The 288,358-nt window shown below is 43.7% G+C and overlaps 5 protein-coding genes and 1 pseudogene across 6 annotated transcripts; 1 reads left to right on the forward strand and 5 right to left on the reverse strand.

The window, feature by feature from the left end:
• Nucleotides 1-34,719: 34,719 nt before the first annotated feature.
• LOC147614360 (PTI1-like tyrosine-protein kinase At3g15890) lies at nucleotides 34,720-160,975 on the forward strand. Its single transcript, XM_086780905.1, has 4 exons — nucleotides 34,720-34,978; nucleotides 50,168-50,321; nucleotides 113,835-114,097; nucleotides 159,854-160,975. Exons 1-4 carry the CDS (start codon nucleotides 34,926-34,928, stop codon nucleotides 160,476-160,478), a joined length of 1,095 nt encoding a protein of 364 aa, XP_086637031.1. The 5' UTR covers nucleotides 34,720-34,925; the 3' UTR covers nucleotides 160,479-160,975.
• On the reverse strand, nucleotides 53,210-54,784 carry LOC147614361 (uncharacterized). Of its 2 annotated transcripts, none has more exons than XM_086780906.1 (2): nucleotides 53,840-54,784; nucleotides 53,210-53,743 (listed from the first exon to the last, which is right to left on the reverse strand). In XM_086780906.1, the coding sequence occupies exons 1-2, from the start codon at nucleotides 53,876-53,878 to the stop codon at nucleotides 53,285-53,287; spliced, it is 498 nt and encodes a 165-aa protein (XP_086637032.1). In that variant the 5' UTR covers nucleotides 53,879-54,784; the 3' UTR covers nucleotides 53,210-53,284. Both variants share the same exon structure in this region; 1 of them encodes a protein (XP_086637032.1).
• Nucleotides 74,581-75,251, reverse strand: LOC147614362 (puromycin-sensitive aminopeptidase pseudogene; annotated as a pseudogene).
• LOC147614363 (uncharacterized) lies at nucleotides 130,834-135,717 on the reverse strand. The gene has a single exon (XM_086780904.1). It carries the CDS (start codon nucleotides 134,810-134,812, stop codon nucleotides 133,355-133,357), a length of 1,458 nt encoding a protein of 485 aa, XP_086637030.1. The 5' UTR covers nucleotides 134,813-135,717; the 3' UTR covers nucleotides 130,834-133,354.
• Nucleotides 160,976-228,221: 67,246 nt separating the features above from the next.
• Nucleotides 228,222-230,157, reverse strand: LOC147614364 (mitogen-activated protein kinase kinase kinase 20-like). Its single transcript, XM_086780447.1, has one exon. It carries the CDS (start codon nucleotides 230,118-230,120, stop codon nucleotides 228,906-228,908), a length of 1,215 nt encoding a protein of 404 aa, XP_086636573.1. The 5' UTR covers nucleotides 230,121-230,157; the 3' UTR covers nucleotides 228,222-228,905.
• A 47,310-nt stretch (nucleotides 230,158-277,467) lies between these two features.
• Nucleotides 277,468-279,579, reverse strand: LOC147614365 (mitogen-activated protein kinase kinase kinase 18-like). The gene has a single exon (XM_086780448.1). It carries the CDS (start codon nucleotides 279,054-279,056, stop codon nucleotides 277,893-277,895), a length of 1,164 nt encoding a protein of 387 aa, XP_086636574.1. The 5' UTR covers nucleotides 279,057-279,579; the 3' UTR covers nucleotides 277,468-277,892.
• Between the last annotated feature and the right edge of the window lie 8,779 nt (nucleotides 279,580-288,358).

The following is a 288,358-nucleotide window of genomic DNA, read 5'->3' on the forward strand; positions in this document are numbered from 1 at the left end:
CAATATTGCCTAGTTTTGATTAGGTCACACTCTAAAAAACATATGGTTTTGGAGTCTTAAATGTGTTGTTTCTATTTTAAGTTTATTTACATTAGAGCATTCTATTTTTATATCTTGAAAGATAAAAACCTTGTTGGTGATTTGCCTGATTTTGGAGCCCAAAAGGCTTAGATTTCATTGCATTGAGGCAAGGAATAGCTCAATAATTGTGATTAGGAGTGAAATTCACTCCGAAAACACAAGCATTAAGCTCCATTAGGTGTGGATTAGAGTGAGTGAGGTAATATTTGTTAATGCATTTTATTTTTTTGCATTCAGGCAAGGAATAGGTTAGTAATTGTGATTAGGAGTAAAATCCACTTTGAAAACATGAGCATTAAGCTCCATCAAGTTTGGATTAGAGTGTGATAGGTAATATTTGTTAATGTATTATATTTTTTTCATGCATTATTTGAATTGGTAGCTTACAAGCATGTAAATCCAATAAAAAGAAATTTAAAAAATCTAAATTATTTGTTTGACCACTATTATATAGAATTAAGATCCTTAATTATGTCTATCAAGTCCAAAAAATCTCAAAATCTCTAAAAACCAGCTCTCGAGTTGGGAGACGCGACTCTTAACATCAAGAAAAAGAAGAAGAGGTTCTTTCTTTTTCTTCTTTTTTGTTATGGTTCAGTCTAACTCTCCTTGAAACATATCTAATAAGAGATTATCTAGTGAATCGCAACTGTCGTGAGGATCTTTCCAATGACTGGGCTCGTAACCCTTGAGGTCTTGAAGCTCTACAACGCCTTGAGAAGCAATTTCACCGCGCCTCCTGTTTGCACTACGGGTACTTGTCCCTTCACTCATCTCACTTCACTCACACACACTCACTAGTATGCATTAGGGAGAGAGATTAACAAGAGGATTATAGCAAGAGCAAGACTCAATTGTACAATGGGAGAGTATGTTGTATTATGAGAGAAATTCACTTATATACATGGCCATAAGTGTTCACACTCACTTAATGTTGCCATATACATAGGCAGTGATGTGTGTGAACACACTTAGGACTGCCGGGACACTTTTTTTCTCTTTAGGAGGTTTTTTCCCCCGGCTTGTATATACGCCCATCATTCTAGGGCTAACTTATCTTTTGTACATTGACACAATCTAACTTTGTGTTGTGTGCATTCTTGTTTCTTCTTCTCCAAGCTTTGTGTGCTTTCCTGCAACCCTAATTCCAACAATTGGTATCAGAGCAAGCATCGGCTTCCAGGGCTACGCCGCCAGCACCCTCCGACTCACGTTCTCCGATTGAGGTGAGTTTTCACGAGCGCTTTTTGCAGGTCTCTATACTTTGCAATCAAGCCCAAAGGGCTTGACGTTCTCAGAATTTGCATCTGAGGTCGTTTCGGGCATCGTTTTTGCATTTCAAGTTCTACACAGGTGTTTTCGTCATTTTCTGCAGAAATTTCGACAGTGCAGTTTTCTGCAAAACAAGCATACGTATTCTATTGTGGACCGTGCTACATAGCACGAGTTGTTCTCTGTTCAGTCTTTGCTTCATTACAGATAGCTTTTGCATCAGTTTCAGTCAGTGGCCATGGCTGATAACAATGATGTATTTCGCATGTTATCTGCTGATGACAAATTGGATGGAGAAAGCAACTACCCACTTTGGGCATACATGATGCAGCATGTTTTGGTTACAAAAGAAGTGTGGAACATTGTGCAGGGTATGGATGTACGTCCAGGTTCTATGAATGTAGGATCTGTTGAGGATGTTGCAGGTTCTAGCAGCTCTACTGTTGCTGCTGTTTTACCCACTGCTGAACAAGCTCGTTGGGATGGTAAAGATGCGCAGGCTCATGCCTTGATTGCACTTTCTGTCAAACGTAACATCACCCCACATATTCGTTCAGCTAAAATAGCAAAACAGGCTTGGGATATTCTAGCTGGTTTGTATGCAGGTCGTAACGAGGCAAAAATCGCTTACCTGCGTAAAGAGCTAGAATTGAAGATTATGCAAGAAGATGATGGCATGAATGTTTTTCTTGCTGAGATTAAAGATCTCAAAGAACAGTTGATTTTTGCAGGTGAGATTATTCCTGATCATTCTCTTGTGCAGACTGTTCTTGATGCTTTACCTGAGACATATCAGACTTTTGCTTTCACATGGAGACTTCTTAATGAGGACAGACCTGATGCTGTCAAGTATGATACTTTAGTCAACAAACTCTTGCAAGAAGCGCAGTCCAGGAAAAACAGGGCCAGGCAGCGTGCAGTTGATCAAGCATTTATTGCTGTCCAGCAGCAGAGAAGAAGTGGTAAGGCAGTCCCTTCCACTGTTTCTTCTCCTATCAGTAGGTCTGTAACTTCTTCTCCTTCCACAGGTAGCAACAACAAGTCTGAGAAGGCTCTTGATAAAGGCAAGAAAAAGACCAGGTGCAACTATTGTAAGGCAAATGATCATGTCATTAAGAATTGCCCTAAGCTAAAGGCTAAAGAGGCAAAGAAGAAAGAGTCAAATGCAGCCACAATAGCGGATGCTTCTACAAATGCAGATTCTGCAAATGTTGTGCAGGATACAGAATGGGCGTTTAGCGTGTATTGCCAGTATGACCCATGTGTACATGATGCATGTTTGGCAGTTTTTGTTGACTCTCATGTTTGGTATTTTGACAGTGGTGCTACAAAGCACATTACCTCACATCGTGATATGTTCACTTGTCTTGAGGCTGTCTCTACTGGGAATACTGTCACATGTGCCAATAATGCTTCTTACCCAGTGAAGGGCGTTGGTAAAATTATGCTAACTGCTGCAAATGGCAGCGCTTTCACACTTTCAGATACTTTGTATGTGCCAGGGATAAAGAAGAATCTATTGTCTGTCTCTGCACTTGCAAGACTTGGATTTGTAGTCGAATTTGTGGATGACAGATGTACTGTTCATGATTTGACTTTTGGTAATACGATTATTGCATCTGGCACCTTGTTTCGTGGGCTGTATATGATTCTTATGACAAGTGTGTGGAAGATTCAGCAAATGCAGTTTCTGATGAAAAGGCAGTTTCAGATGCAAAACTATGGCATGCTCGTTTTGGTCATCTAAACTTTGCTAGTTTGCTGCGTTTGCAGAAATTTGATATGGTTACTTCATTGCCCCCTCTTGAGGCACCATTGAAACATGTTTGTGAAGGCTGTATTTTGGGCAAAATGCAGCGTTCTGCGTTTCTAAAGGATGGTTCTGTGCGGGCCACTCGCAAATTGCAACTTGTACATAGTGATGTATGTGGACCTATGCAAACTCCGTCATTTGGTAAACACTTGTACTTCGTGACTCTCATTGATGATTACTCAAGGCATGCATGGGTATATCCATTGAAGGCAAAGTCCAAAGTGTTTTTGTGCTTCAAACAGTTTTTTCTTATGGTTGAAAATGTATCCAATTGTACTGTGGACACCCTCCGTTCTGATCGAGGAGGGGAGTACATGTCTAAAGAGTTTGATGCATTTTTGGCTAGTCGTGGGATAAAACACCAATGTACAGTGCCATATACCCCTCAGCAAAATGGTGTTGCTGAGAGGAAAAACAGGTCACTTATGGAGATGGCACGATGTATGGTCAAGAGCCAAGCTTTGCCACATGCGTTTTGGCTTGAGGCTGTCATGTGTGCTGCATATGTACTCAACAGGTGTCCCACTAAGGCCTTGCAGTCTATGACTCCATACGAAGCTTGGCATGGCAGGAAGCCTTCTATTGGTCACTTACGTGTCTTTGGTTGCTTGGCCTATGCTTTAGTGCCTGTGCAACAACGCAGAAAATTGGATGATAAGGCTGTCAAATGCATTTTTGTTGGTTACAGTGCTGAGAGCAAGGGTTACAGATTGTATCATCCGCAGTCAAAGCGTATCTTGATTAGTCGAGATGTTGTTTTTGTGGAAGATGCTGTGCAGCCTTTGTTATCATGTACCAAAGAGCAGGTGTGAGCTCACGGGATGTATTTGATACATTGTTGCCTTTGTTTACAGGTGGGAATTCAAATGTAAGTCCTAATGAGGCAAATATTCAGTCTATGCAGATTTCAAACGACATCATAGATCAGCCTATTTCTGATGCAGATTTACAGGATGTAATTCATGAGGATAGGGCTGAAAATGAGCAGGCTAGAGGTATGCCTAAATGGCTGGTGCAAACCTTGCGTGATAGTAAAATTGATGCACCTATATCTAGTCGTACTCGTTCAGGTTTTGAGCATGCCTCTTATGCATCAGATTGTTATGCTTTGGCTGTGTCTAGTATGTGTGAAGAGGAAGAACCTCTTTCATTTGATGAGGCACAAAAATCAAAAAATTGGTTGGCTGCAATGCAAAGTGAATATGATGTTATAATGAAGAATGGTACATGGTCTTTGTGTGATTTGCCTATTGGTAAAAAGGCCATTGGATGTAAGTAGGTTTTTAAGTTGAAATGAAAGCGAGATGGCAGTGTTGATCGCTATAAGGCTAGACTTGTTGCAAAGGGTTATGCTCAAGAAAAGGGCATTGATTTTGATGAGACCTTTGCTCCCACTTGTCGTATGACTACCATTCGTAGCATTTGTGCATTGGCAGCTCATAATGGTTGGAATGTACATCAGTTGGACATAAAGACTGCGTTCTTAAATGGAGATTTGCATGAGGAGGTGTATGTATCGCAGCCTCGTGGTTTTGTTCAAAGAGGGCAGGAAAACAAAGTGTGCAGGTTGAAAAAGGCTTTATATGGTTTAAAGCAAGCTCCACGAGCTTGGTATGAAAAGATACATGCATATTTGACTGCACATGGTTTTAAGAATAGTCCAACACAAAGCACTTTGTATGTTAAACATGTGGATGATGTACATCTAATCATTGCTCTCTATGTCGATGACATGCTGCTCACAAGACCAAATGAGAGTCATATTGCTGATTTTAAGGCTGATTTGAATGCCTCTTTTGAGATGTCAGATTTGGGGCATTTGCATCATTATTTGGGGATACAATCTAAGCAGTGTGATGGAGGTATTGCTTTGTGTCAGACAAAGTATATTGAGACATTGTTGCAGAGATTTGGCCTTGAAGACTGCAAGTCTATTGCTACTCCAATGGAGACAGGTTTGAAGTTGAGTCTTCATGATGCTGGAGATCACTTTGATGTCACACTCTATCAGACAGCTGTTGGTTGCCTTATTTATGTATGCATTACGAGGTCGGACATTCAGTTTGCAGTCTCACAGGTGAGCAGGTTTATGCATAGCCCAGGGTCTCAGCATTGGAAGGCAGTTAAACGCATCTTTCGCTACTTGAGTGGCACCATACATCTTGGGTTGTTTTATCCCAAGGGGGGATCGTTGTCGCCAGATTTACATGCATTTTTGGACTCAGATTGGGCTGGTTGCTATGACACAAGAGTGTTCACAAGTGGTTTTTGTTTCATGCTCGGTAGCTCATGCATATCTTGGTTGAGCAAGAAGCAACCTACTGTGGCCACTTCTAGTTGTGAAACTGAGTACAGGGCAGCTTTCACAGCTACGGTTGAGTGTGTGTGGCTCAGACGGCTTATGGCTGATTTGGGTGTTGGACAGGAGTCTGCCACCTCTATCTACACTGACAGTCAGAGCGCATTGGCAGTTGCGAGAAACCCAATTTTTCATGCTCGCACAAAGCACATTGAGGTGCATTATCACTATGTCAGGGAGAGACTCTCAGCAGGAGAGATCAGCTTGGCCTATGTGACCTCGCCGATCTTTTCACAAAGGCGCTTCCTCGTGAGAGGTTCGAAGCTTTCCGCAAAGCTTTGGGCTTGCTCCCCTTTGTGGATTGATCTACTTCGGGCATGGCACTCCCCTATACATGAGTGCCAGCTCTCGTTCACACCATCACTCCCAGGGGGGATTTGTTGCCATATACATAGGCAGTGATTTCTTGTTTCTTCTTCTCCAAGCTTTGTGTGCTTTCCTGCAACCCTAATTCCAACACTTAAACTGTGGCCGACCGGACACTTTAGGCTCATAAGAGACCTAATGCTATTACAATGACTACTCTCATAATATATCCATGATGTACATCACTTGGGACTTCATCCTAACTTGCTATCACACGCTCTTGAAGTGGAAATCGCCTTAAGTATTCTATCGGACCATTATGCACACTCGTCCAAGTTATAGCTTTGGATACCATTGCTTCATATCTTGAATGTATGACCTTTTGGTGTATCTACCTTGACTCCTTGATGTAAGATAATGGCAGTAGCTCTTGTTAACCCTAGGAATAGAAGGGCCTTTGTGTGGGGAGAATGAACAAGCTTTGTTGATGGCTTTGATGTTTAGTGATGTTCAATGGTCTTTGTTCCTCCGAAAGGAATAAGAAAAGTTAGCTAGTGAATGAAAAGGTGAGTGGTTTATTGGGAAGTTCTAATAGAGCGAGAGTGTGGTTTTTTGCGAGTGATTGCACTTTTATTATTTTGTGAGCTCTTTTTTTTTATTCACTTTGTTTTTGGCAATCATAAGCAAGGTTACATGTGCTTTGTGTTAGGGGGCACATTAAGAGATGTTAATAATGGGAGAGAAGAGAGGACAGGATCCGAATGAACATAAAAATAATCATTAGATCGAGATAGTGATTCCTAGTTTCTCATTTAATTCATTGAAGCGACATTCATCATTTGAAGAAATTGGCCTTCGATGATGTCCTTTTGTGTGGTAAATTTTTTGTCAAATGTTGTTGAGTAGGACTTGTTCCTGCATGCTTCTTCCCATGTGCTTTTTTTGTTTTTATGTATATTTAAGTGCTCTTATGAAGCAGATATACATTAAGTATAAAATTTGAGTCAAATAGACTCTTATTAAGTTGTTGCTTTTTGTTGAAGTAGTCGCTTTGGCGACGAGGATTGAAAGAATTACGTTAACTTGCAAGGCTAATATATCTTCACAAGGATTGAAGATCATTGATTTGTGAAGATGCTAGCGTCATTTGGAGAGGTTTGTAATTTGAAGTGATTCCAGGTGATGGGTTGTACCATTGCCTAGGCTTTCGCCCACCATGGCCTCCTCATCCAGAGATATACCTGGAAGTTATCAATGGTGAGGCTTTGGTGTAAATTTTTTTCAATGCATGAGTATGGATATGTACTCATGGAGCAGCTGTTGCATTAACATAGCCAAAAGAATAGTAAGCGATAAGCTTAACGAGAATGGAATGGCTATTTAAGATCCTTGGGAGTTGTTTGGTAGGCCATGTGTGTGACTCTCTTGTGTTTGTGTGTTTTTTTTTGTTACCATCTTGTGAGTAACAGGTTCTTGTGGCTACTCTCCTTTTTGAGAGAGTAAGTTCTTATGTCTGTCGTGTAGCTTCTGCACTTGTGCTTCACATCCAAAGGGGTGAAAAGAGCATTGTGAGTTTGTCTTTGATGCGCTCATAAGTCTCCTTGGGAATCTAAGCTTTGGTATTACTTTCGTAGAATCCTTGTGCTTGCAGTAATCTTTTGGGTACTCACACATATTGACTTAGTGGAGTTCTTTTTGAGGAACTCGCACAGGCTTTTGTTGACGGTGTTGTGGAGTACTTTTTCCTTTCCTTGGCCTCTGAGTGCTGTGTTGAGGAAGAGGCTTTGAGTGTCGAGGCACCCAAATTTGATTTGCACCTTCATAGTAGCCTTGAGCAACAAGTAGCTGATTCTCCACCCACATTTTGATACCATTAAGATACCTTGATTTTTGTTGTCTTGGTGGATTTTTCATTTTGGTTGAAGTGGAGGTTGTGAGCCCTTCTTCAGATTAGTTGGTGTTGAGGTTGCAGGTTTGAGACTCATGGGCGTTGTTGACAATGTGGTTCGAGTCTCTTGCAGAGTGGCATTCGATGATGAGGCTTTTGAGCATATTTTCATCTCCTTTGGTGAGGTTTATTGATAAAGAGGCGTTGGCTCCAAGGGTTTTCCTTTGAGTTCCTTGTTGTTAAAGATAGGTGGTTGCGCGTGGGAAACTTTTTGTTAAAGATAGGTGGTTGCGCGTGGGGAACTTTTTGAGGAATAGTTGTTGACTGAGAGGATTTGGCATCGAACTTCATTGGTGAGGATGGGGTTGAAGGAGTAGATGCTTTATGTCGTTGACACAGATGGTAGGTCATTGTGTAGAGGGGCTTTCGTGAAAGAGGCTTGTAACTTTTTGCATTCAACATCATAGAAATCCATTAAGGTTGGATCCTCTTCCTTGTAGTATGGTATTGTCAACTTTGTGTCGTTGACCATCATGATGACCCTATCGTCGTCGCTGGCAAAGCACAGTGGTGCTTGGGTAGCAATAGTCCATTTAAGCTCTAAGATCAAATTTGCTTCCAACACATACATAACCACAAAAAACTTGTAAGGGAGTTAGTTTCAATATACATTGTATGTTCAAAGTACCCCAAACATGGTATGTTCAAGTCTTGTGTAAAGGGAATTCTTTCAGGATGAGCCGTGAGTGTTGGTTGACCTAACAAATCCCATAACTCGAGGGTCATGAGATTGTTCTCTCATGTTGGATAAAGCTGTGCTTGAGATGTGGTGATTTTATTTGAAAGTTTCAATCCAACCAGAATTCTAAGGATCTTTTCAGTAAGATATGTTGGAAGTTCCAGCTCCTCCAAGGTCTCTTCCTCTCGTAATAGTAATTGTACAATGCCTGCAGGAGTGTTCAAGGTGACTGTTTGCATGGATTCATTAATTGAATACAACGAGTCACGTATCCAAGTACCACCAAGGACGACATCATACTCAAGGAAATCTAGGGTAACATGGAATTTGATTATTTGAGTAGCATAGCTAAAAGTAACCATCGGAAACTTCAATGTTTTGTCCATTGGCTCCTCTTGCAAGACCATTGTCTGTAGGAATGAGTTTAGGTTGTCTCAATGACACCCAAGTGTCTATTGTCATGATATTATGACTAGCACGAGGACTAATCAATGTGCGTTTGCGCTTAACATCATTGCCTCTAGGAAAATCTAACCATACCATGATAGAATCTTCAAGAGGAACCATACATGTTTTAATTTGTGTATTAGCTCTTCAGATCCTGTTTCTATTTAATATTCCTATTAACTTTCATCCTCTTTTTGGCTCTCAGCTTTTTTAAGAGTACCCAATGTGTACACTGACACACTTGGTCCTTTGACAATTCTAAATGAGGTCTGTTTGGAAACTTGCGAATCCTCATAGTCTTGTTCTATGGAGCTCTTTATGTCTTAGTATAACTTATGTTGAGCTCTTAAAGGTGCAAGTACTGATGTTATGCTGGCTTCACCATGAGAGGAGCATTCCTCCAAATGAGGTTTTAAGAGACTGCTTTAATTTAGTAAGGGATTTATCAAATTCCTCACGTGCTTTCTCAACCGCATAATTTGTGCAATCTGTCTTTAATGACTCTTCTATATTTAATGACTCTTCTGTAGAGAGTATGTCTTCCTCTTGGAAGGGGAAGCGATACTCCTTCAGGTTTTGTATTTTGGTTGCTTTTTTAGGATTGGCATTATAAGGTTCAATGACAACCGGTGATCCTATAAGACACTCAACCATGCTAAGCATGCTCTCCTGAGCTTGCTTTTTACGTTCCGCATATGTTATATGATCAGGATTTTCAATATGGGGTGGTTAGGTGGGTTCTAGTTTCTTGATTGGTCTATTAAGTGCACTGAGTGACAAATCAGAACTTGTTTCTTCCTTACTAAGTGACGTACTACAACTTGTTTTATTTTCTGACTTTCTTTGGATCGTTAGGTTTTCTTCCTATGCGACGAGATCGAATTCTCTTTTGGGCTTTTGTATTCTGTGTCGCACATATGGGTTTTGTGGTTTGTGGCCTTTGAGGTGGATGCTTTTGAATCATGTGTAGCTCTTGGCTCTTTGGGTTTATGTCCTCCACAGGCTTCTTTTCCATGTCCTTTAATTCAACCTTGGTTTTAATAGTTTGTTGTCTCTTGTTTTTCTTGGGTTTAGAAGGTTTTGTTTTCTCTTTCGGTTCCTGCTTTAAGGCATGTTTTTCTACCCATTTCGAAGTGTTATCTTTTGCATTCTTTTTTACTATTTCTCATGCCTTGGCTTGTAAGCGTGTAAGCACATTCAAGGGTACCGTGAAAAATTTTCCGTTTTGTACACTTAAGATGTTTAAAGTTGTATTTTGTGAGACAAGTTACATTGAAGTAACTCGTCTTAGGCAATATTGGAACATGTGATCAATGCCACATCGTTCACACATGGGTTGCAAAGTGTTAGTGACTATGGGCATGGAAGTATTCCAAACTGTGTAGTCTGCCACTTTGTGAGGCCCATAACAATAGAAACACTGAAGTGTTTGCTTAACTGCTTCTTGAGAGGTTTCTACCCCTTGGACTGTTTCTGTTTAGTACACAGGAGATGAAGGTTTTGAGTCAATTGTTGATGAATTGGGACACTTTGTAGTATCATGACCAAAGGATTTACAATATATGCAGTACAGAAAGATAGGTGCCTTGTATGCACAATGGGGATTGGGATGGTCGTAGTGATTGCATTGTGACACAAGGCATATCGCTCCTCACTTGTAGAGGCATTAAGAATATTTGGCTTTGAAGGATTTCATCCTCTCTTAGAGATGTCGATTGAAAGCCTTTAAGTAAGGCTGCATAGAATTTGAGAAATGACAGTTTTGAAATCGATCATTCTTTTGCCATTGCTTCACTTGGTTTAGATAAACGAACATCTCATAGCATGATCATCTTCCATCATGTTGTCATCTAAACGTACTGCTTCTTTACAACATTGATCGAATGTTTCTAGGTTGGATACAATGATCAAGTTGTGTAAGCTGTTATTCTTTAAGCCTGTCATGAAACATCTCTTCAATTGAGAATCGTTTAGTTTCTCCCATGGCACATCGTGAGTCTAGGAGTTTTATCCGTAAGATAAAGTCTCTAATGGTTTCATTTAGTTTATGCTCAATTGAATAGAGTTCTTTTGCTACACTCCACCGATCACTTTGTCTTGAAAAACCATGGATAAAGGCTATTTTCAAGATTCTGAAGTTGGTCTTGATGGTCGGCATCAATGTGATGAACCATCGACTAGCCTTTCTGTCTAAGCATAGGTTTAACGCATGTACCTTGGTGGGACAGTTGGGATTTCCAAAGACCTTGCATCGCTGTTCAAACATTTGTATGAATTGAACAGAATCAATTGTTCCGTCGTATTTACCCATAATTTTGGAGATCTGTACGGTCGTATGTTTGTATGAGTCACTGAGGCCGTATGTGAGTACCTTGATGGTAGTGACTCACTGAGTCCTTGGGCTACCCCCCTTCCTAGACTAAGTGTCAGTATGTCCAAGGTGTGGGCATCTAGGGATTGAAAAGGGTTGGTACCTATGAGATTGGTGGGAATGTTAGGTAAAGGACCAAAGCCCAGTGGAATTGAAGTGATAGAGGGTGTAAAACCCGATGACACACTTGTTGTAGGCATGGCCAATGGTATTGGGAGGTGCATTTGGGCCATTGCAATGGCTCGAAGATGTCAACCATTGGGTTGAGTGAGGATGTCGGCCCACGTAGTCCCTCTATCGTTTCCATGTCTGATTGCCTAATTGTTCCTTAACGAGCAAGCACACGTGCTTTTTTCTTTTTGCTTTTTATATTTTCTCACAGCCCGTTACAACCTTAGGAGGCCTAGCGTACTCTTCGTTGGATCAATGAGTGTCCATTTTTCCTGATTAGCTTAAACGCTACACAAAGGTGAACAACCTTAGGGATATTTTTCTGGAAAAAGTGCACGCTAGTAACTTCTCAAATGGAAGAGGAGGTCCTAAAACCTATTTTCAATCATTGCCTCTCTCAAGATAAAAAAGAAATTTGAGAATTTTTTCCCTGTTTCGCAGCACAGTTTTGAGAGTGTTCCAAAAGAAATTTGGAAAAACTTTGTATGTGAGAGTTGTAGTATTTTTGGAGTACTATAACTTTGTCTCTCTAAGTCGTTCGTGATTTTGTTGTTTAGACTCCAAAAACGTAGCCCGAATATGATTCGAAGTCGTTTTTGTGCTGTTTTTTTTACGATTTTTAGTGCTTTTCAGGCTGTTTTTTGCCTCGCTTCCCGAGTCAAATTTTGAGACTGCTGGTCGGAGGCCAAAACGATCGATTTTGACTTCGAACGACTAGGATTAAATTTAAGGAGCTCGATGTCGGCTTTCCGATGAGCACTAGAGCACCTTCATCGGACTCACGGTTTAGAAGATACAAGCCTTTAAATCGGTTTTTTTTTTTGGCCGATGGATCCCCCTTTCACGTTGTGAACTAGCAGAGTGCAGTTTGGCGTGAAGCTGACTTCACGGAGTTTATCAAATTTGACTTTTTTTTAAACTATTTCACGTCATGAGATGCTTAGTGCTTCACGCTGTGAAATGCTGTGTTTCACGCTGTGAATCGAACATAGAAAAATTAAATTAAATTTTTTTTTGTGCGTTTGCAGAGACTATTTCACGACGCGAAACACTTACTGGTTCATGTCGTGAACCACTTAGGACGTAAACAGTTTTTTTTTTGAGGCGTGAACCCTTAGGTTGTGAGACCTTAAGGCGTGAGTGTGTAGAAAATGGTTCAAGCGTGAACCATTTTTTGAGTTTTGAGTTTTTAATTTTTTTAAAATTTTTGGACGTGAGCCTTTAGGCCATGAGACCTTAGGGCGTGAGAGTGCAGAAAATGGTTCACACGTAAACTATTTTTTCAAAAAAAAAATAGAGACGTGAATCCTTAGGCCGTGAGACCTTAAGGTGTGAGTGTAGAAAATGGTTTACACATGAACCATTGTTTTTATTATTATTTTTTTGGAGGCGTGAACCCTTAGACTGTGAGACCTTAAGGTGTGCGAGTGCAAAAAATGGTTCACGCGTTAACCATTTTTTTGAATTATTATTATTTATTTTTATTTTTAGAGTCTAGTGAGAAATATGAATTTCCTTATTTGGGGGGGATATTTTTTTAATTTAAAATTAAGGAAATATAAGTAAGTGGAAATCAAAAAGTCAACAATTTTATGACATTCTCTTACACCCACCATAAATGATCCCCAAAATGGACAATTTGACAACTCATGGACATCTACGCATTGAATGCTCATTAGTCTTAATGAGGTATATAAAAAGGTGATTAAGAATTAATCAAGAATTAATCTTTTCACTAATCTCTCTCTTTTACATTAATAAAGAGCTTTAATTAACCACTAATCTCTAATTAATTCATACAATTGAGCACATCATTGGATAGAGCAAGGAATTGCTAGATATGTGCATCAACTAATGTGTAAATTAATGTATAATTAAAGATTAATTAAGCTCTTATTTTTGATCTCTCCTTTTAAGAATTAATCAAGGATTAATCTTTTCACTAATCTTTCTCTCTTTTACATTAATCAAAGGCTCTAATTAATCACTAATCTCTAATTAATTCATACAATTGAGCACATCATTGGATAGAGCAAGGAATTGCTAGATATGTGCATCAACTAATGTGTAAATTAATGTATAATTAGAGATTAATAAAGCTCTTAATTTTGGTCTCTTCTTTTAAGGTAAAATTAAGCAAAAGAATCAAATTTCTCCAATTGATAAAGAAATTGATATAATTAGGTGTTTTGATGCATCTAGATGCTTTCAAAACACTCAAAAACAATTTCAACTACTCACATGATCAATTTAGACTCCAAATAACACATTTTCTAAATTCTTTGTCTCTTGAAGTGGATTAATTACTATTAATGATAAAAACCATTGCATTAAGAGAAATTAGTCCAAATTCAAGAATTTCTTGATAGTTTTGAGGAAATTTTTTGAAGGATTAAGCTACTTGTAATGCTTGCTAACACTTTAATGCAAAAAAATTTAACAAAAAGCACACAAATTAAGCTAAAATTAATGATTTTAGTTATATGTTTAATACTAAAGAGAGCTAACATTCAGTAAAAAAATATATTCTATTGTATTTTTTGATGCAATGGATGTAAACTAAACCTAATACACTCTATGTGCAAGTCCTAAGAACATGAAAAACCACATTAACAACAACAAAAACAAAAAATTAAGCAAAAAATATTCTTTACAAAAACAAAAAAGAGAGCTATTCTACATGAAATCACACACAAATTACCATCAAATCCACATCTTCTTCATGGAAAACTATTAATCGAGATAATGAGCAATGGGTAATGTGTAGATTAGAGGAAAAATGATTGAAAAAGCCAAGGGATGGCTCCCTGACAGCAGCGACACCAAAAATGTTATGGCTCATCCTAACCCTCCTTGAAACACATCCAATAAGAGAGTACCTGGTGAACTGCAACTATCGTGAGTGAGGATCTTTCCAATGGCCGAGCTTGTAACCCCTAAGGTCTCCAAGCTCTACAACTTCTTGAGAAGCAATTCCACCATGCCTCTCCGCGAGCATTGTCACACCGCCACGTTGCACTCCCTCCTCTCACCTCACTTCACTCACACACACTCACTAGCATGCATTAGGGAATCCTAACCCTCCTTGAAACACATCCAATAAGAGAGTATCTGGTGAATTGCAACTGTCGTGAGGATCTTTCCAATGGCGGAGCTTGAAGCTCTACAACTACTTGAGAAGCGATTCCACCGTGCCTCTCACGAGCATTGTCACATCGTCACGTTGCACTACGAGTACTCGTCCCTCCTCTCACCTCACTTCACTCACACACACACTCACTAGCATGCATAGGGAGAGAGATTAGCAAGAGCAAGACTCAATTGCACAATGGGAGAATATCTTGGGAGAGTATCTTGTATTATGAGAGAAATTCAATTATATACATGGCCATAGTGTTCACACTCACTTAAACTGTGGCCGGCCGGACACTTTAGGCTCATAAGAGACCTAATGCTATTACAATGACTACTCTCATAATATATCCATGAAGTACATCACTTAGGACTTCATCCTAACTTGCTATCACACGCTCTTGAAGTGGGAATTGCCTTAAGTATTCCATCGGACCATTACGCGCACTCATCCAAGTTATAGCTTTGGATACCATTGCTTCATATCTTGAGTGTATGACCTTTTGGTGTATCTACCTTGAGTCCTTGATGTAGGATAATGGCGGTAGCTCTTGTTAACCCTAGGAATAGATTAACATTCTTGTTATATAAAGGAAATATATCAAGACGTGAATTTGGACACGCAAGCCTATAGGCATGAGCTTAAAGACGTGAACTTGAAGACACGAGTCTATAGGTAGTTATACCTAATATTGTATCAACTCATTGTTATTGCCTTAAGAACATACTTACTCACAATGCAAGTAGGAGGTCATTTTAGAAGCATTTTCACCATGGAATCAAGTTCTTGTTTTTCATTCGGATGAGAAACATGGAACATGGGGAAGGGTATAGAGACAATGTCTGAGAGTACCACAAACCAAAGGGATACACAAGGACATTCACCTGTAGCCTAGCCAACAGGCAACACGCGACTAGTGCCATCACCTAACATTTTCTTGACCATGGCAAGCTTGTAGCCTAGCCAGCAGGCCGACATAAGACAAGTGCCATTGAAAATCTTTAAATAGAGGGTTTTGTGTAACCACTCTCTTTCATTCTATTGCCACGTGAATATATGTATGAAGACATGTTTAGGATGTCATTTGAAATGAGAAGGGGGGTTGCCACAAATATAGTACCTATAGGCTCAGAGTTGGGCAAAACAAAGCAATCCACATCTCAAGAATGATGTTGATCCCATTAAGATCTAGTCATTGAGTATCTATCTTGAAGGCAAAGCATGTCAATGGTTTAGGTCTCTAAACCCACATGAAAAGGCCAGCAAGGTCTTGAGACCCATTTTTTGTTGGATTCTCACCCACTGGAGCAAGATGAGCCCCACTGCACAAATCTAAAATAAGACGAGGAAAAATGTGAAACTATATTGCTAGAATCAAGTATCTTCACATGAGATACATCCCTTGCAAAAGACTAGACGACTTATTGCTCATTGATTAAGTTATGATCGGTCTCAAGAGAGTAAGAGTCTTCATGACCATATCTATAACTCTAAACACTACAACTTATTGCTCATTGATCAATTTATGACCAGTCTCACGAGTAAGAGGCTTCATGACCATATCTATAACTCTAGACACTACAACTTTGATGAGTATAGACCTACTAGTAGAAAATCTCTAAGACAAGAATGTAGAAGTCATGTAGAAGTCATCGACACAAATCAAGAGATAGGGGACACATTATCCAAAGCCTTAAATGGCCAACCAATACCAACTAGTCTTAGTCAAGGACACGAGTATGGGTGAGTTGGCAGAAAATCTACTGAACTGTTTAGGCCAGCAATGGCAAGTCCAACCCCAAGGGTAACCGTAAGTCCGCCCCTAGCCAATTACTCAAGTCAGACATTCATATATGTTTCCATGGAGATATGGTTTGGTGTACAATCTGCCTTTGAAGAAACCATACAAACACGGAGTGTCCACCACTAAGGCATAGACGACAATTGTTCTCATGTAAGTGCGCTATGGAAACCAAGATACAACCAATTAATGGTACCACCAAAACTTGGCACCACAACCTATGCTCATGGCACTAAAGCAACCACTAGCCCTATCGCCCATACCAAATGCTTTTCAATTGATACATAATCTAGTGCCCTTTATTAGGATCCTATATTGAGAGGTATGTACAGTCTACCACTAATGCCATACATAATCCAGTTCCCTTTTTCAAGACCCTATACTAAGAGGTATGTATAGTCCGCCATCAATGCCATACTCATCACGTCCAATATTACTACCCCAACTAGCTCTCCTAGAATTGCACTAGTACTTTAGTACTGGATGACTTTGCCAATGGACTTTGAGAGTGTAGAAGAGGAGAGCCATGAGTCGTATGAGCAGTCTTATTCATATGGATATAAAACAAACCCCAACCATTGATTATGAGTTATAGCAGTCTGATTCATATGGATATAGAACAGACCCCAACCATTGATTAGGAGTTATATAAGCAGTCCGATTCATATGAACATTTCGATTCATATGGATATAGAAAATCCCAACCATTGATTACACCTCCGTATTCAAAGCTATGGTGCAACAAAGGGCGAGAGACTTCAATAACATATCACAACGGCCACCTCTCCAATTTTTTCATTGCAAGAGCTTACATTGTGTTGCCAAGTGTCCTCATAGAGCCATCATACTAAGTGTCCCAACTCCATCCCTGAATCTAGTGCCAAACCCTAATGTCATTCCATAAAGAGGCACATGTTTATGAGTGTGGATTCAGATATGCTTTCAAGGATTGTCCCAACAAAAGAGTGACAATCCTCCCAATGGAAAAGTATCACCCACTTCGGTGAGCCATAACTTGTTAAGCAGACACAAGGAGAAATTATTCATATAGTCCCCCTTAATGCCATTACAAAACTCCAGACCAAGATGAGGGCAACTGCGAAGGAAACATCCAAGGCAGCTAAGAAGTAGAAAGCTTAAGCTTTAACCTCGAAGCTAGCAACCAAGGATATAAGAAGCTCCAAAGGCTACATAAGCCCCTGAAAAGGCTAAAGGATGGGAACTAGAGGTCCAAAAACAAGAAAACCTTAAAGAGCATGGGGAAATGCAATGCACGAACAATTGTCAAAGATAATGATGTCACGACCATTGAAAGTGGTATGAAACAATAGCTCTAAAGATACCTTTCTCGTGAACGAGAAGGCAACATATGATCTCTCGCTCAAACTAGCTCTTTCCAAAGAGAGAAACCCATTGACTACACAAACCTTCCAAAGAAACTCAAAGAGTATCCCAGCACTGTATTGGAGAGGGAGCGAATGGAGAAAGTCTAAGCACTTGTAAGGAAGGTGCATTTTAAACTAGAGCCAACACTTGAGTAAGTGGTCAAGTACGAACCATTGTAACCCCATGCTTGAGTAGGCAAGTCTATGTGTTTGTAAGCACGCTTTACCACCTAAGAGTAGCTAGAGAGCACCTAGGGGAAGTGATGCAAATGTAAACATTCCTAGCCGCCTGATAGTAGCTAATCAAGCACCCAAGAAGGAGATGTCTCATGTTCAAGTCAAAATCTTAATCCACCTACCACCTACATTAAGGGGGGATGAAGGGGGGTGTTAAGAAATGTGGTGCCATGGTGCCATTGAGCACAAGGAAGAGGTAGGGAGTGAGTATGAGCAGTCAAGCAAGAACAAAGTCTAGTATGAGCAGTCAAGCAAGAACAAAGTCTAGTATGAAGCCACATGAGCAAAGGGAATTATCCCACACTGATGTACAAGCTAAAAGGTGTACCTCCTCATATAAAAGGGGACAATTTTCAAGCAATGAACATATCGCTTGCACTTATCACAAGTTTCTCTATGTGTCCAAGTTAATCTATCTTGGAGTCTAATTAACTTGAGTGCAATTTAATTAGCACACACTCCTCATCACGAGTTCACTTAGGTATCACCCACCTTAGATTAGTCATGTTAATTGTGTTGTCATAAGAGTAAGATTAGTATCTATTAGGAAGTTGATTATCACTAGGAGAGCTCGATCCATGCTTCTCCAACAGTGACTAGCTTTATGTCTCCTACTAATGTTTAGCAGTTGTTCATTTAGGTCCTTTACCTTGGTTAGATGCTCTACCATAGAATCTCCTTCTTGTATATCCAAAAAATCTATCTCCGAGAAAGCCTAAATAAAATCCCAAAGTACCTCTTTTACGTGAATGCCTTCATCTCAATAACAAGATGCTCAATAAAGCTTTTCATCATACAATTTGTACCATCTTACAAATTCCAAGGAAATTTCTTATCCTTCACATTTATTAGGAAATTAAAGTATAAATATTAACCAATACGTGCACACTAACCCTGTCATATGCCCAATTCCTAGATTTTCGTGCACGAGGTAAGCTTATTTTCATAACAGGGATTTGCATGAGTGATTTCATACAAATATAAAACGTGAGCTTGAATAGACTTGAGTCTAGAGGTGTGAACCTAAATACGTGAACTTGTACACTTGAGTCTAGAGGCATGAACCTAGACACGTGAGAGGAGTCTGGAGCTGAGATCAAACATGGTGTATAGGAACATATAATGTGTATAGGATGATGTGAAATGGATCCTAGGTGGAAGAATAGAGGCATGGAAACCTAGAAGAAATGTGCAGTTGTTAACGAAAAAAGAAAGTGCATAGGCAATCGAAGGAAAAGGGTAGCGAAACTTTTTGGATGAAAGTGAGGCGACGAGCTTATGAAAAAAATTGAGAAGATTTTCAAAAAAGCAGAGAAGAGAGCAAGCGAAGAGAGTTAGTGGAGTGACTATAGAGAAGAGGTTACTTGTAGACAGGAGGTCGTAAAAGATTTTTAAGGTTGCAAAGTGAAGCTCAATGCAGCGGGAGTGGGATTGGAAGAGTCAAAGCAAAGGGAGTTCTAAGGACTAGAAAATCAACTAGGAGGTTTATGCCCTAGTATCTCTGAGTGGCAACTCTGTTAGAGACTTGACTCAATCTGATATCTGCTCAACTATAGCTACTGTACCTACTGTCTATTAGATGGAAGTTGTTTTGTATATGTTTGAGAAAGACATGCTGTTTGTTTGACGAGTTGTTATCGAGGTTGTCCTGTGGTAGATCTCTAAGTTTTTTGGTATTTTCTTCTAATATGTTCGAGCACATGTCTCAGGGTTGTTGAGACACTATTGTGTTTTGTCTATCTGGAGAGTTTGGATCTTATCTGTTATGAGTGGAGGCAATGTTTACTTTGATTTGATGTTTTAGTTGTGGCAGATGTGTTGTTTTGATAGAGTTCATAAAGTCGAACACGTGTGTCAGACTGATGTCTGGGAAACTGATGTTGAGTCAAAGCTGACTCAATTAGCATCAAATGAGAGGATAGAGAGTTGGATAATGTCAACTGAGTGTGAAATATAATTAGCTGAAGGTGTATAGGGTTTGGACCGATTTGTCTAGGTTGGAGGGAAGTGTTTTTGAGTTAGATATGACAATCAAGGACTGTCATTAGAAAGTCAACAGTCAGACAGTCTGGTTGGTGGACTGGATAGTGATTCAGAGTCAGTTGTTGTGAGTGAGTTGCAATCAACTAAGTGTCCATAATATTGGATCCTTCTAGGTCAACTTAGGAGCTAATGAACTTTGTTCAAAAGCTCTAGTATTTATCTAAATCTTTATGAATGCTTGCTGAATATGTCTACCCTTTGCAAAAAGCTAGTTAGCAAGATCCATTTAAGTGGAGTTAGGTAGAGGAGGATGCTTTTGAGAGTCTCAAAGATATGATGTCTACCCTTCCAACAATGATGTCCCCCAGATTGGAACCGGCCTTTCTAATCTGAGCCTCAGTGTTGGAAAGCATGTAGTAGGAGCAATGTTGATGTAGAAAGGAACAAAGCAATATTATATGAGACATGTTTTTTATATCAGCAAGGCAATGGGTGAGATAGAAAAAGCTTGGCATGAGGTTGAGCTATTGGTTTAGACACTTGTGTATGCCACAAGAAGATTGAAAACTTATTTGATTTATAGATCTTTTATTTTTCTCACATCTTGTAATCTTCTACCTCATGTGATGAAGTATCCCGATGATAACCCAAACATATAGAAATGGATTATGACATTACATGAGTTTGACATGAGTTTCATCAAGGAAGATACTGTGAGAGCTCACATGGCAGACATGCTAACCTATAAGGAAGTTCAAAATAAACCCAAACCTATTAAGGATATTAAAAAGAAATTTGTTCCTAATCATAGGATGCATGAAGAATTGCAAGATATAGATGGAACTCTATTCTTTGATGGGGATTTAAAAGGAGTATTTGTAAAGGTGGTGTTGGGTTTGTTTTTGTTAGCAAAAGCAGTGTCAAGAACTATGGTTTGGTAGCCATGAAATACAGGTTAAAAGAAACAATGAGGCTGAGTATTATAGCCTCAGTTTGGGTCTTGAGAAATGTAGACAAATGAAGGTCAAGAGACTGGTTATAAATGGTGATTCTTTGCTTATCGTAAGGCAGGTGTAAGGTACTTGGAAGGTTAATAAAGATGAGATGAAAAGCTGGGTTTTAAAGGTGAGAAAGCTCCTTAATTTTTTCCAAGCCTTTCAGATTTGGCATGTATCCAAAGAGGACAACATAACAACACATGAGTTAGCAAAGCAGGTCTTCACCAAAGATGTACATGCTGTGATAGTCCAAAGACCATTATATCAAGGCATGTATCCAGGGAGGACAACATAACAACACATGAGTTAACAGCAGGTCTCCACCAAAGATGTACATGCTATGATAGTCCAAAGACCATTGTATCAAGGCAGGAAATCCGTTTATGAGGAAGAGCAAGTCCTTATGAGGATGACAGGTTTTGCAGGAAGAGGATTGGATGCTTCAAAAAAGAAGGCAATTGTCAGAAGAGCTATGAAGTGTGTGTTAATTGGTGATATACTTTATCATAAAGAAACTGATGATATTTTTAGAAGGGTTTTGTGTTAGGATGAGATTTTGGATTGCTTTGAAGAAGGTTGTGGAGGTCATTATGGAGCTGATACCACAAAAAGAAAAGTATTAACATCAAAGCTTATGTGGCCTAGTATGAATAGAGACATCCAACATTGGTGCAGAAGTTGTCTCATGAGTGCCAAGAATTTCACAAAAAGGTACTAGTTCCTGAGCCTATGCAACATATTATGAGCTATGGGGCCTTTGAAAAATGGGGGATAGATGTTATTGGGCCTCTTCCAGGAACTAGAAGCAAAAAGTATTATATTATCACTCCAATGGACTACCTAACAAGGTGGCCAGAAGATAGAGCAATGAGTAGTGCCATAGCACAGTAGGTTTGCAAGTTTGTTTATGAGATGGTTTGCTGTCAATTTGGTGCCCCTTTGGAGTTGGTCAGTGACCAAGGAAGGGAATTCAGAGCTGATGTGGTCAAAAATTTGACCAAGAAGTTGGGTATAAAACATAGGTTTACCACACCATATCATCCCAAGTGCTATGGGTTGGTTGAAAGTTTTAAAGGGTTTTTGCAGAAGTTATTATTCAAATTAGTAGAGGACCACCCCAATGATTGGGACATGTACTTGGACAGCTGTATGGGCACTCAGAGTGTCTAAGAAAAATGCAAGTAGGTTTACCCCATATCATTTGGTGTATGGTGAAGAATGTACATTGTTGCCAGTGAGTATTATGCTTCCTTCACTTAATTTTCTGTTGCAACATGATATGACCTAGAAGGAACAAGAGAGAAAGAGATGGACCAATTTATATTCTCTACTGTTGGGATAGAGAAAATTCCATAAGATGGTATGAAGAGATCAGTCAAAGGAGAATTAGGGCATTTAATGATAGGTTGGGAAGTAAGGATATGAAGAAGGGAATGTTGGTTCTAAGATACAACAATGCTCTTGATACAACATTTCAGACCAAATTCAGAATCAAATGGGAAGGCCCTTTTATTGTGCATGAAGTTTTTTCTAATGGAACATATCAATTGCAAGATCTCGGGGGTTAGCTGCATTTGAGCACAGTCAATGGCCTGAGCTTGAGGCCATACCATATCAGAATCATGTAAGGCAGGAAACACACAGTGAAACACTTTCAAGTGTTTCACTAAGGGGTTTGGGTAATATGTGAGATGAGTCCGAAAGCTGAGATCAAACATGGTGTATAGGAACATATAATGTGTATAGGATGGTGTGAAATGGATCCTAGGTGGCAGAAATGATGTGTGGCAGCCTAGAAGAAATGCGTAGTTGTCAATGAAAAAAGAAAGTACATGGGCAATCGAAGGAAACGGGCGATGCAACTTTCTGGAAGAAAGCGAGGTGGCAACGGGCTTACAAAAAAAAAAGGAGAAGATTTTCAACAAAGTAGAGAGAAGAGCGAGTGAAGAGAGTGAGTGCAGTGACTACATAGAAGAGATTACTTGCAACAAGAGGTCATAAAGATTTTGAAGGTTGCAGAGTGAAGCTCAACGCAGCTAGAGTGGGATTGGAAGAGTTAGAGCAGAGAGAGTGTTGAGGACTAGAGAATCGGCTAGGAGGTTGATGCCCTAGTATCTCTGAGTGGCAACTCTATTAGAGACTTGGCTCCTATTGATATTTGCTCAGTTGTAGCTACTATTTGTCAGATGGAAGCTATTTTGTATATGTTTGAGAAAGACATGTTGTTTGTTTGACGAGTTGTTAGCTGAGGTGGATCTCTAAGTTTTTTGTTATTTTCTCAATATGTTCGAGCCCATGTCTCAGGGTTGTTGAGACACTAATGTTTTGTCTATTTGAAGTAGTCAGAGAGTTTGGATCTTATCTGTTATGAGCGGAGGTAAAGTTTACTTTGATTTGATGTTTTAGTTGTGGTGGATGTGTTGTTTTGATTGAGTTCATAGAGATGGAACACCTATGTGTCAAACTGACGTCTGGGAAACTGATGTTGAGTTAGAGCTGACTCAATCAGCATCATATGAGAGGATACAGAGTCGAATAAGGTCAGGTGAGTGTGAAATATAATCAGCTGAAGGTGTAGAGGGCTTGGATTGGTTTGTCTAGGTTGGAGAAAAGTGTTTTTGAGTTAGGTATGATAATCAGAGGACTGTCAATAGTCAGCAGTAGGTAGACAGTCTGGTTGGTGGGCTGGATAGTGATTCAGAGTTAGTTAAGAGCAGCTCTGACTTTTATGTGATATCTCTATGAAGTCAGAGCAGCTCGAGGGTCAAGGTTAGTTGGAGTATATGTGAGAGAAAGCTTCTGTTTTAGTTGTTGGGATAGCTGAACCGGTTAGATCTGTTTTAGTTAGTCGAGTTAGTATCATCCAAGTTTAGTCAGAAAGGTGTCAGCAGAGCAGAAGGTCAGCCTAGGGTCAGTAAAGTGTTCAGTCAGACTCTGGGGTTGTAGGTTTGAGGTTAGCTAATGCTGGAGGATAATTACAGAACCTGGAGGACTCATACCGAAATGGGGTCAACATTAGCCATCTGATTCCAATTCCTGTTAGCTAGTTGTAAGAGGAGGTTAGATGGGCTATATAGGTAGAAGATCATAAGTGTTGAAGGTAAGATCTGACTTGGGAGGACAGCTGCTGTGCTGGAGGTGTCAGCTGGGTCAAATTGGGGAGTGTTAAGGTGTCCGAAGGTGTCGGCTAAAGGACTGAGAATAGGAATAGAGTTGATTGATGTCCTTGGAGCTGTGATTTTAGTGTCCCGCAATTCTAATCCCTTCACCTTTTCTTCTTGTGTACCTGTTTGGTAGTGTTATAGGGGCCATCACCTAGCAACCTCACAACGTGAACCTATAAGCATGAACCTAGATACATTAACCTAGACGTGTGAGCCTAGAGACATGAGTCTAGAGGAGTAAACCTAGATACGCATATCTACATACGTGAGTTTAAAGGTATGAACATGTGAGCCTACAGACGTGAGCCTAGTAGCCAAAAAAACATGTTTGAAATCAATTTTAGAGTTGCACCAGAAGCACTAAGAATCTTTGACGTGAACCTTGATCTGGACTAATTGTTGCAAAATGACAACAGTCGACTGTAGTGCATTAAACTATGCTTTCTCTAAACCCACCAAGCCTTTGATCCCAACAAATGATTAGTACTCAATAGAGTGCTCCCTTGTTAAGAAGGCTGGACTCCTAGGAGCTTTGGGAAGAAATGAGCCAACAAAACATACATGTGAGCAAAGGAAAAATAGAACACTTAGAAATAGGAGCCGCACATCAGTCCTCTAAGCTCTAGATTCACCACCTGGATTTATACATAACACCATAAATTTTAGTCATTAAAGCACCCTATCTGTTGGTGAAGCCCCAGTGAAGGAGCAAGAGTAGGACTAGGAACCTCAAGGTTTGCTCCCACAAGAGGTGATCCAAACCATATTAGACGCCATAATGTTTCAAACAGTTAGTGTTGATCTTAAGCTGGGTTTATCCCAAGATCACCATGGCCAAAAAGCAACCCAACAATCGCAGTTACAACAATTGGGACATGTCTCTTTTGTTATACCACTAGGGACATGTCTCTTTTCTTATAATAATTGGGATATGTCTCTTTTGTTATACCACCAGGGACATGTATCTTTTGTTACAACAATTGGGACATGCCTCTTTTGATAGCAATTGGGACATGTCTCTTTGTTAATCCAATTCTAGGATTAATAAGAGCTACCGCATTATCTTACATCAAGGAGTTATGGTAGATACACCAAAGGGTCATACATTCAAGATATGAAGCAATAGTGTCCAAAGCTACAACTTGGACGGGCGCCCGTAATGGTGTGACGGAGTATTTATGGCGATTCTCGCTTCAAGAGCATGTGGTAGCAAGTTAGGATGAAGTCCTAAGTGATGTACTTCATGGATATATTATGAGAGTAGTCATTGTAATAGCATTAGGCATCTTATGAGCCTAAAGTGCCTGGCCGGCCATAGTTTAAGTGAGTGTGAACACTTATGGCAATGTATATAAGTGAATTTCTCTCATGATACAATAGACTCTCCCATTGTGCAATTGAGTCTTGCTCTTGCTAATCTCTCTCCCTAATAATGCATACTAGTGAGTGTGTGTGAGTGAAGTGAGGTGAGAGGAGGAACGAGGATCCGTAGTGCAACGGGGCAGTGTGAACGCTCGCGGGAGATGTGGTGCGGGAGATGTGGTGGAATTACTTCTCAAGGAGTTGTAGAGCTTGGGGACCTCAAGGGTTACGAGCTCGACCATTGGAAAGATCCCACGATAGTTGGCGGTTCACCAGGGTAATCTCTTTTTGGATGTGTTTCAAGGAGGGTTAGGGTGAGCCATAACATTTTTGGCACCACTGTCGGGGAGCCATCCCTTGGTTTTTTCCATCATTTTGCCTCTAGTCTACGTATAACCCATTGTCCATTATCTTGATTAATGGTTTCCCATGAAAAAGATGTGGATTTAATGGTGATTTGTGTGAGATTTGGTGTAGAATAGCTCTCTTTTTTGTTGAAAACAATACTTTTTGCTTAATTTTTAGATTAATTTATTGATTTTGTTATTGTTTTTATGGTTTTTTATGTTCTTAGGGCTTGCACATAGTTTGTATTAGGCTTAGTTTGCATCCATTGCATCAAACAATGCAAGAGAATGCATTTCTTAGTGAATGTTAGCTCTTTTTAGTTTAAACATAGAACTAAGATCATTAATTTAGTTTAATTGTGTGTTTTTTATTGAAATTATTTAGATTAGAGTGTTAACAAGCATTAGGAGTAGCTTAATCTTTTTTTAAAAAAAATTAAAACCATCAAAAAACCCTTGCATTTGACTAATTTCTTTTAATGGACTGGTTTTTGTCATTAAGGATGATTAATCTTGTTCAAGAGGCCAAAAATTTAGAAAATGTGTTAATTGGGGTCTAAATTGATCATATGAGTAGTCGAAATTGGTGTTTTTGAGTGTTTTGAAAGCATCTAGATGTATCAAAATACCTAATCACATCAAGTTTTTCATCAATTGGAGAAATTTGACTCTCTTTTGCCTTAAAAGAGGAGACTATAATTAAGAGTCTAATTAATCTCCTATTTTAGATTAATTTACACAATTGTTGATGCACAAAGATTAGCATTCCCTTGCTCTATCTAATAGGTGCTGAATTGTGTGAATTATTTAGGGATTAATGGTTAATTAGAGTCCTTGATTAGTATAAAAGAGGGAAAGATTAATGAAAGAATTAATCTTAGATTAATCCTAAAGGCTAATGAGCATTCAATGAGTAGATGCCCATGAGGTGTCAAAATTATCCATTTTGGGGGTCATTTAAGGGGTGTCATTAAAAGATTGACTTTTTTTATTCCCACTTACTTTTTTGGGAAAATGCCCATACTCCTTTCATTTTAAATTCAAAAAATATCCCCCCCCCCCCAAAAAAGGGAAATTCGTATTTCCCACCAGACTTAAAAAAAAAACATGAAAGTGCAAGTCGTGAATGCCAGGCCGTGAAAATGCAAAAAATCATTTGCAACAACTAAGTATACATGAATCTTCTCATACCATGCTCTAGGAGCTTGCTTAAGGCCATAAAGAGCCTTTTTCAACCTGCATACTTTAGACTCTTCCCCTTTCACACATCAAAACCGAGAGGCTGCGAGATACATACACCTCCTCATGTAAATCACCATTCAAGAATGCAGTCTTAATGTCCAATTGATGTACATTCCACCCATGATGTGCTGCCAAAGCAATGAGACACCTAGTGGTAGTCATACGAGATGTGGGTACAAAGGTCTCATCATAATCAATGCCCTTTTGTTGGGCATACCCCTTTGCAACAAGTCTGGCCTTGTAGTAGCGATCAATGCTACCATCTGCTTTGCATTTTAACTTGTAAACCCACTTAGTACCAATGGCCTTCTACTCATCTTGCATAACATGCATCCAATGATCATCATCCTGTGCTTCCTCAAAGGAAACAGGTTCCTCCTCATTACATAAAGTAGAAATGAGAACATGATCCACATGAGAATAATCTGCATGATGAGAACCTGCACGAGTTCTGCTAGGTAAAGGAGCTGCCAACTTGCTATTCCTCAATGTCTGCATAAGCCATTTTGGCATACGCCTAGATTCTTCTATGGCTGCTCTCTCCTCATCCACTACATCCTCAATAATTACCTCATCAAAAGGCTGATTTGTAGGCTGATTTTGCCCCTGTAAAGGCTGAATCTCAGCACTTGGTTGAGCATTCAATTGCTCTATATATGGCTTCCCTCCACTAAACAAAGGTAGGAGTGAATTAAACATGTCCTGTGAGCATACATTCTGCTATTTTTTGCACGAAAGCATGGGCTGAATTGAGTTTTTGGCAAAAACAACATCTTTACTTAGTAAAATCCGCTTTGAGGCCGGATGGTAGAGTCTATATCCCTTGCTTTCTGAACTGTATCTCATAAATATGCATTTAACTGCCTTATCACATCAAGCTTGCTGCGTTGTTGCTCAGGCATAAGAGCATAAACAAGACAACCAAAAACACGCAAATGAGCCACAGAAGGCTTTCTACCAAGCTTCATAAGGAGTTTTAAACTGCAAGGCCTTGGTAGGGCATTTGTTAAACACAATGAGCCACAGAAGGCTTTCTACCAAGCTTCATAAGGAGTTTTAAACTGCAAGGCCTTGGTAGGGCATTTGTTAAACACATAGTTTGCGCACATAGTTGCCTCTAACCAAAAACCATGAGGTAAATCTTGGGCTTTCACCATACATCGTGCCATCTCCATGAGAGACATGTTCTTCCTCTCAGCCACACCATTTTGCTGAGGTGTGTATGGCACTGTACATTGATGCCTTATGCCTTTTTCAGCTATATATGCATGAAATTCCTTGGACATATACTCCCCCCCTCGATCTGAACGAAAGGTGCCAATTTTTCATTTCACATGCATTTTCAGCCGCCATGGATACGAAGTGCTTAAAGCACATAAAAACCTCTGACTGCTGCTTTAATGGATACACCCAGCTATATCTGGAGTAATCATGAATAAAAGTGATGAAGTTCTATCTTATATAGGCCATGAAACAAGGTACCTAAGGCAATGATAGAATAACCATCATTTCTATCCTGAATTGTACATCTGTCATCCAAAAATTTCACCGTCAAGCTTGATAAGACTAAGGCTGAAATTGACAGCAAGTTCTTCTTAATGCCTGGCACATATAAGACTTTCGAAAGAATAAATATGCTCCCATTTGCAGCACAGTGAGCACAGCTCTATCAACTCCTTTGATAGGATATGAAGAACCATTTGCACATGTGATAGTTCCTGCACTTGGGATAGATTTCAGAGATGAGAATAAACCTTTTTGTGAAGTAATGTGCTTACTAGCACCACTGTCAAAGTACAAAGCATCCGATTCTACACTGACATGCATACATCATGAACAGAAGGGTCATAAGTGCAATGTACAGCCCATGCCCAATCAGCTTGAGCAAAACTTGCAGATTCCTTCTTCTCTGCACTTGGTGCAGATGCATCAGCCATAACCATGCCGATTCTTTCTTTTTCTCCTTCTCTAGCCTTTTCTTGCACTATTATATGTAGTGCCCTGGTTTCCTGTAATAGTGACACTTACCCTTCTTTTTAGGCTTATCACCTTCTTTCTCTGCATCCTTACCTGAGGATTCTGATTTTGGCTTATCCACCGTGCGAAGAAGCTTACCTTTGCCTTTTTTATTTTGGCTTATAGTCACCGTGCGAAGAAGCTTACCTTTGCCTTTCTGATTTTGGCTTATAGCCACCGTACGAAGAAGCTTACCTTTGCCTTTCTAATTGGCAACAAAAGCTTGGTCACCAACTCGCATATTAGATCTGTTTTGCCTAGACTGCTCTTCTTGCAAGAGTACTGAAACTAGCTCATAAAATGTAAGGGCATTTGGATTTCCCTTCATCATGAGTCTAAGGGTAGAGGCAAAACTCTGATAAGAATCCAGTAATGCATTGAGAACTGTGGGCACCAATGTACTATCAGGATATATCTCATCCACACTAGTAAGCCACTCCTTAAAATCTTTGATCTTGGTCAAGAAGCTATTCATTGAGTCTCCCTCATTCATGTGCTCAGACTCCAACTGTTTGCGTAGATATACAACACGTGCTTCATTGCGCACCTAGTATAATGCAGCCAGCAAGTGCATCCCATACCTGTTTTGAAGTCTTACATGACCGAATATGAGGAATAATGGTTCGCTTCACAGAAAGTGCAAGCAATGCATGTGCCTGTGCATCTCTTCCATCCCATCTCGTTTGAGCAGTAGTGGGAGGTGCTGGTGGTGCATGTAGAGGAGCCACATATGTACCAGATTCTACTTCAGATGTACCTACAGCAACTGGTTACATTGGTAGTTGTGAAACATGACGAGTTTCACTACCACTGACCACATTCCAAAGGCCTTTAGTAACCAGTACTACATGCCTCATCATATAGGAACACAATGGGTAGTTAGTCCCATTAAGTTTGTCCTCAACAGACAACATGTTGAATACATCACTACAGCCAACCATGACTTTCTACCAAATGCAAAATCTTTTAACACATTGCAAGTACTCAGTATTTACTGGATGCAACCCTAGATGGCTGCCAACTGTCTGAATCACCTGTAAAGTGTATGAAAAATAACACAGAGTAGAGAATAGAGTGTTACTGGCAAAAGTATGATGGTCGATGTTATTGAAGACACTGTAGATGTTACTGCACACCAAATCTTTACCGCTACACAGCCCAAACACCCAAAATCGAGCAGAACCAATCCAAAATGATGCCTCTCCAGAATGTATGCAGAAACATTGCGGTGCCCAAAACGTACCCAAATTGTGCCGCAAACCCTGAAAATACAGCACACTACAGTATACACCTTCTTCTCCTAAGAGGGTATCTCAATTGGAGATAGAAAAATAGGGTCGTGTGATGAGGAGGGAGGCAGACTACTAGATCAAGTGTCAAGGAAGGTAGCTCTGATACCAATTGTTGGAATTAGGGTTAGGGTTTCAACAATGCACACACACAAGATAGAGAAGCTTGAGAGCACACAAATTCACTAGAATAGAATGAACAAATATGTGCCAGATACAAAAGATAAGTACAAACCCCAAAATGAGTAGATAAGAGGGTGTACATACGCACGGGAGAAAAAACCTCCTAGTGAGGGAAAAAATGCCTCGGCGGTCCTAAGTGTGTTCACACACTCATCACTACCATATAATGCTACAATATTCTATCAAACTTACAAAAAGGAGCAAACTTTTTAAATTTGTTAGCATGAGAATCCTGAGGTGGTTTGTTGTCCCTTGCTGCTCCGTTCTTTAGCTTAAAATTGTAAGACAAAGAGATTGCCGTGGAAAGAAAATAAGGTTGGAACATATTGATCTCCACTTGAAGAGTAGGTTTTAATCTAGATGAATTTTTGATTCTTTGTTCTCACTCGTTCAGTGGATTGGAGTTGGATGAGAACTTCCCAAAATTTGTCTATATATAGCTGTATGAGCTCTTTGTTAAGTTGGCGAAGCATATCCCATTGTTGACGTGCTCTTACTTTATATTGAGTTGGCAAAAAATTCTTTTTAATGAGCTTTTGAATTTCTTTTCAAGTTCTTGGTCTTTCACGTCCTTGCTTGATTGCATTCCACCATGATGATGTACTTTCGACCAAGTGATTTATAGCAAACTTAAGCTTATCTTTCTCGGAAAATTCTTCCCTAGAAAAATAATCATCAAGTTGACTAATCTATGACAACATTGTTTTTGCATCCTTTTTACCATTAAAATTTTGAAATGTGAAAACCTTAGAGTGATTTTTTTCCCTTTTTGTTGCTCTTGCTTATGGAAAAGTTTCTTTGATGGTACATCTAATGTCAAAGTCAGATTCAACACTTCAAGATCGTTTCTTGTTAGAAATTAGTTCTTGTAATTCTATCCTCTTAGCTCGTTCTTCATTTAATTGAGCTTGTAGAGATAAAAGTTTCATGAAAATAGAAGGAGGTTATGGGTTTGATATGATGATAAATTGAGAGAGAAAAATAAAATTGTAAAAAATTGATAGTACAATAAGCAAATAAACATTATGTGAGGAGTAGTACTTACGATCCTTGCTTCAAATTTGTCAATGTCATATGTTGTCCCAATTTTTGTGGAGTAAGAATCCCAACTTCAAGTGTCACAAAGTCCGTAAGTGGTGTTAAACTTTGAGGAAGAATTGAAGAAGCCCGATGTATGGGAATGCTTAATGCCCAAAATTACCTTTGAAAAGCCTTTGATTCCCTTTGACAAAACCTTTGAAAAAGAAAAGACCCTTCAAAAATCTCCTTTGCTTGATGCACTTTTGATGTATTTGAAAATTTTCCCTTTTGATATACCTCTTTTTGTAAGCTTTGTTTTCTATGGGTTTTAGAATAGACAGGTTCAAATCTTTTGTTGAGAAGGTTATGAGGTAAAGGATACAATACAATATAAAGCTTTTTGTAGGGTTTTTGAAGCTTTTAATGGTAAATCTTATGGAAGTGGAAGTGCTTGGCTTAAGCATAGAGAGAGAGAGAGAGAGAGAGAGAGAGAGAGAGAGAGAGAGAGAGAGAGAGAGAGAAGTTGTAGCGGTTGAGGATCTTAGTATAAGTTGTAAAGCTTTGTAATATAAGCTTTATACTATAAAGCTTCAATACAAAGCTTTAAGGCACAACAGCGTAGAGTGGCATGGGCTTTGTGGCCGTGGGCACCCACAGTGCTTGCTTCCTTTCCTTTAGTGTGGAAAGGGCGGCGCTTTTCGTGGGCGGTAGCGATAACCTACACCACGAAGGAGGAGAGAGAAAAGGGTATTGCGACGACGTAGAAACAAAAAGAGGGGAAAGAAAAGAAAATGGCCGGCGGTTGGCAGTAGCGCACATGCTTTTGGAGAAGAAACAATGCGAGGGGGGTCTCGACCGTGGCCCTTGGTTTTGCTTGAATTAGAAATTGGAAGCTTTTGCAATTTAGATACGATGCTCATTACTTCGGATTACATCCATAGCTTCTGATCCTTCCCTGAGATGAGAGAGGGAAGAGGAGTGGTTTCTCTTACACAAAGATGGTTTTTTTTGGAGAAAAGGCACCATAAATACCTAGCCCCCTGATTTAAGACTCCCATCACATAAACCATTCAATTCTTTGTCCAAAGGTTTCACACCCTTACTACCTTCTTTATCCTTTGGATTTTTTTGTGAGCTTCTTCCTTTCTTCAAAGTACTTGTACCCTACCACTCCACAATAAATTTCTTTGACAGTGATCCAATTCTTTGGCCTTCCTGTGCAAGTATTCTTTCTTTATTTAAAGCTTTAGTATTTACCAAAAATCAAATCTTTGGCCTTCTTTGCTCCAAATATTTGTGTAAACCTTGCTTCTTAAAAAATCCTTCCCCTTGAGTGGTTCCCAAAGCTCTGATGATACCACTGTCAGGACTTTTATGACACTTGGAGAAGAAACTCTAATTCTTAAGCATAAAAATTAGAACATAACATATACTTGCACAAATTAAATTCATAAACCTTAATAAATAAAATTAGAGCATAAGATATACTTGTACAATTAAAAGTATAAACCTTAATAAACAAAAGTAAATAAATAAGAGAGTTCGAAAATAGAGAAGAGATCACCATCAACACAAGATTGGGTTCAATCTCCCCTGGATTTGTACCACTCACCCATATTTATATGTACTAGAGAAAGTTTGCTTTTCAAAAAGATAACTTCCAAAATTAAAGCATAAGTGCTTTTGAATTTTTGAGTGTAAAAGCTCTACAAAAATATAGCAAGCTAAAATTAAAAGTCTTGGGTCTACCAAAAGTATAAAATACTATTTGGTATGTACAAAGGTATGCCTTACAAAAAATTAATACCTAAATAAGAAACTATAAAAGATGTTCACATGGCTTCCAAATATATCTCATAGTGGTCTAACACATGTTCCACCCACGATTAACACATAATTCGCCACTCAATCATTACCTACATCCAAAATAACATTCGTCAGTGCATACAATTGATTAAACACATTAATCTTGACCATATTATACCAGTGCACACAACTGATTAAATATATTAATCTTGGTAAATGATAAATAAAATACGCATCTAAAATAAAATATCTCAAAATAAAATAATGGACATGGTCATAGAGGTTGTAACTAACAAACCCACTCTTCTCTTGAAACCTAACTTGACAAGGTTACCCTCATGTGGAGGTGCTTTATCTAAAAGGTTGGCGTACCTTAACATCTCCTTTTACAAATGTTGCCTTCATGTCAAGCTACTTATCTAAAAGTTTGGTATACCTTAACCATTAATTTCTCCTTTTACAATGGTAGGGGAAAAACATTCACTTTTTACTTGTGAAGATTGAATTATGACTTCTAAAATTTAGGGCCTTTACACATTATCGCTAGAACCACAGTTTTTAAAACAGACTTTTGAGATTCCTAGTGCATCTTGTTCGCCCAAACACATGGACAGGGACTCTCCCCCATCCATGGATTTTAAAATCTAGTTCTATTAGATATAGATGTGTAAAACCCCTTAGGCCCGGTTCAAATCAAGTGGTGCACACCTTCTATGCATTTGAGGTGGCATAACCTCATTCACGGGCTTTATAAGTCATAGGTGTTTGAGGTCAAACGTTTCTGACCTTAAACCCTCGACAAAACAATACGCACATCGAAAAAGCCACAAAAAGACAACTGGGGAGCTAGTCGTGGGATTCGACACATGTCCCACCATTCTTAACGAGCTGGGTCTCATCACTTCGTTGGTAGGGATTAGCGGCGAATAAAAAAAGTTCTAAGTTGGTTTTCAGTGTGTGATCCGCATTCAGAGATGTCCAGGTTAAAAAGGGGATGTGGCCTCGCCGCTTTAGATTCTTGACCGTCTTGCTTTATTAGTACTGAATCTTGATATGGAATTCGACACATGTCCCACATCAGTACTGATATGGGATTCGACACTTGTTCCACCATTCTTAACTAGCTAGGTCTCATCACTTCAGCGGTAGGGATTAGCGACGACCGCGGCAAATTAAAAAAGTTGGAAGTTGGGTTTTCATTGTGTGAACCGCGTTCAGAAATGTCCAGGTGAGAAAGGGGATGTGGGCGCGGCTTGGTCTGAATCTTGGTTTATTAGTACTGATAAGGTACGTGCGCATGCACGTGCGAATCGCGACAGACTTGACTGGAGTCTGGGAGCAAAGTTTCAAAAAGCCGTGTTGATCTCAATCTCATCATGAGCTCTTCTGTTTGGGAATCAACCTCTGCGTGCATATTCACAAATTAACAACAGAGCGGATCATTATCCGCTCTGTTGTCCGTCAGCGAGTGCGATTTTACTGTTATATTTTTCCCCATGTAGGAGTTGCCGGATGAAAATGGATTTCCTAAGGCAATTGTGCTGCATGAGCGCAACTCCTGACAAGTAAGTGTAGCATTTTCACTTGCTTCCTTATTATCATGTCACTCTGTGTGTGTGTGTGTGTGTTTTTTTTATGCTTTTGTTTTTGTTCAAGAGTCCAAATTAGTCCAAATTTCGCCCCTGGGGGGAGGGGAGGGGGGGGGGGCCGGGGGGGGGGGAAGGGGGCTACCACAGGCGATGATCAAGCAGGGCTCCTCTGCTGGGGGACACAGTCTCATGCTGGTGAGAGGGATGGCCGGTGGTGGCACGTCGTCGTCGGGGAGAGGCTCTGGCAATGTGGTCCATCTGCCAACATATGTGGGAAGGCCAATGGGGGTGCAAGGGGATACACCACAAAAAGAAGGCGGGGGCGCATGGAGAGGTGGGTGAAGTGGGGTTGCGATGCTGGGCGAAAGGATACAGGGAGAGGCTGGTGAAGTGGGGTGTGTGGCAGAGGGAAGGGGCAGAGGGACACGTGAAGGGGAGGTGGGGGGGGGTGGTGGTCGGGGTTCCCCCTGCCACCTCTCCCCTGGAGATCTTCTTAAAAATAGGCAGAAAGAGCTGCACAGACATGGGGAGAACATCTCTTGCATCCAATCAGCACCATCCCGCATATGTCACCGGGATGCCATGCCATACCTGGTTACTAGAGCATGATTATAGAATAAAAAACACTCGCATGGGAGCCCAGAAACACACAGGAATGATGGTCAAGAGAGCTTCGAAGTTTACGGATGTAACATTGAATTGGTCCTGCCAAGATGGGCATGTACCTATTGGAGACCCCAAGCATTGGTAAGATTGAGATAGAACTTGCGCAACCACCTTGTGACCAATGGAAGCATTTGAAAGTGTGACAAGCCAAAAGCACAAAATGAATTCCCTCAATGGATGCAGCTGTAGCAAGTGAGCTGACCAGCTTCATTTGCCTGCCCACCAGGTGAAAGGAGTCCCCAAAAACCTGAAAGTGAGAAACTGTGGGTTTTCTACCAAGGTAGGTCTGAAAGGGGTCTGTCCTGGCACAACAGTAGTAGGGGACCGATTAAGAATATAAATAGCATTACTGAAGGAGTACCAGTGTTGGCAAACTCCCGTTGAATGCCATGTAGCTCTCACAATACTGGTTAAATTGACGAGAAGTAAACTCGCCTCCTTTGTCGGCTTGTAATGTCAAGACAGAGTGTCTCGATTGGCTCCACCAAGGTTCTCCATGTTTGGAATCTGTCGAAAGTTTCATCTTTGGATTTGAGAAAATAGGCCCAGGTATATCGGCTAAAATCATCAACCAAGAGAAAAACATAACTGGCAGAACCAAGAGACGGAGTGCACATCGCATGAACCAACTCCAGAGGTGCCGTAGCCCGCCGGGCAATGGAAGGAAATACACCCCGAGAGTGCTATACATGCGAAATTTATGATTTCATCTCCTTTCTGTACACGAGATTTGCAAATTGGGGACTAAGCTAGAATTTATGGAGGTCTCGGTGATCATTCGGGACCCTCTGATTAACAAATTCCTTTGGCAAGGCATCAAGGACCATGGCCTCTACAAACTCACGGCTCTTTACTCTCACAGACAGAGGTACCCGCACAGACGATCTTTGGCATGCTAGATTTGGGCATCTTCATTTGGAGGCCTTGAGGAAGGCTTTTCGGGACCAGCTGGTGGATGGATTACCAGATGTTGGCACACGTGAGGGCCCTTGTCACTCTTGTCTCAAAGGGAAACAACATCAAGAGTCCTTTGCAAAGAAGGCTACAATCCGGAATGAGGGGCATTGTCCCTTTGCCAAGAATGGGGACAGTAGTGTTATCTCCAATGGCAACTTTGCCGTGGCTTTGGTGCAGTTCATCAATCCAATCCTTGCGATAAGTCATGTGCTGTGTGGCACCGCTGTCCAAAATCCACAGAGGTGGGAACAAGATGGAAGAGCCTGCTCAACCACTCAAGGGGGAGTCTCGGACTCGAGATCAATCAAGGTGATGAAAGCTGACGACTCCGCAACTTTGGTGGATGAGCTTGCCCCTTGACTTCCCTTCCAAATCCTGCATGCGACTCTGGCATTGTTGCCATAAGTGCCCCTATTTGGAGCGATAGTCACAAACCTTCTGGTTGCGAGAAGAATTAGAAGTTGAAGACCCCTTCGGCTTTGCATCCTTGGATTGTTAGGTTCCCCCCTCTCTGGCCAATGAAAGCTTGGTTACCTTTCTTTGAAGAAGAATTCTTGAATCTGCTCTCTTGATCAAGGACCATAGGCACCAGCTCATCCCAGGTAATGGTTTCCGTCCATCCTGTGGGAAGAAGTGAAGAATAGAAACTCTTATATTTCGAGGGCAAGTGATCAAGTAGCCGGATGGTCATATTCTCAGTGGAAATCTCCTTCCCGCACCCAGAAATCTCAGATTGCAATGACTCCTGTTTGTTGATGTGATCGTACATGGAAGTAGAATTTGTGGGTGAAAGCTTCAGCATTCGAAGCTCCAGGGAAACTCTCTTCATGGGTGTCTTCTGGTCGTACTTGTCTGAGAGTCTCTTCCAAGCAACATGTGCATGAGTGGGTATCTGAACCGCCCGGGGTTGGATGAGTGCCATGATGTACCTCCTCTGAAAAACACAGCCACCAAAACAGCCCAGGAGCTGCTCTTTGCACTTGTAGGGAGCGTAGGCAAGAAAGAAAGAGAGTGGAGAGGAGAAAAAAACGCAGAAAACGCAGGTATGAATCACTGTAGACAGTCACCAAGTTTGCGCGAAAACGGAGAAAATCAGCACCAATCAGCGATTCCAGGTCTAGACGTCTCCGGGCTCTGATACCATGTCAGAGGGCAGTGGAAAGATGTAGACGAATGACAAAAACGCTGAAGCTCCAAGAGAGAGATGAGATAAAACAGCAAAATGCTGATGCACTAATCCTCAAGAAAAGAGTGGATACAACCAGCCCGTAGGCAAGGAGTGGACTCCGTAGGTAGAGGGCTGAAGGTGCTCACCAAAGTGATCAACAAGAATGATCAAGGAATGATTGAATATGAGGAAGAGGGCAGCACATATATATACTTCTATATGAGCTGGCTGACCGCATCCTAGTCCCACATGACCTGAAAATAGGTGAAAAACTCCACAAAGGGTGGGGGCAACCCACATCAAAGGCCCATAAAATAGGGGAAAAATCTGGGAAGAATGGGGAATGCCTGAGGACAGAAATGGCCCTTGTAAACACCCAAAAAGCCACCAACAGGAGATGATATGTGCTAACAGTCCTGGCCCTTGGAAGACTGCAATCCCTCGTGAATTATGAGATGAACAACTGAAATCCTAGCCTTGGTTTTTATAGTGCCTAAACATGCTGGTTGGTGGGTCCAAACAGGGTCGGCCTACTGATTTATCTCCAACGACCTGCTTTAGTGCCTTTTAAGTAGGCACCTTTTCACACCATGATCTGGCCGCCCTTGCTGGGCTGGCTGCCTGCTGTCCAGGCTGTGCCTGGCCTGTCCAGGCCGCCTGGCTGGGCTGTCCTCCATGGCTGGTCGGCTGGCTGGCCAAGCCCATATGGGCTGGCCGACAGGCTGCCACGCCCCCAAGACCAGGCCAACCAAGGCCTAGCCTCTCCTTGGGCTGGTGGCCAGTGGCCATGGGCCTCTTGGCCCCTTAGGGTGGCCTAGGGCCTACCTAGTCTTGTAGTCCAAGGATACCAATCCCTTTTTGGGGTATAGCTCAAAGGGCTGCCTCCTTCTCCTACATGCAACTACATGCCCTAAAACTTTGATGCCTGGTATCTGGCTACAAGCCGAACACTCGGAACACTTGACATCATTCCAGAGGGTGACTCATAGTATGGACTGGCACTGCTTCATGTGCAGGATTTCCAATTTGTCACCACCCTCCTTAGGAATGAAGTGGATTAGACCCTCTGAGAGCCTCTCTGGCATGGCGCCTTTGGACATAATCTTATTGAAGGCTACTGGAAGGCCGCCTTCTATGAGATCCCAGTGGTGGAAGGAAAAAGGAGACTGGAAGCCCATCTGCCCCTGGGCATTTGCCCCTAGGAAGAGCTGTCAAGGCCTCCGCCAGCTCCTCTCTTGTGAAGGGAGTCAATAAGAAGGTCCGGAGAGGGGGGGGGGACCACCTCTCTCATGTGCCGCCAGACCCTCTCACACGCATCCACTACCTGTGAGGATACTGGGGCACTCGTGAGGAGGGATCTGAAAAAATCCGTGGCAATGGTGCTCACGGGGGGGGGGGGGGGGGGGGGGGGGGGGGGGGGGGGGGGTCAGAAACAATAGCTCCATCCTGGCCTCGCAGCCTGCGAATACCATCTCTTCGCTTGTGGGGGCCGGCAATCTCAAAGAAATCTCCAATGACTTTATTACCGACCTGGGTCCATGGTATTTGTACTCCACCCTCCTCTCCTCTATGGATTTGAGCTCTGTATGGGCGGTAGCCAGCTGACTCTCAATCCACGGGCTATCTAGGGAACTCTCGTGAAGTCCCTGGAGAGAAGCAAGACCCCGCCGAATGCTCCTCTCTTGCTCACAGAATCTCGCTTATCTGCTGCATCTTGCAGTAAGTTGTTGATCTCACCAAGGCCCGCACCCAAGGTGCATGAGGAAAAACCTGAGAGAAAATCTAGTCCCTTCCATATTTGCACTATCCTGCTGTAGATCTTAGAGTCATGAATGAGGGTATCAGGGATTCTAGTGCTCAAGTTCCTGTCTTGCCTCCAAGGGTCCTCTAAGGATAAAATACCTAGAGCATGATCGGAGAAAGTTTTGCTTGCCAAGATACCAATCATGCCCCCGCGACCGCAAGCCCACTCATCCACATAGAATCTATCAAGTCGAGAAAGATTGGGGCCAGTGCTCCTCTTGTCAGACCGCGAGAAGCACAGACTCCCGGGGTTGCGTCCAAACTCCAGCAAGTGCCAAGTGTCATGTCCCCCTGAGTGGCAGGATCAACTCCTCCCAAACAGAGTACTTTGAGCTTGAGACTGTAGACATGCCTCCACCGAGTTTATTCTCTGTTGACTTTATGATGTTAAAATCCCCACCTATGCACCCAAAGTCGGCTTGAGGGAGGGACTGATGGATTGTACTCCAGAAGGTGGCTCTGCCTGCAACGACGTTTGGGGCATAAACATTGAGGAAGCCCACATAGTCCTCTCCAATCCTAATGGTAACCCATTGAGCCTACCCGGTGTCTATGACGCCTGAGCCTACCACTGCTGGCCAGATCTGCTCACTGATAGAAATTAGAAATACAAACTCCCCCCTGTATCTAGGAGGTGCCAAAAGAGGGAGACAAGAAAGTGTGGCTCTTGCCTAGTAAAATCTTCCCCCAGCGACGGGTATGCCCCTCAGAAAGATGGTGCTCCTGGAGGAGGAGAATGTCAATAGGTCCCTTGATCGCTGCTCAATGGAGCTCTCCTCTAAGGACGCCTCTCCTCTGAAAACACTGAGGCCCCCGCAAACCTTGAATGTTCCCTGAGGCAATCTGCATATCAATCTTTGTGGGAAGTGGAACTATCGGAACTATCGTCCACTCGAAGAGTCTTTGGCGTGGGTTTTGACGGGGAGTAGTCACAATCAGTCCTGGGGCGAAGGCACGCCAAGTGGGCATGAATCTTGTCACCACTCTGTTTGAGCTTGAGAGTAAGCATACTCGGGACTCCATCGGTCGCAATGTAGGTACTTGTAGGAGGGGGGAAGAGGAACTGCAACTAAGATATGAAGGAACATAGAGTAGCACCTCCAAGCAGGAGGACACCGCCTCCCCATCCTGATCTCTATGGCCTGAGCCTCCTAGCTCCATCCCAGCCAGGGGCCAAAGATGGGTAAGCACGTCTGTGATCCGCAGATCATGAAGATGATGCGAGAGCTCCACTGCTTGCCCTTGAATGGCGACAGATACCGACTCCGAATCCCACTCCGTCTCTGGGGTTGCACTTAAGGGAAAGGAGAAGATCATCTCACCACTCTCAAGTGTGGATTGCTTGGAATGATGGAACAACACAGATCCGAATGGAAGCCACCATTTCCTTGAAAATATTAGTTCCTTCGATAGGGAGGCATCGGAAGAAACTGTAGTCCATTGGCTGCCCTAGGATCCTGGGGGGCCACTTGGAGACTGGTGGGAGAGCCCTCACTGGGGAGGCGGCAATGGTCATCTCTATTGGCTCCGAGAAGTGATGAATTAATCGGCGGATTGTACTCATCAGTTGCTTCCGCTTCGGGCCAGGCGTAGCTGGAGGGCGGCAGGAATGCTCAGGAGAGGCGGAGGGAGGGTGGAGTGCGGGCTAGAAGAAGAGGACGGGGCAGGGGGGATTGCTGTTTTGAAGAGTCGGAGTCGAGGGTTGAGGATAAGGGGGGAAGGAAGGGGGGGGGGGGTGGGGGGGAATGGGGAAGTTGGGAAGAGGGAGATGGAAGCGGCTAGGAGTGATCCATCAAAGAAGGAGGGTACAGGGAGGAGCTTGCTGAGGGCTCAATGGGACCAAATGGCCTCAATGGAATCGGAGAACTTGAGGAGGAATCTCGACGGGGTAACGGCCTCTAGATCGGAGGGGTCAAAGGTGGGACCCTCAAAATGACCTTTTTTTTGGGGGGGGGGGGGGGGGGGGGGGGGGCGGGGGGCATTGCCGATGGGTGGATGTTGCAATAAATGCTCGAAACGGTTCTCTGACAAAACCAAATCCTCTTGTGCTCTCCCAGCCTGGTGCACATGACGACATCGCTCAGCTCTGGAAGTCAGCTAGCGGCCCTGGTGTGGGCCAATGGTTTGCCACTCTCCAGCAGCAGCAATGTCATTTGTAGTTGGGCCCTGGTGCTCTGCTGCCTGAGGACGTGCATCTCTCCTAGCCCCTTGAGGCTGTTCGCCGGGGGGGACAAGCTCTTGCGAGATGTCCCATCTGCCTGCATATGAAGCATTGGTCGGGGAGGCCAGAGTACTCTACTCTGTTGAATGGGGTCTTGCCGGAGGCAAGGAAGGGATATGACGTCGATGGGTTTTTTTGTGTGTCAAGATGATGGTGCCCAATAGATGTGTCCCCGCCCAAACCTAGGAATAAGAATAAGCGCCGGGTAGGTACAGAACCTGAGAATAAGGGTTGTTGCATGTCCACTTGCTACCAGAAAACTATTTGTTATCAACTGCTGCATGTGTAGGGAGGTGATGGTGGGGTAAGAGAGTGCATGGTTGCGAGCAGCATAAGGGAAGAACATTGAGAAGAAGAGCAATAGGAGCAGTGGGTGATAGCATAGTTTAGAGAGCCAAAGGGTCTTTTTTTGTTGTGTTGCAGCTCTGAGGCAGTTGGTGGGGATTTGTTTTGTTTGGGAGACGACGCGGGATTGGATTGAGAAAGCTTGGGTTTAGCCAGAGCAAAGGACGCAAGGGAGATAGAGGGTCTTGTAGGAGGTTGGTGCCCTTGGACCTTTGAAGCTGCATCCTTGTTAGAACTTGGTCTAGCCCAAGGCTTTGCTCAGTTGTTATCTGCGTTGTGTTCGATGGTGGAAGCCTGCATCAAAGATACTTGTTCTTGTGGGAGTTGAAGGGGAAAGACTTTGAATAGTTTTTGCTGGGATTCTCTTGTTTCTTGAGGCTCTCTTTCTCTATTGTTTGAAACCCAGGTCTCATGGTTGTTGAGACAGGCTCTTTTATCATCTATATGCAAAAGGTTTTTTATGGTTTTGGATGGTTGAGTTGACTTTGCTCTACTCTTGTTGTCTAATTTGATGTTGTTGAGAGAATATATGTGTGAGTGAGGTTCTAAGGTCTAGTGAGTCAGGTCTGAACCAGAAAGCTTAGATTTTGAGTCAGTTGTGGTCAGCTGTGTGTTGGGTTGAATCAGCTGGTGTTGTGAAAGAGTGGATTTGGTCTTGTTTAAAGCCTGTGAACTCTTGGCTGACAATCTGAACGTGGGCGGATATCAGTCTGATAGATTGGGGACTGGATGGTCTATTTCAGATGAGGGCTGTGTCAGTCAGAGAAGTGTCAGCTAGGATTAGCTGAGGCCCAGTAGGAGTTAGTTGAGGGTGTACAAGAGTAAATCTGGCCTCTTTGAGTTGAAGGTAAGCGTTTGTAGAGTTTGGTATGACTTAGATTTCCAGCCAGTCAGCAGACCATCGGGCTTAGTTGAGAGCTGAAAGTATTCCAGAGTCAACAGGCGGTCAGTTGCTGTGAGCTGAAAGTGTGGGGAGTTGGTCCTTGGTGTTCCTAAGGTTTTCTGAGAGTGTAGTGGTGTTAGCGGACACGGGTGAAGAGGCCTGAGTAGTCGGAACTAAGTTAGCTGAATCAGCTGGGTCAGACAGGTCAGACTTTAATCAACAGGGAGTCAGCGGAGGTGTGCTGGGCTCCGTGACGCCCTGAGGAAAGTATTTTGAAGTTAGCTGGGTTTGGAAGACATCTTGGGTTTCCTAGAGGACATTTCTCTGACTGGGGTTAGTAGCCAGAACCTGAGTCAGAATACAGTCAACAACAGGTCAGTTTGTGTCAACGGAAGGAGTTTTTGGTCAGCTGGTGGTCAGCTAAGGCCAGCTAAAGACTTGTAAGTGAAGATCAAAGTTGTTGAAGGCTAGAGGTGACTTGGGAGGACCATTGGGGTAGTTAGCTGGGTTAGTTTGAAGAGCTTGGAGAGTGCTTAGGTATCCGCTTGTGTCAGCTGAAGATCAGGAGATATCAATTGAGTGGACTGGTACCTTCATTTGGTGTTTGTGCTGGTGGTTGTTCCCTCCTCACGGAGGCATGTTCGGACAGGCTATAGAGGCAGGTCTCCCTGACACATCAACGTGCGGCATTGTCTTTGGCAAGGCAACACAGATGCGAAGGGATGGAATCCCGGCCGCCCATGCAAGGGCCGAAGCTGCTATAGGGGGGGATTCCATCACTCTCCCAATGGCTCCACCAATCACATGGAGAAGAGGAAGGTATTCCTTCTTGAGGCCTGGGAAGCAAACCGTCATAGAAAAGCCTAAAATGCTAGCCAGTGGGTTGGATGTGGGGTTGAAGCCGTGCTGCCACCTTGCAAAGAAGGCCTGGTCCGTACGTTGTGTGACCAGGCTCAACTGCATGACTATTTGACACTGTTGGCGAGTCAAACTGAACGTGGTAGTAGCCGTGCCCCAAAGGATGAATATCGATGATCTTTACAGGCACTCCAAGGAGGCTAGCTTGTAAAAGATGTCTGAGTTGTCCGTGTGCCGGGCGGCTACCAACAATCTTGCACACCAGAGTGGGGGCCTCTAGGGATGCAACCGTTGAAGCGAGGAGTTGGAGGTCCGCTTCTCAGAAGGATAGGCAAGGGATGGTGGCCTTGGTCGGGGATGACGAAGCGGCTGCCATGGAGCCTTGTTGAGGGGTGAAGACTAGAAGAGGCCAAACCTTGCCAAAGGATAAAATGCCCAAGAGCTGGAAAAACTGCCAAATGAGAATGGAGGGGATGAGTTGGGAATGGAGAGTTGGAGCCGAAAGGGAGACGGTGGGGGGGTGGGGGGGGGGGGTGGGGGAGGGGGAACAGGAGAGGCCGTGGGGGAGAGGAGGGAAGTGAGGGAGGGTGGAGGGGCAGCAATGCACAGGAGAGGGTGGGGGAACAGGGTAGGGGCGAAGAGAGAAGGGGTGCGGGGCAGCGGGCAGGTGGGGCTTTGGTGGTGAGCTAGAGAGAGGGGGCGCAGGCACGAGAGGGGGGGCGTAGACGGGGGCAGAGAGAAATGAAATGAAATGAAATGTTATATTAACGTCTTCAAAAGGCCATAATGACCTATGAGACCAAAAGTTACATCATGGTGGATCTGATACAATGTCTGGATAAAAAAACCCAGAAAATGAAAAATAAAGATGATACCACTGGCACCTAGAAAATGATACTGGAACTGGAATATAGTGAGGGGGGGGGTACGCTATGGAGGTGAGTGGAATATAGTGAGGGGATACAATATCATGTGGGACGGAGGGGTACACTATGGAGGTGCCTCCATCTCATAATATGTGCTGCATCGGACACTGGCGGATCTCCTCAATATCCTCTGTGGTCAGCACCCTGACTGGGTGTCCCGCATGCCTCACAAGAATAATCCAAATCTGCCGCTGCAACCTCCGTCTATGCTGGGATGCCCTCCTCCGTAGTCGTGGGCGTCTGGACCACCCAAGCTCAATCGCACGATCAATCAGTGTACCCCTGGTGTGGGCGGTATCCATGTCCTGCTGCTGCTGTGGTCCATCTGGCGCAGTGATGGCTGGACTAAAGAAATCTGTAATGTGCCTCTGAGTCTGGCTCTCTGTGCGCCTAAGCAGGCTATCTCTATGTCTTCGCAGCTCAAGCAAGAACAATCCCAAACACCTCTGGTCCTGGTACCCCATGACTTTGGAAAGTGGTCCAAAACCCTCTCTGAATAAACAGTGGAAACGACCACGTATCTCATAGTATGCAGTACAATGGCATATATAATGCAGCTGTCTCTGGCTCCCCATGGCATACTCGGCATATCCTGGCCTCAGCTGGTATACCTCTATATCGGCCAATCTCAATCTCAAGCTGGTGTGAGGATGTGCGAATCTGACCAATAGCACATCGTACTGCATGAGACAAGTGTACATCCATGTAACTGGGTCTGATCACAAAACCATCTGCTGTGAGCTGAAGAAAATGCTCTCTGTAGAAAGCCATCTTCGTGCCCAGCTCCTCAGTCGGCTGTATCCATGTCCTCCTAATGTCCAGCTGAACTAAATCTTGACGGATGAGTCTGGTAATCTCTGTCCGTGTGAGAGTGAGAGAGGGTGCCTCCAAAGAATACTGGAAGGGAGGAGAGAGAGAGAGGGGGGGGCGAAGGCGGGGGCAGCACGAGAAAGAAAGCTGTATTAACGTCTACGAGAGGCCGAACTCGACCTATGAGACAAATCAATGTACAACTGTCAATGTCTTTTGGATGTCCAGAAAAAAAAGGACAAAATGAACATGAAATAAACTATGAAAGTACTGAGCTAGTGGGGGGGTGTGATGGATGGAGCACTATTGCTAGAGGCTCAGTATGCAACCTATATGCGTAGGGTATATAAGAATGCAATGTAGATCTGTCTAGCTCCAACCAGTACCATAATGGGGGTGTAATATGTGATACATAGGCGATGGCGAGGCAAAATACCTCGGAGCATGATCTCCGGGTGTGAGTGTAAGTGAGTTAGCCGCTCCTAGATATGGTGCTGATGTCGAGCCCGTATCTCTGTGATCTCCCTCTAATGTAGTCTGGGAGTCTGGTAGCCTGGTGCTCTCGGTCTCCGTCTGGCTCGGAGGTCTGCAGTGCGCTGAAGTGTAACCCCCTCTTGTGTCAGGGTAGGCATTGGGATAGATCTCTCGAAGAAATCAGTGAGCTGGAGCTGGAGCTGGAGCCCACCTCTCCCTGTGGTATGAGTCTGTAGCAGTGTCTCTCTATGGCGCTGTGTCTAGCAAGAATTGGCCAAATTTGCGTTGGTTTGCAGACTCCATGATCTGGCGGAGTGAGGGATGTCCACAGAAGATGGTGGTGTATCTCTCTCTAATGACACTATATGCTCTGCATCTGCATACATAACGTTCCTCACTCTCAACCTCCTCTTGGCATAGTCTGCATATCCTCTCTGCTCTGGGGATCCGTGCTGCCCTACTTGCCTCAATCTCAAGTTGGTGTGATGACACTCTGAGCTGGCCAATCGCCACTCGGGCACTGTGAGGCATGTACACATCCATGTATCCAGGTCTCTGTATGAATCCATCCGCTGAGATACGCATAAATTGATCTCTGTAGTATAGCATCTTTGGCGGTAGCGGTTGACTGGGTGTAATCCAAGTCTCTTGAATGTATCGTTGCCATAAATCCTGTCGAAGGACTCTGTTCCTCTCACTATGAGAGAGCTGGATGTGTGGTGCATGTATATCATACTGGAAAGGTGGCAGGTGATCTATGTCAAGACCATGCTGAGTGAGCCACTGTAGCATCTGTGAATACCATGATCTCCTATCTCCAGTCTCTGTGAGCTGCCTGGACGCCTCAAGAGTCAAAAGCTCTATGTGAGAGTTGATCTGATGGCATATCTCTGATCCTCTGTATGAAGCAAATCATCTGGAAGAGGGCCTCTACTAGCATAGGAGGTGCAGCAAACTCCGTCTGGACAATGTCATGTCGGACGGAGGGTTTGCTGCGGATCATCCATGAGAGCATGAGAATCTGAGGCCTCTCTATCTCAGACCATGTGGAGGTGGCGAGCCCAGGTGCCCATACTGATGCAGCATACATCAAAGCAGGGGTGACTAGTGTGTCAAACAACCACCCCTTCATGCGGGGCTCCTGGAAGTGTGCTTGGTGACATTGTCTCTCTAGCATGGCCAGAGCTGCATACCCTCGTGTGAGTCTATCCCTGGCTGCCTGTGCCATAGTAAATCTTCCTGGCGGAGTCGTAAATGTAATCCCCAGGTACACATATGAGTCTACCACCTCTACCTATCCTCCTGCTAGTGTGAAGATGGCCTGTCATCGAACCGGCCCAGAGGTGTGGAAAATCATGGCCTTGGTTTTCCCAAGGTTCACTATAAGCCCCCTCTGTGTGCAGAAGTCGTCGAGTGCATGGAGATGGTGCTGTAGTCCCATGTGCGACTCAGAGACCAGAATAATATCATCTGCATATAGCATAGTGTGGACTGTGGTACCTGAGATGTCTAACCTGTCCCCATCACCGTGACCAATGAAGTCAACCACCTCATCGATGTATAGCCCAAATAGTGTAGGAGAGAGTGGGCATCCTTGCTTCACACCTACGGTGCTAGCAATAACATCAGATAGCCCCCCGGGGCATTTTATGCGCCCGAGGACGTGCTCATATAAAGCATAGAGAGAGAGGGGGCGCAGGCGGGGGCAGCACGAGAGGGGGGCCTGAAAGAGTGCACAGAGCGGAAGCAGAGTGGCACTAGAATGTGCTGAAAAGAGAGTGCAAGAGAGAGAGAGAGATATGGAGAAAACTATGCTGAATATACTGAAGCAAAACGGTCCCAAGCAAGAGACACTACAAGTCTCATAAGTGAGGGAGCAAAATATGTACAAGACTGAATGAACAATGAAAGGCCAACACCCACTATTTATAGTAGGGGTAAGCTGTCCGACTGGAGCTGCAAAATAGGCCGACTAGAGCTACTGGACAGGCTGACTGGAAAATGCCAGAAAAGCTGGGAAAAATCCCAAAAAATACTAGAAAAAGGGGTGGCCAGCCCACAAGCAAGGGCCATGCAAAAGGGACCAAAGGGGCACGATAAAAGAGCAGAATCTGGGGATGAATGTGCTAACAGGGTCCAGGCGGGGGCAGTTTGAAGGGAGGAGGGGGCTCAGGCGGAGAGAGGGGGGGCACAGGCTGTTCGAAGGGAGCAGGGGCAGCAAGAGGGGGCATAGGCCGGGCTAGTTGGAAGGGAGGAGAGGGGGCGAAGGCGGGGGTAGTGTGAAGGGAGGAGAGGCGAAGGCAGCGATGGCGGGCGCAGCTCGAAGGGCGGCGCTCACAGTTCACAACCCGTGAATTTGAGGGCAGTCTTGTTTCACCCCAATAGTGCTGGAAATCTCTTGCGATGTATCTCCTCGGGCTCTCACTCGTCCGGTGATAGACTCATAAAGGGAAATGATGCTCCAAACCATGTTAAATGGGACTCTGATCTCCTGTAGATGCTATTGGAGGCGGGCTCAGGGTACAATATCAAGAGCTTTGCAGAAATTCACAAAGCAGCAGTAAATCCTCTGATGTCATGCTCTATCCTCCCAGATGTTGGCACGAAGGGTAAAGATGTGGTCAAGGATGGAGTAGCTCCTCGGAAAGCTTGCTTGTCCTGAGACTTTGCATCCTGTCTCTCTTCAAATGAATGGAGTTTTGCCTCTAGCACCTGCCACCGATCCATAAAGTTTGGCCAATGTGTGGCAAATGAAACGGAGATCTGCCTCTAGCACCGATCCATAAAGTTTGGCCAATGAGTGGCCAATCATGATCGTCCTATAATTATTAGGATCAAATGGATCTCCGGCTTTGAGGATGGGGGTGATGGTGTTAGCGGACCAAGAGGGTGGAAATCCTTCACAAAGGGCTCTATTGAACATGTAGGCTAGTAGGGATGCTAGGGTATCATTGGCATGTGAGATGTACTCAACAGTGAGTCCCTTGTGATCCTTGGCCCGTCACTACGTTGTCTACGGATGGTTAAGTGATATATGAGGTTTTTATGCAAACTCCATTGTACACGTAGAGGCAAAGAAGTAAGCTGACCCTGTTTTTGTTGACATATAATTTACTCATGGATCATATATAACATCTTCTCGTCGCATAGACCATCTATTGGGGGCTGATGCTCCTCTCATGTTCCATGTTCTTGGTATTCCATGATGAGATTCCATGGGCAGTTTTGTATCACCCCAGTGAGATAGCTTTGTTTCTGTTTTATTTTCTGTTCCATGATGAGATATGCCATGGACATGTGAGAAGAAAAAACTGAATTAGGGTTTTGAACGTACAGCTGTATGAGCAGGTTGTACAGTGCAAAAATTAGGATTTGTTGACTTTGACTGCACAAACAGATTCGGGTGTCCTGTTATGTACCCCGGATGGAAGGTTTGGGCAGATTCTGACCAGAAACCCTAAAAACAGTAGGAACCCTTTGCTCTGGTACCAAATGTTGGCCCACAAGAACCTGTTAGGGTTTGTAGGGCAATGGAAGTTCTCACACACACACAGGAAGCAAATCAATTGAGAGAGAGAGAGGGAGAAGAACTTGCATGCGTGACTTTTCTTTGCAAGGTTAGGTCTCCAAGAAGAGGCTCCATACATTGCCTCAAGCTCTTGCATCAGTGTTTATAGTTTTTTTCATTGAACATGTTGATCTGTTCCATTTAGCTCACAGTGTTGGCATTGCTATGGTGGTAAAAAATCTCTCAAAGCTAAGGAGAGGGGGTAGTCATTATCTTAGGTGATTGAGCACATCAAAGGCATGAGTGGAGTAAGGTGACAAGGCAGATGTAAACAGTGAGTTGTGAGTCGTCCTATATGCCAGTCTTGATTTGAGCTTTATTTCTAGTACATTGCATTTTTTGAGTTATGTGCTAGTATATGCTTATGGATAAAAAGAGTAAATAGGTCTCTCTTAATTATGTAGGGGTGCAATTAAAAATCATTCTTCTGATATATCTTATGGTCATGCTACTCATCTTCCTAAACATTTTGCTTGTCTTTTACAGGTCCTGCAAGGCTTCATCAGAGAAGTATAACAGTTGGAGAATTTTCTCTCTCAAAGAACTGCATGCTGCTACCAATAACTTCAACTATGATAATAAGCTTGGAGAAGGGGGATTTGGAAGCGTTTATTGGGGGCAACTATGGGATGCCTCACAGGTAGTTGCTTGAAGCAATGGCTTACAATTTATGAGACCTTCAATGTTTTGGAGAGGCATATTCATTGTGCTGTAGCGCTGTTCTCATCTTGAATGCATTCTGTATGTTTGGTTCCTGAAAAATCTTGTCAAAGGTTCTTGAGACAGAGCTTTAGTGGTGAGAGAGGAGCTGAAAAGTGTTGGATAAAGCCGGCATGCCCAGCTTGACATGCACAAGGAAAAGGTGAGCATCAACGTGTGGGAGCTTGAACTCTTGAGAGGAGCTGAAAAGTTAGTAAAAAAAAAAGTGCCAACACAATGTAGACCACAACTCTGAATTAGACTAGCCTTAGGCCCGAGACCCTTGTGTAGTTAACATTTTTCACCACCCATAGGCGCTTTTTATCTGCCCATAGGTGATGCCGCCAAGGAAGCACCTTGTGGTGCTTTGAACCCAGAACCTCCTAGTTCTAGGCAAGCACCTTCACCACTTGGGCTATCACCTCATTGGCCGATCCGAGTTGCTTTTGTGAGGCCTACCTATTCATAGTAATAGGAAACGGGTGCTTCCTAGCCAAAATTGCAAAACTCCATTTCCTGAAGGCGCCACTTCCGTTTCCTGTTTCCTTCTCTCACCTAAGGATTTTCCCCCACACTTTTCCCTTGCTACAATTTACCTTGTCATCTCTTCCAAATTATGATCCAAGATCCTCTTCTATTTTTCTTAACCGTTTTCATCATTCTATAATCTATTTACGTCTACTATACAACGTTAAAGACATGCCATTTCCTAGCCATTTCCATTCCCTTGTTTCAGGCTGTTTCCGTTGCAGAAATATCATCTGTTTCCATTTCCTCCCCTGGTTGGGCATCTGCAAATGTAGTACTCCTCCGTCTTGACCTCCATAATGTAGAGTCTACAGATCCTATCCACTTTGGCAATGCCCTCTACTCTCCCTGTCTCCATGGGAGGCGGTGAGATGAGACTAGGGTCTGCACAATTTCAATCTGCATGGCATGTGACATATGTCTGGGTAGGTATCGTGGCCTCTGGATGAAGCCACCTACTATGATCCTCAAGAAGTGATCTGTGTAGAACTGTATCTTCGTGGGTAGCTCCGGGGGCACGAGCCATGTGGTGTGGGTGTGCTGGCTAAGGAGATCATATCGAATGATGTGGTTGGTATCACGATGGGCGAGACAGAGGGAAGGGGCATCTAGGCCGTATTGGAAAGGTGGTAAGAGATCTACATTGAGCTCCTAAGCAAGGAGCCAACAGGTGACTCTAGCATACCGTCGCTGATCATGCCCCTGCACTGCTAACTGTTGAGAGAACTTCTAAGCAAACCTTGGTAACATGTGGCTATCTAGGGTGGAGGCTATGTATATATGTGTCACCATTTGGATAAGTACATCTACCACCAGTGGGGCTGGCCTGAACTGTGCCAGGACGACCGGATGTGGTACCAATGGTTTGCCCCAGATCATGGGGGAGAATATCAAGACCTAAAGACTCTCAATCCTCCTCCAATCTTCCTTGCCAAGGTATGCCACAGAAAGGGACTCCATACATCACCAATAGGGTTGCTAAGGTGTTGAAGAGACATCCCTTATTGCTAGGTTCTTGAAAGTGTGTCTCAAAGCACTAGAAGGGCTAGAGCTGCATAGCCTCTCGTCAATCTCACTTGGGCTGCGCATGGTGAAAATTGGGCTAGAGAAGGTGGCTTCCAAGTATACATATGGTGTGACAATATCCACAAGGTCTGCGATGTGGGTGAACTGATGTCTAGATGCTACCTAGTGAGAGGTGTTAAAGATCATAACCTTGGTCTTCCCAAGACTGATGTCTAGATGCTACCTAGTGAGAGGTGTTAAAGATCATGACCTTGGTCTTCCCAAGAGGTGCCCTTGCTCACAAAAGATGCGTAATGCATCCAAGTGCCTCTGTAGTTCCTCGGCTGAATCTAAAATGAGCACTATATCATCTTCATACAATAGGAGGGGGATCAAAGTGCTTGCGACGGTTGAACGTGCTCCATCTAGTTTGTCAATGAAGTCAGAGATCCTATCATTGTAGAGGCAAAATAAGGTCGAGAGGAGAGGGCATACCTCTTGGACATGGCCAATAAATGACTCACTGTGTCGTGATGCCCCATGCCCCATATCATCTTTGATGGAACACCCAAACCCTCCAGACGTGCTGGGGGACAATGATAAAAGCTTTGTGAAAATCCACAAAGCCCCAATAAACAAGGAGTCTTTGCGATCTGGCCCCTCCTCCATAACAGCCCTCATTGTAAAAATGTGATCCACTGTGGGTGTCCTTTGGGAGCCAATCTGCACTGTGGAGTATGTCCTCCAAAAACCAGTCTGCCCTGTGGCCCTGGATCCATGCATCTCTGCCATGGAGCTAAACTCTGACTCTAACACCGATCCATAAAACTTGGACAATGTGTGACCAATCATCATAGTCCTAGAGTTTCCAGAATCTGATGGGTTTCGAGCCTTGAGGATGGGGCTGATGGTGCTGGTGGAGCGGGAGGGTGAAAAACCATGACACAAAACTCTGTTGAACATGTGTGCCAACAGAGGGTAAGGGTGTCAAATGCATTGCAAAGTGCTCTTTCAGTAATGCCTCATGATCCTAGGCATGGTTAGTTAGTACGAAAGGTACGATACGGTACGGTACGATAAAATACGGTACTAATTGGTACCTTAAAATTTTTTGAGGTACGGTACGATATTAGTACGTTTAAAAAAATACTTCTAAACTTAAAAATTGTAGACAAGAAGTTACAAAATAGTAGAACCATGAACATAATGTCATCATGCCATTAGAGTACAAAACTGCTACAAAAGGATAGGCCAAAAACTCATGGCATGGGCGACCGCCAACATGCGTACATACATGATACTACATACTACTATACATCATCGATGGGCTAGAAGGAGATAGATGCCCAATGCCTAGAGAGCTATAACATATCAAAAGTCTACATCATCACCAACATGTGCATGATCATCAACATGATCACTACTAGAGTGTCCATCAAGAGAGTTCTCTGAAGAGGACTCTTTGAAGGTGGACAAGACACTCTGGGGATCATTCTCGCTAAGTAGGTTGCCATCATCATCAAACAAGGGCTCTCTAGGCAGTGGGGTATCATCATGAGGGGGCAATGGAATATCATCATGAAGGCGGGGATTGGAGCTCGAGGATCCCCACCTCACATATGTGTGAAGGCCACCCTTTGCCGATGTCGAAGGCGGAGGCCTATGAACTCCAACTGCTCGGCCCCGTCCATGCTGACTCCTGGTGCTGCGAGTATCTGCTGCCACAAGCTCACTATAGAGCTCCATGAAGATTGCCTCCTCCTCCTCATCAGGTTGTTGATTGACACTTGCAAAGTTTTCACTCGTCAACGTGAAAGTGTCAACATTGACCTACACATTAAGGCACAAAAGTTAGAGTCTGTACAGTGTACACAAAACTTAAAAGTTATGAATCATGACGAGTTAGAGTCTAGACTTGTCACTTACTTGCTTGGGACTACCCATACTAAGAATGCCCTGCATCATGCGCAAGTTAGTGCGGCAGTAGACCAACCGCTCCAACTGTCGTGTGCTCAGTCGATTGCGTATTCTCGTGTGTATGAGAGAATAGGAACTCCAGTTCCTCTCACATGCACTCGTAGAACAATCCTGGGCTAGGACCCTTAAGGCTATGGGTTGGAGATGCTCTAGTCCATACCCAAAATTGTCCCACTAAAAAAGGGGCTTCACAAGTGACTCCCTCCTCCAGCAAGTGGGAGACGAAAAGGAGGTTTGACCTCTCTGATCAACATAGCAGCCCAACTCCTCTAGAAAGGCATTGTGCTCATCAACTGGCACAGCGCGAAGCATATATGCATCCCGATCTTGTCGAAGCTCCCTATCGGTGCAAACTACTGGAGACTTGTAGGCTGGATGTACCAATGCTGCAAACCCGTGGATTGGTTTGTGCATCCACCTCCATCTCTTCTGTGCAATCTCCATGATTTGTGCTCGCTCGTCAAATGTAATGTCTGTGCAAGCCTCCAACTCCACAAGGGCAGCTCTAAGGAAGTGGACAAGAAGGCCCATGGTGGACCCCTTGCAATCTGTCATCCGCAAGAGCCTATAGAATGGAGTCATAGCAATGACAATTGCTCGGACTCTAGTCCAAAATCTCTCCTCTAGGCAAAAGCGTTGCATGGCTTTGGCCTCTTCAGTGACGTGCTCATCCCATTCGTTCCACATGGTGGAAACAACTGTTTGGCGAAGGGCGGGCCTCACATCGTATAGACGCTCCAAAACCAGCCACATGTAGGCAAAGCGGGTGGCCGATGGCTTCTTCAAGTCAAGCCTGCTATGCTCACGAAACATAGCAAGCACCTTCACCTTTAGCATGAAGAAGTTGACAATAGATGTAGCTTGTTGCACAATCCTCTTCACCCACCCGAGCTTCGCCACATCTTCCATGAGTAAGTCAATGCAATGACTGGCACATGGAGTCCACACAATGGTGGGGAATTCCTCCTCAAGCAAGCGGCCCATGCGTCGACAATTTGATGCATTGTCGGTGATGACTTGCATCACGTTTTGAGCCCCAACCTACATGGTAGATAAATCATATGAGTTGAGGGCTTTGCACAAATGACAAATCAGCCACACTTTAGTAAAATAATGCTTACCTCTATGATCGCTTGCCTAATATGGCAATGGCAAGTGCACACGCTCCTGACAAACAGCTCCCTATAGGCTGCAAAGGGCGATGAATGGCTCTCTATTAATAATGCTCAACTTAGTATGTTCACACAATAACCCAATCATTGTGTCCACCCTAGGTTGCTCATTGGGTGCCTGGACAATATTACAATGATTTGGCACATTAGCCCTTACAAACACATGAATCCGGCCACGTACTCGACCTCTGAGGTGGCCAATGGATAGAAGCATGTCCACGTCACACTCGGAGAGGGTGCAGGTGACATCCCATCTGCTTAACTTGGAGCATGGGTGCAACTGATGCTCCATCGCTCCACCTGAAACCGGCCTCTGGTAGAAACCAAAGTGCGGTAGACTAGCAGTCACCCTACCACTTGTAGTCCAGATATGAAAACAAATATGATTGGAGCTAGAGTGCTCCAAATCTGAAAATAGAACGACACCTGTTGGCCCCAAAGCTTGGCGCCCCTTGCGGTATTTCTTTATTCAATTTCAAAAATATGAAAGGCTGAGTACAACAAAACCAGCCAAGAGAATACACCTGTATGGCCAATCTGGCAGCCCACAATACCTCTTAGCACAGAGGATTCACACACAGATCTGTGTCTCAAATCAACACTCTGTGCTTCCCTCTGATTAGCCAAGACTATTCAGCAGGATAGCCTTGAGCATACATCTGGCATATCTCATGCACATGATCCCACAACTCAGCACAAACATACATTCACTGTCCCAATCTCTGTTTCCACCCTTTTCAATCTGCCATACCCCTCCTCTCACAAGGGGCTAGATAGTACAAATGTGCAGCAGACATAAGCTAATGGAAAGAAAGGTAAATGAACAAATTCAGAGCTTACCAAAATCAGCTCGTGGATCTGCATCGTAGGAAATGACCGTACCAGTCTGTACTTGCAGACACTTGTTTCAACAACCTTGCTTCACACGTGAGTGTACCTGTCTGTACCTTCCTCCCTGCATCCACCTCAGTGTTGTACCTGCAGCCCTCTGATGCTGCGTCGACTGTACCAACAAAACGCCGCCTGTATCAAGAAAAGCGCCGCCTGCTGCAGCTGTACGGCTCTGTCTGTACCAGTCTGGAGAGAATTGCAGCAGTTCTAGCTGCACGTGCGTGTGTACCTGCTGGACTGGTCTGCGCCTGCAACACAACCTGCACTCGTACTGTCCAGCACCGCCTGCTCCAGACCCGTCCGTACACTGTACCTACAGTCGTACAGTGCTGTACGGCCTGTACCAGCAACTGCAGCCGCCGCGCCAACACTCAGTATGGATTCCTGTCAGTGCCACCTGTACCTGCAGTCGTACAGTTGTACCTGTAGTTGTACCTGCAGTCGTACAGATGTGTACGGCCTGTTTTCTCACACAGCTTTCAGCAGCCAAAATTCTCTGCAGTTAGCAGCCGACTAGCTTCCTTCTCCTCTCCACGCTTGAGCCTACACGCATGTCTCCCAAAAGCAAGAGCGAGAGTGAAGAGAGAGGCATGCACTCCAAAAGTGGAGTTGCCCCCTCTCCAAACTTGTCCTAGGGCCCCAACTTTAATAATAATTAAAGTTCCCTAGGGGCCACTAAGGCCTAGGGGCAACCATACATAAAACATTAAAATATTAATGTTCTAGTTCCCCCCTTCACACCTGGAGATGTCCACACATCATTATCTCTGTCCGGGCACCCCAAATGTGAATCATTTAATATTTTGACTAAGCAACCACCATGCCCACACCTGTGCTGTTCCATTTTCACAGGGCCATGACATACCCCCCTCTTGAAAAATGGCAAGCGTCCTCGATTGCATTCTAGTGATACAGCAAAATATCCAAAGTGAAATATACAATATGGCAAGATCAGCGTCCCAATCTCTCTAAGCCATGCACATGTATCAACATTCACTGCAAACCAATGGCGTAGTAGTAGTCCAAGTTGTATACCACTGTGAACCATACACAACCACAATATCCCATGTGACTAGTACACATTTATCATAGAAGTCCCATAAACAAATGTACTGTCAGCCATCAGTACTTACGGGTTAGATGAAAACTGCAACAAGCGACCTCTAGATGTCATCTGAGCCTGTCTGTATCAAGGGCGTGGATGTGCTACCCCCCTCTTGAGCATCAGGGAATGCTCCAGACCCATGCTCTGCTGAACTTGAATGAGCCACAACAAGAGTCGGCTCTAACTTCAAGGCATCGAGATAAAGCTGCAAAACGTGAGGTGAATCTGTTAAGTCACCTTCCTCCATCCACTTCGCATCCATCGGTGAATCGTTCTTGAACTTCACAAGATAGCGACGGGAAACTTTACCTCGTACCTTTCTTTCCTTATGTGCCAGTATCTGCTCTGGAATAAGAACCTCATCAAGTTCCTCAACTTCCGGCTGAGCCTCATCTGATACATCCTCAGGCACATCCCCACAGAAAGGTGTAAGGAGACTCACGTGAAAAGCATTGTGAATCCTCCAGTGATCTGGTGGCTTCAAACGATAGGCTACCTCACCAATCTTTTCCAATACCTGAAAAGGCCCATAATAACGCATGCTCAACTTAGGGAATAAGCGCTCTTTACCCTTCATCTTCTTGAGTCTAGCCTTTTCAAAGCGCAAAAGAACCCAATCACCCAATGCAAACTCTAAAACACGTCTGTGACGGTCTGCGGCTTTCTTTTGCTTCTGCGGAGTTTTTTGGAGTGCCAACTTAACTCTCCGATAAGCTTCATCCATACTCTCCACATATTGATCAGCCTCAAAGATCTTATCCTTTGTATGCAAAATGGGTGGTACCTTCTTCCCTCCTTCCACAATCTCAAAAGGCGCCTTGCCTGTTGAGGTATGAACAGTGTGTTGTTATATGCAAACTCCACCAAAGGAAGATATTTTTCCCATTGTTGCTTGTGCTCTGACACATAACACTTAAGAAGATCCAACACTGTAGAGTTAGCCTCTTTCGACTGACCATCTGTTTGTGGATGAAATGACGATGAAAACTTGAGAGTTGTACCCATGTTGTCAAACAACCCTCTCCAGAACAAACTCGTCATCCGTGGATCACGGTCACTAATGATAGATGTAGGCAAGCCATGATACTTGAAGATGTTCGCCATGAACAACTTCACCATATGATCCACTTTGATCGTCTTATGCACGAGAATGAAATGGGCCTGCTTACTGAACCTGCATATGATAGTCCAAATGCCATCATTGCCCGTTTGTGTTCGTGGAAGATCAAATATAAAATCCATGGCAATGCTCTCCCAAGGTCTATCTAGAATAGGTAAAGGCTATAGTAACCCTGGTGTCTTTTGACGGTCAAACTTTACCTTCTGAGTGCATGATGTACGCAGCTTTCTAGGATTGTGTTCCTATTACAGGCGGTACATACAGTATTTTGCTGAAATTGCTTCACCCCTTTATGCCTTGACAAAGAAGGCAACTCCGTTTAGATGGGCTGATCGGAAAATTACAGCTTTCAAAAAGCTCAAAGAAAAGCTTACTTCGGATCTAGTATTGGTGTTACCGGACCTCCGAAAGGCTTTTGTTGTCCAATGTGATGCATGTGGAAGTAGCATTGGGGCAGTTCTCATGCAGGAGGGACATGTGATCGCCTATGAGAGTAGAATATTGCAAGATGCCGAGAAGCATTTACAGGTTTATGAGAAAGAGATGTTGGTTTTCTACATGGAAACACTACTTGCTTGGGGCTGATTTCACTATGCAGACAGATCATCAGACCTTGCGTTATTTCCTCACGCAAACTAAGCTTTCAGAGAAGCATATGCGTTGGACAAACTTCTCGTCTATGTTTCACTTTCAGATTGTGCATGTGGAAGGCAAAAAGAATGTAGTGGCAGATGCTTTGTCACGCAAGCCACAGATCTCCGCAGTTTCACTTGCTTATCATCATGAGCTTGATGAAATGAAAGAGCAGTATGCCCATGATGAGGACTTTGAAAGGTTGTATGATCAGATGTCTGAGGGTCAACGGCATGAGCATTATACTCTCAGAGATGGATTTTTATTGATGCATGGCAGACTGTGTGTTACCAGGCCATTGCGACTCAAGGTTATGATTGAAAGTCATGCTCCACCGTATGCAGGTCATAGAGGTATTGACGCCACGGTAAAAGCAGTGGAGACTTTCTTTTATTGGCCAACCTTGAGAAGAGATGTTGATGCCTTTGTCAGGCAATGCATCGTAAAATCTGGCCAATTAAGAATTGCTTCCACCTTCGCTGGATCCATACGGACTCCATGCTTAGACACAATATGCCCCAAGAAATGTATCTCTTGCAAAAAGAACTCACTCTTCTTGCCATTAACAACCAGCCTATGGTTCTTGAGTTCTGCAAACACAATGGCCAAATGCCTTCTATGCTCTTCCTCAGTTTGTGAATGCACAATCATATCATCAAAGAATGTGCCCACAAACGCTCTATGAGGCGTGAAAATCCTGTCCATCATTCTGTTAAATGTGGCAGGTGCATTTGTCAAACCAAAGGGCATAACCAAAAACTCATACAACCCAAACATAGTTTGAAATGCTGTCTTATGCACATCCTCGGGTCTAATACGTATCTGATGATACCCACAAACGCTCTATGAGGCCTGAAAATCCTGTCCATCATTCTGTTAAATGTGGCAGGTGCATTTGTCAAACCAAAGGGCATAACCAAAAACTCATACAACCCAAACGTGGTTCGAAATGCTGTCTTATGCACATCCTCGGGTCTAATACGTATCTGATGATACCCGCTTTTCAAGTCAATGCGACTAAAGACTGTGGAGGGTTGTAAGCGGTCCAAAATGTCATCGATCCTCGGTATGGGGAATCGATTCTTGATGGTATTCTTGTTCAGCGCCCTGTAATCAATACACATGCGCCAAGAACCATTCTTCTTTTGCACTAAGAGTACAGGTGAGCAAAAGGGTGATGAGCTAGGCTGTATCAACCCTTTATTCAAAAGCTCCTGCACCTGACTCATAATCTCTTCCTATTGGGTTGCTCTAACACGGTACGGCGGTCTATTCGGTGGAGTACTACCAGGAATTAGATCAATGGCATGATCTTCTGGCCTCTCGGGAGGAAGTTCTCCTGGCAATGACTCGGAAAAACAATCTTGGAACCCACATAAGAAATCAGTCCTGTCCTTATCTAACATAGACAAATTAGACTTAGACTCATCATCTTGTGCATCCTTTACATAAATCAAGTACGTGGAAAGATGTTTTTTCATTACTGATGAAATTGCCGAAGCGGATACAATAGGAACAGATTCCCCTTTAAGTTTTACATCCAAAACATGTTCTTTCCCTCTATGAGTCATAGTGATTTTCGTATTGTATGTGTCCACCACCGCATGTACTCTGTGGCACCATGGCATACCCAACAAAACATCACAGCCATCCAGAGGCATGATGAAAAACTCTTCGCTGTCCACATAACCCTGCAAATGAAGCCTGAGCTTCCCAATGATAGGAGTAACGGGTTCTGCATACCCTGGACAAGCCATGTTAGCCTCACATAATGGCCCCATCTCCTCTGCACGGATCCCCAATCGGCCAGCCAAATCTGGTGAAATGAAGTTGGCTCTAGCACTTGTGTTAAAGAATATCAAGGCATTCTGATCCCTCACTTTGCCCCATGCCCCGCACAACTCTGTCTCTTCACCACCTGGTTGTTCCCCCACAAGATAAGGAACTAACCCTGCAGAAGGTTTTTGTTTCTTTGACTTGGGTTCTCCTTTATTGTCAGAGTCCTTTTGGGACTTTCTCTTGGGACAATTAAATGACATATGTCCCTCTTCAGTACAGTAAAAACATTTCCGAGCATCTCTCAAAGCTTGTCTTTCCTCAGAAGTTCTCTTGGGCATTGGCAACTTCTTATACCTCGTCTCTGAAGACCCTTTAGCATCACGAGAAGCATGCCCAGATTTTTCAGCTTTCTTGCTTGAGTTCTTACTTCCTTTAAACCCAGATGATCCTCCAGTGAGTAACGCATTAGCTGTCATAGCATTCTCTATCATCTGTGACATGTTCGTTACTCGAGTCTTGATACAATAATCTCGCACCTCTTTGGGCAGCCCACAACAATACTTCTCTACCTGCTCAGACAAAGGCACTGCACTGTAAGAAGTCACTGGGAGTAAAGCTTCCCAAAACTTCTTGTTATAATCTTCCAAATTCTCACACTTTGAAGCATCCAACTTGTGTCATGCAGTCATAACATCCACCTCAAATGTAGATGTGAGCCATACGGAAGAGAAAACCTGTTTAAATTGTACCCAAGTAGTGGGTGCTATGCCCTGCGAAAGAAGAGTAGACTGTCAGAATATGCAGCGGAAATGATAACCAGATCTGGGAACACAAAAAACGCAGGCAGAAAAACAGCACAAGAGAGAGAGAGATGTAGGCGTGTAACTCTGCTCTGATATACACAAGAAGATCCCGAATATGATACAAAGAATGGTATGGGGCTGGGGGCCTATATATATGCCCCCACATCAGCAGTCGGCCTGCTGTAGGGCAGCCGACTGGACACAAGAACCTCCACGACGGGATAATCACAGTCGGCCAGCATCAGAATGGGTCGGCCAGCACCAGAAGAGTCCCACGACTCATGCACTGTAGTCGACCATGTCACAGATGCAGTCGGCCAGGCTCAGGGTCCTCCTGCCACTACTAGACTGCCTCCCATGGCACAGAAAAATGGGAAAAAATAGGGAAAAAATGCGGGGAGTGAGGAAAAATGATAAAACACCTGATAAGGGCGGGCACACCTACAACAAAGGCCCTGGTGTATAAAACTGGACAGGAGATGACTTCTAACACCCCCTCTCAGCTCCTGGCTGTGAAACCAACCACAGGGAGCTGGGGTGCCGCCTGAGAAAATCCTGAGATAGCGACTTCGTGAAGAGGTCCACCGTACTGTCCTTCGTCGAACAGCAAGATGTCATCAGCAACGATCTGTTCACGAACAAAGTGCCTCTGGATGACCATGGGTTCCTCCAGTGGAAGCCCAAACCTGCAATGCAACCTCTGCATCCTCATCACCTCACAAGCAGCATCACAAGCAGCCTGGTACTCTGCCTCTGTTCTCGACAAGGCAAAAGATGACTGTCTCCAACTGCTCCGTAAAATTGCTCCTGGGCCTGAAGTAGATCCCCTCGTGTCTGGATCTCCTCCCCAAACCGAGTCACTCCAATCGTGGAGTCAGACTCCATCCAACAATCCCCCTCCTGTGTACAAGAGTCCCTGATCCTTCGCATGCCGCAAAAACCACAGGAAACGCAATCCTGCCTCCCAAAGAGACATCTGCAACCATGAGCTTAACTGCCTCATCAAGAAGCTCCCGTCCAATCTGGTGTCCATCAACCAGATCAATGAACCATACAACTTCTGAGTCAAAAAGGCATCCCACTGCTCACAAGGATCAACACCTGTTTTTTTACGGTGCACGCACAAGTCCTGGAAACCTGATGAAACCTGTCAACCACCCCCTCTGAATCCGGAACCACAAAGCCTGGAGAAACCACCTCCTTCTGCAAGTAATCACCTGCCACGTGCCTGGCTTTCCGAAAGGTCCCCGTGGAAAGAACATCCTCATCTACTGGAGGTTCTTTGTCCCGAACACGAGGAGACATCAGAGCATAAGTGACCTGTTCAGTTTCCTCTGACTGACGAACACAAGAACCACCAACATCAGTACTGGAGAGTTCCTGCCAACTGCTGCCATCTACTGGTAAGCTATCCACCATCTGGTCCCAGAAAGCCTGTACCTGTAGCCATAGTTGCAAACATTCTCGAATGCAAGGCTTTGCAAACGTTTGCAAACGTTTGCAGTTTGCATCCCTTTGCAAACTTTACCTGCAATTTTTTTAACACTTACAAATTCGGCCACTTTTGGGCAGTTTTAACATAATGCGTACACTTCCGCTCCCTGCGCGCTGTCGACCAGCACTACACGCCTACGCTCTTCCGCTCCCTGCGCGCTGTCCAGTGTCGACCAGCACTACACGCCTACGCTCTTTCTCTCCCTGCGCGCTGTCCAGTGTCGACCAGGCTCCAGCAGTGAGCAGTGAGCACTACACGCCTACGCTCTCTGCTCCCTTACGTGTCTCTACTCACCCACAGGCCACAACGAGGCCCAGCCGCCCAAGGGGCTTCCGACCCGCGAGCTTCCGACTCCTGAGCTTCTCTCGAGTCTCTACTACCGAGTGAAGGACTTCCTGCCTTCAAGCCTTGGAGATTTGGGAATGGGAAAATCCTCGGGACCGGAGTGGGAATGTGTAACCCGCTTGGAAAAGAAAGGAAGAGGGATGTATCAGTGCAAGTGTAAATTTTGTCCTCATGAGTGGATAGGTGGGCCTTTTCGAATTCGTGCTCACATCCTAGCCATTTCAGGGCACGGTGTGGACAAATGTGAGCATGCCCCAGAGGATGTGAAAGATATATGCAGGCGATTGCATGTCAAAGCTGACCCTATGTATGATAAAAAGGCAATTGATGATGCGGTGGGGGATTTGGGGGATGCTGCTCAGGATGTATCAAATGTGGCAGCTTCAATGTCAAATGTATGTGGTTCTAGTACATGTAACGAGGCAGTTTCTGCAAACAAAAGACAAAGAGTCTCTAAGGGTAGCCATTCTCAAGGAAAATTGGGAGCAGCATGGCAATTGCAAGCAAGAAAAAATGCAACAATTGCAGTGCGGCGTTTCTTCTATGCAGAGGACATTGCTCATTGCAAAGTGAAAAGTCCGTATTTTTTGGATATGGTCAAAGCCATTGGCGAAGCCGGAGCCTCATACAAGCCACCTTCATATGAGGCATTGCTTGTTAAGGAGTTGAGAGATGAAGTCAAATGCATAGATAGAAATTTGCTTGGCATAAGAGATAAATGGAAGAAATATGGATGTACAATTGTATGTGATGGCTGGTCCGACACCAAGAAAAGGCCAATCATTAATGTGCTGGCATCATGTATTTATGGCAGTGTGTTCTTAAAAGCCGTTGACACAAGCGGTCAATTGAAATCGGGAGAGTTCATCTTTGGTATCCTTAAAGATGCTATTCTTCATGTTGGTCCTACCAATGTTGTGCAGGTATGCATGGACAATGCATCAAATTGTGTGGTTGCGGGAGAGCTTGTCGAGGCTCAATGGCCTCATATCTTTTTTACGCGTTGCACATGCCATTGTTTGGATTTGCTATTTGAAGACATTGGCAGCTTGACATGGGTTTCCCCCGTTCTTGAGTGGGCAAAGAAGATTGTGAAGTTTATAACAAGGAAGCCAACTCTTTTGGACATGTTTCGAAGGTACAGCAAGAAGGAGCTTTTAAAGCCAGCAGAGACACGTTTTGCTTACACATTTATTGTATTGTCAAACTTGCTAGATGAGAGAGTCTACACTGGCTCGAGGAAGATGGTTGTAAGCGATGAATGGACAAATGCAAAACAGGTGAAGAACAAAGTTATTGGCTTGGAGATTACAAGCAAAGTGTTAGAGACAAGATTTTGGCAGGATGCAATACAGATTGTGAAAATAATGGCACCTATTTTGAAGATTCTTCGCATGGCTGATAGGGAGGGAGCCACCATGGGATTAGTTTATGAGCTCACAGATAGGATGGTGGAAAGCATACAAAAAATGACAGGTGTTGATGAATGCAAATTGAACCAAGTAAAGGCTTTATGTGTTGACCGTTGGGACATGATGCACTCTCCTCTTCATGCCACAGGCTATGTATTGCATCCAATTTGGAGAGGCAAGGGACAAGAAGCAGATGAAGAGGTGCAAAATGGATGGATGACATTTATTGAGCGTTATTCGCATGGAGATGTTGTTGAGCAAGGTGCATTGATGGATGAGTTGGATAATTACAGGTCATTGAAGGGTACTTTTTCTCGCCCACTTGCTCTAGATGAAAGTAGAATGCATGAAGGGGTAAAGTGGTGGGAGTCTTTTGGTGCAAGCACCCCTAAATTGCAACAACTTGCCATTCGAGTGCTTTCTCAAGGAACTACATCTTCCCCATGTGAGAGAAATTGGAGCACTTTCTCACTCATTCATACCAAAAAGAGGAACAAGTTGAAACCTTCAAACACTGAGAAATTGGTATACATACATACCAACCTTCGACTTGTTTCCAAAATCAAGGCAAGAGGGTATGAGAAAGTGGAGGTAACTTTGGAAATGATCAACAAGGAGAAAGATGATGAGAGACTTGTTTCTTCACAAGAGGCTCGTGAGTCTATGGAGGACGAGGAAGAAGAGGACATGCATGCAGTTGGTACTGAGCAGGCTGAAGCTGATATTGTTGAGACAGATGAGGATGCTACTTCATCTTCTTCCTCTGAAGAGGAAGATGATGAATGATCACGATTCACCATGTACATGACCTCTCACACACGAGTACTTTTTACCTTGGTTGGACAAGGGTTTTTTCCCCGTGTGAGCACACTTCACCTTTAGTGTGTTGGGCTCTTTGCCTTGGGACTACAGTCTAGTACTCTGACTTATGTACTTCACTCTTTATGCGATAATATGAGTATTGAGTACATTTCCAGCACTCTTGAGTCTTGAGTCTTAAGTTCTAAATTCTAACATCTTTTAAGTTTCAAGCTTTCAAGTTTTTCATTGTGTTTTCAAGCATTGACTTTGAACATTCTATTTATGCCCAAAAAAATTATTTTTTTTTACCTGCCACGAATGCGAATGCATCCACCCTCAATGCATTCTTTTGCAAACTCGGCATTCTCGAATGCGAATGCACGAATGCAAAGAATGCTTGCAACTATGCCTGCAGCGTATCCACACTTGAGTAGCCATTACCAAACTGCCACTCATCACAATCGTGAGGACCTGGGAGATAGAGTGCTGAAAGCCTGTAAACTCCATTCTCCACTCCGCCTTCCCAAACCACTTGGCCTGTTGCTTTGTCCCGGAGAGCAACAAAATGCTCATCAAACTCCACCCGTACGCCAGTCTTGCAAACTTGATGCACTGACAACAGATGAAACCAAGTGCCGGAACATACAACACCTGGGAGGAATGCTTCTCCCCTCTGCCATCGGGAACTATCTCCAGCCTGCCCTCACTGTGAACTGGGATAGTGGACGTATCCCCAGTAAGAATATGACCAGAACACCTGCAGAGATCCTGTAAACCGGAACGGGAAGGAGTCATGTGCCTGGAAGCACCACTATCGAGAATCCACTCCCGAGTATCCGTCGCGGAGAGTCCTCTAATCTCCTCCCTGCCGGAAGAAAATGAAGCATCGGTGTCCATCACCTCCAGGTGCACAAAAGCCGGAGTCTTCATGATTGCTGTTGAGGAGTCTTCACCCTTCTCGGTCTTCCGCTTGGGACACTGCCTCCAATAGTGGCCTTTCTCGCCACAATCATTATAGGTCCTCTCTGCCTTCAATTTCTCGCGGTCAGCATCGGACTTCTTCTCAGAAGACTTCTCCGATGAAGCCTTCCCTTTGCCCGAGTTACGGCCTTTCGACTGTTGGCCAGTAAAGGCCTCCGAACCTCCACCCTGAGGAGGGTTCGTGAATCGTTCCTCCTGGTCCAGGACCATGGGCACAAGCTCCTCCCACGTGATGGTGCTGAGCCTGCCATTGGTAATCAAAGACGAGTAAAATGCTGAGTATGAAGAGGGCAAATGTGACAGCAACGTGATGGCCATGTCCTCTGATGATATCTCCTTCCCAGCCTGAAGAACTTCCTGCCGTGAAGAGCCTGCAGCTTGTTAATATGCTCCCGCATCGTCGACGACTTTGCAGGGCTCATAACCCGCATCTGTACTTCCAAGGAAATCCTTTTCATGGGCGATACCCTGTTGTAAAGAGAAGTCAAATGCTGCCATATACCTCTGGCCAGCGTCATATGCTTTACATGATTGATTACCTGTGGTGTGCAGTTGAGGAAAATAAACGAACGGACCCTGGCATTGACACGATCCCACATCTGTGTCTGGGCCTCCCAGTCCTTTCGGATCGACGGTAACTCCCCTTCCTCTACTTCCGGCCGTGGAACACCAACAACGACGAAATCGGCGAGGTCGTAGGACTCCAGAACAGATTCCATCATCACCTTCCATATGCCGTAGTTGCTTCCGTCCAACTGACGGTCCACCGGGAACGTGGGGAGTGTCGGAATCTTCACATGTCTCTCGGCCATCTCAAACAAATCTGCCATAGCGGAAAGGGTGGGTGGGTGGGAACAAAGAAGAACTAAAACGTGCAAGTGGCTGTCCAGCAAATCAGCCCGCCTTCCTCTTGCTTCTCCTCTTCCCGAACAGTCCAAAACAGTCCACCAATCAGCCACAAAACAGTCCCCCTCTTGCTCAGAAAAACTCCCAAGATCTATCTCGAGCCTAGGGCTCTGATACCATGTCAGAATATGCAGTGGAAATGATAACTCTTTGGGAACACACAAAACGCAGGCAGAAAAACAGCACAAGAGAGAGAGAGAGATGTAGGCGTGTAACTCTGCTCTGATATACACAAGAAGATCCCGAATATGATACAAAGAATGGTATGGGGCTGGGGGCCTATATATATGCCCCCACATCAGCAGTCGGCCTGCTGTAGGACAGCCGACTGGACACAAAAACCTCCACGACTGGATAATCACAGTTGGCCAGCATCAGAATGGGTCGGCCAGCACCAGAAGAGTCCCACGACTCATGCACTGTAGTCGACCATGTCACAGATGCAGTCGGCCAGGCTCAGGGTCCTCCTGCCACTACTAGATTGCCTCCCATGGCACAGAAAAATGGGAAAAAATAGGGGAAAAATGCGGGGAGTGAGGAAAAATGATAAAAACACCTGATAAGGGCGGGCACACCCACAACAAAGGCCCTGGTGTATAAAACTGGACAGGAGATGACTTCTAACATAGACCACCACTGCAAAGCATTGCCCTCGAGAAAAGTGGCAGCTTTCCTCACCTTAGAGGACTCTGTGTAGTTCCCACCAGAAAAAGCAGCATCAAACTGCTGTAAAAAGGTAAGTGCTTTCAATTTATCTTTTGCTCCACTGAATGTATCAAACTTCACTGCAGCTCCCCCTTCCTTATAATCTTTCGCCTTGCCCATAGGCGTTAGATTATCATATGGAAGTGGCTTCGCAAGATTGCTGCCCCCAACATTTATGCCCATCATAGGGTCAACATTTCCCATTCCCACACCTGGCATACCATACATTCCAGCCATGTTTCCGAACATTCCATTATGCATACCTGGCTGCATGCCACCATACATATTTGCTTGCATTCCAGGTTGCATGCTCCCAAACATATTTCCTTGCATATCGGACTGCATACCACCATACATATTCCCCTGCATACCAGGCTGAAAATTTGCTCCAAAAGGCCATGGCATACCCATGCCTCCTAGAGGATAACCCCCAGTCATAGATTGGAACACCGAGCCACCACCAAAATAACCTGGATGCATAGTCTGTTGAGGAATAGATGGCTGTCCAAAGAAGGAACTCTGAGAGTTAGCACCATAACCATGCTGCATGTTCGGAAACTGTCCAAAAGATGGATCCTGTGGGAAGGCACCACTATGACCTTGAGGAAGGTTCTTAGAACGCACCTTCTTCTTCTTTTCGGGCTCTGTACGGGATCTCATAAATTCAGCAAACTTCTCACTTTGTGTGAGCTACATAAATACATCCATAACACCAGCCAAACGATCTTTAAACCGAGCATCATCATCCTCTTTACCAAGTACATCTTCTGGCTGTGTTACATCCTCATAATGCTCATCATCTGCAGCCTGTTCTCCTGCAAAATATCCTCAGATGCATTTCGCTCAGGAGAGGTCTCTTGCTCTTCCTCTTCATGATAAAAGTACTCATCCTCTGTATCTGACATGTTGCTGAATTTTTCAGCGATGACTTTCCTCGAGGCAACCACGAGCTCACCCCCTTAAGAAAGTTGATGATTGTTCCCGAGGACGGAACCTTGAAACCGGCCTCTGGTAGAAACCAAAGTGCGGTAGACTAGCAGTCACCCTTCCACTTGTAGTCCAGATATGAAAACAAATATGATTGGAGCTAGAGTGCTCCAAATCTGAAAATAGAACGACACCTATTGGCCCCAAAGCTTGGCGCCCCTTGCGGTATTTCTTTATTCAATTTCAAAAATATGAAAGGCTGAGTACAACAAAACCAGCCAAGAGAATACACATGTATGGCCAATTTGGCAACCCACAATACTTCTTAGCACAGAGGATTCACACACAGATCTGTGTCTCAAAGCAACACTCCGTGCTTCCCTCTGATCAGCCAAGACTATTCAGCAGGACAACCTTGAGCATACATCTGGCATATCTCATGCACATGATCCCACAACTCAGCACAAACATACATTCACTGTCCCAATCTTTGTTTCCACCCTTTTCAATCTGCCATACCCCTCCTCTCACAAGGGGCCAGATAGTACAAATCTGCAGCAGACATAAGCTAATGGAAAGAAAGGTAAATGAACAAATTCAGAGCTTACCAAAATCAGCTCGTGGATCTGCACCGGAGGAAATGACCGTACTAGTCTGTACTTGCAGACACTTGTTTCAACAACCCTGCTTCACACGTGTGAGTGTACCTGTTTGTACCTTCCTCCCTGCATCCACCTCAGTGCTGTACCTGCAGCCCTCTGATGCTGCGCCGACTGTACCAAGAAAACGCCGCCTGTATCAAGAAAAGCGCCGCCTGCAGCTGTACGGCTTTGTCTGTACCAGTCTCTGGACAAAAGTGCAGCAGTTCCAGCTGCACGTGCGTGTGTACCTGTTGGACTGGTCTGCGCCTACAACACAACCTGCACTCGTACTGTCCAATGCCGCTTGCTCCAGACCCGTCCGTACCCTGTACCTGCAGTCGTACAGTGCTGTACGGCCTGTACCAGCAACTGCCGTCGCTTGCAACAACAGCCGCCGCCAACACTCACAGTATGGATTCCTGTCAGCGCCGCTTGTACCTGCAGTCGTACAGTTGTACCTGCAGTCGTACAGATGTGTACGGCTTGTTTTCTCAACAGCTTTCAGCAACCAAAATTCTCTGCAGCAGCCGACTAGCTTCCTTCTCCTCTCCACGCTTGAGCCTACACGCATGTCTCCCAAAAGCAAGAGAGAGAGTGAAGAGAGAGAGGCATGCACTCCAAAAGTGGAGTTGCCCCCTCTCCAAACTTGTCCTAGGGCCCCAACTTTAATAATAATTAAAGTTCCCTAGGGGCCACTAAGGCCTAGGGGCAACCATACATAAAACATAAAAATATTAATGTTCTAGTTCCCCCCTTCACACTTGGAGATGTCCACACATCATTATCTCTGTCCGGGCACCCCAAATGTGAATCATTTAATATTTTGACTAAGCAACCACCATGCCCACACTTGTGCTGTTCCATTTTCACAGGGCCATGACACCACCCTTCTTGGGGACTCTGTCATCGACACCAACTTCTCTCTTGAAATCTTTTTGGCATCCTCGGACACTCCCTGTTGTTGAACTTCATCTATGGATGGACTTACCACTGTATGTTCTGCCTTTCTTGCTTGGATCTCTTGTCGGCAACTTGCCAAGTGGCTCTCCCACAGCTGGAGACTCTCCTCCCTCCCCTCTATCCTATATGGTGCCACTATGCTCTTGTTGAGATCAATGTTGGTGGTGGAGCATGCTTTCTCCGAGGAAATCAAATAGCTCTCTTACATCTGTACCTGTTGCATATGTACACGAAGAAAACAAACACATCTTTGTGGTTAAGGACTTGGCGAAGGTTTTATCTTTGTGCGATGGAAGAAGGGTAGGTGTAGCCAATTGGCTTAGGTAGGGAAGCCACATCTACCGGTCTGTAGGAAGCCACATATACCTGGCTGTATATAAATGCTACCCTATCTGCCCCCTCCATCCACAAACTGGCTAGCTTGTAGCACGTCCTTGGAGGCACCCTTCTGCTGCATTTTGTTGCTGTATTATATGGCCGCCTACTGTGTGCTGTCCTGCTGCCTGAATGGGCTATGTTTTTGCGGAATCTGGTTGCCTACTGTGTGCTGTCCTGCAGCCTAAACAGGCTGCGTTTTTTCTAAATCTGACTGTCCTTATGCTCTCCCAGAACTGGCCTTGGAGTGCCCATCATCGGACCCCCCCTGCTTGGCTGCGTTTGAAGCACCAACAGGCTGCCTTGCTTGCTTGCTCTGTCCGCCCTCTACTTGGTGCGTTTGGCCCTCCTCCTTGTCCTTTGGCTGAGCGCCCCTGGCACACGTAAGAGCTATTTGGTATAGAATTTGCAAAACGCAGCCTTGGTGATAAAAACGCAAACCTGAGTGAAAAATGCAGATGATGATGGGCTTCTTCACGATGGATCTCCTCGCCCTTATGAGATAAAAAATTTGTAGCCTTTCTTCCGTCAAAAACTCGACGCTTTGATACCAACGTAACATGGGGAAGAACTGCTTGTCAAGAACTATGCAGAAACGGAATGATGTACATAGAGAAGAGATAGATATGTTGCTGAAATCTGTGTTTCCTGTATATATGTATCAAGATGTACATAGATCCTAGCCAACATGGCCTCCAAAAGGAAAACACCTAAGCCTACGACATATCCTACCTATCAAGTATCTGATGACTAAACAACTAACTGCTCTAGCCTATTTATAGGCTCATGGATCTTCTCCTACTTGTACTTGAATGCTGTTGGCCAGGTCCTTGGACAGCAAGCACCCAAAATTCCCATGAAAAAGCTGGTTAATGCCTAGAAAGGGCTCTAAATTCATAGCTAAAATAGAGGGTTAAGTATGTCCACATCTGTGCATGTGACAACATGGTAGAGCTTTTGTGTTTGTGTGCCAGATGAGAGAGTCAGTGATGGGTGTGGGTGGTCGATGTTCCAAGAGCTTGTGCCAGGCCTCCTTACTATCTGCCATCAAAGAAAGTTGGTATAATTCATTCTCAAGTCTGACTCGAAATGCTTCTTGCGTGCAGTAAGGCATGTAAAAATCTGTTGCGGATTTGCCTGGTGGCTTGCACTTGCAAGAGGCAGGCTTGCACTCTGCAGCCGCGAGGAGTTTCCCATACCACATACAGACAGGACAGCCACCTACATCTGGGAGCATGCCCCAGAACTGATGGTATGATGATGAGTGCAGAAACCTTTACTGCAGTCTCCGAGTGCAGAGGGCTCTCGGGGAGATCACCCAGAGACAGGCAGGCACGAGGATGCATACTCACCCGCCGTAAGCGGCGCGCTTATGAGGAGGCTCAGTACTGGGACACATATCACATGCTCATGAGCAGAGATGCTGCTGCTGCTTGGAGGAGACTCAGAGAGCCCCATCCTCCCACACCTATTACCAATCCTTAGACCTGGCAGACATATGCAGAGAGACTCTATGATGTGCCTGCACAGCCCCCTATACCACAGCCCATAGAGCCATGCCCCACAGTCTCCACCTTCTTCACCCCACCTATGGTTAGGAGGGCCATATGCCGACTCCAACATGGACGGGCGACAGATCATACATGATTACATTACAGGGAGAGCATCTCATCTATGCTATTGATACATTGGCACCATTTCTTGCTCATCTCTTCAACAGAGCTCTGTCAGAGAGGTTTCCGGCTGAGTGGACGATGCACACTATTGTGCCGATCCATGAAGCGGGAGATGTACTAGACCCCGGGAACTACAGGACCACATGATTGGCCATATATTGGCCAAACTATACGGGGCAGTTTTGGAGGCAGACCTGAGCACTCATGCAGAGGATGGGGGATTGAGAGTAGCAGGCCAGGCAAGCTTCTGACGAGCCTTCTCGACCATCGACCACATTCTTACATTGAGGTGCCTGATTGATCAGGCCAAGGCACGGAGGCAACGGCTCTATTGTTGCTTTGTGGATTTCCGCAAGGCATTTGATACTGTGCCCAGAGAGCGCCTCTTTCGGCGACTACTGACACTAGGCATACCCTCAGACATGATGTGGGGCATATACAGGCTATATGAGGAGGTCTTTGGGAGAGTCCGATGCCCAGGAGGTTTGTCCGACACAGTTGCTAGCACCATTGGTGTGAAGCAGGGGTGCCCGCTCTCCCCCACGCTCTTTGGGCTCTATATTGATGAGGTGGTCGACTACATCACACAGGGAGGAGGCTCTGGCGTTGAGCTATCAGGTATTACTGTCCATGTTATGCTTTATGCTGATGACATCGTCTTGGTATCCGACACGCAGGTTGGGCTTCAAAGACACCTTGTGGCTCTTGATGACTTCTGTGCACAGCAGGGTCTCACAGTGAACCTTGGGAAAACCAAGGATATGATCTTCCACACCTCACCCGCAGTAAGGAGCCACACTACTCTCACATTAGTAGGAGGGCGGGTCGAGGTGGTGAGCTCTTATGTTTACCTTGGCATCACATTTACTAGCTCAGCTGGACGCTTCTCCATGGCTCAGGCAATCCGAGACAGAGTGACCCGGGGGTATGCAGCTCTTGCTGGCCTTGAGCGTCAGTGCCATCAGGCACATTTTCAGGAACCCCGCACGAAGGGGTGGCTCTTTGATACATTAGTGACACCAGCCTTGATGTATGCAGCAGCGGTTTGGGCACCAGGGCTTGCAACCTCCACATGGGTACAGCTGGAGAGACCATAGATCTTGATGCTCTCGAGGATGATACGCAGCAAACCATCCGTCCCGCACGACATTGTTCGAGCTGAGTTTATTGCACCACCTATGGCAATGGAGACATTGTTCCAGACGATCTCCTTTATATATAGGATGAGGGAGATGCCCATGGAGAGATTATCCCGCCGAGCTTTTGAGGCATCCAGACAGCTAGCCGAGGCTGGACACACTGGATCTTGGTTTGCACAGATGCTACAGTGGTTCTCACATCATGGGATAGACATTGAGCGGTTGCCACCTTTTCAGTATGATCAGTCTGCTCCACAGGGTTACCTCTCTCTCAATGAGAGGAACAGAGTGATGAGACAGGACGTATGGCAGCGCTACATACGAGAGACATGGACAGCACGTCAATGATAGGCCACTCTTTAGGGTCCTGAAAGGCTCAAAATTACTCGCTTATAAGTAGCTTTAAAGGGAGCTCAGAATTTATTGTGTGTGCTAGAGCATAGAAATACATGTTCCTCTTGGAGAAAAGTCTTCCATTTTCTTTGTGTTTGTGTGTGTGTGCATGCACATGCGCGCACGCGCAAGCATGTATATTATCTTAAACATGTGTATGTGTTGGGGTAAAGGCATAATGCCCACCCTTATAGTGTGTACAAGCCCATAAGTTATAGTACATAGTACACTTAGTACTTTTAATGTACTAAGTGCACTATGTGTACTAGTGCAATATACATGTGTGATAGGGGAGTCACACACTCATGCTATTGATGAGTTGACTTATCCCCACAACTCTCTCTTTCTCTCTCTCTCCCTTGTTCTCTCTGTGTATGTCTCCCACATGAATTAACCTAACCCTAATTCTTCCTTCTTCCACACAACTGGTATCAGAGCAGGTTTTTCATATTCTTCACATTGCCCGGAATGTCTGACATAGCTTGCAAAGCAAGCCATTTGTTGATAACCAAAGAGTCTCTTTTCCATTGCTCGTAAAACTTGGACAGCACTTCAGTACGCAATTCCCCAGGATTTTGAGCAATGGCTGCCAACGCCACAATCTGTTCCGTCATGTTCGTTGCTGCCTTGTACTCATTCAAGGCCAGATCTGTTGTCTCGGGCTCATTCAAAGATGCAAGGTAGCCTAAGGCAACGTTCTTCAAAGCCCGTCTTGCCATACTTTCATGATCGAAAGCATATGCCTCATTGCTACGATTAGCATTAATTGCATCAAGAAACTCTTGGCGCAAGCTTGAGGCAATCTCCTTTACAACAAAACGACGGACTGTGTGAACTGCATCAGGATCAGCCACTTCCATCAAATCCATCACTTCACTTTCTGCCGGGAGGGTTATTGCCTTTGCAACAAATTCCTTGTCTAAGGTTGAGTCACAGAGAATGCTGCGCAGTCCATTGACAAATCCATTATCAATCACTAGCTTCTTGTCATTCTGCACAGAGCTGACTAGGGAAAGGATCAGCTTCCTTCCCATGGTTTGTCCTGCTTCCCAACGGTTAAACTCATCTGAGTCATGAGCTAGAAGGAAGAAAAGGGTCTCATCAGAGAACTGTAGAGATTCGCACGGGCTGCTGCAAAGGAGTCCTTCATCTGCACTAATTCTGCAGCAGCATCAGCAAACCCCCCTTTTCCTGCAACAAAAACAAAAAAATTAGAAATTTTGTTCAATTTTTTTTGGGACTTGCAATTGAGCAGGTACAATTATCAATTGAGCAGGTACAGGTGCCGAATTGCTCAATTTTGAGCGAAATTGGCAAAAATTGGGTGACATTGGTCACAATCAGGATCAATTTGGAGGACATTGGTCACAATCAGGATCAATTTGCAGGAAATTGGATGTCGAAATTTGGGGCTTTTGATGTAATTGTGCAATTAAGCACTCATACATGCTGTATGATGTGAAGAAATCGCACATTTGGGCAAAATTGCAGCAAATTGCAGTGCAAATCAAGGGGCTTTTGTGCCAATTGGGTTGATTTGCATGCAGGCGATCGCATTTGATGCTGTGGATAATGTGTTGATGCCTTACAAGCACTCAATGTGCCTGTAAATCAAGGGGGTTTCATGTATTTGATGTATATGTGGCCAGGGGGAAGCATCGTGAACACTCTGGATGCCTTCATGTGCGTCGATGTACCATGTATGATCAGAAATTGATCTTAAATCAAGGGGCTTTTCAAGTTCGTATGCTTGTTGAGCTTGGCAAAGCAGCAGGCAAGACATTTATGTCTTGAATCCTCAAAAATCAGCTTGCAGTCAAAGGGCTTTTGCCCAATTTCTGTTCGGGACTGTTGTATGCAGTGTACAGGACTGTAAAAGTCTGATTTTCACTCATTTGGACAGCCAGGAGAGCATTTATTGCTATTGTACCTGTTGGTACAGATTTGGCACAGCTTTGTGCAAGTTTTGGCATGGCTGTACACTGTTTTGAGTGACCAAAAGGCTCAATTTCAGCTGCTGTACTTGTCGGTACAGGTTTGGTACATCATTGGTGAGCACTTGGTACTGCTGTACAGTACTTTGGAAGGGCAACAGAGCACATTTAAGGTGCTGTCCAAAATCTGCAGCAACCAGATTTTGGTGATTTCATCACATAAAGTGGGAGAAAAGTTGCATTTGTGCTTCCGCAGTGGGAGATAAAGCTTGGGAGAACAACTGTGAGCACTTTGTGTGCTTTTGGTGCAGTGTTTGCACATTTTGCAGGGAGTCAGGCATTGACAGGTTGCATTTTGCTATGGCAACCACAGGTGAGAGCTCTTCATTGCTTCACATCAAGAAGCTTGAAGGCTCGCATAATTATGATATTTGGCAAACCCAGTGCTACAATGTGTTGCTCCAGAAAAAGCCGCACAAGCCTATCAAAGAAAGGGGTGTGATGCCCGCTTCTCTTACTGCTGAAGAGTGGGAAGATATGGATGAGCTGGCAAGATCTACTATCATGTTGTCTGTGTCAGACTCTTTACTTTTCAGCATTCGTGAAGAGAAGACAGCTTGGGGAATGTGGCAGAGATTGCAGGACTTGTATGCCCAACAAAGTGCCTCAAGCAAAGTGTATTGGTTGAAGAAACTCATAGGTCTTCAGATGAAGGAAGGGGCGTCTATGACAGCCCATCTAAATGAGTTTAATGGTATTGTCAGCCAGGTCATTAATCAAAAGTTGGCAATGGACGATGAGTTCAAAGCCACTTTTTTGTTATGCACTTTGCCAGAGAGTTGGGACACATTTAGGACAGCCACTAGCAATTCGCATGCTATGCTGTCATATGCAGATGTTGAGGGTGCTCTTCTTCAAGAAGAGATGAACAGGAAAAACAACTCTGTTGGAAAGTCCAATGCAATGAATGCACGTGGGAGATCCCCGCAAAGGGGGAAAAGCCAAGAAAGGGGTAGGAGCAAGTCTCGCTCCAAAAAGGATTTGGAATGCCATTATTGTGGCAAGAAGGGACACATTAAAAAGCAATGCTACAAATGGAAAAATGATCAAAAAGAAAAGGGAAAAGTCAAAGACAAAGAGAAAGATGAAGCCAAAGATGTAAAGCCAAAGGGCAAAAGTGGAGTCAAGATTGAAGAAATCAATGTGTCACATGCAGGTGGCAGTGAGGATGAGGTCCTATTTACGTCTTCACTTGATGCCCATTCACTTCTTACAGGTGGTCATGGTATGCACTCATGGATCATTGATTCAGGTGCCTCCTTTCATGTCACAGGTTGCAGAGACTTGTTTGTCAGGTATACTGCTGGCAATGAAGGAGTGGTTTATTTGGGTGATAACCATGCATGCAAGATTCTTGGCAGAGGTGATGTGAGGCTTGTATTTTCAGATGGCTCACAGCTTATGCTCCATGATGTCAGGCATGTGCCTGAGATCAAGAAGAATCTGCTTTCTACTGGACAGCTTGATGATGCTGATTATGTTACCACATTTGGTAGTGGAAAGTGGAAAATTAGTAAGGGCTCACTGGTTGTTGCCAGAGGCTCTAAGGTGGACACTCTTTACTTTATGCATGCAGGTGTTTGTCACCATGCTAATGTAAATGCAACCGAGCTGCCGGAAATCTCTATGTGGCATAGCCGGTTGGGACACATGAGTGTCAAGGGAATGGAGCAATTGTCTCGTTTGGGTTACTTGCCTTCTCTAAAGTTTTCAAGTTTTCTGTTTTGTGAGCATTGTATATATGGTAGGCAACTACAGTGCCCCCACAAGAAAGCTCTTGGACAGAAAGATGCTCAGTTAGAGCTTGTGCATACTGATGTATGTGAGATGCCTCAGCTTTCTTTGGGAGGGGAAAATATTTTATGTCTTTTATTGATGATGCCACACGCAAGGTGTGGGTTTATCCTCTTCGTTTGAAGAGTGATACATTCTCAGTGTTTGAGAAGTTTGTTGCTCTTGTTGAGAATCAAACTGGCAAAACACTGAAGGCTTTGCGTTCCGACAATGGTGGAGAGTATATGTCCAAACAGTTTCAGGACTTTTGTGATGCTAAAGGCATCAAGAGGGAGCTCTCTACTCCTTATGATCCTCCACAAAACGGGAGAGCAGAGAGGATGAACAGGACCATTCAGGAGAAGGTCCGTTCTATGTTGTCACATGCTGCATTACCTCATGGTTTTTGGGCTGAAGCTGTTATGACAGCCGTTCACCTTATAAACAGGTCACCTAACACGAGGCTTGGTGGGAAAGTGCCAGAAGAAGTATGGACAGGGAAGCCTCCGTCATACAAGCACTTGAGAGTGTTTGGTTGCGTTGCGTACGTGCACATACGCAGGGAAATGCGCACCAAACTTGATCCTAAGTCTCACAAATGCATATTCCTAGGATATGGTGACAGAGGTGAAATGGGGTATAGACTTTGGGATCCCATGAATAGAAAGATCATACGCAGCAATGATGTCATTTTTGATGAAGCATGCATGTATAAGGAGCCTGCAAGGCAACAGGAGCCTGCAAAGCAACAGGAGCCTGGCAGAGTCATCTTTGATGATGATGGACATCATGGACAACAACAAAGGGCTGTAAATCAGCCATTACAGCACGAAAACCAGCCCTTAAATGGTGCTGAAAATGGTCCAAATGGACAGCCAGAGATGGCAGAAGATATCCCTATGGATATACCACAGTTAGAGGAGATACCGGGCATGATTTTTCAGCCTTATGGCATGGAACAGGAGCCACCAATGGGTGATATGCAGGCTGGACAGCAACCTGCAAATGATGGTCATTGGGTACGGAGGTCCACAAGACCCTCCAGAGCCCCTGACAGGTTTGTTCCAGGGGTTGACTATTTGATGCTTACTGACTGTGGGGAGCCCTCATGTTATAAAGAGGCTTTACAGAGGGCAGACAAGGCTCTTTCGGAGCGTGCCATGAAGTCAAAGATGGATTCTCTGCATAAAAATGGAACTTGGAAGTTGGTGCATTTGCCTGCAGGCAAGAAGGTTTTGCCATGCAAATGGGTATACAGGCTCAAAGTTGCATCAGATGCAAAGCCAAGATACAAAGCCAGGTTAGTGGCTAAGGGCTTTAAGCAAGAATATGGTGTGGACTTTGATGAGATCTTCTCTCCAGTGGTCAAAATGACCACACTTAGAGCTGTATTGGCTTTGGTTGCTCATGATGATCTGGACTTGATTCAGATGGATGTGAAGACTGCTTTTCTTCACGGTGATCTCCATGAGATATATATGCAGCAGCCAGAGGGTTATGCAATAAGTGGATAGGAAAAGCTTGTATGCAAGCTAAAAAAGAGTCTTTATGGGCTCAAACAGGCACCAAGAGAATGGTATCATAAATTTGATACATTCATGAAATCTCAGAAATTCAGGAGAAGTGACATAGATCACTGCTTGTACACCAAGAAAGCTTTGGATGGCAGTCTACTGATCCTCATCTTGTATGTTGATGATATGTTGATTGCCGGGAAATCTCGTAAGGAGATGGATACCTTGAAGCAGAGGCTGCATCAAACCTTTGATATGAAGGATTTGGGTGATGCAAATCACATTTTGGGTATGCGGATACTTCGGGACAGAAATCAGCATGTGTTGTATTTATCTCAGAAGGAATACATTGGCAAAGTTTTGCAGAGGTTTAATATGGACGGGGGGAAGAAGACTAGTACTCCTTTGCCTCCATATGTGAAACTCAGTGCTATGGACAGTCCACAGTCAGATAGAGACAGGGCTGATATGGCCAAGGTTCCGTATGCTTCAGCTTGTGGCAGTCTCATGTATGCCATGGTTGCTACTAGGCCGGACATTGCATTTGCAGTGGGAGTGGTTTCTAGATACATGGCCAACCCTGGCAAGAAGCATTGGGAAGCAGTGAAAGGTGTCATGAGATACCTGAAGGGCACACAGGATATGTGCATATGTTTTGGCAAACAGGATGCTTTAGTGCATGGTTACACGGATTCGGATTATGCCGGTCATCCAGATAACCGGAAGTCTACTACCGGTTATGTGTTTACATTCACAGGAGGTGCTGTGTCATGGATATCCTGGATGCAGAAGTGCACAGCCTTATCTACTACAGAGGCCGAGTATATTGCAGCCAGAGGCTTGCAAGGAGGCATTATGGCTATCTCGGTTAGTGGTTGATTTGGGTTATACAGGGGATATTCCATTGTTGCATTGTGACAGTCAGAGTGTCATCCAGTTGGCAAAGAACCTTGTCTTTCATGCAAAGACGAAGCATGTGGATGTGAAGTATCACTTCATCAGAGAGGTGATAGAGAACAAGCAAATTCAGCTTGTTAAGATTCACACGGATGACAACCCGGCTGATCTGTTGACAAAGAGTTTGCCTCCGGAGCGGTTTGCTCATTGCAGACACTTGATGGGCATTGGATGAGGCCAGTTTCAGCCTTGATATGGCCTTGTATATTATCATGTACATGCTGATTTTTCTTTTCCTTTACTTAAGGGCACTTTGCCTTTAAGTGGGAGGTTGTTGGGGTAAAGGCATAATGCCCACCCTTATAGTGTGTACAAGCCCATAAGTTATAGTACATAGTACACTTAGTACTTTTAATGTACTAAGTGCACTATGTGTACTGGTGCAATATACATGTGTGATAGGGGAGTCACACACTCATGCTATTGATGAGTTGACTTATCCCCACAACTCTCTCTTTCTCTCTCTCTCCCTTGTTCTCTCTGTGTATGTCTCCCACATGAATTAACCTAACCCTAATTCTTCCTTCTCCCACACAGTATGTGTTTTCTTTCATGATGATTCCTTTAAAAATGTGTAAGTGAGTATGTATATGCATGCATGTATAAATGAATGCATGCATGCAAGCGTGCATTATATATATATATACTTACTGATACATGTATGTATGTATAAGAATGTATGTATCCATGTATAAATGCATGCATGCAAGTAGGTATCATATGTTCTTACCTATGATCCAAGTATTATAGCATCCTTGCCTTTTCAAATATGCAACTCTATCCTCATTTTGTGTTTGATACATGGCTTCCAAAGTATCCCAAGCTTGTTTTGCAATCTTGCATGACCTGACATGAGGTATAATGGACCTCTTCATTGAGAGGGCAATGAGAGACATAACTTGTGCTTCTCTTGCATCCCATCTCCTTTGTTCTTGAGTAGGAGCTAGTGTTGTTGCTGGCTCTTGCTAGCTACCGGCTGAGCAGCATTCATGGGAGGAGTGATTGGCTCTATAGTGGGTGGACGAGCATCGTCACCCCACAACAAGCCCCATAAGCCCTTGGCAACCATGAGACTCCTAACCATAAAGCTCCATTGCACTCCTAACCATAAAGCTCCATTGCTCCCTTCAAGCCTTACCTTCCTTGGCCAAAACTCCAAATACATCTCCTGCTTTTTGGGCCATAATGCATACAAGTAATAACAGAAAGCAACAAAATACGGCAAACTCTGTCGTGCAATATAAAATCCCCAAATGTGTGACCAATGCACTCAAGGCAAACCAAAATGATGTAGATTGCCTTTTTGTATCACAGTCGATTGCATTGAATGCCTGCTGAGATATAAAATTAACTGTAGAAATTATAATGCCTTAAAAAATTATTACCAGGGAAGAGTGCAAAACTCCGAAAAAGCACAAAATCGATGATTTTGCAACTCTCAAAGTCGATTGTGCAGGGCCTCAATTTTGATAAAAGCTGCAAATTCATGTTGAAAATCCCCAAATTTCACAAAAATGCACCAGATGTGCTTCAACAGGTGTACAATTGTATGTGTGACACTATCGGGTGCAAGTAGAGTACACAATGGGTACAGTTGGGTACACATGTATAGTCAGGTACAATTGGTACATTTGGGTACATCAATAGGCACAATTGGGTACAGGTGTGTAGTGGAGTACAACAGGTACAATAATACTCTACGGACACGTTTAGGTGTATGGCTTGTGTACGGAGCAGCACACGTGTGTATAGACGGTGAGGGTGATTTTCTTGAAAGGTGGCCTCTATCACCTTCTTCCAAAAGAAACACACTCACAAAGACAAAAAAGAAGAGAGCTCTTGATCCTAAACCAACTCAATGGAAGAATATAAAAGGAAGCATCCATGTCATAAATACACAATCCATTAATGGAAATTAAGGCTTTAAACATATGGAATAGACCAAAGATTACTTATTAGTTCTCAAAGTACATGGAGAGAGAGAGAGTGGCTTAATCACATGGATTTCACACACCTAGGGTGATGTTGGCAAGAGCCACATGATGCGGTGAGCATAGAGAGGAAAACAAAAGACTTTGGTGAAGGTATGGGTGATGGGGAAAGAAGAGGCTAGCATGAGTTTGAGGACTAAGAGAAACTTGTTCTTTGATGGTGATAGATGGTCCCTTTTATAGGTGGAGAGAGACTCCCTTAGCAAGGATTTAAGTGGTGTGAAAATGGTTCGATGAAGAGGTTGTAATTGGACTAGGTCTCAACTGTTGCTAGGTCCAAGATGGTGGAGAAAAATTCAAAAGATATGGTTACAATTTTCTTTTGAGCCAAGATATTCAAAGGCTATTTTAAATAGGTTTGGGGTGAAATCATTACAAAGTGGTGAATGTAATTGTGGGTAAGAGAATGAGTGAGGAAGAGGTTTGGGTAAACTGTCTAGAATTTTTGCAGTCCATTGTTTTGGCTGTAACTTTTTCTGTGTAGCTCGGATTGAGGAGCTTCGAAAACTAAAATTGAAGTTCGCCGCGTACTCGGTAAATTTTACTTGAACTGAAAAGTCTCATCCCCAAATTTTGAGTGGAAGATGGTCAAAAATTGAATTTAAAAATGTATACCCTGAAAAAAAGTCCTTTTGGTGGGTCTCCCATGTCTTCAAGATTTCTTTTGCCAAGCCATCTTGGGAAGAAAAGGTGTACATATATATATATAATATCAAATGGAATCTTGAATTATTTAGGCATAATGCTCACCTCCTCTCCTTTGGTGATGTAAGACTTGTGCATATGTGGAAAATTTCAATAAATGCCAAGTCTTTGGGCCCTCTTTGTGGATTATAATACTATCCCAATTCAAAATAATTTGAGCCATTATTCCCACCCTCCTTGACTTGGATTGCCAAACCTATTCTACTAGGCTTATTACTCACCTTATATGGTGAAGTCTAAAAAAAATTCCACGTGCCTTACATATGACCAAGATATATATATAAGAAAATAATAATAGGAATTTTTACATTTGGAATAGGCTATAGTTTTTAAATGTGAACAATGCTCATATAATTAAATAAATGCAAGATGGGGTCTAAGAAATGGTGAAGAAGAATTGCCTTGGATAAATCCTCAAAATGACAAGGTGCTCCCATGAAGATGATGAAAATGCAGTAGTGGTTTGAAATATATTGTGATAGATTGTGCATCTACTCTTAAGCCCTTTTTAAAAAATAAAAAAGCGAATGGATAACGTAAATGAACTAGTGCATGTAATATGTGAGGTTTTTTTACATTTTTTAAGGAGTGATTTCTAGGGAAGGTGCTAAGCAGTGATTTAGAGGGTGTGCAAGAATGTGATTGTTTTGGAAAAAGTGCAAACTAGTGTGTGAAAGGGTGAATTTACAAATATGTGGGTACAAATGGTGGTTTTAAATAAATATGGCTCAACGAGTATATACCACTATTAGGTTTAGGATAAAATTTAGGGCAAGTAATGAAGCTTAGGAAGCACAATCGAGTTGCTCCAAGCGCACAGAGAGTGGAGCACACAGACTTCCACGAGTTGATTAGTTTAAGAAAGCAAGTACACACCTTTTGTACAAAGATAATGAGGGGTCCACCCTCATACTGCCATGTGTCATACTCGGTTTGGCCATTTGAGCTATCAGCTTCTACAGCGAGCTTCGAAGGATGGATTGGTTGAGGGTTTACCGACCATCAAGGCTCCATCTTCTACTTGTTCCTCTTGTTTACAAGGGAAGCAACACCGAGCCGCCTTTCCGAAGGAGGCGACAAAGATCTTCGACATCACTTGCTCTTGTTCATGCAGACTTATGTGGTCCTATGAGTACCGCGTCTTTGAGTAAGGCGTTGTACGTGCTCGTGATGGTGGATCACTTCTCCAGATATACTTGGGTTTTCTTTTTTAAGACCAAGGATGAGGCTTTTTAGTACTTTTGTGATTGGAGAGTTGAGGTGGAAAAAGAGACTGGTTGCTGGGTCAAGGCTCTCAGGACTGACGGAGAGGGTGAGTTTACATCCCAGGAGTTTCAGCAATATTGTAGGACCCATTGCATTTGGAGACAACTTACTACAGCGTATACTCCATCATAGAATGGAGTTGCAGAGAGGAAGAATAGGACCATTATGGAGATGGCCCGTGCTATGCTTGAGCATTCTTCATTATCTCGACGTTTCTGGGTTGAGGCGGCTTCCACTGCTGTCTACATTCAGAACAGGTCTCCTACTGTTGCGCTTCCAGATAAAACTCCATATGAGGCTTTCCATGGTGAGAAGCCCTTCGTTGTTTATTTCCGGATATTTGGTTGTTCGACGTATGTTCATGTGTGTCAAATCCCCATAGGATCTCCTCATAGAACGCTCCTGGTACAAGACTCGAAACCTACAAACAAACCAAGCAAACATGACGGGGGTGCAGGCCTGACTCACCTCCCAACCTTGACAGCCGTGGGCAAGTCCACAAGTCTTGGCTGTCCCCACCGAGCCACGAGCTGAGCTAACTAGATGGACGTACCGACCAATCTCTACCTCATGATGTCCCATACCGCCACGAAGCTACCCTTGCGGGCCTCGAGACTGCTGCCGGCCTATCGGCTGCATAAAGCGGGTGCATGTCTGCACTAGATCCAGGCGTCCTGACCATAGAGCTCTCACAAAGACACGCGAGACTCTATAAACTAACGACTAACCTTGGCCACCCTTTTATAGGCTCTTGGCCGGTCATCGGGCATCCACACTTGGGCGCCCACCCGTCCATACTTGGGTGCCCGCCCGTTAGTTTATCCCTAACTCAGCTCGTCAATCAGCCTGCCTAGCTCCAAGCTTCCCCAACGTCGAAGCTAGTCTTGTGTGCGTGTAGCACACGGTAGATACACACTGTGCACATGACATACTCCCCTTCCTCTAAGAGCTCACTCCTCCTGAGCTCACTAAAAAGCCAGGGTAATCTCTCTGAAGAGTAGTCAATGTCTCCCATGTAGCGTCCTCCTGAACACGATCCTTCCACTTGATCTTGTATTCCGTGATAAGCGTATTACGCAATCTTCTTTCACGAAATCCAAGAATCTTTTCAGGTTTGTGTGGAACAAATGTCATGTCCTCGACATCTATGATTTCTTGAGGAGTAACTAACTGGTCTGTTCCACCCAGTACTTCCTTAAGTCTACTGACATAAAATACAAGATGAACTTTCACATGAGAAGGCAAATCCAATTCATATGCAACTGAACCAATCCGTCGTGTAATACGAAATGGTCCACAGTATCTAGGGGATAATTTCGGAGATCGACCTGTCTGTAAAGTCTCGGAATCTTTCGGAACTCGCAAATATACCATCGTTTCTTCAGAGAACTCTCTGGGTGAACGATGTCTATTAGAATAAAATCTGTCTCGGTCTTGAGCACTTCTAATAGATTCCTTCGCAACTTGTAATATTTCTTGCACATCTTGGAAAATATTATGTGCTGCATCATGCTGAAGTCCGGAGAATCCCACTGTAACAGGTGATCTAGGTTGAAAACCATACATAAGCATAAAAGGACTAAAACCTGTACTCGTATGCTTAGTACTGTTATATGCAAATTCTAACATAGGAAGATAATCCTCCCATGAACTCTGCCTTTTGGATACATATGCTCGAAGCATATCCTCCAAAATCTGATTCACTCTTTCAGTCTGGCCATCAGATTGAGGATGATCTGAGGAACTCAAGTTCAAAGTTGTTTCTAACTTCTCAAAAACAAGTTTCCAAAAATCACTAGTAAACTTAGAGTCCCTATCACTGGGGTTGGTAAAAATCTAGCCATTTTTATCAAGCGATCTAACACAACCCAAATAGAATCGTGGCCTTGATGTGTTCTTGGCAATCCGGTAATAAAATCCATGGAAATACTTTTCCATTTATTACCTGGGATTTGCAAAGGATGCAACAACCCAGCTTGTCTAAAACGTTCAGCTTTATTTGCTTGACAAACTTGACACTTGAGAACATCTTTGGCCAATAAAAAGTGTGTTTCACTAACGATAATGTTCTGTGTACCCCAGGGTGTCCAGCAGAAGGGGCATCGTGACACTCCTTAAGAATCTTGGACTTAATGTCCGGGATCTGTGGTACACAAATTTTGTCGTTACGGAATAGTAAACCACTCCGAATCATCCATTGGTGTCCTGCAGCCTGAATGGTAGGCTGCTTAGTCATTGAGTCTTGGTTAATCAATGAGCTCCCGTCCTGGAATCTTCTGCCAAAATGGACCAAAATAACTATCAGTCCTACAAAGCCCTCTCAATGACTGAAATAAGTCAGTAGAAATCTCGGTGAACGACAAAGTATTCACCTCTCTAATTCGACTAAGCGCATCTGTAACACTATGCATGGACCCTTTTCTATAACGAATCTCGAAATCAAAATCTTGCATTAATTCAGCCCATCGAGCTTTCCTTCCTCTCAAATCATCCGCATCACACACATACTTGATTGACTGATGATCAGTCAATACCACAAACTTGGAGCCATATAAATAATGTCTCCAAACCTTGAGAGCATGAATCACAGCATAAAGCTCCTTCTCAAGGGTTGGCCAACGAGATTGAGCGTCGTCTAGCTTTTTACTTTCAAAAGCAACAGGTCTACCATCTTGAAATAGAGCAGCTCCAATGGCATAGTCACTGGCATCAGTTTCAAGAACATAAGGCCGACTAGGATCGAGTAATGCTAAGATAGGTGCTTCCTTGACTTTATCTTTCGAAAGTCTGAAGGCCATATCTAGATCGTTATTCCAAGTGATAGGCTGATTTGACTTACGTCCACGACCTTTCAACAAGTCGGTCATCGGTACGACTATATATCAAAATATCATCCAGGAGCACAACCACAAATTTTCCCAAATGTTCACGAAAAAGATCGTTCCTCATTTGCTGGAAAGTGGTGCATTGGTTAATCCAAAAGGTAATACGAGAAACTCGTAATGGCCATACCTAGTCCGAAAGGCGGTTCTTTCGACATGCCTTTCATGAATACGTATCTAGTGATAGCCAGTATGTAAATCTATCTTCGTGAAATATTTCGCTCCTGCTAACCGGTCAATCAAGTCATCTGATCTAGGGAGAGGATAACGGTTCTTAATTGTCAGCTTGTTCAATCTCTTGTAATCTATACACATTCTCCAGGTGTTGTCCTTCTTTCTCCTAAGCAACACAGGTGCACCCCAAGGTGATTTACTTGGACGGATCTGGCCCATCCTCAAATAATCTTCGAGTTGTTTGGCCAACTCATCTTCCTCAGCTTGACTCATCCTGTACGGTGGAATACTAACAGGGTGAGCACCAGGGATTAGGTCAATACGATGATCTACTGCCCTTCCAGGTGGTAAGCCCGATGGCAGTTCCTTAGGAAATACATCTTGAAACGAGTCAAGTATCTTCTGTAATTCTTTGCTTTCAAATACACTTAATTCATTGACATCCATAGAAGGTATGAGAAATGAAGAAAGTGGAATTAATACACAATGGAAAGCTGTATACAAAGAAGAATCCATTATATTACCAAAATCAACTGTATTTACAAGAGGTCCCTGAGAGGGATGTATACAATCACCTAAGATACTATACTGGGTGTTCCTATGTTCAAAAGAAAAAATATGACTGGACCAATCTATCTGGACTTGAAGAGTCTTAAACCACTCAATCCCTAATAACAAGTCTACATGTTCTAGGTGCATAATATAGCATTCCAGAGTATCTTTGTAGTCCTGAATCCGGATCGGTAGCGTCTCCCCCTTTCGATCCCATACTTGCCGACCCGCAGGTAGGCGTACCTCATACGTATGATCGCTGGGTGTTGTGTCAAGACCCAATTTCTCAACAAGTTTGTAATTAATAAAATTGTGTGAGCTGCCAGGGTCTAGAAGAATGTGGATTCTATGGCCATTCACTTCTCCATAAACTCGGAGAAGATCATGCAAGCCAAAAACTTTAGAGTTGAACAGACAATCAGAACATGTACTAGGGCGAGAAAGTACAGTAAGTGACGTACCTGTCAAAGACAACTGGTTAGCTGCCTTTGGCTTGGGTCTTGCGTTGGTCTTTGCATCCTTTTGCTTCAGGCACTCGTTACACATATGTCCTTTTTCTTCGCAGATGAAGCAACGTTCCTCCTCCTTGAGCTTCAAAGCCTTAAGGAGACGTTTCTTCTTCGTTGGTGTCGAAGTTGAATTCTTCGAAGGTTGGTCCGAAGACTTTTCTTCAGTCGTGCTAGCCATTGGTGCGGAGAACTTCCTTTTGTGCTTGTTCCCGTGCTCGGTAACGGGTTTAGACTTGGAAGAGACCATTGTATCATCATAGATACGAGCGGAATGAATGGCTTCGTCCAAAGTTTTGCATTTGTTGTTTTTAACTTGTAAACGGTATGAGTCGGATAAATCGGCTACGAAGAAACCCAAAAGAGTTGTGGAATCCATCTTCGTAGCTTTCATCTGCAAGTCCCTAAATTTCTGGAGATAGACCTCATAAGTGAGGTTCTGCGAGGTCATGGTCAAAGTAGTAAACCGGGCAACAACATCATAGTCATCCTCTTTCTTGAGGAATTCTTTCTTGAAGACGTCTTCGAACTGTGCCCAAGTCGTTGGTTTAGGGTTGAGTTCCTTCCACCAAAGCAAAGCTTTGCCTGAGAGGAAACTTGTTGCTAATTGGATCTTTTTCCCATCGTCATATGGATGGAACTGAAAATGGACTTGTCACTTATGTAGCCAAGTGTCCACTATCTCCTTGGTACGTTGCTTTTGCTCGCCCCCAAATTGTTCTGGAGTAATATTGGGGCCTAAAGCAGATGCCAAGGTATCCATACCGAAAGATTAGATAGGGTAGTGGTCAACAAAGAGATGGAGTTTTGTAAAGCCTGCATCTGCGCGGCGATCTGTGCTTGACGTTCCGAGGAAGAAGCTTCGAGAGTAACTTTAAACTCTTGGAAATCTGATTTTGAAACATAATCGTCGAAAAGATCGGCATCGGTGGCTTCCGTAGCCAGCAGGTCTTCACGTTCGAGAATGGGTTCCGACTCGGATTCTTGCGTCGACATCTCGAAGAGGGCAAGAGAGGAGAGAATATTTATTTTGCACAAGGAGAGTTCTAGACAGCTTGAGAGCTTGAGAGCTTGAGAGATGTGTGGCAAGAAGCCCGCTTAAGGGGAATATATAGCCTTCCCTAAAAGCTAACTTAGCTTTTGCTTTTGTGGTTTTTTTTTGGCAAAAAAAATATATATATATATATTTATATACATTTATATATATATATATTCTGTTTTCTTAAAAAAAAAAGAAAACAAACACTTATAAAGCAATAAGTGGGTTTTTTTAAAACCCCTCTTCTAAAGTGTGGGTTAAATAAAACCCTTAGGCGCAGGTGAATACGCTAAAAGGATAGGTGATTCTTTTTTTTCAAAAAAAAAAAAGCTAAAATAAACCACTGACAACCTTGCCTTTTTTTTTTGGGGCTTTTCTTGCAGCACGTAGTGCTGCCGCCGACCTGCCACCCGTCCATCCACTCGCCAGCGTTGCCACTTGCGCACGAACGGGCCGCCTGCATACGGCTGTCGCCAGTGCACAACCTTGCGCACCTGCGCTTGCTGCGAATACAATCGGCCGCCAGCGCACAAACTTGCACACCTGCGCTTGCTGCGAATACAACGGGCCGCCTGAGCTTTATGCATCTACTTGGCTGCGAGTACCGGCCCGCCAGCGATTGCCTGTGTGTACCACCCTGCCCTGGCTGCGCACAAAAGCTTCAGGGCTGCGCTACAACACCCTGACGTCACTTCTCTCTCTCTCTTACAAACAGCCGACAGGCTTTTTCGTTTTCTCTCTCTCGTAATTGTTCATACAGTTACAAAACACATCTTTCCGGAGAGAGAGAGAAACGGGTCTGCACTTCGAAAGGCAGGAGAGAAGGCTGTTCGCCTAGCTATTTCGCTCACATTTTTGGACTTTCTATCTGAAGGCCAGTGTGATCGACATCCTTGCAGAGAAGGTGCGTGTAGCTTGGAGCTGCTTGCAACAAGAGGTATTACTATAAATACAGCAGGTACACTAGGGTTTCTAGCAAGTACTGCAGGTTCAGTAGGGTTTCCAGCAGGTGCTGCAGTACAGTAGGGGTTCTTCCAGGTACAATAGTTTCCGCAAGTACTGCAGGTACAGAAGAGTTTCCAGCTGCCGGTACTGTAGGTACAGTAGGGTTTCTAGCAGGTGACTTGCAGGTACAGTAGGGTTTCAGCAGGTGGTACAGAAGAGTTTCCAGCCAGTACTGTAGGTACAGTAGGGTTTCAGCAGGTACTGCAGGTACAGAAGAGTTTCCAGCTAGCACTACAGCAGGTGCTGAATTTGGGTTTGAGAGAACGAGTTTTCTTTGCTTTTGTACATGGCTTTGGATGACCCGGCTGCTGCTGTTGGCGACATGGCTGCCAATAGCCTTAACATGGATCTTATTGAGGAGATGATCGAGAAGGATGTGGGTTATGCTTCAGATGCCTCAGAGCAACAAAAACGTCAAAGGCTTGATGTTGATACAAGCTATACTCCGGTGAATGTTGGAGAGAATGCAGAGGAAAGTTCTCAGGCACCTTCTCCGGAGTTTGCACGTTTGCTGCAGATCACTGGTGAGCTTCTGCAAGAATATGTGAAGGCAAATAGCGTGCAAATGGCTGCGGTAGATAATAGTGGTGTGGCTGATGTATGCATGGAGACTCCTTTGTTGCTACAACAGCTAGCAGATTTTCATGATCGTGCTGCTATCTTTTTCTTTACTGGGCGTATTCCATTGTTGCCTCGTCTTAGAGCATGGCTGGGCCGCTTGGTGTCGCCTGAGGCACTTGAGGAGATTTACGATGGTCCGAGAGGCTTTTATGAAATACTTTTTCGCACTTCAGAAGCCCGTAGGGCAGTCTTGGAGCAGGTGCCACTTTTTTTGGATGGGCAGTTGGTTCATGTGGTTCCGTGGAAGCCTATGGCAGAGTACCAAGATATGTTGCGCCAAGCTTGCCCAGTTTGGGTTGAAGTGAAACAATTCCCACCAATGTTTTGGCGTGTTTTACGAAGTCTCATGCGAGGTATCGCTGATGTCTTGGTGGTGCCTCGAATGACATCTAGAAACCGAAATCGTCTATGCATGTTGTGGAATACTGGGAGACCTAGGCCGACACATTTGCGTGTCAATATGGCTGGGCTGCAACCTTTAATGTATGAATTGAGGTGGGATACATTTGCTGGCCACTGTTTCAAATGTGGTGAGATGGGCCACTTTGTCTCCGAATGTCCTAAGAAAGAACAAGTTGCTGCTACAAAGGATATCCTTGATGGGTAGTTGCCCGTGGAAGATGAGCATGATGCTCCTTCACATGATGCCCAACACATGGATGTACATGTGGATGTTCAGAATGAGGTTGAGCAGCCATGGGTGGAAGTACGTGGTAAAAAGACACGATTTGTTGCCCCGCGGGGGGATTTCTCAGATGCTGTTTGGCGGGGGCCTTTGCGTACTCATCAGGGGCCCTTACATACATATGCTCGTCGCCCTTGGGGTTCAGGTGCCCAGCATCAGACCAGGATTGAGAGGCCGGGAGGCCAACTTTCTCAAGGTACAGGGCCTCTTGGGGTGGATAGAGTAGAACGCTATCCTATTAGAAGTCGCCTAACAAAAGAAGCACAACAACAATTGCCTCTTGTGTTTGGTTCGAAGGGTGAGGTCATCTCGCCATGGGATGGTCATTACCCTTTGACACGTGCTCGGGAACTCCAAGGGCAGTTTGAGATCACAAATACCATGTCTAAAAATGCAATGCTTCAAAAGGTTCGTGATTTGGCAGATTGTCCTGGGCCTAGTACACGGCCTTGTTGATTCCTTTTCTGGGAAGGCTTATGAAAATTGTACCATGGAATGTAAAGGGTATTTCTTCGCGCCAAAAGCAGTTCAGGCTTTGGCATACAACTTTTTGTCATGGTTGGGATGTTTTGTGTGTAGTTGAACATAAGCAGCATAAGTTGGCTGCCAAAGCCTATGTATATAAGGGGTTTCATGTTTTCTATAGAAGCGGACATCCTGCTTCGCAGTCAAGTGTTATGTTTGCTGTTCGTTCGCAGTTTCAGCCTTCTCTTGTGATTCAAGATGTTCATGGAAGATTTCTAGTGATACAGATTGTTTGGGATGATACGCCTTTATGGTTGTTAAGGGTGTATGCTCCAAATAATGCTAGTGCACGCCGTTTGCTGTGGAATGACTTGTGTGTCTTTCAATCTCTCATCCTGGCTTTGTGATGGGGGACTTTAATATGTGTGTCTCCAGGGAGCAAGCCACGTCGCCTCATTCTGTAATGGATGGCCCGGAGAGAAAGGCATGGGAAGCTTTTGCAGCAAGGTCGCTAAAACAAGACATGTGGTCTTGGTTGCATTCAGATGAAAGGGGTTACACTTATGCCTCACAACAGTTTCGGGGCACTTATGCTAGATTGGATAGGATGTATATTTTACATCAAGATCTCTTTTTGCCAGAGGTTCTTACTATGATGGTTGATCAACAACAGGTTTTGTCAGATCATTGGCCGCTTGTGTCTATCATCCTGTGGATGCATATAAAGGCTTGTTGGGACGCTTGCCTTTGCGCTTAAATCACACTTTTTTGGAGCATGAAGTTTTTGATGTTTATATGCGTCAGTTGATACGACATTTCTCCACAAGAGTGTCCATGGCTGATTATCATGCTTGGCCAGTGTTCCTTATCAACACTCGGAAATTAGCACGGCATTATGGTCTTGCTAATGCCTCTATACAAAAACAGCATGTGGCCCTCCTTAAGTCGCTTTTAAAGGGCTTGCAAACGTTCATGTTTATTGACTCTATGGATGCAGAAGTTGCGGATGCCATAGAATGGCTGAAGAAGGAGCTATCTAGGGTGCAGGAAGCACAGTATGTTCTCTCTAAACTACTTGCACGTCTTGATGCTTTGCGGGATGCTAACTGTCAATCTCATCGCTTCTATGATAAGTTGCATCAAAAACATATGCGTGAGAATATTGTTAGGCTGATGGATGCCAAAGGCAACCTTGTTACTCAACCTTCTGAGGTTATTCAGCATTGCATCAGGTTTTATGAAGATTTGCTTGCCCCTCGAGAGGATGTCTCACTGGCTGTCCTGGCTGCAAGGGAGTCATTGTTTGCTGAAGTACGATATCAAGTTGACCCTGATGTGGCGGTTCAGCTTGATGCTCCTGTTACTCAAGGGGAAGTGGAAGCTGTTCTCTCCAAACTTCCCATGGGAAAGAGCCCTGGTTGGGATGGTTTGACAAATGAGTTTTTCTGAAAATATGCTGATCAGCTTGCAGAGCCTTTGACGCTTATTTGTCAAAGGGTTTGGGATGAGGGATATATGCCTGCCGATTGGAAGTTGGGCATACTTCGTTTGTTGCCCAAAGTCCCTTCGCCTACTTCTTTGGCTCAATGGCGCCCGATCTCACTTATGGGTATTATGTATAAAATCTTTACAAAGATTTTTGCCAATCGCTTGCAGAAGGTGCTTCCTACTCTTGTTCATCCATATCAATATGGATTTGTGCATGGCAGGAATATTTTGCATAATATTCTTAATGTTCAAATTGGAGTGGATTATGCCAAGGCAAAGAAGCAAGAGATTGTGATGGTGCAGTTGGATCTTGAAAAAGCTTTTGATCATGTCAGCTGGTCTTTCCTTTCTCAGTTAATGACAGCCATGGGCTTTGGTCCCAAAATGGCTAATTTGGTGCATTTACTTGGCTCTGGCTCTATCACGCGGATTATGCTCAATGGAGGACTTTCGGATGGTATTTCTCTCACCCGTTCTCTCCGGCAGGGCTGTCCTCTTAGCCCTCTTTTCTTTGCCATTGCCACTCATCCTATGTTATCTCGCCTAGATGCTATGGCATCGCATGGTGAAGTGGTTGGTTTGCATCTCCCTCATGGCAAGCAACTGGTTGCTCAAGCCCTTGCGGATGACACTTTTATGTTTCTCACGGCCGAAAAAGGCAATATAGATCGAGCAATGGAAGCTTGGAATAATTTTGCATTGGCTTCTGGGCTGAAAATAAATTCATCAAAATCAGCCCTCATTGTATGCACGGAATTTGATCTTGAGGCATTAGGGTGGCAAGGCCGTGTGGTGCATACAGGAGACATTGTTCGTCATCTTGGATATCCGGTGGGTGTGGATGTGGACCCCCAAGCGCTTCTTGCTTGGATTTCTGCTCGGATCTCAGATAAATTTGTGTATTGGAAAGCTCAAGGGTGGCCTATGCATGTGAGGGTTAAGGTAGCTCAGGTTATTATGCTTAGCATGATTTCCTATTTTTTGCCTTTGCTACCTTGGACGCATAAATCTCTCATCCGTTTGGTTGCTCCCATTCGGTTTATGCTGTGGAAGAGGCAAGGAAATATTATGGGTCAAACATGGATAGCTTGGAATCACATTACGACGCCCAAAAGAATGGGTGGGGCTGCTTTACTGGATGTCCGCTTGCATATGGTGGCGCGTAGGTGGGCGCTTTTTCAGGATATGTGTTTGCAAGAGCAGCCTTGGGTATTCATGGCTCGTGACTTGATTGAGTTGGAGGGATTGTCACATGGGCGGACACGTGTGCAGGCTTCATGGTGGGACATTGTGAATGCGGCTCATCCTGTCCGTATTCGCTCATCACACATTTTATCGCATATTCTCCTTTCTTGGCATGAAGTTCTACTGTTGGCTCGGTGGGATCCTGGTTATGAAAGACTACTTTTGAACTCTTTGCAGTTCGAAACATTTGTGGAGTCGCGTGTCATTGTTTGGCCAGACAGAGATGCTTCACGCATACGACTCAACCGCATGGTCAGGCTAGGCTTGGTTAGAATCCGAGATGCTGTGATACCTGGTCGTGACAGGCCATATTCATTTCGTTGTATTCGGCAGCACTTTAGGGTTCCTCGGACATTTCAGCCACTATGGGTTGACATCATGCATGCAGTTGAGCCTTTTACTCCATTGCCTCGGCCATCTGCAGATCAGCCTTGGCTTGATTGGGCACTATGTAAATCTGGTGACTTGATATCACTCTCAGCTAACCAGGTCTATCATAAGCTTGTATCAGAGAAAGATTGGGTTTCAGCCAAGGCCAATAAGGTGTGGGGATTGCACAAGTCTAAATCATGGTGGCAGAAAACTCTTATGCGTGGTTGGCAGTCTAAACTCCCTTACCAAGGTAAGGTTTTCATTTGGAGGATGTTGGTGGGAGGGTTACCTACACGGGATCAGCTGAGCCGTCGTAAAATTACACTGGCCTCTTGCTTCTTCTGCACGACATACACTGAAACAGTTATGCATCTGTTCATGAGTTGTCCAGTGGCCCGTCAGATTTGGTCTTTTGTCTCTCGCGTTTGGGAGGCAGTAGAGAGGTCTACTGTTTCGGCTCATCAGTGGATATTTGGGATTTGTCCTCAAGTCATTACTTCAGACAGCCACCTTGTGATATTCCATTTCCTTAGATGGACAGGACTTTGGCATATTTGGACTACACGGAATGGGTTCATTTTTGATTCCTTGTCTGGAATACATGGGCACATTCTACGTATCTGCGGTTTGCTGCTTTGGCAGTTTTCTTCTCTTCTCTCAGCTCAGCTACTGGATGCAGATGTTATTTCGTTATGGTCTACGGCGGCTCGGCTGGCTTATCTTTGATGCTTTATCTGGGATGCTTATTTGGCTAGGAGGCTTTCTTATTAGTGTACAGGTTTGCATGGTCATGATCCTTTAGAGGATCTTTTGTGGGGGTTTTGTTTGGGGCCATAGGTTCTGTGTGAGCCATGTGGTTGATGTACATTTTACATATAATATAAAACACCATTTCACGAAAAAAAAAACACATCTTTCCTCTTCTTTGCAAAGCAAACAACCCATACTAGATCACAATCTTCTTCACGGGTTCCTACGATGAAAAAGCAACATGCTGAAATTGAAAAAAGAGCAGTATGCACAGAAAAAACAGCAAGCTTCTCGAACTCATACCTTTTCTTCGACCTCTTTTCTCTACCTACCGACTTGCTCGTTCACGAGGCTTGCTCTGATACCACTATCAAATCCCCATAGAATCTCCTCGTAGAACGCTCTTGGTACAAGACTCGAAACTTGCAAACAAACCAAGCAAACATGATGGGGGTGCAGGCTTGACTCACCTCCCAACCTTGACAGCCGTGGGCAAGCCCACAAGTCTTGGCTGTCCCCACTGAGCCATGAGCTGAGCTAACTAGATGGACATACCGACCAATCTCTACCTCGTGACGTCCCATACCGCCACGAAGCTACCCTTGCGGGCCTCGAGACTACTGCCGGCCTCGGCTGCATAAAGCAGGTGCACGTCTGCACTAGATCCAGGCTCCTGACCATAGAGCTCTCACAAAGACATGAGAGACTCTATATGACTAATGACTAACCTTGGCCACTCTTTTATAGGCTCTTAGCCAGTCTCATCGGGCGTCCACACTTGGGCACCTGCTGTCCATAATGGGGTGCCTGCCCGTTAGTTTATCCCTAACTCAGCTCGTCAATCAGCCTGCCTAGCTCCAAGCTTCCCCAACCTCGAAGCTAGTCTTGTGTGCGTGTAGCACACGGTAGATACACACTGTGCACATGACAATGTGCCTAAGGAGCATCGCTCCAAGTTGGACTCGAAGTCTTAGCGCATGACTTTTCTTGGATACAGCACTGTGTCCAAGGCATATCTTCTTTATGATCCTCAGGCCGGCAAAGTTGTGAGCCGTGATGTGGTGTTCGACGAGACTCCTACATCTTCAAGGGAGGGTGGTGAGCTTCTTCTTCCTCCACCTCCACCTCCTCCTCCTCCTCCTCCTCCTCCTCCCTGTGCTTCTGTTACACCTCCAACTGTGGATTCTCAGTCAGATGATGATGACTAGGCTCCTTCTCTAGCGAGTTCGAGCAGATCTGTGCCTGGATGGTACTATGAGAGAGTTCGTGATTCTGGGCTACATGAGCTTCCCTCTTCTCCTCCGCTTGGTTCTCTCCGGTGATCTTCCAGAGTTACAGGGAAACAAATTCATGAGGGCAACTGTTTGTTAACTATGCTCTTATGTCCTCTATCATTCATGGTCCTTCTGATCCCACTTCTGTGGGATCAGAAGGACAAATTCATGAGGGCAACATGTTTGTTGACTATGCTCTTATGTCCTCTATCATTCATGGTCGTTCTGATCCCACTTCTGTGGACGAGGCTCTTTCACATGAGCTTTGGCGTCGTGCTATGCAGGCAGAGCTGGATGAATGGAATGGCACATGGATTTTGGTGCCTACGCCACTGCAGCGTAAGGTGATTGGTGTGCGCTGGATCTTCAAATCGAAGTTCCGAGTTGATGGCAGCTTGGACAAGCACAAGGCGAGGTTGGTTGCCAAGGGTTATGCTTAGCACCCTGGAGTCGACTTCGATTAGACCTTCGCTCCGACGGCTCGGATGACTACCATTCGCACCGTTCTTGCTCTTGCAGGACATCATAGATGGCCTGTTTTCCAGATGGACATCAAGTCGGCTTTCCTGAATGGAGAGCTTACAAAGGAGGTTTATGTTGATGAGTTGCTGGGATTTGTTGTTCCAGGCAAACAGGATCTGGTGTACCGGCTGAAGAAGGCTTTATATGGTCTGAAGCAGGCTCCGCGGGCTTGGTACCAACGAATTGATGAGTTCTTTTAGAAGCCCGGCCTGCGCCGTTCTCATGCAGATTCGAACCTTTATATCCTCCTTGAGAGGGGGTTAATTGTTATCATTGTGGTCTATGTTGATGACCTCATCTTTATAGGTTCTTATTCTGTGAGGATCCGTTCAATCATGGATGCTTTGGAGACAGAGTTTAAGATGACGGATCTTGGCCTTCTGCATTATTTTCTTGGCTTTGAGATTTGGCAGACCTCGAAGGGCATTTTCTTTTCTTAGCAGAAGTACACACGGGAGATTCTTGACAGATTTCAGATGACTGGATGTAGACCAATATCTTCTCCTATGAATACTACTGAGAAGCTTTCTCTACTTGATGCTTCTCTAGGGATTGATCAGGGACAATATCGGGTTCTCGTCAGTTGTTTGGTTTGGTTGACCTACTCCCGATTAGACATATGTTTCGCAGTGAGTTTATTGAGTTATTTCTCATCCAAATCCCGTAAGCAACATTGGCGGTGTGCTCTCAAAGTTCTTCGGTACTTGCGTGGCACTCTGGACTTTGGCATCTTCTATGGCCAAGGATGCACTCTTGTTGGATGGTCTGATTCAAATTGGGCTAGAGATCCAGATACTCGGTGTTCGACCACTGGTTGTGTTTTTACACTCGGGTCTAGAGCCATTTCATGGAGCAGTAAAAAGCAGCCTACTGTGGCGCTTTCCTCTACAGAGGCGGAGTATCGTGCGGTTTGTTATGTTGCATGTGAGGCGATTTGGTTGCGGAGATTATTGGAGGAGCTTGGCTGTCCTCCTACCGGATCTACTCTTCTTTGGTGTGACAATCAGAGTTGCATCGCCATCGCCAAGAACCCTGTGTTTCATGCTCGTACGAAACACATTGAGATACAGTATCACTATGTTCGTGAACAGGTTCTTGCTGGAGATTTGCGTTTGGAGTATTGTCCTTCAGCGGAGAATGCTACAGATTTGTTCACCAAGCCGGTTTCTCGGGCTTCCTTGGCTCCTCATCTTTGGCTTCTCGGAGTTTGTTCAGCATTTGGTGCTGAGAGGGGATGTTAGCACATTCATCCCCAGTTTCTGCCCATTTCTGGTGTCCTTTTGGTTCCTTTTGCATGGCCCTTGATTGTGGGCTGGCCACCCGTATTTTATATATTTTTTTGGGATTTTTCCTAGCCCGTATGGTTTTTTCCCAGTCGGCCAGTTCAGTGTCTCCAGTCGGCCAGCATGCTAGAGTATATGCAATAGAACCCACCCAGCCCTCAGCAAGCCAAACGAAGCACATAGAACACATGCAAGAGACCGGTCTTCGTAATTGATCCCCGGAGGTTCTAGCTACTAGCACCTGTGGAGTTACCATATATTGGGCTGCCTTCCTCCAGAGAACCATACCAAACGCCCTCGCTCTTGAAGACTTAGGATATGCTTCAACACCACAAGGAGGTACGGTGTACCACCGTAGAGCACGACTATATACAACATCTAGGAGAGCAAACATCATTGAGGTCACGCTTGGGCGAAGTTCTCCTTTTAGGGTACTTCAACGCTAGGATTGGGAGCGAGCAAACCTCTGTACATGACCAGGAGGAGCCGACCATACAGGAGATAGACTCAGAGGAGATTGGCATTTAGTGATCATCAGAGGACAGAGGGGACATTATAGCATTAGGGAGAGAGTTCGTCATGCTGGGGACCACACATGGCTTAGCCATCTTCAACGGGATGTCCCATTGGCCTTCTTTCAGAGCTTTCACATGCTTCCCACATGGCAAAGGCTTGAGTACAATGGATTAACTAATGCATACATACCTTCACCATTCCCACCCAGCCCCTTGGAGCTGACCATGCCTCTCTCTCCTTTAGCCTCAGCTTTTCCTGAGGATCTCCTACGCGAGGTTGCAATTTGCCAAATCCGAGAGTGAGATGCTCAAAGGATTAACCAACACATAACGAGACGTAAGAAACGTGCACATGTTAAGGGCCAATACAAGGCCTTACACCAATCTCTCAAAGGTGTGAACTGCGCACTAAGGGCTAGAAGAAAATCCGGGAGAAACGCCCACCCACACCCATATGCACAATTCCTGTATGAAGTATTAGAGCAGCCCCCCATCTGACCACCATCGCATCCACGTCCCATCACATCCACTTTCTTCATACCCGCCATGGTAGCCCAAGCGACTCAAAACCGGTAGATCACAGGACCACGAGGGTCTCTTGGCAGAGCACATCTCCCATGCGCGGGAGACTCGTATCAATCACTTAGGATTCTGGCTGCCCACATCTGCGATTCTGCTCCTTCTCTGCTGGCTGCACCTCCTCAGTTGGCTGCGTTTCTGGCTACTGAAGGCGGCTGTTTTCTCCTTCCATCTGCTGTGTTTTCTGGAGCACGAAATACTGGCTGCATTTTTCTCTACATATCTGCGTTTTCTTCTGCCAGTGCTCTTCCTCATCAGTGTTTCGCTCCCCGGGCTGCCCTGTTGCTGCTGCTTCATGTCAAGCACCATCGGCAAGCTTCTTGGTGCTGTTTTTCAGCATTGATCGCGGTGAAAGGGCTGTTTTTCTCTGTTTTTACAGCGTGGACTGCAGTGGAAGGTGTTTTCTCGCATGTGGTGCATCCCGACAAGCGGCCCCGACATCTCTACTTCTCCCCCCTACGGTTGGGTGTTTTCGGTGAGTTTTAGTGACTGTTGTTGCTGTCCAGCCTCTTTCTCTCTCATATTTGAGAGGGGACTGATTCGTCCCGGTGCCTCGCTTCGTTGGAGAGTGCTCGAGAGGAGTCTTGGAGTTCTGAGATTTGTGTACTTTGTTGCTGTAGATAAGGCTCCCCCCCTGTATGAACAAGGATGACAAGTTGGATGGAACCAACTATGCACTTCAGTTCAAAATAAAGGTCGGAGTCGTTGCTTCTCATGTGGGAAGAGAGGACATCTGTCCAAGGATTGTTTGTCCAAGAAGAAGGACAAGACCAAGGGCAAGCCTTCATCTCAGAAGAAGGGCAAAGACACGACACACGATAGTGATACAGATACTTCTAGTAACACGTCTAGGATTCCTAGGGCGCTTCTGGCTCGGGAGAACCAAGATGGTGTACTTCTCCAGTATACATGCAGTTCCCCCCATGTACTTCTTGCCAGAGGAGGCTTGTGGGCGGGAGAGGGGGTTGGTAGCAGCTCCATTTGTTGGTGCATGGGAACCGTGAGTCGGAGTTCCAAGCATTAGAAATCTTGTAGGACATGGTTATCTTTGCTGTAGTAGAGATTATGAACTGGATTTGTTCCGAGTTCATTGTTTGAGGCTTTTGGGACATGACGTGTTCATCGTCCACTGTTGGGGATCATGGGCGTGGCGTGTCCAGCAGCTCATCATTTATTCTTGGAGTTCACTGCACACTTGTGTGGGAATTTGTAGCCAAGAAAGTTTCTTGCTGTTCATGGTGGCATTTTTTGTTTCGAGGAAACAGGTTGGCGTGTGGTCTCTCCGAGGTGATTCCGGTATCTGCACTACTAGAGGGTCCATGGTTGCATCTTCATCACCTTATCTTCTTCAGACTCTTGCACACACTGAGTAGCAGAGGGGGTGTTAGAATTGTGCATCTCAGTGTTATATTGGCTTTACCTATTTTTTGGGTATTTAGCTTTTTCTTCTATTTTAGGAAGTCATGAGCAGTCAACCAGCTATATAAGCTGTCGGCCAGCTTACTCTCTTCACTATAAAAGGGGCCTCACATAATCACTTGATGTAGTTCAATTCCAAGCACAAGTTCAACACTATTATAAAAGGTGATCTTGTCCACAAGCTCTCTCCTTTGCTCCCTCTTCTCTCTCTTGTTTTGTCTATGCTTTCGCCTGTGCATACTTGAACAAAGATCTCCTTTGATAATCCTCTTGGGCATCTCACCCATCCTTTGACTGACTCATATAATGCCATGATTTCCCAAATCATGTCTGATGGTACCCCCAAATCTTGGAGTTTCTGCAGTAGTCTGGCTCGAGGCATTGTATCAAATGCTTTGCGAAATCCACAAAGCAAGAGTAAACCTGTCGGTGTTGTGCTCTGGCCTCTTCTATGATGGCTCGGAGGGTGAAGATGTGATCCAAAGCAAAGCATGACCTGCGGAAGCTTGCTTGCTTTGATGCTTTGTGCCCATGTCTCTCTGGTAGTGCGTTGAGCTCACAGTGGGCCAGTTGTAGGTGTCATCACACTGCCTGAGGATATAGATAGGGAGAGCCATGGAGATACCTCGTGAGGAGAGGATATGCACAAGAGGAGGTCGAGTCAGAGGAGCACTTCATATATAGGTGCACCGTATACTTTGAGATTCGAGGGAGGTTCCACTATCTCTTCAAAGAGGGGTTTAGACCCTTATCCAAGATCATGGATTACCCAGATCAGCGGCTCTTCCTACTAGAGCTTCATCGCCATAGAGACTCACTGATTAGGGAGTCGAGACCCTATGGGAGCCTTCCCCGCAGCCCTAGGCGACCATCACTCAGTTCTTTTGACCATGAGAGGACGCCCCACCAGCCATGGATGACATACCCACAGCCTCATCGAGCCACACATTCTGGAGTGCACGAACCCCCACCAGACCCCACTCTGGTGTGACTCTAGACTGGGCCATGACACTATAGTGAGCCCGGCGTCCTAGACTCCTTGGACCTCGCCAGCAACACAAACATCAGCCCCAGCTTGAGGAGATCTTGGAGAGTCAAAGAGCCACCTTTTCATGCCCGGCCACAGATTTGTAGAGTCTTCTATAGGCTAACTCCATGCTGGATATCCTTGATGCCCCCCTCTCCCTACTGGGGGAGGGAGCCACCTTCCCATGCCTAGTGGATCTGTAGAGCCTTCTACAGGCTAACCCCATGCTCGATATCCTTGATAGCCTTCTCTCCCTACTGGGGGGTTAGCTCCATAGGTTGTATGATGATGATGGTCCCACTTTGTATCATATGGCTTGGATTTGACATTCCCATCTCATAACTCTAGTCTTTGTTTGCTTTTGTGCCATGATGAGATTACATGGACCCTATTGTATCAGTTTTGGTCTCATAGACCCACTGGGTCTTTTGAAGATGTTTAATATAACTTTTTTCTTTCTTTTCTCCTCTCTCAGCATTACTTCACTGTTAACCTTGGTAAAACCAAGGTAATGGTCTTCAATATCTCTTGCCCCTTCACATCCAGATTGAGCTTCACATAGGGAGGAGATCCTATGGAGATTGTCATCCTATGTCTACCTTGGTGTCACTTTTAGTGGTTCATGCTTCACGAAGTGCATGCCAGAGTGACATGGGGATATGTAGCCTTGAGCTTACTTGAGCGGCAGTGCTTCTAGGAACACTTCTTGGAGTCCAAGACGAAGGGTTGGCTTTTTGACACCCTCGTCACACCAGCCTTGATGTATGGACCAGCCTTGTGGAGGCCATATTTATGCGATGAGGCTTCGCAGCAAGTTGAGAGGCCACATGTCATGATGTTCTTCCGTATGATCCACAAACCATGAATCCCACACCAGATTATCCAGGCAGAGTTTGCTGCAGCACCATACCTCCATTGCATCAGTCACATGGATCCCCACATGTACCCGAGGCTTGCCCTACGGGTTTCATCCCACTGGGACATGAAGAGCTGAGTGTCTTTAGAGCCTTGGAGCTCATACAGAGACCAAGGGAGGAGAGGATCTGCCGATTATGCCACACAATGGTTGAGATAGAGGAGCATTACATATGTCGCTGCCCAGTGTACTATGAGATCTGCAGAGGTTTCACTATCTGTTCCATGAGGGATTTGGCCCACTTCCAAGATCATTGACTTACCGAATCAGCATTGACTAGGGCTTTTCTTGCTCGAGCTCCGTAGACACAGGTACACTTTCTTGAGAGAGCTTCGACCCCATCCACCTTGTCTACATCCTAGATCTCTCTGAGATGCAAACCTGCAAAACAACCATAAAACACAGAAAAACGCAGCAAACCCTAACCCTAGAAAGCAAAGAAGAAACAGGTCTCGGGTGCAGGCACACTGGCCACCCAACCATGCTGATCATGCTCGATCAGTCCCGTCGAGCCCGAGCTAGAAAACCTCGTGGAAACGGCCAGCTGCCTTGCAAGCCAAGCCACCCCCCCCTGGCGTCCCATACCGCTAGGTGATCGCTTGCGCTGCTAGCTCCATGCTCTACATCTCCACTGGCTGGTGTGTGACTCTATGGCCTTGGCACTCCTTATATAGGCTCAACGAAAAGTGCCTGCCAATAATAGCACACAAAAGCAAAAAGTGATGTTGCTGACCCATTTTCCCACGGATTGCACTCTAGCTCATTATCTGCCTGCCTGTCCCTAGCGTGCACATGACATACTCCCCTTCCTCAAAGAGCTCACTCTCGAGGTCACAAAAACTCAGTAGTAGTCAAGTCGCAACACTAGAAATGACTCACTATCGGGCGAAACCCATAGTCTCGAGGACAATCCTACCAGGAGATCAACCTGCTCAAAAAAATATCCCATGAGCATGAAATCCTAGGCAAAAAAGCAACATCTGTGTCAAATGAACCATCGGAGTAACTCTACTCTGACAATGCTACCAATACCCACGGTAAGCAACATGCTTTCAGTACCCAAGGTAAGCAACAGCTGTCCCAAAGATTTAACCACCATGCTTTAATCTCGATGTCCTCTGCTCTAGGGAAAAATCGAATACTTGGAAAAATCCTAGAATCTACTACTGGACTATAGTAGTCTCTTCCCAAAAAAAGGGGAAATATTAAATCTTCTTTCCAAACTCGGAAAGATCAAATCCATACTTCCAAAATTCGGAAGCGAGGTCAAATCTAACTTCCCAAACTCGGAATATTTCATTAGCCAAATCCACAAACTAGTGTTGTAGTAATCATAGCACGGGGTGAGTGGTGTATTATGGTGGTATGGGATGCCATGATCCATCACATGTTGCCGGGGTTATGCGAGAGTGTCCAGATCTCCTTCGGACTCTGTCCCTACGAACACATGACTGTCTTTTTATTTTTGAAATATAGATTACTTATACAGACAATTATGAGATGCTAGCTTGAGTCATACCGATGTCTGTAGGAATAGTTGTTCTCGATACTCATAGCTTCTTTGAGATTAGCTGGTCCGATTTGCTTTGAGTTAGGACAACGGATTTAGCTTTTTGCGGTTGAAAAGCATATATTTTTGACTTTCACAAACTGAAACAACCGCTCGAAAAGTATAACTCTAATCGAGACCAGGGACCATAACTCGGTCTAGGGAATAGACAACATCTGCGCGCATATACAAATAAATAAAAACTTCCATGCCTAGTGTCCTAGTCAAAGCATCTGTCTAAACCCATCAAATCGTGGAAACTAAATGTGTTTCTAAATCTTGTACTCTTAGGAGTTGGTCTATGAACAACCATAGGTCTAAATCGTTGGTGAAAAAGTAGGCATGAACACTCGGAACAGGTTGGATCCATGTACACACTCTTGCTGAGCTGAGCTAATGCGACGCCCATCTAGACTGTGACCTACTGGTGTCCCATACCACCAGTAGGGTCTCGTGAGGGACTTGGTTTGCAGGCAGGCTCAGCTATGTATGAGTAGCAGGTGCGCGTCCGCACTAGATCCAGGCTCTTGACTGTCGAAGGTAAAAATGGAGGAACATCATAGCTTTAACTACGATAAAGCTAAAAAGAATTACATACCGTAAGGAGTCACATGATGATCCTGTCATGCAAACTGACGTCCCACTATGTAATCTTAGTCTTGATGTGTCCAAACACAAATCCGTGTAGCCATTGTATGAGTGTGGTCAACTATTCCGTAATCCTATGCATGTGCGGTAGATATGGCCCATCAAACCAACCTAATAATGGTCATTCGAATTAACTGCTAGGTTTCAAGGCTGAGCTGTCATGGTGTAATACCATAATATACTCTCGCGTGTGTGTGTGTGTGTTTGTCCGTCAAGTTCTTGGAATAAGAACTCTTTGGTGTACCCCGGAACAGACATGTGTACTTTCATAACACGATACACCACTGTGCTTTTACTGCTAATCCCTATCTAGCATCTGTCTTGCATGTGAACCCGGACACATACTTAATAACACGCTGGTCCAAAAATGAGATATAACAAAACATGTGCATCCAAAGCTCGCAAGTGCAACGCAGAGTCCCGTACACATCCCGGACATCTCGGAGAGAAAAGAATCTGAGGAGAGATCTTGGGAAGACCTGTCACCGTCTCTTGTTGCTGTAGAGCAGCCCACTAATGGTCGTCCGTCCCCCATCTGATGCCCTTGCGTGGCTGTCCAGAACCTCTGGCTGCGTGGGGTAGACGTCGAACAATGCAGATGGCTGCTACACGTGCTACTCTGCTAGACTGCCCTGCATCTGCATGAACGGGTGCACACACGTCATGCGTGGCTGCGTGGTAAACAACCCAAAAGCTTGGCTGCTACACCCCAAAAGGGTCCCCCACCAATTAAGGCAGTTCGAATGTGGCTGTTACAGGCCCATAATCAGCCAAGGCAGTCTCCATGTGGACTAGTACAAGCCCATCTCTGGCCTGGCCTGTCGCACGTCAGCAGCTGAAGGGTCCAGTCAAAAACGACAGCCCTCACACCCTGACATGCCGATGCCCCATCACCTTGTTATGGGGATCTAAATCTGCCCCAAAACTGTGGAAAAACTGGCCTATAGACTGACTAGAACAGGCTGAAAACTGCCTATGCCCATGGACAGTCCAAAAGAGAAGAGAAAAGAGAGTTTGTTGTGGGCATGAGAAAGATTTTTTGCCCCCAAAAAACTGATGTTTTTTTCTGCACGAATATCAAAAAAACTTTTTCTTTTTTGCAAAACACTAGCTCGTAACCCTAAAAAGCAGCAGATTTTAATTTTAAAAAAAGAGTGTTTTATGGAAAAACTGCCTATAAGTTTAGAAAAAAAAATGGTCATGCTTTTTTTTCCAAACATTGGGCAAGAACAGCTCGTGCTGGCACGCATGATACGCAACAAACCGTCAGTACCTCAAGACATTATCCGAGCAGAGTTTGCTGTGCCATCCTATGATGGTAGAGGCCATATTTCAGACTATATGCCTGCTAGACAGATTCAGAGAGATGCCACAGGACAGATTGTCATACAGAGCTTTTGAGGCATCTAGACAGCTGGCTGAGGCAGGAGACAGAGGATCATGGTATGCACAGGTCACACATTGGTTCTCACAGCATGGCCTAGACATGGATCATCTACCACCATTCCAGTATGACAGGGATGCACCACATATCCGTCTCTCTCATAGTGAGAGGAACAGAGTATTGAGATAGGATCTATGGCAGCTCTATACACGAGAGACATGGATATCGCCTACACAGCCTCTTCCACCGAAGATGCTATACTACAGAGATCACTTCATGAGTATCACTGATGATGGATTTATAGAGAGGCCTAGATACATGGAGGGCTTTTTACCACACGGCTCCTGAGTGGCTATTGGTCAGCTCAGAGTTTCATCACACCGATTGGAGATTGAGACTGGCAGAGTAGCACGGATCCCTCGAGAGGAGAGGGTATGCAGATTGTGCAGAGAGGAGGTGGAGAGTGAGGAGCATTATGTATGCAGATGCAGAGCATATACAGCCATTAGAGAGAGATATCCCATTTTATTCAGAGAGCCACATTCCCCTACGCTAGATCTTTGAGGCAGCAGACCAGCGCATACTGGGGAGATACATTCTAGACATACAGCGCCACAGAGAGACATTATTACAGGCTCAGACAGCTCCAGAGGGGGGGCGACAAACACAGATTACTACATTTTTTCAGAGATCCATCCCCCTCCCAGCCCCTACACGGCAGGGAATTACTTTCCAGAGAGCAGAGACACTTAGAGCCCGCAGGAGACAGAGGACACCTGGCTTTCGGACACCACGCCTATACCAGAGAGAGATGACAGAGATCAGAGCTCAGTTTCACAGAGAGGGTGCGGAGCGACAGGCTCGCTTCAGATATACCATTTTATATCCCCAGTATGGTATAGGATGGAGCTAGCTAGGTTGCATATCATGATTGTATACTCCATGCATATAGCTTTGCATTCTCCTAGTAGTAGAGCTCCATCCCAGATTCAGCTTTTTTGTTCAGTACTTTTTCATTTTGTTGGGATGACAGAGGATACCCCATACAGGTACTCCGATTTGTCTCATAGGCCGAGTTCGGTCTTTTGGAAGACGTTAATAAAATCTTTCTTTCTTTCTTTCTTTCTAAATCTCTTAAGTTTTGAAGTGATAAAAGTGGATTGCTAAACTCGCGAAACTCGGGATAAAGAGAGTGGTGTGAGACTTGTATGACAGGATCTTTAATTACGAATACTTCCGCTACATGGAGATGATGTAACATTTTGATCTCATAGGTCATTTTGGCCTTTTGAAGATGGCAATACAACTTTCTTTCTTTCCTTATTTCTCTCTCATCAGCTAGCCATGGAGGGAGACACTTCATGTTGGTATGCGCATATAGCATCTTGGTTTGAGCTCCATGGGTTCAGTTTAGACAGACTTTCACCCTTCGAGTACTCTCTGGAGGCACCCTCTCTCACCTTGACACATTCTGAGATTAGTAGTAGTCATCAGACAGGACCTCATTCAATTGGACACTAGGAGGACATGGCTAGAGCCCTCACAGGAGTTGGGGAAGAAGATGGCTTTCTATAGAGACCATCTTCTCCGCACCACTGAGGATGGCTTCATACTTGGACTGAGCTACATGGATACCCATGTGTCTGATGGATTGAGGTGCACCATTGAGGAGATCCGCACCTCTTCACATCAGTTAGAGACATGCAGATGTAGAGGCATACCTCTAGGGGATAGGATTTGTCAGATTTGTTGGATAGAGCCAGAGACGGAGGAGCACTACATATGTCGCTGCACAACATATTATGAGATTCGAGGGCGCTACCATTGCCTTTTCAGAGAGGGATTTGGACCACTGGCTAGAGTCATGGACTATTGTGATCAGAGATGCTTGGGTTTTTATCTCGTGGAGATCCGCAGGCTCAGAGAGTCCATTATCGGGAGCAGACGCCCGATTGGCAGGGAGTCCACACAGAGACAGATTACTGACTTCTTTAGAGGGACTACTCAGGAGGACACATAGCCGACAGCCCAACAGCAGGCACCCCGTAGGACTCTAGTTGAGAGAGCTATCCAGTTGGGCAGATCGAGACGCCCGAGGGTTCGCGGATCCTCACATCGGAGACGGTGCCTACACTGGAGGATTTAGAGTATCATTGCGAGGCATCGGGCTCGTCCGACCAGGCATCTCACTATGGCAGATATCCATGCCATCTGGCAGAGACCCATGCTAGAGCTCCTAGGATGATTACCACTGCAGCCATATACTGTTGTACTCACTGTCACTTTTGTACTCCCCCATATTCATGTATTCATGTATCCATGTACTCATGTACCCCATTTTGACTAGTAGCATTAGCTTCCCACTCTCCCTAGTTGCTGCTTCCGGATGCTCCCTACTAATGTATTGTAGGGCTAGATGCTTACCTTCAGTTCTTTCTTTTCTTTTCCAGATAGTGTATCAGATGTCACATGGTTGTAACTTTGGTCTCATAGGTCACTTTGGCCTTTTGAAGACGTTAATATAACATTTCATTTCATTTCTCTCGAACAAAGATGAGAAGACTACCGACTAGATAGAACTCGAACAGCTAAGGGAGGAGGTCACGAACCTCCGTTCTGAGATAACCGCCATTCGGGAAGCCACAAGGATGGAGGAAGGTGAGCTCTCCAGGCTGGAGAGTCTAGAAGCCAATGTGCAAGACAATATACCTTCAGCCCAGAAGGAACTGGAGGAAACGAAGAAGGAGATGGAGAAGGGCTGGGCTGATATGGTCAAGGAGGTCCAGAAGGAATGGAGACATGTCACTAGTAGATAGCCGGTACCCGATACCACCTTGGAAGAAGAGAAAAGGAGGAAAATCAGAGCCCTACATGTCAGGGTAGTGGGATGGAAAGAATCTACACCCTCATCATTAAATTTGGAGATATGGAAACCAAACAGGCTTTCCTCAAAAGAAGGAGAGCCCTCAAAGGGGAGAAGATTTACCTTGAGGATGATGTGACTCTGGAACAAGTGGCACACAGGAAGGAGTGCAGGAAGGAGTGCATGCCATGCATCTTGGAGGCATGGAAGGGCAGAAATGGGCAGTATACAGGGATGGGAGGCTGATTATTGCAGAGAGATGTGTTAAATGATGGCACGCGACCTATGAGACCAGTCTTTAGATTGCAATCTGGAATTGTAATGGGGGCCTGGGACTAGATGCAGGATTATTTGAGGAGGCTCTCAGGGACTGGGATATAGTCTTGTATACAGACACCCGTGCCAGGGGAATACGCTACCCGGAGAAGCAGGATACAGGTGGGAATCGGTCCATTCCCCAGCCACGCATCAATGGAGGGACCAGGGGATCTAGAGGTGTGGCTATGCTCTACAGACAAGAACTCCACTATACGATACAAGTGTCTAGACGGGATGAGAAGGCACAATACATGTGGATCAGGGTCAGGACAGAGGATGCCTATGACATATATATTGCAGTTTGTTACTTCGCCCCAACCAAATCCCCATATGCATCCAGGGAACTCGCCATACCAGGCCCTTTACAGGGACATAGCTGAGTTCTCCAGGATAGGAGACATCCTTCTTACAGGGGACTTCAATGCCCGGACTGCCAGTGTTCAGTTGCCCTTTTTTGTGACAGAGGACCCCAGGAGGTTGATATTGGGGAAACTGAGCTTAGCCAAACTTCAGCAGATATGGCACCACGCACAACATATGGAGACTACCTACTCGACTTGGGAGGAGCTCATGGACTGGCCATATTTAATGCCATGGCTGGTAGGAGCATTCACATGTTACCTTAAGGGACATGGATCTAGTACGGTCGACTATCTTGTGGGCTCACTCTCACGGATACCTCTCATTTCGGGGTTCATTGTCTCACCCAGACCTATTGGAGTTGCAGCTGATCATGCCTACCGGGCTTTCTGTCTCACCTGCGGATACGCCACTCAGCCATCCTCCATACCCTATCCCTACTACCTGAAGTACCTCTTTACCAAGGAACCTCGCCTGTCTATTCCGATCACCTCTACTGCAGCCTCTTCGATCTAGATCCACATGGTCCCATGGATGACTTCACTACCTAGCTAGCCGACAAACTCCACACATAAGCATCCATAGATTTGCCTCGTACTCAAGCCACCTCCAAGACACCCTGTGGAAACGTCCCACAGAATAGTTGGTATGATGTGGAATGCCGAGAGACCCAAACCCTCCTCGACTGCGAGGTAGCCCAGGGCTCCACCACACACGGACAGGCCTGTATTGCTTTCTGTTGCCTCGTGCGAAGGAAAAAGCGAGCCTACCTAGCCAAGCTTGAACGCGAGTTTTCAGTCTGAGGATGGTGAGAGATGCAATTGACAGGTTGGAAAATGGGAAGGCACATGATCATGACGGTTCGGTAGCTGAGCACTTTTCCCAGAGGCCAAGGACATTTTGTGAGGGCTTTCTTCACAGCTGGTCATGCAACACTATCGTACCTATCCTGAGGGCAGGAGATGCTATGGATCCAAATAAGTATAGAACTATCATGATTAGTCACACACTGGCCAAGCATCTATTTTGGAACATGAGCTGAGTAGATGGGCAGAGGCACAGTGACTTAGAGCACGTGCCACCAGGGCAGGCAGGATTCAGGAGAGGGCATTCCACATTAGATCATATTTTCACATTGAGGGCCATCATTGAGGAGGGGAGAGCTCACAGGAAGAGGATCTATTGCTGCTTTGTAGCTTTCCGCAAGGCATTTGATATAGTCCCACGAGCCCAGCTGATGAGGAGACTACAGGACTTAGGAGTCCCACTGGAAATGTCATGGGCGATTCTCTGCCTATGCGAGTCCGTGACAGGCCGAGTATGTGCCCAAGGGGAGACTCAGATATCATACACAGCACGATTGGAGTATAGCAGGGCTGCCCATTGTCCCCTATGCTCTTTGGGCTCTACGTTGATGAGGTGTCAGATTGGCTGGACAGACAAGGAGGGCAGGGAGCACCACTAGCAGAAGTTCTGATTACATAGTCCTCATCTCGGGGTCTGCCCTGCATCTCCGGAAGTTTGATAGAAACTTAGTTGAAGGGCTTTGTGTGAATATATGCTCTCATGTGTGTGTGTGTGTGTGTGTGTGTGGAGTGCGTGTGTGAGAGCATATCTTGATACAGAGTTCTACACCCACTATTGGGCACTGTGACATTAGCGAGGATGTCGTAGTATCTAGTCCATACTATGCATAATGGAGTTGATAGTTATATAGTCTTGTGGGTTGACTACCATGAGTATATAACATGAACGTTCTTAAAAGGTGCATTTGGGCATGTTCTTGGATCCATCTAGGTATATATATACACACCATGATTAGAGATGCCTAGGACTCTCTCTTTGGAGCTGTGCAAACACACAGTCCCTACTACACCATAGGCCAACGGCAGTGAGGGGAAGGCAGAGGCATGTATAGACTTCTTCCGGGCAGACACTCTTAGAGCAGTCCCCCCTCCATCTAGATCCCATGTAGAGACCTCTACAACAGCCCCCACCCTATCACCCGAACCCCAGGCGGCAACCGTTTGAGCCCAACCTAGAGGAGTGTGATTAGACAAAGCCATTGAGCTTTGTAGAGCACGACGCCCTCACCCACGGGGGCCTTGCCCACGACCATGATACTTTAGGCAAATCGGGGCCGTCATCTCCCACCATAGGAGGACCTTCTCTTACGAGCTTAGTCCCACCACCCTGAGCACCATGCAAATGCTCCCGATGAGGGATATATTAGGATGAGGGTAGAGAGCTATACGCTCTCAGTTCTAGTACTGGCTTTAGCTTTTCATTTTTAGTTTCTAACTCAGACATTGTATCACATGGACTTGATGTAATTATTTTGGTCTGATAGGTCACTTTAGCCTTTTGAAGATGTTAATATATTGCTCAATATGATTTCCCCATGGAACAGATTGTCTCTAATGACAATGATCTTCTTTGTAGGAATATCCATGAGTCATAAACCTTCTGCATGGAAAATACATTTATGCTTTTTAAAGATATCAAATCCATGCACAAAGCATGTCAAAACAAAAGGCCAAAATTAGCTGATGTGAAATACTCCTTTCACTGGTTTTCTGCAATGCTAGTGAGTAGGAGATTGCAAGTGTCCTGCCTATTGCGCAAAATGCAGTAGGAAGGCCATGTTACCTCACAAAATTGCATGCCACCTTTCTTTGGTCACTCTAATTTTGGAGTATGTGCCATATATGGGTTCAAGTGGTGTTTTACTTAAAGTGACTTAAGAAGTCCCTTTTTGTCCGGGCCCACCCTACCATCAGGTGGCCCTTCTCCTGGATGCCTTATAGATCGTTAGATTTGTGAGTGGAAAAAAGTGGGAGGAAGGGGACAGGGGATCTTTTTAAAGCCACTCTTATATGCTCCCTATACTCCTGTCATTTTTGAGGAATAAATTAAGATTTTCTTATGGCTTGCATGATGCATACCTTGTCAAAGGCTTTATGTATACTCCATAACTGTTTAATGCTACTTGGTGCACAGCCCTGACAATGTAATATGTCCATCTTCTTTTGCTGTGATGACAGATAGCAGTCAAACGGTTGAAAGTTTGGAGCTCAAAAGCTGAAATGGAGTTTGCCGTGGAGGTCGAAATTCTGGGCCGAGTTAGGCACAAAAACCTGTTAAGCTTACGTGGGTACTGTGCAGAGGGACAAGAGCGCCTCATTGTTTACGACTACATGCCCAACATGAGCTTATTGTCACATTTGCATGGACAGTACAAATCAGAAGGTCTATTGGACTGGCGAAAACGTATTACGATTGCTCTTGGTTCAGCAGAGGGACTTGCGTAAGTTTCATCCCTAGGTTTTACTCAATATAAAACTGTAAATCTTGAATGCTTGTACTTGCTGATTTTTTCAAATTTCTATGTCTGAGAGTTTGGTTTGAACTAACTATAAAGAGGACCATATTAATTCAAAGAGATACATGAAGCTGCATCCGGAAGCAGCAACTAGGGAGAGTGGGAAGCTAATGCTACTAGTCAAAATTGGGTACATGAGTACATGGATACATGAATACATGAATATGGGGGAGTACAAAAGTGACAGTGAGTACAACAGTATATGGCTGGAGTGGTAATCATCCTACGAGCTCTAGCATGGGTCTCTGCTGTATGGCATGGATATCTGCCATAGTGAGATGCCTGGTCGGACGAGCCCGATGCCTCGCAATGATGCTCTGAATTCTCCAGTGTAGGCACCGTCTCCGATGTGAGGATCCGCGAACCCTCGGGCGTCTGGATCTGCCCAACTGGATAGCACTCTCAACTAGAGTCCCACGGGGTGCCTGCTGCTGGGCTGTCGGTTGTGTGTCCTCCCGGGTAGTCCCTCTAAAGAAGTCAGTAATCTGTCTCTGTGTGGATTCCCTGCCAGTCGGGCCTTTGCTCTTGATAATGGACTCTTTGAGCATGCGGATCTCCACGAGATAAAAACCCAAGCATCCCTGATCACAATAGTCCATGACTCTAGCCAGTGGTCCAAATCCCTCTCTGAAAAGGCAATGGTAGCGCCCTCGAATCTCATAATGTGCTGTGCAGCAAACAGATGTAGTGCTCCTCCCTCTTTGGCTCTATCCAACAAATCTGACAAATCCTGTCCCTTGGAGGTATGCCTCTAAATCTGCCTGTCTCTATCTCTAATTGATGTGAAGAGGTGCGGATCTGCCCAATGGCGCACCTCAATCCATAAGACAGATGGGTATCCATGTAGCTCGGTCTAAGTATAAAGCCATCCTCAGTGGTGCGGTGAAGATGGTCTCTATAAAAAGTCATCTTCGTCCCCAACTCCTGTGAGGGTTCTAGCCATGTCCTCCTAGTGTCCAACTGAATGAGGTCCTGTCTGATGACTCTACTAATCTCAGAATGTGTCAAGGTGAGAGAAGGTGCCTCCAGAGAGGGCTAGAAGGGTGGAAGTCTGTCTAAAGTGAACCCATGGAGCTCAAACCAGGATGCTATCTGCGCATACCAACCTGAAGTGTCTCCCTCCATAGATAGCTGATGAGAGGACTCTAAAGCAAGTCGTGCATACCGGTGCCGGGGAAGCTCCCAGGTGCTATGAATGAAGGACACTGATCTGGCAAGAGCCTCGACTTCTCGGATACGGAACTGGAGGAGGCTCTTCAGGCACTTCCTTGGGGCAAATGCCCTTGTGAGGACGGTCTCTCAGTGGCTTTCTTCCAGAGGTACTGGGGTCTCTTGCCTAGGGGTTTCAGATTGGCATTCCAGGAGATCATGGAGTCGGGAGACATGCCGGATAGCATGGCAGAGGGGTTGATTCACTTGATCCCTAAAGAGGGAGGAGACAGACTGGAGATTAGACAGAGGAGACCGATCACCTTGCTAGGCACGGCCTACAAGGTCCTAGCTAAGGTGATCAGCAGGCGGCTTCAGCCTCACCTTCCGGACATCATCCACTCCACGCAGACAGGCTTCATCCAGGATAGGAGCATCCTGGATAACATCTTCTCTTTCTGGGAGGCTACGGCTTTGGCTAGATTTCGGCAAGAGGATCTGGCAGTGCTCCTTCTCGACTTCGAGAAGGCATATGATCGGGTGGACTGGGCCTTCTTGGAAGGCACTATGGAGAGGATGGGCTTCCCCCCTCAGTGGATCCGTGGGGTCTCTGCACTCTACACATCGGCCCATAGCCAGGTGGTGCTGATACAGGGCGTGCGCGGAGAGAGGTTCCAGCTCTCGCGCTCGGTGCGGCAGGGGTGCCCCTTGGCGCACTTTCTTTTTCTTTTTGTGGCGGAGGCCATGACTACTTTCTTGACGGCACAGAATACAGGTTTGCGGGGCCTCCAGCTCCCCATCCGCACCACGGAGCTCCTAGACTCGGAGTTTGCGGATGACACTGCTGTCTATCTTCAGGGAGGGGAGGAGAACCTCCGCCGCTTCGCCTCAGCCATGGACAGGTTTTGCAGAGCTTCGGGCGCTTTGATCAACTGGCACAAGTCGTGTGGGTTGTGGGTCAGTTCTGTGCCCCCCCGACTTGGAGGCCAGTTGATGGGTTTCAGTGGCTGCCCCCCGGCACTACTGTGCGTTATTTGGGATGCTATGTGGGCATTGACATATCTCCGGAGCAGCAAATAGCCCCCCTTCTTCTGAGCATTCGGAAGAAGCTTCTGTATTGGAGTACCGCTCGTTTATCTCTGGCTGGCCGAGTGGTTGTGGCCAACCAGGTTCTGCTTGCTACCATGTGGTACATCACTTCTTGCTGGGCCTTCTCGCCGGCGTGTATTGGCCAGGTGCAGAGGCTCATCAGGAACTTTCTTTGGTCTGGTGGCGACGGGCGGCCCGCCAGGGCCAAGGTGGCATGGGCTGTGATCACCCAGCCGAGGGAGAGAGGCGGCCTGGGCATAGTTGATCCTATTTGTCAGAGCCGAGCTTTGCTTGGCAAGTTGGTGGTTCGTGGCCTCCTACCAGGTGCTAAGCCGTGGAAGGAGTTTCTTGTTTCCAGGATTCTCAGCCGCACTCCTTCTCTTAGCGGCCCCTGGACCCCCAGCATCAGGTGGATCTTTACAGAGCAGCGAACCAAAGGAGTGGGCCTTGGCTTCGAGGAGCGTTTTGCAGCTAGCCTTTTGAGGGCCTGGGAGCATCTGAGGCCGTCACTCTTCCAGACTCCACCGGGCACCGATGAGGAGCGCTTGAGGCAACCATTGATTTGGAACCCCTTGATCCGACTTCCCAGTGGTCATATGGTTGGATCGCGATCTCACGTGTCGTGGGGCCCGTTGAGCTCCGGCCCAGCCCAGTCCCTAGACGACTGGATATGTTTTCAACAGCTGCCTCCAGAGGCTCAGGAGAGGAGACTCAGCGGGATGAGGGGCAGAGAGTTGATGAGGCAGGACATTGAGGCGGCCATCCCCCGGGAGTGGCGGACTCCAGTATAGGACCCTCCACCTCCACAGTGGATGGGCGTCTTTACTCGGCATGAGATCCTTCTAGCGGTCTGCGGCTCAGCAGAGAGAGTCGCCCCACTCACCTTCGAGGTGGGAGAGGGAGGCCAGCTTCAGAGGACCCGACTAGATTTGGATGAGTTTCAGGGTTGTATCTTTCAGAGGGTGCGGGTGGTCGGCTTTCATCAGAGACAGTGGCATGTAGACCCCTCACCGGCCTCGATAGGGAAGGACTATTCTTGGAGATTATGGGCTTGGGACAGCAGGCCTCTTATTCGCCTTCAGTGGGATCCAGGCGAGTGGCTTTGGCGAGATCCCTACTCGGCCCCTACCAGCCCAGGCACCCGCTTTTTTCAGTACACAGCGAGGCTGGGGCGGCGGATCCAGAGGCACAGGACAGCGGGTACCCCGGCGGCGGCCGAGCATTGGCGGCGACAGGGGCCCTCCCATGCCTTCCTTAGGGACTTCTGGCAGCGCCTTTGGGCCAGCTTCCGGCCCCGGAAGGTGACTCTTTTTCTCTGGCTTACAGCGCATAGAGGACTGGCTGTGGGGGCTTGGGTAGCTTTTGGCAGACACCCAACGTCCTGCCCTCGGTGCGGCCATGCACAGGAGTCGCAGCGGCACTGCTTATGGGATTGCCCACAGGCATAGCAGGTCTGGCAGCGCGCTCTCAGGATGGTTTTTGCAGGCTCGCCAGGTGAGATGATGGCGACGTGGGGTGCGGTGGCTTGGGCCACGGACAGCGGCCCGGCCCTTGGATACGAGGACGTCCCTAGCAGTGTGACCATCCAGGTCTCTGACAGGGCAATGGCGGTGGTTCCGACGCCAGACTTCTCTTCGGCAGTCTCCCAGGAGGGGGACGGGCATAGATGGGAGATGATCAGTAGCATGACGGCTTGGCACATATGGAGAGCCCGATGCAGGGAGGCCATAGACCACCAGGCGACTCCACCGGCAGAGGTGGACATCATTCACACCTTGAGAGGACACTGGGGGAAACTTCAGGGCGACTCAGATCGCATGAGAGGTCGCCGCAAGGCATTCCTCCGCACTTGGCAGCGTGGCCCTTTCCTCATCGCGAGGGGCGAGGATGTCACTTGGCACTACAGGCCTCCAGTTTGGCTCTTCTCACCTCCTGCATGTACTACTAGGTAGCCCCCCCCAGAGAGCGGCCAGCCACGGGGGTGGAGCTCCGGTGTTCACTGTGTTTATCCCTCCTTGAGAGGTGAGCTTTGTAGCCTTGTGGCGTTTTCTCATTAACTAATAGAAGGATCGTTTTTTCACCAAAAAAAAAAAAAGGAAGAAAGAAAGAGGAAGTTTTGCTCTGGACTGCAACCAACATATCGTTCGGGCATTGAATTGCACCTGAAACATACTTTGCAACAGCTCACAGCCTCTGCTCTTGCTACGGAGCAATTGGTGCTCAAAATTAAGCAGGATCAAGGCGGTTCAAAGGGGAAAGACAAGGCTGTCCCAAATCTGCAAAAAGGTGGACAGCCACCTAAAAAGAACTTCCGGGAGACCCACAAGGGAGGTAGAGCTGAAAATACCTCATCTAAAGATTAGGGCCCAAAGAAGAACAAATTCGGCTTGACCCCGGAGCAAAGAGAGCAATATGCTAAGGAGAGAAAATATTTTTCTTGTGGTAGCAAGGAGCACATGTTTCGACAATGCCCTGACCGCAAAACCAAAGCACGAGGACAAGCAGACCAAGGCTAATCTACATGCAGTTCCCGATGTGCAGGGAAACACTGAACATGATGCAAAAGAGCGAATGGTATGCAAGGCTTGGGGTCAAATCAAGGATCAGCCCGCCTTATTCATGTTTGATGACCGTGCAACCGATAACTTCATCTCCATACAAACGGCAGCTGCATTGGGTATTGAGGTTGAGAACATGGGACCTCAGATTGAAGCCCAAGCTACATTTGTTGTCATTCCGCATGTGCGTGGACTATAGAGCTTTAAACAAGCTTACCATCAAGAACAGATTCCCAATTCCGGGTATTGATGACATTTTGGATAAGCTTGATGGTTCGGCTTGTTTTAGCCAACTTGATTTGAAGAGTGGTTATCACCAAATACGAGTGGTTCCACAAGATGTCCATAAAACTGCATTTAGGACAGCCTTTGGATTATATGAATTTTTGGTAATGCCTTTTGGTCTCACCAATGCTCCTGCCACGTTTGATCGTATGATGGATAGGATATTCCGATCCCATCGCAAATTCACATGAGTATTCTTTGATGATATCTTGGTTTTCTCTAAGAATGAGCAGGAACACAAAACTCATTTGGTCACAGTGTTCGAAGAGTTGTGGAAGCATAAACTTTTCATTAATGCCAAGAAAAGTGAGTTTTTTCTTTCAGAGATTCATTATTTGGGACACATTGTATCCAAGGATGGAGTTACAATGGATCTTGCAAAGATAGAGACCATTCGGAATTGGCCAGAATTGCAAAACGTACATCAAGTACGTAGTTTTCTGGGATTATGTTCGTATTATAGGCTTCAAAAGAACAGGATGCTTTCTTGCAGCTCAGGCATGCTATCATATGTGGTCCAGTATTGATTGTTCCTGACTTGCACAAGTCATTCGTAGTTGAATGTGATGCTTGTGGTGATTGTATAGGAGCTGTCCTAAATCAAGAAGGGCATGCAGTTACATACGAGAGCCGTCGTTTGCATGATGCTGAGCTTCATATGGATATCTATGAGAAAGAGCTCTTGGCTGTAATTCATGCCTTAAAGATCTGGAAACATTATCTTCTTGGGGCTGAATTTGTAGTCAAGACAGATCATCAAAGCTTGAGATACTTTCTATCTCAAACAAAGCTTTCGAAGAAGCAGATGAGAATGGCAAACTGTCTTTCCATGTTTCATTTTTAGATTGTGCATACTCCAGGAAAGAAAAATGTGGTGGCCGATGCATTATCCCAGGAGGCCTTATGTAGCTGCAGTCTCAGTGGCCTCTCATGGGGACTTATCTGCTATGCGAGATTTGTATCATTTGGATGTTGATTTTTGCCATATATGGACTGATTTGTTGGTTGGTCATTCACATGCCTCTAATGTTATCAACGAGGGTTATCTTATGAAGGATAATTGCCTATGTGTGGTGAAGGATTTGCGTCCAAAGGTTATGGAGGAATTGTGATATTAAGTTGTGCTAACACGCGTGTGGGTGTCCAACGGAGTCTATTCCCACTTGATGGGATCGGTTTCAGTTACAACCATGTGACATCTGATACCTTGTCTGGAAAAGAAAAGAAAGAACTGAAGGTAAGTATCTAGCCCTACAATACATCAGTAGGGAGCATCCGGAAGAAGCAGCAACTAGGGAGAGTGGGAAGCTAATGCTACTAGTCAAAATGGGGTACATGAGTACATGGATACATGAATACATGAATATGGGGGAGTACAAAAGTGATAGTGAGTACAACAGTATATGGCTGGAGTGGTAATCATCCTAGGAGCTCTAGCATGGGTCTCTGCCGGATGGCATGGATATCTGCCATAGTGAGATGCCTGGTCGGACGAGCCCGATGTCTCGCAATGATGCTCTGAATCCTCTAGTGTGCCCACTGCTGGGCTGTCGGTTGTGTGTCCTCCCGGGTAGTCCCTCTAAAGAAGTCAGTTAATCTGTCTCTGTGTGGACTCCCTGCCAGTCGGGCGTCTGCTCGTGATAATGGACTCTTTGAGCGTGCGGATCTCCAGGAGATAAAAACCCAAGCATCGGTGATCACAATAGTCCATGACTCTAGCTAGTGGTCCAAATCTCTCTCTGAAAAGGCAATGGTAGCGCCCTCGAATCTCATAATATGCTGTGCAGCGAAAGATGTAGTGCTCCTCCGTCTTTGGCTCTATCCAGAAATCTGACAAATCATGTCCCTTGGAGGTATGCCTCTAAATGTACCTGTCTCTATATCTAACTGATGTGAAGAGGTGCAGATCTCCCAATGGCGCACCTCAATGCATGAGATAGATGGGTATCCATGTAGCTCGGTGATGACACGGAAGCGGTATAGCTATTGGTACAAACACACCCAGAACACCAGACCCAAGAGCATGTACAAAACTTTATTTCAATACAAGTCTTCGTCTTTACAGAGTTGAACATCCATTACATCCTCATAACCATCTTCATCTAACACCCATTCAAAATCAGCCCACTCCCCTTCAGTGATATGAACTATGACTGATCAGTACCCTGCATCACTCTCAGAATAAACGACCTCAAACATAGAACCATCTTCAAAGTACAGTTCTTCGATATCCGGACCAAACTCCAGAACAAGATACATATCTGAGGTGGGCTACCCTCAAAGCTTTTCTTCAAGTTTACAAGACTGTATTTTCAAGACAGCAAACTATTACAAACATGTATACAAGAGCTTAGTTCCAGCTTTGACTCTTTACACAAAACTTCATAGAAAACCCGTCCAGTATACTCTCACAGAGGGATTCAAGCGCTGGTGTTTGATTGATCAACCAAGAACACATGCATATATTACCATCATCATCATAATCATCATCATGGCCATAGAATGCACCAATGTCCACAACCCACAAAGGCAGCAATACAATCCTAACAAAGGCCCTATGGCAGCCAACCCTTGCATTCCACAGTCTCTGATTTCATGGCTAGCATCTTGCTCCCCTGACGTGCATTGTTCTGTCCACGCCCCAGCTCATTGAGTATCAACAACAACCAAGCAGGCAGCCACGCGCGCAATCTTCTGGCCTGTAGGTCACAGAGCAAGTCCTCCCCCTCTAAGGCTTCTCCCCTGCTCCACACAAGATCTTTTGGCCACTTGAGTGGCTCCTGTCTCTTCAAAATCAGATTAGCCTACTCCTCAGGGAGCTTGATACTGACCAGTGACCCTCTCTTTCAGGTCGCCCTGCTTCCTACTGCACCAGTATGCAAAAACAACAACACTTCTCTCCAAAAATCACGTCGCCTCTCTTCTCTGGCTGTCGTGGCTCTGTTTCTAGGCAAAAAAATAGTCGCCCAGCTTCCCTCCCGCTTCTGACATAGTTCTTCAGCAAATATTCAAATGCATACCTCTTCTACACGTAGGGAAAGCAAAAGAACAGTAACTTCCCGTGATGGAAAATGCTTTCTCTGCCAAGAACTTGTTGCCCAAAGCCTTCGAGATGTAAATTCAGCAACCTTTGTTGGCGAACTGCATTCCAAGCTCACTCACAAGCTACTCTCGCTCTGGTTCTTGCTCCCTCAAGCCTCCCCTCAGCAAATTCAGCAACCTCCGCTCGCCATCTTCTCTCCGGGCATCCGTAGCAAGCCCACAGTTGATCTTCTCTGCTTCCACGGCTTTGCAGCTTCCCCAAATTCAAAAAAACAGGCGCCTACTTCATTGCCATGCTTCCCCAGGCTCCCGTTTCCACACGCTTCCAGTTAAGCTCTCGCAGGCTCTAGAAACCAGGTGCTTACCCCAGGAGGCTTCTTGAGCTGACACTTGGCATTGGCCTGCATGCCTGCCACCTATTCAAATCAAGCTTCCATTGACACATAGGTGTCCAGTCACATTATCAACATCCATCAAACAGTCTACCTTAATCCCTCTTCAAAAACCTTGGAAATTGTGCCAGAACCTTTTTATTTTTTTTCTTTTCACTTTCTCTCTTCTGTACATTAAATTTAATCTCAACCAAAACTCAAAACTGACTCAAATTGATTACATATTCCTGAAGCTCTTAGTATTCTACACAGTATATACACATCATTGGTCTCTGTTTTTGTCCACACATATTTAGCAACCCCTTATTTCTGCTGAGACATTCATGTCTAGCAGCTGTACAAACAGAGATGTGATATTCAGGTCTTCCTCTGTACTCTCCACAACCTTCTGACATGCATCATAAGCTTCCCGATCTTTTTCTTTCAAGGCTAACATCAACCGAGCAAAATATCTCTTTAATTGAAGACCATTCACCCTTCTTTTATGTTTCTTTCCATTTAAATCAGTAAGCTGATAGCTTCCATTATCAAACTCTCAACTTTGTATGGACCTTCCCACTTTGTCTGAAATGCAGTATGAAATGTACTGTCCAGCTTGCTATTATACCTGAGAACCAGATCACCTTCTTCGATTTCTTTTTGCTTCACCTCCGTATTCTCTTTTTCTTGTCTTTTCAATTGCATAGTGGCATAATGATCAAAAGCTAGTTCTCTGTCTAATTGGACTGTTTGCAAAGCCAACAATCTTTCTCTATAATAATTGATAGGTTCATATCCTTCTTCAACGAGAAACTTCAAAGCTGGAATTTCTACATCAATAGGCATGAGTGCTTCTTTCCCATAAACTAAATGAAATGGTGAGAATCGTGTACCAGATTTCACCGCAACTCTGTATGCCCATAATACACGATTCATCTCTACATCCCAATTTTTGACATGACTTTCTGTCATTTTAGTCATCATCAACTTAAATTCACCATTGAATTTTTCATTCAAACCATTGCATTGAGGGTGATAAGGAGTGATATACTTGTGGTTGATATTTAGTCTTCTGCATAAGTGGTCAACTACCTCTCCTCGAAACTCAGGACCGTTATCTGACAATAACTCCAGAGGAATACCAAATCTGCAGTATATATGTTCATACACAAAATCAGCCACTTCCTTACTATCTACTCTCTTCACTGCCTTTACTTCTGCCCGTTTTAATAGGTAATCCACCGCAGTAAGCATATAACACTTCCCTCTGGCCGTCCTGGGAAATGGTCCAATTGCATCCACCCCCCACCTCTCAAAAATGTCATATACCAGCATGATATTTCTCGGCTCCATTTTTAAGATTCTTTTCCCCATTCTCTGGCACTCATGGCAAGACCTGCACGAGTGTTGAATATCCTTCTGGATGGAAGGCCATACATAGCCCTCCAGCAATATCTTTTGCAGAGTGATCTTAAATGCATAATGACCGCCACAAGCTCCCTCATGATTTGAAGATAGAATATGATATATTTCTTCCCTCCAGGGAATTCTTCTCAATACCTGATCAGCTCCTTGCATGTACAATTCATCTCCAATCATGACATAATGCTTACTTTTCCTGATAAAATGATACTTTTGGCCTTTTTTGAGCTCCTCAGGCAAGCGACCTGAGAGTAAGTAATCCACCACTTTAGACAGGTATTCTCTCCTCCAGTATAATGGTTCTTCAATTTTTGCAATTACTGGGTCCTGATTAATTACCTCCTGGGCTATGTGCAATATGATTGTCCTTCCGCCGCACATGTTGAATACTCCATGCTGTAAATTGATGCAGCAGCCTTCTAACATCGGCCTGACATCCTTTTAATCTCGGATTCTTCGCCTGCCAACTACCCAAGACCTGCTTTACTACTAACAGGGAATCTCCTTTTACAATTAACTTCTGAATTTTCTGTTTTAGAGCAGGCTGCAGCCCCTTAAACAACGCTACGTATTCAGCCTCATTATTACTTTCGGCTTTTAGACGTATTCCATCTTTTAGAATCAGCCCGCCTTCTGAATCCTGGATTATATAACCCCCGGTGGCATGATGTATACTCCTCTTATATGAACCATCAAAGAACAAGACATGAGCTCCGGGAATGATAATTTGTTCCTCTTTTTCTATCTTTGAATCCACTTCTTTCACCAGGATCGGGCCTTCCTTATATGTTAGAAGATCTGCCAGAGTTGCCTTGCAAGTATCTTCAATTAAAAATGAGAAATCATATTCTTGAAGCTCCACTAACCATCGCATCATATCTTTTGAGAGCGAAGTACCATTCACCAACTGAGGGAGAAGAGTGTAGTTCGTCAGAACCACAAATGGTCTCATCAGGAGATATGACGTGAACTTCCTGCAAGCATATACCAGACTCGACAAAACCAATTCAGCCTCTGTATATTTCCTTTCTGCTTCCGTCTTCACTCTACTTGCATAATATACAGGTTTCATGTATCTAGACTCATCTCCTCTCTGCATTAAAATTGCTCCAACCACATCCGGACCAAAAGATGGATTCACATAAAAGACCTGGGAGAAATCTGGGGCTTTTACACTGGAAATACCTCCCAATACCTCCTTCACTTTCTCAAACACTTTCTCGCATTCTTCATTCCATTGCAACGGTTCTTTTCTCATGGCCTGTTGAAGAGGATAAAGCAATTGAGATACTAAATGAATAAATCTCGCCATATACTTTACCTTCTGGACAAAAGTCTGCAGTAGATAATAAGATAAGAGCTTTTATTTTCTCTGGATCAGGTTCAATTCCATTTTGAGATATCATATGACCCAACAGCTTCACTTTTGAACATCCTAAATGACACTTTTAGGATTCAACTGTCCACCTGCATCATCCATTTTAGAAAATACTTGCTCCAATTTATCACCATGCTCCTTTTGAGAACTATATACACATATATCATCCAAAAAAGCTCTCACAAAATCATCTCTAAGAGGTGCAAGTACTCTATCAGTATTCCTCTGATACCATGAGGGCGCATTTTTCAAACCAAATGGTACTACTCGATAACAATAGCAACCCCACAGTGTAATGATAGTGGTTTTAGCTTGGTCTTTCTCAGCAATTGAAATCTGAAAATACCCAGAGAAGCCATTACATACACTATACCTCTCATACCCAGCCACCTTGTCTAAAATGTCATCAATGAATGGCAGAGGATAGTGATTGCTTTTTGTTGTAGCATTTAGAGGCTTGTAATCAATACAGACTCTCCACCCACCTGTATGCTTTGGAGTAATGACCACTGGATTTGCCCAATCTGAGTGATCTACTAGATAAATTTATCTTGCCTTTAATAATTTACTCAACTCTTCTCTCAATACAGGCAATAGCTCTCTGTTTATTCTTCTCAGCTTCTGAAACACTGGCTTCACACCCTCCTTCAATACTATAGGCATTGGTTCACATTTGAATCCTCGGATCTCTTCATATGAGGTAATGAACAAATCTGGAAATTTATGTATTACCTTCATATATTCATCTTTTTCCACTGCTGCAAATTGGGATTCAACATACCCTGTAATAGCTTCTCTTTCTCTGCACTGGGTGATGGAGGCTGCATCAGACTGTCCATATCTTCAAGTCTACTCTCTTCTTCCTCCTTTGACATTTCTTCAACTTGCATTATATACTCATCTTCTTCTTTCACTAAGAATGATACCTGACCTTCATCATGAGAAGTAGAACTTTCTTCCTAAGTTTCACTATCTGTATATTCATCAACACTTGTTTCTTCAGGCTCACTCTTCATTTCCAGCTTGCTACTCATATATTGAACTTCCTGGCTCTTCCTCTCTTATTATGTACAGTTATAGTACCCCTCCTCCAATTTTGGATGGCACCCACCTGTCTGAGTCAAGGCCTACCTAAAATCAGCGGATAAGCTCCCAAACCAGCCGGCATAATATGGCAATTTATGCTGCAAATCACACCAAAAGCAGTCACTGGTACTCCTGTACATATACCCAGACACTTCACCTTTGCATGATTTGCCAATCGGAGTCTAAAATCTGAATCAGCATTCAGCTTTAACCCCAATCTCTCCATGTAGGATTGAGTCATTACGCTGATTTGTGCACCGCCATCCACATATGCCTCTCCAACACTCACACCTCCACACCAAGCATCAACCGACGGATAGATATCAGGAAGGTCTTCCACAGACATCAACTCCATTTCACCTTGCGTGGGCTCCTGCTCATTTGCTTTCCTCGGATTTGCCAGCCTCTTCCACTCTCTCTTGAGCTTCGGACACAATCCAAGCAATTGGGCGAATGTTATATTGGCTGCTCCTCCTTTCAAATCACCCATCAGGGCGTATTCTTCGTGACCTTGACTGATACGCAAATCTGAAGTTTTATAGCGTCTTCTTGGCTTTCTTTTCTTCTCTGGTTGAGGGCTGATGTCAAATTGGACATGTTTTCCCTTCTTAGATGACGGTTTAGCTTCCTCCATTGTACTTATTGTCCTCTTGGCCACAGGCATGATTTCTGGAATAGTCTCCACTCCTATCAAGCTAAGAGCCGGTCCCTTTCCTTTATCTTCTCGTTCAACTCCACTGGTAGAGGGCTGACTTGGATCTTTTACCTCAATACTGTGATTTCCTGATCTATCATTAGTTCTTTGCATCACGGGATACATTTCACCACCCACCCTGGGCGGTTTATCACATTGAGGGCTGATATGTCCCCGCTCCCCGCAATTACAGCATTTGACATTGCTTAAATAATAGCCTCGTTCTCTCCCTCATCCTCCCATATTTCCTTCACCTGTTGGCATAATATCTCTCCTATTATTTGGAGCACCTCGGCTTCTTCCCCTTCCACCTGCTTCCATCCAATTCAAACTTAAAGACTGCATGAGTTCCACTGCATCATAAAAGTCTCTTCAAAGTATCCTCCTGTTCAGGAACAACAACAGCTTCTCTTTCAGGATGCATACTCTCAATCTCTGGCATCTTCACAAACTTCTTTGGCTCTTCCTGTATTCCCAACTGCCTCAGACGCTTCACCTTCCACTCCTTCTCTCGAGCAACTCTGACAGCTTCCTCAAAGCTATCCAGATTCTTCAGCTCCACCTTCAGACGGAGGGTTGGCTCCAGACCACAGCCACAAACCGGTCTCTCTTTATCATCTGCGGGGGTATTTCAGGAATCAAAGCCTCACACCATAGACTCCACAGTCTACCAAACTCAATCAAATACTGATCCACATCCTGTCCATCCTTCTGCTGAATTTTACACAACTCTTTCCACACATCATTCGGACTTCTTACACGGGCAAACTGTGTTAAAAATGCAGCTCTAGCTACACGGTACTCAGGGTCCTGTTGATGAGCATTCCTGTGTGTAGTCACAAACATCTGTAGCCATGCTTTTGCATCACCCTGTAAGCAATAAGTCAAAATCTGAGAGAGGATCTCCGGGGTTGCCCTGTCTTTCATCAAAGCTGTAAATTCCATCTTTTCCAGAAATTTAAATGCACTTTCATGCGGTAATCCCCAATATTCTGGAAAGTCCTGAGCCATCTCTTCAATCTTTCTTCACACAAACCCTTGTCTTCTTTTACAAACCGAAGGAAATTTGTTCCTCTGTGGAGGCACCAAAAAGTGATGACACGGAAGCGGTATAGCTATATATGCCTTTATAGAGTGTCACACTTTCACACACTGGTACAAACACACCCAGAACACCAGACCCAAGAGCACTCAACAAGCTGTAGATCTCTGCGGTGTATACTACATCAGTCTCTCTACAAACTCCACATCTATTTCTCTCAACATCTCCTCCGAAGTGTCAAAGAAGGTCTGGTACTGAGCCGTTTGAGCATTAACGTCCCCAAGTATGATAACATCTCCCTCCCTGGAGAACTCCCATATGTCCTCATCTAGAATCATATATGGAGATTGCCCCTTGGGCGCTGCATACTGAGACGTGCTGGGTGGAAAGTAACGTATAGCAATGTATAGGGGTCTACCCTCATCTGCCCTCACTCTGACCCACATGTACCTCGCGCTCTTATCACGGTGCATAACATGGATGAGTGGCTGAAGCTCCTCTCTAAAAAGAATTGCAACTCCTCGAGATACGTGACCACCATGCTTCGAAGGGGCCTCCTGTCTACAAGTCGTCTCCCATCTGTATCCCTCCACTCTTGGTAATGTGCTGCCTGGGGCCTGATGTGTCTCCGAGTAGAAGATGATGTCCCTATCTCTGAAGCTGTCCTCAAAGGCCCCCACATCCAGTCTCAATGCTCCGTTGCAGTTCCATACTGCAAGTCTCAGACTGATCCCATACGTCTCGCACCGCCAGGTGGTGCGTCTCTCTAGTATCCCCACTCTGTCGCCTCTGTAAAATGCTTGCTTTTCTTTTCTCTGGCTGCCCTAATCTCCGGCATGCACTCCCTCATATGTGCTAGTTGTGCCAAGGTGAGGTCATCTCCTAAAAAGATGCCTGTTTTCTTAAGGGCGGAGCGCTTGGCCAAGAAATCCTTCTTGGCCTCCAAGGTGGGAAAGCGTAAAATGAGAGCTCTCTCCTTCGAGCTCTCTCCTCCATTCTTGTCTTTCTTGCCCACTCTCCAAGCCCCCATGTGTGTAGGCCTCGAAATGCCCATGCGTGTGTATAAATCTTTGGCTTCCTTCTCTACATTGTCACTGTCCTTAAGACCCGTGATCCGCACATGAAGTTCCCTTGTCTTTCTTCTTTGTTCCTCCTCAATGGCTAGGTGGATAATCTTCGAGGTAGATGTGCTTTCGGCCTCCTTGTTCTTACCTTTCTTGACCACTTCTATCCATTTCTCCGTTTCATGTACTTGCTTTTGCGTCTGCGTGAGCACCTCCACCCACGAGGAGGTGTCCCGTGCCTTCTTTTCTTCTCCCTCTTGAAGTGTTCTCAATTGGGCCTCGATGGTGTTCAGCACCTCCATCATGACAGGCTGAATTTCACCTTCCTCGAGCTTATGTTGAGCACGTGCTTCCTCTATCTCCTTCTTAAGATTTGCGATCAATTTGTTCTTTGTCCTTAACAGGATTTGGGTATTGCTCAAGCTTCTTAGAAAGCTAGGGGCGAGCAGAGAGAAGAGAAGAGCTTGTGGGGACGTAGTGAGAGAGAGTGCGTCAACAGGCGGACAGCAGGCGGGAGAGGGAGGCGACACAGGTTTGAAGAGAGAGAGATAGGGCAGCAGGCGGGAGAGGGGGGCGACACAGGTTTGAAGAGAGAGAGGGAGGCGACACAGGTTCGAAGAGAGAGAGGGCAGCAGGCGGTAGAGGAAGGCGACACAGGTTGGAAGAGAAAGAGACTAGAGTGTGTATCTAGCAGGTTCAAAGAGAGAGAGAGGGCAGCAGGTGGGAGAGGGAGGCGACACAGGTTCGAAGAGAAAGAGACTAGAGTGTGTATGTAGCAGGTTCGAAGAGAGAGGGCAGCAGAGAGAGAGAGAGAGAGAGAGAGAGGGAGAGAGAGGGAGAGATAAAATGAAATGAAATGTTATATTAACGTCTTCAAAAGGCCAAAGTGACCTATGAGAGCACAGTTACAACCATGAGACATCTGATACACTGTCTGGAAAAGAAAAGAAAGAATTGAAGGTAAGTATCTAGCCCTAGAATACATCAGTAGGGAGCATCTGGAAGCAGCAACTAGGGAGAGTGGGAGGAAGCTAATGCTACTAGTCAAAATGGGGTACACGGGTACATGGATACATGAATACATGAATATGGGGGAGTACAAAAGTGACAGTGAGTACAACACTATATGGCTGGAGTTGTAATCATCCTAGGAGCTCTAGCATGGGTCTTTGCCGGATGGCCTGGATATCTGCCATAGTGAGATGCCTGGTCGGACAAGCCCGATGCCTCGCAATGATGCTCTGAATGCTCCGGTGTAGGCACCATATCCGATGTGAGGATCCGCGAACCCTCCGGCGTCTGGATCTGCCCAACTGGATAGCTCTCTCAACTAGAGTCGCATAGGGTGCCCAGTGCTGGGCTGTCGGCTGTGTGTTCTTCCGGGTAGTCCCTCTAAAGAAGTTAGTAATTTGTCTCTGTGTGGACTCCCTGCCAGTCGGGCATCTGCTCCTAATAATGGACTCTCTGAACCTGCGGATCTCCAGGAGATAAAAAACCCAAGCATCGCTGATCACAATAGTACATGACTCTAGCCAGTGGTCCAAATCCCTCTCTGAAAAGGCAATGGTAGCACCCTCGAATCTCATAATATGCTGTGCAGTGAGATGTAGTGCTCCTCCGTTTGTGGTTCTATCCAACAAATCTCACAAATCCTGTCCCTTGGCGGTATGCCTCTAAATTTGCCTGTCTCTATCTCTTACTGATGTGAAGTGGTGCGGATTTGCCCAATGGCGCACCTCAATCCATGAGACAGATGGGTATCCATGTAGCTCGGTCTAAGTATAAGGACATCCTTAGTGGTGCAGAGAAGGTGGTCTCTATAGAAAGCCATCTTCGTCTGCAACTCCTATGAGGGCTCTAGCCATGTCCTCCTAGTGTCCAACTGAATGAGGTCCTGTCTGATGACTCTACGAATCTCAGAATGTGTCAAGGTGAGAGAGGGTGCCTCTAGAGAGTACTGGAAGAGTGGAAATCTGTCTAAACTGAACCCGTGGAGCTCAAACCAGGATGCTATCTGCGCATACCAACATGAAGTGTCTCCCTCCATGGCTAGCTGATGAGAGGACTCTAAAGCAAGTCGTGCATACCGGTGTCGGGGAATCTCCCAGGTGCTATGAATGAAGGACATTGATCTGGCAAGAGCCTCGACTACGATCGGTGGTGCTCCCATCTCGGCTCGGATAATCTCATGGGGTACCGAGGCCTTAGCCCGAATCATCTTGGAGATCATGGACACAAGTGGTCTCTCCATCGATCTCCATCCATCGTATGTGCGTCCTGATCGACTATGACGATCTAGGCTAGGCCCCTAGATCTATACTCCATATAGCATAGCCGATGTGACCAGTGTGTCAGAAAGCCCCGGCTTAGTGCGTGGCTCCTGGAAGTGTACCTGTGAGCACATTCTCTCTAGACCTCCTAGTGTTGGATATCCTCTAGTCAATATGGCCTCTGCTGCCCCCCTCATGGAAAATGTGGGCCTAGTGAACACCACTCCAAGATATGTGTATGAGTCAACATACTCCACTGTCTCTTGCCCATATGTGAAAATAGGCGCTGATCTCCAGACCCACTGAGCTGTAGTGTTAAACACCATAACGTTGGTCTTACCAAGGTTAAGTGAGAGCCCACTGTCCTGTGCATAAGCATGTAAAGTATCCAAGTGCCTCTTCACACACTCTAGTGAGTCTGCTATAAACACAATATCATTATGCATATAAGAGCAGAGGTATCCAAGTGCCAGCCAACTGGGCTCCTTTGTCCCCTTGTGTCCCAAAATAATCAGAGATCTCATCAATGTATAGTCCAAATAGAGTCGGACAGAGCGAGCAGCCGTGTTTCACCCCTATAGTGGAGTGTACTGGCTGGGAGAGACCCTCTGAAGTCCGCACTTACCCAACTACTCTCTCATAAAGTGCCATAATACCCCAAATGAGCTTACATGGAACCCCCAAGTCTTGTAGCCTGGGCATCAGTCTAGCTCTCCGCAGTCTAGCTCTGGGCACTGTGTCAAAGGCCTTGTGGAAATCCACAAAGCCACAGTAGATACTCCTCCCATGTGCTCTGCCCTCCTCAATGATAGCCCCGAGGGTAAACATATGATCCAAAGTAGAGAATCACCTCCTGAAACCAGCTTGTCTCTGAGCTTAGACCCCTTGTCTCTCTGCCCATCTGCTCAACTCCTGCTCAAGAATAGAGGCATATAGCTTAGCCAGCGAGTGACCAATCATCATGGTGCGGTAGTTAGTCGGCAAGCTCAGATTTCCAGACTTGAGTACCGGCACAATCGTGGTAGTACTCCAAGTCCCAGGAAACCCCTCACACACGGCTCTATTAAACATGAGAGCTAGCAAGTCTGCAATCATCTCTCTAGCATGTATGAAATGCTCATCTACAATGCCCTCATGATCTTGTGCCCTCCCTATATGCAATATGTTGATGGCTCTCCTCACCATCTTTGCTGTGAAGAAGGTAGAAGTGGGTGGACAAGGCTCTGGAGGGTTCGGTAGTGGTGGCTGCTCTGGTACTGTGTAGAGGGAGGCTGCATACTCGCCCCATGTATCTGGAGAGGTAATGGCCGGAGGCAGGGGGTGCTCTCGAAGCAATCTCCAGGCCTCCCCAAAATCCTGACTCAAAAACAGCTGATACATGTCTCTCTCCAGCCGAGCTAAGAATGCTCTCTTCTTCCGCCGAATGAGGCATCGGAAGATGATGCGTGACTGTCTATATGTAGTAACACCTGTGGCCACCTCTCTCTGTAGCCGGACTCTGAGCTCCCTACAGTCATCATCTAACCAACTATTCTACGGCATGCTCCCAGGACGTGGTCGTACTGTGGGCTGCGTGTGTGGGAAGGCCATCGCTGCAGATGTATGTAAAGCCTCTGTCAGGATCTGTGTGAGCTTTGCTAATAGCCTCTGTGGATCCTGTGCACTCAACAAGCTGTAGATCTTTGCGGTGTATACTCCATCAGTCTCTCTACTACAGAAGGTATATCTCGGGTCATAGGAGGACTGCCCAACCCTGCGGGTACTGTAGTGGAAATCCACCGTAAAGGAGAGACGGCGTGGGGCCAATCGCAAAATCCTGGATACTCGGGATGAAGGCTAAAACATAATCCACTGTGCTGGCCCCATGTTTGTGTGGAAAGCAAGTAAAGCCACTGGCAAGTGGATACCTCTCTAGGCCATTTAAAATGGCCAGCCCATGTGCAGTCCCCATCTCCAAGAGGTATCTCCCATACTCAGTACACTCCACCTCATCCTGTGATCTCCGGGTCAAACACATCTCCTCCACATCTATCTCTCTCAACATCTCCTCCGAAGTGTCAAAGAAGGTCTGGTACTGAGCCGTTCGAGCATTAAAGTCCCCAAGTATGATAACATCTCCCTCCCTGGAGAACTCCCATATGTCCTCATCTAGAATCATATATGGAGATTGCCCCTTGGGCGCTGCATAATGAGATGTGCTGGGTGGAAAGTAACGTATAGCAATGTATAGGGGTCTACCCTCATCTGCCCTCACTCTGACCCACATGTACCTTGCGCTCTCATCACGGCGCATAACATGGATGAGTGGCTGAAGCTCCTCTCTAAAAAGAACTGCAACTCCTCGAGATCCATGACCACCATGCTTCGAAGGGGCCTCCTGTCTACAAGTCGTCTCCCATCTGTATCCCGCCACTCTCGGTAACGTGCTGCTTGGGGCCTGATGTGTCTCCGAGTAGAAGATGATGTCCCTATCTCTGAAGCTGTCCTCAAAGGCCCCCACATCCAGTCTCAATGCTCCGTTGCAGTTCCATACTGCAAGTCTCAGACTGGTCCCATACGTCTCGCACCACCAGGTGGTGCGTCTCTCTAGTATCACCACTCTGCCGCCTCTGTAAAATGCTAGCTTCCCTTTTTCTGTGGCTGCCCTAATCTCCGGCATGCACTCCCTCATATGTGCTAGTTGTGCCAAGGTGAGGTCATCTCCTAAAAAGATGCCTGTTTTCTTAAGGGCGGAGCGCTTGGCCAAGAAATCCTTCTTGGCCTCCAAGGTGGGAAAGCGTAAAATGAGAGCTCTCTCCTTCGAGCTCTCTCCTCCATTCTTGTCTTTCTTGCCCACTCTCCAAGCCCCCATGTGTGTAGGCCTCGAAATGCCCATGCGTGTGTATAAATCTTTGGCTTCCTTCTCTACATTGTCACTGTCCTTAAGACCCGTGATCCGCACATGAAGTTCCCTTGTCTGTCTTCTTTGTTCCTCCTCAATGGTTAGGTGGATAATCTTCGAGGTAGATGTGCTTTCGGCCTCCTTGTTCTTACCTTTCTTGACCACTTCTATCCATTTCTCCGTTTCATCTACTTGCTTTTGCGTCTTCGTGAGCACCTCCACCCACAAGGAGGTCTCCCGGGCCTTCTTTTCTTCTCCCTCTTGAAGTGTTCTCACTTGGGCCTCGATGGTGTTCAGCTCGTCCATCATGACGGGCTGAATTTCACCGTCCTCGAGCTTATGTTGAGCACGTGCTTCCTCTATCTCCTTCTTAAGATTTGCGATCAATTTGTTCTTTTTCCTTAACAGGATTTGGGTATTGCTCAAGCTTCTTAGAAAGCTAGGGGCGAGCAGAGAGAAGAGAAGAGCTTGTGGGGGCGTAGTGAGAGAGAGAGAGTGCGTCAACAGGCGGGGCAGCACGCGGGAGAGGGGGGCGACACAGGTTCAAAGGGAGAGAGGGAGGCGACACAGGTTCGAAGAGAGAGAGAGGGCAGCAGGTGGGACAGCAAGCGGGAGAGGGAGGTGACAAAGGTTCGAAGAGAAAGAGACTAGTGTGTGTATGTAGCAGATTTGAAGAGAGAGGGCAGCAAGTGGGGCAGGAGAGAGAGAGAGAGAGAGAGAGAGAGAGAGAGAGAGAGAGAGAGATTAACGTCTGCAAAAGGCCAAAATTGGCCTATGAGACAAACAAGTAGTACAATGATGTTCCTCCAGTCATCAAGAGGAAAATGTGGAGTGAGAATAAAAGGTACAAGTACGACAACACGACCATAGGGGACTCAATGGTGGTGTACAAACGAGAGGGTGTGGATGGAGTACTAGGGCTACTAATGCATCTCTATATGCTGAAGGGGTGATACAAGTATGATATGTTATCTACTCCTAACTCCATCCAGTCCCATAGTCTGGGTACAATATGTCATACATCCGATCTGAGGATGCCGTAAATGTCTTGAACATGCGTCTTGGATGAGAGAGAGAGAGAGAGAGAGAGAGAGAGAGAGAGAGAGAGAGAGAAAATGAAATGAAATGTTATATTAACGTCTTCAAAAGGCCAAAGTGACCTATGAGAGCAAAGTTACAACCATGTGACATCTGATACACTGTCTGGAAAAGAAAAGAAAGAATTGAAGGTAAGTATCTAGCCCTAGAATACATCAGTAGGGAGCATCTCGAAGCAGCAACTAGGGAGAGTGGGAAGCTAATGCTACTAGTCAAAATGGTGTACACGAGTACATGGATACATGAATACATGAATATGGGGGAGTATAAAAGTGACAGTGAGTACAACACTATATGGCTGGAGTTGTAATCATCCTAGGAGCTCTAGCATGGGTCTCTGCCGGATGGCCTGCATATCTGCCATAGTGAGATGCCTGGTCGGACAAGCCCGATGCCTCGCAATGATGCTCTGAATCCTCCGATGTAGGCACTATATCCGATGTGAGGGTCCGCGAACCCTCGGGCGTCTGGATCTGCCCAACTGGATAGCTCTCTCAACTAGAGTCCCATAGGGTGCCCAGTGTTGGGTTGTCGGCTGTGTGTCCTCCCGGGTAGTCCCTCTAAAGAAGTTAGTAATCTGTCTCTGTGTGGACTCCTTGCCGATCGGGCGTCTGCGCCTGATAATGGACTCTCTGAGCCTGCGGATCTCCAGGAGATAAAAACCCAAGCATCGCTGATCACAATAGTCCATGACTCTAGCTAGTGGTCCAAATCCCTCTCTGAAAAGGCAATGGGAGCGCCCTCGAATCTCATAATATGCTGTGCAGCGACAGATGTAGTGCTCCTCCGTCTGTGGCTCAATCCAACAAATCTCACAAATCCTGTCCCTTGGATGTATGCCTCTAAATCTGCCTGTCTCTATCTCGAACTGATGTGAAGAGATGCGGATTTGCCCAACGGCGCACCTCAATCCATGAGACAGATGGGTATCCATGTAGCTCGGTCTAAGTATAAAGCCATCCTCAGTGGTGCGGAGAAGATGGTCTCTATAGAAAGCCATCTTCGTCCCCAACTCCTATGAGGGCTCTAGCCGTGTCCTCCTAGTGTCCAACTGAATGAGGTCCTTTTTGATGACTCTATGAATCTCAGAATGTGTCAAGCTGAGAGAGGGTGCCTCCAGAAAGTACAGGAAGGGTGGAAGTCTGTCTAAACTGAACCCGTGGAGCTCAAACCAGGATGCTATCTGCGCATACCAACATGAAGTGTCTCCCTCCATGGCTAGCTGATGAGAGGACTCTAAAGCAAGTCATGCATACCGGTGTCGGCGAAGCTCCCAGGTGCTATGAATGAAGGACACTGATCTTGCAAAAGCCTCGACTACGATCGGTGGTGCTCCCATCTCGGCTCGTATAATCTCATGGGGTACCGAGGCCTTAGCCCGAATCATCCTGGAGATCATGGACACAAGTGGTCTCTCCATTGATCTCTCCATCCATCGTATGTGCGTTCTGAACGACACTGACGATCTAGGCTAGGCCCCCAGATCTGTACTCCATGTAGCATAGCCGATGTGACCAGCATGCCAAAAAGCCACAGCTTAGTGCGTGGCTCCTGAAACTATTCCTGTTAGCACATCCTCTCTAGACCTCCTAGTGCTGCATATCCTCTAGTCAATCTGGCCTCTACTGCCCCCCGCATGGAAAATGTGGGCCCAGTGAGCACCACTCCAAGATATGTGTATGAGTCAACATACTCCACTGTCTCCTGCCCATATGTGAAAATAGGCGCTGATCTCCAGACCCACCGAGCTATCTCTAGGCACTGTGTCATCAAAGGCCTTGCGAAAATCCACAAAGACACAGTAGATCCTCCTCCCATGTGCTCTGCCCTCCTCAATGTTAGCCCTGAGGGTAAAGATATGATCCAAAGTAGAGAATCTCCTCCTGAAACCGGCCTGTCCTTGATCTCTGACCCCTTGTCTCTCTGCCCATCTGCTCAACTCGTGCTCAAGAATAGAGGCATATAGCTTGGCCAGCGAGTGACCAATCATCAAGGTGCGGCAGGCTCGGATCTCCAGACTTGAGTACCGGCACAATGTGGAAGTACTCCAAGTCCCAGGAAACCCCTCACACATGGCTCTATTAAACATGAGAGCTATCAAGTGTGCAATCATATCTCTAGCATGTATGAAATGCTCGGCTACAATGCCCTCATGATCTTGTGCCCTCCCTGTATGCAATCTGTTGATGGCCCTCCTTACCATCTCTGCTGTGAAGAAGGTAGAAGTGGGTGGACAAGGTTGTGGAGGGCTCGATAGTGGTGGCTGCTTTGGTACTGTGTAGAGGGAGGCTGCATACTCGCCCCATGTATCTGGAGAGGTAATGGCTGGAGGCGGGGGGTGCACTCTAAGCAATCTCCAGGCCTCCCGAGAATCCTGACTCAAAAACAACTGAGAGATGTCTCTCTCCAGCCGAGCTAAGAATGCTCTCTTCTTCCGCCAAATGAGGGATCGGAAGATGATGTGTGACTGTCTATATGTAGTAACACCTGTGGCCACCTCTCTCTGTAGCCGGGCTCTGAGCTCCCTACAGTCATCATCATACCAACTATTCTGGGGCATGCTGTCACTGTCCTTCAAACCCGTGATCCGCACATGAAGTTCCCGTGTCTTTCTTCTTTGTTCCTCCTCAATGGTTAGGTTGATAATCTTCGAGGTCGATGTGCTTTCGGCCTCCTTGTTCTTACCTTTCTTGACCACTTGTATCCATTTCTCCATTTCATCTACTTGCTTTTGTGTCTTCGTGAGCAGCTCCACCCACGAGGTCTCCTGGGCTTTCTTTTCTTCTCCCTCTTGAAGTGTTCTCACGAGAGAGAGAGAGAGAGAGAGAGAGAGAGAGAGAGAGAGAGAGAGAGAGAAGAAAGCTGTATTAACGTCTACTCGAGGCCGAACTCGACCTGTGAGACAAATCAATGTACACTTGTCAATGTCTTCTGGATGTCCAGAAAAAAAAAGGACAAAATGAACATGAAGTAAACTATGAAAGTACTGAGCTAGTGGGGGGGTGTGATGGATGGAGCACTACTGCTAGAGGCTGAGTATGCAACCTATATGCGCAGGGTATACAAGAATGCAATGCAGATCTGTCTAGCTCCAACCAGTACCATAATGGGGGTGTAATATGTGATACATAGGCGATGGCGAGGCAAAAATACCTCGGAGCATGATCTCCAGTTGTGAGTGTAAGTGAGCTAGCCGCTCCCGGATATGGTGCTGATGTCGAGCCCGTATCTCTGCGATCTCCCTCTGATGTAGTCTGGGAGTCTCGTAGCCTGGTGATCTCGGTCTCCGTCTGGCTCGGAGGTCCGAACTGTAACCCCCTCCTGTGTCAGAATTAGCACTGGGATAGATCTCTAGAAGAAATCAGTGAGCTGGAGCTGTCGCCCACCTCTCCCTGTGGTATGAGTTCGTAGCAGTGTCTCTCTATGGCGTTGTCTCTCTAGCAAGAACTGGCCAAATTTGCGCTGGTCTCTACGGACTCCATGATCTAGCGGAGTGAGGGATGTCCACTGAAGATGGTGGTGTATCTCTCTCTAATGACACTATATGCTGTGCATTTGCATACATAATGTTGCTCACTCTCAACCTCCTCCTGGCATAGTCTGCATATCCTCTCTGCTCTAGGGATCCGTGCTGCCCTACCTGCCTCAATCTCAAGATGGTGTGATGACACTCTGAGCTGGCCAATCACCACTCGGGCAGTTTGAGGCATGTACACATCCATGTATCCATGTCTCTGTATGAATCCATCCGTTGACATACGCATAAACTGATCTCTGTAGTATAGCATTTTCAGTGGTAGAGGCTGACTGGGTGTAATCCAAGTCTCTTTTGTGTATCGCTGCCATACATCCTGCCGAAGGACTCTGTTCCTCTCACTGTGAGAGAGCTGGATGTGTGGTGCATGTCTATCATACTGAAAAGGCGGCAGGTGATCTATGTCAAGACCATGCTGAGTGAGCCACTGTATCATCTGTGAATACCATGATCTCCTATCCCCACTCTGTGCGAGCTGCCTGGACGCCTCAAAAGCTGTATGTGAGAGTCGATCTGATGGCATATCTCTGATCCTCTGTATGATGCAAATCGTTTGGAAGAGGGCCTCTACTAGCATAGGAGGTGCAGCAAACTCCGTCTAGACAAAGTCATGTGGAACGGAGGTGCTGCGGATCATCCGTGAGAGCATGAGAATCTGAGGTCTCTCTATCTGAGACCATGTGGAAGTGGCGAGCCCTGTGCCCATACTGCAGCAGCATACATCAAAGCAGCGGTGACTAGTCGGGAGCCGTGTGGTAAAAATCCCTCCATGTATCTAGGCCTCCCTAAAAATCCATCATCAGTGATACTCATGAAGTGATCTTTGTTGTATAGCATGCTTCGGTGGAAGAGGTTGTGTAGGCGATATCCTTGTCTCTCGTGTATAGAGCTGCCATAGGTGCTGTCTCACTACTCTGTTCCTCTCACTATGAGAGAGACGGATATGTGGTGCATCCTTGTCATACTGGAATGGTGGTAGATGATCCATGTCTAGGCCATGCTGTGAGAACCAATGTGTGACCTGTGCATACCATGATCTTTGTCTCCTGCCTCAGCCAGCTGTCTAGATGCCTCAAAAGCTGTGTATGACAATCTGTCCTGTGGCATCTCTCTGAATCTGTCTAGCAGGCATATAGTTTGGAATATGGCCTCTACCATCATAGGAGGCGCAGCAAACTCTGCTCGGATAATGTCATGAGGTACTGACTGTTTGCTGAGTATCATGCGTGCCATCATGAGGGCCTGTGGTCTCTCTATCTGTGTCCACCAATGGGTAGCAAGGCCTGGCGCCCATATCGCTGCTCCATACATCAAGTGTCGGTGTGACTAATGTGTCAAATAGCCACCCTTCGTCCGGGACTCCTGAAAATGCGCTTGGTGGCACTGTCTCTCTAGCATAGCCAATGCTGCATATCATCGTGTCAATCTAGCTCTGGCTGTTGAACCCATGGTTAAGCGCGTGGCTGCTGCAGAGAAGGTAACGCCTAGGTACACGTATGATGTCACCACCTCGACCTGGCGTCCTGCGAGAGTGAATGTCAGCTGACTCCTGCCCTGTCTCGCACCCTTGGCCATGTCGATGTACCTCGGAGAGATAGAACCCTAACACTTATGTTGCTGCCTTGGAGGCGTGAGCAAGGGTGGGTGGGAAAAGAAGAAGGAAAACGGAAAGGGAAGCGGAGGGGCTAGTAGACGGGCCAGCATAGCGAGCTAGTCCAGGCGGGAGAGAGGGCGGCGAGCAGGGGCGAAGGCGGCGGTGAGCAGGGGCGCGAACAGTGAAGCGAACAGAAGGAGAGAGAGAGAGAGAGAGAGAGAGAGAGAGAGAGAGAGAGAGAGAGAGAAATGAAATGTTATATTAACGTCGTCAAAAGGCCAAAGTGAAGCGAAGCGAAGAGAGAGAGAGAAAGAAAGAAAGAAAGATATATTAATGTCTACGAGAGGCCAAAGTCGGCCTATGAGACAAAAAATAATACAACTGTGTTCTTCCGGTCATCGGAAGAAAAGAAACAAAAGAAAAAGTGTGCATGTGTCTGGATACAACTGTGAATCATCATGGATCGGTGAAGCCCATATACAAACAATATAAGGGGGGTGGGGATGTGGATGGAGTGCTAAGGCAAGATGCATCTCTATATGCTGAAGGGGTAGTACAAGCATGCTTTGCAGATCTATGTCTAACTCCATCCAGTGCCATAAGAGGGATATAAGATATCATACATCGCCGATGCTGAGGCTGTGAATGGCATGAACATGTACCGTGAGTCTGAATGAAAGTGAGCTAGCCTCTCCTGTGTCTCCATTTGGTGTCTCATTCGGATAGCTGCTATCGCTCGATGACGGAGTTGGGGTGCTCTATGTATAGTTCTCTGGAAGAAATCTGTGAGGTGGGACTGTCTCCCACCCCTAGTGGGAGCGGGTGTCTGGAGGAGTCTCTCTCGAGAACTATGAAGCTCTAGTAGTAGTCTGCCAAGCTGTCGCTGGTCCGAGGCCTCCATCAACTGATGTAGTGAAGAGTGCTCCTCAAACAATCCTGCATATCTATCTCTGACCCCTTGGTTGGCTCTACATCTACATACAAAGTGATCCTCAGTCTCCACCTCCTCGGGGCACAATCTGCATATCCACTCAGCTCTGGGAACTCGTGCCGCTCTCCCAGCCTCTATCTCTAGCTGATGTGATGAGACTCGTAGCTGTCCAATAGCAACGCGAGAGCTGTGTGGCATGTATACATCCATGTACCGCGGTCGATGTATAAACCCATCCCCTGAGATGCTCATAAAGTGGTCTCTGTAATACATCTTCGGTGGTAGTGGGCTCTCTGGTGTTGTCCATGTCTCCTGTATGTAGTGCTGCCATATGTCCTGTCTCATCACTCTGTTCCTCTCATTGAGAGAGAGGTAACCCCGTGGAGCAGACTGATCATACTGAAAAGGTGGCAACCGCTCAATGTCTATCCCATGATGTGAGAACCACTGTAGCATCTGTACATACCAAGATCCAGTGTGTCCAGCCTCGGCCAGCTGTCTGGATGCCTCAAAAGCTTGGCGGGATAATCTCTCTGTGGGCATCTCCCTCATCTTGTATATAAAGGAGATCGTCTGGAACAATGCCTCCACTGCCATAGGCGGTGCAGCAAACTCAGCTCGAACAATGTCGTGCGGGACGGATGGTTTGCTGCGTATCATCCTCGAGAGCATCAAGATCTGTGGTCTCTCCAGCTGTACCCATGTGGAGGCTGCAAGCCCTGGTGCCCAAACCGCTGCTGCATACATCAAGGCTGGTGTCACTAATGTATCAAAGAGCCACCCCTTCGTGCAGGGTTCCTGAAAATGTGCCTGATGACACTGACGCTCAAGGCCAGCAAGAGCTCCATACCCCCGGGTCACTCCGTCTCGGACTGCCTGAGCCATGGAGAAGCGTCCAGCTGAGCTAGTAAATGTGATGCCAAGGTAAACATAAGAGCTCACCACCTCGACCCGCCCTCCTGCTAATGTGAGAGTAGTGTGGCTCCTGACTGCGGGTGAAGTGTGGAAGATCATAACCTTGGTTTTCCCAAGGTTCACTGTGAGCCCCTGCTGTGCGCAGAAGTCATCAAGAGCCACAAGGTGTCTTTGAAGCCCAACCTGCGTGTCGGATACCAAGACGATGTCATCAGCATAAAGCATAACATGGATAGTAATACCTGATAGCTCAACCCCAAAGCCTCCTCCCTGTGTGATGTAATCGACCACCTCATCAATATAGGGCCCAAAGAGCGTGGGGGAGAGCGGGCACCCCTGCTTCACACCAATGGTGCTAGCAACTGTGTTGGATAAGCCTCCTGGGCATCGGACTATCCCAAAGACCTGCTCATATAGCCTGTATATGCCCCACATCATGTCTGAAGGTATGCCTAGTGTCTGTAGTCGCCGAAAGAGGCGCTCTCTGGGCACAATATCAAATGCCTTGCGGAAATCCACAAAGCAACAATAGAGCCGTTGCCTCCGTGCCTTGGCCTGATCAATCAGGCACCTCAATGTAAAAATGTGGTCGATGGTCGAGAAGGCTCGACGGAAGCCTGCCTGGCATGTTGCTCTCAATCCCCCAACCTCTGCATGAGTGCTCAGCTCTGCCTCCAAAACTGCCCCGTATAGTTTGGCCAATATATGGCCAATCATGATGGTCCTGTAGTTCCTGGGGTCTAGTACATCTCCTGATTTATGGATCGGCACAATAGTGTGCATCGTCCACTCAGTCGGAAACTCCTCTGACAGAGCTCTATCGAAGAGATGAGCAAGAAATGGTGCCAATGTATCAATAGCATAGATGAGATGCGCTCCTTGTAATCCTGTATGATCTGTCGCCCGTCCATGTTGGAGTCGGCATATGGCCCTCCTAACCATAGGTGGGGTGAAGAAGGTGGAGACTGTGGAGCATGGTTGTGGGCTGTGGTATAGGGCGCTGTGCAGGCACATCATAAAGTCTCTCTGCATATGTCTGCCAGGTCGTCTGAGGATCGGCAATAGGTGGGGGAGGACGGGGCTCTCTGAGTCTCCTCCAAGCAGCAACAGCATCTCTGCTCATGAGCATGTGATATGTGTCCCAGTACTGAGCCTCCTCATAAGCTCGCCGCTTACGGCGGGTGAGAGTATGCATCCTCCTGCCTGCCTGCCTCTGGGTGATCTCCCCGCGAGCCCTCTACACTAGGAGACTGCGGTAAAGGTTTCTGCACTCATCATCATACCATCGGTTCTGGGGCATGCTCCCAGATGTAGGTGGCCGTCCTGTCTGTATGTGGTATGGGAAACTCCTCGCGGTTGCGGAGTGCAGTACATGTGAGAGCTGGGAGGTGAGCATGGCCATGGGTGCCGATGGATCTAAGGCAAATAGTTGATCATGAACATGATAGTCATACACCTCGGCTAGGTCTTGAGTGAAGTGAAAAATAGTGCGTGGTGGCTGTATGATGGGTAGGTGGGTCTCCAATAAGCTCCTGAAAGTGAGGGATAGGTATGTATGATCCGCCCCAATGGGGCATGGTGGTACGGTGAAGTGAGACACCATATCTGCTGCCTCCCGGGATCCCATCACATAATCCACTGTACTACTGCCGCCTCCCACTGGAAAGCAAGTCAACCCACCTGAATCTGGCCACTGAGTCATCCTGTTATAAATAACGAGATGGTGTCGGGCCCCAAGCTCCAGCAAATGTTGCCCATATCCAGTGCTGTCAGCTCCTCCATCAGTGGAGATCCGAGTGGTCCCTATATCCTCTGTAGCTAGTAGTGTAGAAAATATGAAAGCAAGAGCAAAACTAGAAATGAAACAAGAACAAATGAAAGACAAAGAGTTACCTTGAGATGAGTGTAGACAAGACACAAGATTGATTTATTCATTGATGTGACACCTACAATTTATAGGTGAGAAGTACAAGATTGAGTAGACTCACTTATGGGATAAATGTAGAGGTGCCACATGGCACTAGACTCAAGACACAAAGACTGAAACTAGACTTAGAGAAATAGTACACCTAGTGTGCACTTATTTCCAACAAGTGGCTCTAGTCTCAAGGGATCCTCAAAGTCATAGATCTCGCACTGTCTGCTTTGAGTCCGTGCATTGAAGTCCCCCATCAAGAAGACTTCTCCCAGTGTCGAATAGTGTAAGATCTCCTCAGATAAGACAGAGTATGGAGACTCACTAGCCTCTCCTCCACCCGGCTCCTCGGTGGTGGCAAACCGCGACCCCTTCGGAGGAAAGTAGCAAAGGGTGATATAAATCCATCTGGTCTCCGAGAGGCGTAAGCTAATCCACATGTATCTCGCCTCCGAGTCTCGTGCTACGACTCGAACTTGCTCATCCCTCTCCGGGCTCTCATGTGTCTCTGTCATCAAGGCCCTCCATCACCTCCTCAAGTCTCCCTGGATGTGTCCATAGGACTCCATTAAGGTTCGAGATTGCTATGTGTATCTCTTTGTCTTCATGTTGTTTCCTCCGTATCTCATAGGCCAGATGGCACTATTCGATGTAGATGTGACCATCCCTATAATGTGCCTTCTTCCCTTCTTTGCGTGCCGCCTTGATCTTCGGCATGCATAATCTTCTGTGCTCCAGTTGCATCCATGTGAGGTCATCATCGAAGTAGATGGGGTCCCCTGGCAAGCTCCTCAAGATAGCCCGTCTTCTCATAAAGCTCATCCTACTCTCCTCGTCTAGGAACTGTAGCACTAAGGCCTTGCCTTTGGTGGAGTCCTTTGGGGTTGTCCTCCAAACTCTAGTTAATGGGAGCGGCTCATCCTCCTTTAGTCCTAGCTTGGTACATAGGTTCCGCCCATCAATCTCGGGCGTGGAGGTAGTGCTCTCTGGTATCCCTGTGACTCGGATGTTGAGGCGCCGGATCCGTCGCATCTTCTCTTCATCAAGAGTAGACTGCATCATGTGTACATCTTCTTGTACCTCCTCCTTGATGTTCTTCTTCATCACTTGTACATCTTCTTGCACCTCCTTTTTGATGTTCTTCTTCATCACTTCTACGGCGGGCCGCCTCCATTTTCCCCTCGATTGTGTGGGTGAGGGTTTTGGTGATCTCTTCTTTGATTGCCTCTTTGTCCACCTCAAGAGTCTCTCCTTCCTCCCGTGGACGATCGCGTAAGAATGCCACTTTGCCCTTCAAAAGGTTGATTTCCTCCTGCATGGCGAGCTTTTCCTTCTCCCACTCCTCTTGCATGGTAAGTTTCTTTTCCTTCCATATTTCCGCTTCGGCCTCCAGCTTCCCCATGTCAATAAGTCCTTGATGGCGGTGATGGTGCTGTCCAATGTCTTCTTCTGGTCCTTGATAAGATCCCTAAGGATATGATCAAGCTGGCTGATTTTGTCATCTACAGACCCTCCCATTGTAGAGGGAGGGAATGTTTGAAAGGAGCAGGTAAATATGTGGGAGAGAAAGAGAAGAAATGGATGAAATTCAAGTCCCCATTATGTTGCTGCCTTGGGGGCCTGAGCAAGGGTGGGTGGGTGGGTGGGTGCGTGGGTGGGTGGGGAAAGCCCGCGGAGAGAGACGGGCTACACATAGAGGGGGCGAATGCAGGCGAACAGTGACAGAGAGGCCTGGCGAAAGAGAGGGGCTACACACAGAGGGGGCGAATGCAGGCGAACAGGTGTGATGGATGGAGAGAGAGAGAGAGAGAGAGAGAGAGAGAGAGAGAGAGATAGGGGGTGCAGGCAGGCAGCGGGAGGGGAGAGCGAAGAGCGAAGAGCGAAGAGAGCAGCGGGAGGGGTGTGCGCAGAGCAAAGCGGGAGGGGTGCAGGCAGGCAGCGAAGCGGGCAGCGGGAGGGGTGGGCGCAGCGGGAGGGGAGAGCGAAGAGTGGGAGGGGTGGGCGCAAAGCAAAGCGGGAGGAGTGCAGGCAGGCAGGGAAGTGGGCAGCGGGAGGGGTGGGCGCAGCGGGAGAGGGGGGCGCAGGCAAGCAGCGGGACAGGGATGGTGTGATGGAGAGAGAGAGAGAGAGAGAGAGAGAGAGAGAGAGAGAGAGAGAGAGAGAGAATGAAATGAAATGATATATTAACGTCTCTAAGAGGCCATAATGACCTATGAGACCAAAACTGAGAGTACATTTGAAGTTGGTGCCTCATCAAAGAGAACAACCAAATGAAACTGAAAAGTACAATAAACTGACTATCTTACAGTTATAAGAAGTGTAAGTAAGATTGCTAGATGATATTGAGTAGAAAATACTGGAAAATGTATATCAAGTAGATCCATGTATGCTGATCAGTTGAAGTGTTGCCCTCTCCTGAGATCAAATATCTCCGCCATGGGGATGTCTAGAATGGAGAGGTCATAATAGCGAGGTAGGCGCCTTCGATGCCGAGCAATAATGGCTCTGATCTGGCGATGGTGAGGATGCCGTGGTGGGGATGGTGGTGGGCGTGGCCAACGAGCATGACATAAGACGATTGCTCTATCAATGGTGACTCCCTGGGAGCGTGGGTGGTGTCTTGATGACCCGATGGAGGAGGTATCAGGAGGTGTGTGGGCTGGGCTGCTGGTGCAGGTGCTGAAGAAATCTGTGAGGATCCTCTGTCTAGGTACATCATGGCTCGGTCTCCTGTTTGCCAAGAGGGTTTGTTTGTGTCTCCTGAGCTCACGTAGGAACAATCCCAGGCATCTCTGATCCTCAAACTCCATGACCTTGCGTAACGGCCCAAAACCCTCTCGGAAGAGGCAGTGATATCTCCCTCGGATCTCATAATAGACTGTACATTGGCAAATGTAGTGCTCCTCTGTCTTTGTCTCCTGGTAGCATAGTTGACAAATGCGGTCATCCGAGATCTGATGCACATATCGCCCTGTCTCAATCCGCAGCTGGTGTAATGCGGTCAGGATCTGTCCAATGGCACAATGTATCCCATGTGATAGGTGTATATCCATGTATGCCAGGTGGGTGATAAAACCATTTGGTGTGAGGTGTAGGAAATGGCTCTTGTAATGAGCCATTTTCGTGCCTAAGGGCTCAAGGGGACTAGTCCATGTCCTCTCTGTGTCCACTCTGAGGATATCCATCCTAATCACGCGGTTTTGCTCTGAGCGGGTGAGATCCAAAAATGGACAATCCAAGCTGTACTGAAAGGGTGGGAGTGCCTCTATCCACAAACCACGTAGGTAAAACCATGATCTCATATGAGCATACCGGCACGAGTATCTCCATCCTCTGCCAACTGTATGGATGAGGGGAAGTACCTTTGGTGAGGGAGCTCCCATAGCCGTTGTAAAAAGGTAACTGCCTGGAATAGGGCCTTGGTCACTATTGGTGCGGCCCCCAACTCAGCCCGAACAATCTCATGTGGTGCCGATGATTTACTCTGAATCATGCGGGCAATCATCATAATCAGTGGTCTCTCCATATGCCTCCATCCCTCATCCGTCCCTCTCTGAGATCTGTGATGTATGCTGGGCCCCCAAATTGGAGCTCCGTACAGGAGGGTCGGTGTGACAAGTGTATCATATAGCCAGAATTTGGTGCACGGCTCTTGAAACTGTATGTGTGCACCTTGTCTCTCGAGTACCCCCAAGGTTGCATGCCCTTGAGCTAATCCAACTATTGCTGCCTCCTTCAGGGAGAAACGCCATACTATGAAAGTAACAATAACTCCCAAATAGACATATAACCTAATGTACTCACCCGGCTTCCCTTGGAAAGTGAAGTGATACTTTGATCTCGTTACCCATGCCTATGTGGTGTTAAACACCGTAAGCTTGGTTTTCCTAAGGTTCACTGTGATCTCTATCTGCACAGAATGCCTGTAGTGCATCCAAATGTCTTTGTAATCCCTCCAGAGAGTCTGAGACTAGAACAATATCATCTGCATATAACAAGATGGGTATCAACATCCTTGCCAAGCATGCCCTTGGGCCTCCCAATTTGTCTACATAATCAGAGACCACATCCATGTACAGCCCAAAGAGGGTGGGTGTTAGCGGGCATCCTTGCTTCACCCCTATCGTGCTGGTCACCATATTGGATAGTCCGCCTGGAGCTCGGACTCTGCCTGTCACAAACTCATACAAAGCATATATCCCCCACTGCATATCCTTAGGTACCTCAATGTCCTGCAATCTGTTCATAAGCTTGGCACGTGGTACGATATCGAAGGATTTGCGCAAGTTCACAAAGCATCAATATATCCTTCTCTTTTGTGCCGTGCCCTCTTCAATAAGTGCCCGAAGTGTAAGTATGTGATCCAGGGTAGTAAATCCTCTCCTGAAGCTGGCCTACCCTTGTGCTCTGCGACCATGCCTCTTTGCCTAGCGGCTCAGCTTTGACTCCAATATAGAGCCATATATATATATATATATGTATATATATATGTATATATATATGGCTCTCTATATATATATATATGGCTCTATATATATATATATATATATAGAGAGAGAGAGAGAGAGAGAGAGAGAGAAAGATTTTATTAACGTCTTCCAAAAGACCGGACTCGGCCTATGAGACAAATCGGAGTACCTGTATGGGGTATCCTCTGTCATCCCAACAAAATGAAAAAGTACTGAACAAAAAAGCTGAATCTGGGTATGCAGGGGATGGAGCTCTACTACTAGGAGAATGCAAAGCTATATGCATGGAGTATACAATCATGATATGCAACCTAGCTAGCTCCATCCTGTACCATACTGGGGGTATAAAATGGTATACATCAGTGAAGGGGGTGTCCACAGCTCCTTGAAGAACATGCCTGGGTGTGCTCTGAAGCGAGCCCGTCGCTCCGCGCCCTCTCTGTGAAACTGAGCTCTAATCTTTGTCATCTCTCTTTGGTATAGGCGTGGTGTCTGAAAGCCAAGTGTCCTCTGTCTCCTGCGGGCTCTAAGTGTCTCTGCTCTCTGGAGAGTAATTCCATGCCGTGTAGGGGCTGGGAGGGGGATGGATCTCTAAAAAAATGTAGTAATCTGTGTCTGTCGCCCCCCCTCTGGAGCCGTCTGAGCCTGTAATAATGTCTCTCTGTGGCGCTGTATGTCTAGAATGAATCTCCCCAGTATGCGCTGGTCTGCTGCCTCAAAGATCTGGCGTAGGGAATGTGGCTCTCTAAATAAAATGGGATATCTCTCTCTGATGGCTGTATATGCTCTGCATCTGCATACATAATGCTCCTCACTCTCCACCTCCTCTCTGCACAATCTGCATACCCTCTCCTCTCGGGGGATCCGTGCTGCTTTGCCAGTCTCAATCTCCAATCGGTGTGATGAAACTCTAAACTGACCAATTGCCATTTGGGAGCCGTGTGGTAAAAAGCCCTCCATGTATCTAGGGCTCTCTATAAATCCATCATCAGTGATACTCATGAAGTGATCTCTGTAGTATAGCATCTTCGGTGAAAGAGGCTGTGTAGGCGATATCCATGTCTCTCGTGTATAGAGCTGCCATAGGTCCTGTCTCAATACTCTGTTCCTCTCACTATGAGAGAGACGGATATGTGGTGCATCCCTGTCATACTGGAATGGTGGTAGATGATCCATGTCTAGGCCATGCTGTGAGAACCAATGTGTGACCTGTGCATACCATGATCCTCTGTCTCCTGCCTCAGCCAGCTATCTAGATGCCTCAAAAGCTTTGTATGACAATCTGTCCTGTGGCATCTCTCTGAATCTGTCTAGCAGGCATATAGTCTGAAATATGGCCTCTACCATCATAGGAGGCGCAACAAACTCTACTCGGATAATGTCATGAGGTACTGACGGTTTGCTGCGTATCATGCATGCCATCATGAGGGCCTGTGCTCTCTATCTGTGTCCACCAATGGGTAGCAAGGCTTGGCGCCCATACCGCTCCTCCATACATCAATGCCGGTGTGACTAATGTGTCAAATAGCCACCCCTTCGTCCGGGGCTCCAGAAAATGTGCCTGGTGGCACTGTCTCTCTAGCATAGCCAATGCTGCATATCCTTGTGTCAATCTAGCTCTGGCTGCTGAACCCATGGTGAAGTGTGGGGCTGTTGCAGAGAAGGTAACCCCTAGGTACACGTATGATGTCACCACTTCCACCTGGCATCCTGCGAGAGTGAATGTCAGCTGACTCCTGCCCTGTCTCGATGTATGAAAGACCATAACCTTGGTTTTCCCAAGGTTCACAGTAAGACCCCTCTGTGTGCAGAAATCATGGAGTGCATGTAGATGCTGCTGTAGACCACCTGGAGACTCAGACACTAATACAATATCATCAGCATAGAGCATAATATGTACTGAGGTACCTGCTAAATCATCTCCATCTCCGCCTCCCCGTGTAATGAACTCAGCCACCTCATCAATGTATAACCCAAATAGCGTGGGGGAAAGGGGGCATCCTTGCTTCACACCAATGGTGCTAGCAATAGTCTCGGACATACCTCCTGGACATCCGACTCGCCCAAAAACCTGCTCATATAATGCATAGATGCCCCATGTCATATCTGCTGGTATGCCAAGAGACTGCAGGGCGCTGAAAGAGCCTCTCTCGTGGTACTGTGTCAAATGCCTTGCGGAAATCCACAAAGCAGCAATAGAGCTTTCTCTTCCTCACTCTGGCCTGATCAATCATACATCTCAAAGTGAATACATGGTCAGTGGTAGAGAAAGCTCTCCTGAAGCGTGCCTGCCCTGATGAGCGTAAACCTGCTCGCTCAGCATATAAGCTAAGCTCTTGCTCCAGCACTGCACCATAGAGTTTGGCCAGCACGTGGCCAACCATAACCGTCCTGTAGTTGCTCGGATCGAGCATATCCCCTGTTTTGCGAATCGGCACAATGGTGTGCATCGTCCACTCCGCAAGCAAACCCTCTGCTAGTGCATTGTTAAACAGGTGTGCAAGAAAAGGAGCTAAACAATCTACTGCATATATGAGATGCTCACCCTGTAGGCCCATATGGTCAGCGGCCCGTCCATGGTGTAGGCGGCGGATAGCTTCCTGTACCATCGAGTGGGTAAAGAAGCTAGTTGTGGTAGGTCGAGGCTCCTGTGGCTAAGGTATAGGTGGCTGCTGTGGGGCATTGTATAGGCCCTGCATATGTGTGCCATGTCTGTGGGTCTGCAATAGGTGTCGGGGTCCGGGGCTCTCTGAACTGCCGCCATGAGACAGGGCTATCTCTACTCATGAAGAAATGAAAGAACTCTAGCTCCTGTATCTTTGCGAAGGCTCGCCTTTTGCGGCGGTTAAGTCTCCTCATCTCTCTCCTCGACTCCTGCTCTGTGATGGCTCCCAAGGCTCTCTGTATGCGGAGCCGTGAGTATAGGGCTCTGCACTCGTCATCATATCATCTGTTCTGGGGCATAGTCCCAGGTCTCGCAGGCTCTCCTGAGTGTACACGATGTGGGAAGCTCTGTAATGCAGCCGTGTGTAGGAGTGATGCGAGCTGGGCTGTAATGGTATCCATAGGTGCCAGGGGATCCATGAGTAGGAGCCCATTCTCTACTCTGCCAGTGTAAATGTCTGCCATGTTATGTGTGAAGTAGATGGTAGTGTGTGGCGTCGGTATGTGGGGGGCTGGTGATACGGGTGATCCGGCTAGTGAAAATGCCAAGTATGTATGATCTGCCCCAATAGGACGAGGTGGAATGGAGAATGAGGTGACAAGCTGTGATGCCTCCAAAGACCCCATAATGTAGTCTACCACCGTGCCTCCGATCCGTGTATGACCCCCATGTGGGAAGCATGTCAGCCCTCCTGATCCCGGCCACTGTAGCATCCCGTTATAAATAACGAGACGATGCCTGGCTCCCAACTCTAGTAAGTGGTCCCCATAATGTCCTCTGTCTGGTCCAGTGTCCTCTGATGCCCGACTAGCCCCTATCTCCTCTGGATCCACAGGGTGGAGGATCTCCATGTCATCATAGTCCTACACCTCACACTGTCTGCTCTGTGTGTGGGCATTGAAGTCGCCCGTAAGAAATACTTCCCCTAGTGTAGAATAATGCATAATCTCCTCTGACAGACAAGTGTATGGCGAGGCTCCTATCTCCTCCTCCTGTGGCATGTCCTCTGTAATGACATAGGAGGATCCTGATGGAGAAAAGTAACATAGAGCTATGTATATAACCCTATCCTGATGGAGAAAAGTAACATAGAGCTATGTATATAACCCTATCCTGTGAGAGCTGTAAGCTGATCCACATGTATCTGGCCTCTGGATCCTGTGCTACCACTCTCAGTCTCCCCTGTAGCTCCCGTCTGAATAGAACTGCTACTCCGCTGTAGCTCCCGTCTGAATAGAACTGCCACCAATGGGCCTATGAGACCAAAGTGATACAATAATGTTCATGGCATATCTCATCATGGAATGGAAAATAAAACCGAAAGAAAACATAAACATAGCTATCTCACTTGGGTGATACAAAACTGTCCATGGAAACTCATGGAAATACTAAGAACATAGAAACATGAGAGGAGAGAAAAAAGAAAGAAAGGTGTATTAACGTCTACTAGAGGCCGAACTCGACCTATGAGACAAATCAATGTACAACTGTTAATGTCTTCTGGATGTCCAGAAAAAAAAAAGGACAAAGTAAGGTACTAGGAGCTCCTAATGGATAACATCTGGGAAGGAAAACTCCAGCAACAAAGGTAATCATCATATACATCACTATCCAAAGATGTCTCTCATCGGTCGATGGCGGATATCCTCAATGTCCTCCATGGTGAGTACTTTGACTGGACGTCTCCCATGCTGTGCTAGTATGGTCCTGATCCTCTGTTGTAGTCTCCGCCGGTGTCGAGATGGGCCTCTCATCTTGGGGCTCCTGGACCGCCCCAACTCTATAGCCCGATCAATCACTGTACCTCTGGTGCGGCTATACTCTGGGGCTAGCTGCAATGCCTGCTGGCCTGACTGCTCAATCTCTGGTCGAAAGAAGTCTGTAATCTGCCTCTGTAGGTGTCTCTCCCTCTCTGATCCCCTCCCCCTCAAGAGACCCTCTCTATGTCTACGCAGCTCCAGCAAGAGAGAGAGAGAGAGAGAGAGAGAGAGAGAGAGAGAGAGAGAGAGAGAAAAGAAAAGATATGTTAACGTCAACGGAAAGCTAGATTGGCCTATGAGACAAATTTGTATACAACAAGTCCATGTCTCGAGTATCATGGAAAGAAAAACTGAAATGAAAAGCTAATCCTAGTCATATGCAATCACTATGCAATCACTGTCTAACATGCTATAGATGTACAATCATGATAGGTGGTATACTACTAATTCCACCCAGTGGAGATGGTGGGGTGTAGTAAGAGAGAGAGAGAGAATATGTTGCATGACTCAATGAGACACTTGATTAGATATGATTGAAGTGATGTTACTCATTAAATACAATGCTTTTTGTAGGCTTGAGAGTAGCCTTATCTTTTGACACACACATAGGACACGTGTCACACACACACACACACACACACACACACACACACACACACACTAATGACATGTGGCACACTTATCTTATCCACTCAGAAGAGTGGGCTCACACACACACGGACACAAACACATACAAGGGCTTGTTCACACACATAAGCTCTGAATACCCAACAAACCCCCCATTCGGAGCAAAGGTGAATATATTGATTGAGAAGACTTTCAAAATGCTCTATGATGGCCTCCAGGCTGTATTATATCTCCAACTAAGACATGTTCTCTATGCCAACTCAGCGGCTTAACTCTGATCATGTCTTAGAGGCTCAACCAAGTACACCAAACTTGCATATGAGTGTGGCTCTCAGAGGCTAGAAGTCTAAGCATGGTTGCACAGACACTCAGCGGTCTAGGAGACAATGGCATCCACATCCTAGAGTTCGCATGCAAGGCTTGACTCATGGGAGCTCCATCCCTAAAAGCAGCATACATCGGCTCGCAAAATAACCCCTTGTGGCTCTAAGTAGGTTTTGTCATGGGAAAGGAACCTTTTATATGATCAAGGCTCTTTTTACAAATATAAGAACTCACATGGGAAAACACAGAAGAGATTATTTAACTCGGTTTTGAGAGTCTTGCTAGGCAAAGGACCCATGATCCACACATAAAAATAGAAAATGGAGATAAAATTGGAAGTTTAACGACTTCTTGGGCGCTTAATGACACTTATCTTATCCACTCATAAGAGTGGGTTCACACACACATGGACACTGTCACATGCACACCTTAATCCGGTGTCATGTAGACATGATTATTCCTTACAGCCGCTTTAAGGGCAAATTAGGGGTCGTATATGGGCAATTTGGAGCCATTTTGGTAGCCCTATAGGTGCTCAGAGGTACCCAAGACAATGGTTGGGACATATTATGGGCACAATATGAAGACATTTTATGACATTTTTGATGACTTTTTATGGCCTCAAAAGTGAAAACCGACCTGATTACGACTTGCTATCACTTCCCTATATAAAGGTAGGTCATGTGTCATTGATACCCATTCAAAGACAGAGATTTGTAGAGCCAAGACCAAGGGCATGCAATCTAACAGTTTGGATCAGCCAAGTACATCTCGAAATCAGCGTTTTCCATTAATGCACAGAGGAGGACAATAAGCATTAGTTCAAGCATAGTATTCATAGTCTAGACTCTAGATCTACATTGGATCTATAACAATCATTGTAATTACTCATTTATTCAGTAATATATCGTAGCAATAGGTTAGGTGAAGAGTCTCTCTCTTCTCCTTCTCTCTACTTCTCCATATTATGAGCATGTGATTAGCATTGATCTTTATTGCTTTGTGTTAATCATCATTAAGGACATTTTCGCATGGTAGTCATGTTACATTGGTATCAGAGCATGTCTAGGTTTTTCCTAGGAAAAGGTTTGCATCAACGCTAGAGTTTGCATATAAATCAACAAATTGGGGTTTGTGTTTTAGGTATTCAAAGAAGACTGTGTCCTGCAATAAGCCTCAATCTTGAGTAGATGAAGGAAACAAACATCAGATCAAAAGAAATTCTCTCAAATGACCACAAGGAAGTCCAAACATGTATTCTCAAATATCCTCAAGATCATCATCAATCATTCAATTGCAGAAACTCTCAAGAGGCTTCACTAGCTGGTACAACGGGGATAGCTTGAGCAATCCTCAAGACTGGTCCAAGTTCTAACAGTAGTCCTCCTTGGGAGGTTCTGAGACACCATCCACCACCACAAAGAACCCTCTCCCACTCCTGCAACTCCGTGCTCTGGACACACCTTAGTCTTCTTTCACAAACCCACGTCGTTTTCAACACAGAAGAGTCCCTCAGATAACCAACTTCAAAACAAACTCACAAGACCAAAGCAAGCTCTCTTAGCACAACACCAAGGCTCTCACACAACTCTCTCATACCAAATCTCTCACCCCCAAAAAAAGAAACTCCCTCCACTTTTTTCTTTGTGCGCAACAATACCCTATCTCCATGCATGCTTTCACCTACTCTATCTAATTCTATCGGCTAGCCACCATGCAACAAATCTAATAGGAGCTGATTACATTGAGTTATGAATACGCAGCCGCCCATGCAAGATCGTAAGCTTCCTAATGTTTTTAATTATACCCAATACATTATTTTATTCTTCTTGGGGTTGGGATGAGCATCCCCATAGGGCATATTCCGTTGGCGATTAAAAATTCCATCGTCTTTTGCCCAACCCCCCCCATGGTTGAAGCATTTATGTTCAACCACTTGCTATGGATTCTTTGAGACAATCTTCAGCAAACAATACCTTTAGCTCCCAACAATCTTCTTCATGCTCCTCTGCAGCAGCTTCATCATTAGACAAGTCTTCATCCTCTATCTCTATATCCTTCTGGACTGTTATGACGGTGCATCAGTATGGCTTTTAATCTGTAGCCATTTACTCTTCTTGAATGAAGTTGATCATCCAGGTCTGCAAGCTGGTAGGTTCCATTCTCATACCTGTATACAACTCTAAAAGGGCCTTCCCATTTAATTTGGAATTGTTTGGAAAGTGTTATCCAACTTACTGTTATACCTAAGCATCAGATTCCCTTCCTTCATGGCTTTATCCTTCACTGTCTCATTGAACACCTCTGTTGTTCTGTTGCTCAGCTAAATGTAATGATCCAAAGCTTCTTCCCTTGCCAGCTGTAACTCCTAAAGATCCAATAACCTCTCTTGATACTCATCTATGTCTTTCCCCTGATGCTTTAATAGAAACTATAGACTTGGGATTCCCACTTCAATTGCAATTAGGGCTTCCTACCCAAAAAACCAGATGGTATGGTGAAAACTCTGTAGCTGTTCTCACAGTTGTTCTATAGGCGAGCTGAAGCTACATGTAAGTCCCATTGCTTGGGATGTTCTTCCAGACATTTGGTTAACATGGTACATAACTCCCCGTTGACCCTCTCAACCAACCCATTACATTGTGGATAATAGGGGGTTGAAAACTTGTGAGTAATGTGCAATTTTTGTATAAGTTCCTCAACAATCTAGCCTTTGAGACCAGGTCCTTGATCTGTCAATAACTCCAAGGGCATACCAAATTTGGCACAAATATCCTCAAAGACAAACCTGGCTACTTCCTTAGCAGTAATGCTTCTTACACATCTAGCCTTAGTCCACCTAGTAAGATAATCCATTCTAGTTAAGATGTAGGTCCTACCCCTGGCAGTTGTGGGTAGAGGGCCAATGGCATCTAAACCCATTTTTCAAAAGCTCATGGTTTTCCTCAACTCATGGTGCAATACTCTCCTTCCTTGCTTTTGACATGGCTCACAGCTTTTGCACCAATGGTAGACATCTTTCCTCACACTGGGCCACACATAACCTGCAGTAAGAATTTTCCTCAAAGTCAACATCAGGGCAAAGTGCCCTCCACAAACCCCCTCATGACATGCAACCATTATGGCAAAGATCTCTTCTCTAGTTGGAACCCTTCTCAGAACCATATCCTTGCCTTTCATGTATAACTGATCATTAACAATAATGTACTTTAGAGCCCTTTGATGAAACCATACTTCTGTTTTCTAGATAAACTTGAAGGTACCATACCTATATGCAAAAACACTCTTCCACTTCATGTAAACTCTCCCTTCCAGCATAACTAGGGTGGGTTACAGCTATAGCATATGTATCCAAATCTTTGCCTAACGGTTAACCCCCTCCTTGCTAATGTGTCTGCAGCTTGGTTCTGTGCTCTTTTCACATGTTGAACCTGAACTTCTTGAAACCTCTGCAACATCTTTCTTATTTGAAAGCACCACTCCTTCAATTTGGGATTCTTAGCCTTCCAGACATTCTGAAGTTGACTAATCACTAGTAAACTGTCTCCTTTAATAATCAGTCTGCTAACTGTTGGAGTCCATATTCTAAGGTGGCATACTCAGCTTCATTGCTGGTCTGCACCTGTAACTTGATTCCTTCTTGATATATTACAGTACCTTCTGGATTCAACAAACCAACCCCACCATTGGCTACCCTTGAGATCCTCTTAGAAGCTCCATCAGAAATAAGAGTAAAAGCATTGGACAGATTTGCTTCAGGTTCTTGCCACCTGGGCACCTTCTTCTTCACGGTTTCTTCCCTCAATACCAAAGGGTTCTGTTTGTAAGTCAAAATATATGCCAAAGTAGCCCTTGTACTATCCTCCACTATGCAAGTTAATTGGAACTCTTGCAGCTCAACTAACCATTTAGACAGTCTCTTTGATGGAAGATCAGATGGAATCAAATAGGGAAGTAAAGAATAATGTGTCAATATGGTGAAAGGCTTAGGAAGTAAGTAAGACCTAAACTTTCTTAGGGCAAACACCATAGCTACCATTACAAGCTCTGCCTCAGAATAAGTCCTTTCTGCACTTGTCTTTGTCCTGCTCACAAAATATACTGGCCTCATGTAAGAATGCTCTCTTCCTTGCTGCAGCAACACTGCACCTATGACATCTTGTCCCACACTAGGATTCACAAAGAATTCCTTACTCCAATCTGGGGGCATCACAATTGGCAGTGCTCAAAATTTCTTTAACCTGCAGAAAGGCTTCCTCTTCCTTGGCTTGCCACACAAAAGGATCCTTTTGGGATGCTTGGTGCAAGGGATACAAAGCTTGAGAAAGAAGGTGAATAAATCTAGCTAGATACCTGACCTTATGCATGAATGTCATCAGTTGTTTCACATTCTAAGGTGCCTCTAACAAAAGCAAAGCTTCTACCTTTGTAGGGTTTGCCTCAATTCCATTCTCAGAAACTACATTTCCTAGTAAGGTGACCTTGGCTTGTACTAAGTGACACTTATCAAGGTTTAACTGTCCACCGAGTTCATCCAGTTCATCCAGCCTCTTCAATGCCATCCTCAGCTTCTCACAGTGAACTAGTCTGCCACTCTATATATATGGAAATCATCAATGAATACTTTGATGAAGGAGCCCAAATAAGGCTCAAACACCAACACCAGGTTCATAAATCTTTGGAAAGTAGCAAGTGCATTAGTGAGCCCAAAGGGCATTACCTTGTATGCAAAGCACCCCCATGGTGTAATAAGAATAGTTTTCTTTTGATCCTCTGAGGCTATAGAGATTTGGAAATAACCAAAATATCCATCACAAACACTTCACCTCTCATTCCTAGCTACACTATTCAAGATTTCATCTTGAAAAGGCAATGGGTAATGGTCCCTCTTGGTCACAACATTCAAGGGCTTAAAGTCTACACAGACTCTCCACTTCCCATTCTTCTTGGGAGTAATCACAACTGGAGAAGCTCACTCTGAGTTATCAACTGGAAAAATGAAGCATGCAGTCAACAACTTACTTTGACGGAGTCCTGTGACTCGCATCCTCTTACTATTTGGAGGAAAGTCTAGTAGCCATTCTACATCCCATCTTTTGAGCTAAGCCTGTTTGCCATGAACGCATCCTAATGTTAGCAATGTGCTTCTCATTCAAGCCTTGGCAGCCTTTTATAGACATGAGCTTTAAATTTGTGATATAATCGTACTGTGTAACGCAGATATTTCCAAGGACACGCTCCTAATTTTTAACAACAGGATGGAGTACGAGGTAACAGTCTTATCTCCATGCTCAAGGTCAAGCTTGACTGCTTGAGAGAACAATGTATCCTTTATTATTCTCTTTAGCAATTTCTAGCATTAGTTTTTTCAGCTGTAGATTTCCTACAACCTCCATGGACACACCAAACTGTTTCTTCATGATTTTCCAACTAGCGTGAAGCTTGTTTGCATTTGCACACATTGGTTTAATTGAATGCCCATGAAAGATGTGTTTTCTTCATGTATTTGTACAACAGGTACCTTCATCATTATGCAACACCACACATTATCCACAGGGATGTGAAAGCTAGTAATGTCCTTCTAGACTCTAACTTTGAAGCTCAGGTAGCAGATTTTGGGTTTGCCAAGCTTATTCCTGAGGGTGCTAGCCACGTGACCACGAGGGTCAAAGGAACACTTGGATACCTTGCACCAGAATATGCAATGTGGGGCAAAGTTTCAGAGAGTTGTGACGTTTACAGCTTTGGAATTTTATTGCTGGAGCTTCTGAGTGGGAGAAAACCTATAGAGAAGCTTGGGAAAGGTATCAAGCGCACCATAATGGAATGGGCAGCACCTCTGGTGCTGGAAGGAAACTTCGAGGATATAGTAGATCCAAAGCTCAAAGGCAAGTATGAAATAGAAGAGTTGAGGCGGCTTGTTCATGTGGCAACAAAGTGTGCTCAGAATGCCCCAGAGCAAAGGCCAACGATGCTTGAGGTTGTTGAACTGTTGAAGGACTTGAGAGATGGCACGACCTTCAAGTTGCAGAATCAGCAAAATGGCAATCATGTGAAGCTAGATGATGATGGAATGTCAAAGAATGATTCATGTGCTTTGTCAACTAAGGATGTCACACCCCTGCAAGCGATAAAAAAATGAGGTTAGTTAAGAAGGACTATGTATACTTATTAAAATGCAAGTGCAGCTAGAGAGCAAAGGACCTATGGAAAATTTATGCTGAAGAGCCAGCATATGTGATGTGAAAGAGCATGGGGGCAAGTTTATACCAAACAGTATGCCTTCTGGGCTATACCCAAGGTATAGCCCGGGAGACAAGTTTATACCAAAAAGTATGCCTCCTGGCTATAGCCGAGTGGTAGCGCCCATGCCTCTCTAAAAAGAGGTAGTGGGTTCGAATCTATCCCAGTGGCATCTAAATTCAGTACCATCTCTTGTAAAAAAGAAAAAAGTTTATACCAAACAGTAGTGTTTTCATGCTGGCAAGGCAGCGGCAATGCTATGAATGGTACTTGTGCTATTTGTGTACTGAACCACAAGAAGGCTGCAGATTTGTCTGATGAGTGCTGTATATATCAATTTATGCACTTCTTAATTATAATGTACAATGTGCTGCAATTGATGTTAAATACTTAAAAGATAGAAAGGACCTCATGCCCAGCTAGATCATACAATATGCATGATAACTCTGTCTACATATTGGATAGGTTGATAATTGTCCACAAATCTTGACATCATGCATGGATGATTAAAGCTCATAATATTGAATTTGATTTGATCTGAGTTATGTATATGTGTGCCTTTTTTTTCCGGACTGGCCTTAGGCCCAAGATCCTCCCATAGTTACCATTTTTCACTGCATGTAGGAGCCTTTTTATCCGCCCTTAGGCGATGCCACTGAGGAAGCACCATGTGGAGTATTGAACCCAGGACCTCTTTGTCCAACATCTCTACCACTTGAGCTATCACCGCATTGGCGTGTAGATGTGTTCCTTGCTAGTGCTTTTGTGAACATTGAGAACTCTTTGGCAAAAAGAAGGTACAATGGTACAAATTTGAAAGCCTCGAAACAGGCAAGCTGCAGTACCCTTCCAAGGGGAGTGCACCCTTCACAATATTGATCCAGCTATTTATGGTCTTTACACACTCAGGCTGGTTACGAAACCCCCCCACCATGGAATGGCAGGCATGCATGCTTAACACCCTCACATCTTCTAGTTGAGAAAAATGTCATTCACCGCGAGAAATGAATTGAGGTTTTTCTAACTCAACTGTCATAAAAGAGAAATGCCATGGAGCTGGAGTCCCATGAGTCTTCGACCCCCCCTCCCTCCCCCGTGCCCTCCCCCTTCCCTCCTTCCTACCCCTCACTTTCCTGTGCTTCTCCCAAGTCTTGCGTGTTCTTGTTTCAGCACTGGTACGCAAATTCTGGTTCGGAGGACCCGTTCCATCAACCCAACTGAGACCATTCCCTGGTGTCATTTCACCGAAGTGGGTCTCCAGCTCCTAGCCTCATCCATTGCCTCGTTGGAGGCCACCACCCTTGTCTGTAAGTTTGTTGGCAGGAGATGGCGGCACACATGGCCAGATCAGGGATCTCCTACAGTCGGGCCTTGTGGGAGAGCATGGTCGGATTACTGATGTCAAGTTCCTGGGAAAAGGTTATATCAGGATGGAGTTTCATTTGGCAGTTCTTGCTGAGAGTACCTTGGCGAGAGTCCGATACTGGTTTGGAAGGCATAGGTGTTCTTATTAGCCCATTGCACTATGGCTTATCTCCCAACTCAGACCCTTCGGCAGGAGCCACTGGCTTCCCGGTTATTGTATGCTTTCCTGGGCTCCCCAAGGAGTACGTGGTGCTCCTTCCAGCAATTGGTTGCTGGGATTCCTTCGCACTGGGTGCTTCTGGCCTCACTAGAGAACCTTCTCTAGGAGGTTGTGATTCGGGGCATCAGGGCACCAGCCAGGCTCCTAGGGAGTCACCACTGATAGAGCAGTCGTCTTATGTCGTGCTTGTCGGCCAAGCCCACTAGGATCCCGACCACGGCATCCTCACCATCGCCAAATCAGAGACATTATTGCTTGGCATCGGAGGCGCCTACCTCGCTTCTACGACCTCTCCATTCTAGACAGCTCCATGGCGGGGATATTTGATCTGAGGAGAGGGCAGCACTTCAACTGATCAGCATACATGGATCTACTTGATATTCATTTTCCAGTATTTTCTACTCGGTATCATCTAGGACTCTTACTTACAGTTCTTATAACTGTAAGATAGTCAGTTTATTGTACTTTTCAGTTTCATTTGGTTGTTCTCTTTGATGAGACACCAACTTCAGATGTACTCTCAGGTTTGGTCTCATAGGCCATTATGGCCTCTTAGAGACGTTAATATATCATTTCATTTCTCTGGAACCTCCCTCAGAGTCGACCTAGAAGCAGATTCTCGATGAGCAGAAGACAGAAATTTTGGCAGGGAGGTGTCCTCTGCTGAATGGAGGGTGGGAGTTAGATTGTGTGCTCTACTTTTGTATTAGCAATGTAGCCTGTCGCAGTCTAGTAGGGAGGCTCCACCCATGAGGAGACACTAGCCCCCCACCCCACCACACATGGGAAGTAGGTTGTTTGTTCTATTTTCGTATTACCAATGTAGCCTTCCTCTGAGAGCAGCCAGCCATGGAGAAAGTTCCCCTGATGTGTCTCTGAACCAGTCAAAAACAACCGTCGCCTATTGCCATCATCTTTTTCGAGCTACTGACGTGTCGGAACCAAGTCGCATACTAGAAAATTGGGTCATCCGATGGCTGACATGTACTTGCGTACATCGGTCATGGTTGCAGGTTGTTGGAAAATTAATCTGCAGGAGCATCAAGATCTCTTTTCTTCAGCAGTGCCATCAAGAAATTTATTTATTTTTCACCTGGCCTTAGACCCAAGATCCCCGTGTAAATACCATTTTTCACCACCTGTCACTTTACCACTTGAGCTATCACCTCATTGGCCGAGGCAACAAGTGGCCCTCAATCCCCAGAATTCCAGTAAAAGCTAATGTGTCAGGCACCCTTTTATTTCTCATCACAATCACTTCAGAACGAGCACACTGTCGTCATCACTCTGTCTACTGGTAAACTACCTGCTCTCACCTCTCCGTTGACCCATGATGGCAGGGAAAGGCTTGGAGTTGGAAGAGAGCAGGGATGACTGGCGGGACTCCCTGGAGGAGAGAGGACTCCCAGCTCCCACTGGTTGCCACTCGGTTCCCCCTCTCCTCCAGGGAAAGGCCCGGGGAGTCCTTTCCCTATGCCTTCTCCACCACCACCGGTTGCAATCTTTCCTTTCCGCCAACACACTCAATGAAGTTGGCACAACCCTCATAAGTCCGATTTATGGTTTTCACCCATGAAGAAGCCGAGCGAGATTGGCTCTTTGCGGTCTTCCCTTCAGATGTGGCTGAGCACTTCACGGATGCTCGTTTACTTGGACATGCATGAAGCTGCCAGAAATATTTTAGACTACAACCCCTTGCCATTGCGATCCAAGAAAATCCCATTTTGCCTTGGTTTTGACCCAATGGGCAAGGACTAGTGCATTACCACCATTTGCTTTGATGTGTTGATCATCTAGAAGCATAAGCTTGAGGAATGACAGTGCGATAGATCGGGCAAGTAAGTATCTAGACATACTTTTTGGTCAGATGCAGTTGGCTCTACAAGGGGGGTTTGCGACTCAGTACCTTCTTCCATCCTTCCCTCTAGTATTACTCATGTTGTTATTATGCATGCTAGGGCACAATGGAATATTATTTTGTAAGACCACATCCAGGTTATTCTTTTGAATATCTGTGCTCTCAATCTAAGACGATAAAGGGGTTTTCTTCGGAAATTGTTGACAAATGATTCTGATGCTGATTATTGGTTTGTGGGAGGAGATTTTAATATGATTGAGCATCCACTTGACCAAAAAGGCAGGCAAGGTGTTGTGCATCTTTTGGAGAGGGCTGTGTAGGAGAGCTTTATCTTATCAATCGGAAGCAGAGATTGCTTGTGCTGATACACGTGTGAGATTGTCTAGCAGTCTACTTTCAAGGGCACTGCTCTAAATGCCGGGGTCGATGCCCATGCCCCCTCTATGGCACGACTGTATGATCACGCTCCCTTGGGGCCCAGGCATGCCTCTTGTCTCGCTGCCAGTCCACACACTCGGCCGGCTAAGGAAGCCTCGCTGAACTTAAGTATAGAAGCTTCTTCTGAATGCTCAGAAGAAGAGGGGCTAATTGCTGCTCTAGGGAGATATCGATTACCACCGGCCATCCAAGATAATGGATTGGAGTGCCCCTTGGGATCCATTGAAAAGCCTCAACTAGACACCAAGTCGGGGCAAGCGAAGAGCCAACCCAAAATCAACACGACTTGTGCCAGTTTATCTGCATTCCAAATGCGCAACGGAAATATCTATCGCCTTTGCATATCTCTGAAGGTTCCCCTCATCTCCTGATAAGTATGTTGCTATGTCATCTACGAACTCGGCGTGGAACAGTGTCTCCTGTGCACGGATGGAGAGATGCAATCTCTGAAGCCGAGTCTTTTGAGCTGAGAGAAGACCTATTACCTTGCTTTGTACCACAAATGAAATCCTTGCAAAGGTAGGTAGTTTGAGAATGTAGTCTAGCTTTGATACGTAGAGTGGATTCCTTCAGGGGCAGGACCATATTTGATGATAACTTCTCATTTGGAAAGCAATATAATGGGTTGAGTCTAGTAATTAGTCCTTAGCCACTCTCTTGAAGGCATGCGACAGAGTGGATTGGGACATATGTGATGGAGCGGAAGCTCCGAACACATGCAAGCATACACACATAGAGATGATAAAGGAGATAAACACGAGATGTGGGTGGAGCTCTATCTCACAGAGTGTGAGGCTCACAATAGTCTTATTAGATAGACTATATGAAGTAAAGAATGGTTAGTAACTGAACATCGCCAAAATCTGGTCCCTACTTGGACCCTAAGGACCCAACTCCTAAATGAGTTGAATGAATCAATGAGGAGCACCACATGTCTATTTATAGTCTACTTAAATACATGGCATAGTGGTCGACTGCTGGTCGGCCAGCCTACAGTGCATAAATGCTTCAACGCTGTCCGACACGCATTCCTCCACTATTGAAGCGCCCTTGCATCTGACAGCCCTCCTGGTTCAGCCGACTCCAACTAGCGCAGCCGACAGCCTCTTCCAACGTAGCTGCCATGTCCTATGATAGCATCGCCTTTGTCTTCCATGCTCCAAGTCCACACTACTGCCAAATCAGCACTGTGTGCTCTAACTTCTGGTTCTATCTAGTTCATACTCTTTATTTGGCTGCCTCTTCTGGACTAGCATCTGAAAATGCCCATGGCATCTTTCATGCACATGACATCCCCCTCTGCTAACTTGATGACGGGATTCCAACCTGTTCTTGGATGACTGTAATCATCCCAATCTTTTCCTGAAATCCCTCTATTATCCATCCATCCCTGGCAACCCTTTTCTCTGAAAACCCAGCCCAGTCTCCAAAACCACTCTGTCTCAGAATAAAATCTATGCATCTGTTCCATCTAGTCCACAATCCATTCCTACCCTGACTCTGAACACTGTCTTGGTCTTCATTCTTGAGAAATGAGTCTGGCATTCTCACATCACCCCTTGGAGGATAATCCTCCCTTGGGACTGTTGCCCACGAACCGTGAAAGGATTTCCTCTTGGCCAAGATTTTTGCTTGTACACTGAGTCTGGGGGGAGCCGCAAAGCGCTAGATGGATCTTCACGGAGATGAGAACCTGTGGCTTTAGCCCATCTTTTGATGACAGATTTGACCTCAAGCCGGCCCTCCAGCAGTCTATTCCAATAGCCTTCGGGAAGCGTCTCTGACAGCCCTTGATTTGGAACCCGTTTATCCATTTACCTAGTGGTCACATGCTAGAGCCTCGCCCTCATGTATCCTAGGGAGCTTTGAGCATGGGCCCTGCTAGGTCCCTTGGAGATTGGCTTACTTCAGACAGCTCCCACCAGTGGCTCAAGAGGGGCCTGACTGGGAGGCCTGACTGGGATCTGCGGGGCAAGGACAGACTCAACCTTTGCCATTCCTTCGGAGTGGTTGACCCTGATCCCTAACTCTATTCCGCCGCAATGGTTGGGAGTGTTCACCAGGCATGATATTCTCCTAGCATTTCATGGCTTGGATGAGAGCTCTTCCATGCTGAAATTTTCGTTTGGACCTCACGGGAGATTAGTGAGATCAAAGGCCCCCTTGGAGGACTTCAAGGGATGTTACAAAGGGTGAGGGTGATCGAATTCCATGCACATGACTGGCACATTGACCCACCACCCACCAAGGTGGCCAGGGAGAGACTCTAGCGTTTATGGATTTGGGAGAATTGGCCCACCACGTGCCTCCAGTGTGGGGAGTGGACTAGGTGTGATCCTACAGAGAGGGAGGAGACTCCAGGTACCCCATTTTTTGCATACACCAATCCAGATGCCTGAAGTCAAGGGCATTCCGATAGCAGCAGGACACTGGCAATCTCAAGGCCTCTCACCGCACACACTCTCAGATTTCTGGAAGAGGCTCTGGGACAATTTTCGACCTCGAAAGATCACTCTCTTTTTGTGGCTGCTGGCACATAGAAGTTTGGCAGTGGGCACGTGGTTTGCCATTGGAGGTAGACCAGCACCATGTCCGAGATGTGGTCATCCCCAGGAGTCTCAGCGACGACATCTTTGGGATTGCCTGAAGGCTCAGCAAATTCTCCACATCTTCACTATGGACAGAGCCTCTTCCCGTACTAGAGGCATTGTCACTCGGGCCACTGAGGCCGAGGTTATCATTGCTTATGAGGAGGAAGGTGGGGGGCTAGCCCTTAAGGTCTCTCACCTTCGCATCTCGATAGTGCCAATCCCAACCCCATCTACTGGTCATTGGACTCCTGGTTTGAGCCAGAGATGGGATACTTGAAGCAACGAAGCCATTGAAGGCACCCATACCCTGCCTCTGCGGAGTCCATTAGGAGCATCTGGCTCGACATCATTCATAAAATCTCCAACTTTATGAACGGTGTCCATAGATGGGATACTTGAAGCAACGAAGCCATTGAAGGCACCCATACCCTGCCTGCGGAGTCCATTAGGAGCATCTGGCTCGACATCATTCATAAAATCTCCAACTTTATGAACGGTGTCCAGCAAGCTCTACATCCTTATACAAAAAGTCACGTATGCACACACAAGGGTTTTGAGCCCTGCTGCCCAAGCTCTCTAACACAGAAATGACTAGATTTGGTGGTGCCACACAATTCCTCTCTTGTTAAGAACCAAATCATCACCATAGAAGCAATCTAATCTTGTATGAATGCATCCATCCTCTTGCTGTCTATTCAGACCTTGGGCTTCGTATCCGTGTACTTTCTTGTACCTTGGACCTGTACACCATCATTGGGACTGATTCAGTGTTTAGCTTTGCTGAGCGTGATGCTCTGATACCAATGTAACACGCGGAAGCTCTAGGGGTCTTCTTTCAGCCCTAAATACTCCTGGAAACATGCTGATGCAAAACGCAGATATGAAGAGAGAGAGAGAGAGAGAGAGAGAGAGAGAGAGAGAGAGAGAGATGCTAGAAATTCAATATATTAATATGGTACAAAAGGTACTTAGTCCAGAGCCCTAGGCAGTCTTCATAAAAGGTGAACATCACCAAAATTTGGTCCCTACTTGGACCTTAAGGACCCAACTCCTAGATGAGTTGAATGAATCAATGAGGAGCACCACATGTCTATTTATAGTCTACTTAAATACATGGCATACTGGCCGATTATTGGTCGGCCAGCCTACAGTGCATAAATGCTTCAACGCTGTCCGACTGGCATTCCTCCAATGAAGCGCCCCTGCATCTGACAGCCCTCCTGGTTCAGCCGACTCCGACTGGCTGAGCCGACAGCCTCTTCCGCAAAACTGGCTCAGTCGATAGCCTCTTCCAACGCAGCTGCTAGGTCTTATGATAGCATCGCCTTTGTCTTCCATGCTCCAAGTCCACACTACTGCCAAATCAGCACTGTGTGCTCCAACTTCTGGTTCTATCTGGTTCATACTCTTTATTTGGCTGCCTCTTCGAGACCAGCATGTGAGAATGTCCATGGCATCTTTCATGCACATGACAGATTGCATAGCTCGCTCCCACTTAAGCTAGTCATCCCTTAACATAGCTTCCTCATAGCAGGAGGGCTATCCGCATATTGTTAAGGAGGACGTGGAACCCTTGTAGACCTCCTTAACACAAGCTCAACATTATCACCATGTTGTTCCGCTCTATTATCATGCACAATGGGAGGATTTTGACCTTGCATATCTTGTACTTGTTGCCCAACATTTTGTGCATTTGGCACTCTGTTATGCACTGGTCCATGTTCCTGTATGACCACCCTACGAATCTCCACTGTAGGAATAGGCTTCTTATGCATCTTATCTTCATTGAAGTAAACATCATGGCTTCTCACGATCTTTCTGGCTTCCAGATCCCATAGACGGTATCCCATCTTACCAGACTCGCCATATCCTAGAAAAATGCACTTCCTTGACTTTGGATCAAGCTTACTCCGCAGTTTTTTTGGAACATGGCAAAATGCTTCACAGCCAAAGACTCTAAGATGCCCATAAGAAGGTGGTTTTCCAGACCATAACTCGTCTGGAACCTTCTCATCTATAGCCTTATTTGGTGATCTATTAATAAGATGAACCGCTGTCACTACAGCTTCTGCCCAAAATCCATTAGGCAATTCTGCATTGGACAACATGCTACGAACCTTCTCCTGAATCGTCCGATTCATTCTCTCAGCGACACCATTCTGTGGAGGATTGTATGGAGCAGTCAACTCTCTCCTAATACCTTTTGAGTCACAAAACTCCTGAAAGGCTTTAGAGACATACTCTCCACCATTATCAGTGCGCGGGCACTTCAGCTTTTTGCCACACTAATTCTCCATTAGTGCTAAAAACTTCTGAAAGGCCTGAAACACATCAACCTTGTGCTTGAGAGAAAATACCCACACCTTCCGTGAGTAATCGTCAATGAACGTAGCAAAGTATAATGCACCTCCCAAAGATAATGTAGGCATAGGCCCACAAACATCACTGTGAACGAGTTCTAAACACTCATTCCTACGTTTGCCACTTCTTTTATGTGGTGACTGAGTTTGTTTACCGTAAAGACAATGCTCACACAGAAAAATTTGAGAAATTGAAGCCAGAAATATAGCCAAAACTGGAAAGTACTTTCATTCCCTTTTGGCTCATATGGCCCAACCGGCAATGCCACAAAGATACGTTTGGCTGCTCGGTTATAGCTATTACATGGTTTTTAACACTAGACACATGTAGCATATACAGATTACCAGATTCAGACCCACGAGCTACGACAAGTGACCCTTTGGTAATCCTCCAAGAACTGTCACCAAATGTGATGTGATATCCTACATCATCCAGCTGTCCAGTGTTAACCAAACTTTTTGTTAGCTTAGGAACATGTCTCACAGTCTTTAGTGTGAAAGAAGAACCATTCTGGAACTTTAGATGCACATCTCCAACTCCCACGATCTCACAGGCATAGTCATTGCCCAATCTGACGCAACCTTTCCTTGACACATCATAAGTAGCAAACCACTCCCTATGTGGAGTTACATGAAATGATGCACCTGAATCAATGATCCAATCATGAAAGATAACATCAACAGCGGTAACAAGAAATCACCGTCCCCATTCTCAACACAAACTGTATTGATCTCCTCTATCTTTACGTTAGACTCTTTCTCTTCTTTCTTACCATTTTCTTGCTTCTTCTCTTTGGCTTTCTGGTCTCTCTTCCACTTGTAATAGTCTTTCTTGACATGGCCTTTTTTGCCTCAATAATGGCATTCAATGTCTTTTGTGTCCTTACGACCACAAGACTTGCTTCGAGACCTCCCCCTTGCATTGGATCTTCCTTTGTCTGAAAGAGCATTACCACCTTTCGAGGCATCAACATTCTTTCTGTTAACCTCTTCTGTCAACAAGCTGCTTTCAATGTCAGCACTCTTCAATCCACCCGCTGGTGCACTATTACTAATTTCCATTCTGAAAGTATCCCAATTCTCTGGCAAAGTAACCAGCAGAAACATAGCCTTGACCGAATCATCGAAAGCAATCTTCTGTGCTGCCAACTGACTGAAAATGGCATTAAACTCATTTAGATGACTCGACATACTTGTGCCTTCTTTCATCCTGAGGTCAATCAGCTTTTTCAGCCAGTAAACTTGGCTCGCAGCACTTTGCTTATCATAAATTTTTGCCAAACCGCATAAGCACCGGCTTGAGCATCTTTCACATTAAAATAATTTGACTTCGAAAGAGAAAGCATAATAGTGGATTCAGCAAGTGCATCCAACTCTTCCCACTCTTCTGCATCTATATTCTTTGGCTTAATCCCTTGCAACTTGATTGGTTTCACCTGCTTCTTTTGCACAAGAACATTGTAGACCTGCTCTTTCCAATACGAAAAGTTAGTGCCATCTAACATTTTTCAATGTTAAAGAGCATATTATTTGACGATGAGGCCATAGTACAGCAACAGATATGTGCATACAACACACTGCGACAAACACTTGTCACTGACGTGATAGCCTGGCAGTATTTTGGAAGTATACCAACAATACAGACCAAAAACAAGTAATGCCGAACGAAACAAAATGCCAAACTAATCAATGTCGACGCATCAGAGAATCAACAGGTGCGTAAGGGTATAACCAATCACTGTATGTGGGAAACCAACTGTAATCATAGACACATCAACTGTATGATGTCAATGCCACATGGCAAATGAGCTCAAGCATGTCGTACGCTGTCCTGTCCACATAAACATACATCCGTCATCCCAGAGCCATAAATGGCATATGAGGTCTTTGGCGACGCTTGTCGGGGGATCGCTCCAGTACCTAATCCACCCCCAGAGGAGCTTCAAGAAAACCTCACTCGACCCTCAGCAAAAGGCTGCAGCTGATGACCAAATACATGTTCCACATTGGACATACATAAGCCACAGTAGATGACTGACGTGAGACTGCCTTTGCGCTAACAAGGCCACAATCGACTCTACATAGGTGGTTGTCTGCAAAGGACCCACAAAGTCTCATACATGGACTGTCTAACAATGCAAGAGTACAACAAGAGAAACTATCTGTAATCCAGAAATGCAATCCGAAACACCAACTAGTGAGCAAAGCTCACTCAAAAACCATAAACACCTGGCTCCCTGCAAGGAGTATGCTCGTCGAGTGAGCGCATACACACCAAGATAGTCGCATACAAGGACACTCTGATGCACTGTGGCTACCAAACTCATGCGCATACATTAAGCACACAAGCACATGTCACTGCCTCTTGAAGGGTGCCCTCATGTTGCATCTTTTCAAAAGAAGTTCAATGCTCGCTAGTGAGAAAAAAATCGCTCACAACCTGTAAATGTGAACTCCTTTATGGCTGAGAAAAACACTATGCATAGATCTTCACCTACGCAGTGCCCACTTCTCTACAGCTACAACCACCTGCACTTCCTATGCAAAAAAAAGGAGCTGGCTGTTTGATGCAGAAAATTTCTGAAATCGGAGTCCATATGCAAGTGAGAGAATGAGCGATTTGAAGTTTCTTCTGCTGTTCTCTGAAGTTGCGCGTGGAACCTGTGTATGATCAGTAAGCTCTTTGGGAGCTCTCTTTGCTCTGATACCAGTTGATGGAACGGAAGCTTCGAACACACGCAAGCATACACACATAGAGATGATGAAGGAGATAGACACGAGATCTGGGTGGAGCTCCATCTCGCAGAGTGTGAGGCTCACAATAGTCTTATTAGATAGACTATATGAAGTAAAGAATGGTTAGTAACTATGAGGTTAGTTTGTACTAGTGTGTACACGGGGTTGGGCATATTGGCCTTTAACCCCAACAATATGCATGATGTTTTCCAAGCTTTGGATTAGAGGAGTTTCATGCGACATAGATGCTCATAGCATCCTCGGGCGTGCTCATCACATACCCAAGCAATTCTATCCCTTTGCTAGAGACTCTCTTAATAATTCCAGATGTGTGCAGTAGGGACGTTTATGAGCACTTCCATTTTTCTACAGTAGGGATTCTAGGCCATTAGGGGAAGGTTGAGGTCTCTGGGGGCCCTTTAAGCTGCCATATTATGTTTTTAAGTACTTTTGCTTCAGAACTCTAAGCAAACTTTGACTAGGCCTGACAAGGGGATCTTTATGCAATAATTATTTGAATTTCTATTTTTTCAAATATATATTTGCTTGAGTTAAATTGGGGATAACTTTTTGGTTTTCCCAAATTCAAAATGGCTGAAAAGCCTTCCCTCCTCTCTTCCCTCCACTTTTAGGATCCCCCCACTTTCTCTCTCTACATTCTCTCTCTAAGACGCCCTCGTCTCACTACCACTCTCTTTCTCTTCCCCTTTCTCACATTTGGGTGTGCCATGGCTCTACATCTCTGCCATAACCTCTGCACTTCCAAATGTAGATATCTCACACTCTCTCATCCTCCATGCCTCATCTTTTTATCATTTTTTGCTCTCTCTCTCTCTCTCTCTCTCTCTCTCTCTCATGTCTTTCCCACATTGAAGTGCAGGAAATCCCTCTGTCAACCTCCATAGCTTCAGAGCTTACCACTTTCCATTCTTGCATTGTTTACCATACATATCCCCTACTTCCGTCTACAATCTACATCTCTCTCTCTCTCTCTCTACTGTATTATGTTGCAAAACCTCAATCTACCATCTTCTATGCCTCTTGCCATCTTCCTTATCCTTTCTCCTATTACCTAATCAGAAGATCTATGATCTTCTAATATTTTTTACAGCAAAACTTCATTGCACTCTCCTGAGAATACCCTGTCCTCACTCTTGCATTGTGTTCTACAAGAAGCTCTTTTCAGCATTGCCTAACCCTAAAGAAAATGCCACTTGAAGATATATCTAACAGAGCACCAAAGTTCAGGTTACATGTAGATTTGGCTGCTGAGTATGCTACCATCCGCAGCACAAAAACAAGTGGTGTGACCAATGTGCCATTGGGTACTCCGATCACAAGGGCGAAAATGTATTGACCTCTGGACGAATGGATTCATATACCCTATTGACCCGCTCACCAATGCTCCACCTCATTTTGTTAATATCACTACATTTCTTAGTTATGTAGGTGATGGAGCTAATGGTCTATTTGGCTATTGTAGGAGGCTTTCTTTTGTTGCAGCTCAGGAATCGCATTCAAGAGTGCATTTTCGAGGCTTATGGCATGAGTTGCAGCAGCAACACAAGAAGGACATTAATAGGCTTGAAGAAGTGGTGAACAACTTGAAAACTCAGAATCAGGAGCTTAGGAAGAACAACTTGTTGCTTAAGCAGGCCTTTGATATTGAACGGGACAAGATGAATGCAGCCAAACAGGATGCATGAAACAAGCAACGACACCTTGCAAGCCCGAAGAAGCTTCCAGTAGGCTTTCGACAACGAAAAAGAAAGCGTCAGTCTCTAGAAACCTTGGCAACCCTAAGTGGAGCAAGAAAAAGACGTGTACGAGCAACAAGGTAACTTCTATTCGTGCCATTGTTTTGCAAGCCATCTGTTTTGTGAAACATATTGATGTTATTTTGTATTTATGTTCCATGTAGAGATATTGCTGGGGATATGATGGAATATGAAGGTGGTGCTGAGGAATGTAGAGCAGGCATATTGAAACATGTTAAGTTATCAGACATATCAAAGCTGCTAGAAGATCCCACATGTAAAATATCTAAGCAAATCCGAAACAAAATTTCTGGAGAGCTGCAAAATATGGTAAGCCCTATACAGATTATGGATGCATGTGATAGTGCTGGTGTCAGTAGGAAGGGATATGAAGCCATTTACAGGGTGTTTACACTAGGTCATCGTGCTAAAGGACTTCTTCGACCCATGCTACGAACTCCATATAGTGTAACCATGGCAAGAAAAAGTACAAACTCAGAAATTGCGAACATGTTGGATGGCTACCGTCATGTGGAGGATGCTCTGCCTGTATGCACTACAAAGGTATTTGAATACAAGTACAACAATGTCTTTATTGATTTAAGGACCCTTCAAAGAGCTATGATTTCTTATTATGGTCTAAGCATTGAGGAGTGCCAAGGTCAGGTTGTATTTGTGTTAAAGCTTGATGAGTGTCAAATTGTAAAAGGATGAAAATTAGAAAGAGTCAGTCTAACACTTATGAACAGGGCTATCAAAGGAAATCTGGAACAAGATGATAATCTTCTTGACTGTAGTGCACAAGCCTCAAATTCCAACATGGAAAGTCAATCTAAGAGAAAAGATTACTATGGAGTGCAATCAAAAAAGAATATATGGTGGTTGTCAGCATTTGAGCTTCCACAGGAGATGAATGATACATTGCGATGGTACCTTACCCGAACAGGCATCCCAAATGTCATATCATTGCAATCAAAAGGAGAAACTTTGCATGTGAAAGATGTAGGAACATTTACAGTTGAGTGGCACATGGCAGGTAATTTAAAGACATTGAAGTGTATGCTAGGATGCAAGCTAGGAGCAAATACTTTTTTTTCATGTATTTATTGCTGCCATTTTGATTTTTTTTAAATTGTTCAGATTTTGTACTGGCAGATTTCAGTTGGATGTTAATTGACAATATTTGAACAAATATTTGATCATTATCAATGAAATTTCCTACACATTCACATGCCTGCCAATAGTTTATAGGGCATAGTGCTGACATAACAAATAAACAAGAGAAATGGTTGAGAATTCTTAAAAATATTACAATTAAAAAAGTATACATTTTGTATTGATTTCGTATAGAAAGAAAATTACAAGTTTCATAGAAGATTTCTGAGAGCTTCTTTAGCTTCGTCACTCTGTGTGGCTTTCTCACCTAGGTTTTTAGCTATAATAATAGGATTGGTTACACCTTTGGAGATTGATGTAGCACAATGGCTTAGCACATGGTCGGTGTAGTTGCCTGCAAATGTATACATAGCTGCTTCCCTGCTAATAAGTATACATTTGTTTGCATTATTTGCTAGCCCATCTTCGGTGAGAACCCCACTTAGAGCTTTACACTTGATGAGCTCTGCTTGTGCCTCCTCAGAGTACTCTAAATGGATTACTCGAATAAATGATGGAGAGAGGCTAGGAAGGTAATGAATCAGGGAGGTGTCTCGTCTATCGGATTGCACACGAACTCCACCTCCACGTGCAGCAAACTTGTCAAAAATATAAGCTTTCTACAAGAGAAAAAGTTTAGGTGTTAGTAATAACTCACTTATAAATATGAAGGCACAACTTTGATTTAACCCCACCTCAATGTCATCATCACATTGGCTTGTGCGTGGGTTGCATATGTCTATACTGCTTCCACGCTGCTCAACTGATGTATCTACATGCAAGCGCTTATGTGGTTGAAATGCTCCTTGAGAGACACTTTCATACTCTGCTGCCACATTTTCTATAGCAACAAGAGCATTGGAAACAGTTTCCTCAATTGTATATTTTGTATCATAACCTTGGAATGTTAGCGCTTTGGTAAGATCATGGTCATCAAAATCAATCTATACACCTGCAGTCTGTTGCTCAAGTATGTCTTCTTTGTAGAAACCAGACCCAATTGCTAATATGCTTAGGGTCTCATCCTCCCTTAACCTCAAGGATTTAGAAATGTCATCAAAGGAAAAAAAATTCTTTGTTATCCATGATGATGGGATTCAAAGTGGTTACATCTAACTCAGGGATCTCTTCCACAATTTCATCCCCCTCGAGGTCACGATGAGGCTCTTCAATCCTCAGTTGACCCTTGTTGGAGAAGCACCAAGGCCATGGACGCTTCAGCTTCTTCTGAGAAAACCTCTTCCACCACCTCGCCTTTGGATTCCTTCACAAGAGCTACTTCTTTACTCATTGCCTTTCCCTTCTTTTTTTCTGCATCCCCGGCTTCTTGCAGAAACAGTGCTAACGTCATATCCCATGAAAGGAAGGTGGTGCCTACATTACCAACCTGCAATTCATAAACGGTGTCATCATCTTCGACCCTGTAATTGCTAGATGTAAGCCCTTTCAAAAATCGGTTGAGCCTGAATCGGAACGTCTTGTCACCATATGGTACAGATGCCTGATTAAGTCCACTGGAATCCATTTAGTGGTGGACTCAGGCGATTGCACGACATATTGTACCACTACATCATTCATTTACTAGACTTGCTCTTGAAAAGCCTCTGCGTGAAGGTCTATAGTTCTCTGCATATCAATCACCCCCCCTCAAAAATAGCGATGTTCTGACCTGCACCTGCTGAGAGTCCAATTTTCTCAAGCTTTGCGTGTAGCGAGTTAGAGCTTGAAGCCATGGCGGGATATTGAAGGGAAATAGAAACTGCGAGATCTTAAGAATGAAATGAGCTTTATAGAGCAAAACCTATTCTTATAAAGCATTCCATTTAAACATTTAATAAATTTATATAACGTACTTAAAAATTTTAAAATTAACAAAATTAAAATCCAAATTGCAGTGAAATAGAGAGGACATTGGGGCTATGGTGCAATCAAAAATTTTGTATTCAGAAGTACACCACTACAAATTATCGCCAAAAATCACTCAAAATGTTACCTAAGTCTGCAACTTAATAGTCTTTCAAGCTAAGGATCCTAGGAGGCTCCAATGACACATAGAGTGTATGTTTCTCTGACTTGTGACGCATAGGTCGATTAGAAACAACAAACTTGAATTGGTTCCTTACATTAAAGGACATGACAATACAATCTCTCAATTGCGCAAAATTTCAATCATCATTAACTACCACTGTATGCTCCTCTCCTGGGTGAACTTCAATATGAAGTTCTACCTCCTCCCTAGCATAGAGATCAGAGTCCAAAGCTTCCCATTCACCATGCGAGCATTTCCACCTTCTAATAGGGTACACCATAGTTAGATTTTGCTTGCCTATCTGATACCTGCATCTTACCATTGACATTACCGCTGAGCACTTTATTACATCGCCCTGATGTTCTACCACCTTGGTGGTCCAATTGCCTTTTAGAAATGTATCTAGAGCTTCAAAGGTCCCATCTTTGCTTATCCACATTGTTGGGGTGCGATGGAACTTGCCTACTTTGAAAATAGCAATAAACACATGTAAAGGCATGAAAAGAGATACACTTATCCTGTGGGATCCATATGCAGCCTTTAGGCTTGACTGAATGTCATGGAAAATCCTGCGCTGAAAGCTCTCCATTGTGGTGGGGTCTGGAATGGGTCATTCCGGGCTATTTAGTGCAGGAGGAGAAATTGGCTCAAGTGCTCCAAACCTTCCCCTCTGTGACACAACATATATTGCAGCAATGAAAAATACTCCTCTATTTGCAAGTTCGGAACTTGTTCCCCAGCATATATAAGCCTACCTAGATCAACATGACATGCTTTGAAGGTCCTTGTAAAACATTCTAGAGGCTGTCATTCCACACATGTTGAAAAGAAAACGTCTGCATACAATAGAATACATTGGAGTTCTTGATATTCACATAGTCTTCATGCAACCATTTCTCTAAAGCAAAGAAACATTAAACAAGTTCTGAAACTTACAGTTAGTTGGGAACCGTGGTGAGTTCTCATCTTCAAGATGTATTTGGCTTGAGGTGTAAACATGTTGCACCTTTGCAAGCAGCTTTCCATCCTTGTTGCAAACTTTGAATTCTAAGATCCTTCCTTTCTAGTGATGGCTTATGGAAGCCATATGCCTTCGAGGAACCTTGTGTGCACCCCTCAAACTGGGCTGCATTGTTATCCACATGAACCGCTTAAAAACGGTAGGAATCCAATAATCTTCATCATCCTGTACTTTGAAAATAGCCATGGACTCGATAGTGGATGATGGCCTGCGTACACACTGAAGAGCCATAGATTGCCCAAATGAAAAGAAAGTGAATGTTAAGAATATGGCAAAAAGGCAAATACCTACTCAGAGAGAGAGAGAGAGAGAGAGAGAGAGAGAGAGAGAGAGAGAGAGCTAAAGCTTCAAAGAAAAGGGGAGGTGGAGGCTGTGGGGTATGCCATGCAGTGTTGTAATACCTCCTCACGTCCCTTACTCTACCATAGTCTGCAAGTTGCTTTGTAACGTCTGCAAATCGCATCGAAACATAGTCATGTTCATACTCAAACTTTGTGGAATAGGTTGTATGAACATGCCAACGCGAACGGAATCGCTAAAAAAGTCGGTTTGTGAAAATCAATCTCCGATCCTCTAACTTTTTTCTTCGAAGCATTTGAAACTTGATGCAAAACATCAAGTTTTGTGGTAGAGTTGATATTTTGCATCAACTTTGATGCAAAACATCGAGTTATGTGAAAAACTCGATGTTTTGCATCAACTTTGATGCAAAACATCGAGTTATGTGAAAAAGTTGATGTTTTGTATCAACTCAATGCACAATATCAAGTTGTGTGAAAAATTGATGTTTTACATCAACTCGATACAAAATATAAAGTTGATGTTTTGCATTGAGTTGATGCAAAACATCAACTTTTCCACACAACTTGATGTTTTGCATCGAGTTGATGCAAAACATTAAGTTTTATGAAAAAGTTGATGTTTTACATCGATTTTTATGCAAAACATCAACTTTTTCATAAAACTTGATGTTTTGTATAGAATTAAAGAAAAAATATACCTAAGATAAGGTGATATAGATGGAACACAGGTTTACGGCTAAGGACATGAAAAATACATATGGTCGCAACCTTTGACTACAAATTTGAAAGGAGGTCATTAAAAAAATGCTATGTAACCATGTAACCTTTGTATCGTAAATAATATTGTTACATAGTAGATGCCAAAAAATCATGATAACAAAGAGCTAGATAAAATAATTCATGATGACCTGTCATTGGTTTAATCCAAATGTGCAAGACTCCGTTGATTTGGAATACCACAAGTCGATTGATTCGCCAATCTTGATTTTTGTTCTACAATTCAATTTTAAAGCTAAAGAACTATAAGCAAATAAACGTGGTACGACCATCTATGTCAAGGAGGGAGGTGCATATGAGCCTGGACTCTGCCATGCCTATGTGTACATGCCTATGTGCAGTAGTATGCTCTCTAGCATAGGGGACCTTGAATCTACCGCCATCGTGAAAGCTCTAGCTCTTCTCTACCACCATTTTCAGAAGCCCTAAGCTCCTCTCTTTTCTCTTTGTACACAAAGATAATGTCGCGAGCGAAGATTGCATCCTTTGCTACATGTCCTCTAAATAATTACCAGAGTTCATTCTACACTACCCTTAGACATACCATCTTTCAACATCCTTCACATGCACTATAAATAATTATAACTAGAGCTCATTCCTAAACTACTCTTAGATATACCATCACCTATGTTCATAATAATGACTATCTGGATCAAACATCAACATATACATACTATGAATTTTTACCACCATCACATATGTACATGATATCGGCTACAATTTCTTCCCGCCACCCTTATTCATATTGCATAACAAAAATTTCCTTCATGAAAACAAATATCTATGTGATGGGTCGAAATTTACACGCATAAGCTACATGATATCATCCGCTAAGATTGTCCTATACTGAAAAAATATCTCTTTTAACATGCTTAGGTTTACTCAGAGCCTCCATTATTACCATCTTCTACATATATATATATATATGAATACAAGTCTACCTTTGCACACCTATAAGTTGACCTCTTTAAACTCTTAGCATTGGTTGTATATCATGCCCACTATCTACTTATAAATAATAGGACAAATAATTATATCATGCAAACTGTCAAGGTAAGTATATACTAAAGACTTTACTATTTGGGTCTAAAAATAGACTTAAGGATGTTTGTAGATTTTTTCATAAATTATAAAGCTTATTTTGTTATGTATTCTAATATTTTTTGAGTGCTTATCAAATAATGTGCATATTTATGCATAGTGGTAGAATTTGTCCCAAAAAGTCTATTAAAAAAAGTGTCTTATATTCATGAAATTTATAAAATAATTTTTTATTTGAAAAAGATTGATATTTCTTTAAGTTATGTAGACTCCTATGTAATTTTGTAAGTCAAGTTTATTTTTATGTCACAAACAGCAGCAGTTTATAAATCTACGAAAGTCACGTGTTTTCAATCTTGAAAAAAATAGCAAAGTTCATGTATTTTTTAAATTTATACATGGAATTCTAGATATGTTTTCAAAAAACCATGTTTTTAAGCCATTTTTGAGATTTCACACATTTTGGGAGCGAATCTTTTTAGGTAACCCTCGTCAGTTACCTATTTTGCTCGCAATAGTATTTGACTACTCCAACAAGTAGTTATGGAATGTCTCATCCTCCATATCCTCTTTTCTCCTCCTCCTTGGGTAGCTTCAAATAGCTTCTTACGTTCTAGAGTGACAGCTCTATTCATCACTGGCCACCAATCAGAGTGTATTCCCCGCTCTATTGGTAGTTATTGACAGCCTCCTCAGTGATATCCTCCTGTTTTGGCACTATAGATCCATTGCTTTCGGTAGTGTGCGACTTAGTGGCCTTGTCCTTTGTGTCCACTGCACGCATTAATTTTGCCATTAACCATACATAGAGACTATGTGAAAAAATAAAGGAGAAAGAGTAGGAAAAACTTTCACAAGGGTTGGGTTGCGCTTATCGCATCGGACAATTTCGAAGCAGACGCTTTCATCTATTGGGAGCTCTCGAGGGGGTTGTGAAGAGGGTGAAGCTGTTGGACTTCTCATCGTCGTGGAGCTGTTGCACATCTCCGCCCACACCTGAAAGAATATCTACAAGAAGAAGGCCAATTGAGGAACAATTGAAAGGTCGCCAATATTGGGTGACCTATCACCCAATATTGGGTGACCTATCACCTTGTACGATGGCCATGACGTAGCTAACAAGGGGAAATCACTTCAAATTGCAAGTTGTTGTTCAACAAGTGTTTTGGCTACATCAACAACGGAAAATCACTTCAGACTGCAAGTTGTTCTTCTTTATTTTACTTCCTTGATTTCATTTTCTATAATATCTTCTTTATTTTACTTCCTTGATTTCATTTTCTATAATATCTTTAAGGAGCGCAAGAAGGCAAAGGTAACCATCAAAAGAAGACGGTGAGCATGTATGTGAAAAAAGGTGGGCTACAGTTGTGAAGCCGCCCACAAGCCATGCCAGTGGCCATGGCTGCCATCAAAAAAAGAAGAAAAGAATGCCCACCAAGACATTTCAGTAAGGGAGGAGTGGGTGGTCATTTGAATGATGAGTTTGAGGCGAGTTTGAGGGAAAAAGTGGTGCACTGCCCACCACTAGCCAGGGATGTGGCCATTTTCAAGAGAAAAACGCTTAGTCGCACACCAAGCATGTGCAGTCCCAAGGCCATCTATAAAGGGAAGAAGCTCACTTGCAGCCAAGCCTACCCGGCCAGCAGTGGCACTCACCCAGTTAGAGCCAGTCAAAGAGAGGCGACTGGCTAGACCATTACACTCGTCATCAATCACAAGATCAACGAAAGGCGTGGAGTCATGGGTGGTGATGTGTAGTGTTGCCTACCCATCCATAGCCACCATAAAGTCATTGCCTGCCCCTCCTGTGCCCGCAGTAGAGCTGTGTAATGGAGCATAAGGCAGTGGTGCCCACCTGCAACTAGCACTCAACAAGCACATCCCCTTACAATTGGCACATAATAGACCTCGACACCCTCCTGCAACATGTGTTAAGCAAGCCCAGCTCCTAGGTGATGAGTAGCATCGCTTGTCCGGGGCGCTAAGAGCTTGTGCACGATTCAAAGAAGGGGCTATTGTTGTCACCTATAGACGGTCGCGTCGATCACAAAACAGCCACTATCACATCTACAAGCATCTTGAAGAAGGCCACCTAAACTTGCAACCATCGTACAAACATTATGGCAGCGAGACGGGGACAAGCAACCTTTTTTTTTACTAGCGTTTGTTTTAAGCATAGCCTCTATTTAAGTGCCTTACCTATTACCTCAACATGTTCTTTTTAGCATGCTTTTTTTAGCCTTGGATAGCCATGTGGTTTTCTCTCGATACTTGCTTTTGTGCAAGCATCTTGGGCTACTCAAGGTAAAGAAAGAGCGTGTGCGTGCTTATTTTGGCTCCCCATTGAGTGAGGTTAGAGTGTTCCCCACATGGTTCAACTAGGTTTGTTCGCAAGTACCTTATCGGGAAGTCCAAAAGTGACCCTTGAACAATTCAAAACCCTTTCGAACACACCATCTCACCAACTCGATCATGTATTGTTCACATACCAGCCTTGTATTGCTCATGTAATGATTGTGCACTTACCAAAACCTAAGGACTTAATCCATTGTGCACAAGGAACCTTCTTGCCATCCACTTCATCACCCCTCCCTAGGCACCCCTCCATAGGGAGCCCAGAAAGCGGTCTCTCGATCTTCCAGATCTATTTGCCAAAATGTCCTTGCTATTCAAGGTGATTCTTGCTTCCTCGATCCGGCTCTGCATTATTTGAGGTTGCCTACTCCATGTCTGAGTTAAAAACCTCCTAGGCAATCTCTTTAGGGTCGCCTACCCATTGGCCAAATAACATGCCGTATTCCATTTACTTGAACTCGCTCCTTTCCTTGACAAGGTCGGTCTTACGGCCTTTTGCAATCAATCCCCATGGGTCTCGAATCTCTCTTGTAGGACTTCTATAACACCGTGTACTCACTATGCTTGCCAAGTTGGTTTTCGGCGACAAATTGAGCCGAAGCCTTCATTACTCAGGTCCAAAGCTCTTGTAAGAACTCGATAGGCGAGATACATTGCGTACATATGCTCACAAAAATTCTTTATCATGCCATTTTCAAATTAACCATTAGGTATATGATACAGATCCCTATAACTTCAGATTGCAAATCGAAGTTGGTTTGATACTCCAACCATCCCGTACAAATTGGTTACCCTTAATTTAATGTAATTTCTGGTGATTTTATGCTGATAAATTTGTTGTAATCATCTATTAAACACCAGATTGAGTTGTAAAAGGATAGACACTGCCCTTGAATCTTGAAATTGGATCAAGAGATAAGATCCCCTTCACATCACCATGAGTTCAGCACAGGAAATAGCCAAATTTAATGGGGAGCAGTTTTAGACATAGTAGACAAAAACCATGTATTTGCTCATGAGGAAAAATCTGTGGGGATTAGTTGAAGGGAGAGATGAATGTCCAAAGAGAGGAGAAAATGAGTGAAAGAGTAGGAATGAAAAAGCATTGAGACTTATTGCACTCAGTTTAAATGATAAAATCATTCATCACATCACAAGGATACAATGGGCAAAAGATGCATGGGATGAACTCAATAAATTGTTTGGCACACAAGCAAAAAATTCAAAGATAAATCTGTTAATGCAATTCTACAAATTGGACATGAAGGAAAGTGAACCTTTAATCACACACTTGAACAAATATAAAAGCATTAAGCAACAGATGATAGCTATTGGCAGCAAAAAGGTCAAAGATGATGAGGCACTAGCAGTGCTTCTGAAGAGTGTGGACAAAGGTGATTATGAAAACATTGTAGCAACATTAAAGAATGTACCTGAATTGAAGCTACACGAGATAGAAGCAGCTCTACTAGAGTAAGAGAGCAGAGGCAAAGAGAAGAAATGGCTCGACTCAACAGCAGGAGAAGAAAAGGCATTCTTCACCCGAGGAGGATTCTCTCAAGGACGAGGACGAGGAAGAGGCAGAGTAGGAGGAAGGACCTTCACTTGCCACAAATGTGGAAAGCCAGGACACATGGCAAGAGACTGCTACAGAAAACCCAGTGGAGAAGGAACGACATCGGCAAACTTCATGGAGGCTCCAAAAAAAGGAAGTGGAGTGGATCATCTTTTTTGAGAGAGAGAGAGAGAGAGAGAGAGAGAGAGAGAGAGAGAGACCCCACAACCCAATGTAACCTGCCCTAATAAAGTAAAACCACCTCTGAGCCACCGATGATGTAGGCCACGTGGTAGATGTATATGTGAGCACTTTAGTCAAGGTCGCGGGCACTTATAGTAGCCTTGGACACATAGAGAGAGAGAGTGTCAAGGACTATGGAGTTTAGGGACTTGAGGCACTGGTCGCGGGCTATCAAGTAAGAGAGAAACTTGGTACAGGGTCCAGGTGTGCTAAGTTAACTTGAGGGGAGGAGTAGATACTGGTCGCGGACTATCAAGTAAGAGGAGGCAAACTTGGTATAGAGTCTAGGTGTACTAGGAGTATTCACTTGAGGGGAGGTGTTGAAAATACAAGTAAATAGGGTGTGTGCAGGAACAAGCCCTTGGTTAGAGGCTGTAAAAGAGATGTAAATGTGAAAGAACCTGTGAAAAGGTGAGAAGAATCTACTGGGAGAGAATAAAGGGTAGCATGAGAAGATTTAGGAAGTGTGGAGATATTCTGGGAAGTGTGGAGTTATTCTGGGAGATATTCTAGGAAAAGTGAAGAGGTGGAGAGAATCAGGGAAAAGAGGTGGAGTGAATCATGGAGAAATCAATGGGATTTGATGCTTGATGTAAACTCTATAAATTGAGGCATAGCCCTTATGAGAATTTGCTGGTTTTTGAGTATCCATGCCTACATTAATCTATTTGCTAATTATCTACTAATTACATCTTAATTATTTACTAATCACTTTGTTAATGATGTTGATTCTAGTGTTTGATCCACCATAGCTCATCATTATGCTCAAATTTCAACAATGAAACCACTCGGCCTCAACTTCCCCATCCATGAGGACTCCACTCCCTTCACTCTTGAACATGATAGCCCTTGTTCACCGAGCAGTGAAGTCTACTTTATGCCAACTTTGTAGCATGCTTAATAATTAGTAGAACTCATTGGGCATCCTCCGACTATATCATGTAGTCTACTCTTACCTTAAACAAGTCCTCACCACCAATGAAGCTACCATTTACACCATCCATGTGTCTTACCCACATGACATCTCTGTGAATAAGGTAGAGAAGGCCTTCGCCTTTTTTCCAAAGCCGTAAGCTTGAAGATAAGGAGGACGACATCGACAAGTTCTAAGAAGCCACCGAAGGTGGGCAACAGTCTTCTAGAGAAGAAGCCCTTGCAAGCCAATCAAGCCCCCTCCCTGGAAAGCACTTTGGATGACAAAGCAAATCCCCCAAAGCCGCACCTAATCACCTCTCCAACTGACCCACCTCCATACCCCACCCATAACCCTCTTATCAAGCTATCCACAACATCTTCCATGGGGGCCACTTCCTCTTACGCCACTCAACCTCCAAGGCTCGACCTTCTCAACTAACTAAACCCCCTCATCTACATTCACAAGCCCCCAACCTTGAATCATTCCACAAGGGACCAGATCTCAATGACGAACCACTGCAGACTACTGAAGAAGAATCTAAAAACTAGCAGTAAGGACAACGACGAAGACCTAGGGGTGTGTCCATGAACAATAACTCACATACCCACCAAACGTGCATGTTCTCACATTCCAAGGAAACTTTCATAGTCACGTGGATACACCCTTTGACATGGCTAAAATTCGTATAGTGAACCAACCCATAGATTCCTTATTTGCCCAATGGAAGATCGACCAACTGCGGCACACCAAAGGAGCTTGGCCCTTTGTTGATCCCAAGGACTACCCAACCACATGTCACATAGGAGTCCAACCCAAGTGACACATGCCCTATCTTCTTGGTGATCACCAAATGTGACTACAATGCATGGCTGCACCCAAAGAAATCGGCACTGACCCCAAGTTTATGCCAATCAAATGGAGGTGGTCTTGGCACAAGTTCATGTGCATGGAAGGAAAAGGGCCAGCTTACAACTTCCCCTACATCGATGGTCTCACACATCTCATCACCACTGAGACACGACGACTCGGTATGAAGAACTTCAATCACCTCTCACCAAAACGGAGATGCAACTCTACATGAAGAACTTCAATGACCTCTACTATGCCAAGGTTCCCAACCCCGCTATCATCGCGCCACATGTCAGTTCTTCCAGGTCATCATCCTCATCCTAGAGCCTCATCCTAGAAGAGGTGCCTAAGAACCAATAGACAAGCAAAGAGCGACTAGTTTTTGATCTCAATGAAGATCCTAACTTTTGTCGGTAGCTCGATCTTTGTTGTATGGTTAAATACTCCCACACCCATAGAGCGATCACCTTCGAAGACATGATCGATACTGGGCTTTGGAAGCCCTTTGAGATCATGCATCGAACCAGGTTGATGGCTTTCCCGTCAGCAAGCTCTTCATCACGTCCTCTCTCTCTCTACAAGCAGGCTCCTAATGCAATCTCTCATTAGCTTTCTTTTGAGGAAAGCTCTTTGCTACCAGCTACTTAGAGGAAGCTCTGTTATCAGCCCTTCTCTCTCTCTCTCTAGAGGAAGCTCTATTATCAGCCCTTCTCTCTCTCTCTAGAGGAAGCTCTATTATCAGACTCTCTCTCTCTCTCTCTCTCTCTCTCTCTCTCTCTCTCTATGCAAGCAGGCTCCTAATGCAATCTCTCATTAGCTTTCTTTTGAGGAAAGCTCTTTGCTACCAGCTACTCAGAGGAAGCTCTGTTATCAGCCCTTCTCTCTCTCTCTCTAGAGGAAGCTCTGTTATCAGACTCTCTCTCTCTCTCTCTCTCTCTCTCTCTCTCTCTGTGCAAGCAGACACCTAATGCAATCTCTCATTTGCTTTCTTTTGAAGGTTTAGCTTTCTGTGTGTGTGTGCATGTGTGTGTGTGTGTGTGTGTGTGTATGGATTTGCAATGTGCAGTGTGTGCATGTGTGTGTGTGTGTGTGTGCATGTGTGTGTGTGTGTGTGTGTATTGTGTGTGTGTATGGATTTGCAGTGTGCACGTGGGCGGTGCATGCATGGGTGCAAAAGGTTCATGCACATGGGTGTGCTGTGTGCAAATGCGTGAATGGGTGCACATTTGTGGTGTAAATGTGTATGTTTTTGGTTTTTGACGTTTCTTATTATGTTTTTTGGGTTTGTGTGTTTCTTATGGACGTAACTATACACTTGAGCCGGCGGGTGGGGGGTATGTTACAATGCCCACCTTGGCGGTTGTTGTCGATGGTGTCGGAACTCTTCAACTCCCAAATCATGATGTAGGACTGCGTGGCTAAAGCACAACGAATGGATGATGTCACCAGAGGCAAGCGAGCAGAGCCGAGATCCCAAAGTATGGCAACAACGAATGGAGGATGTCACCAGGGGCCCAACGACGCAGAGAGAAACATCCGGCGAGACGGGGGGGGGTGTGGGTGTGGTTGGGGTGGGAGGCTGGTGCCGAGGCGTAGGTGGCGCAGGAGGGTCAGCGGGCATCCGGGGGGCGGGGGGCGCGGCGCTCGTCGGGCAGCTGCCGTGCAGCCATGGAGAAGAAGGCCACGACAAGAATGACGCACGCTGTGAAGGGGCAGGTATGTTAGGGGGTCTTTTTAATATATTTATTTGTGTGTAATTAATAATAATATTTTTTTTAATGGAAAGGGCAGGTCGTTTTTCAAATTTAATTAATTACTAATTAAGTAAGCCCGCCCTTTTTTAATAACTTGGAAAATTACAAAAGCGAGGGGGAGTGTTATATGGAAAAATAAAATAATAAAAAGAAGGGAGGGGAAGCAAAAGCAAAAGTAGAAATAGAAATTCCAAGGAAAAAGAAAAAAAGAAAAAGCAACTTAATAATCAAAAGAGGAAGCAAGGGGGAGAGGGGGAGGTTGCGTGCGCATGAGGGAAAGGATTTGTGCACATGAATGTGTAAACATGTGTGCGAATGGTTGAGTGTGGTGCGCGCACCAATGTGTTATGTGCGGTGTAAATGGGTAAAAGTGTGTGCACGTATGGAGGTGAGTGCGTGTGCGAAAATGAATGTAAGTGCACATGTGGGTACGTGGGTGTCCACGTGCAAAATGTATAAATGTGGGCACACACGTATGCACGAATGGAAATGAATGGAACAAATGGGGGTCTGAGTGAATGTGCATGCATGGGGGTGTAGGTGTGTGCAAATGCATGTGTGCACATGCATATGCGAATGCAAGTGTGTGCACGGTGTGGATGCAAATATACGTGCACTTGTGTGTGCATGTAAGTGTACATCCAGTGTGAATGAAAGTTAGGTGTGTAGTGTGCACGTGCAATGAACATGTAAATGTGGGTACACATGCATAGTGTAGGCATGTGTATGTGTGGGTGAATGTGTATGCGTGATGTGCTAATGAATGTGCATACACGAATATATGAGGTGCACGTGCATACACAAGTGTACGATGGGTGGGACACACACATGGTGTATAGACGTGTGCACGTGCAAGATGTAAAGTGATGGGATGCACGTGCAGGGTGGGTGCATATGGGCTTGCATGGGTGTGTGCATGGGTGTGTGCATGTGCAAATGAATGGGTGTGTGCATGTGCATGAGTGCAAAGTTGGGGGCATGTGTGGATGCACATGCAATGCAAGTGTGAGTGCACACAAGGGTAGGGGGCGTGAGGGGGGTATTACAACACTGCATGGCATACCCCGCAGCCCCCACCCCCTTCCCCCGCCGATGTGTGCACGTGGGCGATGCATGCATGGGTGCAAAAGGTTCGTGCACATGGGTGTGCTGTGTGCAAATGCGTGGACATTCGTGGTATAAATTGTGTATGTTTTTAGTTGGTTTTTGACGTTTCTTATTATGTTTTTGGGTTTATGTGTTTCTTATGGACGTAACTATACACTTGAGTCGGCGGGTGGGGGGGTATGCTACATATGTACACATGGGCTTAGGGTTTGAGGCTTACCTTGGGCGGGCTCATCATCAGCGGGGGAGGCCAGAGAATCATTTGACCATCCACTTGCCCATCCAACGACAAAATCTTGGATGCCACCGCGGTCGACTTTACTAGTGTGCTCGATCAACAAACTTTGGCCTTCCAATTGGCAAGTTGATGTTGTTGCGTGATGCAAGGGGGTATCGTGGGACCGTAGGGATCTCTTTATCTTAAAGCTGTGGGGCAATTTTGGGGCACAGGGGAACACTTGGTATCCTTGGTGGCTCATTAAAAATTGAAATTGTCTCAGATGCAACAAATGATGGTGCGTCGAAGGGTGGGTTCTTCCGCTTGCTTCATTGGTGGTTTTGGCATGCTCTCAATTCTTGCTAGGACTTTGAGGGTGGTGTTAGAGGCAAGACCTTGGGTCTCCCACCTAGATTTGATGTTTGAAGGTGCATATGCGGGGGTCCATGGCACGAGTTTCTTCAATTTTGGCATGCAGTTGTGGGGGTTTCCTTTGTAGAATCCTTGTGCTTCTAGCAATTTTGTTGAGATCCAAAGTAGCATCGCGGTAGAATGGTGCTGGGTATTGAAGCCATTGCTTGGATCTTTTTGGCTTTAGGGTTTGTGCAGACGGCAAGGTTTTTGGGACACAAATGGATTGGTTCCCTTTGTGGAAGAGCTAAAACTCAATGTGGTATGCACACTTTGCTAAATTTATGCCAAAAATGCCATGCAAGAAGGGGACAAGGCTTGGGATGTTGATATGTTCAAGGTATCCTCGTCCACCAAGGATACAGTAACTATTTTGTAGGGGTGCTCGAGCATTGTGGCCCTTCTTTGCCAGCTAACGATGCAATCCATGGTCACTATCCAAGGATGATTCTTTCTCTCTCTCTCTCTCTCTCTCTCTCTCTCTCTCTCTCTCTCTCTCATCGTACCTACGGGAGTCACATAGAACTTATACGACACAAGTTTAGATCCAATAAGAAACTATGCTTCAAAACAAACGAGAATCATGGATTGGGAATTGTTTACCGCATTATGGTGACTACTATAGAAGGTGTGAGGCGCAAGTTGTAGTCCACGTCTCCCAAGATAAAACATTGTGGCTATGGTCCACGACGATCGATGTCCACAAAGGCTAGCCACGCCGCTAGATGGTCTTCTTGGGGGAGCTCTAACTCAAGACGAGCGCGTTCCATGTGTTTCTATTTCGGCCACATCGGATCGGCTCCATGTACAAGTATTTGTATGCTTCGGGGTCTACGGCCTGTTTGGGTTTTCTTTTTTCTGGCGATGGGCTCGAGTTGTGCCCTTCATTTTTCATTCTCAGACTCTTATTTCCTTTTGTCAGGCAACTGCATCGAGGCATGCCATCCATTTTTCATTGTTAGCCTCTCGTTTCTCCTCCTTTTTCTTGTGAATTTGGAAGAGCATGTCCTAGGTGAGAGGTCCATAGTAGCACTTCAGCTTGCTACCATTTAAGTAGCTTTCCATCTCAATCTCATCCAAGGTCTCTATCTTAATTGCATCTTGAGGAGCAATCCAAGGCCTCTACACTTAAGTTTCTATTTGGTGTGCACCAAGTCTCCTATCTCCATACAATTATCCTTAAGTTAGTCGTCAAACCAGTGCTTGTGTCGTAGTTTTTCAATCACTGATCCGTAAGTAGATCGTAGTCTTTGCTCACTAAGTTCCTCTAAGGCAACTAACCTCTCCATGAGAGGGTTTCCCTTGAGGTTATGTTTGGCTACAATTCAGAGGCTTTGGAAACAAGTTTTACATTGGCATGACTACGTTAAGCCCGAATGCAAGCTGAAAAGGTGTGCTGTTGACAACTACCTTGCTTGCCGTGTGGTAGGCCCATAGAGTGGAGTGCAACTTGTGCTCCTAATTTCTCCTCGAAACTTCTACCGTCTTGGTGAAAATGGTGCACAACTTCTTGTTTTTGTGCTTTCGGCCTAGCCACATTCACTTGTGGGTATTAAGGGGTGTGCACCACAAGGAAGTGTTTAAGTAAAAACTCCACCACTTCGTTGATAGAATGTGTACCACAATCGCTAGTGGGCAATCAAAAAATGGGTAATCACATTCCCTTAAAAGAACATGGTGGTAGTTCTCACGTCAGCTTTCTGTGTAGCTTTGGCCTCGGCCCCCATTTCGAGAAGTTATATGTGGTGACACTGATGAAATGCGCCTGGGTTCCCTTGGCAGCTAGGCTACTGGGACCCACAAAGTCTAAAACCCATAAGAACTTGGTGTGGTAGCTCTCACGTCTGACCTAGGCCCATTTCATGAAGTTATATGTGGTGACAATGATGAAACCCAGCTGGCTTCCCTTAATAATTGGGCTAATGTTCCAAAATTAGAGGGGTTAGGAGCATTCGGTTCTTCTCATGGACTATTACGGTGAACCTATGGCATTCATTGCAAGTGTTTGACAAACTGAGTTGCATCTCCAAAGAGTGTAGGCCACCAAAGTCTGGCCTAGAGAACCTTGCGGGCAAGTCATGTCCTTGCCAAAGTGTCCTCCACCTATGCTGGAATGGGCTTGCTCAAGAACGGTGACAAATTAATCTTCATGAACGTATTTTTCCATGATGCCATCTTGCCTTCTTGTAAAGCATTCCCACTATCAATTGATTGGGGGGATGCCTTCCTAATGAGGCATTTGGCTCTGTCCTTTTTGAAGGAGCGGTCAATGGAAAATCTATCGGCCAAGAAGTGGGTGATGTCTTCATTCCATTCTGGTATATGGTCAATACCGAACAGTGGAGAAGCATTGAGAAGATCATCTTCCACTCCTAGAGTTTTGAATTCTAGAGGGGTGGTTGGCATGGACGTGCACAAACCCCTTTTTGCATGGTGATGGTGAAATCCAACTCCAGAAGAATGAGCAACCATCTGTGATTCACCCTGTGGTGCAAGGCTAATTCACCTAATGCAACAATGCTTGATGGGATAAACAAAACAAATTTGGTAGCTAGGAGGTAATGCATGTACTTCCATGACATATACCATGGCTAACCCTTCTCTTTTAGTGGTTGTGTAATTGTGTTTAGTGTCATTGAGTTGATGGCTAGCAGAATTCACATGGAAGCCCCTGTTGTGCTCCCTCGACTATGTCAACACACATCCAGTAGCATATGAGAGGCTTTTGTAGAATAGATTTCCGTGAGGCTATAAAGTATGCACAAATTTCATGTCTCTCTTAATCCAATCTTTTTTTTCCAGGAAAAAGATCCTTCTATTAGTTAATGAAAAACATCCACAAAGGGCTAGATACAATCATGATGGGCTAAATACAAAGTCACCTCAGTTAAGGGCAAGAATTAAATGATCAAAAGGGGAAGAGACACTTCTCCTTCAGCTGGCCGCTCTGTGAGAAAAAGGCTATCTCATACAGGGGGAGGGGGGAGAACAACCACACAGGTCGTTTGTAATGCCAAGTGGGGTCACCACCTCTATCTGCTGTGATTGAGAAATAGGCTAGGCCTCCAAAGCCATTCAAAGATGATCATCATCTTATACAAATGTTTGGCATATATGGCATACAAGAAGATAAATCTTATACAATACCATGTGCGCCCCATGATTCACTATAACGCTAAGATCACGTGGATCTTATTTTCATCAATGGAGATGCCGTTATTGGAAATGATGTGTCCAAGGATGACACCATGTTTAACCCAAAATTGACATTTGAGTGGGTTTAACAAGATGAGATAGAATTTGCACCTCTCAAAGATTGGCCGAAGATGAGCAAGATGCCTTCCACTTGGACTGTACGCTTAGGTTGTCGATGAATATCACCAACATCTTCCAAAGGAGATCCTTGAAGGCTAGCCATACACATCAACCATTGGAGGGAAGCATAGGAATTGGTTAAGTCGAATGGCATGACACGATATGCATAGGTCCCCATCCCATAGCAAATTTCATCTTATATTGGTTGGATGGAATGATATCACTTGGCTGTTCCAAGACAAGCCATCCAAGAAGCTGTGAGCTTCTGCTTCAACGACTCTTTCTAACATGTGGTCTGTGTAGGGCAAGGGGTAGTGATCATTGTTCCCGTGGCACTAGTAGTGAGCACAAAATTGTTGTTGTCTAGGCCTGAGCATTGGACTTTCTCTCAAGTGGAGATACTTGGTTCTAGCAATGTAGTCCCGCATGGTTTCTCCCTCCTCCTACTTGAGGTTATAGATCTGTGCAATGGGGCTCCCATTTGGATCCACTGGACGAGAATCCCACTATGAAAGGGTGCCTCAAGACCTCATAGCTGGCCTTTTCTAGTGGGTTTAGAGGCATATCTTGATGGGCTTCTCTAGTGGGTTTAGAGGCATATCTTGATGGGCTTCTCTAGTTAGCATTGGATATTTGCTTCCATCAAATTTATTCATCATCCTTGACATGTGGATTGGCTTGGTTTTGCTCGTATTCATGTGGCGGTGGAATGTAAGGAGGTGGTTAAACCCTCTATTTCAAAGTACAGAATCTCTTTACCTATGGGATTGGTATGTGCGGTTTCTAATGGAGCTTATCCTCTACCGGTTTGGTTTTGAGGGTGCAAGCTTGTTGGAGTACATGTTCAGTGATTTCCCTTGTAGATCCCTTTATGATGAGGTAGTTCTAAACATTGGCTCCGTACCACATTCTTCGTCTAAACGAAGAAAAAGTGAAACTTGGTTCTATAGTAAAAGTGGTTCTATAATGGGCTCCTATGGACAGTGGGACTGCTACCTTACGCTGTGTGTGCTCGTTGTTGGGTGTACTTATGAGAAACACTTGTCCTTGATGGTACATTAAGAGACATGTTTAGTTTTTGGGACTATTGTTGTTGGGATTTAAGGTGTTGTTTACAGAACTAGTTAGTGAATCCAGAGTTCGGAGGCATGTGGACTCGTGTTTCCAGGGGTTCCATTCTTTCTCCACTCACAGTTGTGTTTCATTAGCTCATTTTTTCCCAAAGCTCCTCGCTTAGGTCTAGCCTCCTTAATGGGGGAGCACTCTGCTAAGTGCTCCCTCGTTAAGGAGGCGAAGTGTGTTGGTTGTGGGATCAAAGGCTTAGTGGGTTTAAGGAAGTGTAGTTTGATGCACTACAATTGACTATATTATCGTTTCCAACTATTAGTCTAGATCGGGTTCGCATCAAAGGTCCCTAGTGCTTCTGGAACAGGTCTGGCAATGGTTTCAAATAAGTTTTTTTTAATGGGTATGGTCTCTATTACTAGTCTTAAGTAACTATGTACATGAAGTATTTCCCTATTTGACATTAAACGTAAGGTAAGAGTGCTTTATATGTTCCAGTGCCATCTCTTGCGAAAGATAAATGCTGTTTGAGCAGGTAAGATGGCAAAGCGCCTTACTATAGGGTGGGCGGGTGAAACCACATTAACCAATGGAGTGGTTACAATGGTCTACAATGGTCTAAACGCAACAATTAGAAGAGATAAAAGTGGATTCTTTGCTATAAACATAACAAAATTATGGACAAATCTTCGTGATATATTTATACTAGCATAACATTGTAAGCAAGTATCTTTAAAATAATTATATAAAATCAGAATATATCAACATAAAAATCAAATTATTTTTATATAGCTGGTATGAAAATTAGAATAGATTATGGTATTTCTTTTGTTACTTATAATAGGTACTCTACCAACTTGTTCCTTTAAAATAAGAATGGTGATATGTAATACAAGTTGCACCATGAATAAGTGAAGATAAAGATGTTAAGAAACATACTTTTTCTCTAGAACAAATAGAAGAAGAAAGAGACATTACTAGTCCTGGAAGTAAGTCAAAGTGATGCTCATTAATCAGCTGCTGGCAGGTCGATGTCAATCCAAAGCAATCGATCGAAGAAGAGAAAGTCTTATCATTATATAATGAATCCATTAATAGTATCTCCTCAAATACTTCCATGAATTAATGAGCTAGATTTTAATCCCATCTTGATATAGGAGAAATGGAAATAGCATTAGAAATCGATCTCTTTGGAGCCATAAATCTTGCTGAAGATGAACAATTGTAAATATGACTTTATATTTACATAATTATTTATAATAATAATGTATTTTTAAAAAAATATGCCCAAATTAAAGTTTTTACATTTTTTGGCGCACATATTGACGACCATATCGATGTTGTTTCTGACAAAAATACCAATGCACATGCAAATAAAATTACCGATGCACACACCAATGACACTACCCATGGTGTCTCTTTGGAGTTTACCTCCTTCATCATGTGGTTGATATGTAATAAGATTTGGTTTAGAGGTAGCGTGCTAAGGCCTAACCACTAAGGTAGGTAGCTACGCGGTCAAAAAGACTAGTAGCTAGCCTGACTGGTGAGGCTTGGTTCGGGCTCTCATGTCTTGGGACTGGGGATCCTTCCATTGAATCAAAATCAGACGAAGTATCACTAGCCTTGATTGCATATCCTTGTACAATGGTAACTGGGGTCTGACCGAAGGTCGTGAGCCTAGTGTAGGCTGGTATGCACCTAGCACGATAGATGCACTATTGTCTAAACAGGCCTCTAATACATGTCCAGACCAAAGTAAATGTGACTTAAGGCTGATCCGAGGTGAAGGAAAAGAATTACCTTTTTTTTTGTAAAGAAACTTGGCCAAAGTGGGTTTTAGATAATTCTGAACACTTTAGGAAGGGTTGTGCATGCAAATTTTTTGGGTTGACCAAAGGGTTTCCTAATGTTGTGGGTTCCTTAACTATGGGAAATGACAAATTTTTTTAAGGTTTTGTATCAAGTGCACCAAAATGATTGCAACAACCTGAAACATATAAATAAGCAAACTTATGCATGCACTTTTCAAAAAATCTCTTTACTTTTTTTGCCCGTGAACATTTTACCTTTTCCTTTTTCGCTTTTTTCTTTTTTAATTTTAATTTTTTACTTTTTACTTTATCTTTACAGTTTATGGTTTTCGATTTGTGGTTTATGGTTTTCGATTTGTTATAGTAGAGATCTATAAGGCAAAGCATACACATGGAAGCGGAGCAAAGCATGGGTTTAGGGCTGATTTTGGCACTTCAACTATGGGCAAGACTTCAAGTCGTGTTGCATCTTACACAGATCCTCCTAGATTCCTAACAGTTAACATGCTTCCCCTGTTGATGCGTTTCATACACAAAAGCTTATAGCCATTGGTTTTTTGTTTGTAGTATGATATGTGGGTCGCCAAAGTCTTATTTATAACATGGGAAAAAAAGTTTTTTGAATCTACTAGGAAAAAATGGATATAAAATGTGTCAAACGTTTACGAATTGTTTTATACCTAAAACGTGTTACATAGCTACTATGGTGTACATAGTTGCTTAAGATTAGTAATAGATACCGGACCATTTTTAGTTTGGCCAACCTAGAATGAAAATAGTCACTTCTATATAAGTCATTTTTTAAAATAAGAAATACACAATCATTCCCTTGGAATAGTTTTCTTCTGAGCTCTCCTTCTCCTCTCTTCTTACTTTGCTATTGAATCTTGCTAGCTTAATGGATACATGCTAGATAGGTTTGTTTGTAGGTTTTTTTCTTGCATTAGCTTCCTCTTCTTCCTCGAGATTCCCTTGCCACCCTTATGCCTCAATGTCAACATTCCTATGGTGCCAAAGTGTTCTTCATCGCACCTACCTCATTATTAAGAAAAGCTCCATGGGGCTGCTCCCCCCCTACTCACAAAGTTTCACCCCCATGGGTGTGATGGTGTCTTGCCACAACCCACTCTTTTTTGCATAGTGCCCAAGGGGTCCCCTATGCATTATTGAGATACCCTCTTAGGAGAAGAAGGTGTATACTATAGTGTGATGTATACAAATTTTTCGAGGTCTACGACACGATTCGGGCGCATTTTGGGCACCGCAAGGTTTCTGTAGATGTTCTGGGAGAGGCGTCATTTTGGATTGGTTCTCCTCAATTTTGGGTGTTTGGGCTGTGTAGCGGTAAAGATTTGGTGTGCAGCAACATCTACTGTGTCTTCAACATCGATCGTCATACTTTTACCGGTACCACTCTATTCTCTACTCTGTGTTATTTTTCATACACTTTGGACATTAAGAAGAACTTGCTGTTAGTTTTACAGCCTTAGCCTTGTCAAGCTTGACGGTGAAATTTATGGATGATAGATGTACAGTTCAGGATAGAAATGATGGTTATTCTATCATTACCTCAGGTACCTTGTTTCATGGCCTATATAAGATGGACGTATTTGAGAAGTTGCAACATAATTCTTGCTCAGTCTCTATACGACTAGTGCTATGAGTGATGCAAAATTATGGCATGCACGATTTGGCCATTTGACTTATGGTAGTTTGTTATGCCTTCAAAGGCATGATATGGTGTCTAAGTTGCCAAATCTTGAGACCCCTACTAGACATGTATGTGAGGGGTGTATTCTTGGTAAAATGCATCGGGCATCATTTACAACGAATGGATCTATGAGAGTTGTTAAGAAATTACAGCTTATACATAGTGATGTATGTGGTCCTATGAGGACACCATCTATTGGGGGAATATCTCTACTTCGTCACTTTTATTGATGATTACTCCAGATATAGCTAGGTGTATCCATTAAAGCAGAAGTCAGAGGTTTTTATGTGCTTTAAGCACTTTGTATCCATGGCTGAAAATGCATGTGAATGTAAAGTTGGCACCCTTCGTTTAGATCGAGGGGGGGAGTATATTTCTAAGGAATTTCATGCATATATGGCTGAAAAAGGCATAAGGTATCAATGTACAGTGCCATACACACCTAAGCAAAATGGTGTGAGTGAGAGGAAGAACAGGTCTCTCATGGAGATGGCACAATGTTGAAAGCCCAAGATTTATCTCATGGTTTTTGGTTAGAGGCAACTATGTGCGCAAACTATGTGTTGAAAGCCCAAGATTTACCTCATGGTTTTTTGGTTAGAGGCAACTATGTGCGCAAACTATGTGTTGAGCAAATGCCCTACCAAGGTCCTACAGTCTAAAACTCCTTCTGAAACTTGGCATGGCAGGAAGCCTTTTGTGGCTCATTTGCGTATTTTTGGTTGTCTTGCTTATGCTCTTGTGCCTGACCGCAACAACACAATAAGCTTGATGATAAGCAGCTAAATGCATATTTGTGGGATACAATTCAGAAAGTAAGGGATATAGACTCTACCATCTGGTCTCAAAGCGGATTTTAGTAAGTAGAGATGTTGTTTTTGTCGAAAACTCAGTTCAGCCCATGCTTTCATGCAAAAAACAGCAGAATGTATGCTCAGATGACATGTTTGATTTGCTCCTACCTTTGTTTAATGGAGGGCAGCTATATGTAGAGCAATTGAATGCTCAACCAAGTACTAAAATTCAGCCTTTACAGGTGCAAAATCAACCAGCAAATCAGCCTTTTGATGAGGCAATTATTGAGGATGTAGTGGATGAGGAGAGAGCAGCCATAGAAGAATCTAGGCATATGCCAAAATGGCTTGTGCAGACATTGAGGGATAGCAAGTTGGCAGCTCCTTTATCTACTAGCAGAATTCTGCACGTTCTCATCATGCAGATTATTCTCATGTGGATCATATTCTCATTTCTACTTTATTTAATGAGGAGGAACCTGCTTCCTTTGAGGAAGCACAAGATGATGATCATTGGATGCATGCTATACAAGATGAGTATAACTCTATACTTAAGAATGAGACCTGGTATTTGACAGATCTACCTCATGGAAAGAAGGCCATTAGTACTAAGTGGGTTTACAAGTTAAAATGCAAAGCAGATGGTAGCATTGATCGCTACAAGGCCTGACTTGTTGCAAAGGGGTATGCCCAACAGCAAAAGGGCATTGATTATGATGAGATCTTTGCACCCACATCTCGTATGACTACCATTAGGTGTCTCATTGCTTTGGCAGCACATCATGGGTGGAATGTACATCAGTTGGACATTAAGGATTGCATTCTTGAATGGTGATTTACATGAGGAGGTGTATGTATCGCAGCCTCCTGGTTATGATGTGAAAGGGGAAGAGTCTAAAGTATGTAGGTTGAAAAAGACTCTTTATGGCCTTAAGCAGGCTCCTAGAGCATGGTAAGAGAAGATTCATGCATACTTGGTGGCAAATGATTTTTACAACGGTCCAACAAAGAGTACCCTCTATGTGAAGAGGAGTAAGGACACATTTTTGGTCATTGTTCTATACGTTGATGACATGCTGCTCACGGGACCCAATATAGATCAGATTTCAACCTCTAAGGCTGATTTTCAGTCATCATTTTGAGATGTCAGATTTGGGGCCCTTGCATTATTATTTGGGGAGTCAGTTTTTATGCAGCGCAATGATGGCATTGTTATTGTGTAGTCTAAATATATACAGAAGCTATTGAAGAGGTTTAATCTTGAAGATTGTAAATATGTGGCTACACCTATGTGGAGATAGGTACTCGACTTAGTCTTCAAGATGCAGGAGACTCTTTTGATGCTAGTTTGTATCAGGTAGGCTGTTGGATCCCTTCTTTATGTATGCAATACGAGGCCAGATATACAGTATGTGGTCTCACAGTTGAGCAGATTTATGCATAGTCCAGGTACAAAGCATTGGGCAGGGCAGTCAAGCGGGTTTTCCGCTATTTATAGGGCACTTAGTATTTTGGATTATTTTATCCAAAGGGGGGTGAGTCACAGCTGCATGCCTTTAGTGATTCAGATTGGGCTGGATGTTATGACACACGAGTGTCCACTAACGTGGGGTAGATATTCTAGGAGGTGGTGCAAAATAGGTGATTATTCTATAAATTCTTTGGAATGATCTAAAGTCTTGATGTAGAGGCCCACATAGATGCTCGGGTGCTTCTTTGATTCTAAACAAGATCATGGTCTAACATAAATTTTCTCTAAACATCCCATCCTAACTAGAATAGGCATTGATTAATAGTGCACCCCTAGAACCAATGGCGTCTCTGCTCAACATGAGTAGGAAAGTAAAGTTGCTCAAAGTGATGCACACTAAGGCAATCCTTCACGCCATCCACAGTTCGACAATAAGTGTTTGAAACAAAAGGCTATCATGTCTATCTTGGTCGATAAGCTTGTAGTCCCTAGATAAACCAATCGTCTCGTAGATATATCTTAGTTCATGAGAATATAATGAGTATTCTCATAATTCCAAGTAATCCATCAAAATCCATAATCACTAATCTCATAAGTTTATCACATCTAATTGAGGTGGTAGTATTGGGAGCAGACATCGCAATTGGGGCAATTTATGCATATCTCCTGGTAGGGGGTTTTGATAGATAGGCACTGGAGCTTATGCCTCCTAGGGAGTGACTATGGAGATCACAAGGCCAATGGGTTGCCTTGGCACCGAGAATATATATCATAATGTAGGTCCCCTATCTCTTGGTTCTGGATGGACAACTTCTACATCCTTGTCTTGCAGATTATCTACTAGGCCTATTACCTCGTGTGGCAACACTCATTGAAGATGTAGTGTCTAGACCGATAGAGATGTTCATGAAGCCTCTTGCTATTAAGACAAATCAATCAGTGATAAATTATCCAGTCTTTCGTGGTTGTTATTGCATCTCACATGATGGAGATACTTGGTTCTAGCATTGTTTTTCCCAGATTATTTCTCCCTCCTCCTACTTGAGGTTATAAATTTGTACAAAGGGGCTGCATCTGGCTCCACTGCGTAAGGATCTCATAGTGAAAGTGTTAGAATTAGTGCATCTAAGTGTATTTGGGTAGTACCTATTTTATGGTATTTTATCCTTGTAGAGTGAGTCTACAGCCCGTTCCAAAGGCAGTCGGCCAGGTCACATCCTCACTATATAAGGCTAGTCCTTATATTCACTTGTATCCATCCAAGCCCTTGCACATTGTTCAATATATCTTGCTGGCTATTGCCATTGTAAAAGCAGTTTGCTATTATAAAAGGTGATCTTGTCCATAAGCTCTCTCTACTCTCTCTCTTGTTCAGTTTATACTTTCGCATGTGCATTCTCCAACATGGTATCATTCGCTTAGGTTCAGGCTACTCCATCATTTCTGCAATCTTCTCGTCGTCGTCGATTTTCTCATCTGTGCCTTGTGTTTTCTTCCATAGCTTCTCCCGACTACTAGTGATAATAGTTGCTGCATTTTCTGTATACCCTACTGCATTTTCTGTATACCCTACTGCATTTTCTGGTCCAGCTACCTTCTTGCTGTCAGCTAGCCCTTTTTGGATGCATTTTGTTCTATAGAAGTAAAGTGAGGAATTGTGGTTGCGTTTTTTGCTTCGGCATTAGTTGGTGGTGGTGAGTTTCTTGCATGTGGTGTTGCCAGACAAGTGGCTCTACATCTTCTTCGTCCTCCATGAGTCCCGGACATTCTGATAGGAGGTTCCTAGTGGTTCTAGGAATGTTTTGCTGCTATCCAATCTCTTTCTCTCTCAAATTTGAGAGGGGGATGATTGGTTATGGAGCCTCGCTTCGTTGGAAAGCACTTGAGAGGAGTTTTGGAGTGCTAAGATTTGTGTTCTTTATTGTTGTGGATATTTCTCCCCCCTATACGAACAAGGATGACAAGTTGAACGGACCTAACTATGCTCATTGGAAGTTGTAAAGGCGGATCTGGTTCATCCACACAAGGGTTTGTGGTGGGATATTGTTTAGGATAATGAGAAGAAGCCCGAGCGTCCTCAGAACTCTAGGAGGTGGACTCAGGATCAAGAGGATGAATTCCTTGTGGAATTATAATATTGGGAGAATTAGGATTTGAAGACGCATTCAGTGCTTATGCAGACCATCACACATGAGGTCTCACCGGCCAGGCAAACTCTCACCAGTGCTCATCAGGCATGGTCTAAATTGGAGGATCTCTTTGCTCGAGATTCGTAAATGAGGGCAGTTACCTTGAAAGGGAAACTCTATGGTTTGTTATTTCTTGAAGGCAGTTCTATGTAGTTGTTCCTCTTCATGAAGGCCAAGGTTATCTCGATGACCAATTATTGGCGATGGGTGTTGCTTTGTCCTTTGCTTAGTTGGCTGCACTTATCCTATAGGCAGTTAGTTCTATGCAATCATTCCTCATGAAGGCCAAGGTTATCCATAACCAATTACTAGTGATGGATGTTACTTTGTCCTCTGCTTAGCTAACTGCACTTATCCTCACGAAGCTTCCCCCAGAGTATGATATGGTTTCTTGAGCTTTGCGGTGCTAGGTCACAACCACTTAGTTGGATTTTGATGATCTTAGCTCCCTACTCTTGGAGGAAGAGTCTATCCTCGTTTCTCAGGGTAAGATAAAGTGTCTCTTAACGGTTCTGATCAGGCTTTTACTTCAGTTCAAAAGAAAGGTCAGAGTCTCGTTGCTTCTCTTGTTGCGGGAAGATAGGACATATGTCTAAGGATTGTTTGTCCAAGAAGAAGGACAAGACCAAGGGCAAGTCTTCATCTTCGAAAAAGAGCAAAGACATGATAAACAACAGTGATACCAATTCCTCTAGTAACACATCTAGGTCTCCCAGGGTATTAGGCGAATTTTGGACTCAACTTTGGGCCTTTTTCCTCTAGAGAGAGAAAGGCTTTCAACTAATAGGAAGAGAGCCACTGTAACGGAACTTTTGATAATTAGACGTTTTTCATATATTCTTTATATGAATATATTGTTATTAAAGAAATACGAAATGCATTTGACCACACTTTATAATGTCATTTCTTTAATATATATGAAAATTAGAGTGTTGTCAGCTCATTTAATAAATCTCAGCTCATTTAATGAATGGTTTTCAATCTAAAAATTTCCCTCGTTCAACTCATTTAATAAAAGTGTTTTTTCCTCTAAAATTTTGAAATGTTCTCTTCGAAGTTCCTAGGTCATTTAATGAATGGATTTTCCTCTAAACATTTCACACGTTTTGGAGGTTATCTCTTTTGCCATCTCATCTTCTTCCATCTGCTTACACCTGCTTTTATTTTCTATTTGCTTCCATGGAAACCAGATGTCCTAGGCATCCCTGCTCCTCTACTAAAGCTATTATAGTATACAACATATTAGATATGGATAATCAAAGGTGGATTCCTACCACAATCTCTATTGGTAGTTGGATTATGTTGCAGACTAGGAAGCGAAAAAAACAAAGAATGAGTTCATCGACACTTACAAAGGCAGAGTTCAAGACTTCAAACTCTCTAGCACAGGTAGGAGCATTAAGGAAGTCCTTATACAACATGCCTACATGCACTTAGAACTGTGTCTACAACGTTTGCCTAATGGAATCCCACTCCATAGACCAAACTGTAAGTAAATGTTTTTACATTATGTTTATGTAATGTGTTTCATTTCTATACTTATGCTTCTCTTGTATTCGTCTGTATAGATATATATCCTTCAAGCTTGGTTGACTGGCAGCCTATAGATAGTATTGTGAGAATCTTCGATGTTTTTCATGCATCTATTGGTGAGCAACTATACAAAGAAACATCAAGCAGGTCTTTGGCAGAGAGAGGAGTTTTCTTTTATAATGAATTTTACACGGCACCTTATAGTGTTACAGGTTATGGATCTTTGAAAGCATTACCACTGTCTTCATTCGACAGTCCAGAATGGCCCATAACAACAACAAAAACAAGTGAGTACTTTAGATTAAAGATATACCAATACGTGCAGAGGTGTATAAGACCAAATGTAAATCATCAGGTGAAAATCATTGTCTTTATTCCATTGCATGTTTTTGTCAACTTCTTTTACGAGAAGGTCAAAAAAACATCGTTAATGTTTATTTGTAAATCAGCGAAATGTTTGGATTTCTTAGGTCAAAATTGGAATTTGAAAGAATTAAATGGGGTTACTTGCAAAATCCATAGGAAATCTATTGTCTATAAATATATGATTAGCTCCCAGAATTTTATTTTGGCCTTTCATTATATGAGATGGCATTATGTCAATGGAAAACTTGTAGCAATTGATCAGGACTTGGAGGATGACATTGAAAATCCATTGATGTTATTAGAGCTATGGTTTGAACATGAGCTCTTGAGACAGTACTCAATATAAGGTCAAAAATCTCACTGCATCAAGTGAGAATAGACTTGGCAAATGAGGATGACCTACAAGTGCTTGATGACTGTGTTCAAGTGTAACGGCCATAAGGTATGTTATTCAATCTAATCTCGAAAAAGTATTCATTCCAAAACTATGCCATAATCATTATTACTTATATACATTACTTTGATTTTTGAAAATAGGTACTAAGGAGAAAAGAAAGGACCATTCAATGTAAAGACATTACAAGGAAGCAAGTTTTTGTGGTGCAAACGACCATCACATAGAGATAAATGGAGATAAATGTATTTTTGACAGCATATAGTTACATCAATTATAACAACATTTTGTATTTCTTAGAGTAATAGAAACTAAGACAAATATTCTTAATATACTCAATGGCCTCTTCCCTGAATAGCCCTAAATCCACATTGGAGTATTCTGATAATCATGGATTCTACAAAAAGCCAAAAAAAAAAAAGACGTGTGTCGTCAAAGAATGAGGAAGGAAAGTAAGATATCATTAAAAAAAAGAAGCATGCCATCAAAATTTATCGAACTAAACCACGGACACATCAATATACACGATTTTGAACATCGAATGGGAGATTTGATATAACCAAGCTGCACAAGAAAATTACATTATATTAGTTACTTTGGACAAACAACCCACTTTATAATCAAGATGATGAAAAGGACGTAACAAACCTTAGAATTGTTATGATAATTCTATCGTTGACCTCCCTTAAAACATTGGATTAAACATCAATCTCCTCCGTACCGAAAGGAAAAAATTATGCAGTGCCTCTCGCACCGGAAGTCTAACGTGAAACGAGGGGACAAAATAACTCAAAGCTCTCACATTCGACTTATACATTTCCCAAATAGCCACTTTCTTCAACTGCAATTCTTGGAGGTCCTGCATCCTGGCTTGGTCGCCAATCCTTTATGCATTGAGCCTTGTGTCATGTGAATGACTAGCCTCTATCACTTCTGTGATCTTAACTTTCTTCGTAAAAGGCAGGATTTCCAAAATCCCCTTCATTCACTTGTCACTAAGTAGGACGGTGGGCTCCAGCGTCGTACGCTCATATTATCTGAACCTAAGCAAACGAAGTGAGTTCATGTCTTTCGGCATCACAGTGATTCTGTGTGCATGCACGGCAAGGACATAGCTATCCTAAAAAAACTCAACAAGCCAGTCTTCTGCAGCCTCTTGCAAACATCCTAGGGCGCAGAGGCATGCCAATGCATATTAATGCCAAAATTCTCACATGTAGATTGGACTACATGCTGGAATGGCAACTTTGGAACCGCGTAATGCATATGTTTCTCCACCTTCCTTAGTTCAAGAAGGATGGATCTATGTTGGTCATATCTGCGTCTCCTCATTGAGCGTAGTGCCGACATTTTCTTTCCCGAACTAGCTTCTCTACCTAATTGTTGAGGATCATCTGTAGATGAGAGCCTTGCGGTCTTCTGCATACGCGTCATTTGAAAATAGTCATAATGTTACATGATAAGTTTCTCAATAAATACATAGGACAATAATACAAAAACTACTAAAAAAGTTAACTTGGATAACAAAAGTTAACTTGGATAACAAATTGTTGAGGATTATCTGTAGATGAGAGCCTTGCGGTCTTCTGTGTATGCGCCATCTGAAAATAGTCATAATGTTACATGATAAGTTTCTCAATAAATACATAGGACAATAATACAAAAACTACTAAAAAAGTTAACTTGGATAACGAATTAGCTTCAAATTACTACAACGCAATATGGGTACTTCACACAAAATCTACATCAACTCCTTGTGTTGTATTGATTTCTCAAAGAGACCCTTTCATTTGACAAAATAACACAAGAACAATACATCTAACAGCACCTATGACGATAAAATAGGTCCAAATCACTACAATGCGATAGAGGCACATAAGACCTAATCATCATACCCTCCTCGGGTTGTAGTGATTTCTTGCACAAAGCGTTTTATTTCACAAAGTAGGCCATGGAAATAAGTCATTAATGACATACATGACACAGAACAATGTATAGGACAAGAAATTATGTCCAAAACACTATAACGCAATATGGCTACATCACAAAAAAATCATAATTCATTCTTCCCGTCGTGGTGACTTGTCAGACATTGCCTTTCATTCGACCCAATATCTAATGAACATAAGTAAAACATGATATATATGATTGAATATAACATTTAAGACCAAGAGTGATTGCTTGAAATCTCACCAAAGAATGATGCAGGGAAAATGTTGAGGTGATGGATGCTTGCTTTTTGATAAATTGCGGAGATGGCGTAGATGAGGCACGGCGGAGGAATACATGTAGCTGAAGGAGGGAGAACGAAACGAGGGCGAAAGACAAGGACACTTGACATTTACTGAGGACAAGCACGACACACGTGCGAAAGAGCATGTCCACACATGCGAAGAAGAACGTGGGGCCGTACTCATCATGATGATTACAATCAATCAATTTTTGACATGTGTCACCATACGTGCACAGAGCACGTGGTGTGCCATCATGCATGTCTGCCACGTGTATAGACCGTTAGTTTTCGTGTGGATAAATGTGGCCAACATTCATTATTCGTTGCTTCTTGCTCTCATGCAATTTTTCTCGCAGCCCCATCATCTTCTCGTTGCTTCTTGCTCTCCCACAATCAACTTCATTGGTTGCTTCTTGCTCTCCCAGTGAATTTCGGGGTATGTTTTCAAATATTTTCGTGTTTCAATTTGGCCGAAGTTGTATAATTGTTTTATAAATATTCTATCAAAGATTGCTACTTTAAGATTTTTAAGAATTTAATTTATTTCTCCCAAATATTTCATCAAATCACTACAACGCAAAGAGGGATCTCGGTGAGAACTAACGTACCCATATCACATTGTAGTGATTTTGTCCACAATGGTAATTTGCTTGCATAAATTTCTTAAAATCACTACAACACGAGAAGAGGTCTTGGTGCGTTCTGAATTTGAAATGTTAATCATGGATCTATGGGTATCCATATCTTCCCATTTCTTTGTTTTGTTCCTTGCCATTCTGCATGCTTAATACTTGCATTAGATCTCCTCCATATATCTTGTTTTCTTTCCTTATTCACAAGTTTTATTGCTTGATTAATTTGGGATGCTTTGAACTGCTGCTTCTTTTTGGCTTTGTGTACAAGCTTCCTATATGTCCACCACTGATGTAATTCCTCTAAAGTGTTAGCTTTTTCTTCTCCTCCACCATGTCTTGTATGATTGAAATACTCGGAGTGTGCTTGATAATGTGTTTTCTCCATTCCCTGGGTTGACCATATTGATAAAACTACCATACTTCTTTGCAAAAACCAAGGAGTATGATGGTATATAATATGCTTCAAGAGAATAAAAGAATACATTAATTAGTATATTTCTTAATATACAGTATAAAAACTAGTTCAATGCATAATCAATCTAATACCATATAGTGGGTGATGTGTTGATCCATCCATGCATCAATCATGCATCCATCCATGCATCAATCATTGATTTCTTGAACTCATTTAGCACTGTTTGAAATATCTCATGGTCCTCCTTTGTCCACACTTTCTTGTTACAGAACTTAAACATAGTGTCTAGAGATTTTCGCACCTTGGCTTTCCGTGTTCTTGCTTGACCATTGTCTGCATGGTCTACTAATGTATTGTGAATGCACTTCCATCTGTTGTATTTTACGATTTGCACCGACCGTCTTCTTCTACGACCTTCTGGTGTTGGTTCAAATAGAAACCTTCTTGCTTTAACACCCCCAATGGAAGGTTTCTTAGGTACATTCTTCCTATCCTTAGACCTTTTTTCATCTTGTTCAATTTTTGCATGCCCACCATGCAAACCAATGTCTGATAGAACTTTCTCTAGTGCTTTAATGGATGTAACCTTTGCTATATTATTAGGCTATAGAGTCCATGCAAAACATATGTATAAAAACAAGAGTTTTTCAAATGATTCTGCAAAGAGCATGCATTGTACAAATGTGGACACTTGACAATGGAATATCGAGAATTGGCTTGAAGTTTGGGTCTTTCAAGTGCCTATCCGGTGCCTTCTTCCAATACCTCTTATCAAACAACTTTGTAGTACTGCACATGCAATATAAGCAAGGACTTTTTGAATTGGCACCCTTTGACACATTGTGCATACATTTCAGAGTTTTAAAATCACCCGCCATATGCCACTTCACCACCTTATATTGTCCCATGCCTTCCACGTCCAAGATTTTACCATTTCTCTACTCGTTGATGATCTCGGGTATCGATGTCTTATGAAAGACCCAATGTAGAACATCAAAATTCTCTAATTCTACCTACAATACATAAGAAACATAGGAATGCAACACCCATTAGTGTTTTTTATATGTAATTTGTTTTTCACAAACATATTCGAGTCTAATAAATTTTACCTCAAACGATCCCAATGACAATATATTATTTTCAGATTGAACACTAAACCATCTAGGATCATCTTTTAGAATAGATGTATCAAGTACCCTATTCATCAGTGTGATGGTAATCCTTTCTAACTTTCTCTCCTTCACAGTTTGACACTCATCAAGCTTTAGCACAAATTTGAGGACACCATCACATTCTTTAAGAGAAACTTCAAACAATTGAACAGCATATGATTGTAAGGCCTCCAAGTCATAGAAAATTTTATTGTATCTATTGTAGACCACATCTCTTGTTGGTGCAGCATAGGTGTCTTCAAAATGAAAAAAATATCACAATAGAAATAATAAACGAGTTAATAGAAAGGAGCTTACTTGATTGCATGTATTCTCTTCTTGATGCCACCGCCTCCTAGCTTCGTTTGCTCAATATTCCTTAGTTTTTTTTTGTCGTCTACGGAGACCTAATGAGGTCTACTTATGTCTTAATTCAAACATTTATTTTTCAAGCCCTGAAATGGTCTCCTTATTGCTTAATAACTTCTGCACCACACAATGCTCCATGGTTTTCTTCAAATGAATGTTCTCCTTCTCAAACAAATCTCTTTCTAATTTAAGAACATTGCTTGTTGCTTCCAAATGATGTGTATATCCTAGGAGCCCATTATAGCCATCTCCAACAAAGTTAAGCAGAGATGTCGTATTCCTAAATGGGAGTGTGGAGTTTGTAAAAGAGTCTTTTGGATATAACCTCCCTTCAAACCATAAATCTATGTTTTTCTTCCCTTACATCCTCAACATTTCTTTAGAAGCAGTATACAAAGTATTAGGTTTATTTCTCTTACTCTTAGAGGTTTATATTTATGTTCAAGCTCAATGTGCAGGTTGTAAATGTCTCTTTTCTCTGTATTCCTCCTTGCTCTTGATCCCTCTGCCATCCTCTTGATTCTCTCTGTGTTCCTTCTTGCTCTTTATTAGTAGAAAAATCTGAATAGAAAGAGAAAGGTGCCAAAATAGTAAAAAGAAGTAAAGAGTCCAACTAGTTTGCAAGAAAAACCTTGATTTTGAAGGTACCAATACCTGCAAACTTTGATATGTAAAACCTTCAAAATCTGAGGTAAAGCTTTTTGCAGGGAGGGAAGTCAAAAACCTTCAAAATTTGAGGTTAAATTTCTTGCAGGGAGGGAACTCGAACTATTTTTGGATGATCCTTGGTTCAAATTTCAATAAATATTCTATTTTGGCTTGTACGTAGAGATTTTGAGATATAAGCCATTAAACTTGGAGAATTGACCAATTCATTGTCCACGTAGTACATATAGTACATGAACAGATTCAGATTGAAGACTTTGAGAATTGGCAATATTCTATCATTTTTATGTACATTTAAGAATAGAAATATATCTTTTATATCTCAAGAAAATGCCAAGAGAAAATACACCAAAATCAATTTCACCTTATTTTTTAGGCTTTTTGAATTATCTCTCTCTAAGCTTAGTTGGCACTTCTTAGAGGGCCCAAAGTTGAGTCCAAAATTTCCCTAATGGTGCTTCTAGCTTAGGAGGACCCAAATGGTGTACTTCTCTAGTATACATGTAGTCCCTCTCATGTGCTTCTAGCCCCAAAGGAGGCTTTTGGGCGGGAGAGGGGGCTGATTGTGCAGCTCCATTTACTGGTGCATGGGATTCAGAGTTCCAAGCATTAAACATCTGGCAAGACATGGTTATCTTTGGTATAGCATAAATTATGAACTGGATTTGTTCTGAGTTCATTGTTCAAGGCTTTTGGGACATGATGTGTTTTTCGTCCATTGTTTGGGGATTATGGGCGTGGTGTGTCCAAAAACTCATCATCTATTCTTGGAGTTCACTCCACACATGTGTGGAAATTCATAGCCAAGCAAAGTTCCTTGCTATTTGTAGTGGCATTTTGTTGTTTTGAGGAAATAGGTTGGAAGGTTCTCTCTCCGAGGCGATTCTAGTATTCGCGGTGCTAGGGGTTGCATCTTCATCAACTTATCTTCTTTAGACTCTTGCACACTATGACCTACAAAGGGGGTGTTAGAATTAGTGCATCTCAGTGTATTTGGGCAGTACCTATTTTATGGTTATTTTTGTATTTTTTCCTTGTAGAGTGAGTCATGAGTTGGTCGGCCTATTCCAAAGAGGCAGTCGGCCAAGTTACATCCTTAATATATAAGGCTGGTCCTCATATTCACTTGTATCCATCCAATCCCTTGCACATTGTTCAACATCTCTTGTTGGCTATTGCCATTGTAAAGCAATTTGCTATTATAAAAGGTGATCTTGTCCACAAGCTCTCTCTTGTTCAGTTTATGCTTCCGCCTGTACATTCTCCAATAGAAAGCGTGTCTCCAAACCTCATAAGCTAGACTTTTCAAGTGCGTTTAGTGATCTAAAACCATTGGCTTGCTTTGCCTTAAAGAAGAAGTCCGAATGAGCTTATCTTCATGGGATTATCAATCCGCCCCCCATAGCCTCACAAATCTGATCGAACATCTCTAATTCCATCAAATTTGGTCATCAGGGGGGGTGCGGGGCATCACGGCACCGCACGGGGGGGCTGTAGGCCGTCACACGGCACGGCACCGGGGTGTCATGGCACGGCACCGAGGGGGGCTGGCGGGGAGTGTTCAAGGTACAGCTCACGCGATAAAAACCTGCCCAGGTCTTGACTAGCCTGGGTATGGTGAAAAATGGTGCGCTTCTGGTACGATGGGTGAGGGCCGACGAAGCGGTCCCTGAGTGAAGTGCCAGCACACCTAAGGAGGATCCTAGAGGGTTCTGACCAGGCGATGCACGGGCTCGCGGTGCTTAGGACACCCATGCGTATGTCGAGGAAGATATATATATATGTATGGTGACAAAATGATTATTGTAATTTGTTTTATTGGATCTTGTTTTCTGACCAGTTGGTCCCAACGGAGAGTCCAGAGTGGTATTGTTTTTGTGAAACAAGGGATTGAATGGAAATTTTGAATTATGAAATCTGTGACCAGAGACTCAGATTGGCTTGGTTTTATCTAAGTCTAAGCCTCTAGGTGCTAACTCGTTTGGCTAAAAGATAATGGCAAAACTTTTTCATTAACAGAAACTATTGACAATCCTTCTCTCTTTATGCCCATACCCTTCCCATTTCAAACACCAATGTTCTGTGTATTCAGGTGGTGGAAGAATGTAAGGAGGTGCGTGAAACCCTCTGTTTTAGAATATGGGATCTTTTTTTCCATGGGGTCGGGTTTTGTGGTTTCCAATGGAACTTGTCCTTTGTTGGCTTGAGGCTATAGGCTAACATGTGGTTGAGGGCACGTTATGAGAATGCTCTTATGGATTCCTTTGCGTTGAAGTAGTTCAAATACTATCTCTTTACCCTTCTATGTGTTCCTTGTTCCTTGTCCGAATGGAGAAGAACTAGAACTTCGTTTCATGGTAAAGGTGTTTCTATAATGCGCTCGTGTGGAGAAAGTGGGACTTCATGTGTGCTTTCTATTGGTGGGTTTATTAAGGAACACTTGTCCCTAATGGTACAGTAAAAGAGATCTCTCTCAATTGTTGCTAAGTGTAGTTATCGGGCTACATGTTAGTTGTGGTTAGCATGGGATAAATCCAACTTAGTATCGACACAAAATGTTTGAAACATTATGGTGTTTGACATGTATTAATGCTAAGAGATAGCTTTGAGGGAACCACTACCTCAATGTGTCATGGGGATTTTTCCCCAACAATCGAGCTTGTAACCCTTGAGGTCTCAAAGTGCAACACCAACCTTCTCCTGTGAGTGACATTGTCACACCATTATGTTGCTACACTATGGGCACTACTCCCTCCTCTCACATCAAATCACTCACACACACTCACTAGCATGAATTAGAGGGAAGATTAGAGAGAGGTTTAGCAAGAGGGAAAGCTCAATTACACAATGGGAGAATGTACTTGCATTATGAGAGAAATTGCCTGCCCAAAGCTTATATTTAGCCTATTGCTTGTACATCGCTTTGTCTCATAATACATTGATGTACTACAACACTAGGGAGCACATCCTAGCTCATTACCACACTTTTGGAGCGGGAAATGCCATTAATTATCCACCGAACCTTTATGGGTGCCAATCTAAGTTTGAGATTTGGACAACATTGCTTCATGTTTTGCTTATACATGAGTTTACAATTTCATGGAAGTTTCACCAACACGTTTTTCAAAATCATGCATGTGGCTCATTCATAAAGAAGAATAGTCTTTAACTAGCTAGTCATCCTTCTCTACTACAATCAAAGGAAGAAAATGCTCAATAAGTAAACCTTTACTCAACCATTGATGGAAACCTCATCATCAACACCTTCTGGCCTGACCCATGATATGACTCATCATCTAGAATTTCTTAAAGTTTAGCCTCATTAACCAGTAGCCAACAATCTTGTCCAAATAACCTCTAGCTTCCACCACAACCTTGCAAGTCGACTAAATCCTTTCAATCCTCTCGACATCAAAAAGGGGGGGTGTTAACCCATTTTATGGTTAGCAAGGTTATTACACCCAATTGTATGTGAAAGCATGAGTAATCTACATCAAATTAAGAATGGGTTTTAGGGGTGTAAATATGATGAGAAAACATTATGGCGATGTGGTTGTTACAGGTGATCATTGAAGAATCACGACAGTGATGAAAAGCCTTTGTTTACACCAAATGATGATTGATATGCATTTAGAACAAGGAAGAGCACATGTTCTCATGGAGTTTGAGATTAGCTAAGTCAGTGTGATTATGTAGAAATAAGAATCACAGGTGTGATTCTTATTTTTGCATGTATATTGAAGGGAGATGACTTTAGTAGTTCAGACATGATGAGAGAATGCCAAAATATTATGCACTTCAGCACTTGGTTGAAGATTTTTCTTGACATGATTCTCAGGAATCACAGGCGTGATTCTTAAAAAAATCATAGTAATACAACACAAAAAATCGGTATAGAATATGCATGTAGAGTGCAATTTGAAAGCAATCAGCATTGACACATGTTGGCAAAACCATGATTCTATAGTGTAGTGTGATTAACCAATCACGGTGATATTGGAGTGAAATCACGGTGGCAGTGAAAAAACCTTTGAATCATCGGATGTGTTGCTTTTTTGTTGATGTAGTAGGCTTTCATGAGGAATATGACTTTTGGTTGACAATTTTTGGTGGACATGATGTGATTCGATGAATCACGATTGTGTTTTTATAGGTGCCATAGTTGTGATTTAAAAATCGTGATAACTTAGCCTTATGTTTTTCTTCATTTTATGATGTATATTGCATCTACAATATCCTTGTATCTGCAAATGATTGAGAGGGAAATTCTTTACTAATGTTGGTGCAAATGATTGAGGGTGATTCTTTATTGGTGTGATTAATAATCATTACGTGATTCCTATGCGACGTGACTGTAAATCACGACACGATCCCTATGTGGCATGACTGTAAAATCTTGCTATGATAAAAGTTGATGTTTTTGGTGATGTTGATGCTCCTTTGCACTCCATGATGCTTACGCTTCATCATTGACACATCCTTTGAATGTCTGTTGAGCTTTGAATGGCGTGACTTTTGAATCACGACTGAGTTGATTTCTTGATGTTACCATGTTTGAAGTCTTTTTTAATCATGTAGAGCATGTATGCAGCTTAAACATCTATTTTCTATGATTTTTAGTAGCGGGGTACGTGCTTGCATTTGAGAATAAAATTATACCTTTTCCTTGAAGATTACTTTTTGGTAGCATCTTAATGTTAATCTCATTCATTGTGTAGGCATCCTAAATGCTTCGGAGGTTGTTATTGTGGGAGGTTCTGCTAGCATTTTGCCTTTTCAGGCAATGGTTCTTGTGGTTCCTTGGCATTTATTTTACCATCATGTGAGCAATAGGTTCTTGTGTCTACCTCCATTTTTAGGAGAGTAGGTTCTTGTGTCTACCACCACTAATATTCTGCAACTTTAGTTGTTGGTTCAAAGACTGGGTTCATGTAGATGATCTATGGGGACATCTCCAATTGCATTCCTTCATTGGATGAAGTGATTGATAATATTTCCTAGTGTAGGCAAGTGGAATCCTCCATATGGTTAGGTTGTTTGTGTTTGGAGACTAAACCATTAAATTCTTTTGAGTACCCTATGTGTTGATGATGACACTTGATTAATCTTGATAGATTTAGGCACCCATATGATGGTATTGCCATCATAATACCCTTGATCTTGAAGGAAATTTGTAGGTATCCATCTTTGATGAATTCTTGGGCATTGAGCATGGTGTTATGGATGTTGGACTCTCCGTTTTAGTGTAGGATTCTTCCTAAATGTAGACCTCTTCTTCTTTGGGGACATGGTTTGCCTTTTTAGGATCCAGACATGAGTTGCACCCTCATGGTAGCCTTGGGCTTATAATAATACTCTTGGAATCCAAACCTGTTTTACTGCCATTGTTATATTTGTTTTGAATGCCATGACTAGGGTTGCTTTATATTTTTCTTCTTAGGCCTTTGAAATTCCCTATATGAGTGTAATTTGGTCAAACTTGGTAGCCAGACAGGATTGCTACCCTCATAGAATCCATGTACTTGAAACAGTCGCTTTTCCACCCACCTTTTGATGCTTTGGAAATATCTTAATGGTCTTAATGGTGGCAAAGAATAAGCTTTCCTTTGCTAGAATTAAAGATTTGGTACCCATTTTGGATATGAGTTGGCGAGGCTTTAGTTATGGGTTGTGGTAGCATTGATGATGATGAGGCTGGGTCTTTAATAGAGAAGGGACTACCAATGTTGAGGCTATGCCTTAAATTTTACTAGATCCAATTGTGAATCTGATCTCTTTTGTTATTATAGACTTAGGGACTTTGGCACGAGGGGTTCTCATTGACGAGGTCACGACGATGATGATAGTTTTTCCTTTGTCAGCTATAGTAATAAACTTGGTTGTCATGGTCAAGGGTTGTGGAGTTGGCAAAAGAGAGGCTATTTATAATGAGGATCCCTTAGTGTGAGCCTTTTCTTTTGTTGATGATGTCGATTGAGAATTTTTCCTGTAGTAGAATTTCCATCCTTGGGTTCTTTGTTAGACATGGGTTTGACCATTGTGGTGACATCATTGGTGATTGGGAATTGTTTCTAGGGGTGGCTGCTATAAACGAGGTTTTGTGGTTGAGCTCTTGGTACTTCGTTGGTGACACTTATGGTGGAAGAGATCCTTGAGAAATAGTGGTTGTATCTTGGGTGACTCCTTCTTCAAAAGATGTGGCCCTTACCTCATTAGGAATTTTTTGGACCCAAAAAGGACCTCCTAAGGATTCCTAATTTTAAGGAATTAGAGCTTAAAAAGCTGGGCTTAAGGGAGACAAAGGCTATGATGACCCCTATTTTTTGCCTTGCCACATCAGCCATACCCCCCTAGTTTCACTTTTTAAAGGGAACATTCTCATACTCTCTCTCTCTTACTTTTTGACTTTTCTCATACTTTCTCTCTTACTTTTTGAATTTTTTATCTTCACTCTCTACAAATTGAATCTTTCTTGTCAGTTTGAAATCTACTTTCTCATTAACTCCCACCATATCTCCCTTCCACATCAGCAAAACATTCTCGTATTTAGGTGGGCTCCAAAAAGTGATTTTTTTTTATTTTTTTACATTTTGAGGTGGAAAAAACACCACCCAACCAATATGTATGATGAAAATAAAATTTTCCCTCCAAAAAGCTTGTAATTCAAGGGTCACGTCAGAAGCCTATCAAGAGCCAGTACATCCATAACTAACTGTCAGGTCCCCACAACCCCATAAACATAACTAACTGTCAAGAACCACTACATCCAGAGATCCCAAAATTGTGGGGACCCCAAAAATTATTATTTTTTAATTTTTCTCATAAATGTAATTTATTGATGAAAAACTCCATGTAGTATATTTGTATACTAAAAATATCATTTTCTACTTAGAAAAACGGATTTATGTTAAACTTGCAATAGCAAAGTTTTAACAGTCTCTCTCACTCACCCCCCCCTCTCTCTCTCTCTCTCTCTCTCTCTCTCTCTCTCTCTCTCTCTCTCTCTCTCTCTCTCCCTCTGAGGATCTCTCTGCTTTAGCTTCTTCCTCTGCTTAGCTATGGAGCCTTTGCAAGCTGTGTGTGTAGCCCCTTGTGAAGCTAGAAAACGAAAGGTTGATTTACACATTCGTATTCCTGAAGCGTATGGCAGCTCTAAAAAAACCCATCCTACTGATGCACAATCTGTCCAAGATCGTAGGATAGCTAAGGAGAAAAATGTAGATCTTTGGGTTGATGGGCATCTCTATCCAGTTGACCCTCCATTAAGAGCAAACCCTCCTTTCTATAATTTATCATCTTTTATGCAATTTGTTGGTGAAGGAGAGCTTGGCTTGTTAGGATACTACAGAAGATTGACTAGAAGTGGAGCTTGGCAAACCCATATCTCCAATCTCAATTGCAAGCATCATAATTCAGTCTTTTACAATGTGAAGAAGGACTTAAAACATCATCAGATAAAATGAAAGAGATCCTCGCAAAGAATGTGGAGAAGGATGCAAAGATTCAAAGGCTAGAGGAACTTATCAAACGACTCAAAGCAACGCCAAATGGTGCTCGTGAATGCAAAAAGACATTGGCTGGTATAGAATCTCTTGCGTTTAAAGATGGAGCACGGAAGAAAAGGATTCGTACAACAAAGTAAGTAACATAAACTTTCATTATGCACTCAGTGATTTAAACAAAATAGTCATGATTTACGTTCTGCCATGAATTTTCTGCAAAGAGGTGTGTGGTTCTAATGAAGAGGGATGGAAGGATTTGGTCAAAGCCATTCTGAATACCAAAGATATTCTCTCAATTATTACTGACCCTTATCACGCTTGTGATGCGGTTGGAATCAGCATGAAAGGGTACCAAGCACTCCATCAGGTTGTAAAAGATGCATTTCTAAGACAAGGAATCACTAGCACTTTATTTCCTACACTCAAGGTAATTCACAATGTCAAGCGTATCCATAACGATGATATGCAGCGAGCTATAGGACAATTTTATCACGTTGAGGGCACACTAACATTAGACACAGGGTCGAGCAGAAAGAAAATCAAGACAACAAGTACAGAATTTCACTATGATGTTTACAATAACATCGTTGTTCATATTGAGAGACTACAAATTGCTATGGTGAAGTTCTATGGTCTTTCACCCCAGAAGGTTAGAACTTGAAATTGCTACTATTCATGTTTTTCAGTAGAAATGAAGATGATTATTTTGTTTTAAATATTGTAAATTACCGTTTATTTGCAGTTTTGGGGAGCACACTTTCATTTGTGCTCAAGCTAGATGAGTGCCAAATTGTGAAAGGTCAGAAGCTGAAACATATGAGCATTACGCTCATGAATGAGGCCATGATATGTGCATGGGAAAAGACTACCAAACCAAGTTTTAGTGTGCAATCTGAGAGAAAGAGGTATGGTGGCTTAGTGCATTCGAGGTACCGAAGAAGACACATGAGGTATTGACATAGATGTTTGAAAGGACTCCCTGGATAACAGATGTCATTAAAAAGCAAATTGATGGTCAACTTTTAGATGTAGAAAACATAGGAAAGTTCAAGGTGGATTGGCATCTTGGGGGAGATTTGACGACAATTAAATGCATGATGGGTTGTGCTCAAGGCGCGACATCAAGATGGCCTTGTCCATACTGCAATGCTCAGATTGATATTTCTAGGCAGAAAAAGACACATAGAAAAGGTATACAGAAGGTTGGTTCTGTTGGGAAGGATGCCTCGAAAGGTCCCAAGAAAGGGAAGAAGCAATAAGAAGATACAGTAGATCCAACCGAGTCAACTGATGATGAAGATCAGGAACAACCAAATGCAAGATGGGTGGAAGGTGTCATGTCTCCTGATATGCTAGGAGAACCAAACAGGAATTCAAATTGGAGCCCCATCATTAATTTTCCACTAAATAATATTCACTTTTGCACACTTCATGCATTCATGAGAATCTTTGATCGATTGCTTAAGTGCCATATCGATTATGCATTCACAATGCCTACACAAGAGAAGAAAGTTGCAACCCTTGGTAAATTAGAACATCTTTTGAATTCGCGAAAACGTGAAAATTGAAGTGAATAAGCAGGCCTCTGGTATGTCATATGAGGTTGCTCAAAAGGTCTCCATGACTGGATCAAAGGCAAGGAGATTTTTGGAGAAGCCAGCGAACATAGAGAATTCAAAGAAGACTTGGGGACTCTGGAGAGACCTGTGTGCAATCACCACAAATGTAGATTATCCAATGCCAGCTCTTGTAAATATGCGCAAACAGCTTTGGATAAATTTCAATAACATGGTTCGCATTATGAATCAAAGTAGTACAACTGCCCAAGAACGAGCATCATTCCAACAACATATCATAGAATCCACCAAAAGTATGCTAGGTGCTTGGGGAGAGAGTAAAGTAACACACTATATGGTAAGCTGTACAGTAAAAAAAATAACTTGGTGTTTTAACCTTAACTTTTTCTAATTAAATTCTATTGTCATGTGTACAGCACATAGTTTATGCGCATGGTGTGTATTTCATGAACAAGTATGGATCGCTCGACATGTGGAGTACCCAAGGGATGGAGAAATCACATTATAAAGAAAGAGGGGTTCAAAAATACAAGACATGGAGGTGGAGCTTGTGCAAGAGGAGGAACACATACAAACTATCTACAACATATGTTCAATTGGTTTTATCGCACAACCTTTGGAAGGGTACAGGCCCAACAATCTAAGCTTGCGCAAGAGGCACGCAAGGCTACAAAAAGTCATGCTCGGCTTGAATGGTTGTAGACCAATGCTCGGCTTGAATGGTTGTAGACCAATGCTCCCCATAGGCATGGTGCTTGGCATGCACGAATAAGGAGACAAGGGAGGCGTTGGGTTGTGCAGGCACTAGTATAAATCTAGATGTAATAAGGCTAAGAAAATAAGTTTAGTTAGGTTTTTTTTTACCCTTAAAAAAAACTATTAATAGTTCCTTCTCTCACTTCATTTTCATTTAACTTTTTTAGAGAGCTTGAGCTCAAGATCTACATAGGCACCCACGTAAGGATACCAGCACATCACCATGTTAGCATAGTCGTACATGGATATGGCACGCACCAAGAACACCGCACATGTTACCATGCCTTCACAAAACACAGTGCAAGGCACCCAAAGACCACATACTGGCAACACCACGGAAGAGAGTGACCCCTTGGATTCTAGGACATGCCCAATGGGATCACCAGAGTCCAACCCTCCTCTCACAGCAACACCAATGCACACACATGCAAGGCCTTCTAGTGGGAGCAAGCATGTGAAGACCCCACAATGCAGCCACCCCAAAGATCAAGACAGAGAGGCCGATGATGAGCAGTTCGACTAGGTTGGTGAAAAGATTCCTACATTATGCAGCACCATAGGTGGCAAGACCCTACTACCCTAGGACAGGGTCCCCTACCTACCCGGGGAGGAACTTGATACACAGGTACCACAGCAACAACAGGGAGAGGAGGATTCAGACTATGAGAGAGACCAAGAGGAGGTTCGTGTAAGTGCGCGCAAGCATAGAAAGGTCAAGCTCTTCAAGCCAAGGAAGTCCCAACCTCGCCAACGCACTAACACAACACAGAGAGCTCCAAGGAGAAGGATGCACCAAGGACATAGGGCTCTACAAGAAATCAAGTTTTATCAGAGGAACACTAAGTTGCTGATAAGAAGAGCCCTTTTCGCTCGCACAGTGAAGGAGATTCTTCAACGATATAGAACAGAGTTTCGTGTGCAAGGGATTTCCCTTGAAGCATTGCAAGAAGCCTCCGAGGCTTACCTTGTTGGGATTTTTAAAGATACTAACCTCCTTTTGCAATACATGCAAAGAGGATTATCATATCTGCCAAGGACATGCAACTAGCTCGGTCCATTCGGTCGAGGCGAGTGAGACACGATCTAGAGATCTTAGATGCTAACCTTTTCCAGTTTGTCACCCACGGCATCAGAAATGCTCCTGGAGGAGTGAGGAAGCTGTGCCAGAACAGTGTGAATTTGGCCTCTGCAACGGCGATGTAGGCTCAAAATTCGCACTGTTCTGGCACTTCTCCCCTAGCCACTCAGGATCATTTCTGATGCATTTATAATGAAGTTGAGCACACTAGTTAATTGTGAGAAACAGTAGTTTACAAGATAAAAACACCTTTAATCATGTGTAAAAATATAGTGTTTATCATCCAATGCATCAGAATTGCTCCTGGAAGACTGGGGAAGCTATGCCAAAATAGTGCGAATTAGGCTCTACAGCCGGCGATGCAGGCTCAAAATTCGCACTGTTCTGGCTGCTCTCCTAGCCACTCAGGATCATTTCTGATGCATTTATAATGAAGTTGAGAACACTAATTGTGAGAAACAATAGTTTATAAGATAAAAACAGCTTTAATCATGTGTAAAATTACATTGTTTGTCATCCAATGCATCAGAATTACTCCTGGAGGACTAGGGAAGCTATGCCAAAACAGTGCGAATTTAGGCTCTGCACGACGATGCAAGCTCAAAATTTGCACTGTTTTTGCACTGCTCTCCCAGCCAATCAGGATCATTTCTGATGCATTTATAATGAAGTTGAGTACATTAATTATAAAAAACAGTAATTTTTGATGCTTTTCTGGTGCATTTATAATGAAGTTGAGTACATTAATTATAAAAAAACAGTAATTTACAAGATAAAAATACCTTTAATCATGTGTAAAAATATATTATTTGTCATCCAATGCATCAGAATTGCTTCTGGAGCGCTAGGGAAGCTATGCCAGAACAGTGCAAATTTGGGCTCTACAGTAGCGGTGCAGGCTCAAAATTCGCACTATTCTGGCACTGCTCCCCCATCCACTCAGAATCATTTCTGAAGTTGAGTACATTGATTATGAAAAACAGTAATTTACAAGATAAAAATACCTTTAATCATGTGTAAAAATATATTATTTGTCATCCAATGCATGAGAATTTCTCCTGAAGGGCTGGGGAAGCTGTGCCAAAATAGTGCGAATTTGGGCTCTACAACAGCAGTGCAGGCTCAAAATTCGCACTGTTCTGGTGCTACTCCCCCAAGCTCCCAGGGTTATTTCTGATGCATTCACAAAAACATTGATGGTACTACAAACTATAAAAAATAATGATATACTTGATGAAAATAAGTTTGCAAAAATTGTATTGTATTCATAATAAGAAATGATACATCATCTTTACAAAAGCTTTCTTACAATATTAAGCTTCCTTCTCTTGTTATTGGGCAGAGTGTGCTCAAGGAGTGATTGGGCTATTTCTTGAGGATCCTCTATGCCTATGCTTTTGGCTACACCTGAAGCTTACCCCTAAATCCATAACCAAAAACATCGAAGGCAAGGGATTTTTAAATTATAACTATACATTTGGTGCTCTGTGCCATAGAGGCTACATAGAGCACCTTAGAGAGGGCTTTCAAAAAGAAGAGAGTGAAGGCAGATTGAGGGGTGTAGTCCTTGTGGATAATGGTGATGCCATCCACAGGAAGTCGACCAAGATAGTGCGCCAAAGCAGCATCATGTCCATGGACCTTGGCCTGGTCTCTACTGTCGTCGCCTCTCCCAGCAAATGCGTCAATTTCAACCACCCTCTGCAATCAAAGGAAAAATCAAAATATTTTCCTATACATAATTACAAATGTTTCAAAGTTGTAAAAGGTCGATTATTACCTCTTGCTCAATGTCTTCTTTTGCCAAAGTGCTGGTAGGGGCGGAGAGGTCAATCGAGGACTTAGCCTCATCCTTTTTTGGTGCTTTGGTCTCCTCCATCACTCCAGCAGCAAGGGTATCCTTTTCAACCTCTAGCTTGTCTTGTAAGGTTGTGAATTCCTCCTCTGGAACTAGGGCTTGCTCCACGGTCTCAACCATAGTTTCCTTGACCAAAGCAACTGTCTCTGCGAGATAGATTCTCCAAGGGGTAATATAACACTATCTAGGTGAGGACCGAGGTTGGACGTATCAAGGTCCACCTCACATCGCGTGCATATAATGCCCAAGCATTCATCCATTCTCAAGCCAGCTGCCTTTTCAAGGTCATGAAGAAATAAGTATTCTTCACCTTCCACCACAATGGTGCTCAAGAGATTGATCTCAAGCTCTGGCAGCACCTTGCTCTCCTCATGTGGGAAAGATGGCCCCGCATCTTCTACTACAGTGGGCTGTTCAGCTATAGATTGTGCACCCTCTGGAAAGTGCTCTGATGCAAGTTGCTCTTCCACACCAGCACTCGTTCCTACTGCCTTCACTTCCTTGTCATCCCTCAAATACCCTACCAACTGCAATGCAAGCATCTCTACCTCCTCATCCGAATCCTCATCGCACTGATGAGAAACGCAAAAGTGGCGAGCCACGAGAGGAACCTAGTTCCTAAATTGCCCTTCCCCAACCTCTTCACCTCCTCCTTATTATTGAAGGTACAATAAGCTCCTGCGAGAGGATGCAAATGTCGATGAATCATTCAAGGCGCTAGATGTAGGGGCGGGCATATTGTTGAATGTACTTAAGCAGCTCAACAGGCACCCATCGATCATTGGGGCAATGGGGAAAGGAGATGGAGTGGGGAGCCAAGTGTTGCTCCATGTATGCAATCTGCATCTCATAATGTTGGGACGCAAGGGCAAGCAACTTTTCAAAGTATGCAATATGCATCTCATAATGTTGGGACGCAAGGGCAAGCGACTTTTCAAAGTCGACTTCACGAGAGAACATGACAAAGCGCTCGCTCTTGCCCGCCCATGGGGTGGTGGAGAGGAACTCACAGAAGTTGTCGTAGTGGGTAGCCATGTGAATGCAAAGAGATAGTGTGAGCTCGTGCTTGGTTTCTATCACGTGAAAATGAGAAAGAAGGCACCTTTGGCTATTTATAGTTAAAATTTAAAGTTTGGCCTTTTCACACTAGACCGTTAGACAAAAAAATTACAGTTTGTAAAAATATTAAGATTTTAATTAAATAAATATTGGTTAAAAAAGAGCCTGCTACAAAAATTACAAGCATGTCATCTAATCTAAAATTGTTATAATGTCTTCATTTTTTTCCCCTCTTATGACATTTACTTCATGTTGATCTCCATCTCGTTGTTGACTTGAAAGCTTGTCATTGCCTTCACCTCGATCTTGAAACTCTTGCCCCTCACGTGCATCAAAACAGAGGCTATTTTCCCATATACCCAGTTCATCTTCAAGCTCTTACACATGCCTACTATATGTGTTGGTAGGGCTATGCACCTTGCTTCTGCTGAAAATTCAAGGTCTCCCATTTGCCATGATTCTGAGACCATGGTTGTCCCCTCCTTACGCTTCCCAATCTGTAAAAATATAGAAAGTGGCACAATAACCAGAAAGTGTAAGGGTTAATACTAGACATGTAGTGGAATCAGATATACCTTTCTTCTCATCAACTTGAAACTTGACTCTTCCACATTGTCAAAGCCCATGATGCTAAAGTGTTGACGCATGTCTGCTAGGCTCCAATGCTTGCTTGTTGCCACTCGCTCAATCCATCCATTTTGCATCATCACACCTACCTCAATAGGCATAATTTCTTCTTCTGAGGCTTGAAGTGAGATCCATATCCCATGCTTTTGCATCCATCTTTGGTAGTGCAGACGCATGTACAAAATAGAGCGTGCCTTCAAGAACCTGAAAGACACTATAGAATCTACTACATTGCACTTGTACACATCACCTTGATGTGACCCCTCATTAACCTCCCAACCCTCTCCTAGAGTAATCCTTGAATGAGGTCAGACCGTACCTCCTTACAAATATACATTGTTTTTGTTTGGTGCATTGGTATGGAATTGAACATGTGCACAAAAACATGTAAAGGACAAAACCAATTTAGCCCTATTGACCTAGATGTCTTTGAAAACTTAAGTGATGTCTTGATATCACTTACCATCTTAAACTTTAAGCATAAGATGGTCCAAGCATCAGGTTTGGGCCATTCGGGATTGTTAAGAGGGGGGTTACGGATCTCTTCTAGCTTGCCAAATAAACCTGGTTTTTTATCTATAAAATATGAGTGAGAAAAGAAAAAGATATTATTCTGTACAAGATCACTTGGGCTTTGAGATACAAACATTGCCTCTCCAATGGATGCATGGCATAGCATAGAAAACTCCAATGAGGCTTTGGAGTGGTTGTTCCTCAATATAATTAGAGGGGAAAATATTTGCAGAGAGACATAAGAAAATGGAGAATCATAAGAAAATTTGAAACAAAATATCCAATATTAGCATGTTGTTAAAGCTGTGTTTATGTTACACTAACAATTTGAAGGAAACCTTGGTCTTTGGCCTTGAATGTACAAGTCTCCAAGGGTATACATATGTTGCACTATGGCAACTAGTCCTTCCTTCTTAGTATGCTTGAAGCCTTGTAGCCTCCCCTTCCAATGATGTAGCATATTCCCCAGTTGACGCACTCGATGTGGTCCCTTAGAGCTTGGCTGCATGTAGACCCAAGCCCCAACCCTGAATCTTATTGGAGCCCAAACTCCATTCTCATCTCTTGTGTAGCATATTCCCCAGTTGACGCACTCGATGTGGTCCCTTAGAGCTTGGCTGCATGTAGACCCAAGCCCCAACCCTGAATCTTGTTGGAGCCCAAACTCCATTCTCATCTCTTGTGTTATGCAGCACAAGCTCTTCCACCTTCTCCCTAGGTCTTCTCACATTAGTGTAAGAGGCCATGGTGGTAAGAAAAGAGAAGAAGGGAAAAGAAAAGCTTGTTTTACAACAGAGGAGTGGAGAGGAGAGATAGTTCAGGGTTTTCAGTGCAGTAATGGAAAGCTTAAAAGAGGGTTAGAGTTTGAGAATATGCTTCCTGACCTAGAGTAGACTAAAGAGGGATAGAGTTTCTGCAGCAATGGAGAGGGAGGGAGCTTGAGAGAGAGAGAGAGAGGGAGATTGAGAGGGAGGGAGCTTGAGAGGGAGGGAGCTTGAGAAGGAGGGAGAGCTTGAGAGGGATGGAGTTTTTGCAGCAATGGAGAGCTTAGAAAAGGAAGAAAGAGGGAGAGGGAGCTTGAGACTGAGGGAGCTTGACAAGGAGGGAGAGCTTTAGAGGTATGGAGTTTCTACAGCAATGGAGAGCTTAGAAGAGGAAGAAAGAGCTTCAAAATGAGCTTTCCAAACCTACAGTATGTTGGGGGGAAGTTTGAGAGGGAAAACACACTTTTGGGAAAAAATTAAAAAATTTTAATTTTTAGGGTTTTTAATCTACGCGATTCTAGTGGGGGGACCTCTAAGTTTGGGCCCAAGAGGTAGGGGGATAAGAGTAGTAATTAGGCCCCATTAGCAAACCAAAGCCTAGGCTCCCTAGGGTGAAAGAAGTCAAAAATATGCACCCAACCCTCTTCCTATTGGTCCATTCCTAACCAAAAGTTAATCCAAGAGGCCCTCTTTGGGTCCAAAAAATTCCTAATGTTGAGCCTTGGTGAAATGAAATGGTTGCCTTCATGGAGAGCTGTAATTTGAGGACTCTGAATATGTAGATTTGGGACTAGTTCCTTCTTTCGAGATATGGCTAATTTAGAGACTCCATTACAAAGGCTTTTTGATGGAGAGGGTAGGTCTTTAGCAAGAGCGGCTCCTAATGTAGAAGCCAATTGTCTCTTTTGGACAATGTCATAAAGAGCGTCAAGTGTTATTTCTTCCTTATCATAGAATGGTATCGAATGACACCACCACTTTTTTGTTAGAAATCTTCATGGCACATGTTTATCTCTTACAAAGTTTGACAAAATATAGTCTAACACACAAATCTTACATTTGAAGGGATTAGACTCCATATAAACTGTGCATTCAAAAGATCTTAGACATGGCATGCCTTGAATATGAGTCCTTAGAATCCATTTATGAGCCTACACATATGTCGTGAGATTTTGTTACTTGTAAGGATAGATTTGAGATTGGAATTTGGTTTAGTTAAAAAGAAAAGAAGGAGAGTCCACAAGAATACTATTGCAAGGGAATGATTATGTGCTACTTATTGTAAAAAGTGACTTAAATACAAGTGACTAGTTTTCACACTAGGTTGGCCAAACTTAACAATGGTCTGAGTCTTTTTTTACAACTATGTACACTAAGTCCATAGACTTTTCCTATTTGACATAAAGCACATGATAAGTCTATTTTATATGTTTTAATGTTATTTTATAAAAGTTAGGTGCACATTCGTGTGGGTAAGATAGCAAAGTACCTTACGATAGGTCGGGTGTGCGAAATCATGTTAACCAACAAAGTGGTTAACAAGAGGAGATGATTGAAGCTTCGTACGCATGTACCTATTTATGCTTTGTGTGAGAGAGTGAGAGAGGTGAGTCTTTATAGGGAGGTGCAACAAACTTCTTGGTGATAACAAGAGGGAGACTCGGAGATTAGAGCTAGCAATTATTGGTGGAGCTTGGAGGTCAAAGAGATCCTTGGCCAGAAGCAAGGTAAGAATCCCATGATGGTTGTTGCTTGTTTTGCTACTTGCTTGAATGGTTGAGTTCTTAGAAGAGTAGAAATAGACCATAACGTTGTAAATATTATGAGAAAAGCTGGCAAATAACCAAGCCTAGTAGTTTAGGGTTTAAGTTTGGGCGCCCAATTGTGAGTAAGGGTCAGTTATATATAAGTCAATTTCTCATAATACAATGATACAATCCCCCTTTGTGCGAAGTGGGCTCTAGTTATCTTCTTGCTCTTTGCTCTTATATGTGGATGAGAGAGAGAGGAGATGATTGTTGCTTATTACACATGTGCCTCTTTATGCTTTGTGTGAGAGAGTGTAGAGAGTGAGAGAGGCAAGTCCTTGCAGGGAGGTGCAACAAACTTCCTAGAGACAAAAAGAGGGAGACTTGAGATATTAGAGCTAGCAACCAATGGTGGAGCTTGGAGGTCAAATAGATCTTGGACTAGAAGCAAGGTAAGAATCCCACATGATAGTTGTTGCTTATTTCACTGCTTGCTTGAATGGTTGAGTTCTTGGAAGCATAGAAATAGGCTATAACAAAGGTTAAGATGACCTAAAAAAACGTGCTTCTGTGAGTAGAGAATACTTTGGTAGATCAAATAGACCTAAGATAAATTTGAGGTCGTCTTTAATGCTGGAGACACACATGAAATTGAGATATCTAATGCACACATTGTGAATAATTATAGTTTCAAACCGTATAATTATAAATTGAGTAAATGATCGATTATTTGATTATGTTACATTATAATTTGTATTTTTTGAAACTTTTCAAATTTCCTAACCATTAACAATATTGCCATATTCTTTTACATAGAGAGAGAGAGAGAGAGAGAGAGAGAGAGAGAGAGAGAGAGAGTACACTTTTGGTTGTTTAGAGGCTTACTTTCCTTCTTATTATCCATATCATCATCATGCCATACTCATTTCTTATATTGGAGTAAGAAAAAGAGAACTCCTTTACGTAACAAAAAAGGATAGTTTGATATGTGAGGTGTACAAAAAACATGGGTAAACAAGACACTAACCAAACCCATATGCCTTTGCAATGTTTCTTAATGAGCAATTTGTAATTTGTGAGCTAGCATTCTATGAGTTGATCAATGATGCAATGTTACCACTAATCAAAAGGCTAAGTGTGAAGCTAATGCTTACGTCATATTTGACCTTCAACTCCTTGAGCTTGGCGTTGATCATTGTGACTTGATTGTTGAGTAGTGACGAGTCTTGATCTAAGTGGACTATATATGAAAATTTTGAATGTAATGGGCTACTTGTACAAGGCATAGTGATATTTATGATTTAAGGATCTCGCATGTGGATCAACATAACACTTGGGCACTTGGCCTTTAATGAGAACCCTGTTGGAACCAGACCAGTAGTGAATATTTTGACCAAGAAAAGAGAAGTTTTGGAGAAGCAGTCTCCTGAAGGTTGCACAACTGAAGATATGATTGAGGCATGTATTCAGTTAGGGTGTTAGACCTCTTGGGGGATGACATATGGTCTTTAATTAATGGCATGGAGATGTAGCTGGGTCCGAATGTAAAGATGTAAAGCTGTTTTTTGTTTGGAAATATATATATTGGAATTTGGTCCCCAAAAAAAAAACACTTGGGCACGTCAGATCCTTAGGTCCCGCTTGATGAGAGTAGCATGCTTTTTCACCCCACGGGCGTCCTGCCTTGGAGCAGGAACGCCAGAGAGTCGAGGTTCACATCGCACCCTTTCTTCACCGTTGGATGCTCCAAAGACAATCTCATGAAGGGCTTTTGCCGGTCTTCCAACCATCCACTTGCACACCTCACCGTGACCCAATCGCAAGCCTCCGGGATGGTTACATCACATGCAGAGGAAACGGCTCTTGCAGTAGCCGCCGTTTGCCCACCGATACCCCAGCTTGGCTCCCTCGACTCTGTGCCCTCTAGCAAAGAGGCCCTTGGAATTGGCCTTCGCGAGCAGATGGACAAAGAGTCTGTGGTGTCGTCGCCCTCTCTCAGAAAATCGAGAATGCTTCTCGGGGACGGCTGCTCGGAGTCGCTTATAACGGCTTCTGGTGCAGCAGCTTGGATAAAAGGGTGCTCCAGAAGCTGGGCCGCTGTCCATCTGACTTTGGGATCTCTTTGCAGGCACTTGCTCAAGAAGTCCCTGCCCTCCTCAGACACACTCTCTGGCAAAGGCGGGTCTTCTTGCGTGCACCCAACCTTGAAAAGCATAGAGGCGACGTTTTTGCCTCTCCTCCACCCCCATGGAGGCCTTCCCTGCAGCATCTCCACCACTGTGCACCCCAGGGACCAAATGTCAGATGGGCACCCTTGCTCCACACCTTGCACCACCTCCGGAGCCATCCAGAGAGGGGTACCCTTGAGATTAGACCCTTCTGTTTCTGGTAATCCGAGCCTTTTGGCCGCCCCAAAGTCCGCAATCTTCACTCCACACGATCCCACCAGAACATTCTGCCCCTTGATGTCGCAATGAACAATTCCCTGCTGGTGGAGGTAAGCCAAGCCTTCCACAATCCCGCGGGTATAGCATCTGACCCGACCTTCATCCAATCGCCCACCACCCGATTTTCTCACCATCTCAGCGATGCTACCTCCATCCATGTACTCCAGGAAGAGATTGCGAGATGGCAAGCCATTCTCGGAGGAGTAATCTCCGCCCAAGCAGCTGAGAATTCTGGGGGAGTGGAGGCTCTGAAGGATGCAGAGCTCGCTCTCGATGGCCTGGAGTTGAGCGGAGGGGGATGAGCAAGGGGCGGACTTGACTGCAAAGACTTGACCGTCCTCAAGGTTGATGGCGAGGGAGACATTGCCAAAAGAGCCAGAACCAAGGGGGGAGCTACGGAGCCACAGCCGAATGGGAGGAGCGGGAGCCATGGTGGGAGGAGCTTATGAGAGAGCAACGTGTATCAGGTTGGCGTGCGGCCCTTATAAATGTGTTGATACAGGCGATTATATATTTATATATAATAGATAAATTGTGTCAAGAATATATATTTATAATAGATAAATTGTGTCAAGAATATTTATATATTAGGATTACGAGAAAGCAAAATCCAACCTCAGAATCTCAAGCCGAGAATCCGGACGGCTTTATTTAAAATCACCACCGCCAACCCATATATATATATATGTGTGTGTGTGTGTGTGGTAGTATATACACACAAAAAAATATACACAAAATACTGTGTGATCCATATTTTTTTAAAATCCACATAAAACCCTTCTTATTAGTGAAAGTGTGTAGGATACGCAGATGGAGATGGAGTCCCGTGCTGCAGGACACATGTCACAAGCTTACTCGAATTGAGATACGAAGTACTCGATTGTGCAAGCTGATGAAAAAGTGATCTGCGCGCCAGGTGTACACGCGGGAGTCGCTATCACCCAAACACGTTCCCAATGAAAAGGCCCCTAGTCTTTGAAGATGCACATGGCCGGTGTGTTCGTTGGGCTGGTTTTCTCTTTTGCTTTTTTATATTAGGTACAGCGTTTGTTGGGCTGAATTTTGAAAGATCTCATACAGTTGACCTACTTGTCAATCTCCCATTAGCCCACTTGTAAGCAAGGAGTTTGAGGATCTCTAAGGAAGGAGTTTGAGAGTCCCTAAGGAAGGAGTTTGAGAGTCCGCAGTCCGTAATGCACCGGTAAAGGAAGGAATTTGAGAGTCCATAGGTCATAGGTTCAAATCCCTGCAAGCATTTAGCATCTAGTGTGCGTGAGTAGTGTACTTTCAAAATTTACAGCCAAGCTCAAAAATAAAGTTGACTACTTTAAGAGCTTGAGACAAAAAAGCAAGTTGTAAATACCCCTTTAAAGTTTAAGCGCTTCAAACAAAAAAGCAAGTTGTAAATACCCCTTTAAGAGCTTGAGACAAAAAAGGAAGTTGTAAATACCCCTTTGCAAGAGGGGTATTTATAACTTAGCACTTTGTAAATACCCCTTTGCAAAAGGATATCTTGGCACTTCTAGTGTTTCTATTATAAACAATAAATTAGCACCTTGCACAAACAATAAATGCTAATCAAAACATATCACCAAATCCGAAAATTGCAAAAACAATCCTCCACCTTTGGATTGCTTGATATTGACTTTTTATCTAAAATAATAACTATACATATAAGTTAGATAAATTTTCAAGTTAGGCAAAGAGTGTGTGTTTTGGTAAGCTATAGAAGAGCGTCAATTTTTTGATTTTCGCCAAGATTAAAGAGAAACCTGTAAAAGGTTTCCTAATTTGGGAAGCTCAAGTTCATGAAAATCATAAAATTGCAGTTAGACAAGAGAAGAGGGACAACGAAGAGGTGAGAATCTTTACACATAACCCCTGCTCTTATGAGATGAGCAAGGCTCGGATTCTCATTGGGATGAATATCTCCACCATTGAGCCCCTCCCAAGTTAGGAAGTTTCCTAACTTGGGAAGTTCAAGTTCATGAAAACCATGAAATGGCACTTAGACAAAGAAGAGGTGAGAATCTTTACACATAACCCCTGCTCTTATGAGATGGGCAAGGCTTGGATTCTTATTGGGATGAATATCTCCACCATTGAGCCCCTCCCAAGTTAGGAATTCCACCTATAAAAGGTTTCCTAACTTGGGAAGTTCAAGTTCATGAAAACCATGAAATTGCACTTAAACAAAGAAGAGGTGAGAATCTTATAGCTCTTATGAGATGGGCAAGGCTAGGATTCTCATTGGGATGAATATCTCCACCATTGGACCCCTCCCATCAATTCTCCTTTCTCAATCACCTAGAGTCTTATCCATCTCATTCAGCCTCCCCATTCATATAAGATATAAGTTATCTACCTCTATTGGCGAGATGCCTTGCCCATGGAACATTGACTACACTCTTAAATTTAGAAGGAAAAAATATTGCTAGGATAGTATCAACCATACAAATGATAAAATTCATAAACAATAATTTAAATTGATGAGGAGTTATGGTAAATATATGTTGTATTAAGTTGGATATGTTACTACTAACATTGAAAATTTAGATTTAAGGTTTAATTAGAAATAATATCTTTAAATTTTAAATCTTTATAACATGGATCCTTTTGAATCTCCTACTACTAAATCTTGTAAGATCAAGCTAGTGTAATATAATATTAAGTTGGATATGTTACTAACATTCAAAATTTAGATTTAAGGTTTAATTAGAAATAATATCTTCAAATTTTAAATCTATATAACATGGATCCTTTTGAATCTCCTACTACTCAATCTTGTAAAGATCAAGCTAGTGTAATATAATATTAGGGCTGCTATCTTTAAAAACTTGAGAAATCTCACATATACCTTGTGGTCCTCACAATAAAATATTATCATGTTAGAAAAGTGAATCTTCATTTTGAATTACAAATTATTTCCCTCTTTCAATTTTCATGCTTTGATTTTTCTCCCTTTTTCACTTTCGCTCCATTTTCCTTGTGTGAAATTTGATTTTGCCATTTCTCTTTCTTCCTTGTTTCTTTTTGTATAAAATTTTATAGTTAGCTTCCTCTCTAGTATTTTTTTCCATTTGTAAAAAAGCTCATTCTAATAAAACCAATTTTTCATGTTGCCTTATAGTTACCCTTTCTCATGCTTCCTTGCTTCTTTTTCGACGAACAATGCACAATCAGCTTCCTCTCTTGTGCATGCATCTTCTGATAAAATTTAATTTCATTTGGGTAGAATCTCATGTCAATTTCATTTAGAAGTTCAAATAGAGTACTATAGCTCTCTCTTACATTATTTGAGGAAAGGTAATAATATTTTGTTAATTACATTATGAAGTCATTTAGTTGCCACTGTTTATTTATAATTAAGTCTTATTTTGCACTAATATGCAAGTTATAACAAGAAGTTGGTTTTGAAGGTCTAAGGACTTTCACTTCGCAGTTTATTAAATAAGTAAGAAGCATTTTCCTTTATGATGTTCTTTTAAAGTTTATCAAAGTTTAAGTTGTTATTTGTATAATATTTTCTTATATATTTCTAAGTTTTGATGTTACTCTATTGTAGGTTTTAAAACTCTATATTGTAGGTTTTAAAACTCTATATTTTATTGGTATTAAGGCCAATTTAGAAAAAGGTAATAAGAAATTCTTATTGTGCCTATTGTGTTGTTACTCACATTTTTCTCATCTTTAATTATTAATGTTGGCTTGTCTATTCTGTGATTTAGGTTTGTTTATTTGCTCTCTACATGTTTTGAATCTTTGGGTTTTATTGGTAATGTGACTACTTGTGATCTTGAGAAGAAAAAATGTAATAAGTTCATTAGGCTCTTTGTCATTTGGTTTATGCTTACAAAATTGTTAACCTTGAGTTTTTCATTATAATCTTTTAATGTTGATTAATCTAGTAAATTATGTTGAGGTCATTTGGTAAATATTTATTTGCTTTGCATATTTGTTTCACTATAGATATCCTAAAGAAGGAAGACCAAAATTAGTACACACACTATGGAGGTTTTCAATAGGAAAGATGAAATGGAAAATGGATCCCTGAAAAATACATGAAATTCTCATGGTGGGTGTTGATACAACCAAGCACTCAAGGATCTTTTAGAGTAAAGTAAAAAACACAGATGATTTGTGCAAACATTTGAAGGGAAATACATTAGAGTTTAGACAACATACCACTAGCGCAACTATGACAATAGATCTATTAAACATGTGTATTTGTGTAAAGAAATCCAATTGCATCCTGACAACCGAATTCTAAGGCATAAACCAAATATTGAGTATATAATATTCATTATAAAGATACTAATGTTTTAAAAGAGATTAGTGTTTTTAAATTTTAATTTTGTAGCATGTTATATGTACCCCTCTACCTTTGGAAGAGTGAAAGTCTATGGAGTGTTTAAGTGGAAAGATCATTGTATTGGTGCATTGTTGTATGGTAGCAAGAATGCAAGTTATTTGGTTGCCCATCTATTTCTATGATTTGCTATATGTTGTTCCTATGGGAGGAGATAATTCAAGTTTGCAAGCTAAAGCTTGCAAATGATGTTCAAGTTACAATTAAACCAGCCATAGTCATCTCATGATACAATTGAGTGCTGAGTTACAAAGTCAGATATTACCTTTAGGTGAGAACTTATATCCTTGGAATGGATGTGACCGTAAAACACATAGTTGTCCTAATATTGTTTTCATTGATTGTTATGTACTTCATTGCTTTGCTATGTATGCAATTCTAGGTACGGAAGAAGATGGAGGTTCTTAAGAGGTGATTGGTTGATCTTGGATCAAGATATGTGGGATCCCACACATTCTACTATGGTGGATGTGGTTGTTCTTTGGGAAGGTCATGATGTGGTTACAACCAACATACATAGTGATGTGGCCTCTTGCAGTTTGTAGTTCTTAGGCAAGAGGACTTTGCATTACAAGCATTATTTTGACATATACATGTACATGTACTAACATATTAATTTTCATATGCTTTGTAGAATGTCATGCATTTCAAGATTCAATTGTGAAGGAGTACATCGTTCGGATGATTAACAATGTCATCATATTCCACAAGACATGTTCTTGGATTAGCTCCAACATTTTTTTGACATTGGAGCACTGATAAAGGTTGCTACTTTCAAGACCATCCCCATAGTGTCTAGCTTGTTCTGATAGCAATAGGGGGGTTCACTACATGCACTTGTGGCAGTTTACCACATCAGTAAGATACATGATCCACATATCATCATCCAAAGGGAGATTTAGGGCGAGGCAATTCCAATACAAGCTATCAAAGCCCCTATGCCATCTTCTAGAGCCAAGTAGCAAGAGACTAGGGCATAGCCTCTCCTCTTGGTTGTATTATGTAATATTTTTCATGTAAATATCATGTAATGACAATCTTATTTTGTAGTTCTCTTTGCATCATGTGCTTAGATGTTTGGGTTTAATAATATTTTTATATTTGATACTAGTTTCTATTTGTTCAAAAATTTAACATGCATACCCAATGCATTAGACATTTTGTGTTTTTAACAAACTAAAATTTAATTCAATACAATTTCAAAAACTAATTAAACAATCTTAACCCGCAAGATTCAAAATGAACATAAGCACAAAAGGAGCAGATAAGAGGTCTTTATATTAATTATAATCATGAAACTACATATCATTGTTCCATTAGTTATAAAATTACATATATCTAATGAGTCTACGAGCATAGGTCATCTCCTAGAGTTCCCTTTATTTTCATAGATGGTGAACCACATACATATCCTTGTTTGTGATGGTCACCCTACTCGCATGGATAGCAGTATGTTATGTAAGCATGGTAGTAGTATGTTATGTGTTGCTAAGCATGTCGACTAGGTACCCCTCTACAACCACTTGTAGTGCCTCCAATGCCACCGCTTAGGCAAGAGGCAAGAGGCAATCGGCTTGGTGAACCCAAACTCTTCTTGAGTTCCTTAACCTCAGATCATCCATGATCTCTCGTACTAGCTAGATGAATGGGGCTATAGAAATAAGGTTGTGCATGGTTTTATCGTAGAACCTGAATTTCCAAACAAGGCTAAAGTGCCTACTCTTCATGTATGCTTGTGGTGTTGCAGTGGACCACTAGGATTTTGGTCTTGGGCTAGGGTTGGGTTTAGGCCTCAGCTTGGGCCCCCTAGATGAGGTGCAGGTAATTGGTGGGACTTGGGCAAGCACTGAGGCTAGGCCTCATGCTTGGATTCATCATCCGCTGGCAACATACACCTTCTTTTCTTTTGATACACTCTCCTTGTAGTTTACTTCGTGGGGCCATTGATCTTGAAGATGAAAAATAAGAAATGAAGTGAAATAAGGCCGCATTGGAAGTATTATTATTGTTGCAAATCCTCTAAAAGGAGACATAAATCCTTGTCCTTGATGGTGGTACGATTGGCATGAATGATTGCCAATTGGTCAATCATGCAAATCCAATAGATAATATTTTAGTCGCTCTACTAAGATCGATAGAGTTGGTGTGATAACGTGTGAAGAAGCTGCTCACGGATGAACTTTGTAGATCTTGCATTACTTCCCTAATAAGCGGATGGCACCTTTGGTATAACCAACTCTTAAGACTTTTGGTACTTTTTGCTGGTAGACTTTTGGTACTTCTGTATCTCTCAAAGAGCGACAGTGGTGCCCAATCTCCATCCTTCTAATCTTTGATAAAACTTGTTCCACTTCTAAGAAAGTGGAACAAGTTTTATTAAAGATTAGACTACATTGAGGCTAAGTGGAAATCAAGAAAGGATAAGAAAAAGTCACGTGTGCAAGTGTGAATTTACCATGCAAACCATGTTTTGAAGGGGTAAAGGCAAGAACATTTCTTTTTGCACACCCAGGTAAGTTAGTGGTCAATTTTGTTAGTGCAACAACCATAGAAGTATGATGTATAAAAGAAATTGAATATGGTTGTTTCTAATCAAAGTAATGGAGGAAGGATGTTGATAACAAAGGCAATGTGTGGATTGCATTCAATAAATTAGCCCCACTTCTACAAAATATGGCATTTACAATGGATGATGTAAGAGAATTTAACTTGGAAGTTTACTGTATTTTACAATTCAGAATCGCAAAAGCCTAGAGTTCAACTAGCATCACACATTACTTTCATTCTCATTTTACTAGTGTAAACATGCTCATGTTATTTAGTGTTTTAATTGTGAACATGTTAATATAACACATCTTATAGGCCCATGGTTCTTACTTCACAAACAAGGAAAGTTTTGCAATATGGTCTACAAGGCATGGAGTGATCTCATTAGCAATCTTAATGTGGCTTTCAAAAGACAATGGCTCACAGAGGTGGAATACATGATATTAATCCCATGAGGCAATTGGTTGCGTGGTGGTATAGAGGATAGCAATAAGATATGAGGAGAAGATATTGAAGTCCATTCCCAACAATGAGTTAGAAGCGGTCTACAGAGCAAGATGCTTGTCAAAAAAACATGCTATGAGAACTCAATAGCGAGTGGACACTATGCCAATTTGTTGAGAACTCAAGAAAGATTTGGATGGAAATATAAAGAATGGTCTGATGATGTTAATGTGCTAATGTTTAATTATTTTAATGATGTTAATGTAGAGAACGGTTTGATAATGATGTTAATGTAGAGAACGGTTTGATAATGCTAATGCACATAGCAATCCAACGATGCTAAAGTTATTGTTCTTATAAGTATGAGTATGTTACTCTAATTTTTGTTGAATACTTTTTGTACTTTATTGTTCATACATATATAAGTATGAGTATAAAGTGTGAGGGATAAAGTCATCTCACTTCACTTCACTCTCTTTGCTTGTGAGTTCTAGGATATTATGGTACACTCAAAGAAGTGTGCTTGAAAAAATCCTATTAATGTAAAACCACAAGTGCCTCCTAATCTTCTTATCAAAATTGATAGTGAATGTACTTAATATGGAAATGGTGCTGCTCCTCTACCTCCAGCATCTCCAAGAGCTTCACCTCCTCTTGCTCAAAAGGACTCTCCAATGAAGCTAAAGTTATTGTTCTTATGAGTATAAGTATGTTACTCTATTTTTTATTCAATACTTTTTATACTTTATTATTCATACATATATAAGTATGAGTATAAAGTGTGAGGGATAGTCATATCACTTCACTTCACTCTCTTTGCTTGTGAGTTCCAGGATAGTATGGTATCCTCAAAGAAGTGTGCTTTAAAAAATCCTATTAATGTACAGCCACAAGTGCCTCCTAATATTCTCAACAAAATTGATAGTTTAGAATGCCGACTCATGGGAATTATCCCACATACAAGCTTGTGTGCCTTGGACCTTACTATAAAAAATATTTTATACTAAGGCCTCCCCTATCCCTCCAACACCCTTTATGTTTGATTGGATTATGGGATGGAGGTGAAGGGGGGCTTTCCACTGTGTTGCTAGGCAGGTCTACACTGCCTGAGCCTTCATGCTTTTGAACATGGTATCTTGTTTGCCTCCTGTGGTTACCGGCTGTCTGCGTGCTTAGTCATTGGTTGTTGTATCCTCATCATGATCGCTAGATGCTTCTTCACCTCCCCCACCCAACCTTTTCCTAGGTTGACCTTGGGGTTCTAGCGTGTGTGTAAATGAGCCTCCACAAGCCCTATGCTAAGTGGCCGAAACACCTAAGTTGTGGCATGTGCATTGTAACTAGCCATGGAGGTCATAATAAATGGCATCGTAAACTAAAAAGGTGGTCATCGTAAACAGCATCGTAAACCCCTAAGCTAGCATCATAACTCTGACCCATGTTCATCATTTCAGGGAGGGTGTTGGAATGCAATCTCATGAAAATCATCCCACGTACAAGCTTGTGTGCCTTGTAACTTACTATAAAGAGTACCTTATGCTAAGCAAGTGCCACGTTTCCGGCAGCAGCGGCCTGCCTCTGGTTGCCACTATCGACGACGAGCCTTCCCATCACAAATTAACAGTGCCTTGCCTAAAGGTTTAAAAGACCCCATTCATATGTACCCAAAGCAATATTGGGCACTTGAAATGGTAGATTGATGGCTACAAGTATGCTTGCTTACCTAAGAACCAAACTTGTCTCACACAAGAGCTTGTAGTTAGGTTTTTTTTTCCCAAAAATAAAATCTTTTCCCTTCAAAACAAAACCGCACACATCTAATCAATGTAATCTGAGTGGTGTTCATAGAAATATCATATTCGAGGGTGCACTTTAATGTTTGATCTCATGTGGGCATTTCACCATGGTTTATCCATGATTACATGGAGCTTCATGTGGTGGTTTTTATGCTTTCCTTTGCTCAAAGTTGGGGACAACCTTGTTGGTGCTTTAAGAGCTTTGCCTTATCTTTTCAAAGTGTTGGTGGAAGAAGTTGGAGTGTGAAATTGAAGTTTGTGTCAAGAGTTTGTGAAGTGGGATGGGTATTGAGGTGGTCCCTTAATGGTGTTTAGAGAATGTTCGAGTAATTTTCAATTTAGGCCATACAGTAAACAACAAGAAGTTTGATTTGATTTGAGGGCTTTAAATGGAGTTTAAGGAGTTCAATCATCATTAGAAACATTAGCACTAACACCTTGCAAGGTCAAAACAAAAAATGAATTAGGTTTGCCAATGTCATAAGAGGACTGCATAATTCAGATTTCAAGAATATGATAGTTTTAGAACACTTCTAATTTACATAGAAACATGAATCTGATCTATCAAAAGGATAGTATATATCATAGAAAACACCTCTGCAAAAGTTGCAAAGTTTTGGATTCCATTTAGGTCATCAACAGCAATTCAAATCAGGTTTTAAGGACATGATCAGTGTGACAACTTCAAATTTCAGCTCATTCAAAGGTTTTAACTAAATTCAAGGAGTGGATCTTCACCAGCATTATCAAATTGAGCTACATATAAGATTTTGCTTAGTTCAAATGAGGGGGAGATGGCCAACCATGCATTTCATAAAATCAAGTGAGCCTAAAATGTAGGGTTGAGTTTGCATATGTTTTACACATAGGATATGAGCTATCCAAGCAAGAATCTACATCAGATGGCAAACTGGAATGTCATGTAGACATGCAACTAGAATCATGGAGATAGATTTAGCAAGAGGGAGAGATATTAGGAGGCACCACTTTCTTGCCCTTTTAAGAGTTTTTTGAGGAAGAATAGCTCAAGACAAGTTCTAGAAGAGGAGAAACACAAGTTCAGACTACTTTGGTAATAAGAGGGTCATACCTGACATGTGTACAACACCCATGTGTGGATAGAAAATTCTAAAAAATAATAAAGCATGCTCTTGCAGATCGAGGATAGTAATTCATTATGAGAGGAAACCATACCCTAATCGTGGAACACATTGACATGCACCTATACCTCCTGTGTAAAAGAGGTCTTCTCTCTTTCCCTATTTTTTCATAGTTTTAATCTTTGATTTGAAGCTGATCCATGAAGTGGTTGATATGCAATCCCTCTCAATTCTTTTCTAGCCCTAGAGAAAGCTACTGAGCTTTTGGTATCTAAGCACACACACATGACATATGTGACTATGCAACAATTCAAAAAATTTCAAGTTTCAGAATCAAAATTTACATTGCTAATCTGAGTTGGGGAGTTTTCTTGGGGAGGGGACAAAGCTTCCTTTTAAGTTTTTTTCATGGATCTGTAGTCTCATGCTTGTAAATCATATCATATATGAATATCATCTTTCCTAAATTTTTAAATTTCTCTCTGCAAATGTCTGAATCAGTTTCTGACTTGATCAATTCTTTTCATTTGATATTATATGGGCTTTATAAGTGGTGACGAGAGAGGAGCTACCTTGGATAGGACTTAGTTTTCTTTCCTAAAAAGGATTTTTAGCTTGTTTTGATCTAAGCCACCTTTTGATCACTGGTTTGTGTTCCTAGGGGTGTAGAGTCCATCTCTAGAAAAACAGAGCCATTAGTTTGGTGCCCCCACTTAGGACAGACGTTATATCTTTCTCCAAGGCTCTTTCTGATCTTTCATTATTTCTTTCAAAGAAGAGAACAATGGGATCTTTACCAATCTTTCATGGAGGATCAAGTGAGAATGTTCAAGACTTTTTTGATGAGTTGGAATTCTTCTATTTTTGGAATTCTCTATTTTCAATCAAGAAGGGATATGGTTGAAGAGAAGCTGAGGACTATACACTTGTTTCTAAAGGATGAAGCCAAAATATGGTTTAGAGCCTTGGCAACAGATACTCGTAGTTAGCCTTTGTTTTTGGAAGCCTTCGTACACAAAGTGTGGGAAAGGAGAAACTTCTAAAGCTATCTGGACTCATCTCCAACAACTCAAACAAAGGGCTTTAGAGGAATGTTACACATATGAAGCTCAGTTTCACTACCTATGGGGAAAGTGGGAAGTTTCACTACAAGGATTTGCACTTGGTTCTAAAATATGATAGATTTATAGGAGGACTAAATCCCATTTTGAAAGGTAAGGTACAGGCTAAATTTCCTCAGAATTTTGATGAAGCCATTACTATAGCTAGGCAAAAGGAGAGGAGAATCTGATTCGAATAAGAAATGACTAGGGATATGTGTAGAGAGAATCAGATTTCTGAAGAGGATCAGGGAGCTACTGATCAGACAAATCAAGGATGTGCTACAGATTCTCATTTACTTTCGAGGATTACTCAGCAATTGGAAAATCTAAATCTCCATATGATGCAAGGTTTGGGACAAAGATAGGCTATTCCAAACAAGGGAAACAAATGCACCAATTAGGAGGCAAAAAAGGAATATGTATGCTAAGGAATGAACAATTGTCAATATCCTAGAGGAGATATGGGGAAAATGCTCCTACCCAAATCACATCAAAAATCGAAGCAGCCATATTACAGAGACCAAAACATATAGGAAGGGTGTTTAATCAAGAGGATGGTCTACCCCCACCACCTATGCAAGAAAGAAGGCTTATGGAAGTGGGAGGACCAGCCCCGATAAATCCACACTATTCCAATTTAGGTAGTTGACAGAAACATCAACCTTATAGATGTTGAGGAAGATGAATTAGAAGATGATGAGGAAACAAATGAAGAGGCTGATCTTATGCCAGTGCAAAAGAGGAAACTCAGATTAAATAAAAAAGAAGGAGAAATAACTGAAACTTCTAAAGACTGTGTAAGAAGAAAAAGGGAAAAAGATGACAAAGGCAATGATGTGGATATGCAAGAGGAACCAGAAACAAGTAAGAAGAAGAAGAGGATTAGAAGGAAGGTAACCCTTGCTGATTTTCCATTAGGACATGCTCACAAACCCTATAACCTTTTCAAAGGCCTAAGCATGGGAAAAGGACCAAACATCACATGGTATCAACTTTTGGAGTTAGCACCAAATATGAGGAGCCAATGCGGTTGCCATTCTTACAACCGGGCTGAATGTCTCCTCATAGTGTATGCCATAAGTCTGCGAATAGCCCTTGGCAACCAATCTTGCCTTGTACCTACTCACTGAACCATCAGCATTGGGCTTGACTTTATACACCCACTTACATCCAATTGCCTTCTTTTCCTTAGGCAAAGGCACTAATTCCCATGTTACATTTGCATCCAATGCAGCCATCTCCTCATCCATGGCATCTTCCCATTTCTTATTTCCAATTGCCTACTCAAAGAAAGTGGGCTCAACCTCTTGTATTGCTTTTACCATGTAAGCATAATGATGGGCTGTATATCCATCATATTTCAACCTATCAAAACAAGGTATCTAATCCTCGTAGACCTACGTACACCTGGATCACTACCAAGTGTCCTCAAAACAGCCCTGGTTCTCCTTACACCAGGAGTAACCACAGACAGAATGCCAAGCTCCTGATCAAGGCTCTGCTCAGAGCCACTAGATTCACCATCTACATATGAGTGACTTGCTGACTGATCAGGCACAAAAAGTTGATCTACCTTTTCCTTCCCTTTCCATGATACATGTGTACCTACTGCAGCATTCCTCAACCTGCCTGACCATGGGCTAACATTGGATCCACTGCTCGAGGACTCCCCAGGTCCACTCAGCACCTGTGATTGCTACTCTACATGTGGTGGAACATTAGCACTTCTTACATATGCATCTTCTGTTGCCTTCACTATTGGTGCATACCAGCTACTCATCTCATCAAAGACAACATCTCTTCTGTTGCCTTCACTATTGGTGCATACCAGCTACTCATCTCATCAAAGACAACATCTCTGCTTACTTGCATCTCACGAGTGGTAGGGTTATAACATCTATAACCTTTTTGCTCCGTAGCATAACCAATGAAGATGCATTTCTCTACCTTTGGATCCAACTTTGTTCTCACTTCATCAGGAACATGTACATATGCAATACACCCAAACACTTTCAAGTGAGACACATCCGGTCTTATGCCTGTAAACTTATGTTCGGGAGTCATACCATGAACAGTTGTTGCAGTGGGTGTCCTGTTCATAATGTACACAGCTGCTTCTGCCCAAAATTAATGTAGCATATTCTTTTCAACCATCAAGACATGTGTCACTTCTGCAATGTGCCTATTTTTCCTTTCTGCAACACCATTCTACTGCGGAGTGTACCTGCACATAAACTGCCTCTTGATTCCTTGCTTTCTCAGGAAATCGCTTTCTCATTGGAAAAATATTCTCCCCCACCATCTGGTCTTAGGCATTTTATTTGCATGCCTTTTTCCTTCTTGACCAAGGCTTTAAATCTCTGAAAGTGAGCAAACACCTCACTTTTATCCTTCATGAAATAAACCCACACTTTCCTAGTGTGGTCACATCAATGAATGTAACATAGTACCTGCAACCTGCAATTGTTACAATCTTGGTTGGTCCCCATACATCTGAATGTATGACATCCAATGGCCTTGCACTATCATGCTTTTCATGTGGGAAAGCATGTTTGGCCTGCTTACCAAGTTGGCATGCTTCACATACCTTATGCATACCGTCAACCTTAAACTTTGGCAAACCTGCAACAATATTTTGGGCCTGCATAGAGTTCAGTATCACTATACATTCACATGACCAATGCGCTTGTGTCATATGTCAATATCTACAATGACACATGTTCCATGCATAAACATGGCTACCTTTATCACATCCAAAGTAAACATCCTGCCATTTCTGTTACCCTTTGCAACCAAGCGACACTTATTTTTGAAGTCTTCCACAAAACATTCTTCAGGATTAAACCTCACTTGTAGACCGTGCTCAACCATCTGTCCAATAGAAACCAAGTTCTTTGTAATATTTGGAACATGAAGTACATCAGCCAAGTACTTTATTTTGCCATCGTGCATAGACAATGGCACTTTACCAACATGTGCAATGGGATGCGCAGTATCATTACTTGTTTCTATGTAACCTGGTTTTTTCATTTTCTACATATCTCTAAACCACTCAGTATGACTAGTCATGTGGTTAGAGGCACCAGAATCCACATGCCATTTATCTTGAGATCCTAACACATCCCCTGTTATGGAACTAAGCATGTGTTGCATCACAAACAATTTCTCACTTCTGTCATCACCTCCATGTTTGCTAGATGATGCATAGTTGTCTTGCTATAACTTCCCACTTTTAATGTCATTCTGCTTTTTTTAGCAGTCCTTTGCCATGTGTCCTATTTTGCCACAGTAATAGCACTCTATGCTATTTGCATTTTGATTTCTTTGCCAACCACCTCGGCCTCTTTGGCTCCCCCTACCTCTAGACTGGCCTCTTCCACCTGTGTATGATTGCTGTCGTGAATCATTGGACTGTTGTTGTCCAGAATTCTGATTTTCTTATCGGCCACCACCTTGGCCTCAACCATGGCCTCTACCTCTGCCTCTTCCTGAATTAGAGTAGAAGGACTATTCCGATGTGTTCTTACTTTGTGAAGAAGAATCCTCACCTAAAGCCTTTTCTTCTATGATGATCAGCATAGATATCAAGTAGAAGGACTATTTCGATGTGTTCTTACTTTGTGAAGAAGAATCCTCACCTAAAGCCTTTTCTTCTATGATCAACATAGATATCAAGTCCCAAAAGTTAGGAATATTCTCCCTAACTGCAATGGAGGTCTTGAATGGCTTGTACTCTTTGCCAAGCCCATTCAGACAGACACTCACGAAATCATCATCCTCCACTGATACATTGATAGACCCAAGGGATTCAACAATGCCCTTGATCTTTAAGGCATATTCATTGATGGACATGCTTTTCTTTTCCATAGTATGCAACTCTTGCTTTAACTGCAACTTCCTTGCCTTTGTGTTAGTCTAGAACATCTAAACCAGATTCTGCCATACAATTGCTGAAATGTTTGCATCCTATATGTGTCCTATCATAGTGTCTGTGATACTAATTGAAAGCCAGTACATGACTTTTCTTTCACCCTGATTCCAATCCTTGAATGCCTTTATATCTGTAGGAGTGGCATTCTCCTTAGATAACTATGGAGGCTCCTCATTGTCTTCTTCTACATAATCCCAAAATCCTTTACCCATTAGGAAATTGGTCATTCTAAACTTCCACGTATGGAAGTTATTCTTATCCAGCTTCTCACTAACAATCTGATTAATTCTGTCAGACATGTTTTCTTGTAGCAATCAAATAACCTGCAAACAGACAACTTCAGTATGCAACTTGTAATACAGCAATATCTCATGTAACTGTTGTATAGCGGTACTTCATCACAGCCTGTGTGTCACCAAATGTGCCCCAGAGTACATGTACATACACCCAGTATCAACAATACATGTGCAAACCCTGTCTGCACTTCCAAAATGCACTGCTACACTACAATAACTAGATTTCGAGCAGAAATAGTTCTCTACCAGAACTTTCAGAAAACTACCAAAAATACGCTGCAGTGACGAAACGGGGCCCATAAACGTGCCCGAAACGTGAATCTGGCTGAAAAAACGTTGTCCAATAAGATAGTACACCTGCCCTCCTGTAGCTCCTTTCCCACAAAGATAGCTCCTCAATCGGAGATGTGTAGCTCCCAGAGCTACTGAGGGGGTGTTGTACCTAAACCAAGAAGGGGAAAGAGATGATGGTGCTCTTACCCATGTAGTACCACTTCCTTCCTTGCTTGTTCTTGCCTCTTGCTTGCCTCCTTAGCTCTCACACAAACCAGGCTCTCATACCATAAAGAGTGTGGGGGAGAGGGAGAGCTTCAAACCCTAGCAAGCAAACACACACACACACACACAAGAGAGAGCAAGACACAAGAGAGAGATGGATAGCTGAATTTTCTTCTATCTTCTGCTTCCCTACTCAACCAACATAACATAAAGATAAGAGTACACATTATATGGATTAGTACTCAACTGCTGCAATATACAAGGGTAGGTCCTTAATGTGAACCCGACTAAATGAGCTGGATGCCAATCTCTAGTAATCCAAAATGGTTGTCACATAGCCTGTCATCCCACTGGCTATCACCCATAATCTCACCAACCATGCCAGTGGTGTAGATGCAGAAGTTATCACCCAGGGGTCATCAATGTCCACCGTAGCACTAGTTGAGCTCGATATCTCAACAATCTATGGGTATCTTCTCTTGTCATAACACCAAAGAAGAATGGAAAATGGAGAATATGTGTGCACTTTAAACCCTTGAATGCAGCAACCAAGAGGGATCATTCCCCTCTCCCATTTCAGGATGAAATACAGACGTAGACTCATCGGTCTTTTGTTGGGTGTTGACAAGAGTAGGTGTAGAGCATGTAGAAACTTCTATATCAGCGTGTGCCTGGCATGAGGAGCTAGAAGCTTCATACGGCTCCCCCCTTCCTGAGCTAGGTGGTAATGATCGATATCGTTTGGGAATCCAAACTAACTCTGGAAGAAGTGGTGCGGAGCACTCTGTTACCTTTCCCTTACCACGGTCTTGAATTGTCGTTGGGGTGGCAACATTTGGTTTGCAAGGTTTTACAGGTGATGTAGAGGGATTCAGCTTATGTTTAGGGACCCAAATCTGGTCATTCCCCTCGTAGTACCCTTGGGCTACTAATAATTTTTTATGGATCCATCGTGATGATACATTTCCCTTTCTCGGGTGGGTAGCTGCTTTCCTTCTACGAGGCTTCTTGTCTGAACGAGATTGAGTAGGGGAAGTAGCTGTTAACGAAGCTTTTGGGACCCATTTGTATGTATTTTTTGGCATAGTAAGCGGAGCTTTAGAGACCACCCTGCATGTTTCGACTCTTGGCGTTGAAGCATTAGAGGGGTGGCAAACAATCAAAGATGGTTTTGCCACTGGACTTTGTGATTTTTCATTATCTAACATTTGAGTGGATGACTTAGGTGCGGGATTTTGAGCGGTCAGACCTAGTGTTGGTTCTTGCGTTGTGACTCGTCTGGTTGCCCAATCGATATTACACTTGGTGGCCATCATCCATTTGCGCTCTAAGTTTACAGTCCCTTCCATGGTACCTGCAGGCATAACCAAAAACTTTGAACTATGGTCCCCTTGTCATAGGCAACCGGAGTGTTCCGAGTTCCTGAGACAGGGGTTTTCTTCTTGTTGATTCCTTGAACTTGGATAGCACTCTTGGATAAAGGTGGTTTTCCAAGTTGACACCACACGCCATATGATAGCAAATTGTGTTGAGCTCCTGTATCCAATAATGCATTATACAGCACCTCCCCGTAAGGACTCTGTAACTCAATTGGGTATCTTAGAGGTGGGTCAGATTCTAATGAATCCTCCTCTGCCTCCTTGAAAAATACTTGCGTAATTCCCAAGTTGGCTTCTCGTTGGCGCCTAGCACGCTGTTGATGTTCTTTGGCTTCAACTCTCGCTTGTATTTTCTTAAGCTTAGCTTGTTCTTTAGCTGCCTTCTTTTGATGGATTGCATATAACTCCTCTTGGCTTAGGGGGTCATAGTATCTTTTGAATTTACTCCCATATTAAGGAGTCCAATGGTTTCAACTCCGTCGAGAGTCTCCACTCTGATGGTACCTTGCGGGGTAATTTCACATACTCTATACGATCCCTTACCAGCATATTTGAGCTTCTTCTTTTCGTTTCGCACTCCATACATCAGGACTTTATCCCCAACCTTGATGTCCTTGTCCTTTAGGTGGCGATCAAACCATTTTTTCCTTCTATCCTTCTCCACAAGGGCATTGTACACAGCCAATTGTCTTTATTCATTTAGTCGCTCAAGGATATACAGTCGCTCTACTAAGGGATTACCATACCAACCCTCTTGAGTAGCAACACGAAGACTAGGAATGACAATTTCCACGGCATGACTGCTTCTTGGCCATATACCATTTTGAATGGTGTGCAATTAATAGCCACTTTGTATGCAGTACGATAGGCCCATAAAGCTGTTGTAAGCTTTAGATCCCAATCTGTGAGATGAGCTTCAACTGTCTTTGTCAAAACAGAGATTAAGGTCTTGTTGGTACTCTCGGCTTGGCAATTCGCTTGCGGATAGTAAGGAGTAGATTTATGATGGGATATCATGAAATTTGTTGTGAGCTTCTTAATCACTTCATTTATAAAATGTATACCATTGTCGCTCACAAGTTCAAAAGGACAACCAAAGCGTGTGATTATATTTTCAAAGAGGTACTTGGCTGTTGTCCTTGCATCTGCCTTACGTGTCGCTTTCGCTTCAGCCCATTTGGTCATATAGTCAGTGGCCACAATAATATAGCGAGATTGTGTGTTTCGGGCCGTTGGGCTAATTGAACCTACAAAGTCTAAACCCCACCTTTCAAATGGTTAGTTTACTTTGATTGGATGTAGGGGCATCTGATCTTTCCTCTGGGGTTTCTTGTATCGTTGGCATTCATCTCGCAACCCTTCACAAAGAGTGATGCATCTTGGAACATAGTGGGCCACCAATACCCCGATTGTAAGATCTTTCGCGCAGTTAAGTCTCCTGAGAAGTGACCACCGGCTACACCCATATGTGCCTCTTGCAAAATGTATAGATACTCATCCTCTCGGGCACAACGCCTAAGAACGTCATCCTTTCCTCTTTTATAAAGAGTCCTGGCTATCAGGCAATAGGGTTCGCATTCTTTGATCAGCTTTCGAGCTAGATCTTTACGAAACTCCTTGGGTGGAAAGCCATTAACCAAAAAGTTAACAATCTTCTCACTCCATTCAGGCATTGTCTCCACCATGAACAGGGAAGTGTCAGGTAAGTCATCATCAACCCCTATAGGAGCCTCACCATTAGGTATGCGAGACAAATGATCAGCCATAACATGTTTTTTGCCAGGTCTCATAACAACAGTGAAATCAAACTCAAGAAGAATCAATAGCCATCGTGTGATTCTTCCTGTGGAGCATGGTTTGTTTACCAGATACAACAATGCTTGATGATCCACATAGAAAACAAACTTGGTGGCCAGGAGGTAATAACGAAATTTCCTTACTGCATATATCATTGCCAACCCTTCTCGCTCCGTAGTGGTGTAGTTCATCTCAGCATCATTGTGGCAAAGCTAATGGGGTAGTCTAGCTTGTGTTCTCCAGGTTGAGTTAACACACACCCAATAGCAAAGTTTGATGCATCAATATGCACATGGAAGATTAAATCCCAATTAGGTATTCGCAAGATTGGAGCACTCGCTAAGGCCTTCTTTAATAGCTCATAGGCACGGTCACATTCTTCGGTCCAAATAAACTCGATGAGAAGCTTATACAATGGTCGAGCTATCTCGGCGAAGAATAGAATAAACTTTCGATAATAACCAACGTGGCCCATAAAGCGTTGGACTCCCTTATAGTTGGTGGGTGGTGGGGGCAATTCCAGAATGACCTTGATTTTACTCTCGTCAGTGGAAATCCCATTTTTGGACACTATATGCCCTAAGATAACTCCGTGTTTAACCAAGAATTGGCATTTGAAAGGATTGAATGAGATGCGATATAATCTACACCTTTCAAATATTTTTCGTAAACACGTCAAGTGCTCATCCCAAGAGGAATGAACACAAAGATCATCTAAGAAAGCTTCACAGAAGTCCCTTAGATATTCCTTAAAGGCCGTGTTTATCAATCGTTGGTTGCAGGTGCATTGGTCAAGCCAAAGGCCATGACGCGAAAGGCAAACACTCCAAACTCTGTGATAAATGCTGTTTTAGCTTGGTCCTCGACTGCAATTGTGATTTGATTGTAACCCGAGTACCCATCTAAAAAGCTATATGCCTCCTTGCCTGCCACTCTTTCAAGCACATGTTCAGAATATGGCAAGGGGTAATGATCCCTTCTGGTGGCTGCATTAACCTTTTTGAGATCAACGCACACTCTGAGTTTCCCATTCTTCTTTGGTACGATGACTATCGGAGAAACCCATTCTGAGTGCTCAATAGGGTATATGAATCCACATTTTACAAGCTTTTCAATTTCCTCTTGTATAATCTTTGCGTACTTAGGATTCATTGGGTAGGGACGTTGCTGGACTGGTTTAGCAGTGCTAATCATTCGAATCGTGTGTTTCACCACCGAGGGTGGAACACCCTTTATATCATGATATGTCCAAGCAAATATGTCCTTGAATTCTTTAAGAAGCTTCGTAAGTGCAGCTTCTTCCGCCTTGGTGAGGTCTTGAGCAATAAAAACTGGTTTAGACTCCTCACCCGGATCTGCTAAGTCTATCTCCTTAACTACCGTAGGACCATCTGTTAACCCATGGGCGGACATGGCGACGTACTATATTTTACGTCATTAATTTAAATATTCTGAGTCATGGGCCGGGCTTGTCGGCACCATATGTTAAGAATGAAGGGATTGGGTGATCGCCGATGAGAGGCGCACCTTGGATATCAGTAGGATAAGGGTTAGGGTCGACCGGCCATGTATGGGCGCCCAAGTGTGAACGGCCAAGTCACCTATATGAGTCAAATGTAACCCTAAAATCCTCATTCTCATGTGTTGTGAATACAAGAGTGCTCTTGCCTTCTCTCTTTGGTTTCCTTCTCCTGCGTGTGTGTGTGTGAGAGAGAGAGAGAGAGAGTGAGAGAGCGATCGAGCGCACTGTGTAGCGGCACGGCGACGGCGGCGAGGCGGTAGAGCGGCGATGGCGGCTCCTCCTTCACGGCTGCGACGTGGGAATCCTTCAAGGCGGCAGTTAAGCGGTGAGTGACACACCTTTTGCATTCTGTTTTGAGCTTCCTTCCCTGGTTGTATGCTTGCAGCCATTCGTGGCTCACATACGGTGTCTGGCAAGTCCCCAGCTACGACCTGTGCGGTAAAAGCGCACATTTTTGGCGCCGCTGCCGAGGAGTTGCCCTACACCAAGCTCCAGTTTGTAGCTCGGCTGTTGCGTGAAGTTTAATTTACACTACTGTAGGAAAGGCATCTGTGTTGCTGTTGTGGTGTTTCTGTGGTTTTCAATCTCTGTTCCCGCAATTTGTCTTCTGCATTTCTGTTTCTTTTTGTTATTTTTTCGCTCCGCGTGTGGACGTGCATTCTGTTATCTGGTTTCTGCACGCGAGAGGGATTTCTGAATCCCCAGATCTGTGCTGTGTGTGCGAACTGCGCCGCGGCCAAGGCTGAACCCTAAGGAAACCCTAGAAAACTTATCTCACAAAAAAAAACAGAAAATAAAAAATTAAAAAAAATTAAAAAATAAGAAAGAAAAAATTAAATTTTATTTTGAAAGAAAGAACCAAACATGTGGAGAGGAAAGATTTTCTAATTGGAGAAAATTTTTTGAAAAGAAAGAACCCCACGACCCACGGCCCCGGCCTCGGTCTTTTGATATATATATATAGGAGAGTGAGCCTCCATAGCTTTCTTTCAAGTGAGAGCTTATGGGAAGTTGTGCCCTATATGTAGCCCACTCCCCAAGGAGTAAAGTGAGTATGTGGGATAAAGCCCTCACCCTTTCCTCCACAAGCAAATAGGCTTTTGCCCCTTCCCCCCAAGGGAAACGGACTGTTTTGAGGACTACAGGAGCTCTAGATAGGCGAACACGGTGCTGTAAAGCACACTAGGACCCTTTGAACGATACGCTCGTTTCGAGCTATCATACGCCCTAGTCCAAGTTCGACCGTAAGTAAGGGGGTCAAAAATGGGTTAAAAACAACACAAAAACAAGTAAAAACGGGGTGCGAAACACCTAAGAAACCACTTGTGTGAGTTTCAAGGGTAGTTACCAACGCACATAGGGTACCCACGTCACATGCATCTACGCTCTGGTCGGGTGCTGGAGTCTGAGCCACTAGAAAGCGTTTCAGTCCACGCAGGCTCACACCATCCCTCCATGTTAGCATCTTGGCCTTCGGCTGGAACCCAAGGGAGTGCGACCCAAGATCCACGAATAGTGGATAGTGACTCATCTTCTGACTCAGAAGCCATGGAAGGACACCCTACCAAGAACCCTGAGGAGACAAGCCAAAACATGCCAGTGTGGGTCCCACAACCTGGATCTAGCATGTTTAGTCGTCTAATAGAGACTTTTAGTAGAGCTACACGCTCTGAACATGCGACAAGCGAAGTAAATGAAGAAGGAGGGGTAGTGGATTCGCCATTCACATCTTATGTAGACCCTACCCTCCCAAAGAGTGTCCATGTGGATATTCTACCCACTTCGTTTAATGAGGGCCCTACTGAGCTACCACCTTCCGATACTCTTCCTAAAGTAGAGGTCCCTAGAAGCCAATCCATAAGAAGTGACATTGCGTCCACTTCAAGAGAACCGTTTGGCACACCAAGTCTAGATGGGATATTTCTCAATGAAAATTGGGAATATGATCTACACACAGAGACTCTAACGGACCTATACACGGGTTACACATACCATGTAGGTTGGTTAGAAGTCCTACAATCTACATCTAGCGCCACTAATCTAGAGGAGCAACAACACATGATATGTGATGTTATTCATAGAATTATCCAATTTGAGAGGCAAAATACGGGAGTGAACCTAGTTTCCACTGGTCCTATGAGGTTTTTGGATACGGGCAAGGCCAAACAACCAACCTTATCACAATTGGAGACTCCCTCGGTGAGTCCCATAGACCCTTCGTATGTTGTTTCGCCTGGAGTCTCAATGCAGGTTGAGCCCACGAGCAGTAACTTTAGCTTTCCAACCTTGGCTCAACTTTCCATTAGGGAATCCGCAATGCCTACCCCAATGATGAGCATAGCTGAAAGTGCACCTGTTACCGCTGTAGTTAGTACGACACCGCTACGTAGTGGAACAGTACCTACAACAGTGCGTGCCAGTGCCTATCAACCCTATGTACCTATCGCTACTCATGCTCAGGTAGCTCCTATGCCTCTTATTATGCCAATGGCGTATGCTCCACGACCGCCTTATCACCACCCTTATCCAAGAGGAGCTACGCCTAGCCACATATCATATCCTACGTCATTTGCCAACCTACTCAGACCAACGCCAACTCCTATCAGCCAGGCTATCCCGGAAATGCCTCCACCAGCTATGCCTTCTCACCTAGGTGATCTTGCAGCGTTTGCTCAGACGATTGGACGATCTATTGCGGAAAACATGCGGGGTATGCCTGAGAGAGAACCTAGAAGTAAGGCAGTACAAGTGGCTAAGCTCACTCAAAACTTCAGTGGTAACGAGGATGTTAGGAAGCACATTGAAGTCTTTGAACACGTGTGTGATTCCTTGGAAGAGCACAATGAGCTGCATAAGTGTAAAGCCTTAGGCTTAACCTTAAGTGGGAAGGCCGGAGATTGGTATCGAACCTTAAGGGTTGAAGAGCGCACTCACTACCCCACTCTCAAGAGATTGTTCTTAAAAGAATACATACGTGAGGGTGTGCTTTGGGGAGTAGCATCTCAACTCCAAAAAGCTGAACGCGAGGAAGGGGAGTCAGTGAGAGACTTTATAAGTCGATTGAAGCATCTAAATTCTCGCTGCACTCCCGATGAACGCTTCAATAACAACCAACTCCTCGATAGATTCATTCGAGGATTGCGCCACGAGGACATTTACAATGGCCTAGTCATTAGAGGTCTTACAACGTGGGAAGCAGTCACTGCCAATGCAATCCAGTTAGAAGACAACTTGATGATTTGCAGGTAAAAAGGTGTCTTCAGAAACAAAATCCGTTAGTTCGCAAGTATCTGGGCACGAGCTAATGACGGTAAAACCTATTGCCAAGGAGCCCAAGATATCTGAAATGTCTGTGACCGACCTTACTAAGGCTCTCCAAGAATACTTTAGGGGTAATCGAGCTCCTTAGAATAGCCATATGTACCCAAGGAGAGAGCAACAATGGTGTTCGGTGTGCTTAGGACCACATAGCACGAGTGAATGTCGGTTGTTGAAATACCTGTGAACAAGTTGGGTCAGTACTTTGAAGGGGACGAATCTAATGCCACCCTCCCCATTACTACCAAGGGGTTAACTCTAAAGGGAATCCTTGATGGTGGTGCTGGCGTGAGCATTGTGACTAAAAACTGTTGGGAATCTATGGGAAGACCTCACCTCGAAGTCACAAACATAGTGGTTAAGATGGCAAACGGAACCATAGCTAAACCTATTGGAATGTTAAGGGACCTTAAGATCAAGGTCCTGGGATACAAGGTAAAACATACCTTCACTCATTGTAATGGATTTCTCCAAGCATCCTATGTCATATCAAATGATCTTAGGACGTCCTTTCATGAGGGAAGCACAAATGGTGCATGCTTGGTCGAAAAACCATGTCTATCTACAATTCCAGGACTCTGTCATTCGAGTTGATCTTGAGAATGGTCGTGCACATCCTTTAGGAAGCAAGGTTATCATTGATAATCGATCGGATACCACTATTCACTCCGCCCCATTAAGGTATTGCTATACATGCAAAAAAGAGACTGATGATGGGAAAGATTCTCCTTACATGGATGTCCTACCGGGTATGACTGAGTCGGATAACGTGGATTGGGTACACATAGCGACAACCATAGACACATGGGGAAATAGAGACACAAGTTGGATAACACCTGAGGGGCAAGATATGCCACTGTTAGTGCCAATAAACATGATAGGTGTTATGCACTTGACTCCTGATGGCGAGAACGTGGCAAACTCCACCGACACTGAAAGTAGCGAAGACTCTGACCAATGCAACTCTGAGTATGAATCTCAAGAAGAAACTGACCCTGAGCCTGATGGGGAAAATGGATCAAATATTCACCCAAATGTAGAAGCAAGGTGCTCAAGGCCTAGGACAGTGGCCTCCTGCAGTTCATCCGAAAGTGAAGATCGACCAAGTGAGTCCGAATCTAATAGAAACACAAATCAAAAACTTGGTAAGAAGAAAACGAGACATAAGCGCCAACGCTATCGAGCTAATGTACGAACTGCAATAAATAAGGAGAGATCCACTGCAGAATGGCTTAGTTATGTAGGAGCCATTGATGCTCATCGGAAGATAGCGGATAATTGGGGACAATACCTCCAAAGTGTCATGTGGTGTATTCCGCAACCTCATGACGTCGCCCAATTAGAAATCGAAGAGAAGCCGAAACTAAGTCGTACTGCAAGAAGGCGGCAAAACCAAGAGTTGGCTCAACAACAAAAGGAAGCGGAATTGAAAGAAAAAAACCTGGCACAACAAGAACCAGTAGACTTACACCCCGCACCCGAGCATTTCAAATCATTCACCACAGGGGAACGTAAAGTAGTCTACACAAAAGCCCAACGAACGCCTACCAATGGGAGTAGCGGTGTCTACGATGGCCCTGCGGTAGTTAAGGAGATAGACTTAGCAGATCCGGGTGAGGAGTCTAAACCAGTTTTTATTGCTCAAGACCTCACCAAGGCGGAAGAAGCTGCACTTACGAAGCTTCTTAAAGAATTCAAGGACATATTTGCTTGGACATATCATGATATGAAGGGTGTTCCACCCTCGGTGGTGCAACACACGATTCCAATGATTAGCACTGCTAAACCAGTCCAGCAACGTCCCTACCCAATGAATCCTAAGTACGCAAAGATTGTACAAGAGGAAATTGAAAATCTGGTAAAATGTGGATTCATATATCCTATTGAGCACTCAGAATGGGTTTCTCCGATAGTCATCGTGCCAAAGAAGAATGGGAAACTCAGAGTGTGCGTTGATCTCAAAAAGGTTAATGCAGCCACTAGAAGGGATCATTACCCCTTGCCATATTCTGAACATGTGCTTGAAAGAGTGGCAGGCAAGGAGGCATATAGCTTTTTAGATGGGTACTCGGGTTACAATCAGATCACAATTGCAGTCGAGGACCAAGCTAAAACAGCATTTATCACGGAGTTTGGAGTGTTTGCCTTTCGCGTCATGGCTTTTGGCTTGACCAATGCACCTGCAACATTCCAACGATTGATAAACACGGCCTTTAAGGAATATCTAAGGGACTTCTGTGAAGCTTTCTTAGATGATCTTTGTGTTCATTCCTCTTGGGACGAGCACTTGATGTGTTTACGAAAGATATTTGAAAGGTGTAGATTATATCGCATCTCCTTGAATCCTTTCAAATGCCAATTTTGGGTTAAACACGGAGTTATCTTAGGACATATAGTGTCCAAAAATGGGATTTCCACTGACGAGAGTAAAATCAAGGTCATTCTGGAATTACCCCCACCCACCAACTACAAGGGAGTCCAACGCTTTATGGGCCACGTTGGTTATTATCGAAGGTTTATTCTCTTCTTCGCCGAGATAGCTCGACCATTGTATAAGCTTCTCATCGAGTTTATTTGGACCGAAGAATGTGACCGTGCCTATGAGCTATTAAAGAAGACCTTGGCGAGTGCTCCAATCTTGAGAATGCCTAACTAGGATTTACTCTTCCATGTGCATATTGATGCATCAAACTTTGCTATTGGGTGTGTGTTAACTCAACCTGGAGAACACAAACTAGACTACCCCATTAGCTTTGCCAGTCGCCAGTTGAACGATGCTGAGATGAACTACACCACTACAGAGCGAGAAGGGTTGGCAATGATATATGCAGTAAGGAAATTTCGTTATTACCTCCTTGCTACCAAGTTTGTTTTCTATGTAGATCATCAAGCATTGTTGTATCTGGTAAACAAACCATGCTCCACAGGAAGAATCACACGATGGCTATTGATTCTTCTTGAGTTTGATTTCACTGTTGTTGTGAGACCTGGCAAAAAACATGTTATGGCTGATCATTTGTCTCGCATACCTAATGGTGAGGCTCCTACGGGGGTTGATGATGACTTACCGGACACTTCCCTGTTCATGGTGGAGACAATGCCTGAATGGAGTGAGAAGATTGTTAACTTTTTGGTTAATGGCTTTCCACCCAAGGAGCTTCGTAAAGATCTAGCTCGAAAGCTGATCAAAGAATGCGAACCTTATTGCCTGATAGCCGGGACTCTTTATAAAAGAGGAAAGGATGACGTTCTTAGGCGTTGTGCCCGAGAGGATGAGTATCTATACATTTTGCAAGAGGCACATATGGGTGTAGCCGGTGGTCACTTCTCAGGAGACTTAACTACGCGAAAGATCTTACAATCAGGGTATTGGTGGCCCACTATGTTCCAAGACGCATCACTCTTTGTGAAGGGTTGCGATGAATGCCAACGATATAAGAAATCCCAGAGGAAAGATCAGATGCCCCTACATCCGATCAAAGTAAACCAACCATTTGAAAAGTGGGGTTTAGACTTTGTAGGTCCAATTAGCCCAGCGGCCCGAAACACACAATCTCGCTATATTATTGTGGCCACTGACTATATGACCAAATGGGCTGAAGCGAAAGCAACACGTAAGGCGGATGCGAGGACAACAGCCAAGTTCCTCTTTGAAAATATAATCATACGCTTCGGTTGTCCTTTTGAACTTGTGAGCGACAATGGTACGCATTTTATAAATGAAGTGATTAAGGAGCTCACAACAAATTTCATGATATCCCATCATAAATCTACTCCTTATTATCCGCAAGCGAATGGCCAAGCCGAGAGTACAAACAAGACATTAATCTCTGTTTTGACAAAGACAGTTGAAGCTCATCGCACGGATTGGGATCTAAAGCTCACGACAGCTTTATGGGCCTATCGTACTGCATACAAAGTGGCTATTAATTGCACACCATTCAAAATGGTATATGGCCAAGAAGCAGTCATGCCGTGGGAATTTGTCATTCCTAGTCTTCGTGTTGCTACTCAAGAGGGTTGGGATGGTAATCCCTTAGTAGAGCGTCTATATATCCTTGAGCGGCTAAACGAAGAAAGACAATTGGCTGTATACAATGCCCTTGTGGAGAAGGATAGAAGGAAAAAATGGTTTGATCACCATCTAAAGGACAAGGATATCAAGGTTGGGGATAAAGTCCTGATGTATGGAGTGCGAAATGAAAAGAAGAAGCTCAAATATGCTGGTAAGGGACCGTATAGAGTATGTGAAATTACACCACAAGGTACCATCAGAGTGGAGACTCTCGACGGAGTTGAAACCATTGGATTCCTTAATGGGAGTAAATTCAAAAGATACTATGATCCCCTGAGCCAGGAGGAGTTACACGCAATCCATCAAAAGAAGGCAGCTAAAGAACAGGCTGAGCTTAAAAAGATACAAGCAAGAGTCGAAGCCAAAGAACGTCAACAGCGTGCTAGGAGACAACGAGAAGCCAACTTGGGAATTACGCAAGTATTTTTTGAGGAAGCAGAGGAGGATGTACTGGAATCTGACCCACCACTAAGATACCCAATTGAGTTACAGAGTCCTTACGGGGAGGTGCTGTATAATGCATTATTGGATACAGGAGCTCAACACAATTTGCTATCATATGGCGTGTGGTGTCAACTGGGAAAACCACCTTTATCCAAGAGCTCTATCCAAGTTCAAGGAATCAACAAGAAGAAAACCCCTGTCTCAGGAATTCTGCACACTCCGGTTGCTTATGAGAAGGGAACCATAATTCAAAGCTTTTTGGTTATGCCTGCTGGTACCATGGAAGGGACTGTAAACTTAGGGCGTAAATGGATGATGGCCACCAAATGCAATATCGATTGGGCAACCAGACGAGTCACGACGCAAGAACCAACACTAGGTCTGATCGCTCAAAATCTCGCTCCTAAGCCATCGACTTTGGACAAAATGATGGATAACGAAAAATCACCAAGTCCAGTGGCAAAACCATCTTTGATTGTTTGCCACCCCTCTAACGCTTCAACGCCAAGAGTGGAAACAGGCAAGGTGGTCTCTAAGGTTCCACTTACTATGCCAAAGAGTATATACAAATGGGTCCCAAAAGCTTCATTAACAGCTACTTCCCCTGCTCAATCTCGTTCAGCCACCAAGAAGTCTCGTAGGAAGAAAGCAGCTACCCACCCGAGAAAGGGCAATGTAACATCGCGATGGATCCCTAAAAAATTATTAGTAGCCCAAGGATACTACGAGGGAAATGACCAGATTTGGGTCCCTAAACATAAGCTGAATCCCTCTACATCACCTGTAAAACCTTGCAAACCAATTGTTACCACCCCAATGACAATTCAAGACCGTGGTAAGGGAAAAGTAATAGAGTGCTCCGCACCACTTCCAGAGTTAGTTTGGATTCCCAAACGATATCGATCATTACCACCTAGATCAGGAAGGGGGGAGCCACATGAAGCTTCTAGCTCCTCATGCCAGGCACACACTCATATAGAAGTTTCTACATGCTCTACACCTACTCTTGTCAACACCCAACAAAAAACCGATAAGTCTACGTCTCCCCTTGTAATAGTATCGTCGGAAACCATTTCCTCCATTCGTCAATGGGAGCGTACACTGCCATCTCTACAATTGGATGTGACCACAAGGGTCATAAAAAGCTATCTGCCCACATCACAACCTATGACCCGCTGGACAAATTGGTTCCAAGAGGCTGCAACATCATTGCAAATAATATGATCTACCCAAGGAAAGAGGGAGCATGTAATCACGCTCGACATTCTAATGCTTCCTCCTTAACCTTCTCCCCTGACCATGTAATTGCCGAATTCAAGGGGATGTATATATATAGCTTCATACATTTAAAAAAAAACAAAGAAAAGAAAAACAAAAAATAGTAAAAAGAGCAAGAGCACAAAAACAAGAGAAATATCCGTATACAATCAAGAACTTGATTGTCCTGTCCATAAACCTACTGATGCTATATCTGTGTTTGCAGATATGGCAGATGCCCGATCATCATAATCTTCATCCACTCCTACCTTTGGTGAGAGGTATCATCTGTACCTTTCTCAGATATTCCACATGTGCTATCCTGTAATTGAAACTGAATGGGATCATATAGATGTACTAGCCAGAGAGGAAAATATTGAGGAATTAGAATGGCTAATTCACCTATTGACCATGACTGACCCCTACTCCGTAGAGGACATATACCCGATAGCCCAATGCTTTCCTTTTCCACAAGATGACTATCCTCGCATGGTTACATTTTTGATGAGTTTATGTGGATGGGAAAATGAAAAGGAAATATCTGACAATGATGAATGGATGGATGAAACTCATGGCACTACTGAGGTTGACTTTATTTGTTTGGATGATGCGGATAGAGGCTTAGCCTTAGGGCTAGAGCCAGGACTCTACAACATCCTCTTACCGTATCCTCAGTAGTAGTGTGGTGACTGGTAGGTAGGTTAGTGTTTTTAAGTTTTTTCTAGTTTAGATTCCTTAAACAAGTCCTGAAATTTTCACACTGATGTGCCTCTCGAGGTATAGTGCTTGTTAGTTGATTGTACAGGTTAAAAAAGTTTGAGGTGGGTTCGCTTTCAACTCCTGAGACTACCGCAATGTTCATCAAAATATATCTACATCAAATTGCAAGCTGTCTCATCGAATCAAGGAGATCTCCAATTACAGGTGTAATTCTTCCATACCCACTCTCTTTCGTTTTTACTGTTCAATCAATTGCATAAACTATAATGCATGACCAGATGGAAATTGTCAATGTACTACTTAGTTTTTGAAGTTGCTTGCATGCTAGTGTAAATCATTAATGAGCTTAACTTTATTGGAAATATTCCTAGGCAGCATGACGTCTTTAGTTAACCTTGGAATACGATTGTCTTAGGTCTAGGGTCAAACCATCTTAATGTTTGACACCTGGCCATGTGTGTGTTGACCTCTAGGACATAGCTATTACCCCTTTGTCGAAAGGATGCAAGACAAATTATAGTTCAGGAGAAAAGATAAAAAGAAATAGATTTAAAAAAAAGCCTACAATAAATGGCAATACAAGTATATGATGTGCTTTAATGTTGGCCTATCGCCTTATTGATACTTGGTAGGCGAGGAGTATTCTACTCCAGACCGATGCCTTGGTTGGTAGGGGGTAGCCTTGCCTAAAGTAAGCTAATAGATTCCTGGATAATGCCTTGTGTTAAACATGGTACCAGGATCGATGTTAGTTTTGCCTTAGGAAGGTCGCCATTGTGTGTAAAAATTGTCACGTGCATTAATTTTTTTAAAAAAAAAGAGGCAAAAAGCTCCTGTAACTCTGATGTTTCTTGTGTCCCTAGACGCGTGGTATTAACTTGTTCTTAGAGTAGACACAGTGTGGTCATCTGTTTATTTATTAAGCTTGGTTATTTTCCTTGACTTAGGTCAGTATAAACCTTGATTAACCTTTGACACCTTGCTAACTCTTGAATTCCTTTCAATAATTTTAAACTCCTATTAATTTGCTACACTAGCTCACTCATGTGACCCTTAAACTAAGTTCTCAGAGCAACATCCATTGTGGTCTCACATGCTTGAATTTATACACTTTATATCTTTTGAATTCCAGCATACCTTCACTCTACTTCCCTGTTTTGCAGACGGTCTACCACAACAACCCTCTCGAGCTTACCATACCATAGCTTCCGAGGACAGAATCTACATCAGGAAGGGGAGCATGTTAACCCATGGGCGGACATGGCGACGTACTATATTTTACGTCATTAATTTAAATATTCTGAGTCATGGGCCGGGCTTGTCGGCACCATATGTTAAGAATGAAGGGATTGGGTGATCGCCGATGAGAGGCGCACCTTGGATATCAGTAGGATAAGGGTTAGGGTCGACCGGCCATGTATGGGCGCCCAAGTGTGAACGGCCAAGTCACCTATATGAGTCAAATGTAACCCTAAAATCCTCATTCTCATGTGTTGTGAATACAAGAGTGCTCTTGCCTTCTCTCTTTGGTTTCCTTCTCCTGCGTGTGTGTGTGAGAGAGAGAGAGAGAGAGAGTGAGAGAGCGATCGAGCGCACTGTGTAGCGGCACGGCGACGGCGGCGAGGCGGTAGAGCGGCGACGGCGGCTCCTCCTTCACGGTTGCGACGTGGGAATCCTTCAAGGCGGCAGTTAAGCGGTGAGTGACACACCTTTTGCATTCTGTTTTGAGCTTCCTTCCCTGGTTGTATGCTTGCAGCCATTCGTGGCTCGCATACGGTGTCTGGCAAGTCCCCAGCTACGACCTGTGCGGCAAAAGCGCACACCATCGCAGACACTGCTACCCCCATTGTAGGTGTTCGTTGGGCTTTTGTGTAGACCACTTTACGTTCCCCTGTGGTGAATGATTTGAAATGCTCGGGTGCAGGGTGTAAGTCTATTGGTGCTTGTTGTGCCAGGCTTTTTTCTTTCAATTCCGCCTCCTTTTGTTGATGAGCTAACTCTTGGTTTTGCTGCCTTCTTGCAGTACGACTTAGTTTCGGCTTCTCTTCGATTTCTAATTGGGCGACGTCATGAGGTTGCGAAATACACCAATTATCTGCTAACTTCCGATGAGCGTCAATAGCTCCTACATAACTAAGCCATTCTGTGGTGGATCTCTCCTTGTTTATTGCAGTGCGTACATTAGCTCGATAGCGTTGGCGCTTATGTCTCGTTTTCTTCTTACCAAGTTTTTGATTTTTGTTTCTGTCAGATTCGAACTCACTTGGTCGATTTTCACTTGTGTCCCCCTCACTTTCGGATGAACTGCAGGAGGTCACTGTCCTAGGCCTTGAGCACATTGCTTCCACATTTGGGTGAATATTTGATTCATCCCTCCCATCAGGCTCACGGTCAGTTTCTTCTTGAGATTCATACTCAGAGTTGCATTGGTCAGAGTCTTCGCTACTTTCAGTGTCAGTGGAGTCTGCCGCTTTCTCACCATCAGGAGTCAAGTGCATAACACCTATCATGTTTATTGGTACTAACGGTGGCATATCTTGCCCCTTAGGTGTTACCCAACTTGTGCCTCTATTTCCCCATGTGTCTATGGTTGCCGCTAGGTGTACCCAATCCACGTTATCCGACTCAGTCATACCTGGTAGGACATCCATATAAGGAGAATCTTTCCCATCATCAGTCTCTTTTTTGCATGTATAGCAATACCTTAATGGGGCGGAGTGAATAGTGGTATCCGATCGATTATCAATGATAACCTTGCTTCCTAAAGGATGTGCACGACCATTCTCAAGATCAACTCGAATGACAGAATCCTGGAATTGTAGATAGACATGGTTTTTCGACCAGTCATGTACCATTTGTGCTTCCCTCATGAAAGGACGTCCTAAGATCATTTGATATGACATAGGATGCTTGGAGAAATCCATTACAATGAAGGTATGTTTTACCTTGTATCCCAGGACCTTGATCTTAAGGTCCCTTAACATTCCAATAGGCTTAGCTATGGTTCCGTTTGCCATCTTAACCACTATGTTTGTGACTTCAAGGTGAGGTCTTCCCATAGATTCCCAACCGTTTTTAGTCACAATGCTCACACCAACACCACCATCAAGGATTCCCTTTAGAGTGAATCCCTTGGTAGTAATGGGGAGGGTGGCATTAGATTCGTCACCTTCAAAGTACTGTCCCAACTTGTTCACAGGTATTTCAATGACCGAGTCTTCATCTAGGTTGGGTTGTAGATCCCAATGTCCCCCTTCATCTTGAAGCGTGTCGGGTCTATCCATATTTGCGAATTGTGGTAGCCCCGCCTTTAGTTCTCCATTGAGAAATGCCTGAAGAGATAAGAATAGCTCAGGATCTCCGTATAATTTGGATATGATCGTGGTTCTGATTTCAGAGGACATAAAATCCATTAGCTTGGACACATTCAACGGTGTCCCTGGTGAAGATGGAATCACTTCCTCTTCGATAGGGTCAGGCATTCCCTCACTTAACATTCTTTCAAGCAAAAAGGGTGTTTGCCCACTTCTTGATGTCCTATCCTCACTTTCTTCCCAAATGATACTAGGTATAGCTAACAGTTTATGGTTCCTGTGAGGCTGAACTTGTGTAGGAAACACTGTGTCTGGAATTTTGATTTTTCTCGGGTTTGGCTCCAGTTCTCTTTGTGTTTCTTCCACCAAACCCCTTAAGTGTTGCACTTGTTCAATCTCCTCAACTGGGTTCGGGTAAGTTCCAATCTTTTTCTTGAGGGTCTTTGGCCCAAGTGGCTTGTCTTTGGGAGTCTCAGTCAGTTTGGGTGGCCGAGAGAGCATTAACTGACTTGGTTGTGGGGCCGAGGAAGTTTCCTTCTGTTTTCCTTTATTTATGTACTCGCTTGATTCTCCTTCATTGAGCTCCCAAGTGGGTTCCTCCCTTAAGGTAGTGGCTTTGGTCCCCATGGTTTCTATTGAATCGGAATCATCTTCAAGATCATTCATAGACACGGGGTCGTCTCCTATCCCTATGTTAGTCTTTGAACTAGGCTTGGAGCTCGTGGCATTAAGCGATCTCTTCCGCCGCGTTTTCTTTTTCTTTGCTCGAGCAATTGATGTAGTATCCCTCTCTTCGAGAATGTAGTTTTGATTTTGAAGCATTGACCGTGTAACTACATTCGCGGGTACAACGGGTGTGGTTCCTCATGTCTGGTTGGTGACCTCAACCAAATTCAATGGCGTAATCTTGGGTGCATTAGGATTATGTGGACATTGAGCAATCAAATGATCTATGCCACAACGATTACATGTAAGTACCGGCATTCTCCCGATGTGCTGCTTTGATTTGGTTGCATCTGAGTAGCGATCTTCTGTAGCCTATTACTCTGCTACACGATGCGGTCCACCACACTCGTAGCATTGAAGAGGTGGTCTCCTCGCCAAGGTATTAAGGTTTTGCCCTCTTGTGGCGAGAGCAGCCGCTTGATATACAGGCTTGACTTGCCCGAAATGATCCTCCATGTAGTACTGGGGAGTCATTTCAAACGTATCAATCCCGTATGGAGTAGTGGGGTCTATCTCCTCTTCATAATCCCCACTCGCACTATGTGACTCACAACCCATCTGGTTTATTAGGGTAATCCTTGGATGTGGAGGTTGTGGTCCTAGCACTGGCGATGGTAAACGGCACAGACTGGACTACATTCGGATTCCTTGAAACTATGTGCTATGACGGTTGCTCGACAGGTTGTGCAGGCATTAGCGCGGGTACTTGAGGTGTGTTTAACCAGGCTAGTGGTGCCTGATTTGCCAACATTCGCTTAAGTACTAGGCAATCCTTAGATTGATGGCCGTACTTACCACATGCATTGCAATTCCCATTGAATTTGACTCTGAATGTGGGACATTCACTCGTGCTATGTGGTCCTAAGCACACCGAACACCATTGTTGCTCTCTCCTTGGGTACATATGGCTATTCTGAGGAGCTCGATTACCCCTAAAGTATTCTTGGAGAGTCACAGACATTTCAAATATCTTGGGCTCCTTAGCAATAGGTTTCACCATCATTGGCTCGTGCCTAGATACTTGTGAACTAACGGATTTTGTCTCCGAAGACACCTTTTTACCTGTAACATCATCAAGTTGTCTTCTAACTGGATTGCATTGGCAGTGACTGCTTCCCACGTTGTAAGACCTCTAATGACTAGGCCATTGTATATGTCCTCGTGGTGCAATCCTCAGATGAATCTATCGAGCAGTTGGTTATTATTGAAGCGCTCATCGGGAGTGCAGCGAGAATTTAGATGCTTCAATCGACTTATAAAGTCTCTCACTGACTCCCCTTCCTCGCGTTCAGTTTTTGGAGTTGAGGCTACTCCCCAAAGCACACCCTCACGTATGTATTCTTTCAAGAACAATCTCTTGAGAGTGGGGTAGTGAGTGCGCTCTTCAACCCTTAAGGTTCGATACCAATCTCCGGCCTTCCCACTCAAGGTTAAGTCTAAGGCTTTACACTTATGCAGCTCATTGTGCTCTTCCAAGGAATCACACACGTGTTCAAAGACTTCAATGTGCTTCCTAACGTCCTCGTTACCACTGAAGTTTTGAGTGAGCTTAGCCACTTGTACTGCCTTGCTTCTAGGTTCTCTCTCAGGCATGCCCCACATGTTTTCCGCAATAGATCGTCCGATCGTCTGAGCAAACACTGCGAGATCACCTAGGTGAGCAGGCATAGCTGGTGGAGGCACTTCTGGGATAGCTTGGCTGATAGGAGTCGGCGTTGGTCTGGGTATGTTGGCAAATGACGTAGGATATGATATGTGACTAGGCCTAGATCCTCTTGGATAAGGGTTGTGATAAGGCGGTCGTGGAGCATACGCCATTGGCATACTAAGAGGCGTAGGAGCTACATGAGCATGAGTAGCGATAGGTACATAAGGTTGATAGGCACTGGCACGCACTGTTGTAGGTACTGTCCCACTAGGTAGCAGTGTCGTACTAACTACAATGGTAACAGGTGCGCCTTCCGTCATGCTCATCATTGGGGTAGGCATTGTGGATTCCCTAATAGAAAGTTGAGCCAAGGTTGGAAAGCTAAAGTTACTGCTCGTGGGCTCAACCTGCATTGGGACTCCAGGCGAAACAACATACGAAGGGTCTATGGGACTCACCGAGGGAGTCTCCAATTGTGATAGGGTTTGTTGTTTGCCTTGCTTGTATCCAAAAACCTCATAGGGCCAGTGGAAACTAGGTTCACTCCCCTATTTTGCCTCTCAATTTGGATAATTCTATGTATAACCTCACATATCAATTGTTGTTGCTCCTCTAGATTAGTGGCGCTAGATGTAGATCGTATGACTTCTAACCAACCTACATGGTATGTGTAACCCATGTATAGGTCAGTTAGAGTCTTTGTGTGTAGATCATATTCCCAATTTTCATTGAGAAATATCCCATCTAGACTTGGTGTGCCAAACGGTTCTCTTGAAGTGGACACAATGTCACTTCTTATGGATTGGCTTCTAGGGACCTCTACTTTAGGAAGAGCATCGGAAGGTGGTAGCTCAGTAGGGCCCTCATCAAACGAAGTGGGTAGAATATCCACACGGACACTCTTTGGGAGGGTAGGGTCTACATAAGATGTGAATGGCGAATCCACTACCCCTCCTTCTTCATTTACTTCGTGTGTCGCATGTTCAAAGCGTGTAGCTCTACTAAAGGTCTCTATTAGACGACTAAACATGCTAGATCCGGGTTGTGGGGCCCAAACTGGCATGTTTTGGCTTGTCTCCTCAGGGTTCTTGGTAGGGTGCCCTTCCATGGCTTCTGAGTCAGAGGACGAGTCACTATCCACTATTCGTGGATCTTGGGTTGCACTTCCTTGGGTCCCAGCAGAAGGCCAAGATGCTAACGTGGAGGGATGGTGTGAGCCTGCGTAAACCAAAACGCTTTCTAGTGGCTCAGACTCTAGCACCCGACCAGAGCGTAGATGCATGTGACGTGGGTACCCTACGTGCGTTGGTAACTACCCTTGAAGCCCACACAAGTGGTTTCTTGGGTATTTCGCACCTCGTTTTTACTTGTTTTTAGATTGTTTTTAACCCGTTTTTGACCCCCTTACTTATGGTCGAACCTGGACTAGGACGTGTGATAGCTCGAAACGAGCGTATCGTTCAAAGGGTCCTAGTGTGCTTTACAGCATCGTGTTCGCCTATCCAGAGCTCCTATAGTCCTCAAAACAGTCTGTTTCCTTGTGGGGGAAGGGGCGAAAGCCTATTTGCTTGTGGAGGAAAGGGTGAGGGCTTTATCCCACATGCTCACTTTACTCCTTGGGGGATGGGATACATATAGGACACAACTTCCCATAAGCTCTCACTTGAAAGAAAGCTATGGAGGCTCACTCTCCTATATATATGTATCAAAAGACCGAGACCGGGGTCGGAGTCAATTGGGGGTTTTTCTTTTCAAAAATTTTTTCTCCAAATAAAAAATCTTTCCTCTTCACACGTTTGGTTTTTTTCTTTTAAAAAATTAATTTTTTATTTTTATTTTTATTATTTTTTTCAAAATTATTATTTTTTTATTTGGGACAAGTTTTCTAAGGTTTCTTTCTAGGGTTCAAACTTTGCCGCGGCGCCGTTCACACACAGCACAGGCCTGGGGATTCAAGAATCCCCCCTCACACGTAAAAAACCAGAGAGCAGAATGCACGCGGAGCGGAAAAATAACAAAAGAAACAAAATTGCAGAACACAGATTGCAGAACACGTAAACACCTCAACAACAAACACACAGTCGCCTTTCCTACAGTGTAAATTTCACTTCACGCAACAGCACCACGAGCTGCAAACTGGAGCTTGGTGCAGGGCATCTCCCCGACAGCGGCGCCAAAAATGTGCGCTTTTGCCGCACAGGTCGCAGGGGACTTGCCGAACACCGTATGGGAGCCACGAATGGCTGCAAGCATACAACTAGGAAAGCAAGCTAAAACAGAATGCAAAAGGTGTGTCACTCACCGCTCAACCGCCGCCTTGAAGGATTCCCACGTCGCAGAGTGAAGAAGGAGCCGCCGTTCGCCGCTCTACCGCCGTGTCGCTACACAGTGCTCGATCGCTCTCTCTCACTCTCACTCTCTCTCTCACACACGCAAGAGAAGGAAACCAAGGAGATAAGGCAAGAGCACTCTTGTATTCACAACACATGAGAATGAGGAATTTAGGGTTACATTTGACTCTTACAGGTGACTTGGCCGTTCACACATGGGTGCCCATACATGGCTGGCCGATCCTAACCCTTAACCTATTGATATTCAAGGTGCGCCTCTCATCGGCGATCACCCAATCCCTTTATCCTTTGCATATGGTGCCGACAAGCCCGGCCCATGACTCAGAATAGTTAAACTAATTACATGACGTAAAACATAGTACGTCTCAATGTCCGTTCATAGGTTAACAATTATCTACACGCAAGATTTTGTTTAGTTCAGATGAGGGGAAGATTACCAACCATGCATTTCAAAAAATAAGGTGTTTTTCTTAATTTGTAGGTGAGCTTGAAATGTAGGGTATAGTTGGCATATGTTGAACACATAGGATATGAGTGTCTAAGCAAGAATTCACATCAAAAACTGGATGCCATGTAGACATGCACCTAGAATCATGGAGGTATATTTAGCAAGAGGGAGAGATATTAGGAGGCACCCCTTTCTTGCCCTTTTGAGAGTTTTTTGAGGAGGAATAGCTAAAGACAAGTTCTAGAACAAGAAGAACACGAGTTCATACCATTTTGGCAATAAGAGGGTCATACTTGACACCCATGTGTGGATAGCAAATTCTAAAAAATAAGAAAGCATGCTCTTGCAGGTCGAGGATAGCAATTCATTATGAGAGGAAACTATAAAAGAGTGATTTTCATTAGATTTAAATTCTATGCATAGAAAGATGCATATTGATTATCATTTTTTATTATAAAAGAGTGATTTTCATTAGATTTAAATTCTATACATAGAAATATGTATATTGGATAAATTTTTTTAATTATAAAAGTGTTACTTTCATCAATATTGAATTTTATGCATAAAATGATCCATGAAGTGGCTAATATGCAATATCTCCCAATGCTTTCCTAGCCCGGGTGAAAGCTATTGAGCTTCTGGTATGCTAAGAATAGATTGCATATGTGACTATGCAAGAACTCAAAAAAATTCAAGTTTCAAAATCATAATTTACACCTATGCTGATCTTCTAAGTTGGAGAGTTTTCTTGGTGATAGAGCTTCCTTTTGAGTTTTTTTTCATGAGTCTGCCGTCTCAAGCTTGTAAATTAGATCATATATGAATATCATCTTTCCTGAATTTTTAAGTCTCTTTGCAAATGTCTAAATCAATTTCTGACTTGATCAATTCTTTTCATATGTGATATTATATCGGCTTTTTAAGAGTTGATCACCTACTAGGGTTTCTTACTAACACTTTGGGAGAGCTATCACCATGAGTTGAAGATGACTTGCCTTGCTCATGGTTTGAGAGGCTTGGGTGACTGGGAGATTGATGCCTAGGGAGGTACTTGGTTTGAGGCTTGGGTTGTTAGTAGCTTAGTTAGGTGATGATTATTGTTTCCTAGGGGTGTAGAGGCCCTCTCTAGAAAAACTCAATCAGCATAATACTATCACATGGTCTTATGAATAAGAGTCTATACATAATCCTATCACATAGTCTCATGCATAATCTTATCGCATAGTCTAATGCATATAATAGTCTTAACACAAGGAGTCTACGTATAGTCTTATGCATAAGAGTCTATGCATAAGCATCTATGCATAGAGTATAAGACCCTATGCATAGTCTTATGCATAAGAGTCTTTTACATAGTCTTATGCATAACCCTTCTACATACGACTCTATAATCAATCTCTATGATCATCTTCCTTTTTATATCCATGATTTCTAAAATGCAACCATGTATGAATATATTGCTTATTTCTCCTCTTATCTATTTTATTTTTTAAGGTTTTTGCGGGTTTCCTCCAGCTCTCTTTATTTCCATTAAGAGACCTCGACCACCATGCTCTTTGTTATTTCTTCCTAGGGTTCTTGGAAAAACTTTGTTTCAAAATACGTTTCTTTTTTCAGATCTATGGACTCGCCTCCTAGACCGCAGTATAGTAATCCATAGGATTAAATACAAGATGAGATCAGATACTTCTTCTCAAATGCTCTCCCTTGAGTAGCAAGAGGCCATTTTAAACACACCATGGACCTATTCTATCTTGCCAAAGTTTGCAAATATGTCCCCATAAAAGGCATTTATCCCTCATGTGGGAAGGTTCTATGGGAGTGGCTATGCTCAAGCGATTGGTTGGCCTCGGCATCTAAATGGGGAGATGATGAATTTATCGTGATAATGAAACTCCTTGAGAATGATGAACTGGAATAATATGCAAGACAAGGGGGGGGGAGGGGTTTAAAGAGGCCCCCTAGGGGCAGTAGTACTACTCAATTTACTACTCCCCCCTAAGGAGGTTTGAAGATGCCCCCTAGGGGGAGTAGTACATTGAAGAGTTAGCTAGAGATAAGGAGTTTATTCAAGAGTTAACTAGAGATCAGGAGGCTTGAGCTTATGTATTTTGTGATTACATATTTGAGACATTGTCAATGTTTTGTATTTATTTGCAAGTATTTAGAAATTGGGTCTTGTTGGTAACTATAAACCATATATTTTGTAGCTTTTTAAGTGCATGTAAAAATGCAAGAGTGAGAGCCTCATCTTGGTGAAAAATTAACGTAAAATGTTTTTAAATTAAGGTTTTTCATATTATGGGGCTACTAAAAAACACATTTTAAATGCATTGTCAACAACACTATAAGGCATTGGGGGTAGGCTCATGTGCAAGCACTATCCCCACCCAATGTTAAAAAGCATACAGAAAGCACTTAGAGCTCTTTGGGAAAAATCAATTTACAAACAAACTATTAAAAAACATACTAGAAGCCCTTTGAACACCCATTGGAAGTAAAGTAGAGTACACTGTAATGTGCTAAAATCAATGTTCAAAAAATTTAAAAGCAAACAACCTAGTCTAGACTACTTAAAAGCAATAACAAGCACTCTGTGAATGTTTTGATAGGAAGAAACTACTCTGTAGATTGCTATCAAGCACGAACCCTAAAACACTCTATAAACTATTAAAAAGAACTTAAATTGGCAAAATGCAATAGGTGGAGTACCAAATACAATTTCTACCTTTGAAAAGCTATTAAAAAGCACTTAAATTGGTAAAAAGAAGTAGATGGAGTACCTAAAAGCACTTAAACAAGTAAAAAGTACTTAAATTTATAAAAAAAATTAAAAATCACATAAAGTGGTGAAGTAGTAGAGGTGGATTACCAAAAAGCATTCACATGAGTGTGTATATTGTTGTGAAGCAGTGATAGCATTCTATAGATTGATTTGATTGCCCATCAAAAGCATTACCAAGCAATTGCCTTTTGATACTATATAGAATCCCTTTTCGCGATTCAACTAAAGCTCAAAACATAGGCTCAATGCGAGTTAGAACAACGACCCTTGGCTTTGAGGTGTGCACCAACTGGAAAAAACTCAAAGATGACTTCAAATGAGCCCTAATGAAAGAAAAGCCAATTTTTGCTATTGAAAATGCACAATAATGTGCTATAAGTGCCTCCTCTATAAGCTGAAAACCAGAGCTCTCTACTTCTCAAAGAACTAATTGTACATAGAGGTATGCCTAGGCTCAGCTCTATAGATGATGCCTTCTATTGGGCAAGGGAAGCACACAAAATCTGTAGATGTTTAAAGCACAAAAAATAGTAGCACAATGGCTTCACAACAAAGCTTAAATTTGAGCTATTGTTGAGTTGGATGTGAGCTCCGTAATGAGCTTAAGTTGCTGCAATTTTTCTCCAACAAGGCACCAATCTAGTAGTTTCACTTCTACCTCAGTTGCACCAAGAGTTGACTAGACTCTTGTAACTTTGTAGAGATATGTGCTAAAATCCATTAGCTCAAATCCTTCAAAGGATCTCAACATAAGCTAGATTTGCAATTGGTTCTTCATTGAACTCAGCCCTCATAGAGTTAGAGCTTCTATCTCTCTAAAGTTCTCCCCTCTTTCACTCAAAAATTATGTGTCTCTCTCATTTAGAAATTATATCTCTCACATGCAAAGTTTACATAAGAAAACACACACTATAAGGATGCAATCCGTGTCACTCTCTCATAGAATAACTTTGCAATTCTCCCCCCACTAAAAATGAATGATACCGTTTAAAGCATAAATGATTGCATACAGCTCTTTCTCCTCAACTAGGTACCTAGTATGTGCATCGTTGAGTTTCTTACTCTCCAAGGCCACATGCTTCTCATCCTAGAACAAAGATATGCCCACCGCAAAATCAATATCATCAGTCTCAACAATGTAAGGCCTAATAGGACCGGCAAGGCTAATATGGGAGCATCTCAAACTTTATTTTTCAAAGTAACAAAAGTTCCCTATAGCTTATCATTCCACTCAATCGAAGAATTAGACTTTTTGTTTTTACCCTTAAGAAGTTGGTAAAAGGCATTGTCAACTTTGAATAATCCTTGACAGATTTTCGAAGAAACACCACAAAATCGAAGAAAGATCTTAACTGCTTGACTATACACGGAACTGGCCATTCCAAAACCTTTTGGATCCGATCCAAATCTATACTTAAGCCATCTCGAGAGATCTTATGACCTAAGTATAACAATTTCTTCTTGAAGAAATCATACTTAGATAATTTACAATGCAGTTTCTCCTTCCCCTGAGCCTTCCTAGAACCTCTTTAAGATGATCATCATGCTCAGCCAAAGTTTTAATGTATATCAAAATGTCATCTAAGAAAACCACCACGCAATTTCCTAACAGATCCCAAAATATATCATTCATCATATGTTGGAAAGTTGTTGGTGCATTAGTGGAACCAAAATGTAACACTAAAAATTCATAATGGTCATAACGTGTCCTAAAAGCAGTTTTAGGAACATCTTCCTCTGCAATACAGATCTGATGATAATTAGTTCACAAATCAAGCTTTGTGAAATACTTAGCTCCATGTCCCTATTATATAGGAGAGTACTCAAGTGACTCTTGACTCTCCAATTCCAGAGTGACTCTTGGCCTTCTATTTCCATGTGTGACCCTTGGTTGCCTCTGACCCTAACCTCAACCCAAGGTTAGGCCTAACCCTAGTCCCATTAGGGCATGTTCACATGCTCCCATGCTCACATGCCTAGGGTGGGTTAGCCTCCTAATATATGCACATGATGTGCACATAACATAACCCTAAAGATCTCTCTAGCTAATATGCATAAACATACATAATCCAAACATATACTCATCCACCCGACTACCCCTAAGCCTAAGGGTGCACACATCAACTGTTGGAATTAGGGTTGCAAGAAAGCCCACAAAGCTTGGAGAAGAAGAAGCAAGAATGCACACAACACACAATGTATTAGATTGTGTCAATGTACAAAAGATAAGTTAGCCCTAGAAGGATGGGCGTATAGGGGGAAAAAACCTCCTAAAGAGGGAAAAAGTACCCTAGTGGTCCTAAGTGTGTTCACACACATCACTACCTATATATATATATGGCAACAAATCTCCCCTGGGAGTGATGGTGTGAACGAGAGCTGGCACTCATATATAGGGGAGTGCCATGCCCGAAGTAGATCAGTCCACAAAGGGGAGCAAGCCCAAAGCTTTGCGGAAAGCTTCGAACTTCTCACGAGGAAGCGCCTGTGAAAAGATCGGCGAGGTTGTCCTGTGTTGGCAAATAGGCCAAGCTGATCTCTCCTGCTGAGAGTCTCTGGGCCCTGACATAGTGATAATGCACCTCAATGTGCTTTGTGCGAGCATGAAAAATTGGGTTTCTCGCAACTGCCAATGCACTTTGACTGTCAGTGAAGATAGAGGTGGTAGACTCATGTCCATTACCCAAGTCAGCCACATAAGCCGTCTAAGCCACACACACTCAACCGTAGCTGTGAAAGCTGCCCTGTACTCATCTTCACAACTAGAAGTGGCCACAGTAGGTTGCTTCTTGCTCAACCAATATATGCATGAGCTACCGAGCATGAAACAAAAACCACTTGTGGACGCTCTTGTGTCATAGCAACTAGCCCAATCTGAGTCCGAAAAAGCATGTAAATCTGGCAGCAACGATCCCCCTTTGGGATAAAATAACCCAAGATGTATGGTGCCACTCAAGTAGCGAAAGATGCGTTTAACTGCCTTCCAATGCTGAGACCCTGGGCTATGCATAAACCTGCTCACCTGTGAGACTGCAAACTGAATGTCTGGCCTCGTAATGCATACATAAATGAGGCAACCAACAGCTCTCTGATAGAGTGTGACATCAAAATGATCTCTAGCATCATGAAGACTCAACTTCAAACCTGTCTCCATTGGAGTAGCAATAGGCTTGCAGTCTTCAAGGCCAAATCTCTGCAACAATGTCTCAATATACTTTGTCTGACACAAAGCAATACCTCCATCACACTGCTTAAACTGTATCCCCAAATAATGATGCAAATGCCCCAAATCTGACATCTCAAAAGAGGCATTCAAATCAGCCTTAAAATCAGCAATATGACTCTCATTTGGTTGTGTGAGCAGCATGTCATCGACATAGAGAGCAATATGACTCTCATTTGGTCATGTGAGCAGCATGTCATCGACATAAAGAGCAATGATTAGATGTACATCATCTACACTTTTAGCATACAAAGTGCTTTCTATTGGACTATTCTGAAAACCATGTGCAGTCAAATATGCATGTATCTTTTCATACCAAGCTCGTGGAGCTTGCTTTAAACCATATAAAGCCTTTTTCAACCTGCACACTTTGTTTTCCTGCCCTCTTTGAACAAAACCACGAGGCTACGATACATACACCTCCTCATGCAAATCTCCATTCAAGAACGTAGTCTTTATGTCCAACTGATGTACATTCCAACTATTATGAGCTGCCAATGCACAAATGCTACGAATGGTAGTCATACGACAAGTGGGAGCAAAGGTCTCATCAAAATCAATGCCCTTTTCTTGAGCATAACCCTTTGCAACAAGTCTAGCTTTATAGCGATCAACACTGCTATCTGGCTTTCGTTTCAACTTAAAAACCCACTTACATCCAATGGCCTTTTTACCAATAGGCAAATCACACAAAGACCATGTACCATTCTTCATTATAGCATCATATTCACTTTGCATTGCAGCCAACCAATTTTCTAATTTTTGTGCCTCATCAAATGAAAGAGGTTCTTCCTCTTCACACATACTAGACACAACCAAAGCATAACAATTTGATGCATAAGAGGCATGCTGAAAACCTGAACGAGTACGACTAGACATAGGTGCATCAATTTTACTATCACGCAAGGTTTGCACCAGCCATTTAGGCATACCTCTAGCCTGCTCATTTTCAGCCCTATCCTCATAGATTACATCCTATAAATCTGCATCAGAAATAGGCTGATCTATGATGTCGTTTGAAATCTAAAGAAGGCAAGACATATCATTAGGAGCTCACACTTATTTTGCTTTTGTACCAACTATCCAAGTACATTCTCTCCTAATGTGCTATGGTTATGGTTATGTTCTACAGTTATGGGAACTTTTGGAGGGAAAATTTTTGGCCCCTAGAATTGATCAAATATGTATGTTTATGCATGTTTAGGGATGCAAGAGCTCAAAGCAAGCATCAAATGAGCTGGCCACCATACGACTATTGGTAGCTTGACCAAATGCCAATAGTTACATTATGGCGGTAAGCTCATTGGGATAGTCATGTTGGATAGTCACGGCATGTTCATTTGGTGCTTGTTTTGACCTCCTATCCAACCCCAAAAATGAATAAACATGCAAATTTGTTGAACGGTTCTAGGGTCAAAAAACCTTTTTCTTTCAAAAAGTTTGCCACAATTTTTATGTACTCATTTACACGACATATACTAACATCAGATTCATGCACATGGTAACCTGTGTGCCTTTACATTTGGGGCCAGAAAACCATTTTTTAAGTTTCTAATTGTGAACAAATGTTTGAATAAAGAAAAGCTTGATTACTAAATATAATTATTAAAGTTGAAGCTATCATACATATAGTTTAACTATGATGCATTCTTAGTATAATGCAATGCCTATGTCTATAATAGTGCTTGCACTCACTATTGCTTTATCTTACCAATTTTATTACCATTTCCCTAGCTATTATCACTATTCCTTACAATTAGATAAAACCATAGGAGATACGTAATGAGACTACTTATTGAAGTATCAGTGAAAACTGTGAAAAATAGAAAATTTTGTTACACTAAATTGCTACTTGGGCCATGAATCGGGTTGAATATGATCCATGCTACGAGTGCTTTATGTAAGTATGCTACCAAATTACAAGAAGTGTTGGACAAATGTGGAGTTATGGCTAATTCAGCCCGTTAGATGGTGCAAATGTAAAAACCCTACGAGAGGCATATATGGGTCCTATTTTGGGGCACATCAACCTCTTCATGCCTTTCAGCATACGGGTGGCTATTTAGGTAGTTTGTATCAAGGTAGGTATTAGTTTGTTTTACCTTTGAGATATATGTGCTACTGATCTTTTATGCTTGTAAAAGTCATAAAAGGACCTTTATGAAAAGGTAGTAAAAATGGTATTTTATCAATTTAAAATATCCTAATGTTTTTTATATTAGAAATGTGTGTGTGTGTGTGTGTGTGTGTGTGTCCTATGTGTGTGCGTGTGTGTCTATGTATGTGTGTGCATGCACCTTGTGAGGTTTAGAGGGATACTACCATATATTATTTGTCCACTATGGGTATAATAAGTATATACCTTAGTAGTGTGTGTGTGTGTGTGTGTGTGTGTGTGTGTGTGTGTGGACCATACTTTAAGAGTATACATGATGGTTCACGATACTTGATCAAGTTGATACTTGTAGTTTCGGCTTGACCAAGTTGATACTTGCAAGTTCTCGAAATACCATTCTAACTTGCCTTACATCATGTAAGACATAAAAGTTGACCATGATCAAAATATTTCCTTAAGTAGGATTTGCAATATAGACTCAATGGAAAGTCTACAATATACAATGTACCTATAACATTCACAAGAAAACTCTACAAAGTCTTAGACATCTTAGGTATAATTAAGTCCAATATTTTAAAAAAATAATAATCTTCATATTAAACATTGCATAGAGTGCCGTATCCAAAGGTGATTAGATGATGAGTCTTACTCGGCATCAATAATGCAGGAAAGTAAATTAAAGTAATTCACAAATGCAAAGATCATATTAGCCAGGACCAAAAATATGTAGCCATTGGGGAAGGCCCAAAATGATTGGGCAAACCCCCCACACCCACACACACACACACACACCCACACACACGTGTGTGTGCGTGCACACGGAAATCCACCATTTCATTGAGTGCTGGAAGCATTTGCTTCTAGACCAGCTCTGAACAAGGTCTGATTTGACGGAGCGAAAGAATAAGAGCTGTGTGCGTTGTTGTGTCCGTCGACTTGTTGCAGCCGAGCTGCAGCACTCGACTGGGGGAAAGCCATAATCTGTACCCAGCATGCCTACCCCACGGGCCTCCTCCTCACCAGCTGAAACGCCAGTGAGTCCATGCTTACCTCTTCCCCCTTCCTCACCACTACTGCTCCCATGCAGCCCCTCATGAAGAAGGGCTTTTGCCTGTCCTCCGACCACCCATTCGCGCATCTCACTGTCAGCCACCCGTCCTCTCGAGGCCTGATCACAGCAGCCGTTTCCACATGCCTGGGCATAATCGATTGCCCCGCATTCTCTACACAGGAGCACATTGAAAGCTTTGAGTCGTATTCACCCTCATCATGAGCAGTCTCGCTGAGAAAATCTAGAACACTTCTTGGGGACGGTTGATCGGAATAGCTAAGGATTTCTGGTGCACCTTGCACAAAAGGGTGGTCCAGAAGCCGGGCGGCTGTCCATCTAGCCTTGGGGTTTCTTTGCAAGCACTTGCTCAAAAAGTCCTTGGCATCCTCAGACACAAGTTCTGGCACTGGGGGATTCTCCAGCGAGCACCCGATCTTATACAACACACCGGCTACACTCGCTGCTGTGCCTCTGCCGGCCGCCCATGGAGGGCTGCCTTGCAGCATCTCCACCACCGTGCACCCCAAGGACCAGATGTCCGATGGTCGCCCTTGCTCCACACCTTGCACCACCTCCGGAGCCATCCAAAGAGGGGTGCCCTTGTATTCAGACCCTTCCTTTTCGAGTAATCCCAGCCTCTTGGCCGCCCCAAAGTCTGCAATTTTCACTCCACTCAATCCCACCAGAATGTTCTGCCCCTTGATGTCGCAATGAACAATTCCCTGCTCGTGGAGATAGGCCAACCCTTCCAAAATCCCACGAGTGTAGCATCTGGCCCGGCCTTCATCCAATCGGCCGCCTGATTTCTTCACCAATTCAGCGATGCTACCTCCATTCACATACTCCAGGAAGAGATTGCGAGAGAGCGAGCCGTCTTTAGAAGAGTAATTTCCACCCAAGCACCTCACGATTCTAGGACAATCAAGGCTCTGCAAGATACAGAGCTCGCTTTCTATGGCATGGAGCTCATGGGAGGGGGCAGAGCAAGGGGTGGACTTGACTGCGAAGACGTGCCCATTATCAAGGTTGATGGCTAGGGAGACATGGCCAAAAGAGCCGGAGCCAAGGGGGGAGCTACGAAGCCACTGCCGAATGGGAGGAGGAGGCATGAGGAGACCGTATAAGGGCAAGCTATGGCTTTGCGCAGAGGGCAGGGGGGGAGCAAGGCACAGAGGAGGAGGAGGAGGAATAATGAAAGGAGAGATTCTAATATCTAATATCTGTCCATTGCAATTTGCAATCCACGCTTTTTATCAGACTTTATGTATGAAGTGAGTGCAAGGTGGCCGCGGCGGCCCGTGATCGCGACAGCAATTATCTAAAGCCCGTGGCCCTGCCCCCTAATTAGAGGCGAGTCAGAGGCCTCAAAGGCGATTGGATGCTGCCTTCACGATAAGTAAAACCTAAGGCGAATCAGTGCCCGTTTCGCGTGATACGGGAATCTCTGTGTGCCATGCCGGGCGGCGGGCTCTGATTGACTGCTTCCCAAGTTCCCAACTTCCCATCCTCTCCGCGAATCGGCCTCCAGGCTCCTCACGAGTCCGTACCTACCTCTTCTAAGACTTCTGCAAGGCTGCCCTATTATTTATTCCCTTTCTATAAATTAATTCATCAAGGCTGTCTTTCTACTAACCTTTCACTAAGATTTTAAATCAAAAGGCTAAGGTACTAAAAGACTAAGCCCATGAGAGAGAGCTTGCCCGTCCAACATAGAGAGGGGGGAAAGTTGTGCTTTCTACCAACCTTTCACTAAGGTTTTAAATCAAAAGGCTAAGGTACTAAAAGACTAAGCCCATGAGAGAGAAAGAGAGAGCACTTCCATCGATTTCTCTTGCCCGTCCAACATAGAGAGGGGGGTGGGGGCGGCGGGTAAAGTTGGTGAGAGAGAGAGACCGGCTATTGTGCTTTGAGTTTCAGCAAGGGTCTCCTATACCAAGCACGAGTTATGCCTCTCCCATCTACACTAGTCCATCTCCAATCGAGAAAGACAGGGCGAGGCGACCAAAACACAAGTTATGCCTCTCCCATCTACACTAGTCCATCTCCAATCATCGAGAAAGACAAGGCGAGGTGACCAAAACATGAGCTACATTTGCCAACTTGGAGAGACCAAGAGAGCGTCCTCGTTCAGCGGCAATGAGAGACATGGTGTCCTCCATAATGGTTGGGTGATTGAGCCCATTCATTTGACGAGATCGATCAGGCAGCAGGGATGCCCCACTTAGCCCTCTCTTGTTTGCAATTGTTACACATCCAATCTTATCTCGACTGGATAAGCTACTGGAGGATGGTAGGGCTTACTCTTCCAAGCAGAGAGAAGATGGTTGGCAAATGATTCTTTCATGTTCCAATGCTCAAAGAGATAATGTTCAGAAGGCTATGGCTGTTTGGGATGATTCTTTCATGTTCCTTAAGACTCAAACAGATAATCTTCAGAAGGCTATGGCTGTTTGGGATGGAGTTCAAAAGACTTTATTAATATGCAAAAATCTGCTCTGATAAGCTATACCAAGAGAGATTTGCTTGGTTTGGGATGGAATGGACAGTCGTACAAAGGGGATGCATCACACGCCACTTGGGTTATCCAATTGGAGTTGATGTTGATTCACATGCTTTGTTGCATGGATTTTTGCAAGGATAAATGATAGGTTTGTGTATTGGAAATCTCAAGAGTTGACCTATGCATGTTCGGCTCAAAGTGGCACAATCCATTATGATTAGTATGATATCTTTTTTCTTAAAAAGAGCAGGAAATAAGCCAAGGCAGACGTGGATTTCTTGGGAACGTGTTACTACTCTGAAGAGGAGTGGAGGGGCAACCCTATTAGATGTCAAATTACATATGGTTGCTAGGAGATGGCCTTTATTTGCAAGATATGTGTGTATCTCAAGAGCCATGGGTGGTAATGGCTAAGGCCCTCATAGAGGAGGTCACACTTGTGCATGGTAATACCAAGATTGATGATACATGGTGGGATGTAGTGAGTGGTTCCCAATAAGTTCGAGTGGTGGCTTCACCTCTCCTTTCTCATTTGATGATCTTATGGAAGGAGGTGTTGGCACACACTTCAGATCAACGGTTGGAGGTGAATTTTATGGTGGGCAGGTGAGGTGTTGGCTACTTCACGACTTCCGAAGGGGCCTAACAAACTTGTTGAGCAGCCAAAATTCAATAGAATGGTTCGATTGGGACTATAAGAATTATGGATGCTTTGTTACCACATAGAGGCCGCTTATTGTCTTTTTGAAAAATCCGTCAATATTTTCAAGTTCCACGTGGATATGTACATTTATGGGAGAAGGTCAGGGTAGGACTTACACTGTTTGGTAATATTCCTCAGTTGGAGGATCAACAACCTTGGTTAGATTTGGCATAGTATACAGCAAATGTCTAGTATACAACAAATCAAGTGTACCATATGATGGTGAAAGATAAGCATTAGATCACTGAGAAGGCTAGTAGGGTATGGAACATCATGAAAAGTAGGGCTTGGTGGAAGGAAGTAATCTTACAGGACTAGTGGTCTAAGATTCCATATCAAGGGAAGGTGTTCCTGTAGTGCATGCTAGTTGGAGGCCTACCAATGGGGAACCAGTTGCGAAAGCAATGGATTGCTTTTAGTAATCGTGTGTTTTGTACTATATGCTTGAAAACATGTCCGCATCTTTTCATTTCATACCTGGTGGTGGCAAAGAAGGTGTGGGTTTTTCTTTCTCATGTATGGATTCCATTGACAGATAAGTTAAAGACTGGATTTTTGGAAAGATTTCGAATAGGCCAAATAACCCAGAACATTCAGGTTTCTTTCATTTTTTTAGGTGGATAGGTTTCTGGCATATCTGGTTAACTAGGAATGCCTTCATATTTGATGCAAAAGTTGGTATTATAGCTCACATAGGTCGTATAAAAGGGCTACTATTGTGGCAAGTCTCTTTTCCTTACGGTCAGCTTATTTGGTGGAGAATGACATGGCTATATATTGGATGAGGATACTCCGAGCTACACATTGGGTTCAGAGTAATTAGTGAGGGAAAGCTAGTACATCACCTGGCGGCCATCTGGCCATTTCTAAATTAAATTTTTGTAATATATATTCTATTACGAGAGAGAGAGAGAGAGAGAGAGAGAGAGAGAGAGAGAGAGAGAGAGAGAGAGAGAGAGTCCTCCTTTAGACAGCAATGAGAAAGATGGTATCCTCCTATGCATGAGAGAACCATTGAGAGAGAGAGAGAGAGAGAGAGAGAGAGTGTGTGTGTGTTGAAAGTTAGAGAGATACAAAGAGAGTAGAGAGGAATCTTGAGAGACAAGTTAACGAGACTACTAATGAGGTGTCAAAAACACATGCAATATTTCACATTGTTATCATAACAAAAAACTCCCAAATCCTATGTTTTTGAGGTCTAAAACCTTGGTACAACCTAAGTGCTTTGATTTTTTTCCCATGACCAAATTAATTCATCCTGAAAAAGTATTTTGGGTGCCTATTTAGAGTGGAAGAAAATATGAAAAAAATTTATGGATTTCAAAATATATCATGACTTATGACATTTCAAAATGTCATGACTCATGACTCTCAGCTTGAAACTCGAAGGCCTACCATGAGTTGGATAGTAGGGTGTTAGGAGTGATATATGGTGTATGTTTGACTTTGAATGGTTAATATAAATGCTTTATTGATAAAAAATATAAACATATATGTTTATGTCTAAAATTCTGAAGATTATTTGATTTGTTTTTTTTACTATTGGCTATTTTTTTTATGGCCTTGGAACTTGGAAGGCTTCAAAATTGAGCACTGATGCTCCCATGACACTAGTTCAAAAAAGGTACCATACAAAGTGTACATTGTGAGTCCGGAGGATGGCCTACCGCACTGGCCAGTACGAGTGGGGCCGTGATCCAGTCATAATGAGTTTTTAGAGAATCACAGTCTCGACACTGGCCGTGATCCAGTCATAATGAGTTTTTAGAGAATCACAGTCTCGACACTGGTCTACTGTGTAAGTGCACCTTTAAAAATAAAAAAATTGAGATTTTAAAAAATTGGTGGTTTCCATTTTTTAAAGCAATAATACTTTATTTTCTGGAGACGGAATTTTTCACCTATAAAGAAAAAGCTAATTTTCGAGCACTGCTCCGGCAACGTGTGCAGGTCCGTGCTTGTGCGTGTAACTGCGTGGGAATCTAAAAGTGGCAGCTTGACTTGTCAATGCGGGACGCGGTGAGGCGCATCAGGCGGCCACGTTGGCCACTTAATACCGAGCGACACAGAGAGAGAGAGAGAGAGAGAGAGAGAGAAGGGGAGAGAACTCGGACAAGCTGGCAGGCTGGATAAAAGGTTGACACAAATTATTCGCAATCCACACAATGCTCATTGCTGAGCTTTTTTTGGACCCGTTCTCGTGCAAATTATTTTCTTAAAACATCCACATAGGAAAAACCTCATCGACGCGAGCACAAAAGCTAATGTCCACGCACGAGACAATGCCCTTCCAATTTCCAAGGGTTGAAATCAGGATTCGCCACATGTTTGTCTACCCTGATTTAGTACCTTCCCAAACACAACCATAAAAGCATGGGAATCCGCCCTAACAATAGCTTCTTCTTCTTTTTGGGAAATATATGTTACTAGTGTTGGACCGGCGTACGACCAAGGTTCTAGAAAAGAATCACAACCCTCTCTCTCTCACACACACATGCACATGACCCTCCCTCTCGTGCACACACACTCAAATGTTGAAACACACACACACACTCTCTCTCTCTCTCTCTCTCTCTCTCTCTTTCACACACACACACACGCGCGCGCGTGCGCACACACATCCCCTCTCTCTTCTCAAACTCTCCCACACATAAAAGCTCTCTCTCTCTCTCTCTCTCTCTCTCACACACACACACACTCCCACACATAAAAGCTCTCTCTCTCTCTCTCTCTCTCTCTCTCTCTCTCTCTCTCACACACACACACACACACACACACCCTACAAACATTACATGTACATGAAGCTGATCCGTAATCTTTTGCAATCTTAGATTGTAAATTCCAAGTAACCCAAAGCTCTTGTTGTAAGCGTCTCGACCATACAAACCTAGCAATAATCTAGGTCCCAAAATATAAAGATATTTCCTATTTCAAGAAAACGTATCAATATCATTTTTAATATGCATTAAAACACCCAAAAAAAACCTAAAAAAGTCAATTTTTATACCGTAATACACTTGTACACTCTAATAGTATAGTTCGATCATTAGAGATGTTGTAGCTTGTCCTTCCCAAGACGGAGTAGTGTCTATAGTTGAGCCATGAAAATTAAATAGATTAAAGTAAACAATGATGACTGTTATAGCAAACGTCAAGACCAATACCTTCAATATCTTGTCCATCACATAAATAAATGAAAATGATCTCCTTACCACATCCATCCTATGCAGTATTACTTGTGATATCAAATACAACAATACCTTCACTAATCATTTACACATGATTATAAGCTCTCTCTCTCTCTCTCTCTCTCTCTCTCTCTCTCTCTCTCTCAACGTTAAGTATTTCGAACTAAGCAAGAAATATTAATAATGCCACAATAAAGGAAAGCAAGTCAAGAGTAAAATATTTTCTTATTCTAAGGTTATAAAAACAAAGAAGAACTCACCATGCTCCCATAGCAATCTCAAAATTTTAAACCACCCCTTCAGCAATAGATGGAGACACTTCATACTTCTGGATCTGCATGGTGGCTTTACCTCAATGTCAACCATTTATTCCAGACAATGTAAGTATATTTTTATATATCAATTTAATATTACCGGTAATGGAAACACCAGTGTGGGAGATAAATTACATGAATTTTGCCATCCAACTCCTATTTATCTTCATGTCTTCGCATCACAAAAATAAAAATGTCAATCTAAAAGAAACATCAATCAACTTGAAAGCATGCACACTTACTGAAAGACAACATAGATTGCACATGCCACTTATTTGCGAACATTCTCCTTCCAAATGTTTGCTTAATTGATACAACGATAGCTATGAATGTAGTCTCTAGCATTTGTAGGCTGCCTTATGGGCATACATTACATTTACATTTTTCTAAATGTCATTTGCATTACCTCTTTATAGACAACATTAGCTGTGTAGACTTCATTTGTACCTTCATTGCTGCTTTCATGGTCCATGATATCTTTTACACACACTTTCACTATATCTGATGATCTAACACGTGACATAGCAACATACAACTGTCCATGCGTGAATACTTGTGTGGCCAAATAAAGTCCCAACACACTCAATGTTTGACCTTGGGACTTATTTATTGACATACCAAAACCTGGCCTCGTAGGAAATTGTCTCCTTCTCATGTCAAAAGGCAACTGAAGCACTGATAGAATGAATGTTCTCCTCGGAATGAAGACACTGTCTCCAATGTTTGTACCTGTAATAATTCATGCTTCTATCACCTTTGAGAGAAATTGCTTACATATTAGTCTGGTATTGTTACAAAGTCCCCGCTGAGGATCCAAATTACAGAGAAGCATGATAGGAGCATTCATCTTTAAAAGCAAGCGATGACAGGAGCATTCATCTTTAAAAGCAAGCGATGAGGAGGGCAACCACCACCCAGACTCAAACTATTCAAGTACTCAACTGCATACAATATTCTGTCACACTCAAAAAAACAACCGAATCTGCACTGAGGTATTCTCTTTTAAGACCAGGTATGTCAACCAAGACTAGTTCATTAATCTCATCCACCTCTTGATTTCGTGATGCAAGAGTAACATGGTCTCTAATAATGAAGCATGCATAATGCTCCACTCTTTAAAGATCTATGTAAACCCATTCTACCAAACTCAACAAGGAGTTCCCATGATGGATCAACATTTGTGGTGGAATTACCACTCTACCTTCATTGTTTAAATGGTCTATAGAGCCATCCCCAATTTGTAAAACCCAATTGACAAATTCTAGTTCTGTAGAATCATACTATAACCCATATGTTTTGGGTGAGATTTAAAACATTTACATGTCCCAAATATATGACCAGCACAACGTTGCATCAACAATATCCTCACGTGATCCCTTTGCAACAATAGGTAAGATTTGCCTAAAGTCACCACCAAAGAGCATAATTTTGCCACCAAAGAGCATAATTTTGCAACAATAGGTAAGATTTGCCTAAAGTCACCACCAAAGAGCACAATTTTGCCACCAAAAACTATATCACTTTGCATGATATCTTTTAATGTCCTGTCCAATGCTTCATATGCATACCTATGCATCATTGGAGCCTCATTCCAAATGATCAATCTTGCAAGCTTCAACATCTCAGCCAATGGGCTATGAGCTTTAATATTACATATGCTAGAAGCATTCAAAACCAATGGGATTTTAAAACATGAGTGTGCAGTGTGTCCATTTGAAAGTAACAATGCAGCTATTCCTAAAGATACACATGCCAAAGTAACTTGATTATCTCCGCGTAATCGAGATAGCAAGTATATAGATATGTTTTGCATGATCCGCCTAGTCCATTGAGGAAAAATACACCACCATTGTTCAAATTAATGTCCTCAAGGATGGTATGGAATGCTCTAGATTGACAACTATTAGGACTCCTTTCCATGGAAAGAGACAAATCAGCCTGTTAAACAACATCAATTATATGTTCCATCAACAACCCATTGTTGATAGCAGCAAAACAATTGATCTATCAGGAAGAGGCAACCCTTCAAAATCATGTAGACGTTTTTCATATTGTTGTAAAGAGATCTTACAAGTGTAACAGAGCTTGATTCTTAGCTATAGATTGACAAACACCAACATCAACACACCTTCTCTGCAAGCCATGGAAAAAATCATATGAAAGTTTGACACAAAATTTGACCCAAAGCTGTCCGAGAGATATAGGCTCACAAAAAACCAAAATGATGACAAAAAGTTGACGTAGTTAGAATCCTGTTTTCTAAAATGCAGCTTCTAGAAGACACGTATACCACTCATCATCACTCTCCAGCATTTCTCTTACATCACATGCAACCTTAAAACAAGGATATAACTCCCCATTCACTATGCGCACTTCCTCAAAAGATTTGTAACCTTTACACACTGTGAGTAGCATATGCGTAGATAGTATTGCTCACCTGCACTCAAACTAATATTATAGATACGTCTGATAACATTTCCCTTTTTTCTTTTAGTCCATGAACGAAGAGAAGAATTCCACACCCACTTGCAAGGGAAATCAACATATAGCAAGCTATTTGTTTTGCATCTAATTGATTAGCTCTGAACCATTTAGTGAGAGTAGTTCTTTGGTTTCTATCACAATCAATTACATCGAACAAATCACGGTCATTAAATATAACATGATTTTACAAGGGGAGATGAACATGCAACCTTTGTATATCTGGCTTTTCATCATGCAGATCATATTGGTATATACGCTAACTTGCCTCTGATGCAGACATGTACCATGCATCCAAATATTGACTAACTTCATCAATAACTCCATGTTTATTTCTTTACTTGGATGAAACTACCATCTCACCGCATGTAAGTTGGATACCCATTGTCGTCAACAATAGTAGTCTCAGAAAACTTGCAAGGATAAAAATGTTTACAACTCCCATTAACTATGCAAGGAGAGTACATATTTAGTTCCCCACATGGTCTATGAACATTACACTGGCTAATTATCTTGTGCAACTCGAGAAACATCGCCTTATCTAGAAGTTCAGCACATACCAACTTATCATAGTGAGCAATCTCAGTAGGTTTACATGTACCCTCCAATATCAATAATATATGTGCATGTGGCAAGCCTCTTTTTTAAAATTCAATAACAGAAAAAATCCCACTACCCTTCCAAATAATTCTTTTTTCACCAATAAGTGCAACAGTTTTCACCCATTGCATCAAACAATGCAATAGAATGCAATTTTTAGTGAATGTTAAGTCTCTTAAGTGTTAAACATAGAACTAAAATCATTAATTTTAGCTTAATTGTGTGTTTGTTGTTGATATTTTTTGCATTAGAGTGTTAGCAAGCAGTGTTAGCAAGCATTAGGAGTAGCTTAATCTTTCAAAAAATTTCTTAAAATCATAAAAAAAAACCCTTGAATTTGACTAAGTTCTCTTAATGGATTGATTTTTGTCATTAAGGGTTATTAATCTTATTCAAGAGGCAAAACAATTAGAAAATGTGTTAATTAGGATCTAAATTCATCATATGAGTAGTCAAAATTACTATTTTGAGAATCTAGATGCATCAAAACACCTAATTATATCAATTTCTTCATTAATTGGAGAATTTTAACTCTCTTTACTTAATTTTGTCTTAAAAGAGAAGATCACAATTAAGAGTCTAATTAATCTTCTATTTTAGATTAATTTACACACTTGTTGATGCA

The sequence above is a fragment of the Cibotium barometz genome, chromosome 42 (genome assembly GCF_041138505.1).
Source record: "Cibotium barometz isolate CiBa-2024 chromosome 42, ASM4113850v1, whole genome shotgun sequence".
In the NCBI taxonomy this organism is placed as follows: domain Eukaryota; kingdom Viridiplantae; phylum Streptophyta; class Polypodiopsida; order Cyatheales; family Cibotiaceae; genus Cibotium; species Cibotium barometz.

Bases quoted from the DNA above. Each gene is read 5' to 3' on its own strand.
- LOC147614360 (XM_086780905.1), top strand. From the start codon at position 34,926: ATGAAAATGGATTTCCTAAGGCAATTGTGCTGCATGAGCGCAACTCCT. The intron at 50,322-113,834 runs GTAGTTGCTTGA...CTGTGATGACAG, and splicing joins AACTATGGGATGCCTCACAG to ATAGCAGTCAAACGGTTGAA. The intron at 114,098-159,853 runs GTAAGTTTCATC...TTTGTACAACAG, and splicing joins GGTTCAGCAGAGGGACTTGC to GTACCTTCATCATTATGCAA.
- LOC147614361 (XM_086780906.1), bottom strand. From the start codon at position 53,878: ATGATGCAGGGCATTCTTAGTATGGGTAGTCCCAAGCAA. The intron at 53,744-53,839 runs GTAAGTGACAAG...CTTAATGTGTAG, and splicing joins GTATGGGTAGTCCCAAGCAA to GTCAATGTTGACACTTTCAC.
- LOC147614363 (XM_086780904.1), bottom strand. From the start codon at position 134,812: ATGATGGACGAGCTGAACACCATCGAGGCCCAAGTGAGAACACTTCAA.
- LOC147614364 (XM_086780447.1), bottom strand. From the start codon at position 230,120: ATGGCTCCCGCTCCTCCCATTCGGCTGTGGCTCCGTAGCTCCCCCCTT.
- LOC147614365 (XM_086780448.1), bottom strand. From the start codon at position 279,056: ATGCCTCCTCCTCCCATTCGGCAGTGGCTTCGTAGCTCCCCCCTTGGC.